The sequence below is a fragment of the Sturnus vulgaris genome, chromosome 18, assembly GCF_052056855.1.
Source record: "Sturnus vulgaris isolate bStuVul1 chromosome 18, bStuVul1.hap1, whole genome shotgun sequence".
Classification (NCBI taxonomy): Eukaryota; Metazoa; Chordata; class Aves; order Passeriformes; family Sturnidae; genus Sturnus; species Sturnus vulgaris.
In genome coordinates, this window is record NC_142260.1 from 2,239,199 (window position 1) to 2,527,556 (window position 288,358).

A 288,358-nucleotide genomic window follows, 5' to 3' on the forward strand; every position below is an offset into this window, starting at 1 on the left:
GCTGTTCATGTCACTGCCATTCCTGGCAGTGGAGTTTAGTGGTTACTGTACTAATGGCCACCTGTGAGATTGTAGCTGTATTTTGATTAAAAAACACCCAATACTTGATAAATTAGCTGCAGCTTCACTTCCTCACCGTCTGTACTTTTGTACTGGCGGTGGCCAGTAATTGATTTGTAGGTGAGAGAACAGCACAACAAGGACACGTGGGAAGAAACTGGGTTCTTTGTTTAGCCAACCTGCCTCCAGGTGCCAGAGCTTTAGGGACTTCCCGAGTGAAAACTGTGTCCCTGGTGGCTGTGCTTAGGAGCAGCTTTATGCTGCTTTCTGCTCTGTGACTTTGTTTAACCTTTTGTCACTCACATGCAGTTTCGTTTTCCACAGCCCCTCCTGGCAGAGATTTCCACAGCGCTGTTGACTGTGTCTGTGGAAAACAGTATCCTTTTTTATCCCTTTTTTGTTTGTTTAAACTTGTTTCTTTCTATTATCACTCGGCGTCCCTTAGTTCTCCTATTTTGAGGCTTTCTCTGTTCAACTTTCCTGTGCTGCTTAGGAATTTACAGACCTCTCTTTTATCTCACTCTCTCTTATCTTTTTTTCCGAACTGGAAAATATTAGGCTACGTATTCTCTCCTGTGTGAGTTGTTCCTTATTTCTGATCAGTATGGGCAATAAGGAAACGGATATGAAAAAGCAGCTTATCACTACGGGAGAATAGCGAGGCAACTGAGCCTGGGCGCTGGCATTCCCCTTCCAAAATAGTGTTGTGAGTCCCGGGGACAAAGTATCTCCTTCTCATACAGTTACACCATTAAATCACAAAGTATCAGTTTGTTTCCCTGTGTGTCGGACACTTTTCCCCTGGGACAGAATGGGTGTTGAAGGATGATCTTGGTTTCAAAGTTTTGGGGGTTTAAGCAGAGAAATTCAGTTAAAGAATTGCAAAGCTCAGCGTGGCAAATTGGGTAATAGTGGAATTAAGATGAAGCTACATGATGGATTTGCTCCCATGTGTATATATGATATCCTGTTAGGTCTTAATTAGCTCCACAAGCTGTAACTTCTCTGTGGATCTCTGTTAGTCGCTGCACCAGGCAGTCAGTGCTGCCCTGGCTCTGGGGAGGGAAGGATGCTCCTGCCTGTGGGACCCTCCCCTCATCTGGTGCAGAGCTGAAATATGTATTGCATGTTGAAAGTCTGGGTTCCTTGAATAAGCAGGAGGTGGCACAGATTGCTGTCCCTGCCTCCCCACACAGCTCCGGGGTTGTACAGGTCAGGTTCCTTCAGCGAAGATTCCATGCATGGCCACTACTTCTGTGGTTTGGTTTGTGGGGACGAGGAGCGTGTCTACCTTGCTGATGTGATTATGCAGTTCAGGAACGTGATAACAGCTCTCTGTCATTCCGTGTTGGCAAAAGGATGCACGTGTCTACAGGTATGTAAGGTTAGACATGGGGCTGCTTTATATCTTCACAAACAGGGGAGAGGAAGCGAAGAAGGAATTCCATAAAAGTAGGTCTAACAGCAAAGCTTCTGCTTCGTTGTATCATGACCATCTGCTGAGCGTTGGGAGCGCAGAAACATCCTGGGCAGTAAGACATTACCCAAAGGGGCAGGACACCCCTGGAAGGTCACAGCTGCCTGTCCCCAGCCGAGGAGGCGGAGATGCAAAGGGTGAATTCACCACACCCTGAAACCAGAGTGCTCTGATCTAGTACAGAAGGGGATGAATATGGGACTGGGACATCCGGCGGTGGGTGACACTTGGAGGAGAAGGTGGACTCGATCTGAACGGCTTCAATGAGTGAGAAACCCATTCACGAGCATGGTCACAAGAAATCCTGATGAAGAGTGGAGAGGGGCTTTCGTCACTACGACTTTTTCCCATTTTTCCCCCTTGGTAGAAAGCGATATTAGCGACACTTTGGCTTTAAACCTCTCTGAGCCTCGGCTCTGCATCTGTACGCAGGGTCACCAACACCTCCCTCCCCATCCCGTGGGCATCCAGCGCCTCATTAATGTTGATGAGGCACTCAGACGGGCGCCCCAGCAAAGCCCACGAGGACATGGCTAATGACCTCCGCGGCGGGCTGTCTGCCGGGGGGGACACAGGGGACACCCGGGGGCCGCCACCACCCCCGCGACACAAACACAGCGGTGCCGCTGGGCGGGCACCTCATGCATATGCAAGAGATCATTAGCATGGCGATGAGCCTCTGTTCGCACGGCCCCGCCCCCGCGCATACCCCACCCTAATTAGCATGCAAATTAGGATGATCCACGCCCCCTCATTAACATATCACCGCCCCTCGGCGGCCATTAGTGCCGCGGCGCCCTGGCTGCGGGGGCGGGCGGTGTTGCGCGCTCCGCTTCGCTCCGCTCGGCGTTGCTGCACTGCACGGTGGGGCGGGCACTGCTCCTTCCTCCTCCTTCTCCTCCTCCTCCTCCTGGTGCTCCTGCTGCCGGCGGCGCTCGGCGCGGCGGGGCCTGCGGCTGCTTAGCCCCGGCGGCACAAGGAGGAGCGGGAGGAGAGCGCCGGCGAGAGAGAGAGAGAGAGAGGCAGGCGTGGGACCCCGCGGCGGCGCTGCCGCGATCGCCCCGCTCGGCTCCCCCATGGCCGCGGGCTGCAGGGACGGCCCGGGGCAGGAGAAATACCGGCTGGTGGTGGTGGGCGGCGGCGGCGTGGGCAAGTCGGCTCTCACCATACAGTTCATCCAGGTGAGGGGCCGCGGCGCCCGGGGGGAAGCGCTCCGCCCGCCGGGGCCTGGGCGCTGCCCGGCGCTGGCGGGGGGGCCGGGGCTGGAGCCGGCGCGGCGGGCGGCAGATCCCGGCGCCGCCGGGGGATGCTGCCGGCGGGGCAGCGGGAAGCCCGGGGCGGGGAGGCGGCGGCGTGACCTTGAGGGGCGCGGGGCGGCGGCGGTCGGGCTGGTGCGAGCCCCCGGGAAGGTTCTGGAGGGTGGGAAGCGGCGGCCGCCGCCGCCGTCCCTGGCCAGCCGGGCGCCGCCGCCGGGGTGGGGTTCGCTGGCCGGGCGCGCTGAGCTCCGGGGCCGCCGCCGCGCTTGGGACCGGCGGCTTCGGTGTCGCGGGCGGGGTCCGGCCCCGCGCTCCGCCCGGGAAGCGGCAGGCGCGGCCGGGGAGCCGTGACACTCGGCGTCCGGCTCCGAAATAGCTGCCCCGGGCTGAGCATCTTGTGCTGGCCCGGCAAGGGGCCAGGAAGCTCCCGCGGCTTCCCCCGGAGCAGGGATGTGTGCGAGCTGGGACCAGCCAGCGCCCACCGCCCCGCCGAGCGCCTGCTGTTGATCCCCCAACTTGTAGACAATTGAACTTTTTAGTCCGTTCATTTTTGGTAAAAAACAAGCCGGAATAGGCGATACAAAGGTGCTTGTCAGTGTTAGGAGGAAAATGCCTTTTTACTGTCTCACCATGAATTCAGCCGTACCTCCTTTACTTATTTTCATCCCCTGCCCTGTTGCTGTTAGCATTTCTACCTCTGTTTATGGTGGTAGGAGGAGACAAGTACTTACGTTCTGCTTGCTGCCGTTGCTGACGGCAGAGCAGCAAATGTGGAGAGCATGGCTTCTTGTTTGTTTTCTTTTATTCCACTGAGGAGAGGCGGTAATGCTCTACCTACCCCTAAGATGGGCTGCTTTGACCGCAGGGCAGGCTTGTCTTTTAATGCTTAGGGCAATGGTGTTCTCAACTCCTGTTTGGTTAGAACAGGTGATCTGATAGCAAATTGACTATTTCTTTATTTCAGTGGGTTTTTTCACTCACATGCATCCGTGTGCTCATTAGCTCAACTACTCTGTTAAGAATTTAAGCTCTGCAGCATGGACTAAGTATCTACATAGAAAGCAGCACTTTGAATTTTTGGATAAGTACTGGATACCTGAATGCTTATAAAATCCAGTATTGTACAGAGCATTAAAAGAGGGGACGCTCTGGGAGAATTAGTTCTTTGGAATTAGTTTAATCTGAATGGTGTTTTTTGAGATGGATTGTACAGGTGTCTTTTGTCAGATGTGTGGATGGCTGGTCAGTTTTTGGTAAAATACCGCCTGGTTGGTCTGTTTGAAGGTGATGGGGCTGGAATAACTGCAGTCCCCTCAGTCAGGATTGAATTCCTCACTGCTTGCGTATGGAGATAATGAAACCCTGAGTTTTCTGCCGCTGGTTTAGGGTGCCATTCACTCGGCTGCTCGCCTGTGTCTTGCTGTGGCAGCAATGTGTGCAGCTGGATGTGGCATCAGTTCTGAGAGGCTGCTGTCTTGGGAAATGTTGCTGAAGGGTTTTCTGGATTCCATGGCAGCACTGAGGGCTTTGGGATAAATTTACCTTCAACAGCAACAAAAATCGTATAATTTCTTCTAAAGATGTAAAGAGGGAAAAAAAGGGAAGTTCACACTTGGTGCCTTTTTTTTAAGACCAGTAAGGTTCTACTGAGTACTGGATAGCTTCAATATTTGAGTACTTGTAGAAATTAATTATTTAACCTAGAAGTTTGAGCTTATATTAAATATGAATTTAAATTTTGGGTCAAGTGCTGTGACTGACACTTGTCTTTCAGCAAATATCTGCAAAAGAGGAGCCTGTGTCTGTTTTGTCACATATAAGGGTCTTTTCAAATTAACAGCAGAAAAATAAATAGTTCACTTTGAAACAGTGTTGAGGGAACAGCAGCATGGTGTTAAGCTGACACGCTGAGGGTGAATTCTTCAAAACAACTTATTGTCAGTTTACATTATCTCCATCTTTTTGCCCTCTCGGCAACTTTATCCTGAGATAAAGCCTTGCCACTGAAAAGTGAAGTTTAGCAGAAAATTTAGCCTTAAAAAAACCCCAAACAACCCAAAACAAAACCAAAGAAAAAAAATAGCTGGGAAATGAAGACCTGGGCAGTACCTCAGGTACCTTAGAGAAGAGTTTTGTGTTCTTTCCATGCTTGCTGTGTGGTTTTGGACAATAAGATGAGGCTTGGTGTACTATTTATATCCCACAGCGTCTTCCTGAGCTCTTGAAGCTGTGATGTTATCAAGTGTGTGCTTTGCCATGCAGGCACCTGGGTAGTTTCTGTACAGCAAGTGTATTGCCAGATACGTTGTTTGTCTTTTAAGGCTGTGCAGAAACTGCTCCAAGTTGTTTTAAAATTGATTACAAGCAAGTCACGTGCTTCATTTTTGGAATTTCTTAGGATTAAGTGACAAACGTGTAGTGGCCTTCACTAAAACATGGATCAGTACTAGCTTTTGCTACATGACAGATCCTGATGTCACCGGAGGATTTAAATTCTTTTTTGCTTCTTTATTGCTTGTGTTTAAAATAAGGCTGTCACCAACTGAGTTTTGAAGCTTTAAAAGGAAAGCTTTTCTTCCTTACTAATACTAGCAAATATTTCTACACTTGGTTTTGCTTTCCTTCTTAATTTTCAGTAAATCAGTACTCAAGTACAGCTGTTGCTTTTACTTCAGTGCTAATTGTTTCCCAGTAAATAAGACTTGTGGTGATAGGATATCATGAGGAAGCATGTGCTGCAATTTACGTTGTATCTTTGAAAGACAACAGGCGATTCATACTTGAAAATGGGGAAACTCTTCCTTGATTTCAGATAAAACAAAGGGAAACGTGAGAAAGTGAGGATGCAAGAAGAACCAGTTCATCTTCTTTCTTTTGCCAGCTTTCTGAGGTTTCTGCACAGCTCATCCTTGCCTGCCTTGTTGAGGTGACGGTGGGAAAGCAGAGAGCATTCATTCCTGCAGGAGTAGCAGTGGCTGGGGTTATGGCAGTGCTGCTGTGCTCGCTGTCCTGTGTGTGCAATCTCAGCTCCTGGTGATTGCTGTGCCTCAGCCTGGCCTGGAACAACAGCGTGCTTGTAGGGAGGCTGGGGGAGCAAACCCGTGGGATACAGTGGGAGCTCTTGGATGTCCCGAGTTCAGCCTCACTAATTGTGCAGTGCAGGAGTAAGTGAGGTGGGACTGGTCACTTGTGTGTAAGTGCCTGTGATCTTGGGTTTGCCTCTCACACGTTCATCTGACACCTCGGAGTAACTTTAGAGTACTAATGAGCAGATCAAAGCTTTCAGTGGTTACATGAGTAGTGTGTTCCTCAAAATTGTTCCTCTATGGAGGTAAACACAGCTCGATATTGCTGTTGGTGGGCCAAGATTTCATCCTGGAAATATCAGATCATTTCCTTTAAATCAGGATATGATAGATGAACTTAGTGCTGTCGAGCCTGTGCACTGGTAAGACAGGAAGTGAAGATGTTTTAATTGTGGAGGAGAGTTAATGGGATGTTGCAGCTATAAACTCTAGGAAAGCAGCAGTGAATGATAGTTCAGCATTACACCACAGCATTTTGTAAAACTCTTAAGTGGTAGAACCAAGCATTCCTTCTGTTATTGGAAACATACACAAATAATCCATCATGCTCACATCCCAAGAGGCAGAAAACTTTTAAAATGCATTGCAGCCAGTTAACTGGCCTCTTAGCAGGCTGAGGTATTTGGGAGTATGAGCTGTGCAGAGCACACAGCTGTTGCCACAATAGCTTTTCTCCAGCTGTCATGCAGAGGTCTGTCACAAAATACCCCACATTCCCTTGTAACTCAGCCCTTTGTAATATTCAGGTTTCCTTGCTCAAAAGGAATACAGCCTAGCAACTACCTAATCACCCTCTGATTTTTTTTTCTTTTTTTAATCTGCAGTTGCCATTTACTTCATGTTTGTTTTTTTTTTTTTTTCAAAACTGAGCAATATATAGCTAGTTTTAGCAGTATACAGCAAGAAAACCACTAGTATTTTATTCTTTCAAGTCTGCTGTGCAAATACTGTCTATTTTTGATCAGATTTGATGAATTTATTTGGCCTGGTGTTTTTTCCTCTTTGTGAAACTATGGCTTTTGTTTTGTGACAATGACACGTATAGTTTTGCATGCTGAGTAGGCTTTGGTGACTTGTATGGATGTATCATTTAATAAACGTCACTAGATGCTTGAGATGGTATTGAATGGATGTAATTCAGTGTGGCTGAGTTGAGCTTAGTTTGTCAGTCAGCTTAATGTTACCTGTGGAAATGCATGAACATTAAAACACTTAACACGGTACAAAATCTGTGAAGGGCTTCAGTGTTTGGGGCTTTTTTTGTTTGTTTACCGATTTCATGCTGTATTTACAAGCTCAAATCTTACTGCCAAGTTTGTAAAAGAAAATACTTTTCCTACTGCTCTTAAAGTGTCTGTAACAAATTCTGGTTGGAGCTGAGCTTACTGTTCCACTCACTAGTGAGTAAAATGAGTTGGATGTAGGTTTTTGACTCTCGAATGTTAATATCAGACACTTTGTCTGAAAGCAGATATATGACCTGCAGATGGATGGGTGAGCAGTTGTTCAGGCTTTTTTCCCCCTTTTTCCTTTTCCAAGCTGCTATTTTGACAAGACTGTTCTCATTAACCAGCAATAAACCCAAAGGTAGGTTATCTCAAAGTGTCTTTTATCTCTGAAATAGCTGTTGGGCAACAAAATGGCTTGTTCTGAATTTTATGCTCTATATATGAATTCCAAGCTCCAAAATAGAGTAGTAAAGTAGATTGAAAAGCAACAACTGAGCGTGCAGCTGGTGTTGGAGCCGGCGTGCTGGGTGTTTGACAGACCCTGATGTCTTGGTGCCCCTCTTCCCTGTGCTGGACTGGGGATGTGCAAATCCCTGCACAGTTTCTGGGTATTCTGACTAACCCTCGCTGACCGTCAAAAAATGCTCTTGGAGTAAGCACACAAGCAAGTTAAAGGAATAAAATGCCACGGATTCCAGGCTGCAGATTCACGCAGGGCTACGCCGGGACTGGTATGCTCACACTGAGATAAAGCCTGGGGCCTCCTTACGGTAACTCAAGGTGACAAAATACAGTTCAGGAGCAACTGATTGTCGACATCTGGTGGGGTTAAAGGTGGGAAATAAAAATCCTAATCAAAACAAAGGACTTGCGATGCAGTCACCTGGAATAATAAGGGCTGCTTGTCGCCCCTCTTGTGAAACTTGAACCTCTCGGGCTCCTTGCTTCCTGCAGCACTGCTACCAAGCGAAGTCTGGGCTCGTTCTGGTTACAGATCTACAGCCTGGGAATGCAGTAGGTGACTTCAGGCTAGCAGGAATCCTCAGGCTGCGTGTGAGTGTTCCAGCATAGCCAGCAGTGGCATAATGAATCCTGTTAGCCAGCAGTCACGCCTTGTTCTAGTGCACACACAGGGTAGAGCTGAGCTGAGTTCAAAAGCTGCCATCAATTTGGAGCAGTGCTGAAGTTTTGAGATACTCCCCAGTTTAGTTTTGAGCAATTTGCAATTTTTTTTTTTTTTTATTCCCCAAAGTGGAATTCCTTTGGGATAACCGAAAGCACCTTTTCCGTGTGTTAGCTCCTAGCAGCAGTTGCTTCTATAGCGAGTAAATATTGACGTACCTTTCGGTTATCAGGTCGTCTTCCACTGCCACTTGCACAAGGAGTGCTGGCACAGTTTCCCACATGACTGCCTGCCGTGCCCTTTGCACTGCTGGGGATGAATCGGCAGCCGCTGGCCTCCAGCCCTGCGCCTCCTTCCCGGACTGCAGGGAGAGGCTCCTGCCTCTGGTTTTGGCTGGAGCTCTGAATTCCAGTGCTCGGCAGTGCTGGTGGAGGGTGGCTCTTATAAGTAGGGCCCTTTATATTCCAAGAGTTTGGAAGGGCGTGAATGGCTCGTACCTTGTGCAACCTGTTCGCACTTACCGAAAGCATTCCCAGCACTGCAAATGTTGTGACTGAACTCCTTGAAGTATCCAAAGATAAACAGCAGCTTCGTGGAGTGGAATGTAGCAGGGTTCTGGCTGGCTGGTAGGGAGCTAGGTTTGCTGCAGACCTTCCTAAATTAGTCAGGCTGCAGGTCTAGACTGGTGTGACACAAGCAGTGAACTTCTCCCTTTGTTCCTACAATTCAGGTGGCTTTAACTGCACCGGTTTGGTAGTCTTGTCTTCAGTTATGGACATAAGGCACTGTTAAAGGAAAATGGAACCAGAGAAATGCACCAGTTCTTGTTCTAGTTCAAGAAGTATGTAAAACCAACATTAAAACAGAAATCATGCCTGTAATTGGTACTTTTTATTTTCTTTTAAACTTGTTGCTCTGCATAGGGCACGTCCAAAGAGTTCTGGATGTAACTTTGAACAACCAAGACAAACTCTTACTGTGAGGAGTAGGAAGGAACCAGATTGAAAAGTTTAATTGCAAATAATGAACTTAGGCAAAATTGGCCTGCAAGTGGTTTGCCATGCAAACTTGCTGGAGTTCTGTTTTGAAGTTCTGAGAGATAGCAGTGGTAGCTTACTACAAATTTCTAGTGAGAGCCCAAGTGAATTATTTCTGTCTAGGCAGTGAGGCTCTTTCTGTTCACCTGGAACTGTATCCTTCTTTACAAAGACATACTCTGACTGAACAACTTTTTTTCTTGTCTCTTAATCTTCTCTTCTTTGCTCTTTTGGATGCTGTCTTATTGCTCAAGTGTGGTTGCAGCTTGGGTTTGGGATAGCCTGTAGGGCACTTAATGGGAACCGGTAACACAAAAGAAAAGATTTCTTTCCTTTATAACTTAGTTACTTAAAGTAGTTAGCAGACAAGGGATGTTTGCTTTGCCTTTTCTTACTTTTTTTCACCATGCATATACTTAAGCTGGTCACATCCCAGAGTGTGAAGTTCATGGTATGCAGTGCTGGTTCTGTATGGAACTTTGGTGAGATTGAAATTACCTTTTTGTAGATGGCTTGATTTTACTAGGTTGTTTTTAAGAGGGTTGGTTGGGCTGCTGTGCCTGTACTGTTCTTGGTTAAGCTAAAGCAGGTCATGTACTCACGTTTGAAGTGCTTCATCTCGAGACTAATCAAGCATTGTGTGCAAGGGCTGTTGTTGCAGCGAGGTCAGGGATTCTAATCTGCTGCTGGAATGGGAAAGGCTGGAGAACTTGGAATTATGTAGAGCCTCAAACCTGACTGAATGAGGGCTGCTGAGGAGGACTGTGTGTTTGTTTAGATGCGTGGGGAAATGCCATGAGCTCTGCTTGCAGACAGAGATCCTGTTGGATGATGGAGCTCACGGGGAATCTTTGTAACAAACAGATGTGCTCCCTCTAAATCTCACCAAGGACTAAAGAGGAGAAGGTGCCTCTGGGAGAGGCTTGTGTGGAGCTCCTCAGACCTGCAGCTGGCAAGTGAGGGCTGCCTGTGTGAGCACAAGGGCTGTGCTGGTGCAGATGGGGGGCCTTGAAGGCGAGGACACGTTGATTGTTTGCTTTTTAGAAGGGACTGACAGTGGGGATGCACAAGGCTGGGGAAATATTTTTGTTCTTCAAGCCTGAAGAAGCAGGGCTTTGCTGTAACTGAAGGTTTCATTTGATGAGCTAGTACTACAAGTAAGGAAAAATGTTCAGAAGGTTCCCTTGCTGCCACAGCAGTTTGCCATTAGAGCTATTTACTCCCTCCAGTGCACCGAAACTCCACAAGCCATTGGAGTTAAAAATAACCAGGGAATGTTTTTAGCTGGGATCAGTTACCCTGTCTGGTTCACTGTGCAGCTCTGCAAACAACTTCATCTGGCAGTGGAGCTCATTTAGCCAGGCCTGCACCAGCTTCTCAGTTGTGAGCAGAAAGTGAAGTGCAGTTTTTGGTGAATCCAGATAGGAATGAGTTCAGGCAATAGGAATGTATGCAGAAGGGCACTATTAAAGATAGCATAAAGTGCTGGCTGCTGGGACCAGCGTGCTTTAATAATTAACTAGATGTTAGCACTGACACATAAAAATGGTGCAGCTGAAGAAAAAAATTAGTGTAACACTCACAAGCAAAGTACTCCACGAAGATCTGTATTCAGGGGACCTATGAGAAGTTATTTCTCAGCAGATTAGCTGTGGGTAGACACATTAATAACTATCAAATGTGTCACTTTCCTCAAGTCTCCTAAGCCAGAAAATAAACTTGAGCTTCCACACAACTTTACCAGCAAATTATTTTTCCAGTCCTGTTCTGAGTAGTCTGTAACTGTAGTGATATAATATGTTGAGTCACCAGTTATATTTGCTAGGAAAAGAAATTTTGAAATCACTCTCATTATCATTTTGAGTTTTCCTGACAAAACTAACAACCCAGCTCATATTGCAGAGCATCTTCAGTATTCCTCATTTAAGGAGACATAAATCTATAAACCTGCAAGCAAATCTGAGTGTTTTGCTTTATATGTGGTAAGTAGACCATGAAATGGTAGGATGCCAGTGATAAATCTGTGTGAAAAATCTGGCATCTTTGGGTAGAAAAATGATCTACTAAATTTCTTCTGTTATTAGACTGGTTCTATGCAGGGAAAATTAGTGGGATTACAGTAATATGCACTGCTTGAGGTAGTGAGTTACTTAACTGTGTATTCATAATATTTCTGTGTTTCTCCCTCCTTTTAAGAAGGTGCTTTGTGATCGTTTAGAAAGGTACCTGTCTATAACATACTTGTATATGTGCTGCCAGCTCTATTAAAAAAAGCATACAGTGTTTTCCTCTACTAGCTCACACTAATGAGCCTTCATTAGCAAAACCCAATAAAGTAATGGTGATGTATTTCAATGGATTCTGGCTTTGCATGACCCAGTATTACTGAGAATGCAATAATGAGTGTATTTTAACTTTGCCTTGCAATTTCAGTTGCTGCTTACGATTTTTTTCCTAGCAGCTTGTCTTTGAAGTCCTCCAGAAGCACAGCATCTTTGCTTTCTATTCTCCTGCCTCCTCTCAGACCCTAAACTGTGTTACCTGGACCTTGACCACATCCTGAGAGATTTGCCCATATGTGCTGTATCACTTTGCTTTTCCTTAAACTGATGTTCTCCCTCCTTGTGAAGCAGGGAATTCCTGATGGGAATTCTCAAAATATCATGGATGGAGGTGATTTCCTCCTGTGCTCAGCAGCACTCCTGTAGTGTTGCAGCAAATTCAGAAGCTTTTTTTTTCTGATGGCTATATGTCATGCTAAACATTTTCCAGACCCTCTAATTTGAAAGTGAACCTGTGATGCCAAGATCCTTCTTAGTGCATCAGCAAGGTTAACCACCTGTGCCTTGTCTTACCATCTGAGAGTATTTAAAGGAGCACTTTTAAACTGTGGAGATTAATCTGATTTCTGTAGGGACCTGAAGAAGGATATTTGTGGTGTTTTTTTTTTTTTTTTTTTTTTTTTTTTGTTTGTTTGTTTTTTGTTTGTTTGTTTTTTTTTTTTTTTTTTTTGTTTCTAGAAATAAATTGTTCTGTCTGTGGCATCCAGTGGACCAACCACTTTGAATGTCCTGCCTTGCTTTTTTTTTTTGCTGGCTCTTAGCAGGTTGTCACCCAGCCACAGTGCTGTTGTCTACTTAGCTTTGGTTTGGAGCTTTTTGCTTCCAGCTCTTTTGAGTCAGTTTAACTACTTCTCTAGCTGTTGGGACAATATTATTTTATGTTGCACAACTGAAGGAGTGCTAAACCTTCAAGCTCTTGTCTGGTTTGATTGCTGCAATAACTGCATGTTGAAGCTGCATGCCATACCTGGAATATGGGAGGTTTAGTTGTCTGAGGCACTCCAATCATCAAGAAATTATCAGAAGGGAATCAGGCTGCTCGCTGTAACTTCTCGAGCATGATTTTAGCATTAAGTTTTATATAAAAACCAGGCCTTCTGCCATAATGTAATTCAAGATGCTTCTGCTCCTAGCAATTAGGTGGTTTGTAACTTGCTCTGTCATACTGCCTCAGCCTCGGGGTGATGCTGAGGAAAGGCTCACAGAGGTCCAGGTAGGATTGGAAGAATTCTCTGTGTCTCATGAGCAGAGCCATGGTGAGACCCTGGTGCAGGCAGGATGGGTGGCACAGGCGGCTGCTCCTGCAGCAGCCTGACCACAGAAGATGTGTGTGTACATCTGGCTGCAGCTTTGTGCAATAGGGGGGAACTTAACCCTTTCCAGGCTGCAGGCTGAGACTTGGGGGTGGTTGTTCCTCTTGCAGAGGGCACAAGGGGAGTTGTGAAATGCCCCCTGTGTGTAATCCCGATGAGCAAGTCCTGCTGTCAGAAAAGAGGGTGTTTAGCTCAAGTCTCTCAGAGGTCAGACTGTGCCAGAGCAGCTAATGCAGCCAGAGGTTTGATTTCTTCCAGGTTCAGCTTAGAATGTCAAGGCAGCTCTTAAGTTTTTGTGGTCTGCTGGCTGATCCAGCTGCACATCTCTGAGACCACTGAGGCTGCCTGGCCGTGGGTTTGCTCTTTGATCTGTCCTGAAAGCATTGCTTAGTGCAAGGAGATGTTTTGAACAGAGTGCTTTACTTTTATCAAGGATGTTTAAAACCTGAAGCATTTCTGAATTCCTGTATCTGTGACCTAAATCTACTAGCTATAGAAAATGTTTTGTCTCACATAGAGTTTCTGCTTTGTTTCTATCTTGCTGGAGCAGTACACCCAAATATATTGCTGCAGACATCTCAACTTCTTTGAATTAAAAAAAAAAAAACACTTGAAAGCTCAGCTTTTGAAGTCGCTAAAGACATGTTTTCCTTGAGCTGTCTAGAAGTTTTTGTGCCCATTAGAATGGGTATAATGTCTATCAGGTAACTGAAGGATTTGACAAACTATTTTTAGTCGTATAATACATCCTACAAAAGCTGATAAAATTCGCTAGCATTTGTAAATTTGGAATTGCCCAGTGTCCCTGTTGGTGGGGTTGTATGGGAAAAGAGACTCGGATCTGAAGTAGTCAACTGCCTTGTCCCATTATCTGAGTAGGTTACATTCCACACATTTTTAATAGTGGCTTCCCCTCCTCCTTAGCTGCTTTGACTTGTTTTGTGGGAGGGCTTGAATATTTCACTGACACGCTAGAGGTCTTCTCCCAAAAAAGGAAACTGGTAATAAAATTGTTCACTTAGAGCAGATTTTGAAAATAATCTGCTCTGTGCTGATCTGGGTGTCTGTTGGTTGAAATTGTGACCTGGGGTTTTAAAATCCAATTGAATTGGGGATTTTGCTCAAGGTTTGAGGTTGGGTTTTTTTGTGGGGTTTTTTGGCAGTTTAAGAGTTAAAATTGCACCTTGAAAATCTACCTTCTGGGCATTTCTTCAATTTACAAATACTCTGAAGAAAATAAACAAAAGCCCTGCATCTCTTGAGCTGATCTCCTAAAAAAGATACTGGATGCCTGCCTGCATGAGGGAAGGTGGTGATCTGGAAGAATTTGTTCAGGGTGATTTCAGAAGATGAATAATTTAAACTGCAGCCACTTGCTTCAGACTAGATAATTGAGGCTGGGTTTTCTAACAGCTGAACAGCTTATGTTAAAACTTAAAAAATTCCCTGCAGCACATGTACTTTAGCTAGCTGTTTTGTATGTGAGTTAATCCCATGCCAGTTGAGTAGCGTGAGAAATTTAAAAGTATCTCAGCTTTTCTCCTGTGCTGGGAGTTATGAGATGCTACTGTGGCTGCCTAGCACTATTCACCTAGTTATTTATCATCTTTTTGTAACTCCTTCCTTGAATGGCTTGTCTCTCCTCAGTCCAGGAAATGCACGACAGATGTAGGGAAAGGGACTCATGATATTTGATTCTCCTGGACAAAACCCTGCGTTCTGTTCTTGCTGACTCAACGTCTCCAAGCTGGAGCACTGACTTTTGTCACCTTCCAGCCTGTGCTTGGAAGTGTGAGCTGCTGCAAAGGAGTGGCTGCCATCGCAGTGGGCTGTCACTGTGATTCCCGGGAAGAGAGCCCCAGATTTGTTTTTTATGTCTTCAGGATCTGATGGTCATTTCCTAAACCTGAAGCACGTAGGGATGACAGTGCCAAAACTTACTTGAAGAGCACTTTGTTATAACTCTGCTTTCCTGGTCAAAAAAAAAAATTATATATATATATATAAATTTATATATATGCATTAGTGGGCTTTGATTCTGCACCACACGTTTGTAACACATTCGATCCCTCCAGGCAGCTTTGAGTTTTGGTCACTGTGAAAGGTTGAGTTTAACACATGCACAGGAAATGAGTCTTCTAAGAGTTATGACTTAAATTAAAATACTTTCTAATGCTGGAAGAAAGCTCAAAAGAGAAACTACTTGCCTTTAATTGGTAGCATCCACCCTGTCTTTGTAAATAACATCAGCTTTGCAGGCTGTTCAAGGCTGGCAGAGCTGTGTGCTGCTAATGCTGTGATCAGAGGGACGTTCACACTCTGCTCTATCCAAGTTAAGCAACAAGAAGACAAAGTCTGCTGGAGGCTTTCTGCTTCTCACACTCAGGGACTGTCCACAGGCCTCACCTAGGACTGCTGCAAGTCTGAATAGTCCATTATTCTAAGTGTGATGAAGTTGAAAAACCTGTTTCTAATCTGTAAAAATTGAGAGAAACTAATGTGCTTTCCTGTGGTTTTGGTGCAGAAGGCTGTCTGCCTGTGCATTCCACTCTCTGTTTTCTCTTCACTGAATGCCTTAACCACAAGATCTCTACTTGGTAGAATATGGGAGCGGAAATAGCAGTAGGGTTTTTTTCTAAAAAAAAAAAAGCCAAGAAAAAAACCCCTCTGATCAAACCCTGTGCATTCTGAAGCTGCTTTGTGAAAGTAAACAAATTAAAGGTCTTTGCATACTGCTCACACATTTTAAGATGGCATTTGCTGTACTGCTGCCTCTTTATATCTTTAATTTAAACATTTGCAAGAGTTCTTTGTTCAAGAAAGCAATCAAATAATGATGCTCTCTACTTATTTGAGACAATACTTCATTATGTATGCCTGTCAGACCGGGGAGAATGTTGCACATTGCAATTTGAATTTAGATGTTGCTCTGTGGATCAATTTCCTAATGAAAACAAGTGGCTTTAGGTGATGGAGTATGTTCTTGCCTTCAAGGCAGGATGTTTTAAAGCTGTCTTCCCTACTCGATGTATGGCAAAGGCACTTTTTCTCATGCTGTTAAGCTGTTAGTAGCAGGTTAGTAGAGGTTAGAGTTAGGAGTTAGTAACATTATAGAAGGATTGTGACATGTAGTGAGCCTGGTTGGTTTGCTCTGAGTTCCTTCTGTGCATATTCTGCAGTGGGCTTGGGTAATTTACTTGTTAACTACTCATTTCCTGTCAGTGTCAACTTGCTTGCAGAGAGAACAACTTGATTTTTGTTTGTTTCTCATGTTTTTGTTTGTGGACTTTATAATTGCTGCATTTCATGCTGCAGAAGCTCTTGGGCTGCCTTCTCTCTTCTTGCTCTTTGCATGGGGTAGCGAGGCCACCCTGTGCTGGCCCTTCTGCACTCTGGAATCAGCCTCTGCAGGATTATGGCCTCCAGAAATGAAGTGAGCAATGGAGGGATTGCTTTGGAGACGACTAAAAAAGCAAGTAAGAGCAGCAAAGAGTTACATTTCAGAAGTACTGGCTCCCCTCCTGGAAAGTCTTGTAGGACTTGTCAAGTTGAAAGACTGTAAACTAAACATAGTGTGGCTGATTATGGCATGTAAGTATCACTTGGCATGTTAAGATGATAAACAAAAAAGATCTTCATTGTAAGTTGGTTCTAAACTGTGGAGAAATCGAATGCTTTCTGTTCTGTTTGTGGAATTCATGTAAGGATCATCTTCTCTGAGCTTGTTATATGCTTAAAGAATATTAGTCTAATATGGTTTTCAAAGGCAAAATATTTTAGTAATAAACAAATTAGAGTTACTTTTGTGGCAGTGGCTGTTCATAGTGTCCTGAAGAAGGTAGCTTACTTCACTGAAGATTTGTTACAAGTCTGTAATCATAAAATCAGAGGGAGAGGTGGCAGTTGCTAGTGGAACCAGCTTGTCTGAAGTGGGAAAATACAACTAACATGATCAAATTATTTTTCATCAGCTCTTGTCCTTCTTCCCTTTGATCATCCTTGTATGTGGTTTTTTACCAATTTTTATTTTTACCAATGCTTTTCATGACCTGTATTCATCTGATGTGCACCTCTGTTTTCCAGATAATATTGCTTTTCTTCTCAACTGATGTCTATAAAACAATAATGTGTAGAGAAGTCAGCCTGTATCTTCTAATGCAAATGAAGTAAAAAACATGTGGTCTGGCTGCCCTGTGCAGGCTGGCTTGTAAGTTTAGAAAACAAGTTTATTTGAGAATTTATGTAAATTCTTTGTAAGAATGAGTGCACACGAGGCAGAAGGGAAAGCACCTTGCTGGAAACCCCCGAGTAGATCTTGACTCTATGCTGTTACTGAACTGAAGTATCTGAATTTGAGCCCTTAGTTTTTAAGTTCACAACTTCAACCATCTAAAAATCACAAAGCCTGTCAGTCTTCATGAGGAGGTAATGATAAACTGGTCATTGTGAGTATGTTGTAGGACAAAAACAAATTCTTTGCATTTTTAATGGTGTGCCTTCCTTAATTTCCCTGAACTTGAAAGCCTGCTAAAATACTAGACTGATCTTATTCAGAACGGGAGTAGCAGAAGAGGGAGAGGAGAATTTATTCTATTCAAGTGAAATTCATTTGAAGAGTTGTTTCTGAAGGTTTGTGTGGACCTACCCGGGTAACTCCAAAGATTTAGCTCTTAGGAAATGGCAACAGAGACCTGGGCTCAGATCTGTTTAAATAAGCACATAAAGTTAGAGTTTTGCAAAAGGATGAGAAAAATAGTTCGTTTACCTAGACTGAGCTGAGATGTATTGTGTGTAGTCTGATGGTGCTTCTGTCCCCTTCTGGTTGCAATGGAGCATTTCCCTAAAGCCAAGCGTGTGACAGAGCAGGATCCCAAAGGTTTTTGCTTTCTGTTGATGGTTGGTCTGCCAAGCCTGGGGATTCCAGCAAAGGCCATGCTATAGAGACAGCATCTCGTCAGGATTTGCAGCATAGATGGTGTCCTGCAGGTTTTTAATGTGAAGGTCAGGTGAAGAGCAAGGGAACAGTGCAGAAAGTTTCTAGATCTAGTGGAGGTTTGCATGCTCTTGTTGGTCTCACGTTCTGTGGATGCATTTATTGGTTTTCACAGAGTTTGCTGCTGTACTGTGGGAAGGGCGTTTTGGTGTTAAAGCCCTGTTTGCTGGGTTACTCTGCTTGCCCAGTTACTTAAGGAAAGCTGTGTTTACAAGCTTTAGATGACAGAACCAAGAGTGGAGAATGACTGCCTGAGGATCTGCTGTCACAGCAGGTGTGGCTGGGTCGGTGTATGGGGCACTTGTGCTTCAAACAAGGAATTACAATACCCATTGTTTCATGAGAAAAGCTCTCCACTGGAGAACTCGGGCTCAGCCTGGGCATCCAGCTCTGGAAGGAAATTAAGCACCGTTTCCCTTCAGCAGTTCATGTGCTTCTGTATGGGAAGTGTTTGCTCTTAATTTGATCTTTAAACTCTTCTTCCCCTTGGAGGAACTTCACTCACAAATGGCTAGGGAGCTATTTTGGAACTTGCTATAATGTACTGCTAAATAGGATGTTAGAGAAGAAAATACTAAATAGATTTTCAGTGATCCTAAGGTCTATGTGACTCTAGAGAATGCTTGTAGCTCAAACTGTGAATTCTTGAAATAAGGATGGATTGACTGTAGATGTGATGTTTGATACAAATCATGTTTTTTGTTACTTAGAATCAGCTCCACCTTGGAAAGTGATGGTGTGAAACTGCTCCAATCTTTGATTTGCCTTCTTTACTGCTACCATAAATGGCCATAGTGTAAAACCATTTGTTGACTGTGTGTGGTGTTTGATTGTGTAGCACCTCAGCTGAATGCTTCGTGCAGTTTCTTGATGTGGTTCGTCACAGATGTGGCTTTTTGAAATGTGAAAGTAGGTGTTTGCACAGAAAACTGGTTTGTGGCATAAGTAGATCTTAACATTAGAACAGGTCTCCCAACATGCATCTTGAGAGTGCTGTGTCTCTGGGTTTTAGTGGAATGAGAATGGTCCCTTATAGCAGATGTTTGGCTTTTTTGCTTTAGTTATAAGAGCATGTGGTTTGAGGTTAATTATATTCCCTGGACTAGAACAATTCTTGCTTTAAGAGATACATGTTCTAAAAGTCTAATCGTGGCAAAAGCCAGGATTAACACCCAAGAGGGTAGGTCCTCCATCTCAAAAAGTCACGTGAAATATTAATCTAAGAATCACAGAATCAGGCTGGAAAAGACCTCTGAGACCATCAGGTGCAACCCTTGACTGATCACCACCAGGTTACCTTGACCATGGCACAAAGTGCCTCATCCAGGCTTTGCTTGAACATTCTTAACGTTAACATCAATGCCATAGATACTAATTAATGTTAGTTATCTCTATCTTTTTCTATTCCATGCAGCGTCTGTGATAATTCAGAGTGAAAAATAAACTCCCTCTGGGATTTCTACATGTTTCCCTGTCCTGTGAGTGGGGTGATGCTGACTAAGAGTGGTACTACACCTGCAGGTGCACAGGCGAAGGGGAAGAAACACTGTGGTTGGTTTTAGTACAGCCAAATGTTTTGCTGGTAAATAAGGGGGGGTTTTTTTAGATGGAAATCGTTGCTTGCTTAAATATCTAGACTAACTACTGAGGGCAAAAGCATTTTTAATAAAATTTGAGGACATAAATATGTTCCCATTTGACACTGTTTTGACTTCAAAAATCTGAAGTTGCTGAGGCTGAAAATTCTGGCACTGCTTAAGAGCATTATAATTGTGCTTACTGGGATTTTAGGATCTCTTCCTTTTCCCTGTAGATCTGCTAACAAGCTCATTTAGCAAGGCAGTGCTTATAACCAGTTCTGTGCTATGAAATTGTACTCATGTCAGGATCAGCAATGGTAAAACCATTCAGTAGTTTCTTGTTCCTGGAATTTGACTGTGTGCACATTTGCCTATATGTGAATATTGGTCACATTGTGCTTTTAAAGTCTTGACTAATTGGGAGGATAATGCTACTCAAGAACTTGCCTCTGTCAAGCTCCCTAGTGAATATTCCAGTTGTGAATGAATTGGCTTTGTGATTGCCATTGCTGCTGGGGTGGGCTTGTGTGTGGCACTTGCTTGGTACAAAGTGATGGCCATCCATGTATCTTCTGCCCAGAAAGCATCTCCTCCTTGCTGCTTCTGTGATTCTGATGTTGGTGGGACTCCATGCACACTGTAAAATAACTCAGGAAAAATAAGTCCTGCCCTGCTTGATACTCTTCAGGTGAGTACAGGTGAGTATGGATTCTGAAGGAGGTGACAGTGTTAGGGTTGCACATTAGCAGAGTGACACACGAAGCTTATGGGCTTATTTAAAAGTGATCTCACTGAGTAACCTTGTGCCACTGAGGTGCAGGGTCTGGAGATCCTGCAGGACAGAATGTTTGGGTTGACTTTGACTTTTTTTGGCAAAAAAAACCCCAAAAACGATGGAGTGGAGCCGTAAATTCTGTCTTCCCAACCACGAGCCTAGTGGTTTGGATTTCCTTGTTGTTTTTGTTTATATTTAGGATAAAACTTTCTCTTTTACCTCTAAGAACTTCAGCTGTCTGCCTGTAATGTAGAAGTTCCAGTAGACATGGCTTAGCTTCTGAAAAGCCAGAAATGAAGTGCTACATAGCCTGTTGTAAACAATCCTCGTGTGCTGTACTGTGCCTTAGCCACTTGATGAGAAATCCAGGCTGAGTTATGCTGTTGTCAGATGGGAAGGAGTAATAACCTTTGATCTTGAAATCTGCTGCTGCTGGTAGGGAGAGAGACTATGAAGACATTCTTCAAGGACATTAAGATTAAACTTCTCTGCAAGCACTGATTAGGCTGGAAAGGAAAGCATTGTAATCCCCTGGTATCTGTGATGGAAAATACTCTGTATTGCTTTTTTTCTAAAGTGATTTGTCCAGCTGAAACTTTGTTTCAGCTACACCAGTCCACACTGCAGGCTCTTGTACCCCGTGTATTTGATTTCTAAGCTTTCGTTCTTCCAGAAACCTGGAATTTTGAGGATAGTGATATTAATTTGAACAATTATTTCTGCAGGAGTAATGCCCACATCTGTGAGCCTGGTGTGTTTAATATGCTTGTGTTTAACGTGCTTGTTCTTTCTGACAGGCATCACACCTCACCGTGATGTCAGGCCAGCCTGTGTCACTGCAATGTCTCTGCTGGGTATCTCTGCCCACATGGGGCAGGATTTCTCCATCTTGCTCCAAAGGTGGAGTGATTTTCCACATTGCTTAGCTAAGTTCAGCTTACAGTGGCCGAGTCTGGGTTCTTTTCCTTGCCATCTGTCAGGATGGGATCTGTTGAACACCGTGCCCAAGCAGTGGGACAGAACCAAGGTTTGTGTGCCAGGAAGGTCTGAACACCCTGTCCCGAGTGTGAAAAGCCTCACACAGCCTGCCCTGCCTTGCCAGAGATCCCCTTTCCTTCCTTTTCACTCCCACAATTGGGTGGGTTAATCTGACACCGTACCTTAGAGCCACGATAAAAAAAAAAATACTCTTAAGCTTGTTGTTGTTTGGCTCTAAATCCCAAGCTGAGGTTATGAGTGCTTCTCCTTGATGTGTGTGGGTTAAAAATCAGATGCTGAAACGTGAATCTCTTGAAAAAGTTCACTTGGCAGAGGGGACATGAAGGTGATGGAGTTTTTTGCTGATTTGGGAGTGAGTGGTGTGAAGTGCTTTGTTCTGCTTCCTGGTCCCTGTGTGCTGGCCAGGCTCAGAGCAGCCAAATCTGTGAGTACAAATCACATGGAAAAAAACCACCTGTACTGACCAGGGCCAGTTCTCCTTCTTTCTGAGGTTTTGCTGCTTAGTCACAAACTTCTGAGAAATGGTTTCAGGTGGAGGAAAGCACGTTTTCATCTCAGAATACAGTGTGATTGATGACTGATATGGATGTGTAAAAAAAAAAAAAAACAAAAAAACAAAAAAAACCCCAAACCTGGGTACTCCCCACTGTTGAGCCTGCAGCATGGGACCAATGGGCCTTGGGTTAATCAGCCTGATTTGGTGTGGCTTTCAAACTTTAGATTGATGTGTTAAAAGTGTGTGTTTAGTACATTATTGCTGTTGGAGTTTTTACCATGAATTTCTTGATGATGACTTGCCACCTGCAAGCTGTTCAGACACCCTTTTTTCTAAAGGAAAGTTACCTAGTGTATTTCTGTTTTAATTAATTTTGCAGCATTATAATATATGCACCATGCAGCTTCTGATGCTGTCACTACTGAATGATTAACACACTTTGAAGGAGTCCATTATTTCATGGGTAGGCAACCAATTATTTCATTATCATTTAAAAACTGTCATGCTGCAGGATAACTGCTCTGTGTTTTACTGAGTTGGATGAGGATCTGAGGGGAAGGCTAGTAATTATTAGCCTTGCTAATGAAAATAGATGGCTAAATAACACTTACACAGCTGTAATTTCAGCATTCCTGACAGTTCTGGTTATGACACTTTCCAAACTTAAAGATAATAGTAATTGTCTGTAGTCTGCAAAATTAGTCTAGACAGTCTAATCTAAGGCCAAAAGGTTGGAGTTGAATAAATATGTAATTTGGGCAAATAAAGCTATTAGAGCTGTGCTTATCTTCTTGGAGCAATAGTTCTTATTAGATAGAAGTGCTATTTTATAGCTTTTTCCTAAATAATTAGCTTTTAATGATCAGTCAACAAATCTTTGAAAAATAAAGCACTCCAGACTTTGCTAATGAAACTGAATGTTATTATGTTGGATATTGTTCAAGCTGGTCTTCAACAATCCCAGGGAATTTACTGGTAACAGAAAAAACCCTACAGGACAGGAACCAGTGCTTTACTATCAATGTCTGCAATGATCTGGCAGCACAAATAAAATGTGTCACTGAGTCTGAAAGAGTCATTTCAACGTTTTTGTTTCCCAGCAGAACAAGTGGTATGATCAGAACTTCTGGAATCTTTCATTTTTTGGGTTCAGTCTCCGTTTGGCATTTTCATATTTGAGCAAATGGTGTATTAATAAAGTAGTTGCATACATTAAAGTTGGGTCAAAAGGCGTCTCTTGGTGATGTTTTGTGAATTTTAATAAAGTGGATGGACACATCAATGTGGTTTGCATGGCTAATATTTATTTGCATGAGGGATTTTTTATAATTTTTATGTAGCAATTTGAACTTTCTGATCTCTTGATCATCCTAAGGCAGCAGGGAACTATAGTGGAATGTCAGGACTGGGGATGATAAAACCTCTCTCCTTCACTAGGAAGTTGCTATAGTTTAATTGTAGAATGAAATAGTAGCCTAGAAATATTTAATCCTAGCTTGACTCGTTCTAGTAGTCTCTGGGTTTAGTGGGCTAGTCAACCTGATTGTATCTCCATTTTAAACAAATGTTTTAAGAGGAAGAATGTGGAGAATTTACCTTCCTCATGCTTTCTACCTGACTCTGATGAACCTGTCAGAATAGGAAAGGTGTGAACTTCAGAAGTTTTGATCTTGGCTTGCTGTGGAGTCCCAGGGATCAAACATTTTCAAGTACTTAAAATGTGAAATATGGGTTAGAGTTGCTGGAGTGCAGCTTTGTTTTACTGGCTTGCTGGGCTAGAAAAACTTCTTACTTTAATTAATTTAATTAATGTAATTGTCTGGCTCCAAATGTCCATAACTTAAGCTAGACAATGAGAAAAGTCCAAGTTCATCAGAGTTATGAAGTGGCTTCTTTGTTAATAGACTGGAAATGCTCTCAGCATGGGTCTCCTTGGAGCCACTGAGCTCAAGTCTCTTGCTGACTGTGGTACAGTTATGTCTAAGTTACACAAGTCAAGAGAGATTTTAATTGACTCTAAGTCTTCTCCAGTTACTGTACTTATTTTATAAACCAAAATCTCTTAATTACACTGTATATCTTGAGGTGTTCTACTTATTTCTAATATTGTGTTTGAGAAAAAGTATTCTAGGACTTTTTCCTCAGCAGGGGATTTTTTGGAGCAACCTTGCTTTTTCTCTTTCCCCTGTAGTCCCCATTATCTGGTAACACACAGTCCTAAGATCAGATATGTACTTGTAAAAAAATAAAAAAAGATCACTGCGTTCTTGAAAAAACACTTTGAGTTCATCGTGAGCTGCTAGTTTGAAAACTATCTAAACATGATAAAACTTTATGGATGAAAAGATAGTGTGCCATGAATGTTTTAAACATTTCTTGAATTAGGAGTGGTTAAGATGAGGAAGATCGAGTACCTGGTGTGTTCATAGTTCCTGCACATATTTACTGTGAAGCAAAAACCAAATTAAATCGAGATTCAAGTAAGCTTGCAGTATAGAATATGCTTTGCAGTCAGACATGTTTCAACTTGAGAAATTGCAGAGCCACCTTCAAAGAATTCTGTAGGTGCTTACTGGCACTAAAGGGCATTAAGTGAAGGCTTTACAAAGAAGTCCCAGGCAGTGAAAGTGCACCTTCTGTGATCTTGAGCAATGAAAACTGCACCACTAGGAAGTGCTCAGTTGGCCAAAGTTCAGTGCACGTGTTGCCTCGAGCAGGTCTCAGTGAGTGAGTGAGTGAGTGAGTATGCTTGGTGTGGTTTGATTTTGAGATATTTGAGAATTATAAATTGGAAGGAAACGTTCACAGACTGGTGAGCTCTTAATACCAAGTTGCTGTCTTGTGGGGAGAGCTGTAAGATGGGAACTGAAAGGAGACCTAAGCACAGTGCAGATTGTTTGAGTTTAAAAGGTGAAAGCTTTTAAAAAGTATCAAGCTGCTGTTTTTTTGAAGGAAGTTAATGCTTTAAAAGATGTTCACGTGCATTGCAAAACATATATGAGAAGGAAACCCACTCTCATCAGTATCTACATTATGTTCATGTAGCCAGCATCCATAATTTGAATCACAGAATCCTTTGGATTGGAAAATGCATTTAGGGTCATCAAGTTGAGACTTTACTGGCATCTGATGGTGCGTTTAAGCTTGGCAGTATGTTAGCAAAAGGGCACATAACTTTTCAGAAAAAGTTTTAATGATTATTCTTGAAATTTCTATGATTTGAACATGCACTGAAAGGCTGTCTTAGTCAAAGTGGCAAAGGCACTTTCTTTTCCCCAAGCAAATCTACTGTATCTGGGTTTATTTCTTTTTTTTCCCCCCACTGGATCTTGTAATTATATGTTTAGCAGTTGCACCCTCCAGATTTCTGCCTGTAAACCCAACCTATTTTGCCAATCATGCCTTAGGTGCCAGGTTTGAGGGAGGGAAAAAGGGTGTGGCTGGAGAAGATAAACTGCTTTATTTTAAGTAGCAGTTAGGGGAAGGGCAGAAATTAGCAGGCAGCTTTTTAAGCATGTTGAAATGTGTGAGAGCTGATGGATGTTCCCTGTCAGTGCACAAAAGTCACTTTGATTTCAGTCTTTCATATTCCTGAGTCTTGGTCCACTACATGACTGCAGAATCAGTTGATGCTCCAGAACCAACCTGGCTTTTAAATCTGTCACCCAAGTCAGTCCTGCTTAACTGGGGATGAAATCTGAAATTTTCTAGCATACAGCTGTCTGGAGAAATATCATTGGAAATGTGTGTTTATGGATACAAAATCTAATGCTCATTTAGGAAATGCAAAAATTAAAGGTGCATAGAGAGATTTATGTGTTAACATTCAAATTGAAGATACTTTACCTTCCACACCCTTTCCTCCTTGCCCCCCCATCCTAGCTCACCTTTCCCCACACCTGTGAGGGATGCAAAACTAGTTTTGTTATTAGAAATTCTAGTTAATGAGCAGAACAAAGCCCATGAAGAAGAGAGCTATATCATATTTAGCTATGTGCATTAAATATGCCCATGCACTGAACACAGTTTTCTTAGGAGTTTTCATTTTCTGCTGTGCTCACCCTGTGGTCAGTGGCCATGCAGGGAGAGGGACAGCAGGGTACATGGCTGTGTAACAGCACTCACACTCTGTGCTTCCAGGCTAAGCAGAGCTTTTGACAATCCTTGCATTGCTTAAAAAATTTAAGGAGAGGACTTACCTCTACTTAATTAAGTCATTGTTTATTTCTATGTGCTACTGTCTGTTCTGTCTTTGAGTTGTTGGCAGGGGAGTAATCTCATGGATGTGCTCTAAGGCTGCCATGGCTTATACAACAACTTTGCATTTTCCTTTATGATTGTCTTCTTCAGTAGAACCATTAATGTTTGACTAAGCATGTACTTAATTCTAAAGTTTGGTATTATATATATGTGTGTTGCTGTTTGATTCAGGAACAAATAAAAATTTTCAACTTGTGTAGGGATTTCCAAAGGGCTTGGCTTGTACATGTCTCGTGTCATCTTTCTTTCACTGTAACTTCCTTCAGCTTAATCCTCATCTCTCCTCGTGCCTCAGTTTTCCCTGTTCATGCAATGAAGTGTTTCACATCACTGGGTAATGGCAGTAATTGAAGTTACAAATGACATCTGTCTCCCTGGACAGCCATAACAAGGCTGACAGTACACATTAGGGCAGTGGCAAGTAGTGCAAATTGAGGGAAGCATCATTGATTATTTGCAAGCACTGACTATCTTTTAATTTCTATTTCTTGGAAGAAAGGAATGGGTGCTCTTACTGTTTGTATAATTAAAAAAACCTCTTAAAGATTTGTAGGAATTATGGGATGATTGGGTGATGCCACACTTAGCTTTCTGTAGCATGAGGCAGTGTTCTAATCATTGTTTCCTTAGTCTGGTTTTTATCAGGATAATTTTAGACCTTTGGTCTCCTATTCTCCCAACGTTCAACACCAAAATACTTGCCCTCATTCTGTAAAACGACAATGTTTGTTTATGCCAGCAGAGCATGCTGAATGCAGTCCTGAACATTTGTGTTTGAAATGGTGCTGGGTTGCTGTGGGTACCTCCTGCAGTCCTTTTCTGCTCCTGGTTTGGGCACTGCACAAAACCTTTGCAGAGGTGGCACTTCCTGTCATCAACCCCAACAGGATCCACCTCCTGCTTTTCCAGCACCAACCAATTAAACCTGGCTGGAAATACTGGGTCCTGGTGAAGCACCTGCTCCTGGGGGGGTGTGTGTTTGCTATTGGAACAAGCTTGTCAGAGGCTCTCTGATTAGTGCTGTGCTTTTAGTTTGTTTGGGTTTTTCTGTGACCCAAATGCCTGGGGCACTGCAAAATACTAAATTTGTGTGTTTTGCTCTGTCTGTTCCTTTATTCTGGAATGCAGTCTGGGTTTATGTTTGCTTCTAGAAGTCAGGGGTTTTTTTTACTGCATGTTTTCCTTGTTTTCTAGCCAGCCAACTCATGTACTCTAAAGAAATGACTTCTCCTTTGTGCTGTGAAAGGAGGTTCTTTTAGTCCCTTGATTTGCTGAGGCTCTGAGCTGCTGCTTTGCCTGATGACCCCTTGTGCTGGGCAGGTTAGCTCTGGACCAGGGCAGCACAATGCTTGGGCAAGGTGACAGGTGACTGTCACCCATCCTCTAGGAACCTGCCTGTGGTGACACAGAACCTGTCTGCTTGCTCCTCCAGAGACAGGAACAGAGATTAGAACTCCTAGGAGCAGCCTCTCATCTCCTTTGCAACCTGGAGGAGGGCACAACATGTCACTGGGGTCATTTTAGTACTTTGGGCTGCTCTGCCACTCTTAGGTAGAAGAGTTGAAGGCAGAGGCTCTAAGATTTCATGGGTGGGTAAATAATGGAGGTTGCTAACTGAGTTGTGCAGTTAGTCATTCACATCTTAATTCATGGCCTGAGAAGGCTTTTATGGTGTAACATAACATTTCTTTCTAACAGAAAGCTGTCCACTTGTGGCCCTACTGACCATGGCACCAGAGCTCTGGTCTTCATCTGTGGCACTGACTTTGTCTATGGCTTGGAACAAATGCTAGAAATACTCATTTAAATGAAGAGAACTTAGGTTTCTGTCTTTTCCTGGGTTAAATATTTCTGATGTGATCAGTGTGGTGTGTGATAGGGCTGTAGCTGATATTGCTGTTTGTTGTATGCCCATGGTGGAGACCTGGCAGTGCAGGGGATGAATTGCTTGAGTGGGTCAAGGGCAGGCATGCTCTTGGTGAAGTGCAGGGGAAATGAGGTAAAACCTAGAGGAGAGATGATTGTGTGAAAGGCAGGCACAGGAGAGACTGCCAGAAGAAATACTCTGTCAAGGAGCACAGCACAGGAGTGTCTTGGGATCTTATATTTCAGGTATTTGGGAATGAACTCAAGTCTAAAGTTGAAGCTTTGGTGTTGGTGGATGCTACACATGTTTGTTTTAAGTCCTAGCATAAAAATTATAGCTAGGGAGGATTTTTGGGCTGTTTGCAATGCTCAAATTGCAGATGCTTATTTAAATCCAGAGCTGGTCTGTAACTGTAGCTGGAGGGTGGAAACCCTTCTATTTCCTTGCCTTTACTGGGTTTGAACCAAAAACTTAAAACATGTGGAAAAAATTTAAATAAGCAACCAGTGGCTCTTTGAAACATGATGTGTATGTTTAGTAAATACAGATGGAGATTATAGAGACAGCAAGGATGAATATATATTTTGGCATGTTCCTCTCCTTTAACTTACAGTGGTGTGCTCTCAGTGTGCTAGGCTGCCTTTCATTGCATGGCCTTGGAGCTTGGTGTAAAGAGAAAAAGAAGAATGTTGTGCACCCTGCCTCTGGACTGCAGCTTAGAGCAGCTTCCTGTCAACAACATCCTACTCCTCTCCCACCCTAAAACATAAAAGTGCAGAAGAAAGTTATCTCCTGGCTTTGCAGTTTGTGGGCTGCTGATTACTTTTGTGAAGGGTAAATGTGAAAAGCTGCATAAGAGCTGTCAATTGGCACTGGGGTTTTCCATCAAAGATGTCTTTACTTAGTAATTTTTATTAATTTATGGGGTGGGACTCAAGTGTAAGCTAATGGAGGAATTTCTCTGTCTATTAAAGGCAATATATAAATGGAGGAAGATGATAAACTTAAGAGCAGATTGTCAAATCGTGTCCTTACCAAAAGACTTGAGTGATTGAAGCAATGGTTTAGGGATTGCTATTGCCTGAGACAAAGACTGCTGGAGCAGAATTCTGTGTAGTGTCATTGTTTCCATGCACTGTAAGTAGAAACTCCTGTGAAGGTCAGGAGATTGTTTGAAATGCATTTGATGATAACCAGTATGTATATAGAAAGGGATTTTAGTGATGGGTTACCCAGCTATAAGTGATGTAGGTAGTGTGGAATTGGGAATTTTTGTGTTCTTTTGGTTTTTTTCCCCTTTGGCAGCAGGCTTTCCCATCTCTGGACTCGATTGTTACAGCAGTCTTAGAAAGAGAAAACCTAGAAAACCTGTTGCATAATATTCTGGGTAAATTGAATGGTTGATGAGACTGCTGGGCTCAACTTCTCATTTCCCTTGTAGGAGATGGGTGGAAAGAGCTTTGATTTTGCTGGTGATTAAGGGAGTGGTGTAAGAGGAGAGCGTGCTCAAGTTACTATCTCCTTAGAAGAAATTTAACTGCTTCTAATTATTTCCTGCAGGCAGTGGCCAACTGCAGTGGAGCCAGCTGAATGAGTCGTGGCTCTTTGGGTTTGTCAGAGAAACTCAGCCACTCCTAGAAGAGCAGATCTGAGATCCTGGGCTGTATCAGGCCACCCCAGAGATCCAGGCTGTGAGTTCCATGCCAGGCTGCTGCTGTAGCTTAGCAGGGTGGCTGCTCAGAGGTGTCAGGGCTTGCACAGGCAGCTTTCCTAAAGCAGGCATGGGGATTCCAGCACTCTGGGATGTGCTTGCTCCTCTCATTTGTCTAGGCTTGGCATCATCATTTGGAAAGCTGTAGGTTGTCAGTGGTTTGTGTCTGCTGGAATTGTGCTCCTGTTAGGCTTTTAAGCAGTTCTGCCACAAACTCCTTGACCTCTACCAAGTTATTTATGCTGGTGTAGAGTCTTGGGCTGGCTGGGTGTGCAGGCACCTTGCCCACATGGCATTCAGGAGCCAAGGGATGGCTTCATGCAATGTTTCAGGATATGTTCTGCCATGCCTTAATTCTTTAAACGCTGCCTGAACAGCAGCAGGAAGGTCCATTTCTGCTCAAATTGATAAATACTGTGTCTGCTACATCTCATTTTTGTAAATCAACCCAGACTGCATAAGGCCTGCAAGCTGTGGTTGTGTTTCCTGCAGCACACAGTCCCAGTGCAATTTGGGAATACTCCTTCAAAACCAGCAGCTGTTTCAGGCACATGAGCCATGTCCAGTGCCTGGAGCTAAACCACAGCACTAATTGCCTTGCAAAGCTCTCCTGTACTGCCTGTGACAGCAGATTTGGCACTGCAGCTCCATGGGAGGGAAGAAAATACATGTAAGGACAGTTGTTACACAGGGGAGCTGTGGCATCTGCTCATTCTGAATTTGACCTGTGGCTGATGCTGGATCAGGACAACTTAATCTCGTTTCCCTTTCCGAGGGAGGAACCGTGCTCCTGTCTCTGTACCTAGCCTTGCACTTTTGCTTTGTGTATAGTTGGGGTTTTTTTAATTAAAAAGAAACAAACTAAAAAGGGTGGAGGGAATCACAGAAATGCCCTATAGATTACAGAACATGCTGTAGTTGTTGGCCCGTGGACAGATAATGAGGAAAATAAGAGGAATCTGTCTGACATCATTATGGCTTTCTTTTTCTGAACTCTCTTAGTGAAAAATATTGCCCTTGCTGGATATAAAGTTGCTGCTTTTGGTGTTCTACTAGCACTGATTCATGAGAGTAAAATAAATCTATTCCAAATTCTCCCTTTTAAATAAAAGCTGCTATCCTTTACCATTTTGTAGATATAAAGGTTCAGGCAGTAACTTTGAATTCTGCAGGATGGAGGAATGAAAGCTGAAGCTGGAGAGGGACAGGGAATAATTTCAGAGTGCAGGCTTTATCTTCCATGGTTTAGTCATCGAATGCTTTTTATAAATATCACTTTGTTTCCTTAGTGAAACATAGAACTGAAATTCCCTTCCTTGTGATCATCCCTTTAAAGTCAGATTTTGTAAATGATTTTATTTATACATCAGTATGTTCACATAAGTTTCTCATCCACCTTTCAAGGTTTGTTAAAGGCCACAGATGAATTGAGACCTTATTTACAGTTTGTGTAAATTCATTCCTCAGAGTCTCTTCTTAAGCTGCAGGATAGATTTGAGTCATGGATACAGGAAAAAAAGATGTTTTGAAGGCTGAATTTTTTCCTATTTAAATCTTGAAGGGAAGTAAGGTAAAGGGATGACTTTTAGTTGAAAAAGCTTCTTGTTCTGAGAGTGTTCTGCTGACTAGGAAGGCACTTGGGCTGTGTGTTGCATTTAGGATGCCATGCCTGTTGGTTTACTGGAATTTTTTTAGTGGTAGGGGTTTTGTTTGGGGTTTTGTTTGTTTTGATTGATGTGGGTGGGGCTGAAGGGAGGCTGCTCATCCTGGGTGCCCTCCCTGCAGAACAGCTGAGGCTGCTGTGTAGGTGTGTCCTGAGAGGACACTGATGGCTGCTTAAAATGCAGAGGAGCTGCTCAGGGTCTCTGCTCTGGGGGGGGGCAGCAATTTTTTAGTGTGGTGCCAGATCTGAATGAACACATCAACAGCAACCTGTACAAACTGCTCCTGCAGCCAGCTGTGTGATGGCTGTGGTACATGAGCCAGGTTATATATAGCAGGCACAGCTGGTGGGGTGTGCTGCAGCCACTGATGTGTTTCTGCCAGGGATGCAGCTGCAGCTCAGCCCATCAGCTCTGCTGGGCAACCCCTGGCCATGCTGCCAAAGCAGGAGCCTTGGGCATGTCCAAGTGCTGGGCTCAGCTGGCTGCAGTCAGGACAGCGTCCTGCAGGCTGCCCTCCTCACCTGGGCTGCACAAGGGCAAATACAGCCACAGAAATTATCTGCAAAGAGCAGAGTTAACTGTTCTGCACTCACAGTGCTGTGTGTGGAGAAGGTTAGTGGGCTAGTGCTGTGATTTCAGTTCTTCCTTTTTTTTTTTTTTTCCCTATTTTGTTTTCCCAACCACGACATCTGTTAACTTGATTTTGGTAAATTCAGAGGAGCAGAGTGTTGTTATCTTTAAGTTTGTGTGATGAGAAAGGTGCTTCAACAAAGCCCCCTCTCCTTTTTTTTTTTTTCTTTTTTCTTCCTAGGAGCCCATATGTAGTTTCAAAGCATTCCTAATTCCTTACTGATTTACAGAGCTGAATAATGTACACAGGTGGTACTCCTGCAGTTCTGCACAAATTGTGCACTGAGTGCCTGCTGGGAGCATAGATGGGAAGGAATTTAATCAGAGATGAGATTTGTTATGCCAATGTGATTGCTTTAGTTTTAGGTGAAGTTAATTTTATTATAACTGCATGCAAGCTAAAACTTTATCCTTGGAATCCTAAACTTGTCTTCTGATGGTGCTGTTAACCCAGTATTCAATACCAAATCACCCATTCTCTAGAGAAATGCTCTGCAGTCTGGGTGATAAACAACAGCCTGGCAGTGTCTGGTGGAGCTTTGTGCTTAAGCCATGGGTGGCACAGGCATTTCATGGCTTATTCTCCTTTCAGGGGTTGTCTTTCTGGAGAATGTGAGTGCTTAAAGTCATTAAAACCAGGACAGAAATCCTGGGAATGAGGATGTTCTAACGAACTTCATTCATCTAACAAACTAAGTGCCACTCGTGCTGTGTGGAGCTGTTGCTAGAAATTGTTCTAAAACTGCTGGGGAATTCTAAAACAGCTGAGAAAGGCCTGGTACTTCCTAGAAATTGCTGGCTCTGGGAATGGGAAAGGAAGTCTTGTCAACTTGAGAATTTTAAAGAACTTCTAAACCCTACCAGAAGTCCAGAGAAATGATAAGAGACCTTAGAAACTGCTAGAAACTTTCAGTTTCTAGGGATTTCTGAGAAATCCGAGGAGTTAGCAGTAATGTCTGGAGAATGTTAGGCTGTGGGTGTCCAGTTATCTCAGTGACTCTGCTAGTAATCTCTACAATTCATGAGCATTTACAAGGAATAGGAAAAGCATTACTGCTTATCTTTGGATGAAATGTCAAATGGTTGTGCATGGATAAACACACTCACCTTCCTTATGCAGTCAGGTGTCCAATTTTAGCGTTTCCCTCAGAGAGTGTCCTGTGTGTGCTTGTCTAAGACACAAACTTGTTTTCTTCTCTGCAGTCCTACTTTGTGACTGATTATGACCCGACCATTGAGGACTCCTACACCAAGCAATGTGTGATAGACGACAGAGCTGCACGCTTGGACAGTAAGTGACCCAGCCACAAAATGAGGATTAGGGGTTTGTGTTGTTCCCAGGAGTTACCTGGGTGACACTGTGCCATGAGAAACACACCTCTGTGCTGCCTCTCCCAACTGCCATGTAAATGCTTGGCTTTAAAAATTTCTGTTCTTGCATGTTGGTGATTTCTTTAAGAATAAACCGACAATCCTCATCCCCACGTATCTCTGAGCATTTTCCATCTGTTTCAGATGGTCCAGAATTAGCAGAAGTCCTCGAGTGTTTTGTTGTTCAGTTTGTTTAGTAGGACTTGAATCGTTCAGTTAGTGCAAGAACTTGTTGGAAATATTAGAAGAATATCCAGTATCTCACAGTATCTTATCAGGAATATTTTTTGTTTTTATTCAGTCTATCAGAACATGAAATGTAGTAATCCATATTTTTTGCTTATGTTCAGTTCTGGATACAGCAGGACAAGAAGAATTTGGAGCCATGCGTGAGCAGTACATGAGGACAGGGGAGGGTTTTCTGCTCGTTTTCTCAGTCACAGATAGAGGAAGGTAAGCCTGAGATCAACTTAGTAAAACAAATAAGTTTTAATTATTCTTAAATTGCACCTTACCCTTAACTGAACTAATCTCGAACAAAAATAAGTATGTGTTCACTCTTAGGTTCATGGTGTGATGCTCTTTCAGCACTGAAGACCAGTTTTGAAACAATCACTTTGTGAAAGTGTCTGTTTCAATAAATGACTTGAAAGCATCCAGCTCTATTCAAGAACTTTATTACAGTCCAGAATACCATTTTCCTGGGAGTGTCTGGTATTCAGTCAGTTCTTAGGAATATCCCTCTGCCATGTGCAGCATCAAGTAGCTGGCTCTGAGTTTCTGAGTGAGTTCAGGGTACGTGCCTGCACTCTTTAGCTGGCAGAGGTCCCTCTGCTTGCTCCTATGCATTGATTGAATGGCTGCAGAATGGAGATGAAACATCTTCTTAGGAACTCATGGAGAGTATGCTTAGTGGCATGCATCCCTTCACCTTTGCACGAGGTGTCTGGCTATCTAATTCTTTTAAATGTGATTTTTTTTTTTTTTTTTTTTACTGATGATCATCTTGCTTTTAAATTTTAGCTGGCAAATTAGCTGCAAAGGGTATGTGATTATCTGCAATTGTGCTGAAGGTCCTTAGGTAGTGATGTAGCTTTAAGTGTTTACTTGTAAGCAGTGATTTATTTATCCATCCTCCAAAAATCCTTGCTTAGGCCAGAATTAGCTTGTTTACTATACTATCCTGGAAGAAGTTTTCTGCTCTGCTCACCTTTCCTTAAACACTGCTGGAATATTCCTTGTGCTTGAACAGCATCAGTACCTGGTGTAACTCAGTTGGTAACTGGAAAGCTTTCTGATTGTTTAGCCCTGCCATTTTTCTGTCCTTGATGACACAAAACTTCCCACCTTTGATAGCTTCCCCCAAAGTTCTTAGAAGTAGCTCTGGGGTTGCCAGCTGAAATATTGATCACCAGAGTCTCTATGCTCTCTGTAGGTTGAATATGTAGTCTGAATGTGGTCTCCATGTAGTTTGAATATTCTAGCTGGAGTAGAACTCCTGAGTTAATATTTGTAGAATGGACTGTGGTTGCTTGATTCTCTGCAGCAGATTGACCCCGGGTCCCTATGGACTGAGACACAGTGAGTGTTTTGCTCTCCCTGCAGCCCCAGCTCAGCCCAGTGCAGAGGACACTGCTCACTTGGGGATTTTTTTAGTGTCAGTGTCGAATGGTTCTCTGACTGGTCATGCTGTGGCTCTGGAGTGCCTGCAGCTGCCTGTGCTTGTGTGTCATGGCAGGGCAAGTCCCAATAGGTGACTCATGATTTCTGAACTTTTTCAGAACCTGAGAATCTGTGAATTAGTGCACTGATGCTCTGCTTGTGTTCTTTCCCAGCTTTGAAGAAATCTATAAATTTCAGCGGCAGATTCTTAGAGTGAAAGATCGTGATGAGTTTCCAATGATTCTCGTTGGTAACAAAGCAGATCTGGACCACCAAAGACAGGTAACTCACATGCTCTTGGTTACTGCTCACTTCCTTCCAGAAAATTCAGTTTTCCTCCCAGAGTGGGAACAAACAAATGAAAAAAGTCATATCATACAAATGAATTCCAGTGCAAGAAACTCCGCTCGGTTTTTGTACTTGAGGAACTGTAAGAGCAGGGTGGCATTCCATACACAGCACATCTTGTGTCTGACTCAGGGGGGTTATGTTGAGACCAAGAGTATTCACAGAGCTGAGAGCTTTCTGTCATGACTTGATTACTCAGGCATGAACGTGTCTAATTGCTCAGTTGTGTTACTCACCACTGCCCTGTGCCAGCAGAGTGCATTCCAGCACTGACTCCAACCATCCTTAGTCCTCAGTGCTCTTGCTTTTACCTTCCACTGCTGTTATGTACAAGTTAGTGCTTATCCACTGTTTTCTCTTTGACCACTCATCTTCTGCATAACTCACTTAAAGCTTTAAAAGTTGGAAGTACAGCAACAAAATTTCTTTTATATTTATGCACCTTAAAGTTTAGAAACCAACAGTTTTCAACCTTGCCTCTAGTAGCAGGACAACTTTTAAATATTTAGTTTTAGTTTCGAATGACTTAAAGGATTTTCAAATGTGTTTTCCTTAGTTGCTGTTGATTTTTAATGAATCAAACTAATTTGAGCTGAAATGAAAATAATCTTGCTATAGCAGCAGGAAAGGAACAGATGTCAAACTTGTATTTTTTTTCAGCAGCTAATTTGAGAAGCTTAATATTCTCTCTTGAGACAGCAAGATGACATCTAAATCTTGGTGGCAAACACATGATTTTCTGAGAATAAAGTAAATATTACTAAAATTGCTGTAATTGTTTTAAGAGTTTCACAAGAAAAAACGTTGCTTAAAGAGCTCAGTGAATTAGTTTGTGCAATTGAATTACAGTTACAGTACAAAAAAAATTCCTGTTGAATATGGTCCCTTGACTGTCACAGCCTCTTCATCCCAGAAGCTGTGTAGAAAGATCATGACAAAATTAAAAGCTATGCTGAAATATGCTGCCTTGAAAGAAGTTTTCAGAGAAATAGCTCACAAATTCCTCTGAAGTGACTTTAAATACTCACACATTCACAGAACAGCCTGTCCCTGAGACAGAAGCAAAACTCTTTCATTCTTCAGTTACCATCATGCCCCCATCAAAATTCCTGGATTTAACCTTGCAGGTCCTGGAACATGAATACTTTATCTCCTGCACAAATGTTGGCATGGAAATTATGGAGGTGAAACTGAACTATTCTGCTCATTGTAACTGCTGAAGGACAAACACCCAGATGCTTTAGGAGGGAAATAAAATCATTGCTGTGAGCCCCAGCTCTCAGGATACCTGCAAGTGTAATTGGTAATCCTGTACATCCATTTCTAGAAACAGCTTTGAACTTTGTTCCCTCTCCTCCACCCTCCCAATGTTATTACACTGCCTCTGTTTCTCCCTTAAAGGCAGAGAGGTGTCACCTGCTCTGCTGCTTCCTCTGTCCTGTTCCAGCCCATGTCCCTGCTGAAAAAGCACCTTGGAACACGTTCAAGCTCAGAGCAGCTTTTTCCTAAATTGCCTAACTTTGCAGTTTTGCTGTTTAAATCAATATATGTCTCAAAAATTTCCTTTTGCTTTTTATGGCTATATTAATTGCCTCAATTGATTAGGTGCTGATGGGCATAACTTTTTGGTGCTCTCACTCACCATTTATGTACCAGTTGGTGGACTGGTCACTCCCATCATAAGCTGGGGCTTAGGCAGATGGAGCTGAGAAAACTCTTCTGGGTTTGCTTAAACAGCTACTGCATGTTCTTAACTCTTCCCTGCCCCTTCCCCATCACATGGTGTGTTGCACTTGGCCTTCAGTCAGTGTGAAGGAATGGTTTAGGGATGCTGAGCTGACATCATTGGTCCCCAAAAGGGAGAAGCTCCCCTCCCTCTTGACTTCACATTCCCACTCTTTCCCAGATTTCACTTGAAGCACTTTTGGAGTTAAATCATGTCTCTGCATGGGGAGGAGCAGGAATGGCTTCCTGGGACCTGTGTGAGCTAAATCAGCTTGCAGAAGGATTTGAGTGCCAGTGCTGGAAGCAGGGGCAGGGGTGGGACTGTGGCTTGGAGCAGAGCAGGGAGGAGTTGGGGTGGGGGGAGGCAAGGGAGACCTCGCCTTTTGGCAGCAGCAAGCAGTGAGATTTTATCAGCTGGGTGTTAAACAGGGGCTTGTTTCTGCTCCACCATGTGAGCTCTCAGTACAGCCATCAGCCACTGAGGGGGACCAGCTGCTTCATCTGGCTGAAAACCTGTCACCTAGTCCTGCCACCAGCTAAACCAGCTAGTCCAGAAGTGAGGAAAAACTTCAGCTGACAGGCAGGGTCACCCTGCTCTGGCTGCAGGTTTCTTGTGCAGGCAGCTGTGATGGGAGGTGTGGGGTGAAAGGAAAGAGTGTTCCCTCACCTTGGCTGGGAATGCTGCTGAGGGGCAGGTGTGGGATAGCCCCAGGCAGAAGCATGACAAGGACAACTCCTCTGCATTTTTACACTTTGCCTGCTGATGTGTGGCACCACCAAAAACCTGCTGGGCCACGCTGGTGTCACACGTGTCTTTATCTGGTTCTTTCTCTCTTAACTTGTTTAATCCCAGCTGTATGTTTTTCAGCTTCAGAATTAACATTTCTAGAAAAGGAAGATGGGTATCAGTTTTTAGAACAAAACTGCTTGTACTGGGCATCTGCCCACTTTTCCAAAAAGCAGGAGGCAGATCAGTGAAACACATGCAATCTCTGAAAGTCTTAGTTTAAGTCAAAGAAAGTAATTTAGTGTGTGTTTGTATCAGCGAATGATACCAAGCAAACCTTCCCAGAACCTGAAAGAGTTAAACACATGGAAGAGCTCTGGATGTCTCAAGGGTCTGGCCACACCTTTATCCAAGTAAATGTGTGTTGAGGTTGAGCAGAGTACAGAGTTCTGTGGTTGTGACACCATAAATCTGGAGGCTAATGATGCATAACTAATCATCCTCGTGTGGTGGCAACTGTTTCTCAGGAAATACATGAACTGGGTTGTGCAGCAGAAGTGCACAAACAATGGTGTGATCCTGATGAATTGTTGGGGCTCACCAAAGGTGTGGTGTAAATCAGTGGGGCTCTTGTACACCAGAGACCAACTCACAAGTGGTTTTGGGAGGGATGTGAAAGGGTAAATTTGAAATAGCAATTTGTCACGGTAATAGCTGTATAGATAAATAAATTAAGCAGCTTTCTTGTGATTTTTGTCTCTCAATATCCGTAGGTGACGTTGACAAAGAAAAATGAGTCTTTAGAGGACAAGCAAGCATTAATCTTTAGAATGTATGATAAGAAATGAAGCTGCCAGAGTTTCCAAATTCCCCAGTCACGAATTGCTGACTCTGAACCCAGAATTGAAGCACCATGTCTCACTGCTCTTTCCTAAAGTAAATGCTGTGTAGCAGTCTTTCTGTTAAATGGGTTAATTCCTTAAAACTCAACACTGGATGTTTCTACTGTAAGATAATTCAGTAAAGCACCAGATGTTTTAATAATAACCACGAGGATGGAGGAGTAGACTTGTCAGTGCAGGACATGTATGACTTTCTGTAGATAACTGCTGGTTTAAACTGGGTCAAGTCTGATCATTCCCCAGATGGCAGGGTTTCAAGGAAAATCCAAGTTGTAACAGGAAAATGCTTGGGTTTCATTAAATGCTAGTTCTTGCTTTTGCATCATGACTGAACTAACACCATGACCTAGTGCTGAGATCATCTCTGCTGCCAGTTACCTTTAAAGCAAGGTTTTAAAGAGGAGTCCATGTGAATTAACTCTTTAACTATCACTTTCTTGTATGAAAGTGTGACAATAAACTTCTTGCAGTGGTAGATGCTGGGACTCTGTCCAGGGACACCTCTGTGCCCACAGACAGATTTTGCCTTCTGCTCCTCCTGTGGTTTGTGTGATTTTGGGCTTTATAGAGAATGATCAGTTGGGCAGCTGATGCAGTGTCTGAATGCAATGAGCCAGTGTGAATGTAGCAGTGCTTACAACCACAGTTTGCACGTGCCAAAGTGGCCTTTGACAGGGGAGTGTGGACAAACTGGAATTAAGGGGTAGTGAGCTACCCCTGCAGGAAAATTGGGATGACAGATGCACTCTTCAGGAGTGATGGAACTCTTGGCAGGAATGGGCAATGTTTTTGTGCTGGGAGCACTGTAGGGTGACCACAGAGTGTTAGAAATGGATTCCTCTCAAACCTGAAGAAACATTTAATTGTTACCTGTATGATGTGTCCCTTAGTCTTGTGTAAGTGTCCAGGCAAAACACAGGTGCAGTGTCAGGTTAGGCAGCCTTGTAGAGTTGCTTTAGCTGGAGGAAAGCAGGGAAACTTCAGAAATTAATGTATTTCTGACAGAATAGTGAAGAGAGAAGGACATGTGTTCACAGGATACTCAAATGGAAACAGTTTCAGAAGAAGAATGTTAACTTAGGGTGGGGAATAAGCTTTTCCATGTTTGACTGGCTCACATCTTCTGTAATGAGTATTCATTTGAGAAACTTTTACTGACTGTCTGTACAGCAGGAATGAGTGATTTCCAGAAACAAACAGTAAAATATCCTATAACAAAAAGGATGAGCATTATGAGTGGTTCTCATTTGTATTCAGCCTTAAGATCACTGAAACTGCAGAACCAGCACACACAGATGTACACACAGTCACTGCCATCAGATCTGTGGTTCTCTTTAGTTCTGTCAAAATAACATCCAGGCTTCTTTGAAGAAAAAGGATTTAGTTTTTGTTTTGGTGGTGATGTTAAATAAGCTGTCCCATCACGCTTCCTGGAAAACCTGTCATGTTACAGGGTTGTTGTACTCAAGAAGGGACAACAAAAAGATGAAAATTCATGGTTTTATTTACAAGTATTTCTATGTTTGTACTTCCATTTCCCTCAGCTTTGAAGATGGAACTGGTATGTTCTGGCCTCTAATTTACATCTTGGGCACTGCACATATTTCCATCGTGTTTCCAAACCAAATATTTTTTTTAAACTGACTTTGAGGTCACTAAAATTGACCATAAGTCACTTGACAATACACTTGTAAGACTGACAAAAAAGATGATTTTGGAATTTTACAGTTACAGATATTCTAGTAAATACACCAAGAACTTTAGTGTATTTATAATGTTTTAGATGCAGGATATTGTGGAAGTGTAGCTTAACTTTATTACAGTGTTAGTTTGAGTTGTACCTGTGATGTGCTTTAGGTACAATAGTGAAGAAATTCTTTAAGCATATGTTTAAAGCTTGAGTTCAGTTTCTCCTCAAAATCATCCATTCCTTGCCAATTTATTTTTGTTGAATTTCAGCCTCTCACTTTCTGGGGCTGCAGTAAACTATGCATGGATGAAGAAAAGTAAAAGGAGTTAATTTTGCTAGAACTGTTATATTTATTTATTAGTCTGAGGTGGAAATGTGCAGAAGGTTCTGAAAGGGCTGGTGCAAATTTTAGGAGATTCTGCAGTCGTTGATGTGCCAGAAAACAGCTACAAATATTTGTGCAGCCTTCATAAACTTGGCAATTGGGAGATTTCAACATCTGAGGTGAGAGTGGAGGGTTGAAGTGGAATTGTTCTAGCTAGGGGAGCAGGAGTCTTCATTATTATTCAGTTTTCAAACAGCAGTAGAGGATTGAAGGCATCACCTGCAGTTAAAAAGGAGTTGATCTTGGGTTTGAGTTGGTTCTGAGGGTTTCTTTTTTGGCTTCAGCTGGTGATGGTGACACTGAAATGAGTGCAGAGTTGCTGTGAGTGCTGGAGATCAGCAGAGACATCCTGAATTACTGCAGGGAATGGCACAGGGTGCAGGGAATGTTTTGTAGGGCTCCACAGGGGTTTAGTGGGGGCAGCCCTGATTTCAGGAGGTGTATGGATATAGTGGGGATATAGGGGTGCTAAGGACAGGGCAATCAAACATGTGGAGATGCCATGCATGGAGGCTCTTAAACCTATTTACAAGCTGAAAAGTACTTCTAGACCATGCACTGTGGTGAATGCTGCCACTACTTTTCTATTCCCATCTATTTCCATTTCTGTGTAGCTTCTTAATTTAATGAATATTCTGAGTTCCTTTTCAAAACTAATTTAAAAATAAACCCTCCTTATTTTTGTTCTTGTATCAGTCCTCTACGTGCTGGTGTAATGTTTTTTCTGTGAAAGCAATGTAATCTTTGACATTTCTTCCATTAGGCATTGTCTTGGCAAGATGTGCTGCATTTCCTTTTATCACTGAAAGCTGCCCTTTCCTCCCCAGCCCTGTGGGTGACCTTCCCCTTGGAGCCTTGCACTACTCAGGGTGGCCTCTGTTCTCTGACCTCACTGCTTTCCACCTCATCCAAAAATCCACAGTGGGCTCCTTTGGTTTTGCCTTGTGCATGGTTTATTCCTCCTTCCTGGAATGCCCCTCTGGCTTTCTGTCTCCTGCCTCAGAACTTTACATTTTGTACCAACTTTTCACGATGCTCCTTGTTTCCTGTTCATCTCCTTTTCCACTGTTGTCTCAAGTAACCATTATGTAGCCAGGATTTCTTTAATATTTCTGGATTACCTGAAGGCCTCATGGATTTTTAGAACTCTGATAATCTAAGCTATGTTTAAAAGTGGCTGTGTTAATATTTTGCTATGTCATTAATAAATCTTTTTTTAAATGACTTTTATAAAGACTTAGAAGCTAAACAGCAGTTGTTGCTTTAATAGTAGTCTAATTATTTTTTGTTTCTCTAGATTTAAAGCTGGTGCAAAGATGAATTTAGTAATAATATTCAGAATTCTGTTAGTAGTCCAGCAGATGCTGACTGAAGCACTTGCTTTGAGGAGGAGCAAGGCACTAATATCTGCCTGTGAAGGAAAACTTGGTCTTATGCAGGACTGGAGGCACTGGAGTGAGGGGAATTCTTTGGAAAGTCATTCTTTGTCTATTTTGTCTTTTCCTTTTAAAAAAAAAAAAAAAAATCTGTTTCCCAGCTGAATAACATGGACAAGGTAAAAACTGTGCTGTGCCCAAAGAACCATTGTTGTTTGAGGGATCCTGAACATGGACATGCAGGTGTGCTGGCAGAGCCCTTGGCATTCATGGCTGCTCTCTCTTACAGGTGACACAAGAGGAAGGCCAGCAGCTGGCAAGGCAACTTAAAGTAGTATACATGGAAGCCTCAGCAAAAATCAGATTGAATGTAGACCAAGCTTTTCATGAACTTGTCAGAGTTATAAGGTATGGTCATTGAGGTCATTCATGCCCATGTATTAATGGATAGATGTGGCAAAGATGTTGAACTGCAGTGGGAAATTGCTGGGAGGGTTCTGCCTGCTAAGCTTTAACCAGTGATGTCTGTTGTAGAACACTCAGGTGCATTAGGAAAAATGCTTACATAAATTTAATATGTATCTGAAAGAATTTTGTTACCTTAATCTTTCAGATTTTATTGATCACCCAATCAATAAATGTGATAAACTGCATCTGAGACTGGCCTTCTGTAAAAAATTTGGTTTCTTAAAAAAAAAAAGAAACCCCCCCCAAAAGGTGAAGTCAAAAACTGTCACTTATTTTATCAGTGATAAAATCACTTATCACTTATTTTATTTAATTTGAATGTAAACAGGAAGTGCATTCCCTACGAAAATATAAAAAGAAAGTGTAGAATGCAGCAGCTGTGTTTATTTTACCTGAAAATTATTCTATTAATTTAATTTGAAATTCCTATTTCCAGGAAATTTCAGGAACAAGAGTGCCCTCCTTCACCAGAGCCAACACGGAAAGAAAAAGACAAGAAAGGCTGCCATTGTGTGATTTTCTGAGAATCCCAAGAACCAAGCTATCAACTGCCAGATCATTTTTTAATTTTTTTTATTTTTTTTTTCTTTCCATCATTTTACATCACTTCTGGTATTGGTCTAGCCTTATTATGTGCATGTCCTAAAAGTGGTCACCAGAATAGCCTTAGTCCAAGAAGCTGGCAGAATAGTTCTGGAAGAAGACTCGGTCATCCTGGGGCAGACTTCAAACCAAAACACTAAGGCTGCTTCTCTAATACCACAGCTCCCTCCTTCTGTCCCTTCAGAGCTTGCACCTTGTGGAGTTTTATTCGCAAAGGAGATGAAACAAAACCGTGTAGGACGAGGTGTTGAAGTCATGAATAAGTTGTCTCTTGTGAATTAATTTATTTTTACTTCTGACATTTCATTAGCTATTACAGAGACCTATATTGGAGTATAGAGAATACTTTTTAAAAAAGGGGTGGATTGGCTTTTGTTTTGTTTTTTTTTTTTTTTTTGTTTGTTTCTGCCCACAGTTAAATTAGACTTGAGTATTCAGCTAGCCTTAAGAAACCTACACTGAATTTCATTGTCAGCAAAAATTTTCATCTCTCATTTATGCTGCAGTTTTATTTCGGTGGCCAAAACATTCTACTGTATTTATTTTTTGAATCCAGAACAGCTACAGGATGATTACTACTACTATTAGGATATGGCCAAATACCTGAGCTCATTCTGGATTGAGGCATTTCAGCTTATTAAGAAATTTCACATTATGTTTGAAAACAAATTGTGTCTTCCTTTGTATTTCTGGGTAAGGGATTAAGGAAAACTAAAATTGTAGCTGTTTTTGTTTTATGTGATATAAAAACGAATTTGATCTTTCCATTGTCAGAGATGATTAAATGTTTTTGCTATATACTTTTATACATTATTTTCTTATCAAACTAGTTAACAAGTATTTTTATATGTTTGTAAGCAAATATGCTTTCACAGCATAACTTGTGTATATGTAAAGATGAGTATTTAATTCTCACAGTTCACTTTTAACTGACAAAATGTGGGATTTGCCAATCTGTGGTAAATTTCTCCTTACTCTCCTGGTTATACCCAAGAATGGCCAATTATGTGCCTGCCCAGCACACCTATAGAGTAAAATCTAGTGTTGTGTTTTAATGAATTTCAGTATCCCTTGCTAAAGACTGACCATTATGTGAATTATTAAACTGTAAGACTTTTAACTGATTGTTTAGTTAAACTGTGGATGGTTGTTTAATTTTGAGTTCTGTGGATTGTGTTTAAACAATTCAAGAGTATGGTCCCTGATATTGAAATACTGAGTGGTATTGCACAGTTGTCACCTTAACTGAATGTGTCCAACAGTTCTTTGAAACTTGATTATTAAGCAAACCCTTGTATAACTTCAGGTGCTAGAATTAAAGATGATCTAACCATTTTTGGGGGGTAAGCACACTGCCTCTTTCTGAATCTCTTCCAAAACCTGCATTTTTTTTTGAGGGGGTAGGGGGGAGAAGGACGTGATGGAACCTGGCTAGGGAATAGCAACACGTGTCTGCAACAGCATTTTCCTCAAGCTTGGAAGTAAAGAAACTTTATTTTCAAGAAACATTTCAACTTAAGTCATGACAGATGACAAAAGCTGATGTTTGCTTTGGCTGGGAATGTGCAGTGAGTGTTCCAATCAGCAATCCTTGTGTTTCCAGGCTATGCTCACTGTCAGGTGCTCTGCCATAAATCTGGAAGTGTCTCCTGAGAAAACAGGGCTGAAACAAGTTCCAGGTACCTTTCCAGCAGCAAGGCATTAAACCTTGGCATTGCAGAGGAATTGGAGTTTTTTCAGTGTAATTTAGATTAGCTTGTGTAATGCAGTTTTGAGAGGAGGGTTGGTTGCTTCCCCTCCCAGTGGATTTATTGGTTGATGAAAGGCTGCTTAGGAGGAGTGTGTGCAGGACTCAAACAAGAAGCTACAGTGGGAACACATTTGGGGGATGCATTGCATTTTTCAAGTCAAATGTAAGAAATTACAGCCTGCAGCAAACACCACGTGTTTTCTGAGCTATGTCAAGCTCTCTGGAGCTCAATCACTGAAAATGTGGCATTAGAATGAGTTAAGACAACAGATTACAGCATGTGTGCTGAGACTGAACTTGTGAGGTGAACATATCTTTAGCTTTTATAACGTTTTTTCTTTTTTTTAACCTTTCACTCATGGTAGAATGGCTTTAAATAGTAGAGTGTCACACAGGTAAGTATTTTTAACTTGCAGCTCCTCATAACTGATAGAGAAGGTGGTAGAGATGGATAACTTTGAGGAGGTTGGTGCTAAGGAACCTACACCTGCTAAGCCATGTTATAAACACGGTGAACCTTACAAACAAAATAAACAACCCTGGGACCAGCAGCAGCCGCTGTGCAAAGTTTATTAAGTAAATAAACATGGGCATGTGCTTTTTAAGGCTTCTGTTGGAGAGAATGTGCAGAGAAATCTGTGATGTTATCTTTTCAAGACTGTGGGCACTTTGAGATTTTAAATGGAGGCATTTGGATTTTACTCTTCAGACATGAAGTAGGTATTTAGAAAAGCAATAGGGATTTTTGGCCTGTCATGGTGATCTAGGTGGTTGTGAGTTCAAAACAGCTGGAGGTATTTCAATGATTTGCTTTTCTAATTGCTGTAGCTGAAAGTAATGTTGAAAAATGATGCTTCTGGCCCTGGTGTGGTGCTTGAAAAATATAATAGGGACATTGTCAGTCTTTTAAAAAATAGTAGCCCTGATCCACATGCCTTGGATTGGTTGTGAATTTACAACATTGCCACCTTGCTGTAGGAGAGAGTTTAGCTGACAGTCCAAAAGAGATTCTTACAACTTTTCCTGGCTGAAGAAATGCTTTAAGATTTGTCACTTAGGTTTGTAGTTACTTCAGTTCAAGGCCACATCCATAAATCTATTGAATGTGCAGTTCAGGAATCCGGAGTGCTTAAAATGTAACTAGAAATTATCTCAGGGTAGGGTGTGGATGTGTGTTCCAAAGCACAAAATAACCTCTCTTTCTGCCATCTCACACTGCTGAGCCTGCTGCTCCACTGCATGAGGAGTGGGCTTGATGTGCTCATAGGCAAAAACTTTTTTATGCATGGGAGCATGAGATGAGCTCTTGTGAAAGGCTCAATAATGCAAAATAGATTTAGAAGGTGTTAACTCCCACCAATGCCAAGGAAAACTCTGACTTAAATGCATGGCCTTGTGGTTAGTCATCATTGATAAAGTTCAAGTCTGGATTCAAACAAAAACATTGGCTAACATCCTTCTGACATCATTTCTGTGACAAGATTTCACCCGTGGTGTAGTGCAGTTGCTGACTGGCCTTGCCATATCTTGTTACAAGACTTTGATGAACTTACTGCAAGCAGGAGACTTTTGAAGTCACTTACCACAAGCCCAGCACTGCCAAAAATTATCTGTACTTGTTCTTTAGGAGCTCATTGCTAGGAAAGAGTCATGCTGAACAGAGCACATTTGCACTTGATTGAGGCATAGATTTTGAAGCTCATGTACCAAAACCATGATAAAAGAAACACTCAAACAGAATTTAGGAAAACAACCCAGCTGGAAATAGGGATGAGAATGTTTCCTTTGTTTCTGTGCTGACCCACAGCATGGCAGCAGTCTACCAAAACATGAAGGTTTAAATTAAATGGGCTCTTGCTCAGAGCATGCTGGATGCTAAATGCACTGCTCATCACTTTGTAGGTGTGGCTTTTTCTGCCTTCTTATCTTCGTCTGTTGTAAAGTCAAGTTAAAATTGCAGGCCTGAAGCGAATTCTGGGTTTTGCATGGTGGTAAGTAGAGATCTCAGTCCCAAGGTTGTTTACACATGGTGGAAGGCCAGAAAACTTCAGAGAAATCTTGATACTTCAATATTCTTGTAGAGCTCTGACCATGGGAATGCTTGCATGCAGCAGGTAAGGTAGAGAAATGAGGATGGGTGGTAGAGTAGCCTTTAGGTGGGAAGATAAAGAGCTTTAAATGAGAAACCACAGGTGTGGAAAAGGCAAGGGATTAAACCACAAGGAAAACTTAATATTCAGGAGCAACATTGTGAGTATGTGCTGGGCTTGCTTTCTGTTTTAGACTTTTCTGTTTCTTGCTTGCTATTCTGGACTTTTAAGGCTTTAGTAATTAGGGTTCTGAGAGACTTACTTATTTGTAGTGACACTAGCACTTCTTAATTCACTACATTTTAAAAAAAATGCTTCTGACATGAAAGTATTGTAGAGGGAGAAATTAGCAAGCAACATGCAAACACTAAAAATGCAAAGTAGAGACGGCGATTAAACCTCATTAATTCCCCATCTCTTAATCCAAGATGTGGGTTAGGGCGTGCTAAACCCAGTTTTCACATCAGGGGAGTGGAACTGAGGAGCAGTAGAGCACAATTGCTTCTCGGACTGGCCCGGGATGTGCAGAGCTCCACGAGATGGCACCAGGGACAGCCACCAGCATGTGCTGCTCTCCCCAGCATCCCAGCCCTGTGCACAGGGGAAGTGCCTGCTCCTACAGGCAGGGTAGGAATGAGCACCAAGAACCATGGCAGAGCTGGTGAGCTGCAGTCAAACTGGGCTGTGTGTCAGGGCTCGTTCAGAGTAATTATTTTTTTCCCATGGGTGGTCGGTAGCTGGGGAAAAAAAACCTGGTTTATAAATAGCGGTTCTGAAGAAATTGATATGAAAAGCAGGAAGGGTGCTTGCAAGTCTAAAACATTAGATGCGTGTTAATTAAAACGTTGTACAAATTCTTAATTTCTTCAGAGTTTGCCAACTTTTATAGTTGCCAGTCGTGTCAGGAATATCAGAGACAAAGCAAACATGAGTGATACTTGTTTATCATTAATAACAATAATAACAATAAACAATCTGCAGACAGAAAGTTATGCATCAACACTTCGTGTTCAGCTAAATAATACATCCATGATGAATACTGACACCAAATTTTGGAGGGTTTGTAGGATATCTGGGAAGGCATCTGTCACTGCCAGGTTCTGAGGTTTGGGCTCTTCCCTTGCTGCATTTGTGATGAATTCTTTCCAGCAATGTCACTTGGAATGAATGTCCTTGAAGGGCTCTGGAGTGGGAATGGGAGATACACACCTATTTCCCACTTGTAGAGCAATCCCTTAGAATTCCCATTAGACTTTTTCATACTGGATGTGACATATTCCTCAGACTGTTCCCAACCATTCCCCTGTGTGTGTTTGTCTCTCAAGAGTTGGGTGCTGGACCAGGAAAGTGGGGAGCTGTTGCTGGGGGATTTAGTGACAGCAGAAACCCAGAGCCTCTGTTGCCTCTTGACCAACCTGAATTCCAAGGTGCACATGAGGAGGTAGAAGGAGAAGAGGCAGGAGCAGTGGGTAAGGAGCAAGGCAGGGTTACTTTGGAGGGCTTGACCCACAGGACAATTCACAGACCATCTAAGAGGGGGAGAGAACCTGCTGATGCCCTCACAAGGCTGCTGGGACATCTTTCATGACTGTCCTGGATGGAAAGCAGGGAAATTCCTGGTGGCTGGAGGAAAGCAAGTGTTGTCCCCCTCTTCAAGCAAGGCCTGGGAACCAATGTAGGGAACTGCAGGGAGTCATCCTTGCTCCTGTGTGTGGGAAGTCCTGCAGTGAGTCCTCCAGGAATGTATTTCTGGGCACATAGAAGTGGTTAGGAAAGATCTGTATAAATGTATGAATTGACTGGAGTCAGTCACACCTGAACACCAGGAGTGCCTGCTGTGATAAAGTGACTGAATTTGTGGATGAGGAGACATCAGTGTGTTCTTACCTCACCTCAGCCCTTCCTACCCTATTTTGATACCAAGGTTCAGGGTGTTGTGGGCTGGGTAAAGCACTGACTGATGGGCTGGGCTTAGAGGGAGTGGCTGTCCTCAGTGTGTAGCAGGCTGACCTCCAGGCAGAGTCTGGTGAAGAGAAATGCTGCAGGGATCTCACCTGGCATCTTGGACATTTTGCCAGTGACCTGAAGGGGACAACCTGGTGAACTCTTAACGTGTTTGCCGTGACAGCAAGTTGGGGAGAACTAGCTGGTGAACTTGGGTATGGGGCTGCTGGAGGAACAGGAGCCCATGGAATTTTACAAGGACAAAGGCAAAGACCTTTTTAAAATCAGAAGTTTTCTTTAAAGCAGCTTAGAACTCCAGCAGAGCTCTGTGGCTTACCTGGGGGTCAGGTTTGCACTCGTGAAGGTTACACTGGTCCATGGTGGCTGCCCAGAGCATACAAGGCTTGCATTGCTGGCTCCAGTTCATCAAAGATCCAGAAAGAAGAGACAGGAGCAGTGGCTTGTGCAGCTGATGTGGTTTAGGGTATTAATCAGATACCTCTGTTATATTTTTGAATGTATTAAATGCTGCTTCCCATTGCAGAGAAGTAGCTTGTGGAGTGGGATGTCAAGGAGATAAATGGTGAAGCCTTGCAGCTCAGGCTCAGATGTTTTAATTGAACCATGAAAGAGGTGTTGTACCTTGTGTGCAGGAGCACGAGGGGCTTTGGTCTTTAATTATGGGCTGCTGCCTGTGAATGAGGAATAAATGCATTACAAGGCTTTTGCAGTTTGGTTTCCAATTGATCACCTGCCAGAAGATTCTGCTACTTTAATATCTATACATGGATCCTCTGGAATAATGCCCTGCACAAGAGCAGGGTGCTGTGGTTTTATGCTCTAGTGAAGGATTTTGTAATTGAAAACTCTTCTCAGCCTGAGCAGGATCAAGTGACCTTTTTTCCATATCTGGCAATTACATTATTTATTTCAGAACAACGTTAAAAACCTGGAAAGCGTAATTGCTGTGTTCCAGGGTGAAATCTGTCACTGTTTATCACAAACCTGAGATGTGAAAGGGTTGACAGCTGCAGGGAGATTTGTTGGTGCTTTTTTGCCTGCTCTACTGAAAATGACAGGGTGTTTTGCCCTTTGAAATGTGGTCACCAGTTCATTTTTGGCTTGTGTCACTACACTGAGGTGACAAAGTTCCCACTTTCCAGTAGAGGGGACAGCCTGATGCATGTGGGCATGTCTCTGGATTTCAAATTCACTTTTTGATATTCTCATGTTCTGTTTACCTAAAGTAATCCTAATTTCTCATGACATTTAAACAATTAGAAGGTTTTTTTTTAAGCTTTAAAAATTAATTTTTAAACGAGTAAATGGATTGAATTTTTTATTTGTTTTGCTATTTCTGCCCCCCTTCTCCAGATTCTGATTTAAAAAGCCTGAGGAGTCTTTTTTAATGCTCCTGGTACTGAATTCCTCCTCTAGCAAAATGCTTTATGGAAGAAATTCTTTACTGTGAGGGTGTTGAGGCACTGGAATGGGTTGCCCAGGGAAGTTGTGGATGTCTGCTCTTCCCTGGAAGTGTTCAAAGCCAGGCTGGCCTTGAGCAGCCTGGTCTGGTGGGAGGTGTCCCTGCCTATGGCAGGGCTTGGAATGAGATGCTCGCCGATTTCCCTTCCAACCCAAACCATTCTATGGTTTAAAAATCTCTGTATGAGAAGCCAGTCAGTGCCAATCCTCGTTCAGGACAGGGCTGCCTGCCTGGCTGCTTCTCCACTCACTGTGGTAGCTGCAGAAATCTGGGAATGTAAAAGTAAAAAATGTAAAAAAATCTGGGAATGTCAGTATGGTGTGTGAGGACACAACCTCAGGAGGCATCAACAGTTTCCTTCTTAATGTCAGCAGGAATCATGGAGAAACAGGAATGGGAACAACACATGCAGGGCAGGGATTTAAAACACCTTTACTAATACCTGGTTCTGTACTGGGGATGATGCCATTGCTCCTGCAGCATAAATTGGAAAAAAACCAACGAATGTGGTTTTGTTGAACCTGAATGTCAGTTGGTAAAGCTCAGGACTTCTTTCACAGACAGGAGGATGCCAGTTCAGAGGGATGAATGCAATATAAAAATCCCCAGCAGGTGGGGACTGGAATTTCCCAAAGAGTGGCACTGCCAGCTGGCTGCCGAGGGGCTTCAGGGCTGACACAAACTGCTGCAGCCTGAGAAAAACACTGGGAGGCTGCTGGTCCCAGAGGAGGGGAACGTGGTGGATGGGAGCATCATTGTCCAGAGCTGCTTTGTGCCTTCTTTAACACAAACTTTTTTTGGAAATGTCAAATTGTCAGAGCAATTTTTATATTTCAGCTCTTTATTTTTATTGATTAACAAAGCAATACCTCAGAGAAGGTCACTATACTCATCCATTGGCATAGTCTCATGTTTTATGTCCCACCATTTCTGCACATGTGGGAAATCAGGATATATTTCAGAGAGAAGTAGGGGATGAAAAAAGCTAATGAATTACTAAGAGATTGCCTCAGCAGTTCCCACTGTACAGATGGATGAAACCACCACACTGTCCTTTCAGCAATATGGTCCATGAGGGAGACTGAGCCTGCTAAAAAATACAGATCAGCACCCACGCTGCTGTGGACTTCCTCTGCTTTAGTAATTATAGTATTTTCTATAGAGCAAGTACAGCATACACATCATATATATATATATAGTAAATATAGTATTTTCTAGCTCTTAAAAAGAAGTTGAGCTCTCATGAGCACAGTGCCAGTTTCTTACACTTGTGAAGACTGGGACTTCATGGATGGTGTGGTCAGGTTTCTAAACACTTCCAGGCAGATTTCCAGAGGCTTGGGTCATTCTGTGGCTGTGTAGGAATGGAGGCATTGCCATGTGGAGGCTGCAGGGCCACTGTGGGTGTCTGCCAGGGTTTCTTGGTTGCTGCTAGGAATGCTGTGCTGCTTCAGGTTCCTTTCTGCACGATGTAAATTGTCATGCTGGCTTCTTTGCAAAATGCCTGGAGCCTGACGAGTGAAGTTGTTTATTGTATCAGGAGCAGCATAAAATCCTAATGGCTCTTGGAGGGAATTTTTAGAAGCTGCATTATCCTTTGAAAGGAAGATGAAATACATAATTATGCCAGGTACTCTTAAGGATGTAAATACTTTCTTTTCAGGCAAAATCGTTAAGCCCAACTTTGACGAGCTTTACCTTAGCAGGGTAATGTGAGGGGAGGTGGAAAAGCAGACAGGCACATTCCTCCTTCCCAAGTTCCCCTGCAGAACGCTTTATGTCATCCAAGGCTTAGGGAGTCCCCAGCAGGGATGCTGGGTGTCCTGGAGTCACCACTGCTTGTCCCATTGCTTCGTGTTTCTCCTCATTTTAATGAGCTGCTCCACAAGCCTTTTGTGCTGTTGTCATTTTTTTTAAATTTTAAAATTACGTCGTGTTTTTTTTCACAGGCATGTCATGCTTGTAAGGCAGCAGAGCTCCTGTGGGGATGCAGGCTCTGCAGTGCTGTTCCTGTGTCCACGGGCCCAAATCTGCTCCTAAGCAAGGCCCAGATGTTTGTTCTGCAGGGGGATGCTCTGTCCAGATGTGAAAGGGCTCGTAACTGGTTTTCCTGAAGCTTTTCCTTAGAATCTGTCTGGCTGTTGAATGAGAGCCAGCATGCTTTGTTTGAGCCAGCCTGGCTCCCTCTGGAGCTGCCATGCAGGCTGGGCTGCAATATCCTCCTGCTGGTGTCTCCCACATGTCACCCTGGCGCTGTCCCCAGCCAGGTGTGAGCGGGTGTCTCCCCTCATGGGACAGTGGCATTCCGAAAAATCCCCTTGCAATGGTGCTTAGGAGCCCAGACCAGGATCTCCCCCGTCCTTGCTCTCCCCCTCCTCCTCCTCCTCCTCACTGCAGAACTCGGTTTGAACCTGGGCAGCCCCTCGGGAGGACAAGGAGGAACTTTTTTGTCGAAGCAGCAGGGCAGGGACATTATTCTGAGCCGGGAGCATCCTCACCTCCAGGCAGCAGCGCCGAGGGCTTGGAGAAATCCCTGCTTGCGTAAACGCTAATTAGCGCTGCTGAAAGATTCTTAATCTCATTTGAGCGACTCTTTGGGGCGGTGGGGGCAGCGTCCTGCTGGTACGATACATGTACATAATCACAGAGGGGGCATGCCCAAAAAGCACGCTTAAAACTCAGAGTGTTTCTAGAATATCTAATCCGGGGTTCGGGTTGCGTTCTTGACTTCCCTCTGTTAAACCAGCGAGGCTCCATCCAGTGACTCAGCAGGTGCTTTGCCATTTGTCTGCAGGGAAATGCAGCAACAGCCTGCTCGCTCCAGCCCTGCTGCCTGTTTAATTTCTGTGGTATTTCAACAGCTCAAGCCAATATTGCAGCTCACGTTTATTTGGGTGATAAAGTCATTTGCTGTATTCTGAGCACCTGAAGCAAGGAACATTTTTCTTTTCAGTGCTCAGTTCCAGTCTTTCTCCCAGCTGGCACTTGGATGGGAGTCTGTGGGGCAGCTTCTCAATGCTTTTAAGAACTGAAATGTTGTTACTGCTCCAGCATTCATATGCTCCAACCCAGAAATCCAGCCCCTTGCTCCCCCCGGATTAAACATGCTTGCTTTGAGATGTCCCTGCATCTGCAGTGGTCAGAGGGAATCTCTGGAAGCAGGGAGCAGACGTGACTCATTTGGGATGTGTGTGCTCAAACACATGGTGACACATGCCCTGAAGCACTGGGAGCAGAATGGATGGCAAGAAAACCATTTCGCTCTGACTGAATTCCAGCATGGATCTCATTTGTGTCCCTGCCCCTGGCATGAGCTCATGAGTGCCCCAGCTTCACCACCAAAACTTTTTTGAAAATTTCAGCTTAGAAATAATATTGTCAGCAATGCAGGTCAGGGGGTAGAGCTGGGACACTTGCAGAGGAGAGTCACTGCCCAGCAGCAGGGCCTGGAGGTGCTCACAATTGATCAAAGGCAAAAGCTTCACTGTCAGTCATTAGCATTTGCTTTGAATTAGTGAAACAAGAATTGACAACTCTTGAGCAGAAAGGTTGGGAGACTTTGCATGTAGGGAGCAGGGAGACGCCTGTGTCCCAGGAGGCTGATTCTGCTGCCCAGAGGATTTTTCTGAGGACTCTCAAGCTGTTGTTTAACCTGCAGCAGAGCAGTGGAGACCACTCTCGGTTCTGCTCTGGAGCATCTCTTCTGCGTGAAGGGGTCCCCTGAGGCAGGAACTGGTGAGTTTTCCAAGCACTACTCTGCCAAAATTTGTGGGGAGGGGGTTTGGTTTTGATGTGTTACCCATGTAGAGAGGCTGTGCTTGTCCTGAGGTTCAGCAGAGTCAGCCCCAAATCTTTGCATCCCACCTGCCTCAAGACAGCTCTGGGTGTATGGCTGTGTTTGCACTGTCAGGTTGAACCACCTGGCTGACATTGTCCTGCTCAGTGCTTTGGTCCAGGATGAGTGAGAAGGAGCCTGAGGTGCCAGTGGGCTACACTTTGAATGAGGCATGTGAGGAGGAGAGCAGCCACCCTGTGTTCCTTGCTTTTATTGATGTATCTTAAAGGGTTTGTTTCTGACAGAGGCATCTCTGGGCTGCAGGGGATCATCAGGATAATTTTCAGCTGCTCCCATGTGGAAAATATTGGCCTGAGTAATCCCACAGACGAGTAAATGGTTTCAGTTTGCCCATTTCCAAATGTCTCAGTGTGAGCAGAGCAGGTAGGTGGAGGAGATGGGCTGTGAGTAACTCTGCTTTCCAGATGGTCTGATCCATCCAGGTCACTCAGCGTGGAATATAAATGAGATAAATGGGAATGCACTGTCTGTACATCCCATCAACAACAGAGTATTTGCAGTTACAAGGAGCAGGGCATTTTAATTGCCATTCCAAGGAACCCTGTTTGAAAGAAGTACGGCCAAAATACCACTCATATTCAGGAAGGGTTTGATTTGGGTTAAAACTGGTACATGGAAAAAGCTCTTGGGGTTGTTTTACCTGTTCTGATGCAAAGGGATTGAGGGTTTGGTCTATTCACCCTTCCAAAATAAATTGACTGGAAATTTAAGGAGTGGTGGCAGACATTCATTTACTTGAACTAGAGGAACTGAATGGTACAAGAACAACTGGCTAACTGATGTCCATGAATACTTTGAGCTAGGAATGGGAAGTCTCTGTCAGCAGGGTGGAACTCCAGGATTTTCAGCTGCTTTCTGGAATTCTAGGAGCTCTTCACTAGCAGCCTCTGGAGCTTCAGCCTGAAACCCTCATCAGGCACAGTGGTTTGTGAGATGAGTGACTGTGCCTGATGGACCCAAGTCCCTTCCAGTCCTTATTTATGGATCCTTGGGATTTTTATACATTTCTCATGAGGTATCTTAAAGATAAGATCAGGGCTGGGCACGTGGCTGGCCAAGCAGTGAAAGAAGGAGCCAGAAGGCCAAAGATTTGGGACAGTGTGGGGGAAGGTTTGAGAGCAGTGCCCCCATCTCTGTGTGTCTGTAGATATCCTGCATTGCCCTGGGGGCTGGCTGTGCTCACTTGGCACTGCTCTAGCATCTCCCTTGGCCGGGGCATGGCCAGGTCCGTGGGCAGCCCTGTGTGCAGTGGGGTCATGATCCTGCTGTCTCTGTGCCTGGCACAGCCAAGCCTCACAATCCCAGTGTGACACTGGGCAGGTGTGGGCACCTGGGAGCACCACAGGCCCTGAGCTGCCTTCAGCTGATGGAGGTGAGCAACAGAGCCCCAGAGGGCACAGGTCCTGCCACGGGACACTGCTGTCCCCAGCAGGGACATGTGTGCAAGAGCCACGGGGGGAGGTTTAGCCTTCACTCCTGCAGCCAGCTCAGGGCTGGAGGGCTGTCCCTGGGGTGAGCAGGGACCCCCATCCCTGCCCTGGGGTTAGCTGGGATTCCCATCCCTAACCTGGGATGAGCTGGGATCTTCATCCCTGCCCTGGGGTGAGCTGGGATACCCATCCCTAACCTGGGATGAGCTAGGATCTTCATCCCTGCCCTGGGGTGAGCTGGGACGCCCATCCCTGGCCTGGGGTAAACCGGGACTCCCATCCCTAACCTAGGATGAGCTGGGATCCTCATCCCTTCCCTGGGGTAAACTGGGACCCATCCCTGCCCTGGGATGAGCTAGGATCTTCATCCCTGCCCTGGGGTAAACTGGGACCCCCATCCTTGAATTGGGGTTAACTGGGACCCCCATCCCTGACCTGGGGTAAACTGGGACCCCCATTCCTGCCCAGGGGTGAGCTGGGACCATGCACTGTGCAGAACCAGCGGCTGACACTGGCAGCACGCAGCCTTTTCCCCGCACTCCGGGTGCCCCTGCCCACCCTCCCGCCGGGCACGGGAGCGGAGCGGGCGCCGATCCCGAGCCCCGGGATGGATCCGTGAGCACCGGGAGGATCCGGCCGGCGAGCCCCGGGCCCGGCGGTGGGTGGGAGGAGGCTGATGTCAGCTCCACGGGCCCGTAGCTGTGGCAACCGGGATAAATAAATAAATAAGGCTGGCGTGGCGGAGCAGGAGGCGCTCCGGCCGCTGCTGTCCCCGGCACAGCCCCGCTGGGTGGATAGACATCCTTTAAGCGGCTTAGCACCGCGCTCCAGCTCATTACCTGCGCGGCTCCTGGCTGCCTCTCAGCATCCAGCCCCCTCGGCGGGGACCCGGGAGCCTCCCCCTCTCTTCATCCCTCCTCCTCCTCCTCCTCCTGCTGCTGCTGCTGCTCCCTGCGCGGCGCTGGCCGCGGTTGGCTCCGAGCAGCCGGAGCTCCATGGAAGCCGCAGCCGGGCGGTAATCCCGGGGCCAGGCCGGGGCTGGCTGTCCCTGTCGCTGTCCCCAGGTGTGTGACTGCCCTGCCCTGCCCGCAGAGCCATGCCGGGAGCGCTGTAGCCGAGCCGGAGATGGATGGTGTCAGCAGCAACAGGAACATGTCTTACAGTAGATGGAGTTACAACAGGTACCGCCTGTCTTGGTTTGGGTTGGTTGTTTTCTTGTTTGGGTTTGTTGTTTTCTTGTTTTTCCGTTCTTTTTTTTTTTTTTTTTTTTCTTCCTTCCTGATACTGTAAAAGCATCACGCTCGGTTTATATAAACCGAGATGGGGAGCCCTCTTCAGGGAAGCAAAACCCTTTGGTGATGCTGCTGTTCCAGTCTTGGGACAGCCTGTGTCCCCAGGAACTCCAGCAGTGGCGTTTGGTGATGTTCAGCAGGTGCTGGTCTGGAAAGCAGGGTGGGAATTTCACCCTGGGGTAGCCAAACCAGGCCAGCTCCCAGCCCTGAATGCAAATGTTTCCAAATGCTCTGTCCTCTGAGCAGGGCTCAGGATGCACTGATCACCCCAGCAGACTTCTGAAAGGTGTTCTGTACGAGCTGCTGCTCTAAGCTTTCCACAAAGATAAGCTAAAGCTTGGGGAATGCAGGTGGCAGGGAGCCAGGATGTGGCTAAAAAGTGATGTTTTGCAAAAGGCACTATGTGCAGCCCGGGTACCACAGAGCCGAGAGGGCTGAATTTGGTGAAATGTTGAAATGTTCCCACTGTGTTTCATACCAGCATGCGTGCTTTTCCTCTTCCCGGAAACAGAAATTTATTGTGGCATTGTTCTGTTTTTATGTGATTCATGGCTGTGACTGACAGGTTCTTCAAGCCTGGATTAAAAAAAAAAAAGGGTACAAACTTTATACTCTTTGCGTTTTCTTTTTTTTTTTTTCTTTGTTTTGTTTTGTCTGTGTAAATGTTCCACCTGAAATGCTAAGCATTAGCAGTGTTAAGCATCTCGCTGAATCACTACCACAAGCCACCACGATATTCTGGAGAAATAACCCTTGGAAATGGTTTTCAGTGCTTAACCAGGTATTCAGCATTGCCCACACTCCCTGGCTGCGTGGGTATGTATGTTTTATATGTGCATCAAGAGAGTTTCACTCATTTTTTGTGCATTCCCACTGCCTCAGCAGTAAAAATACAGATACAGTGGTGCCAATGGAACAATATCTTCTTTTTTTTTTTAAATGTATGTGTGTATGTAAAACTGAGTTATACAACAGGCTGTGATTTTATGCTGCATTGTCCCATGCAGAGGATCTTTTCCATCTGATGCTACATCCTCAAAGAGCAGCAGTGACACCCTGAAGAGCTTAGCCTGTCCCATGCAGCCCAAGTTTACAGCAGTTTCAATATTCTTACCCTACAGGAAACAATCCAAACATTTCAGACAAAATCCTCTTGGAGGTTTTTTTCTCAGTGCTATCACATTGTGATCTATTACTTGCAATCTATTTCTCCAGTTTTCAGTCTTCCTGACCCTGACAGTCACTGATGAGTGTTCATCAGCCTTTACCTGGGAACATTCTGCACTTGTGTGTCCACCCTGCTTGGCTTCCTACATCATCTGGGAGGATAAATACAACATTTCAGTGCCCAAGATGGTTTTCTGGTGTCTGGTTTTCAGATTTGGGGATTTTTCCTGATAAATCCAACTGTCTACTATATACATCTACATCTACATATACATATACATATTTCAGTGCTGTGATGATGAGTCTTTTTTGTGAATCACAGCTTTTACTCACAATCTTCTTCTGAAAACCAGTGCACAGTTGTCCTCTCAGGCTGAGCTTGCCCTTCCACACCCATCTTGAGTCCAGGTTCCTGGCAGGAGAAGGAGCTAACTCTTCTTTATCCCAAACCCTGGTGGCTGATGTTTGCTTTTGGATCTTGTCCCAGCTTGTTCTTGCTCACCAGTGGCTACAGGAGTCCCACCTGCTCTCAAAGAGGCAGCTCTGTGAACAACCAAGCACTGTGTGAAGGCCAATGTCTTTTTCTTGTGAAAAAGAGCACCCAGGTACCCCTCTTGTGTTGGCATCCATGAATCAGCATTGCAGGAATAGTGGGACAGGGCCAATGGAGCAGGTGCTGCCTCCCTTAAATAAAATTTCATCCATCATTTAAAAAGAAACCAGGCATCATCTATGAAATTAAACTACTTAAACTAAGGGTTTGGCCTTTGGACTCCATAAGATGCATGCATGGATTTTTCCCCATGGAAATGAGGGGAGTTGCTGTGTCCCTTCCAAATGGCCACACACGTGTGTGCAGCTTGCAGGTATTTTTCTGATGGGGTTTATTTGACATTTGTTGTGTATCTCAGCATTTGGCCCTGTGATTGTGGTATTCCCTTAGGCTTGCTGCCCAGGATATCCACGGGTTGCTCCTGCAGATAATTTGTGCAGCCAGGAGTGAGTCCAATGTCTTGACTGCAAAACTGGAGAGGGAGTTTCCCCCATTCCCTCCCCCAGCCTACACCAGTGTGTGTGTGAAAACGAAGCAGGAACAATTGGAAAAGGCTCTTAATGATCACATTTGGCATTTCCACACCTGACTCCAAAAAGCTGGCCTTTTCTTGTGCACATCTTTGCCTCCTCCCATTTTAGTGCTGTTGTAATTCCCTGGTCACTTTGCACATTGCCAGCTGAAAGCACAAGACAGGCAGCAAATTAAGCAAAAATTTGGGATATTTTTATGATCCTAGAAACACTCAAGAACTCTGGGTTCTGATGGCTAACTTCTAGAGCAAAAAAGAAAGTTTCTCTTTCACCTTCTGTCCTTGGTGACGAGCTGTTTGTTGGACAGTTTATATTCAGTTCCTGTTTGATTTCTTTTCCTCTTGAGCATCACATTACCTGTTCATCATTCCCTGGGTGTGCAGAAATGTTCATCTTCCAGGGCAGAGTGAAACTTGTTCTCTTCCAGGCTTTCAGTGTTCAGTGCTGGGGCAGGTTTTGGCAGCTGGACTGGTGCACTCTTGCTGCCTCTCCCCAGCTTTCTTTGGGAACTGTGCAGGACCTTGCTCTTGGAGATGCTTGGAAGCTCCTTGTGTTGGTGCTGTCTGCAAATTGAGGTGGCAAATGGAGGTTTTACCCAGTGCTTCTCATCATTCCCTGGTGGAAAGGAAAGCTCAGGGAGAGAAGTCATTAATATGATAGGAAGGTGGAAATGAGGAGCAGTCTCTGGCTGCTATGACTGTAGAGCCATTCTCATGAGCTAGAACTCCTGAGTCCTTCCTAGCACTCACAGCAGCTGGTACCACATTGTCAAATGCTTAAACCTCAGCAACACCACCCAAATTTCACCACTGAAGGTCAAAATGGTGCTCGTGAAGGCTCAGGGGAGCTCTGATACCATTCACGTATTTGAATTCAATTGAAGGCATAATTTAGGACAGTGTGCAGGATTCAGTCAATCCAGGGGCAGAGAAGACCAGTTTGAAACCAAATATATGGGGAGGAACTTCAAAACGGGAATCTGCAGTCCACGTTTGGAAAAACTGTGCAGGGAATCAGTGGTTCTCCACGATTTTGCAAGTTTTTTTAATGTATCAGTGGACTGTGCTTAGCTCTCATGGCTAATCCAGAAGGAGTTCCTCAGGAGCAGCAGAAAGTTTTGCAGAAGGAAAGAGTAATCTTTGCATCATAATTATACATAAACAAAGATCTTTACAAAAAAACACCAACAAGCCACAGCAAACTACCAGATGTGAAGTCATCCCTCCTTTCTCACATCTATTCCTGACACCAATACATCCATTGTTTTTCCCCTTTTTCTCTCTTTGTTTTGTCTCCAGACTTACTTTCTTTTTCTTCCCTGGAGGACTTCAGTGCAGCATCCCGACCTCAGTAATTACCACACTATGAATGATTGAGGTTTTATCCACCAGCATTTGGAATGTACATTTTGGGAAACCTGCTCTCAGGCTGTTTCAACTGTTGGAGACAGCTTGAAATTTTTTTCTATTGATCTTTATCTTTGTTCTATTCTGGATATCAGTGTTGTTTTTTGCTTCTTTCTGAAGCTGCTATTTCTGGTTTTGCCTTTTTTTAGCCTGTGTTGAAAAGCTGTGACAGTGCATCTGGGTCATGATGTTGGAGGGTTTTGATCTTAGATCTTTGTTTTCGAAGGTTTTTAGACTCTTCTGCCTTGATTTTTTTGGGACATGCTTTCATCAATGAGTAAATAGGGGCTGTCCTCCAAACTTCATCCAAAAAAAGTTGTCTTAGAGAAACTTAGCTTTCTTTTTCCTTCTCTTCTTTGAAGTAGCATCTGTGAAATCCTGAAGCATGAACAGGTTTGCTGCAGTGGGTGCACTTAAATTCCACCAAAGAGCAGCTCCTCTCTTTTTGTTTGCAGCCAAGCCACCCTTCTCCCCTCTGCCTTCTTGTGTCTTCAGGTGCTCCCTCCTGGATGAGGTGCCTTGAGAGCTTTAATCACTGGACAAAGGATCTGGGAGGACAAGAAGAGGAAGTTGTTCTGTGGGACAAAAGGAGAGGTAGAATCAGCCAGCCCTCAAGTGAAGCCAGAATAAAACGTTCCTGTCACAGATGCAGAAATCCTTAGAAGTTAATCAGTGTTGTGCATTTAGTTTGCTGGAATTAGGTTCTTTGTTTTTCTTTCATAATAAACCATCTCAATTTCAATGACACAGGAGAAGCCAGAGTTTGGGAGTGATGTTTCTTTCCTTAAGCCAAGGCACTAGGAATGACCTGAGGTGAGTTCATTGCATCCTCCCGTGCTCAGGGTGAATGTTTTGCATTGGTTGGCAGCACATCCTTGGAGTGTGTGAATTCTCCAGAGACTTTTGCCAGCCTTGTAGAGAGGTGTGGGAGAGGAAACCCAGCTCCTGCTTCCCCTGAAGAAGACATTTTAAAGCTTCTTAAACAAAAGTAGCCTGAGAATATAATTTAAACCTACTGCCAAGTACAGCATTGTCATGTACAGCATGACAATCCTAACAAATGTAAGAATTTCTTCACTGAAGAGTTGCAAGCATTGGAACAGGCTGCCCAGGGAACTGGCTGAGTCTCCATCCCTGGAGATATTTAAAAGCCATGTTGATGTGACACTTGGGGACATGGTTTAGTGGTGGACTTGGCAGTGCTGGTTTAATGGTTGGATTTGATCTCCATGGTCATTTCCAACATAAATGATTCTGTGGTTGGTGCTTGGAGCAGTGAAAATCACAGCCAGCTGCTCAGCAGTGAGAGTGCAGGGTAAGTTTTTAAAGGAAAATCAGTGTTACAGCTGGTCTTCAGTTTATCCATAGTAATATTATATATCCAGGTAATATTGGTTAGGAATTTTCAGTAAGGAGATAATCACTTGAGTCTTAACTTGCAGCAAAAATCAACACAAAATATACACATCTTTTCCCAGTACGGTTATAGACCCCTGTAAAAGTTCCAAGGTCTCTGCAAAGCTTTGTGCTTAAATTCTGTCTGCAGGTTGTCTCTTGAACCATAAAGACAACTCAAGCATTTCTTCAGGATAGAAGGAGGAATAGGAAACCAACAAAACTGTGGAGAGTGAGGTACCACAAGAAATTCTGCTCTGGGTCTCTTATTAGCACTTTTCTCTTTCCTTGATCTGTGGTGTTATCTCATGCTCCATGTGAATGCCTTTTGTTACCATGTCTAAAAGAGACATTAAGTGTCTCGTGTCTGGTGCTGGAGCATGGAATTGTCACTCTCTGCTGTGCCTGAATCCATGCAGAATGCAGGGAAGATAGAACACTGCAGCTCTGAGCTATTAGATACTCTTCATGCTCTCACTACAGCTCTCAGCATTAGATTTTATCTTCAAGAAAAATCAACTACATGGCTCATGATCTGCATTATCACGAAAAGAAAAAACCTTTTCTCTCTCCAATACACAATCTGTGTAAATGCCACTACTAATGGAAGTCTGAGGAATAATGTTCATGGCTGAACACCAGCAGAGATGGTTTTCCCCTTCAGAAATGGATCAGGACAGAAGAGCCACCCCAGCTGTTGACACAGTGGGATGTCCAGTCGAGATGGCCAGGCTGAGTTCAGCCAGCAGCCACCTGCATTTGTAGAAGAGGGATGTTGGCCAGTGCTTGGATGTATCTGAAATGCTTGAATGCTGAGGTCAAGAACAGGGGAGGAGTCCAAGAGCTTGTATGAAAACAAAAGATGCTCCCAGAGGAGTACAGGTCTTTGAAGAGCAAATTGTCAACAAATCAGCTCAAAATCCATTTCTCCATTTCAAAAGTAATTCTTAAGTTGTAATTTGTCTCTAGAAGTATACTGCATAGATGATCAGACAGGTAAGACACCTTGCTTGAAAGAACAATACTTTTCTTATTTTTATGAGCTGGCTGTGTTGTGTGTTTGATTCCTTTTATCTTCCTGTTGCTGAGATGTGTTATGGTCCTGTTACTGTGACAAACTGCCACACTGTGTCAGACATCCAATTATTGACTTACCTGGTGGGTAAATGTGCCAGCTCAAATTCCCCCACCAATCTGTGTGTCCTTAGGGAGACAAGATCATACCTAGATGTAATTCCAGACTCAGTGCTCTTCTGCTTTGCAAACAGCCCGGTTTGTTTTGAGGTTTCACTGTTTCCTTCACCCCCAGCACCCTCCTCCTCCACGCTGTGCATTTCTGCTGCCTGCGGACACCAAGGGCTGTGTGGAGGGTGGAACAGCTCCTCATGGCCCCTCCAGGCACTGATGTCATCCATATTCATGTTAAAGTGTTGATCTGTCCGTGAGGAATTGTGTGAAAGCTCACCTAGATTCACTCTTGTCTTTGCGGAGTGTGCTGGCAATCCTTTAAATCACATTTCTCACTTTTCCAACTTGAAAATCCTGCTCAAACCTCTTCTGCTGGGACTCCTGGAGTATCAAAGCCAATTCCTTACTGCGGCTTTTCCAGATATGCTCTCACAGGTTGTTTTGCAGAGCTGTGACCTAAAATCCTGCAGAAAGCCAGGGAATTTGTGGTGAAGGATGCTCCCCCAGAGCTTTCTGAGGAAGGCTGTGTAAGGAAGAGACCTGGAGGGACTCAGCAGGGGCTATCAATCACACAGTCAGTCCAGGAGAGGCTGGCTCCACACAGACTGTTTTGCCTGTCTGCAGGTTGCTCTGGCTTCCAAGAATATAATTCCTTTTTTGCTTCATTCACCACCTGAATTTTGTTCTTTTTTAACACAGTACTATTGAGGCACAGCTGCATGAGCTTTCCCAAACTGAAGTTTCTGCTTAAAGTTAGTTTATCACTCCATAATATTTCTTTTCATCTGAAGTGGAATAAATGATAGAACTCTGCTTTTTATCATAATTTGGCTAGTTTTAGGAAGAATAATGAAACTTGGGCTTTGTAACAGAGTCTAGTAGAATGGAGCTATCATCTGGATTGTGAAACAGTGCACTCAGAACAGAAAAGATTTTTTTTTTTAGGTAGGAAGGTGCAGATGAATCAGATGCAGGAAATGAAGAGAAGGGAAGATTCCCAGTAGGGAAACTGGGAGCTGTTCATTATTAAACACTGTAAACCATATGAGCTGATTGTTATGTACATGTGAGGCAGTGCTGTGACCAGGAATGACATATGTGGTCAGTAGATTTGGTTGGGTTTATTTAGGTAGGTCTAAGGAAATCTCAGAGGAGATAAATTGCACAGTGCAGATTTCTGGGGTGGGAAAAAAGCAGCTTTCTAAATAATGAATAGTTTATAGCCTTGTCTTACTAGCAACAAGTGAGAAACAGGTAAATGCTGAGAGGGAGCTGGGAGTCAGTGGGATTGGAGCAGGACTCCAGAGCATTGTGTGAACAGAAGAATTGAAGGTCTTGGCAGTAGCTTTCTTTCCACGGCATTCTGTGCTTCAGCAGGTCTAAAATCCAGACACTGATGGGCAAGTGTCCCCTTCTCTTGGAAGCTCTGGTTGCCTGCTGTGGTTTTCTCCCCACCTGTGCTCTTTGGTGTGCACAGATACCCTGCCACATCTTCCCAGTAACTGCATTACCCACATCACCCCCACCACCTCAAATCTCACTCCTCCCTTCACCTTCTGCACGTGCCATACACACTTTTGTTTCTCTCTGGCACGCTTCATTTTCCTTCTTGCCTTCCTAGAAATCCCTTGCATGTATTTGATTAGGGAGGGTTTTGAAATTCAGCGTGGGCCACTCAGGCAAGAAGCAGAGGAGCCAGCCTGGGCTATGAACCCCGCCTGAGGCCAAAGCACACTTAAGTCCCTCCTTACAACCCTTCTGTTCTTCTGCTAATCACAGTAAGAGGATTAACTCCAGGAGTATGGCATGTTGGATACTACAGCCAAAGATGTTCATATCGGGCTCTGGGCTATTTTCATTCATCCTTTTGCAAATGTAAAATGATTCCTGCAGCAATGGGTGCACTGAGATCCAAGGCAGTTTACTTGTGCTCTGAATGCAGGTGTATGGAGAGCAAGGAATGGAGTTTTGAATTTAAAAATATGAACTAATTTAAAATCAGTGCTGAGAATTAATGTTCCAGACTTGTTGAAAAAAACAGAGATTTTGTTTCCACTCTCCACTTGTATTTGTAGTTGTATTACACAGATGTTGTTTGCTCTCTCTAATGAAAAATAATGAGCAACCACACAATATTATGCTGCTTTGTTTTTGATATCTGAATTATACCTTAGGTGAAGGTGCCCTCCTCCCATCAGCTCTGTGTGCAGGTGGGCTGCTCTTTGCAAGAGAGCTGGTGCTAAGCCACAGCTATTTATGTTTATAATTTTTGGAGCTCATGGAGTTGAGCTTCAGTCTGACTACAGGGACTATTAAATATATCATCTCAAATATGGCACCATTAAGTGCAAATAGGCTGCTTTTTGCCTCTGAGATTAGGAGGGAAGGTGGTGATATTTTCCTGATATTTACACTCTCCCCTGGGCATCAGCTCTTGGCTGCCAATAAAGCAAAAGCCTTGCTGCCTGCAGCCCCACTCTTGTGCTCCTGGGGAAGTGAAGCCAGGATTTGTCCACCAGGAATCCTCCTGGATGGGCTGGGCCTGCAGGCATCTCAGATGTGCCTGGGAGGGAAGCTGAAGCTCAAACGTGGTGCTCAAACTCTGTTTTGTTCACTGTAATGTCTTTATGATACATTATATGCATTTGATTAATTTACTGGGAAATCTGTGTGGACTAACAGGTTGTTTCAAAATGTAATTCCAGTAAAATATCTGCAAAAGCAGAAGCATTTGTTTTGTTTATCCCTTGCAGTGGGGTTTTGGCTGAGCTGTAGATTTGTTAACATAAAGCAATGAGATGCTGAGTTAATTGCTCTAAGGGTGAGAGACAAGGATCTGTTCCCATCCTGCTCCACAAAAATGCACTTGTTTAGGTGCAAGCTTTCTTTGTTCAGTAACAAGTGTGAGTGTTCTCTGGCCATCCCGTGTGGAGCATTCCCCCCCAAAGGGGGAAGCTGAGCTGTGGGAGCAGCCCTGGATTGTAGGGGCAGGGTGAGGCTGAGTGCAGTTCCTGCTGTGTAAATTCTCTTGTAAAGGAAGTTATGCATTTATCTTTGACTCAAATTGGTCTTTTGGGCATTGGCAATTATATTCCTGCTAAAAATCTCTCTTTGCTTTCACCTTGCCCCTATTGAACTGTGGGATCATCTCCATGCTATGAAGTATTGTCCCTAAATCCCTTTCCTGTGGTTCTTATGAATCATGCCAAGAACAACATTGCAAAGAATGTTAATTTACATCTTTACCTTCCTGGCTGGTTATTTGGTCCAGACTTTGTCACAAAGAGAAGCTGCTGGTATTTTTATGCATATATTCTTCTGATGTACTGTGCAGCATAAAATGCTTGTGCCTCCAGTAGCAGTGTGATGCTCCAGCAGTGGTGTGAGGCTCAGAGTTTATTTGGAATTCTGGCTTCTTTACCAACAACAGCTTTTTTTCTACAGTTGTAATGTCCAAGTTTACCTTTTTGATGCCATCTGAGTCACAGTGCAGCTGTACAAAAGTTCTGAATTCTGTGTACAGTAAATGAAGTGTGAACATTTCAATGTCAATGCTGGAAATATAAAGAGTCTTTTTTTTTTTTTTAATTAAGTTTCTCTTCACCACTCTTGTGTAGGTAGTTGGCAAGTCAGGGTAGATGACTTGGATAAGAATAGGTATGGAGAGAGGGAGTAATAAAACAGATTATTTAGCAGAGAACAATACTAGAGCCCTTTAATGAGCCTCTTCTGAAATATCTCAGATTGAGTCTTTTAATATGGTGCAGAAATTATGCAAAAAGTTTTCTAAAGATACTTGAATTGTGTCCACAAGTACTGCCAACTTTTTTCATGCATAAGTTACCAGAGGTCTATAAGGTATAACTGAGGCACTGTCAAGTTTTTCTCTGCATAAAGTACAGCAGATTTAGAAGTTATAACTTTTTTTTTTTGAGGAGAGAGAACTGAAAACCCCATCCCTGTGCAATGAACTATTAAAATACATGCTCAGATCCTGCTGTCTGTGATATGGGGAGACTCTTCTTAACTGCTTGTTAGTCTGACTTAAAATTCACCTTTTCCTGAATTCTGTGCATGAGGATTTGCTAAATGAAAGAAAAAGGGCACAGGTACCAGGGGAAGGTCTCACTGTAGAGGTACTGATTGTTTAAATTTGAGATCAGCTTGGTTTGGGCTGACATTTAACTACAACCTCGTGCTCTCTGCCCTGGCCCCTGATGGGCTTATGAGTATTCTGGTCTATGGATGTAAAAAGAAAAATAATCTAGAATAGAGGACACAGAACATGGCTGAGGAAACAAGAAGTGTTTTCCAGCATGTCTTAGGGAATTGGAATCCTGATATCAATTAGCCACCCTCCATCTTCTGCTCACCCATGTGTGGGAGGGATGTTCCTGTCAGGAAAATTAATCCACAAACACCAGAGGTTTATGTCCAAAAAGGAGACAGAGGGGTCCTTGTGACTTTATTCGAATAAAGGGAGAGGCCATGGGACATTCCCCTGGGATGTCTCAGATTTTTGGAGGGCACAGCTTCCTTTTCATCCCAATTTCCCAGCCTACTCGAAAGTTCAGCTGTGCCAGGCTCATGGAGCTTTCCTGCCTCAAATCCTGCACTTGCATTCCTTTTTTCCCCTCTACCTGCCTAAATATATCATATTCACCTGCCTTGCTCAGTGTTGCAAGACATGATTCCTGCCCATTTTTAATTACATCAATTCCAAAGCGCTAATTAATGGAATAAACACACCTTTCTGCTCTTTGCTGGCTTAAGACACTCATCAGAAATAATATTTTCATCTCAAAGTGAGGTCTCTTACCTGGAGTTTGCATCCTGAAACCCTCAGATTTTAGGTCCAGGACCCCCAAATGCTCAAATTTGAGCTCTGGAATCTTGAATTTAGGGTCCTGCCGCCCCAAATTTTGAAGTCTTGACCTCAAATTTTGGGGTGCTGAGGTCCCGCCCATTTCCCCCAAATTTCTGCCCCACAAATTTGGTATCCACATCTCCCCATATCCTCAAATTTAGTGTCTTGAATGCCCAATTTAGGGTCCAGAACCCCAAAATTGGGTGGTTTTGTAGGGTCCTGGACATCCTAAACCCCTCAAATTCTGGTGTCCTGACCCCAGATTTTGGCATTCTGATCCCTTCAATTTTCTGCCACCCTCAGAGCTCATCAATTTGAGATCCCAGCCCCCGCCTACCCCAAGTTTTGGGGTCTAAATCCCAAATTTGGGATCTTGAACCCTGAATTTCAGATCCTGACTCCCCAAATTTGGGGGTCCTGACGATACTGTTGGTGGATTAGAGGGCAGGCAGCTCCTGGGAATTGTCACAACCATCTCTGCACTCTGAGGCAGAGCTGCCTGGAAACTTAGGAAAGAAAATACAGAAATTTTCTACAGAAAATGGGCTGTCCTGCACCCTCAGCTGAGGGTGAGGAATCCAGTCTTGGGCAGTTTTCCTACACATTTCCCCTCATTTTGGGCTTGTTTTATGAGCAAGCCCCCGAGTGGCTTTTGGGTTCCCAAAAATGAGTCCAGAGTGCTCAGTCACTCAGCGCTGAGCTCCTGTGGCAAAAAATAACTTTATGTAGATTGCAGGAGGTACTGAGAGGAAGCTGAATCCCCTGAGGCTCTTGTAGGAGGGGGAATGAAAAGGTTTTTTTGCCCGACTATGTCATTCTCACGCAGTCATGCCATGGTGGTGCACTGCTCCTGCTTTCCAGAGGCTCCACATGCATTGTTTGTCTCCAAAAACAGGAGAGCTGGAAGTCACAGTGATAAATGACAGAGCAGGCTTTCCTCCCTCCCTGCAGGTCAAGCCTTTCCAAAGAAGAATAAGGAGGTTGTTAACATGGGGCTGGGATTTCTCTTCCTGACACCTGCCAGAAACTTTTTTTTTTTTTTCTCTTCACTCAGTGCATTTTTTTTTTCCCGATAATAGAAACTGTCACCTGTAATTGAGACTATCACATTGAAAAGTGAGAATGGTGCAGAAGTGTACGTAATTTAACTTATTCTGAGCCTGCTCATCCCCCTTGCTAAAACAGACAACATTTTTTGTAACCCTATCCAGCCCTTTCCAGCCAGCTCTAGGTTTTCCTATAAAAACAAGGCAAATCTCCACCATTTAAACTGCAAGGCAGAGGGAGGAATGGTGGACACTGGGTTGACTTTTTCTTTGAGCTATGCTGTTATCCTTAGTGGTCATGGAGTTTTGCCTTTTTTTTTTTTTTTTTTTTTTTTTAAACACAGGGCAGCAACATTGCAGATGGATGATGCTCCAGCTTAATGTGGCATAGTGGCCCCAGCACAAACCTCGAATTTGTTAAACGTGTTTTTAAAAATGTTTTTACATAACTTGGGGTTTGTGCCCACTGAATTGCAGGTGGGATTTGGATAAGCAGTTTAATACACCTGTCACTGTGTGTAACTGCATCAGATTTGGCTGAGTGGTGTTGGTAAAATGCCATTCCTTTCCTACACCATGCATTAAAGAGCTGGACAGATAAAATAGCTAAACCAACAATTTTCCATGGGTTTATTAGCACTCTGGCATCTATGACCCAACAGAGGGGTTTTATTAGCCCTCCACAGGGTGCAGATTTAATAGAATACCATTTTCTTTGTTGACATTTCAGTGTATTTCAAATTTCCAAGAAATTGTCCTGGAACTCCAGTTCAGCACTGGCTGCATTAGTTTGTTACTAAGTCATTGTGAAGAGGTGGAGGATAACTAACATTCATCTTGTAAACTTTTTTGATTTTGTAAATGCAAAAGGCAGAAAACTTGGAGCAGACAGAAGGAGCATGGCATTGTATTCAAGGCTCGGTGGCATTAACAAAAGTGCTACTTTTATTATCACAAAATCACTGAGATGCTTCTGAGATATTTTTTCAGCTCCTAGTCTCTCCTGTGTGGACTGTGAAATGGCTTCTGTTATTAGCAGGTTTTTTTAATCATAAATATGTCTCTCAAGTCACCTAGAGCTGTTTGCCAGATGTACACAATAATGACTTTTGGGTGTTTAACAGCAAACTGAGGAGATGCTCATTGTTCTACTGTCACTAATTAGGTAATTGCTTCATCTGGGAGATGTGTTGCTTATTTTTCAGATGCTTGATTTTTCAGGTGAGTGGAATTTAAACCCAAGTCACTTGAGTTCACTTTTTAAAACCATGGTTGAGTTTACAAATTTGCAGTATTAGTCCTGTTTTTTTTTATGACAAATTTCCCTTCCTGTTATGATTGACCTGTGATTTAGGCAGAGCACCAGTCTGCTAAACAAATCCAGGTATGTTTTTCAAATTCTAACTGTGGCATATTGTGAGTGAGCTTAGTTGATTGATCTTTGTAATTCTTAATATAAAAAGCATGTTTAGGATTAAAAAAACCTCCAAAACCTAAGTTAGCATTTTAAAGGTACAGGAAATTGGCAACACTTTGGCTGAAGGTGGAAAAAATCCCAATCTTTTTAGAGAAGCACTGAAATCCCTCGGTCTCCAGAAAATGCTGCATCCCTGTGTCATTCCTGATCCTCTGATAAAGAAAAGGTAGGTCTGATACCTGCACACAGAGATTGGAAAGGAGAAATGTGAAAATAAGCACAAGTCCTCATGGGAATTGCAAACATGACAGCTGCTCTGGTCTGTGGCACACAGGACAGGAGATGTGGCTGATGCTGTGCAGCCTGAGGTTGGCTGGTGAGATATCCTGCTGTGTTTAGCTGCCTCTTGTACCCCAATGGACAACAAAATAAACGGGAAAATTATTCATTAAGGACCCCCCAAACTCCTTTAAGGGAATGGCTGAGCCCTGCTGGTCAACTTGTACTGGACTTTGGGGCAATTAAAAGTGGCTTAAGCTGGCCCCTTACACCCAAATAACAATGAGTGATAAGAAAAATGGTGGCAAGTGAAGCTAAACCAGAATGTGGCAGCATTTCCTGGTTCCACAGGAAAATGTTTCACAAAGCAACCTCTTGCTCACATTACAGACACAGAGACTTTAATATCAGATGCTTCAGTGAGTTTGTGCAGTCCCTCCACAAACAAGAAAATTTCAATCCAAAATCTCCATTGGAGCAGGATAGATCTATATGAAAGAATAAAATAATTTTTCTTTAGGGTACTATTAAGCAGGGTCATGCTGGAATTTACCAAAATTTGTCAGAGTTTGTGAGAGAGCAAAATAAACCAAAAGCCTTCACCCTAGCTCCAACCCAAATCATCCACATCCTTAAAACAGTTAAAATACACTTTAAAATGCAGAGAGATGGTCAAGCAGAATAAATGGGTATTTTATTTAATTATGATTGCACTGCTTGAAATACATTGGGGAAGTTAATAATTAATATCTCATAAGACTGGCTAAATTTGGAGGGGAAAAAAGTTCAAATATTTTCAAGGGCCTATAAATTAGTTTAAATAAAGGATGAATACATACTACAGTGATTTTCCTTCCCTCTGCCCACTCATCCTTCAATACATTTTTGGGCGTGTATTTCCTTAAAGTGCAAAATATTCTAAAAGAAAACACAGCGGAAGAAACATTTAAAATTGGAAAGAAACACAAGTGCCTGGCTCCATCAGGAAATGGAGAGCAAATTCTACATGAGCAACACAGTGACCTTCCTCCCACGTTACATCAGTGATACCCCCAAAGATGGTGACAGTGTAAACAGAGGATGCTGTGTACAAACCGTGGAAGGGCATAAAACATAAAACATAATCATGTTTTATGGATTCCTATCATGCTGAGACAGCTTTATCTCTTTTGCCAAATTATTAAGGATCTTTTTCTTTCTCTCTGTGGAGTAACTGTACTCAGCTTTTTTTTGGGATGCAAAGTTACTTTGGCTTTCCACATACCCTAGTGGAAGATTTTACCCTTTTAACTTGCAATTTTTTGGGTGTGGCTTTGTGTCTGCTGTCTGGCTGTGCTGTTCAGCACGTCCCAGGTATGGCCAGAGATTGTTGCCCTGACAATTCAGTGCTGCTGAATCAGACTTGTTGTCTAGGCAACAGCCTTCAGCTGGAAAAGCATGAGTTAAAAAGCAGAATCTTAACACTGGGAGCTCTCCAAGGGTGGCCTCACCAACACTTAGGGCTCTCCTAAACCTTCATCTTCACAGGTGTGTTCTGTAAAGGTGCAGTCCCAGGGCAGGAAGGGGAATATGGCACCAACAAGGGCTGGCAGATGATTTTCTGCTGCCTCCTCCACAGCACAGGGAGGATGGAGGATGGATCTGATTCCTGGGCAGGGACTCCACATCCCCTCGGGAGGATGCAGAAGGTGGAGTGGGAACACTGGGTGCCCTCTTGTGCCCTGCAGATTCTGGCATTTCACTAAATGGTCTAAAATATCAAACTCCTTCCCATCTGTTAACATTTCTGTGCTGGGCAGAGCAGCCTTTTATAAGGTCCAGCAGAGACAAGGGAGATGGTTTGCCAGCAGCTGGGCCTGGCCCATGGCTGTGCTGTCCTATTCTTGAGAATTATTTAATTAAAAAAGAGGGAGAGTTATAGAAGAAAGCTGATGGTGATAGAAGAGGGAATAGTTTAAAACTAAAAGAGGAGAGACACAGATTAGATATCAGGAAGAAATTCTTTGCTCTGAGGGTGCTGGAGCTCTGGCACAGGTTGCCCAGAGAAGTTGAAGCTGCCCCATGCATGGAAGTGTTCAAGGACAGGTTGAATGGAGCTTTGACCAAACTTGTCTGCCCATGCCAGGGGCTTGGAATCAGATGATTTTAAGATCCTTTCCAACCCAAGCTTTTCTAGGGCTGCCAGCAGAGTTCTCAAAGAGAAGACAGAGAAAATGCAGCTTCTGGCTTTTCAGTGCAGATGCAGGCAGTGCCTTACCTCTGTACAGTGCTGGCACCTCCCAGCCCCAGTCTTGGGGCCACCCTGCTCTAAGGGAAGATGACACAGGACACAAAGAGATTTCCTTGCTGCTCTTTGATGCACACATATTGAAAAAAGGTTACAAATGGCCTAGCTGCCTCTAACACAGCAGTGGCAAAGTTGCTCGTTCAGAATCACATGGAATTAGCTCTGACATGAGAGTTTCATTGCAAGTGCTTTCGGGTGCACAGCTGGGCAGCTGCAAAACAGCATGAACAGGAGCACTGAACCTGGAAAATTCACAGTGAATGTGTGTGTGTGTTTGTACTGACCTTGGGCAATTCTGGTTTTACACTGGGTACCAGTGTGCTGAACTGATGAAGTGATCATTTCAGGAATTTGTGTAAGTGATACAAAAACATGACTTCCCTCTCCCGGGTCTGTGGCTGCTCTCAGGTGTCTTTTTCTAGACTTGTGCTCTACCTGTGAGGGTGCAGCATGGGAATTGCAGAGGGTCTGTGTGAGGGAATTCATGGGATAATGTATAAAACAGAGGTGCTGGGGCAGAGAATGCAGGTGAAGCCAGCAGGATAAAGAGTGAAATGCAGGAAGATGAGCAAGCAAGAGCCAAAAAAACCACATCCAGCATCCTCTCGTGGAGGTTTAAACACAGATTCCTCCCCGGGACTGCTCCATCTCCAGGGCCTCAACTCTTTACTTCTGCCACTTGTATGCATCAGTGGAAATAAAGAAAATATCATTTTTTAAAGAACCTGCACTGCTTACTGAGTGAAAATTCTAAGCTTCCATGATGCTTTGTCTCAGTAAATATGAAGTAATCTCTCCAAATTTATGCCAGATGTCTGTCTTCTGCGTTTGTGTTGCAAATCTGTGTGGCCAGACAGACACTGTAGCATGGACCTGAAAAGAGAATCATAAAAATTGAGAAAAAAAATATAATCTTTGGGAATAGAATAATAAAATCATAGAACAGTTTGGGTTGGAAGGGACCTTTAAAGTCTAGCTCATCTTGCTCGAGCCTTCTGCAATGAGCAGAAACATCTTGAACTAGATCAGGTTGCCCAGAGCCCTGTCCAACCTGGCCTTGAATGCTTCCAGGGATGGGGGCAAATAAAATGTGACCACAACTAAACCCTGTAACAAATGTTTCAGTGCAGACAGGTGAGGTATATTCCACACAAACCTGTGGAAATTGTTACCTGAGACCTCTGAGGCAGAACAGGTTTTGCTGCTGTGCTTCTGCCAGAGCCATCAACAATCTTGGCAGTTCTAGTTTCCTGCTGAAATTGAAATGTTTTGTGGGAATTGATTAACTACTGCTAATAATCTTGACAGAATGCTGTCAAAACATGTTGTTTTGATTTCTATGGAATACAGGAAGCAAGTCAAAATTAATCACTGCTGCTTGAAACGGCACGTTTTGGCATTTTAGACTTAGAGTTCTCATTTCTTCATTAGAATGAGTTCTTAGCAAGAAAAAATATATAGGCACATAAAAGAAAAGGTATATAAAAGAAAATTTAAAATGGAGACTATTGATGTGTGTAAAAGCTTTATATGAATGTACTATTAGCTCCAGACTTAAAGCCTTAAAATATATTGGATGTTTTATTGATGCTGAGGTTCAACACAGTATGTTTATCACATTTAGAGGGGGGAAATCATCATCCTTTTTTGGTCATATCTACTGAAATTTTGGAGGACATTCCTAGGAATGTACTAAAACTGAGATGATGAGAAAGATTTTGATTCTGCTTTTCAGATACACCAAATTCATTCTTCTCTAGGAAAAGATGCTGCAACAGACCTTCCCAAATGTATTGCTGATTTCTTGATCAGGAAAATGCAGTCTGTTGTGGCACAGGACCCCATCCCAGCTGTAGTTCCCTGATGTACTACAAGAGGATTCATGGGATCTGAAAGGAAAACAATTCCTACAGTGCAATGTTTATTTTGCAGTGAAATAGGTGCAATTAATATCAGAAGAGATGAGGGACAATGGTAAAATCTAATTGTGGCTGGGAATGCTTGAGTGAAATGCAGGGAACAGCTCAGGACCTGCACCCACAGGCACTCTGGGTCTGGCAGCACCAGCTGCAAGTTTTAAAAGATTGGTTCCTTTGTTGAGCTCAGAATGTTCAGGCACCTCTTGCTATTTTAGAAATTTCTTCCCCTGTTGCACTCCCATGATAAATATTCCCCTGTGCTCAGTGCCAGGTTTCAGCAAAGAGCTGGAAGTGTAACACAGGGGTCTGTCAGAATCTCCTGTGTTCAACAATAAAAGATATTTCAACAAATGCTGGGTTTTTCAAAACAGAAAGTCAAAAAGGAAATGGTTTGGCTCATTCCACTGAGCTAAAGCCCATGGAAGAATGTTTATTCCTCTGGGCATGAAGGAAGCATTTTGTGCTGATTTGCTTTAGACTTCTGAACAAAAATGACAGAACCACCTGGGTATAACTTTTTCTTAAAAAAAAAAAAATCTCCATGAGAAATAAGAATAATTTATGGCAGCATTTAATTGTAACTATAAACAAGATTTATTCAGCAGCCTTTACAGCCCTTTGCCACGTTTTTGTATCTGTAAATATCTCAAGCTGTTTCTGTGAACTGTGAAGCTCACACAGCATTTCCAGACTTCTCATGAAGGGCAGTGGAAGAAGCCAAACACAAAGATATTTAAAATATCCCTGTGGTCCATGAAGGAAATCTGCAAGCATGGCAGGGCAGGTATGTTATCAACACTCTGCCTGATGCTTAGCATGCAAACAAATGAATCCAAACTCACTTTCTGCTGGCATTAAATGGGTGAGGGAGCTATTTTGGGCCACTTTAACAAATACTCTGGCATTCTGCGTGCTGCACTAAGGTTTAGGATGATGTTTGTTGGTGCAATCATAGCAGCCATTATTATTTACATTCTGGAATTGATTTTCCCAGTTTCACTTCATTGCTTGACAGCTTTATTTGCTTTCTTCTTCTCCGTGTTGTTTTCTAGAGACTTAATGAGAATTGTGATTTCCTGGGTTAGTGTCAGTGTGAATTATTGTAAAAGAAACTTAAATGAAGAAGCATAACTTGTTGGATATTGTAGTTTATCAACTAAGTCAAGTTGCAAGGTGGTATGCAGAAAATTTGCTGTCCATAAAGTGGGAGGAAGAATTATTCTAAAATCCAGTCTACTGTTTAGGAGAACTCTAATTTGTGTTTTCTGCACGTATTTAATGCAAGACTTTTAGAAACTAAATTAACATGGAATGTAATCTGTACTCCCTTCAAAATAAGATGTTAGCACCTCTATTAATAGGGGAGAAAACGAGATGCCATATTCAAACATATCAAATATTTAATATCCATATTTTGAATCTCCTTATGCCTTCAAACTCTCCTGCAGTGTTCCAGCTGCAGAAAATCTCACTTATTGTTCTAATTGAATAAACAGCTAAACTTGTCATTATAGGCAGACTGTGCTGCCAGAGAGGTTTCAGCTGGAGCATTTGCCACTTTTCCTGGTAAAGTTTGGTTTCATGCCAGCCAAGAGGTGGCTGGGGCAAGCAATCAGACAGCTTGGTGCCCAGCAGTTTATGGCAGACCTGTGTGTAAAAGCCCATTGAATCCCACAGTCCTGGTGTGGAGGCAGGAGGAGGGGAAGGAAGGAAGGAAGGGATGCAGTGGGGTCAAAAATTGTCACTCCTCTCAGCTGCAGTGAGCCCAGATCCTGGCATCTGGAAGGAGGTGTAAGGGGCTGCTTGTTTTATTTGGGATTCCAGGCAATTATTCTGAATATTTTAAAAACCTTGTTTTTGTCTAAGGCTGTTAAAAGCCGCATTTGGTGCAAAGCTCAGCTCAAGTAATTGAAAGGTGATTTTCCCCCTCATTGCTTTTCCTTGGTATTTTCAGAAAGCACAATATTTGTGTATAAATACTTGCTCTCAAAAGATTTGTGGGGTTTGCCAAGGTCTGTTTTCCTTTCTTATTTGGGGGGAAAAAAGAGAGAGCCCCACATATGATGAGCTTTTCCTCTCCTCGCAGTTTAGTGTGTCCTTAAGTCTCAAACTGTTTTATGGCACAAGAACTAGGAGTCAGAGCAAACCAAGCTAGTGGGAGACATGATCAAAACAAGGAAAAGGAAGTGGGTTTTCACACAGCAGGCAGCAGACAGGGAGCTGTTTGCCAGAGAAAGCTGTGGATGTGAAAGTTTGTCATATGGATCCAGGAAATGCCCTGAATGGAAAATACTTGAGGGTTGAAAAGTATTACTTTTTATTTTTATTTTTTAATTTCAAGACTTTTGTTTGTTTGTTTGTTTGTTTTAATTTCAAGACATAGATTTGCCCTATTAATTTTTTTTTCCTCTGTGTCCACGTTTGCTTGTGCTGCAGACAGGAGCCTGGCAGCCCCTGGCTCTGAGCCTGCACTGAGCTCTGCTGCTCTCCCTGCATTTCCCTCTCTGCACCCTTGGTGTTTCCAAGGCTTTTATGGAAACAGAATAACACCCCAGGGGTAGCTGCATGCCAGCATGTGCTGATGTAATCCCTCCGAGATGAAAGGAGCTCTTCGAGTAAACACCAAGTCATGTTCTAACCTAGCACTTGTGATGGGACAGTGACATGATTTACAGGCCAATAAATGTGAATAGCTCCCGGCTAGCAGTTCTCTCACAGAGCTCCACACTTCAAGCAAACAAGCATTGCTCTCTGGAGCTCATAAATTCCCACTGAAATAATAATTGAAAGTGATAAGGCTCTTACCTGGAAATCTCAGTGTGGACAACAGAAGCTGCTCATTTTCCAGACATTAAAGAAAGAGCCATTCAACCTGTCAAAGTAGAAACACAAACAGCATGGAGAGAGGGATGGATAATAACAGAGTGATGGCTAATCTATCTCCTCCATCCTTGTGGGCTTTTCCACGCATCTGTGTGCTCCTTCACTTCCACCTGATTATTCCAGTGTCAGCAAGGAATGGTCATGAGTTGGAGACAGCACTGGTCCCAGAGACAACTTTTCTCTGTCTGCCCCCTGGGTCTGCAGTCTGGTTCAGAGCAGAAGGATGCTCACTTTGTTGTTCAGGGCGATTCCAGTGGAATTTGATAGCCCTCTGTTTGGAGAGAAAGGAATTACAGCCCTGCCCAGAGTCCAGCAGGATGAAGCCTGCAAGGCTCTGCTCCCATTCATGGTTATTTCCCACTCATCCAAACATTTGTCATCGAAGTACTTTTGTCTTAAGTCTCTGTGATTAATTGTGTGTGCCATATACAGACAAAATGAGTTTATGATTACATGGAGCCTGGCTTTGCTTTCCTTTCTCTTCCATATAAATAGGGATGAGTGCAAGCAGGCCAGAAATAGTTATTCCCTCATCTTGAGCTCACATTGTGCCTGAACAGTACCCAGGCACCTCTTTGACCATGATCTGCTTTTGGTTTGAGATATTAGTGATATTTAATCAACAGACAAAGTATGAGCAAACTTTATGCACAAATTTCTTTACCAAAAAAATTAGGGAATACATCACAGCCTGACTGGATAGGCAGGAGGGTTTCTTGTTTATCTCAGGTGTTCTCTTAAAGGACTGATTGTGGAGGAGGACCAAGTTCTGCTCTCTTCACAGGGGTAGGTGGGATTTATGCCACGATGTTCTTGCTTCTCTGGAGTAGAAGGATGCATCTTGAGGAGATTTTGGGATATCCAATATTAATCACTAGTTAAGGCACTGAGTATTTTAATAAAAAACAGAATAGATAAATACAGGGCACAGAAGGAGTATGAGAGGTGGAAGAGAAGCAGCTCAGAAATGTAAGAATATTTGGCAACTCTTCTGGAGGCTGATGCATGGGGAACATCTCACTGAATCCATCACAGTGGAGGTCCAGCAACAGGGAGAAGGATGGCAACTGAGCCCTGAAAATGCAAAATTCTCTGTGTTTAAAAGCCAAGAGGAAATTAGTACAGTATTTCCCCTTCTGTTCCACTCTGATTGGAGTTTTTCAAAATGCTTCTCTTGCTTAGTGGGCAGGAAAACACCAGGAAATGTCTAATAATAATAACAAATCTTCTATACCAAGCTGTTCCTAGCCTAGATATAAATGCATTAATTTTATCTCTGCTTCTGTTATTTAATGTGGTACCTTTGGTAGGGCCAAGCAATCTCAGCTGTGGGGTTGGGTTCTGTTGCCCTCCATACTTTAAGAACAGCCAGGGCCAAGGTTTCTCTAACAGATCCGTGCTCTGCAGGGAGAGGAACAAAAAATAAGAATTGCAAATTCATATCAGCATAGTCTGCATATTTACATGTCCTTCTGCCTCTGTGAGAGCACCAGAAAAACATCTGCATTTATGTCTTTTGTCAGGGCCATGGCACAGCCCTAGGATCAGAGGCCAGCAAATTAATGAACTCCTGAATCCCAGCCCATGGGGCTTTCCCTTCCTGTCTCTGCTACAGGAGGGCAGAAAGCTGGACCCAATAATATAAATCTGTTTTTTGGGGCCCACTGCAGCTGTTACAGGACAGGTCACTTTCCTCAGGTGGACAGAGATGTGATGTGTTGTGTTGCTGCAGAATCTCTGCCAGCATTTAGCTCACGTGCCTCTCTCAGGAATAATAAAAAAATTAAAAGCTGTGATGCCAGAAGGGTTGTGGGTCAAAAATCTGATTTTCTTCAGCATGTGAAGGCATTTTCCTCTTGCTGCTAAAGGCAAAAGGCTAATTTTTGGAATTAGCCACCCAGTCTTGAAAAGTTGCCTGCTTTTGCTTTTATATTTCAACACTAATTTTTCTTTGCTAAGTGTTCATTTGCTGTTTTCAAACACTATCTATACCTCAAATGCACCAAAGATTTGAGTCAATTACTGGAAAAATACCATGACATCGATCAAATTCGTGATATATTAGTGCTGCAATTGGGTGCATTCAGGTATAGCTGGAAAGAAATTGAATACCTCCTATGTTATTAGTTTAAGAGCCTGCTCTCTTGGCATTAAAAACAAATCTAATTCCCAAACTGTCTTTATCACCCTTTAATGCTGTTATTGATTTAGTTCCTAGAGACTGGGTTATTTTTATCTTGAGAGTGGTGAAGGGGATTTGTTTTTTAAAATTTCACTACTTTTGAAATTAATATATTGGACAGATCTCATTATGTCAGCAGAGAGTTATTTTGAAGAATACACAAAAAATTTGGCTTTTTAAATGGAAGGATGTAGGTATGTATGTATGTTCTCATAAGTGATTGTGCCATCCAATGAATCTCCATGTAAAATTTATGCTCAGCTCTCAGCAACCTGAGAGCAAAGCTCTGAGTCTCATGTGTCTAAAATCCTGCCTAGGCCTGGCTGAGAGAGCTCTGAGCAGATGGGGGAGACTGGGGAGGCTCTTCTCTGATGGGGAGCCACTGAAGAATGTGAGTTCTGCCAAAAAGATGCAATAAAATGCAATGTTTCCATAATGGCAGAGGTGCAGCCAGTGTCCCAGAAGAGCTGTTGGCATGGACACAGCTGGGAGCTGGATCCTGACCAGCCATCCCTGCTCTGTGCCTCTCCAGCTCAGCTCAAATAACTGCCCACACAGGCAGGAGCATTCAGATGCTTGAGTTCTCAGCTCTGCAAGCTTAAACAAACACCTAAACGTGCTCAGGGGCAGAGCAATACTCTGCTGTGCTCTCTTAGGGACAAAGTGATGCTTGTGCTTACAGGTGGATTGGAAATTTAACTCATTTCCTCCACACAGAAATCTGTGTGTGCTATTTCATTTGTATTAAGAGTTGTAGACAACCATGGAAATGAACTTTTTTAATTTGCTAGTCAACTTCAGTAAACCTAAGCTGGCAAAACACCTGCTCTAGCTTGATAGCAATGAGAATTGTACAAATTCAACAGTAAAGTTATCCCAGTGCTTTTCCCTTGGTTACAAACACATGCATTTGGGCATTTGCTAGTAGAGAGAAGCAGGAGGAGCTGAAGCATAGCTGTTCATGTTCAGGGCAGCAAATCTGGGACAAAAAACTTCTGAAATACAGCTGGTGTCACCAGGCACTTGATGAAAAGAGACTGCAGTGTTGTAGGGAGCAAAGATGTGAGACCAGCTCAACAGAGCAAGGAAATGGGTTTGTGACCTGGTAGACCTTAAAATGTGTGATAAATTTAAGGGTATTCCTAAAGCAGGGTCAAACGACATGAAATGACCAAATGTTACTGATATTGATGAAGCAAACAAGAATTAGGTCTCTGGTGTGTTTCATCCCTGATTCCAATGTTTTCTTGACAAAAGGCAATATATAGCAGCTGAGTACCTGCCTCTTCATGGCCTTCTGCAGTAACACAGATGTTTATTGTAGGGTTGCTCTGCAGCCAAATGCTCTTAGGGCTGACCATGCTTTTTCATGCTCCTTAAATTAATCCCAGATGAACTGGTCAAGGCCAATACTATTTCTTGGAAGCAGCTGAGTGGGTGAGGCTTTCTTAACTGGAGAGGAAGAAGAAAACACACATCTGCTCTGCAAGTAAACGTTTATTTCAGCTTGGGATATTAATCTTTTGTTTGAGTTGTGGCCTGAGTGTAGTCACTTTGTGTCACTGATCAGATGGGCACGGGTACTTAACAAGTATAACTTTTATAGCTGAGAAATGTGTATGGAAAAATAGGGAAAGGAGACTTTTATAACAAAATGTATCTGGGGAGCTCCTTTACCCTGTATCTCTGAGGGTGCTGTGATGTCAAGGAATGTTTTTCATGCTCAGGTTGGTGTGTAAGCTGCAGTGCAAGTTTTAAATTGACCTACCTGCCCTAAATTTATCCATCAAAAATGAGAGGGGGATGAACAATTTTATAGTACAGCTCATATTTTCAGAATGGATGTGATGTTGGGCTATATTCTCCTTCAGAAATTGTGTGAATCTCTTGGGGAACACAAACTTAAGAAATATTGTCTTATACCATACTATTGATTGGAAAAATACTTAAGTAGCAACAGTTATTAATGAAAACATGATATTTCTAGATAAGGTATTGTTGTACTTAGATGTTCCAGATTTTCATTAATTTATTGCTTATGTCTTTTAGAAAATGATTTATCTAAAGAAGGTCTCTCCCTTTTCTCTTGTCTTAATTTCTCTTTGCTCAGTGAAGCTGTTTTTATTTCACTGTGAAATACACTTGTTCAGATCTGTATTTTTATCAAAGACTGCTGTTAGTAAATAAGCACAGGCAGCCTCCAAACAATTTCTATTTCTTGTTATCTGACAGGTATTACTTAACTGAGGTAGAAAAGCACTGCAAAAAGGGAAGTGCTTCTGGTATAAAAGAGTGTTTGCAGCTTATTGCAGAGATTTGGTAATTTCTGCTCTGTGTATTTCAGTGCTTTCTCTCTGTTGCCCTGTGTGAAGCACAGAAAATTCCTCTAGCTGTTAAGCGTTGCAGTGCTGATGTCTATGAACCAGCAGTGGGTTTTTGTGCTGTGCACTCATGTGGCAAAAGGCCTGTAGTGAGGTCTGCAAGAGCTGAACTCGTGATTAATGGCTCCTGCAACTCGAGCAGGGCTGTGCATGATATTCCAACAGCCTGGCAAATGCTGCCTGTGGATCCTGTGCTGGAAACCAGAACAGCAAACTGCATTTTTTCATCCAGTGTTGGGAGCACTGAAAAGCAGCCCTTAGCAGCAGGGTGGAAGGCTGGAAATGCATGCTGTGGTGTGCTGCTTGGCATCCCTGAGGGAAGAGAGAAGTTTCAGGAAAAGCTGGCGTGTCTTGATTTTTTTGAAAAATGTACTTTCTTAACTTTTCGACTCCAGTTATGAATATATACAAGGTTTCAGGGTGTTTTTATTGCTGCTCATCTGACAAACAGCTGTCTTTGAAGGCATTCTTATGTTCCAGCCTGTGGTCATTATCAAAAGGCTCTTTGCAGAGCATGATGGTGACTCAGAAATTTCTGTTTCCTTCAGAAGGTTTCAACCTTCTGTTACCTGCCCAGCAGTGAGGATGAGGAAAAATTCATCCTCCTGTAGCTGGTGGTGCAGAAAGAGAGATTGGAGGTGGCTGCTGCCTTGTGCAGGGTGCTGCTTGGAGGGAGAGGAGAGGTGCAGGACAAGGTGTCACCAGCTGCTGGGGACATGGGAATGGGCATTTTAAACCTCTGAGTTTTCCTGGCAATAGAATTACAGTGGATTAGACAGAAAGGCAAGGCAGGAGTGGGAGTGAAGGCAACAGGGAGAGGATGATAAATTGCTGAAGACAGGCAAGAAAAACAGACGTTGAAACAAACAGGGAGAGATAAAATGAAAACTATTTATTTACAAGTATTCCCTGGTATCTTCCTGGTTATGTGGAGGGCTTTTTGTTTGTTTGTTTTGCTCTGGTTTTCTCCAGCTGAGCTGAGGTGTTTCATGCTCCCACACATCCCTGGGCACAGGCCCTGTCCTGCCCCTTGCCCAGTGCAGCACCTCTTGTTTAACCCCTGGCTGCCAAACTGCAACTGGGAATTATTCTCACATTCAAAAAAGAGAAAAGGTATGGGGGAGTTTGCCACTTTAAAACATTAAAATGATACTTAAAATCCTCATGTCAAAGAAATTCATTGCAGGAGAGGGTCAAATCAATCTTCATCTCTGTATATCTTCTGCAGTTTGGCTATAATTTTTTTTAATAGTCATTCTAAAGTGAAGACCTTCAGGTATCCATTCTTTGTTTGTATTCTTAGAACCAGACCCCTATAAATATGATACTTTTGCTGATGTTTGCTGATCTCTTCTCTTACAAATTCAAATTCTCTAATTCTTTCTTAGCTATCAGAGTCAATTTTTAGCAGGAGAAATAATATTGTCTCTGTCAATATTACTAGGTCAAGAAAGAAGTTATTCCTTTTATCTTGTCTCTTTGATTTGAGATATAAATGTAAAATGGGTTGTCAGGTTTTTTTCCAAATTATAAAATCTTTGGCTCTGATGAATCAAAAATACACTGTTGTAATGTTGTATCTGTCTCAAAGGATTTGAAATTCTACATTGAGGTCAGATTTCAGCACTTAGTGAAACTATTTTATTTTCTGTAACCACTTCTGGTGTTTTTCTTTGAATAGAGCTGCAGCTTCAATGTAATTTGCCTTCTAGTCCTTTTGTGCCAATAGGGTAACTTAAAGTTGAGTTTTTTCCTCTCAAGTTGAGGAATAGCTGGGTTGTGAATGTGATCACAGAGCTGTGTGGGACACTCCAGGTTGCTTTTGTACACAGCATCCTTGAGCCTGACTCGGTGCTCTTCTCTTTGTGGTCTAGTTGCCTTGCACCTGATGTAGCTAAATTTAAATTCTGCCTCGTTTCTCGAGGTCTTCACAAGGATCTAAACCATTGCAGAGGGTAAAAAAACCCCTACAAATAACACCTTAATAACACCAAATAACACAGTAATTTTCTGTGTGAACCGACGAAGGAGAATGCTCTCCCAAACACATGAAGAAGTCACTTTATCCAAACTACAGGTGAACACACACAAAGGAAGCTAAAGTATATATATGGGAGGGAAACAAACTTCATTCCTGGTGGAAACAACATGGTTTTGTAGGAAAATGGGATTTAGTGTGGCCATGCACTTTTTGCTACCTCTGAAGGACATGGGGAGCTTTAATGTTGGGAAGACTGAAAGGTGTAATACATAAAATGTTAATGATAGAAGAGGAGCAGGTGGTTTTTTTCTCTCTCAGTAATTCATAATTAATGTTTACAAGGCTGGAGAATGTAGTGGGCTTTGTTTGTATTTTTTTTTCCCCTCTCTTTTTAACTTGGAGAATTTCAGAGCACAGTAAACAATGGGTTTTCCATTCCAGTGAACAAGCTGTTCTGGGCTGAGCTGCAGCTCTTAGCCCATTAGGTTGAATCCTGCTGGAGTGATGGATGCTGCAACCACCATTCAGTTGGCAGTCTGGTGTGTCTCCATGCTTAATTAGTCAGGGAAATCAGCTTGAAAGGCAGCAGTTGCCTTGACAGAGGCACTGAGAGAGGCTGGTTGTCGTGTGTTGGGGTTTTCATGCAGTAAATGTTTGGCTCCCAGGGGGTGACAGTTGGCTGGAGCCTGGGGCACAGGAGGTAGAAGGGAGTGTGAGCACTTAGCCACGAGGTGTGGGAAATCCTCGGAGTAAGGAGCAAACGGGATTTGCTCCTGTTGGCACAAGCCTACCAAGCTCAGGGCAGGATTTCAAGAGAATTTTGGAGAGGGCCATGTTGCACTCTGGCCTTGTGTTCTGAGCAGCAGAGTGCCCACCCTGCCCCAGCACACAAAGCTGGGAGATAACACTGTAATTGCATTAGGTGATGATTTTTAATATTCTCAGTACCCTCTTGGGCCAGACACCAGCTGGTTCTGATAGTTTGGCTTCATAGGGAACGGGTCCAAATTGTGACTCATTTAGACATGGCCATACCCTGTGCCCACCTACTTCTTGGCTGCTTCTCAGCAATGACTGGTCTGTGCCAGCCTCTGCCAGCTGAATTTGGCTCTGATGACAAGAAACTGTGCTGACAGTGTGCCCTCCTTGCAGCGTTCTGGGCTGCATAAAGGAAGGAATGTCCCCAAGCAGACGAGGGGAGGTGCTTATCTGTTGCCCTGGTGTTTCAGCCTTCTGATGTTGACAGATCCTTTTTACACTTTCTCACACTCTTTCTTCTAAACAAGGATTGTTTTGGAGGAATAGAGCATTGATGGGCTTGTGATGGAGCAGTGAAGTCAAGAGGTCTCATCATCACTGTCCAATCCATGCTCGTTGTTGGAATTCTATAAATAGAGATGTAATGTTAATAAAGAGATCTTTTCCTGCTCGACTTCCTTGGAGTCAGGTGTGAGTCTCTCTCTTTCTCTCTCTCTCTCTCTCTCTCTCTCTCTCTGTGTCATTCTGTGACATTTATCTCCATCTGTGTGGCCCTGGCCAGGCAGGACCCAGGGTGCAGGATCCAGCTCTGGGGAGGGGATTCCTGTCTGGCAGTGACTGCAGGCTCTGCTTTTTGTGCCTTGCAGTGTCAGTGCTGCTCACACTGGGCTGGAGGAGCATGAGGTTGCTTTGCAGTGTACATAAAGGGCTCTGTTTTCTGGCTAGCTCTTGTTTTTTGATCTTCATTCCTTATCTGTCTCCAATTCAGGTCTCCCATAAAGACTTTGAGCAAGACCCACAGGGCTCAAGCTCTGCTGGTGTAAATTGTTGCACCTGCATTTTATTAAAAAAAAACCAAACAACAAATCTCACTTTAAAAAAAACCACCTTCCCCATTCGAGTCCCTGTGTGGGGTCCTTGCTGCTAGATACGAGGTGGCAGGAGGCACATCTGCAGCATAAGCAAGGCAACAGATTTAACAATCACACTAATTAAAGCAACTCTTCCAGTGATGTCTTTCTAAATTGCACTCTCGGGTAATTAACTGTTTATTGTTATTACACTTTTTCCAAAGCATCTCCTCAAACTTCCTCCTGCCTATGTTTCTCAAGAATAATATTCTAGTGAATCTGCAGAAACGGTTTTCATCCATGTTCTAAGAGAAAATGTGTTATTAATCAGGTTTGGGATTTTGGGGGGATTCCTGTTTATTACCATCCTTTGGACTGCTCTCCAGCAGTATCTTCATACTCCAGAGCATGGCTATTTGTAAACCACCTTGCCTGTGAGCTGCTGTGAGTGGCTCTGAACAGACAAGTGGGTTATGCCTGAACTAACAAAGCTTCTGTCTTTTGGGTTCTTTGCCTTGATCCTTGATTTTTATCAGGTCTTAGTCCCAGGTGTCCCATTCCATCAGGGTTTTGCTGCTCTGCAAGCACCCTTCAGCTGCTTGCTTGCTTCCAGCAGTTCACAGCCATGCTATTAAGAGCAACGTGCTGAAACCTTGAGCAAAAGCCTCTTTGGCTAAGGCAAGCTCCTAAATTCTTCAGGACCTCAAGGCAATTTTACTGATTGGTGCTAGAAACACTGAATTGAAAGCAGAGAGCCTGCCACCTTCTGCCAGAAAACATCTCAACAGCACCACAGGTGAAAAGAACTGAGAGGCTGGGTAGTCCAGCACAGTTTTGAAAAAAGGGAATTGTTTTGTGGCAATGCTGACTGGGGCTAAGGAAAGCTGTGAAACTGTCACAGGAAACAAAAGATGGCCAATGGATTTCCCTGAGGAAATGCCTTGTAAGGGCTCTGCTGGAAGTCATAGCTAGAAAGCCACGATCTTTGGTGGCAGCTTGAGCAAATTTTGTTTGCTTTTCAGGCAAAAGGTGTCCTTGTCACAGTCAGAAAAGTTGACAGGAGCGGTTCACAGGGAATCAACAAGATAACTGCAAACAGGGCAACAGCAGAAAATACCCGGAGTAGCAGGGGAGGCAATTCCTTCAGACAATATCTGATAGGGTGACCCTCGTGCAGGGAGCAGGAACAGCCTGCACACAGGCACCAGGCTTGCAAACAGCCTTTGGCAACTCCAAAATCATACATTTTCAACACTTTTGTTCTGCTTAAGCAGCTCCTGGAAAAAAACCAGCCTGTGTCTCCTGTCTCCTGTGCACAGAATTAACTGCTTAAATGTTCATTGATCACAATAGGAGGTGCCTGGAAGCGAGGCTTTGAACTGAAACAAATACTTTATCTCTTTTATATAAATTTGACCTGTAGTCCTATGGTTTGTACATGGATGTTGTACACCACAGCCTGTCAATGCTGTCATCCTTTGTCAGGGCAAGCCTTTTAAGCACAAATAAAAACTCACTGCAAAGAACTCAACTTCCTTATAGAACTCTTCAGCTTTAGCTTGACTGTGGCTTGGAGGGATTCACAGTCTAATAATATTTTTTTTTCCCTGGTACCCAATAATTTTTTTCAACGTTCTCTGCTATAGAAGTGCTGAACTACCAGAAAACCTGTTTTTCTATCGAACCAGGAGGGAAACAAAAGCTTTTTTTAATACAATGTATTGTGTTACATTTTAGAGCATTCATGAATTTTTGCTATTTAATGAAAATTCAGAAATGAGACTGTATTAATTTGACAGGTGTATTTCTCTGTGTGCTGTCCTCCTAAGGCATGTAAAAGACAGACTTTTCCAGCATGTTGGAGTAAAATAATCACTTCCTCGTTGAAAATTCACTTTTATTTCCAATTATTGAGACCTTTCTGGTGTTTGTTTTCAGCTCATAATCTGAAGTCCAGAAGCCAATCTATTTTTTTTTATTTTTTTTTTTTACAATTCCATTCCTAGGCCTTTGTTTACCAAAGATGAAAGACTGGATAATGGGAGTTAAGAGCCTTTACCAGAGGGGGGTGTACAGAAATTTCTAGGAGGCAGAAAGACTCTAATGTGCTCAAAGCCAAATTCCACTTTGCTGTAAGAATGAAGGAAGACACTTCAGTCGTCCCCTGCTCTAAAAGGGAACAAATATCGCCATCTTGAGGTTACTGTTCTGTATGGAAAGGAGAGAAATGCCCAGCTACAGCTGATTAAAAATAAAATACCTTAAATTCTGCTTAAAAGGCTCTGATGGAACACAAAAATAAAGTTGCTGCAATAGAGAAAAACTGATTTCTCTGTTGCTGTTCCCTCTTTTTATAAAGAGAAAAAACATTGGTGAATAGAATTTGTCATGCTGTCAGAATCCTATTGAAATAGTAAGTGTTCTTTTGTTAAAAAAAAAGAAAAAGGAAAAAAGTCCAAGTGATTTTAGACATATTTTTTAATTTTAAGACAGCCTAACTACCACTCGTGCCTTCATCTGAAAATGCTGCATTCATTTTTATAGGTAAAGCACCACAATAGGTTCAGGCTCTTAGCAGTTGCTATAGTGTAATTTTGTGTGTTTTGACTGTACATGATAATTCTCTTTTGAGAGTTGTAACTGTGTGTAAATCTACACAAGATTTGCCAAGAGCCAAACACAGCAAAAAAATTTAATATTCTACTTTTTATCAGACTGACACTGATCTATTACACACACACATAGGGGTGGTTTGCTGAAGGTCAGAGGGATGTAGTCTGAAATATATTCCCAATTCTTTAAGTTATTGATTTAAATGATCCAAGATCTAGGCTAGCAAATGGAAAACAAATGTTACACTCTAGCACTTAAATCGCTTGTAATTTCAGCACAATGTTTGTGGGGCTGAAGTCCAACAGGATTTCACAATGCTTCAAAGGCAAGCTTGCAGTGCTTGCTTCCAGGTGAAGCTAAAAGATCACCTGGGAGAGATTTTACAACTCTTCCCTACATTCTTCACCTGGTTGCTGGCTTTCTGATTAACTCTGAACCTGTCACTGAGTGCCTGTGTTCAACCTTAAAATCATCATAAAAAAGGTGATTTGCTGCCTGAAATGCATAAATGAGAGGAGACAGACACTATGTGCTGAATGCAGAAACTGGGCAATTTTACAGTGGAACAGCTTCTGTCCTTCCCTGTGCTCTGCATTCCTCACAACTGATAACTACTGTGATTTAATCTTTTTTTTTTCCATATGGGGAATGGATTTCTTCAATATCCTATTTAGTGCCATCATTTCTGCTTGGAAAAAAAAAAAAAAAAAGAGGGGATGGAGGAGGGAAGATAGTACTCCAAATAGAAGCCTTAGAAGTCCTGATTTCTGAAGGTTTAGGGCTGTTTCAGGTCACAGTAGAGGTCTGACTAGTCCACTAATTTTATCTGACAGCCTCTAGGAGAAGATGCAAAGAGAACAGTGTGAGAAGCAGCCAAGAATATTTCACCACCCAGTTTTTCCACTCGGGCTATCAAGTCTGCTAATGAAAGAGCAATGCAGACATATTAATGTATTTATATTCACATGCACAAGACTCTGGTAAAAGAAATAGCTCAGCCATGCCAAGAATTAATGTCATGGCATGTAATTTAAAGAAAAATATTATTGCTTAATAGCAGGTGACTGTGAGTATCATCTTACAAACAGTGCTGGCTGTGGCACCAACTGGTTCTGGGGTGCACTGGGAGCTCCCTGTGTGCTCTGGATTAACCCAGCAGGCAGCTAAATGAAACAGCCACTCACAGTGGGTGGCTGGGGGAGAGAGTTTTGGCAAAACAGGTAGACCTTATGAGTTGAGAGAGCGTTTAATAGGACAGAAGAGGAAGGAAAATAATAATAATAATAAATGAATGCACAAAGAAGTGATGCACAATGCAATGGTACATTGCCTACTGACAGGCTGACACCCCCTGCTCAACTCCCCTCAGATTTATTGTTCAGCCATATGCTCTGGAGTATCCCTTTGGCCAGCTGTGCCAGCTGTGCCCCTTCCCATCTCCTTGTGCCCCCAGCTTCCTTGCTGGCAGAAGCTGAAAAGTCCTTGGCTTGGTGTAAGCTCTGCTTAGCAAAGACTGAAACATCAGTGTGTTCTCAACATTATTCTCACCTTATACCCAAAAGGCAGCCTGTACCAGCTACTGGCAAGAAGATCAGCCCACACAAAATCAGGACAGCATGGTCCATATTGGAACTCTCTTTATCTCCAAGTGTGTGAAGGGAAAACCTGGAAGAGTTCAAAAGCTGTGTGCATGTGGCACTCGGGGACATGGTTCAGTGGTGAGCATGATGATGTTGGGTTAATGGCTGGACTCAGTTTTTTGGGAGGTTATCTTTTCCATCCACAGTGATTCCTTGGTTTTTTATTTTTTTTTTGTGAGTGCCTGGAAAGAGAATGGAGCAGCTTCTGAGTGCAGGCTCTGCCTTTAGAGCTTGCCCTCCCAGATGTGACCGAGTCTCTGTGGCTGTTTGTGTCAGGAGATGCACAGCTAAGATCAGAGCCATGCCTGTGAAGATGTGACTCAGTTCTCCCCTTTAGTCCCTCCTTTTTTTGTTCTAGAAATCAGAGTGAAGTAGAACTAGCTCAAGATAACGAAATAACACAAATGTATTGTAAGCTCTAAGAAACTAAACTCAAACATAGAAGCATTGGTTTTTATGTTCTTGCTTTCTGTCCTGTCAGGGCAAACTGTGAGCCCTCTACTGTTCTTGGATGTTGCCCTCTAGATGGCAAATGTTATTATTTAGTGCTAAACTGCTGGGTCTGAGAATTTGTATATCAACAGTAAGGATGTTTTTAAAAATCCCTGTGTTTAAAAATCAATTTTGATGCTTTATTTTGTTCCTAGATTATTGAACATTTTAGAGGTCCTGGTTTTCAAGCTTTCATCCATAAGCCTCGTGGCAGAATACTTTATAGGACAGTGGATCTTCTTAACCAGAACCCCTTATTTCAGGAAAAAGGCTAAGCATCCTGAGAATCTGGATAAATATGTTGCTGTCCAAGCTTGTAATTTTTATTTGGAATTTTTATTTTTTATCTTTTCCCTTTAAAGGAAATGACACATACTGCTCAGAACAACTCTGCTCTCCTTAGAGCTGACTCTGCTCTTAGATGTTTCCACATTATTGGTTCCCCTGTTTGAAGACTGCAGCAGCTGTGCTGAGGGTCAGAGGGTTTGGTCCAGCCCTCCCTGCAGCCTGGCTCATGTCCTGGCTCAGAGAGGGGCAGTGATGATGCCCTAATGGTGCCCTGAGCAAAGCTGCATTGCTCCTTGTTCTGAGACTCCTGCTCCTGCTCCCTGGCAAACCAGGCGGTGCTGAGCTCTGCCTCTGTGCTGAGATTTCCAGCCCAGAGGTGTTTTCCTCCTGAGCAAAGGTAGCTGGAATTTACAGCGTGTTTGGAAAAGCATCCTGGCCCCCTGAGAGCATCACTGAGCACAGAGGCAGGAGGGGAGGGAGGGAGCTGAGTGTGCAGCGCTATTGGAGCTCATTCCAAGCCACTCGCTTTGCATTTTCTCTTTTTCTTGCCAAATTATAGATCAAAGTACAGGCCTGAATATGCATGTTAGGAGAAAGCACTCAGATAACTTCTCCTTAATTATGTTACAGCCCGTTACTGCATTAAGACATAATTGTCAATTTCATTAGAGTTAATTGTTGCAATTTTAATGTCACTATCAAAGCGAAGTATCCTGGCTGTAAGAAGCAGCACATCATCTTCTTTTGTGCGATGGCCCACGTGTTACTACACGCCTAGGATCAAGACTTGGCCATATTTCTGACAGACAGATTTGATTTTAACAACAAACCATCAGAGGATGCTCCGAGTGTCTCCAGGCAGGAGGTGAGAACTGCTCCACTGCCAACCTGTCTGATTGGGATGGAGCTGAGATACCTGCAGTTCTTTCTGTGCTGCTCTTCCATTATTTATTTTCTTTAAAGGGCAGCTGCTTAGCTGTGCTAATGTGTTATTAAGCAGTTAGAGGCAAGCTTTCCATGGATACTCGGTTTTCTGTTCCCACAAGATGCATTGGGGCCGCTTTGTTTTTTGTTTTGTGAGCAGGAGATGCACCTCCCTGAAGTGGTTTCCACCAAAAGCTGCCTCTGGTTCCTTGTGTACAATATCCAATAATATGATGCTTTGGAACAGTGTGGGGTTTTGAGTGATTAAAACCATGCCATGGTAGAAATGAAAGCACATGTTATTTAGGCAGGTCAGCTTATTATATTATATAACCTTATAAGTATTTGTAGCATTGTTGACCCTCTACAAAAGACAGAATAATTAGATGATATCTTCATTAAAGTACAGTGTACTACTACTTCAGCTCCTGAACAGTAGGGAAAAGATGTTAAATATGATTTAGGAGGCACTTAAAATTGTATAGCAAAGCTGCTCCTAGGGATAGCTGTGATAAAGTGGTCACTCAAAGCTAAAATTAACTCTTTTATCTCAATAAAGGCCAGGATTTGCTCTTCTAATGGCTTTTAGTGCCCATTTCCTTCTCAAGTAGGCAGAGAGGCTGTACAGTGGGATGGGAAAATCCATCCAATTGAAAGAATGAGCCAGATGTTTCTGGGAAAGATGTAGGGAGGCTTGTGACTTATCTTCCTTTATTTTTTTCCTCTTTTCCTCATTACCCACTTTGAGCATGTACCACTGAGGGGTTCCCCCTTCGGTGAGGTCCTGGGAAGGATGTCTGTGTGAGAGGCAAGGGCATGTGGCACATCTGCATCCACAGAGGAGCATCCCCTGGGCTTTGGCAGGCACAGAGCCAGCAAGTTTTCCTGCAGTGCTCTTTGCATCTCTATCAATTTCAGATTTATTCAGGCAAGGGTTTTCGTTGAAATAACTCGTCTAAAGACAATGGCTAAACATAGGGAAAAACATAGAATATTGCCAAGAAAATGCAACTCCTGTGAGGTGGGATACCACTGGCTACCTGAGTTCTTTGCTGCATTGCTTGCTTCAAATTACACCAAGTGCCAAACCAAGGTTGGGGTTTTTTTTTATGTTGTTCCTTTCTCACGAGGCTGAATTCACACAGCACAGTTTGGCAGAGGCAGGAGGTGGCCATTCAGAGGGAGCCTTGGCTTGTAGCCAGCCAAACTCCCGATGTCTGCAGCCCCAGCTGACCATGAAGCACAGCAAGGCAGTGTCCTGAGCCCTGGCAGGTTGTCTCCAAAGCTCAGTGCCAGTCACACGGAGGCAAAATTACCTCCTCTTGGGAAGTGGGGAAGCCTGTAGGTGCCTTCCAGCTTAGGAATCGGCAGTGCAGTAATTAATCACCTCTGTAATTGGCAGCAATCCCCCCAGCCAGCCCTGCCCCGAGCAGCCTCTGCAGCACCTATTTACATCCCGCAATTCCTTCCCATCAGGGTGTCACTCAGCCCCGAGACTGCTCTGCCAGCAGCTGCACCGTGCCTGGGGATGCCAGCACAAGGAGCAAAGTGACATTTTTGAGAGAGATGTCATTTCTTTTTCAACACTGCAAAACATCCACCCATCTGTCACAAACACGTCTTCCCTCCCGGCACTCCGGCATCTCTGCATCAGTCACACACGGAGTACAGCTCAGCACACGGAATTGATCAAGTTAATTTTATTGCTCATATGCCGGTTTGCATAACTTGGGAGATCCAGAACCACCTTCCTTTCACCCCTTACCATCAGGCTGGGGTTTTTATTTTAAGCTTATCCTAGCGAAAAGAGCTGGAGAAAACACAAGTGGGGAAATTATGCTGAAGTTTTTCTGAAGGACCAAGCTGGCTTGCAAACTGAATGTCCGTGTCCTGAAGGAAATCTGCCAGATCACAGAGCTGGAGGTAGAACTCTTAAAGCCATGTACAGCTAACTGCTCTCCACATCTTCCCACAGCTCCTTTTTTTCCAAAATTCAGCCTGGTGTGTTGGATCTGATGCTGACCCCTCACAGGAGAAGGAGCCCTGTGACTTGCTTGGTGAGCTGTCACACCAATAGCAAACCAAGCAATCTTCATCCTGTTCACTCTGGAAATCTTGTTGACCCTAGTTAAACACTAGTTACCAGAGAAATTCCATTGTTACTGTACTTATTCATAACTTCACTTAAAAAGGTAAAAATAATACATGGTGCACACAATCACAATTACAGATTTGCCCAGATGTTGCTACCAATGTTTTCCCTCCAACCCTTATGGCACCTTTAGCAATATCTCGTTCTTTGAGACAAATTTTATTTCCTTTGTTGGACATTTATATGTGTGCCTTGGCTACCTGTGTATGACTGCTGAGATAGAAACCAGCCATAAAAATTCTGGAGAAAATTCATTCTCCTTGTGTCTCAGTCACCTAAAATGCTGATTTCTAGAAGTTGGGTTGCATTTGTCATCCTGGGAGTGCTGCTATTTTGTCAACAAGCCTGAAGTGAAAACAGGGATTAGTGAAGCTCACACATGGCTTATCAGATAATTCAGTATATTTGTGTTGGGTTCAGAGAACTATGAAGGATGAGGCCAAATCAGGGACTTTTATGCTTTAAACTTTTTCAAACTTGAGCTTCTTTGGAGCACTCATCCTGAACGGAGAACTCTTCTATGTCCTTGTCTGTTGTGGGCAACGTGTGCTGATTTTGCAGGTCCATGGGGCAGGAAGTTACTTCTCCCCTCCATCAGCTTTTTCACTCCATCTCTTATGGAGAAACCCAATTCCTGCTCTTACAGCCCCTGAGACTGAAGTGTCAAACTTGATGGCAAACAGAGAGGTGGTTCTGGCACTCTCAAGTAATGAAAACTTCTGCTTCTTGATGTTGCAAGAGGATAACAAAGGGATTCAGCCCTATTTCTCTGAGAAGAAAAGGGCATTTCCCATGCCCCAGAGACAGGAAGGCAGATTTTTCTTGCTCATTGTAGAGTCTGCTGCCTGAAAAAAATAATTGTTTGTATCTCTGGAAAATCTTCTCCAGCCAGAGCAGCAAAGGGTGTGGAAACTGGCCAGAGAGTTCAGGCCAGATTGCATTGAGGTTTATTACTGGGATAATGGTCCAGCTGGACTAAAGAGATGGCCAGGCTGTCTTCTTAGAGAAACAAACCCCAAAGGACCACTCCAAAACCCCTCGATCATTTTATCTCCACTATTTTAATTGGCATGTCTGAATTATGGCCAGAATGTGAAAATAGCATACTCAGAATTTGCTGCTTTTGTGGTAATAGGTCTGTTGCCAAACTGCCAGTCAAATCCTATTTGCTACAAAGAAAAGTGTGGAGACAGCTTTTCTGCAACTGAGACTCCATTATCCATCACCTGAATATGCTACCCAAACAATGCAGCATCCTTCAAATGTCCTGAATCCTTTTATAGGTAGATTTTACTTTTGACTAAATCATTATAAAAAAATTCCAGTCCTGCTAGCAAAACATAATTCTTTTTAACTTAGATAATAGGATACAGCACTCTCACCATCTGAGAATATCTTTAAAGATATAGAAAATGCTTTATGCCAGGTTATTTAGTGCACCTTTTAATGAACTGTCTGAGGGAGAAACAGAAATATTGATTATGGTTATGTAAGGGAGTACAGGAGGAAAGCTGATGATTTGGGAGGGGGTGGTTATTTGTCAGGGGTCTGGAGTGGAAATATGTAGAAATTTCTGAATTAGGTCTCTCATCTCTGTCCTGCAGAGTGTCCAAGTGGACTGAGCCATTTTGGTGTTCTGAGACATGATAAAGAAGGAAATGGCCTCCTGCTCATGGCCCAGACACAATTAATGCATGGCTAAGATAAATTCTCGTTGCAAATAAACCTGATGCTTGATCCCATGTGATTAAATTCTTCTGAAGGATCATCACTCAGACTTCCTTCAATTTCCCTTTGCAGTTGGTCTGGAAGTGAAATGCTGCTTTTGAAATAGCTGTGTGATTAGTTCCCTCACGTTCATTTAAAAACACTTAAAGAATGTTTTTTAATTTCTATTTCAGAGGATGGATGGACTTAATTTGAGAACTTTAATTTACTCCTGCCTAAGCAGCTTGCTGGCTAATTCAAATGTTAAATGTGCAACTTAATTCAATAATGACTTCTCTCAGATGAGTGCTGAAGGCATGTTATGTTTTAGAACTCTTAATCTGCTTTTCTAATTTAACAATGAACAATCTATGTTTAAGGGTTAAAACAACTTAATGTGGACTTCAAATAGGGATATTTGAAGAGACAGGAAGATTGTCACAGAGGTTATGAACAGAAGAGAAGTGGGATTCCACCAGGCTAGGAAAAAGGAAGCTATATTTTAGGAATAAAAAACTTTAAGTATTTGTTCAGAAAGCAGCACTTAGGAAGGAGGACAGAATCTCCTCACAGACAGTCTGGAACTGGAAGGACTGTGCTAGGGAAGCAAGTTCAAAGATCAAGTGTGGTTGTTAAAGAAGTATTAGTAAAGAAGATGATTTTGCTAGTGTCATTCAAATTTGGTGACTAAAGCTAATGAGAATTCTAAAATTACTCGGCAAAAAGAGGGAGAATGAGAAAGTTTCTAGTGCCCTGTTTCTGTTCTGTTACCCATTTTACATAAACTGGAAAACAGTAGAAGTTTATTATTCTCTTGCATATTTTATTTATGAAGTCAGAAAATGTGGATAAAAGTCTTGGCTGAATTCAAAAGATCTATTTTCATTCAGTTTCTGTGCATCTGTTCAAACTTGGCTCTATCTTTTCAAGTGTACTAAAAATTGTTTTCCATAAATATTTTTCATTGTATCTGGTGGCAGCTGTTAGCATTTTGTCACACACAACCTTAACAAAAGAATCCCAAAGCAATCCTAAATAAGACAAATTATTGCATGTGTGAGTAGGAAACAGCTGTTAACACTAATCTAGGTGTAGATGCTGCAGTGATGGAGAGGTGATTAAAATCTAAATGTGTTGTTTGGCTTGTGTCAAAAAAAATCAAAAATAGTCAAAAATCGTGAGTCTGGCAGGAGCAGGGCAGGGATTGTCCCCTGTACTGGGCACTGGGGATGCCACACCTCGAGTGCTGTGTCCAGATCTGGGCCCCTCAGTTTAGGAAGGACATTGAGGGGCTGGAGCAAGTCCAGAGAAAGGCAACAAAGGTGGTGAAATGTCTGGAGCACAGGTTCTGTGGGGAGCAGCTGAGGGAGCTGGGGGTGTTTAGCCTGGAGAAAGGGAGGCTCAGGGGTGACTTTTATCACTCTCAACAATTCCCTGAAACGATCCTGTACCCAAGGGGGGATTGGTTTATTCTTCCAGGCAACCAGGGGCAGCACAAGCATGAATGGGCTCAAGATGCACCAGGGGAGGTTCTGGTTGGACACCAGCAGGAATTTCTTCATGGGAAGAGTTGTTAGGCACTGGAATGGGCTGCTCAGGAGGTGCTGGAATCACCATCCCTGGAGGTGTTTAAGAAACTGCTGGAAGTGGCACTTGGTGCTGTGGTTCTGTGGACAGCTGGTGATTGCTCAGAGGTTGGACTTAACCTTGGAGGTGTTTTCCTACCCAAATGTTTCTGTGATTCTGTATTTAAACACTGTGACTTGGCTTTAAACACTGTGGTCAGTCTGAGTAGGGCCACGTTAAGAATTCCTTTAGTTTATTCTAAAAATTAAGAAAACCTGGGGAAGTTTGGTTGGGCTGACTTAGATGTGCAATGCAGTTAAAGCAGTCAGTGAAATGGCTGAATTATTGTGTGCCAGACCACAAACTCTGTAGACTGCCAGCACTGAAATATTGGGATGGAAAATCCTTTTCTGCAACATTCTGATACAGTCCACCTGAGAAAACCAAGCTGTGTAGTTTCCAGAATTTTCTCCATCTAAGAATATAACATAAAATGGTGCTGAATGGCAGATCAGAAAAAAAACCAAACCCGTCTTTTTTTACTTCATTTATAGAACTTGAAGCATCATCTCAAAATGTAGACTGTAGATGTTTGGAAAGTAGGACAAAAATAGGAATTTAGATTGGAAGTTATTCTTATTAATTCAACTTTTTTTTTCCTACAGATTACAGAAAAGGAAATGTGAAATAGATACTAATTTGCTATTCTTAGCCTTTATTTTTGAGTTTCATTCTTGCATGTAATTGTTTGAACAGACGAACTGTAATCCTCCTCCTGAAAATTGTAACTGTGCAGAGAATTAGAACACTTAGTTTTATCTCAAAGAATATCCAAAATTACAGATCAGTATCAGCTGAATTATAACCAAAGGTTGTAGACACTTATTTTCAGTGCTGTAAGTTGAGAAAATTAGCATGCTGAAAAAAAAAATGTAATTACTTTATCTATGGAGAAATGTTGAAAAGAAAGTATGTGAGGAAAATCCCAGAAGGTTTCTGCTGGGACACAAATCAGAGCTAGTTATCATTAGAAACCAGTAATAGCCAGTAGCACCGAGTAGGAATGAAAGTAAAATTCACTTACAAAAGCCTGTATCTGTTTTTGAGATGCCTGATGTTGTTTTCTTTCCTTTAGAATGCTATTTCCAAAATCTTCTAAGCTTTTGGAAGTAAAAGCCACACTTGGCTGATAGCCAGGTTTTTCAAAATACTGCATGTTTCTGAAAAGTGTCAATATTATGTGGCCAGTGGCACTTTGCCATAAGATTGTCTAGATGAGAGTCTTGCTACTTTAAACTGAAAAAGCATGAGAACAGCTTGGCAAAGTGATTCCTGATTTATGTATGCATGTCAGCCCTTCACAAGTACTAAAATATATCATTTGCTGATTTGCATGATGATGCCCGAGCTGGAGGATATCAATTTCACTGCCACTGGTTTATTGGCTGCTGGGTTATCAAGCTCCTCGATATGTTTTATAAAAGTGAAACTATTTCATCAGTCTGCTCCTTTTTTTTTTTTTTTTTATTCACCATATGGAAACGAATATGATTGTTCTCTTCAACACAGTATCACTGTGTGCACAAACATTGCCTGCAGCACCACACACCTGGATTTTTCAGGTGTCCTTGGCTGATCTTTGTGTCTAAATCTGTGCTCTCAGCCATCAGCCCTGCTGTTCAGGCATGGCTGGGGAGGTCACTAATGTGTGGATGCTTTGTCAGGGGTTACTCAGAAGTACAGGGTGAGGTTTCCTTGCCTTGCTGCTCCCTGCAGAAACTCTGAATATTCCACAGGGAGGTGCTTGGCAGCAGTTGTGCAGCACAGAGGTTGCATCATGCTCTTGTGTTTGCTGCTTTCCAGAAGCAGCTCCAGATTTAAGTACTCTGCTGATTCCATTCAAGCCCTACAAAGGCTTTCATCTCTTTGGCATTCAGCCTGGCTTTTCTCTGCTGTGCCACCTGATGGTGCTTCATCAGGAGAAGGGCTGAGCTGCAAGGATGTGAAGGAGGTGCACTTGAACTGTGCCACAGAGTTCATTGGGCTAAAACCAAGACAAAGATTTAAAAAAAAAAATCACCTGGGAGCTGGGGTGTTGCAAGAGCTGCTATACCTTTATATCTGGTGGTTGCCAAAATAGTTTGAATTTCAAACTCCAGGCTTCAGCTGAGTAAATCACGTGTTTAGAGGCTTTAAAAGTGTATGATAGAACAAACTCTACTGGGTGTTCCTTATTTAGAGCTAATTAGGCTACTTTGACCTGCAAAGAAATTGGACTAAGTGTTGCTGGGAACGGAGAAAGTATTTTTATTTCAGCTTTTGTCCTGGAGGGACAGTTTTTTTCATGGCACCCTTCTATAATGTTGATCTTGTTGATTATATTATTTTTATCATGCATGTATTATTTTGATTTACTAATTAGATTACTGTAGCTCTAGAAGGTAATAAGACCACTTGATTATTCACTTTTTATAGCCACAGTGGAGTTTGAGAGGAAGAAAAAAAACCCTCAAGCAATCTGTAAAATCTTCTGTGTAATCCACCTTTTCTCCTGCTCCTATTCCTCTTTGCAGTGCTGGCAGTGATAAATGGGGAGCAGAGAAATTAATGAAACCGGGTATTTTTGAAAGCTTATTACTCTCTACACCACCAGTCTGGATTGCTTAGTGTGGCAAAAATAAAAAATTCTGGGCTTAAACCAGACAGGCTTTAAAAGTGGAATCTTTGTACAGGTCAATGAAAAACGTTAGAGTTTATGCAAAGGAGAAATACTTGCTGACACTCCTATAAAATGTAAAAAACCAACCCACTGCCAACAATGTTGAAGACTGTACATACATTTGTAGTGATTCATTCTCAGGACTAGTTGACCCATCTTTAAAATATGGAATGAAAAACTTTTTGGCTAAGTAGAGGATGTGAAAATATTTGGGTTTATGTTTTGGTTGCATTTTTTTGGCTTTTGTTTTGTTTGGGGTTTTTTTCCCATTTGTCCTTGCTTGGTTTTGTTTTCCAAAAGACGGTGAGAAATTCTCCACTTTGCTTCACTGTCTTTTCTAAGAAGCTAAGAGCATGAATTTGCCACAAATATATTTTTTTTAGCTGTCTTTCACTATTTTTGAAGGCAAATTAAATCATCATGATAATTATTAAAATTTTTTTTCTTAGTCAGATTTTTGGAAACAGAGATCAGAAACAGATTCCAGCATTTTTCAACTTAAACGTTTTTTATTTTTTCATGAGGTCTTCCCTTCCAATACCTTTTCCAGTTTGTTACATGCTTTTGGAAATGGGAGGGCTAAGATTGTGCATGGTATTTGAAATATGGCTGCAACACATGTTGGGTTATTGAGATAATGGTGTTCATACTTTGTATTTATTTTCTTTTATATTCAAACCATCTATTGACTCCCTCTTTCACAAAGTTTCTTTGAGACTTCATTAACTTTTAATCATACAAGACTCCTTGTTGGTGTAAGCAATGGATTATTTTTCCAAATTGAATCCCCACAAGGGCTCCCATTCCTGGCCTGAGTGGGCTGTTCTGATACCCAAGAGACTGCTACATCTTGTGTTCACCTGAGACTTTTATTCTGTGTCAAATGGATTTAAAAGCATGGCTATGAACTTTATTCCTGAAAATGTTAGTTAATCCATAAAAATTGCCTTACTTGAGTTACATAAAGTGACTGTTTTCAAGCAAAAACAATTAAGTATTTTTGTAACTCTAGTGCAAGCAGCAGAATGAGTTTTTCACAGTGAAGTAGGAATGAACTTGGCTTGGTGAAGGAAACAATGATGTTTCCATTGCTCTCAGGGATGTATTCCCTGTGAGCTTCTGAGTAATTTCAAAATACTGAATAGATTTCTGAACGTTGTGGTTGTGTTCAAATGTACCTTTTGGACAGAGAAAACACCAGCAGGTTGACTAAATGCCCAGATTTGCTGTCTCCCCGTGGTGAGGGCAGTGACAAACCCCAAGTGAAGTGGTCACAGTGCTCCCTCCCTCTCTGCAAATTCAGTTCCCAAAAGCCCAACAGCTCAGCATCGTCACACTGAGCCGAGCTGCAGGTGGTGGGGTGATATTTATTTAGGGCAGCTCTTGGCACCCCATCAATTTGTATGTTCTCCTACTTAAGGATTTGCTCTTCAGCACAAAGCAGCTCATTAGAACACTAAGGGAAGATTTTGTGTTCTTTCTTGAAACATGTTGAACATTTTGAATAAAAGAGTAATTATAGTTGTTAGAGTCAGCAGAACAATGCGAAGTCATTTTACTCAGAATGATATGCAAGCACTTGTCAGCTTGCCATTCAGAGGAACCTTTTAAAATGCCACAGTAGTTACTTTCTAATTGCATAAATATTAAGTCACTGGAACACAATTAAAACAATCATATTCAGGGAAAGATTCTTGCATTTGGATTTTGACCACAAAATCCATAGCAGAAAAATCTATGTCTTTCTAGAAAAGCACTAAAATAACATTCCATTTAAGACAGATTTCTTTCTTAAATGGCTGTTAAAAAAAAAAAAATCCCATGCCAATCACTCCCTACAGTCCTGCTATAATATTGCACTGTCCACAGCATTAACAGTAACCTATTTTAAAAAGTAACACAGAAAGCTCTTATGCCAATACACCCATTGTAGGAATGTCCACAAGGTGTAGGAAAAGCAGTGTTTTGTTCCAGTGGTTTGGATCCCTGCACCACACTGGGCCAGCACTGGGAAGCACCAGGATACTGAGCCATGTTAAATGCATTGTGCTATTAGATTTTAAAATGCTTAAATACCAAAATCACATAGCTGGCACTGCTGCTGGCCCTCATTTTAACAAGTCAGGTATTTCTGTGTGATGCCATCCCCCTGATTGTTGCTGAGGGCACACAGTACAGGAGGACAGATTTTTCATCCCCGTTATGTCTGTGTAAATCCAGCCAAAGTTTATTGAATTCAGTGGACTTCCTGGTGAGATTTTTCCCTTGTACAGCAGGACAGAATTTGGGTTATGCTCTCATTTCCTGCAGGCTTCTGTGCTGCTCCATGCTGGCTGTAAAAAAGGCACTGCACAGCTCAGAGAGCAGAAGTGCTCCTTGACATTTGAGCTCCAGCTCACGGGGGGTTTTGCTGCCTTCCTGCTCCCCAGCTTCTGCAGGCTGACTGCATTCATCAGGATGCTGCATTGTAAAAATAGACTGGTTACTAAGACATTAATAAGTCACTTCATTTAGAAACAATACGTGGACGTTTTCGGTGGGGGTTTTGGGTGAGTGGATAAAATTGCACGAGAAAACCCCAGGGCTGTTTTGGTAGAGTATCAGCTTGGCTTTCAGCCAGACCCTTGTGAGATTGGGGATGTAAGAAAATCTTCTGTGTTCCTCCTTCTGTGAAATATCCTTGAGGTCATGGGCTCTTCGAGGATGTTTGCCAAAGCCTGCTACCTTTGGGTGAACCCTTGCCAAACCCACCCTGTTCTCAGCTACAAGACATCATGAGTGGTCTTTTCCCCAGTGAAAAAGGGAAAATGTTCACTTTCAGACATCCAGAAACCTTTCAGCAGACTCTCAAGGCATTGCTGTCCTCAAAGGTTAAACCAGCTCCCTACCCAGAGGGAATGTACCCTGAAAATGGGGTGGTTATTTTGTTTAGTACAAGGTTGTTTTTATCCTAAATGAAGTTTCTGTCTGTATTTGAGTCCAGATGTGAGAGTGCTTTTTGAGGGACAGAGTGATCTGTGGGTAGCTCAGACAGGTTTGCAGGTGTTAAATGTTATTTCTTACATCACATACACACCAATAAATGCAGACTGCAGGAATGAGGAGGTTCTTTGTGAAATCATGTAGAAAAACTGAAGACTGTCTTCACACGAGAGAGCCTACAGCAAATTACCTGACACTCAGGCTGTTAATTAAGAGTCTGAAGCAAGGCACTATGTTTAAAATACTAGTCATGATATTACTAACCTATTTTTTCACATAAAAAGCTCGAGGATCTTTCCTATTCACTGAATAGATGAATGAAAAATCATGCAGTTTGAGGTTTATGCTCATGCTTTTTCTCTGTTAATTAGAAAGCCACATCATACTTCACGATAATTTTCATAAAATCCCCTCAAATTCAGCTTTAATGTTTTAAAGTTAAACCAGGGCTTTGTTTAAGTTTGTGCTTTTTTGGTCTCTGCAGGAATGTTAGGACTGATGGGAAGGGATGTGAGAGCTCAATGACCAAAAGAAATAGAAAAACTGGCTGTGGAAGCAAGAAAATTATTCATTAAAGAACAAAGCAGGGTCATCTTATCAGGAAGGTCAGAATAGTGCCCTTCTAGGGATTTCTTTGACAATGACACGAAGACAAGTCCTTGTAAGGAATATTACACCTAAGTGTAGAAGGTTTGTGCAACACAGCAAATTCTTACATCAAAAGTGAAAATGGTGCTTTCATCTTGGGTGAATATTTCTTTGATTAATCGAATTTTTTCTTTGCTTCACTGGGACAGTACCTTTCCACATGGTAAAATTTGACTGGATTACATGAAACAGGTAAGGCAGGGCATTGGGAGTATTCAGCTGTACAAAAGCAAGAAAGATCTATACATTTAAACTGCATCTTATACTGTAAGAGTTCTATGGGGAAACAGTGCAGCAAGTGTTTCTGGTTCTGAAAAGTATGTGAGACTCCACCATTTTATTTATTTTTTAAGTGGAGAATGAAATGGGCAATCTCACAGGTATAGTCTGTGATTGTATTTAGGGACAAGAAATGTATCCTCCCACCAACTGTTCACTCAGTGGTAGATTTATGCATTTAATGCATTGCTTTATCTGTCTCAGGGGAAAGAATATAATAAACCTCAAGAATATAATAAACCTCAAGTCTTTAAAAAGAACATGCCTTTGTATTTAGCCCACAGACAATCCCCTGAGGTCTAACTTCATCAGAGGCTTTCAGTAGCTGGAACATTAATCAGGGCAGGAATGAACCCAGAGCTGAACATAAGCAAATGGGGAGAGTCTGAAAGATTCAGGGTGTAGTTGGGAAAACAAGACCAATGCTGATGTCTGTGGCACTGTTATCTTCCCTCAGTCTGTCTCTCTCTTTTTCATGTTTTTTTGTTCTTATGGCTTCACTTTGGGTCAGGGAATTCTTTGAAAAATAATTTAAAGCCTGACCAAGTTTATAAATGCTTTATTTGAATTATTCCTTTAAACAAAATAGTGTGCTTTAAATTATTAAGGTTCATGGTGATTCTCTCTTCTCTAGCCTGTGGAAAATTGCTACCTACACTTTCACCTGTCTGAAAGTGGTGTCAGCTCTTTTGGGATCATGACAAGTAAAATCAAAAAGCCCCAAATAAAGATGAAATAGTCTGGTATTGAACATGACATTCCACATTGTATCTTTGCCACCAAGCTCTTTTTCCACTTGGTCTGCAGTGGTACAACTGCAATTTGGACAGAACACAGCTGGTGAGTTGATTCCCAGTCCTAGCTGTGGATCCAAGGCACAGCATCACTGTGGACCCCTGAGTCACTGAACTGCAGCAGCTGCTGCTAAAGGAGGCACAAATTCTTCCCCCTGAGCTTCTATGGACATTCCTTTCTGTAATGCATTCAGCATTATTGCTCCTCCTGCATATTCACAGCTTCCCTTAAATCCGGGTTCCATAAAGCACTGGGCACCTCATCAAATGCAGAAGGAACCAGCCTGGCCCCGAATGTACAAAATGGACACACAGGGAGTAAAAACTTGCTCAAAGTCAGTGTGAGCCTGTGGCTGAGCCAAGTGGAGAATTCAGGTGTCCTCATGCACAGTACAGTGCTTTTCCACTAGAGTGCAACATCACTGTTATGCAGATAATGCAGTAAGAAAATGAGAGGAAAAAGAGATGTGATATGCCATCTGGACTGTGAAATTTTTTTTCAGCATTAAATCTTTTTCTTAATCTTTTTTAGCATTAAATGAATAGCAAGGTACTACAACAAAGCAATGAGGCAGTTAGCCATGCTTTAGGTGTTTGTGTTGCTGCTGGTGTTTTTAAAATACACCAGAGAAAAGGCCATGCAGTCTTTTCTTGAAGCTTATGTTAATGTTATTTTATTTTAATTTCAAGTGCATGTTTTGATCTGTTACAATTCAGTGTCCATTTATTGATTTTATCCTTCATACCTTCTCAAAGACTGATGAGAATACCTTTTACCACAGTGTTACAGTGGGATCACAGCACCACGGTATTCCTGGGTGATATTCTGGAATCTGAATAAGAACATAATCTTCCTTTCACTTTTTAAAAGAGAACAAAATTCAACAAGAGAGACTTTATAGCACTGGTGACATTTAGCCAACACTTTCTAGGCTTGTGTCCCCATAAACTTGGCATGTCTCAATTTGAGCAGAAATTGCTCTTCATTAAGGGGATTGGTTGAGGTTAAGCAAGGCAGACCAAGGTATTTGAATATGTCACTGTGGCAGCTGAGTCATCTGAGGATGTCTCTGTCTTTGGCCATGTGTTTGTCACAAAGAGACGTGTGAGGCCACGTTGTACGCGTCCCTTATAGTTCTGAGTTTCAAACACTCGTGTCCTGGAATGGTCTGTGACTCACCTGTATCTGCAATGCTTGCCCTTGTGACCAGAGGATTTTATTATTTTAATGTCCTTCTAACAGAGCTGCCAGCAATTCTTCTTCGGAGTTTCTCATTTGTCCAAAATGCAATTTCCTTGCTGAAATCAGCAACTGTGCCTGTTCTGCTCTTACACTGACGGATTGCATTTAAGCTGCCCCTTTGTTTCTTGAAGACTTTAATGGATATGCCACTTGGCTTTGTTTATTTTCCTTTGAGCTTGTGCTTTGAGATTTGCCTTCTAGAAACGTCACAACAGTTAAGATCCGAAAGCTGTATTTTGTTTTCTGTGGCTTCTAGGATATTAATTTCCCTTCAACTAAAATGTTGGTGTATTTGCACTGTTCTCTCTGCCTTACACTCTTCTGCATCTTTCCACACTGAGGATTGCTGAATGCACATAAAGTTTAAATGTAAAGCTTGTGCTTTATTCACACTGTAAGTTTTCGACAGAGAGGCGTTTTAAAAACACAGTCATTACATTTCATAATGGCAGGGCAGGCTAGAATATTCCTTCAGGACAAGAGCATGGGGTAGCCAGAACTGTTAGTTTAGAAAATGGGCCATGAGAGTCAACTTTGACCCAAGTTTACAAAAGGCAGAGTGCAAATGTGTTAGTAGATGTGGATGTTAGCCTGAGAACCTGGAACTTTTGGAAGCATTCTCTTCTGAGAACAATTTAGACTAATTTTAGAACATGTAGCTCTTTAGGAGAAACAAAGTTCTTCAGTAGTATATTGATTGGCTGATTGGGTCACAGTCTGAGGGTCTGGTTTAAAGGGGACTCCGAAATTTCTTATCTTAGTGCAGACAAGAATTCAGATCCAATTATCCTTGGTTGTTCAGTAGCTGAGCAGGTGACAGGCACAGTCATTATCACCTTTTAAGTTTTCACACCATGTACAGTGAGTACCAGAAGTGCCCACTGCCTTTCATGCCTCCTTTATCTCCTGCAGGCTTCTCCTGCAGCTTGGAAGTGCCTCAGGCTTCCCAGAACCTGGGCTGTGTTATCCTGAGAAACCAAAGAGAGTAGAACAGCACTTGAATAGCCGTGACTTCCAAGTTTAAAACAGGAATGCTGAACTCCAAGTTTGGCAACCCTTGGGAATCTGGAGGTGAACTCTGAACTGCACTGCCTTGGGGGAGGCTGGCACCGCCTTTTGGGTTTAACTAAAACCCGTCAGTCCAACGCCTGCTAGTGCCCCTGCTCACTGATAATTAATAACCAGGCTTTAATCTGAGTGAAGATGAGCCAGAACAATTTTCTTATATCCTTTCTGCCCTTTCCTTAGTATCTGTGCTACATTTCTCTTTCGTTTACTCTACCGGCTCTATTCAGAGGTGAAGCAGGTGGGTGGCAATTGGGGCATCCCAGACGTGCATTTCGTTTGTAAATATTCCCAAATGACCAGGGTTTTGTCCATTGCTTCATAGTTCTGCTGCAGGAATGCCTCCACTCAGTTTTCCCTTCAGGAAGGGGAGAGTCAAACTGCTTGGTGAACAGCTGAAGGATTCTTTCTTTGTCAGTGGAGCTGTACCCATTGAGAGCACCAGAGCAGGTTCATATTTTGAACACGTTACCTATTTCTTTGAGCTGTGGGTAACCTCCTGAGGGGTGACACACTTACAAAAGTAGCTCTCCATCTTTTTTGCCACAAGCACAGTCTTGCTGAAAATAGAATCCTCAGGAAAAGCAAAAGACAGTGACTGCAACTGCTCGGAGCTGCCTCATGCCATCCACAGAAAATATAAAACCCACAACGTATGCTCAGCTGCTGGTACCAGCTGTCACATTCATTATAGTAATTGCTGCCATTAGTGTGCTATTAATATTTCTCTTACAAAACCGTACAAGAAATCAAATGAAAATGCAAAGTCTGCTCTGTCTGCAACCATTCGTGTTCTTTGTGGGTTAAGTTGCACCAGCCACAACTCCTAGCAGTGCTGCTGTCCTCCAAGGAAACAGTTCTTAGCAGGAACTTCCTTTCCCTGAGCTGCTTGTGCAATTTTCATTTTGTGCTGGAGGAGAAAGGCAGCAGGTCCATTTGGAAGGGCACAGGGATAGCTGCTGCAGGACCTGCTTGCCTGTTGCAGCAAGTCTGTCACCTTGGAACAAGCAGCAGGAAAATTTCTGGGCTTGTTCTGCCTTTGGTGTACAACATGGAGACCCTGGAGCTGGCAGCAAATGCAGCCTCTTACCAAAAGGGCCATGGCTAGCTCTGAATAGGTGGCTCAGCCTCCAGACTGGAGGCAGCATGCCAAACCAGCCCCAGATGTGGATCTGAGGTAATGTCATTCTGATCATTGTGAAGTGCTTATATCAACTCTTCATCAACATATTCCTAGAATAGCTTTATACTGGACCAGAATTTGGCCCTGTTTTGGTGGGGTTTTATCTTCCCCTGTCTCAGATTTTTCTCCATTTCTTTGGGGAAATTCTCATCTATGAAAGTGCCGTTGAGTCAGCATCTTTCAGCTCATGTGTGCCAGCACTCGACGACAAGCACCTGAAAAAATGTGTTCATTTCCATTTTCTTTTCTGATATGAAATATTACAATGGAGAGCATTGCTGGACCTAAATGACACATTCATCTAAACGATGAATGTGGCTGAGAAAAGACTAGTTATTTTTTCTAGCACACCTCAAAAGAAAATGCAGAGTACTGGAGAGAGGAGATACTGGTGGTTCGTGGTCTGTGCCACTTTATGCTGCTATGGAAAAAATGATTGATCAGAAGTACATTGGAGGTAAATATTGATTACTCAGTGATCAGGTAAAGACTCAGGACCATATCAGTACTGCTGTCTGCTGTGAAATGCATGTGCTAATGCTGCATGCATTTGGCTATAGCATGGCTAGTTCATGGTGCATTTTCCTGCACTTGTGCTCTCTTAAGCCTGTTCATTTACAGGGAAAATACTTCCAGCACTCCACGCTCTACAGAAAATGTGAAAAGCAGAATTGTAAAGATAAAATCCAAGAGGCAGATCAAAATGGCCTCAGTTTATTGGGGAACAATATATTTTTCAAAGGCAGTGCTGCAGCACTGGAGAAGCATGGCACAGCTTATGGATGCACGGGCTGCTCGGTGTGCTCTTTTCACAGCCCTGCAGCTCTCCTTCGAAGCACTAAGTGTGATTTTATTTCTTTTAACTTCCAAATATGATTGGTACCTGCTTAAACAGTGGTTCGTCCTGCATGGATAGGGGTCCATCCTTTGTTTGGCAGTGCTATGGGCACGGCTGCTGTCTCACCAAAGTGTGTGAAAATGCCATTCTCAGGCTCTTTCCACACCCTTCTCCTCACTGCCTGGAGGGCAAAGGAAAGGAAAGCTGGTTCTGGGAGTTACCTTCTTCATTATTCTGGATTTCCCCTCCATCCTCACCCAGAGCAGGCTTGTTCACCCTCCGGGCTCAGTGAGAGGGAGCTTGTTTGCCCATCAGATAACCCAACTCTCACAGGAATTTCATGCACCCTCAGAAGTGAAGGAAGGCTGTACTCAAAATGAACTCTAATTTAGGACTAGACCTGAGTACATAATTTGTCCCAGCCAAAAAGCAATCACCTCAAGGAGAAGCAAGAGATAAAATTTGATGGATTTGAAATGAAAGCAGTTTATTCCAGAAGTGTCATACACAGTCCTGATCGAAGCAACAAGGGTTGAGGGAGACCCTGGTTAAGTTTTAGCAGCTCATCATTAATACTGCGTCTGTCATGTTTTATGATGACTTAGGGAGCATTACATAAATAATGGACCAAGCTCTCAGCTGATGTAAATCTTCATTGCTCACTCCAACTCGGTGAAGTTCTGCTAGTCCCTATGGAAATCTGGAGTTTTATTTGCAGTTTTATTGTTATACACAGTATTTTCCCTGCTTGAAGAGGCTTTGCAGTATGTATTTCAACTGATATAGACAATGCTGATAAATTAATCTGAATGCAGAATCTTCTGTGCACATTAATAACATTAATTCAGTCTCACCGAAGGAGAAGCACCTGACCTTGCATTGCTAATGCAATTAAAAATACTGACGAGATCTTGGTACAGTATTAGCTGTTAGCACTGCAGTTCTTCCATCAAAAATGTAACATGATATTTATGCTGCTACAGAAAATTCAGTTCTGCTAATACCCAAGTTGCATCCCTTCCATGTAAGAATGCCCATCAACTTGTCTTTATGATTTCTAATTCCTACTAATATCTATGTGCAGTGTCTTATGATCCAAGAAGTTGAACTGATCTGCTCATTTGCAAAATGACATTTGATGTGACCTCTGTTTCACTTCTGCCATTGTACTTTCATCTCACTTCTCCCTACAGTTGGTCGATCTGAGCCAGGAATGCAGAGCTTGATTTTCAGAGCACTCTGCTCCTGAGATGTGAGGGGACAGAGACATTGTCAGTCACCCCTAGCTGGGAGTAAAAGGGGGAAAAGCTCAGTAATGTTCACAACTTTGGCCTACAGGAGAGACCTGAACATGTAATGGTGTGCCCTGCCAGCCTCTCTCTTCAAATAGATCACACGGGTCTTAAATCCAAAGCCTGCGTGCCAGCAATCTTAGACAAAGGAATTGAAAAGCTTTAGGCTTGAAATCTGATTTAAATTTAAACCATAATTGATTTTTTTCCCCTCATTTTGATTTTTATGAACAGATGGACTATAGCAAGGAGTTGCCCTTGAGGAGTCTTTAAAAATGTATTTCTGTGAACTGTTTCCCTGAAGATTGATACAGCTGCTGTTTCTTCAGCTATCTCTGAATCATCCTCAATTACTATATGTCTTTATAAAATAATCATAGGTTTTATCCAGGAACTGAGCTTGGCTCTGTACTTTTCATAAAACACTTATGCAGAGTTGGTTAGCAAAAGAGATGATTTAACCCAAGTTTTCAACTGTTTAGCATTGAATTTTATTCTCTTATTCAATGTTTTGCTATTATGTAGAAGCTATATTTTCTTGAAACTGAAATGAAGAAGTTTTAGGCTCTTCTATCCATCTCTTTACATTTACTAATTTGCCTGTCAGAGTAAATCACACAGGGAATGAACTTAGGAGAGTTATGAGTTCAAATGAGGCTATTCAGATTCAAACCAATAAATAAATTATGATCTTGCTCTGCAGCGTCTCTGCTTGTGCAAATGTCGGTCCACTCTTCCCCCTTCCCTCTGCATGTATAATGGGGAAATGCTTTGCAGGAAAAGATCAGTTCTAAATGCAAGCTGAGAATGAACTGAATGAAAGTACCTGGCCTTAGCTCAGGATGACAGGGTTCTGGGATTTGGGAGATAGTCACATGAAAATGTGGAAATGGTGCAAACTCAGTTCACAATTTCATCACTCCTTGCCCCTCTGCACCTCCAGATACATCTTTGACAATGCCTTGGGCAGTGATAGAGGGGAGGGCAGCAGGTGAAACCCTGACACAGTCAAATGTCTGGGCAGGACAGCTCCTCACACCTTAAGGCTGGCAGCTCTCTCCCTTCAGGCACCCTAGGACATTTGGGCTAGAAAATATTTTGCTAAGAAAATGTTTTGTTCTCTCTGCACCTTCCATTTTTTGCTACCCTTAAGGAAATCTTTTACTCGTGGCAGAGACTGGGCTAAAGCACCAATCTTTCTTCTGGAGAAATGTGAGGAATTTGGGAGCCATATACCTTCCATGAGCCTTTATAGAATGGCACAGTGGGAATTGTTCTTATTTCAAGGTGAGTTAGTGAAGTCATAGATTATCACAAGTGTTGTCAGTAAAAGAGATTTTCACCTTTATAGAAGTTGTATTTCCATCTTTGTCTTCTGTATCATCTTGATGCACATAACCTGTAATTTACAGGCACTCTTAAGGAGGATTGCATGTGCTAATCTTTTGCCTGGAGGAATTTTCAGTGTGTGTGTCTCACTGAAATGAAGAATGCAAGGAGTCTAATCCCTAGTTTGCTTTCAGTCCGTTGTGCCCAGCAGCTGCTGCTGGAATTTTGAAGGGTTTCTTAATGGAAGTTGCCAATTCCATCTGGATGTGTTCAGAGTAACCTCTGCATTCTGGTGTTTCCAGTATCTTCAGTACCTCAAGAGTGAGTGCTCAATAGGCACATCAGGGATTTGGGCCTTCCTAAAAACCTCACAGATTTTACTTAAATTCCAGTGGGCTGTCCTGCATCACATTTTGCCTGTGTTTATGCTGCAAACACTGCACAAGGAAAGGGAGATCTATGGGTGAGGTGACTTGTTCAAAATCACATCATCAGGTCCTGGACTCATTCAGCTGAAATTCAATCTCCTGTGGTCCTGCAATTCAATTGCAGTTTGCTGCCTCTTGTGATGCTTTGCTTTGATGCCTGGAGTTCTCCTACTCTTCAGGGACTGCAAATGTTCATAACACTACCTTTGTTCATTAATATTTTCTTTTAAATAAAGGGAAGATAGATTGTTTCAGAGATGCAGCTGATCACAAGATATGAAATGTAACTCAAGCACCTTTGGAAAGATATGTGTGATGTTGAAAACCTAGCATTTTTTAAGATAAATATATTGAATCAATTCTGCTCTTGAGATTGCAATTGAGACAGAGGCACATCTCCCTCTGTACCTGCTTAGAATTCACTTCATGTCAGTGAGGAATGAAACTAAGTTATATTCAGGGACTTAAACCATTGATGGGTAGGTGTTAAAAGAGCCCAGACTTTCCATTTTAAGTTTGGTCAGAATGTGCCTGTGTCATGTAAGCAGGCAGGAGTACTCATACCACTAAATATTTTTTACAGCTGCTGTTCTGCTGGAGTAAAATACACTGATCTCAGGGTAGGGGATATATGCACAGAGACACCCTCTGTTTTACTGTCACCCTAAAATCTTGCTAGGGGACAGCAAAGTTTTGTTAAGCAGGATGCCAATATGACAACCTAAACATTTTCCAGTACTCTTTTTCATTTAAATGAAAATCACGTTTGCTGGTCCTTCCAAATATTTGAATTAATGAACGATTTTCTCTAAACGTCCAGAGTTAATTGCAAATAATTAAAAATTGTATAAGGGAAAGATGGCACTTACTGAGATGAGGAGAACATGGTGTAATACATCTTGAGGCTTGGGTTTCCTCCTCTCAGAACCCCTACCCTGATCATGTCAGGCTGACCACAGGATATATTTGCATAAATAATTCCACCAATTCCAGTGGAAATTCCGGAAATGCCTATTTATTGGCAATTATTTCCTTACAAAACATAATTTTCATCTGAGTCTGCCCTACACTATCTTATTTCAATGTAATAATGCATTTAGGTCAGTTGAAATGCCTGCACACAATGTGAATAGCAAAAGGAAAGCCAGGAAACTCTTCAAGCATTTTTTGACAGCTGGGGCAAACAGCAGGGAAACACGTGGCACTCTGTGAGGCTGGGCACTTTGAGCAGAAGTTAGCACCAAAATATGGTTTTTTTTTTTACAAACTGATTTGTTTTTAGAAGACAATCTGAAGTCAAATCTGCTGTTCAGAAAAATATGCAGTATGTTTCCTTTCGAGGGTTGCTCATTTACTGTATGACTGGCATGTGCTATGCAACAAAATTCATTGCCATGAAGCAGTAAGAAATTGGAAAACAAGAAAAGAAAGTATCAATACCCACCAGCTGCTTCTGTCTACTGCAGGAGCCACAACCCTTTGCATAAATAATCTGTGACACTTTTCTAATTTACTGACTTGCTCCAAGATCCTGTTAGAGTAAGTTGTATTTTTGGAGACTTTTCATTGTCGTAGGGTTGTTGTGGGTTTTTTCCCCCCAATTTGCTGATATATTGACCTTTTGTGTGTAGTTTCTGATTCTATTTAGTCCATTAACTCCAACTCTGTCTTTTAGACCCGAGTCTCCTGCTCTCTGTATTTATTTTTATACTATTTCCCCCTCTGTCTGGTTCTCTTCTTTTCCACAACAATTTGCCTATTACGCCATCATGAACTTTTTCAATGTTTTCTGGATTTGCTGTATTTTTTTTCTGCTTCTCCTTGATTTAACTTCCTCCACTGAGTCTTGCTTTTGCTTTTACATTTCTGCATACAGGAAGGGTCTTCTTGTTGAGCTGGGTCTGGTAGAGAGTTAAATAGGAAGACAAGCCAAAAGGCTCAGAAGGGAATTTCTCTAGGTCTGTGTGTCTCAATAAATCCCTCTCATACTCGAGTACAATGCAGCACTGGCTGCAAACAGGCTGCTGTGTAAATGGAATGAAATGTGTAAAGGAAGACAGAGTGGACAAGGATCAATAAATAGCAAATGTCAGAATGAGGAAACTGCTCAGCATTTCCTGAGGAAGAGGCAGCACTTTGGGCACAGTGGGTTCTCAAGGACAATGTTAAATTTGGACTCCACGAGAGGGAGCAGAGTCACACAGAGGTATAGCAGAATGTGTGTATAAATACACATATATATATATATATGTATATATCAGGTATAGCCTGTGCCATGCACTATGTACAACTGCTTCATTATGGCTGCTAGAGGTACAACATGTACATACATTATATGTATAGAGAACACAGCTAAATATACTACTGTTTTCTGGGAAAGGGGCCATCAGTGGTTTTTGAACAGTTTCCTTGTAAATGCAGAAAATCTGGTGGCTTTCATAATCCCTTCTTCCCCCCAGCTCTTTCATATTCCTTCTTGTTCTTCTTCCAGTCAAAGCATGCTGACCTTCAGAGGTTCACTGTGCTGGGCAGGGCAGCTGGGACAGTGCAGACACAGAAATCCCTTCCTAAAGTCCTGAACCTCTGTCTTTGCTGAAGAATATCAATTCTTTAGAGCCAAGAAAATGGGACAGAGCTGTGAAAGGAAGGAAATGTCAACAGAGACACTCTTCCATCAATCCTACAGGAATGGGAGGGATGGGTGGTACCAGCAGGGAGGCAGCCACAGATTCTGACCTGCCGAGCTCTCATGCCCTTTACCTTTCTCCTCTCCCCAGCTCTCTCACTAAATCCAGCCTTGTGACTAAGCTTACATAATTATTATTTTTTTTTTTAAGTGAATGCATCATATCTTTTCCCAATTCAGATCATCTCCCTGGTTTCTTATTCTCCGTGGCATGTACTGTATCTGCACGTTCACTGAAGGAGAGTTGCATTGTTCTCACAGCCTCCTTTTGATTTAGTCATAAATAATACATTTTGTGTGAAGCTGGAATCGTCCCTGCTTTCAGGCAGGGATCGTTTGTAACTTGCTGCTCCTGCAGGGGGGTTGAAGGGCACGTTACTGATGTTGTGACCCAGACTGGAGTAAAAGTGTTTGGCACATGGACACAGCTGGAAGGACAGAAGGGAAAAACGCAGTGTCCATGCAAGGAAAGTGTAACAGGATTTGCCTCCGAAGAAGAACAGGGAATTGTCACTGATCAGGAGGTGCTGAGAAATCCCAAAGAATCAAAGTAGCAATTCCTGAGCTGGATATTAAATAGAACATCCCTAAATATCTACCCACGATAATTTTGGATAAAGTGGATGTTGTCTGAAAAGGGTCTGAGAGGCAAAAAAGAGAGATTGGTTTATGCAAACCAAAATGAAGAAAAAGATGCCAAAGCCATCTTCTCGTATAATAATCTGCACAGGCTCAGATAATTTTGTATCCATATAATTTTTTTACAGTTTTTACAGAAAGATGTAAACTATTTGATTGACCTCTGTCTTAAATTATTATCCCAAAATTACATAAGAAATGGTGTTTTACGTTATCTTCTGCCATGGAGGAGAAGTCTTTTTGAAGAACTTGAATTTTTTAAAGTAGAAGTCTTATTTTAATGCATCTCCAGCCAAAATAAAAAAAATCCTGCCCTTGCATTCTCCAGTGGGAACTGGGGGCTCCCCAGCAAAGAGCTGTTAAACTTTGACAGCCATATCACCTGGTAAATACTGAAATGAAGCATTTTATAAGAACGTGCTGAAACACAGAAAGAAAAGGGCTCTTTAGGCTGGACCACATTATTGAACTCAGGGTCTCACATTTAGCTCACGTTGAGCAATTTGGCCATGGCTTCAGACATCTATCGAGGTGAAGTGCAAAACTGTGTGCTGAAATCAATAACATTAACAGCGTTTGCAAACAGAAATTCTCAGCCAGCAGTTTGAGTTAATTTAGTGTATCTGTGCCTTTGAAATTATTACCAGTTGCATTCGATTGTAATTTAGGGAAACACTGAGGAAGCAAAGTGCTCTCATCTTGTCCTTGTTCTGGCAGATATGGAGGACTCAGAAAGAGCCTGGCACACGCTGCCCAAAACCTGATTTGTGTGTGCTAGGGATGGGGGTTTTGGGGAAAATCAACTGATCGTGTCCCAGCTCATCCACAGCCTTTCTGCACAGCTGCAGCCAAACCAAATCATCCAGCTCTTGCCTCCGTTTGTCACCTCTAACGTGAGTGTGACATTTTATGGCGTTACAGAAACGATTTGTGTTACAAATAGTGTCACAGACTGGCCAGAAGTGCAGGTGATTGCAGTAAGCCAACTTAATAAGTTGCATAAATTCTGAAGGGAAACCAGGTGTTTCCTTTAGCCCATTCTGGTGGAAAGAGTGCAGAAGGACAATAATTTAAATACTTATTCCTGCTCCTTTTGAAAGTTTTGGCAGCTAGATGATTTTAAAGAAAGCAAATGAGAATAATAACTTGATAGTATTTTATCTTAATATATAATCTGAAGACTTTGAAGACTGTGGAATAACGCTATAAAAACACTCAGCTATTCTAAAGCTGGTTTCCAATTTTCCAGCTGCTTTGATTCCAAACAAAACCATTCAAATCTTTTTTTTCTTTGTACAGTGAACTCAACCTCATTTTAATTTGATTGCAGCTCTGTGCTAAAGTGTAACGGAACATTAATTCTCTCAAAATCTGAGGCTCTTTTTTCTTGCTTTTGGTTTTGTTTTTTTTTTAAAGAAACTGACTTTTTTGAGTAATCATGTTTCATGGAAGAAATCTAGAGGGTATAAAATGAGGAGGTCATTATCGTGATGTTCCATCCAAACACCTATGGCAAAGCACTTCTGGTTCTACTTACAAGTTCTGCTGGGAGCATTTCAATTTTCTGGCTCATTGTCAGGTGAAGTTAACAGCTTTTAAGGGCAGATAAGTCACATTTGAGTTTGAACTATCTGTGAAGTGGAAATATCCCTGAGATTAGGCAGGATTTTGTTTGGCTTTTTGTTTCACTCCCCCCAGCTAAGTATGAACATTTAAAACGAAACCCTCAGCTGGGGTAGACAGCTTAATTTTTTTTTTTTTTACAATAACTGGAAGCAATTCCTATGTATACTTTTACAGAATAGTTATGAAGGTATATGTTGGGGTATTGCAGCACTAAATACAGTTGCTTCCTCACCATGCTGCAAAGGGAAGACTATTTAACATGAAGAAACAGTCTGAGATTTATCCTTTCAGCAGGAGGAGACATGCTGTCATTTGCTAACAGCCTGCAAGAATTTCAGCATGGCTCTCCCAGTCTGAGTTGGAGGAGTCTGCTTTTGTCCTGGAAGGACATCTTAGGGTCCTCTACACTTGGGACAAAGGGACATGCAATATGTTCCCCTCTTGCTGAGTGTAAAATGATCTCCAGAAACGAGATTCTTCCATTGCCATCTATCCTGTGGTCCATGAAAACAAAACGAAACAGAAAAGGAGCCAGAACTGAAAATGATCTTTGACTTTTAGAAGGCAAAACACTCACCCCAAATGACATAATTCTCATGGAGTAAACCTGCATGTGGTCTCCTATAAATTTAGACCTGTTTTATAGGGAAGAGATGTACTTTGGGCAGGGGTATTTTTTGATAATATATTTTTTTTGGATTGTAACTGCCTTGATTGATATGTAAATAATAGAAATGGTTCAGAAAAGTCCAAAGAGCTTAAGTGCCAGAGATGAGAGCAAAATTACAGTGCAAAATCTGGTATAATAACAAATAAAGGGAAAAGAAACCTTTTAAAGCAAATCTTAAGTGAAATAGTATGCTGAAATGGCATAGGATTTTCCAATTTTGTATTTAAGCACTGCCATAGGAAAGTTTATCCTTCATGAACGATCACTTTAGGCATCAGAATGTAAGAATTTCATGTTAGAAGGCAGTCAAACAGGGAGTATGGAACAGAATCTGCTTCCACTGGCCCCACTGGATTTAGGTAATTGTTCAATGGGACAATTCCAAAGAGGACAGGAGCTTCAATTATGATGATATTAGATTCTCACTCAAGTTTCAGTGACTTTATGTACACCAGTGACATCATTTCTTTTCCTCTCAGTAACAGGATTTTTTACTTACATTGGAAAATAAGAACACTGGATGTACCCAGTGCAAGATTTTGAGAGAGGTGCTGAGTGTGTTACAGGATGTGGTATCACGCTGAATTAAAACTTCTTTAGAAAGTGTGGAAAACAGGCCACCATTGTTGAAAGCAGGCCACCCACACAAGGACAATGACATATGAAGTTTGATTTCTTGTGCTGGCAAAGGGAGCTTAACAGCTTTCCCTCCTCAAAAGTTAGCATTTTCTCCTACTTTCCTATCCTTTAGGAATGTGTAGATGTAGGTGTGAGCTTGATATTAACTGTTAAAAAACTGGTATTAGACAGGATCTCCTGGAGCTAGGCAAGTTCAAACTGAAGTGACTAAAGTGAAAAATTACCCTAGGTGGCAAGGGAACTCTATTCTGTTATTGCAGAATAGATTTTATTTCAGGGTGTTACTGTTAAGTATTTATATTTCACAGCCTCACAATAAAGAAGCAGGAATGTAGGTTCTGGAATGAGAATAGATGAAATGCAATAAGGAAAGGTGAGCTTCTGTGGAGAGATGGAGAGGATCAACCATGTAAAGGCTGCAAATATTCTTTTATGCATCAATCTGTTCCCTCCCTGGAGTTTTATTTCCAAATTGTTCAACTTTACCATAAAATGTTCTTGTTATGTTTGAAATTGGGATATCAAAAATAATGGGGTTTTTTGTTAGTGTTTTTTTTTTTCTTGCTAGGGAAACAAGATCAAACCTGGGCTTCTTTCTGTTTAAGGCACAATGACAGTGAACTTGACATAAGCCTCATCCAAAAACCACAACAACAGGCAGAATTACTTCTGTTGTATCTTTGGTATTACTGAAGTGCTTAAGGCCAAAATTACCACTCAGGGCTATGATTTTTTTTCCCCACTTTTTGAGAGGATTTTATTGTTTTTTTTCAATTTGGGAAAGTGTTAACACCCTTATTATCATCCTGAGAGTTTATTCTGAAATTGATTCAGTGCATTTCAGAACTCACTGTATGGGAAGAAATATACTGACCCTGATAAATATCAGCTCATTATACAAAACCTTCAGCTTTTGCATCTGGTCCTGGTCAGTTCCACAGTTTGATTTTCAAGCAAACAAAATATCCTAGATATGCTCACAACTGATCTGAGCTTTATAAAGAAAAATCCACGAACATTTTTAGTAACTCCAGGTTTGTAAGGAGTACAGATAAATTTTATTTGGGGTGGTTTAACTTCAAATATGATCTCTTGATTCTAAATACATTGGAATGGAAAAATCCAAACACAACCACTTCTGTAGCCATGCCAGCACAAACACATCCTTCATTATTCCTTGTCAGTTGGAGCTTAAAATGAGAAAATCTCAAGCCAATAAATTAAAGCTCAGCATCTTTACACATTTATGCCAAATCTGTTCTGTTTGTGCTACTATAAGATTTAAAAGGCTAGGTAGAAATGTTTCTGCACTGTGCTTGAGCTGACCCAGAGGCAACAAACTGGCAGCTCGTGCCCTTTGAGGAGACCTCAAAAGTAAAGATGGTTTTCGTCTCTTAGATGCCTTTTGAAAGGGTTGGGAACTGTGAGTTAGGATTTGTGTTACACCCCAGCATAAACCGAGGGTGGGTTATTGAGTTCATTACCATACTTTCCTAAAATCAACCTTTGTCCAGGTCAGCTAAAAAGGCAAACGAGGCAGGAATTGAATTCAATACAAAACCTGAGCCTGCTGGAGCAGCTGTGAGGTGTGGGAAACCTGAGGCACTCAACATGCAGAGCTTTCTGTCTGTAGCTCTGAGCAGTGCCGTGCTCAGCAGTGCAGATGGAACAGTGGGCCTGGAAAGAAACACCAAGGACTGTAGATAGATAAAAGATACTCCATCTTGATCTTTCTCAAATCAGTATATACATTTACTACTTTTTTTCTTTATGGGCTAAGCGATAAAAAAAAAATCCCATCATGAGAAAATTTGACTCTAAGGTAATGAATCTGTACATTTAGGAAAGAGCTTACATAAGTTTCTTATTTACTGCTTTCTTAGGTTCTCCAGGCTGCCTTTCATCAGTGCTTCTTTGATGTCTTGCTCTCTACCCAGATTGCCAGAAGGCTTTCTGTTGCAAATGCAGGTGTTTTCAACTGTTAGATACAGTTGTGTTGTATTATTCATCACCTCAATATAAAAATGTATTAGCGGGACACTTATTTTACACAGAGGACAAAACAGGGATAATTGGAAAGATGGCAGACTGTATATAGACGAAGATGTTGCTTGGTGAGACACGTTTGGCAGTGGAGGAGACAGGTTTGCATCTGTGTCGCTGCTGTTTCATGTATCAGTCCTTGAACCTTTAAAGCACTGTTTTTGTAACAGACTGCCATGCCCATCAGGCTGGCATCTGAAACGAATTAAACATGGCTTTTGAGAAGTACAGCTCTATTCACAGAGAGCACCTGGAAATCGTCGTGGTGTGTCAGGGTTATTTGTTATATATCGGTGCTTTTTCCTGTTTTTTTGTTGTTTTAGTGCTTGGTAAAAACCTGTGTGTGTGAAGCCAGGTCTTCCCTGAGCTGCTGAGAATTACTAGAGATGCCGGTGAATGGATCAGCACGTCAAGGGCAATCTCCAGGCTTGTTACACAGCAAAATGAACACCTCAGTCCTCCTCCTGACAAAGATTTCTCTGCAACACTTGCCCTGTCATTCAGAGATAGCTCTGTGTGCCACACAGACAAAGCAGAGGGACACGCATAGAAGGCTGGGGAGTTGTGACCCTGCTCAGAGATGTGCAGTAACCCTGCTTTAACGATGCCAGCTGCTGAGGACTGGTATTCACCTTTCCACTCCGCTCAGCTGCTTCAGAAATGGAGGCAGAGCACATTGCTGGTGAGAAAGAACCAAAGCTGGACAGTGAAACCAAATAAAACATATTTACCAGAGATGGTAAAGGGATGAAGGAGAATCAGGGCAGAGGAGGATTAGGAGAAGGGTTGGGGGCACAAGTAAGCCATTCAAAAGCAGATCAAATGCCCGAAAATTGTTTTCCCCTGCTTCCCATAAAATATTCCTTATCTTTCTTCTCCTCTATCAGCTTTCCCTAGGTGGACATATTATGGTCTGTGCATACCCATCTTTCAGGGCACCCTGGCAGTCTCTCATTTTGAACACCTGGCAACCCTGTATGCTTTGTCTCTGTGAATCCAAACATGATCTTGGGCTGTTAAATGGCACTACAGCACTTCCATATTTTCCATCCCTCCAAAGTTCAGAGGCATCTTTTTGATGTCTGTGCATTTGCTCATCTTTACACCAATCTCAACCTTTACACCAATGGCTTTATGGAAACAGATATTCTAATCATCAGTCTTGAGAACTTTTGTCTCTGAAGACAGGAAGTTCTTCTTTTGTCTTTCATCTCTTTCAGAGAAGCCTCAGCGCTGAAAAAGCGCACAGCTTAGTACCAGGAGATGGGAATCTCTCCTCAGCCGCCTCCTCATGCTAATAACACTGCCAGGTGGTGGTGAAACCCTTTGTTTCACAGCTCCAGGTTGTGCCTGACTGCAATGGAGGGAGGTCTGTCGATTCCAGTGCCTGACACTGCTCAAGAAAGCAGCACAATGTTTTATTTCTATGGATATGAGAATTCTTCCTGAAAAGCAGATCTGGTTTGGACTTCTGGAACACGTTTAAATTCTGGTTTCTGGATTTAAAATAGCCTCTGGCAGTTCATGACAGTGAGGAAACATGATGTTTGTGTTGCCTGCTAAGTATGCCATCCATCTTCTTGGCCCCGACCGTGATCTTTGGTAGTGAATGCAACCATAGAGTTATATTGAGTGAAAAAGTATCTCCTTCAATCTGTTTCTAATTTGCTAATATGTATATATATTAGGAGACTATATATAATGGTATCCTTGCTTTCTATGCCATAAACCCAAAATGAGGATTCTTTTTCTGTTGTACTCTACCATTTCTAGGCATGTACCTCTAAATTCCCCATCTCTATTTTCTTAGGTGAAGATTTTTTTTTAACTCTCTGCTTAGATATGCATCTTTCCAGAGCCTAAATCATTCATCTTACCTTTTAATTCTGCAGTCCTTGTGATGGGATAACCTGTACCATAACCTTCTTCCAGATGAGTTCACACATTAGGCAGAAGACAGTGTTGCAATTTGGGTATGGCTCAGCAGGTCAGAGCTTGACATCTTTGTCACTAAGGTGCCCCTCACTATCTAAAGCCTTTCCACATGAGTGCCACATTTAACCCTTTGGTTGTTTATTTCCCAGTGTCTGTTTTGGGAGAAAAGGTGACTTTAGTTAACTCTAGTTTTGTTTTAAATACCCCCCCATATGCAGTACAAATGTTATATACAACAAAGCTTGTGAGATACTAGGGGCCAGACTGGCATTATTCAAAGCACATAGAGACAGTATTTTTCATTAATCCTTATTTTTCACTAATTTTTTTGCTCAGGTCATGTTTCTTCCATGAAGTCAGCAACTGTTTCTATAATCTTATAATCTGACACGGGATTTACATGGTTTAAAAAGGGCTTTACTTCTGCTGTGGCTGTAGAGCTGGAGCAGAGCTGGTCTTGTTGTGCTGAAAGGATGGTGACCTGTACTAGGTGTGCAGCAAAAGGCGGATTCCTCAGGGCACCGTGACTGTGCTCTGCTCCCAGCCAGCCTCAGCTTTCCACCATGGTTTTCCCAGGAGAGCTGCCGGCTCTCACGGCCGTGCCAGGGCCACCAGATCCCAAAAGCTCTCATCAGTGCGCTGTGGGCAAACCGAAACCATGGATTCTCCCTTAAGAGCCGCGGTAAGCTCTTCCTAACAGCCCCCAGGCCGTGGTTCCCCGACCATTTTGGGTTGAGCTGCTGGCAATTCATACATTTCGGCGGTGGGCTGGGCGGAGAGGAGCCTGCGTGCAGGCTGCGCTCTCCTCGCACCTCTCCACGCCCCGGTCAGCGAGGGCTGCCCGGGCAGCGCCCGACTCACGGCTGGGTCCGTGCCGATGCCAGGGCGGGCTGTGCCGTGCTGTACCGTGCCGTGCCCGCTCCTTGCGGCCGCGCCGCCCGCATCTGCCCAGCGGCGGCGCGGCTGACGGGGCAGGGGCGGGCCCGGCGCGGAGGGCGGCTCGGTCCGGCCCGGCTCGGTTCGGTTCGGTTCCGGCAGCGGGACCCGCCTCGCCGGGCGATGCCTGAGCGCGGCGGAGGCGGCGGCGACGGCGGCGGCAGCGGGGGGGCGGGCGGGTAAGCGGCAGCGGGGACGCGGCGCTGCTGCCCTGCCTTTCCCTGCCCGCCGCTGGCCCTTCCCCCGCCCCTCCCCGCTCCGGTGCGCGACTCCGCCGCCGCTCCGGGCAGGGAGGAAGGGCTGGGAGCCGCCTCCCGCTGCCCCCGGCCGCCCCCTCCCCATGCAGCCCGGCCCGCCGCTGGGAGCCCTCCCCGGGGGGATGTTTCTGCGGCCGCTGCCGGGATAACCGGCGCGCCGCCCGCCCCCGCCCCGGACGGAGGATGCTGCCCGCGCCGTGGCGGGCTCCGACTCGGGCAGCAGCGGCCGCGTCCGCCTCCTCGGCTCCGGGCAGCGTCGCCGGGGAGAGATGAGTTCGCGGCACCAGGCGGACTGGATCCCTTACAGGTAAGGGCAGACCCCGCGGGAGGTGGCGGGCGGGGCGGAGGCACCGGGGCTGCCCCTGGGCAGGAGCCGCTGCCCCTCGGGGGTCCCCGCCGCAGCCCGCGGCTCGGTCTGGGGGCCGGCTTGGCCGGACCCTCCCCGGAGCTCGGCGGGGCGGCGGCGGGTCCCGCCGGGGGGAGCGGGTCGCGGGCCGGTCCGTGCGGGCGCTCCGCGGAGGGGCGCCCGGTCCCGCCTCCCCAACTTGGGGCCGGTGGCGCTCCGCGAAGTTCGGGGGCTGCTCTCGGGGCGAGCTGTCAGCCCCGCGGGGAGCGGGCAGAGCGCGGAGCTGTCCTGCCCTGCGGCCCCGGCGGGCGGAGCGCTGCGCCGTCGGTGGCGGCTGCCGCGGCTCGGGCGCCGGGCCCGCGCTGGCCCCGCCGGCGGCGGCTCCGGGAGCGGGGCCGGGGCGGGCGATGCGCGGGGCTGGCGGGGCCGCCATGGCGGGGGAGCGGGATCGCCATGGCAGCGCCCGGCCCGCGGCTGCCATTGGCTCCGCCGTTGCCATAAGCTACGGGAGCCGCGGCGCGGCGGCGGCCCGGGAGCCCCGTGCGTCAGCGGAGCCGGCCCCGGTGCGCCTTAGACCCCCGGTGCCCTGATCCCCGAGTGTGCCGAACCCCCCGGTGCGCCCAGACTCCCGGTGCCCCGAGCCCTCGGTGCCGTGATCCCCAAGTGCGCCCAGACCCCCGGTGTGTCCAGACCCCCGGTGCGCCGAGCTCCCGGTGCCCTGATCCCCAGGTGCGCCGAGCCCCCGGTGCGCTGAGTCCCGAGTGTGCCGAGCCCCCCAGTGCTCCCAGACCCCCGATGCCCTGATCCCCGAGTGTGCCGAGTCCCCGGTGCGCCCAGACCCCCGGTGCCCCGAGCCCCCTGCCCTAACCCGGGCGCCCGGGTGTGGAGCGGCGGGAGCATCTGCGCCTGGAATAGTTCGTGTCAGACCTGCCGGACTGAGGGGAAACCGAGCCAAATATTTCGCTCCGGGCGGGCTGTTCTAGTAATAGATCCCTTTCCGAATCTGCTATTCAGAGTACGTTAACATTATGGGTTTGTTTGGTTTGTTTGTTTGTTTGTTTTTTTAATTTTAGTTTTCGTTGAAGTGTCTTTTTCAAGCTGAGCTTTTACAGAAGGAAATCACGAGGGGTTTAACAAGGTGCTCTGAAAACGACAGAAGTCATGTTCGTTTCGTTTGTTTGGTTGTTAGCGAAACAAGGTAGATACAGTAACATAGGACAAGAGGACGCAGCCTTACTGTGCCCCAGGGGAGGTTTAGGCTGGACATTAGGAAAAAGTTCTTCACAAAGAGGATGATTGGGTATTGGAATGAGCTGCCCGGGCGGGAGGTGAAGTCACCATTCCTGGAGGTGTTCAAGGAACGACTGGATGTGGCACTCAGTGCCATGGTCTGGTTGACAAGTCACAAGTTGGACTCGATAATTTCAGAGGTCTTTTCCAACCTAACTGAGCATGTGATTCTGTGATAAACCTTTTATTTTTGTTGTTGGCAGAGAATAATGGAATTAAATATATGTAGAGAGTTCATTTTTAAAACAAAGACAGCTGCTTAAGCAGGTCAGTTGTAGTTTGCCACGTTCTCAATGACAGTGTTTGTAGCAGACGTGTGCCACAATGAATGCAACGTGAACACGAATACATCTCTCCTCAGTACAGAGAAAAAAAAAACAGGTTAACTGCACAAGTGGAAATCTGCTATTTTGCCATGTGCACATCATAGTTCAAATCAGTAGAAGAATTTTAAAGAAAGAAACATGATTGCAACGAATCTGAGAATATTGCTACTCTCTCAGCAATAGCATTTTCAGCCCATGCATTTTGAAGAGATGTAAGGAATTGGCAATAAGGCTTCAAAAATGACTAGTGGATGCATTCTGATGCAATTTGAAGCCTTGTAATGAGGACAGAAATACCAGAGGAACAGCTGTTCATGGCTCATCCCAGCAGCAGTGGAACAGTTTCTCTGTTCTCTCACTGGCTCTGCAGAGGCCAATGCCAAAACTTTGCTCAGGGGTTTTATAGCAGTGGCCTCAAAGAAAGATATAAAACATCTCTGCTTCTGCTCAGTGCAGCATGGAGAAACAAGGGGAGGCAAAAGCAGCAAATCTTCAGAGAAACACAGCTTTAATGATACTACTATCTTTTCTAATGTAATGTTATTCTTGAATGTTAATGGTGTGTTTATGGTCAGAAACTGCTGAGGACTGCTCGATACTAAAAGGAACCAAACCACAGTTCTGCTCTAAAGTGTCTTCATTCAGGCTTCTGACAGCCTTCTCTCAAGAAGCTGACTTATTTTTCAGTCTTCAGAGGTAATTCTTGAGTTAGAGATGTATCACTGCAAATCTTCCTGGACTTGTGTGTGTAAAGCAACTTCCAGGATGCCCTATACATCCTGGCCCAGGAAGCAGTGGTGTGTGTGAATGCATATGTGACTGAGTTTACACGTGAAAGCACTGTGAATAAATCAGGTCAAAGTACATTTCCAGGGAGTGAAATACACGAGGAGGAGGAGGAGAGAGAGACCTGATGTGCACCCCTTGGAACAGTTCATCCTCTCTCTGAGACCAAAATGCCCCATGCTTATCTGGCCTCTTGCTTCACATTCTTGTTTGCTGTGGTGGGTTCAGTGGGTGCTGACTCTCAGTGCTCACAGGAAGGTTCAGCACCTTTTTTATTGTCTGGGTGGCATGTGACAGCCAAGAGTGTCACTGCTGCCCGTGTGGGGGACAGGGCATAGGGGGGACAAGGCATGCTGAAGTCTGGAAAGGTGTATCCTTCTAGCAGTGGAATGGATGTGCAGCTATGTCTGAATATAATAGCAGAGAAAGATTGTATTTCTGCTAGTAAAATGCCATCTTCTTCCATTCGAGTGAAATGAGCCAGAGGGAGTTAGTTCCACCTGTGTCATGTATAATTCATTAGGCAATCCACCTGCCTGTCCACAACTCACAAACTTATACTTCCCCTTTTAAGATGCTGAGAGTGAGTTAAGAAAAAATAGTAGGCAATTTTTTTAGTGTCAGTGCTCCTTCATGCCGAGGTCAAGAAAAGATTTTTATTTGTGAGTTTGTGATTTTAGTGTTTTGCCCTCATCTCTTTTAATCCCCTCTTAAATATTCTGCTTTTGAAACACTGATAGTCATAGGATGAGATTTCAGTTCGCTAATGTTATGAAAAATTGTTGGAAAGCTGTTTTTAAAAAGTAAATATATTGCATTTATTTTCATGAAACATGTTTCATAAATAGACATTTAAGCATATGATTAAGCACTTACATGAAGCTGCACATCAGGTACAATGAGCTAGGAATTGTACCCATTTTCAACAATGACTCTGCTCTTCATTATAAAGATTCAAAATAGCTTAGATGCAATTAAAAAAAAAAAATCAGCTGCAGTGCACGTAGCTGCCCCCAGCCCCAAAAGTGGTTTGTAATGGAAGTTAGGAGTAAGATGTAGCTTCTTGAGGAATTGTGTTCTCAAGCACTGTAGTGTTTTCCTTTGGTATCCTTCAGCAGTTTCCAGTAGAAAATACAGTGCAGAAGTGTCTGGGAATCTTTAGAAATTCACAGGAGTTCAGTTTTTTTATTCAAAAGTATATTTTTATTTCATATCTTTCTCTTGAACTCATATTTAATTTATAGCTTTCCTTAAATATAACATACTAATTTTTATTTTATGCAGTGTGTCTTGAATAAGTGAAGACATTCCTCATACTATAAAACTGCAGTCAAATAAAACTGCTGCTAGGTACGATCAAAGTATCAGTAAACTCACTTTCAGTAAGGCCTTAGTCTCTATTATTATTATTATTATTATTTGTTCTTATGTTTTCAGCTGCCTTTTAAACAATAAATCTTGGTCCTGTAACTTTAAAAGCAGCATTTACACGACCAGCTAACCTGTTCCATGAGAAATATCTAAACACCACCAGCTGAAAGCCAAATCCACACAGGAATTAATTTAAGTCCCCAGAGTCATCTGTAAAGTGTCTGTGTTTGTGTGGATAAAGCTGCCATGGCCAGAGGGCACCCCATGAACTGTGCCCTGGGGGGACCTGGCACTGAAGAGAGCCGATCACACAGCCTGAGTTTGCAGTGGCATAATATGTCTTGATATGTACATGATGGTGGGAATAATACACATTATTTTTGTTTGTGACAGGTTTTATTATGCTCAATTTTTCTAGCTTTCATGAATTTGCTCTGAAGTTTTAAGGCTGTGCTTAGGTATTGCAGCTACAAACAGTCACAAGTTATTTACTTGCAAAGGGAAGGATTACAGTTGGAAGAAAATTGTGGAGCACAGCTGGGTTGTAAATTCATGAATCATTGCAATTAGGGCAGATAAGAAGATTTCTGAAAATGTGATGTGTAAAGAAGTCCTGGAACAAGAACGGCCTTGAAGACCAAGGGTATCCCACACTTATTTCTGTGCATTGTTGAGGTGGTGGGATGTTCTGTACCCTTAAGTTTTGGCACTGTGAAGGCGGCAGGGCAGGTGAGTGCTCACCTTGCTGCAAGGTGCAGCTTGTGAGCATCGCACTGCAGGCAGGCTGGCTCCCAGCCTCCTGCCGTGGGCAATCATTTCCAGCAGCTGCTTTTCCTAAGGAAAAGGGCTCAAAGACTGGCTGTCCTCTTCCCTGAAACAGGCTGTCTTGTCTCAGGCTATTCAGTGTATAAAATTAGCCTGCTCGTGTGCTTTTAAAACATTAAAGTTAGAGCTCTCCCTTAATGGAACTCCTGCATAGAGTGTCCGTGCTGTGGTGCACAGCGACTCCAGCAGAGATCAAAGGTGCTTTGCCCAGCATCAGGGACATGTCAGAGGCTTTTTTTACCCCGAATCTGGTAGCCTAAATCAACCAGGAAGAAAAGAGAGGTGAGGAAAATAGAAGTATCCCGAGTATTCCGAGTATGGAAGCTGCGAGGTGTTGGCTTAAATGGAAATGGGACAAGGCTCAAGGGAGATGAGCTGCAAAGCTGAGCCTGAAACCTCGTTGTCCTGTGCTTTGCAGTGTGCCAGAGATGGATTTAATAAGGGGCTGAAGGGGCTTTGCCACCCCTAAGGACAGTAAGTGATGCAGCAGCTGTCCCAGAGCACGGCCACCTTTGAGGTATCAGCCACCAGGATGACACAAAACCGATGGTTTTTTTTTTTTTTTTCCCAGGTTGATGGGTTTCTGGTAGCAACAATCATTTGTAGTTTCCTGGCAGTGGCAATCATTTACCAGCCATCTGTGCCAGATTTGGATCACAGCTGGGAAGTGGATATGACATGTGATGTTTCTCCTCTTGCACTTCCCCGAGTTGGACAGTTTTGATTCTTATGCCTGAGGGTTTTTGGACATTCCCCGGGGTGGCATCCATTTAAACATGCCAGCAGCAGTTTTTCTGGAAGGTGGTACTTTTTCTTTAGTAACTAAAAATTGCCATTCCAGAGAGATAGATTCTTTTCACACTTCCTCCTCATTTTTCTTCCTCTCACACTAATGACTTATTTTCTAATTCATGCTTTTCTGTTCTTTCAGCCACGAACAGATTTCTTATTGCCATTTTCCCCTACATCTTGCTCTTCTTTTTCTCTTCTCTTCTCTGTCCTACTTCGAGATTATTCACAAAAATAGAATTCTGTCTTGCCAGTTGCAGAAGATACCCTTCTCTGGAAACATTTGCTATGTAATTTGTATTTTATTGTTTTGTATTTTACTGTTTGTAGCTTTCAAAGAAATCCATCCCAGCTTCTCATCGTGTTACTTAAGTAGTTAGTACATTTGCAGTTTTTAAAAGCTGAAATTATTTCTTTTGCAGATTGAGAATTAATTTCAGTATTTGCAGCTGTGCATTCAAAGATTAATGCCTTAAGCATGAATATTAAAATAGGTGTTTATTTTGTATCTCACTTACTGCTGAACATTTTGTTCCTGTAGTTTGTGAAGGCAGTAACTGGAACTAGGAGTTGCCCTTTTTGGTGACAGGTCTGTGTCATGCACAGGGGGTGGCAGGGATGGAAAAACTGTTTTCCCACAGTTTTACAATCTCTTTTATCTCGATGTAATGGCAGGGCAATGATGATCCCAGCAAATTCTGAGGACTCTCAGCTGAGAATGTAACGCTTCTCTGGGCCCTGCTGTCATTTACATAATGCTAATAATATGCAGGTATACAGCAAGGCAGTCTTCAGGCTGGAAAATTTTCAATTTAGAAGGCAGGTACAAGAGAGGGGCACAAAAAGCTCAGGGTGGTTGCTGGCATGGGGGTTTTTTGTTGCTTTCATTTTTGTTACAGGCTATGTTATGATCATTAGCTTCTTTGGACTATCTGTTCTTAAGTAAATGGGAAGTCAGGGGATATCGACTTAGATAAGGAAATGTGCTCTCAGGGAAGGGTTTTTAGAGTGTACAAAGGTACAAAGTGGGAGAAGATGGAAAGACTGGAATAATAAAAGATGAAACTTTTTTTTCCTGACATAGTTATTTTTTTTGCCAGGTTGTTTCATCTAACACTTGATGGCAGTGTAATTTATGTAGTTTATGTCTATGTTGCATAGCTTCATGACACTTTAAAAGCTCAGTTTGCTCCATAATTAAATTACTTTGTAGATGGTTTTGTATTCTATTCTTTTATGTTAATAAGAAACTAAAAGATATCTTTCCTTTCCCTTTCAGTGATTACAGCAGAAGCAGGTTTCATACTCTTGTATTGCTAATAAGTTGAGGGATTACATACTTATCTATTTTTTATCCTTAAAGAGAAATGGTGAGCCAGTTGAAAACACTTCATCCTTCAGGGAAATGCAGAGTAACTGCTTCTGCCAGGACCAGAACTTTGCAGGTTTGGATGCTGATTTTGTGCATTCAGCCCAGCATCCTTCCCCTGGAATCAGGGATGCTGTGGAGACTAAGGTGCAGTTGTGTGGCTGCTTGCAGGGAGCTGTCACAAAGAGGTGGCACCAGAGCCTTTCTGCTGACTTAAAAGGGGGTTGGATTGGTGCCATCCCCTTCTCTGAGCTCATGTTTAGCTGAGCAGATAATGGCAAGTGGTCTATAATGCATGAATATGCCCGTGTGCTTGTGAGTGACACACTTGTCTTGCTCTCTGACAACACAAGTGCCCGAGTCATTCTTTCAGGAGGTTGAGTTCTAGCTTGGATTCTCACATGTTTATGAAAATGAAGTCTTGAATTGCAAATTTCAGTGGAAACCTCGTGATCCCTGTTGTGATGCATGTTAACACAAGCCCGTGAATATCATAATTCATGATTATTGTAGCTCATTTGACACAGGTAATGAAACCACAGCATGAAGTTTTTAATGGTAATTTTAATTCCAATCACACTTCTAACTACCGGCAGATGAGATATTACAAGATGAAGAAATTCCTTGATTAGCTTCAAATGATGACTAAGTTAGAAATTGTATTTGCAAGTGAAATACAAGTACATTGGTATTTGATCTACGGTTAGGGAAGGGATCTGAACAGTTCTGTCTTTCAAATTGGTATCAGTTTGAAAGCAAAATGAATTAAGTTAAAGGCTAGGTATTTGCATTAGTTGTTCCTGTGCCACAGCAAGAAACATAAGGAAAATAGGTCTGGTTTTATTTCAGAGCAGGTTGTTGCTAGCCCATATTACTACAGCAGCATTTTCACTTGGCTGCAGTAACAGCAACAAAATCAAATTACATTGCATCATGTAGCAATTCTCACTTCTGAAAATTTGAGGAAATTATTGAATGTACTGTGGAAATTAAAGAGCAGATAACTTGTCCAGACAATGACTTAGACTAACTGCTCAGATCAGGTTGAGGGGAAACCGAAAAACTAAGACACATACTGTACCCTGGAACTCATCCCACTATTTTTGGCAGATATAAATCCCAATACTCAAGCCAGGAGTGTGAATTTCCATCAAACAGTGTTTTGCAAACCTAGGGATTGCTTGAAGTCTTCTGTGCTGAAACTTTAGCTCAGTTGTTCTGGTGAATAATGCCTCTTTTGGGACACTGCCTCTGTAGAGCAATGTTAAATAACTTTAAAGGTGTCTCTACACACCATTGAGTCAGACCTTGATAATTGATTCTTCCAGGTTACTGAATCTTAAATCACTCCACTGGCTGTTGCTGCAGATTTGAAAAGTGAAATGTAAGTTTTAGAGAAACTTCTCGTGCTTGCCCTAGAATAACATTAACATTGTTTTATTTATTGGCTGTCCTTAAGGCAGAGCTCAAGTGCCTCTGCATGTGGAGTGTTGTTACATCTCTGCAATCACAGAATCAGAAAAGATCTCCAAGGTCATCAAGTCCAACCATTTACCCCACATTGCCAAGTCCACCACTAACTCATGTCCCTAAGTGCCACATCCACACAGCTTTTAAATGCCTCCAGGGATGGTGACACCACCACTTCCCTGGGCAGCCTGTTCCAATGCTTGACAACTGTTTCACTGAAGAAATTTTTCCTTCTAAACCTTATTATTCACGGTAAACCTTCTAAACCAGCATAACATGAGGCTGTTTTCTCTCATCCTATTGCTAATTACTTGGGAGAAGGTACCAACCCTCACCTGGCTACAAGCTCTCTTCAGGCAGCTGTTGAGAGTGATGAGGTCTCTCCTGAGCCTCCTTTTCTCCAGGTTAAACACCCCCAGCTGCTCCTCACAGGACTTGTGCTCCAGACCCTTCCCCAGCTCCCATTTCCCCTCTCTGGACTCTCTCCAGCCTCTCAGTATCTTTCTTGCAGTGAGGGACCCAGATCTGGACACAGCACTCGAGGTGTGGCCTCACCAGTGCCCAGTACAGGGGACAATCCCTGCCCTGCTCCTGCCAGACTCACTATTGCTGGTCCAGCCCAGGATGGCTTTGGCCACCTTGGCCACTTGGCTCACGTTCAGCCCGTGTTGTCCAGCCCAGGTCCTTTTCCACTGGGAAAAGCAGCCTGCAGCACTGCCTGGGGTTGTTGTGAGCCAGGACAGGACAGGACTCAGCCTTGTTGGTCCTGGCCCATCAGTCCAGCCTGTCCAGATCCCTCTGCAGAGCCTTCTGCTCTCCAGCAGATCATCCCTCCCACCCAGCCTGGTGTCACCCCCAAAGTGGCTGGGGGAGCCCTCGATGCCCTTTTCCAGGTCACTGGGAATGGGCCATGTCAGGAATGCACAGGGGATTCACTCCTTGGGTAAGGGTGCAGTTCAGTCTGGGAGGAGCTGGGCACTGCCACGTTTAAATTATTTCCTCTGCACGTGTTGGATTGTTTGCAGCTAGCAGGGAATCTGCCACAGCACAGCTCACAATGGACATACAACTTTTAATGCAGAATTCATTGTCTGCTCTGAAACGAGAATATTAATTTTTGATTATTAAAAGAGCACTAGCCACCTATGAGCCACCTACTTTAGCCTCTGGCTTTTCAGAATACTAGGATAATTCTTGGATCTGCCAGATATATTAATTAAGAAGTACTGTATTAATATCCAGAGAAACTAGGCCATCGTGTCAGAATAAAGAGATCATGACATTGCTAGAAGTTTGAGGCATCCTGGAAGATGCCTTTTAAATGCTGGCTATTCCAAATAATGATATACTGAAGTATTCTGGCAGTATTGATGCAGTTTGGAAAATTCTTAATTACCTCCTTGGGGCTTGAATATCATTCTCAGATTTTGAAGATCAAGAAAAACAAGCACAGGAGAAATTGAAATGAAATTAAAATCCTTCCTAACTTCCTTCCTTCCTTTTTCTTCCTGTTATTGTTCCTGGGCACCCTCTGTTTTTTATTAACTTAATGCTCTGTGCCTTAGGATTTGCAAGATATAGGTTGTTCTGAGTATTATTAGAAGGAAAGAAGTTCTGCTATCCTGTGCACCTCGAGTCAAAGTGATTTCCAAATTATTCCGTTGGAAAAAATGTGAAGGTGAAGGTACCTTTGCATAAGATGGAAAGTGGGATAAGCAAGTTCAGGTGTTCGAGTCTCTGCCCTTTTGTTGCATTGTTTAGAAAGGTGTTTCAGTACCTCAGATGAGTGCCTGGATTTTCAGGTTATTTGTGGGTGTGTGCTGGGCCTGTTCCCCAAAATGCTGAACTGTGGAGGTCATTAAGTTTATAAACTTTGGATTTGATAAATTGTCATTCTCTTACAAAGACTTCTGGTAAAAGAATCCAGTGCACTCTAGACTTGGAAGAAAATATTTTAGAGCTTAGGAAATGAATTTTCCTTAGAATAAACTGTAGTTTCTGAAAGCTGTCCTTTCATTGACATGGTATCAAATAATATAAACTATAACCAAGATTGAAGGAGCTAGTGAGGCAGCTGGGAGCTCACTTGGGAATGACTATCCCGTTTATTGCTTGCTGTATTCTGTTAAAATAGAAAGGTTTGGAAACAGAAGGTTTAAAACCATGCAGAATAGCTGTATTTTATCTTTAGGCTGGTATAGGCCTTTCAGAGGATGGAATGCTGTGAACCTGTCTATGGCTGGGTTTTCAGGAGTGCTCAGATTCTGTTGAAAATAGTTAATGTGGTGGAATGAAAAGGACTATTGTGCTGCCTAGTCAAAATGACAAACAGCATATACCACAGTGTAGTTTTTATGCATTCTTTGGCAGGAACAACTCATTTTCTTCTGAAAAAGCTTATTCTGAAGAAAAATGTAAGATACATTAGAGGCACAGAGGTTTTCACTGCATTGGGTGATGGACTGTAAATATGCCCGGTTGACATTGTGGAGCATCCTCAAAGCAAGTCTCTGTGTGTTGGGGTGAAAATTCAGCCCAAAGGGTTTTAGTTTACAGCCAGCTCTGCAATATTGCATTTGCTGTGGTCTTGGATTAACAATGCCAAACACGAGTGAATATTGCAATAAAGAATGAACAGAAAGCTGTTCTGTATAGCTTTGCTTTTCATTTTGCACTTGATGACATCTGTTGCTAATTTTTCATGACATGGCTATGATACTGTTTCTATTTTTTGTTTTTGTGCCATTAGCATAGGTCTATAACTAACAGTGATTGAGTCATTATTAATAATTCCCTGAGTTACTTATTTTGGGAAGTGAAGGCATTTGTTTTCTTTTGACATCATTAAATGCCTGCCTCCGTTTCCTAATGATACTCCATACTTAAGGAAGCTTGTTTTCCTTGTTTCTGTGGTTCTTTCCTTTTTTTGTGTGTGTCCTCTGTCCCTGGCTGATGTTGGTTTTGGGAGAACAGTGGATGTGCTGCTGGGAGAGTGCCTGGACATAGTGTGGCTTGTGCTAAATTTGTCAGTCAGTGGCAGTATTTCCTTATCATCTTCCAGCTCTTCTTAAATTAAATCTTTTAATAATCATAAAGCAGCTAAATATTTGAGCAGGATTCCAGGTCTCTGCTGCCATCCAAGAACTGTCAGCAGCTGTTCTTATAAAGTCGATTCCAGGTTCGGGCAGAGGTTCTTTGTCCTTCAGCCGGCGGGATCAGGGGGCAGCTGATGTGTTCCCTGGAGAGCAGCCGGGTTTGCCAGCACACAGAGCTTCAGAAGGGTGGGTGAGCAGCCCCTGGTCACTGCTGGGGTCACTGCTGAGGGCTGGCAGCCCAGACAGGCACCCTGTGCACTGCCCAGTTTGGCACTAGTGAAGAGAGCAGCACTGCTAGTGTGCAGCACCAGCCCACAGCTGTGAGCACATCTGGAGGGTCACATATAAATTTCTAGCTTGTGACAGCCAGCTTTCTTTCTGTAATTCTGCTGAGCTCCTCACCCTGTTCCAGTTTTTTGGCAGGTCCCGAGTGAGCAAGAAAATGGAGCCCTCTGACTGACAGAATGAAGCTGAGTGATGTTCAGTAGATGCTGTTTCAGGCTGAAATGGCTCACCTTGTGTCCTGCAATAAACACAAACTCACAGGTTGTGCACTGAAGTATTAGAGCTATGAAAAATGTGCAAATAACAGTGATCACATGCTACATCAATTAGACCTTCTGTGCAGTGGGCAATTAGTGTTTCATAAAGAAACCAGAAGATACACAGTCATATGTATTTATCAGAGAGGAGAAGAAAACATCTGCTGGTGTATGAGTCTTGATTAGACCCAAAGGGGAATCTTTGCTTCACTCCCTTTTAATGGTCCAATAGCTAAAATCATTCTTCCTGCCTTACTTAAATGCATTTGGAAATAGCTTCCCACAGTGCCTGAAGTGGTTTAATTACATCTGATATGGTTAGAAGAGATCTCCAGCTTTGTGTGATGGAGCTGCCTCTGTCTGAGAGGACGTGTGCTGGCTGATTACACCTGCACTCTCCTCTGCCTGGCCTGCTCCTGGTGATTTACAGTGGGGCTGTGGCTCAGGGGGACAGTCCCTGGGTGTGCTGGATGCACCCTGGCATGGTGCTGGACTGTGCTGCCAGGCTTGTGTCTCACTGCCCTGCTTGCTGTGGAACTCAGGAGAGGTTGCAAAGACAGAAATGTGTTTCCCCTGTGTTACTGATAGGGACCCTGCACATACACAAATGTGGCTTTTTCCAGGATGAAAACTCAGTAGCAAGATTGAGGAAGGAGTTATATTTGCTTTATCTTCCACCCTTCTTTCCTCACAATAATATTGTCTTTTTTTATTTCATATTGCTCTTTGTCAAATCCAAAGGGGGACAGTGAGAACTATGCATAGAAAAATGAGACCAGTAAATTTTCTTCACAGTGTGTTGATGTTGGAAGGAATCTTCTGCATATGTCTGTGAGAGGATCCATATGAAGACGAGGACCCCTGCCTTTTAGATAGCAGAATTCCTATAGCTGTCCTTCATAATGTTCCCTATGTGGATTCTCATTACTTTAGTAATATCAGGGAGCTGAGCCCCAAAACTTTCTCCTACAGAGACACTGCTTAGGGCCTTTGCCTCTATCCAGCCACCATCTTCATTCTGGAATCTGTTGGATTTAGAAATATTAACCCTCTCTAATTTTAGTTGAAATTAATCAACTGAAGAAATTATTATAGGCATTATGAATGCATAAATCTTTCTTCGTTACAAAACCAGGCAGAACTCTCTCATTATGTGAATTGTCAGTGAAGGAATTTGAAGTTTGAACATTCTGGTCTAATTTTATATTATAGAAGCCCCACAGAAATGAAAATTCTTCCTGAGATTTCCAGAGGTTCCCTGCCTTCTACAAAACGTGACATTAACATACGTGTTTCATGGGAGGTAGATAACTTAAATCCTTCTCTGACAAATACACAAATATTTTGAATTTAATTTTAGTTGTACGGTATGATCTGCATCCTGTTCTAGGAAATCAGCAACCGAGCTGAGAATCACATATTTCTGCTCATATTTTATCTTTTTTAACTGAAAATCTTTCATAGGAGGGAAGTAAGAAGAGGCTTGCAGGTGTGTCCAGAGACAAGGCTGTGCATGGCACATCAGTGCCCAGCGGAAATTCCTTTTGCTGTAATTATTGCTAACAGCCATTCTACCAAGTGAAGTGGAATAATTAAAATGGCAACTTCAGCCAGGTATTAAAAAGATATGAAAAGGGTGGTGAAAGTCCTTTCCTGTAATGGTTTGCTACAGATGTCACAGCACCTGAACAGCTCTTTGTTCAATAAAAATTTTATTTGTTAAATAAAAATTACATCTTTTTCTGCCAGCCTTTGCTTTGCAAGTTGAACACAAGGCAGCCTCCTGGCAAGCAGGTTTGTATGTTTTTGCTGTGCCTTTCATATCCACAAAAGGTGTTGGTAAACTTTTCTCTGCAGTTTGTCAACACAACCTTTCTGTAGCAGTTAATCTGATCTACTTCAGCTGTGATCTGTTTAGTTACATTTTTAAATGGCACACTGGAGCAAATTAGATTAGGCTTGTTTTCTTTGTTGAAAAATGGGAAGCACAAAATCCAAGACCTGTAATATCTTGAATTACCTCAGGACCTGTTTCTGTCACGCTTTAACAAATCTGCTACAAGGGCATGGCTGCATCAGTGGTAGCTCTAAAGCTGGGCTGGTTTAGAAATCAGAAACTGAAGTGCTTTTAATCAGATTTGGTTTTTATTTTATGATCAAAACATTTGGGGTGGGAAACAATTTGTACTTTTTTTCTGAATACATGAAGAGTGATGTTTGCTAAATTCTACATTCTGGTTATTCTTTCTATCTTGAAGATTTTTATGAAGTTGTAACAACATAGTTAGCAGTACTTGTCACTATATAATTGCATACTGGAGATTCATGTAAGTTCCACACCTTGAATCCACAAGTTGAAATTCAAAGTGATACTGTTCATCTTCCTTTAAAAAGCAAAGAGGGGAATGAAAGAAAACCACCCCCAAAAGTTCCCAAACCCAGTGATACCCAATTATATGAGTTATGTTTTAAAGAGGAGAAATTGTCTCTTTTATGCAGTGTGTAGAGTCAGTAGGTTTTTCCTGTATTATTTCTTATCCCTGTCTTTGTGTGGGTTGATAAACATGCCTGAATCTTAGAGAAAAAACGAGAAAAAGATGAGGAAAACAGTTTTTTGTTTTAATTGGTAAGTGAACTGCAGTAGCTGTATCTAGCATGAAGCAGCCATTGGAATTGCAGATTTGGCTCTCCATTTTGTTTCTAGGAACTGACAAATGTACAATTTGCAATCCTATGTAATTATGATCTGATTCTAGAGTACTGCAATTTCTACCAGTATCTAGAAATGTATAATTTGAGCATAAATTTTCAGTCGAGGATGTGCGGGGATTAGTGGCACAACCTTAATGAGAATTACACTGCTTAATTCCTTGGATATTATGCTGGTATTGTGTCCTTTATCTATTTTGGGAGGTCATATTATACTGAAAATCTGTAGCAGTACATGAACAGCAAATACTTGTGGTTTTGCTGAGAGCTGTCCATCAGTTTATAGAACATGGTTCCACATTTACTTAGCCACTGACACATGGTGAAGGAAAAAAATGAATGCTTAACTCAAGTAAAAACAGTTTAAAAAGCAGTAGATTGGATAAATGCTGAAATCTTTTTGATCTATTTCTTTTGGATATTTTGTTACAGTCACAAATGACAGCTGCTTGCCCGTTTAAGAAAAACAAATACTAAGACTTGACACAGCTTTGTAATCTAATAATCTTATGCATCCTCTGTTTCAAAGACAAGGTTAGTCTTTTTGCATGTAATGTATTTGTGCAAATCTTAGGAGTTTTCAAAATAACAATAAAAAGTATCTTAGTGTCTTTTTTATTTTTTTATTTTTTTAAATTTTTAAATTTTTTTATTCCTCCTTGGTTACTGTTTGATGGCACCGGTGCATATTTGACAAGTGGTTTAGAAAACAAAGAATTTTTTTTTTACCAGTCTTTTATTCTGCTGTTCATCACTCTGTTTGCTTTAAGCTTTTATTGTGCAAATACTTAGCCACTTGAGCAGGTCTAGATGGCAATATTTATGTCCAGCATGAATAAGTTATGTTAGTTCAGGATCAGAACCCTAAAAATGAGGTGCTGTGCATATATCAGACCCAGTTTTCAGTCTGATTGAACTGCAGTGAAAATGATGTTCCAGAGTCTGAAAGGTCTTGCCTGGGGGACTGACTTTGCTCTCAAACAGCACCACTCAGACAATTCATGTGACAGTGTTTTAAAGCCCAGAACAATAATTTGAAAAAAGTAATTGAAGGCAGAAATATGAATTAGTTGGGTCATGATCATTAGCTCTGAATTTTTCAGTAATTTGGTAACTGTGTCAGCTCTAAGCTGCTTGCTACAGAGGAGATTTTCAGCTGGAAATCCAAAGATTTTTGGGGACCTGGATTCCACATTCTCTGAAGCTGTGAGTGTGCATGCTACCTTGACTCCTCTGCCACAGCCTTCCTCAGAATTCACATTTCTTGCTGGCAGCACAGATTTTTGCACGTTGTATACAACTCATAGAACTGAATTGTGTGTCCTGAAAGGAATTGCTGCATCAATTAACTGCCCAACACTGAAATAATCCAGCACTTGAGTCGTGCCAGTTAATGATGATCATTTTCCAGACTGTATTAAAAAAAATAGTAGTTTTCCTCTCTTAGTATTTTTAACATATATATATATGCATACACATACATCTATGCCTATATACTTAAATATGAGGGAATAATGTCTCATCTGGTTTCTGCTGAGACATCAAGCTGGATAGAGCAGGTAATTTATCACTTTTCTGAAGTTATCACACTTCTTAATAATGAAATGCATTAAAAACATTTTTCCATTTATACAACACCATAGCAAGGCATTTCACTTAGCTTTTTGTAGCACCACACAATGTACTATGAAGTGTTGAGAGAATAATCTGGAGTAATTATTAGACTAAGTGATAATTTCATTGGAGGTTAAGGAGAGCCAGATGAAGATGATTGTCAGATGTAACAAAAATGGTCACAGAGTAATCAAGAAATAGTATAGTTGGGATTCTGATGATTCATAATGAATGTTGAACTAAAAACATTGCAATAACAAATACCCAACCTGTTTTAAATTTGATTAATTTATTTGAAATACTTAAAGCTGATATGCTAAACTAAATGTATGAATTCAAATTGATGAGCATGGTTAATGTTTATGAAGAGCAAAGATGATCGAATTTGATGCAGTGTACACATCTTAGAATACTACAAAAAGAAATACTGAGATTCTTACTTGATGTGACACTTCCAAGTACTTGTAGTGAGTGCAATTTGCTATTAAAAGGGCTATATTTCCATCAATTTGAAACAGAAAAAGCATGCCAGCATATTTGGGGTTAAATAAAGCATAGCCAGAATATATAAATATGGGTTGAATGGGACAAGTTAGTTTTTTCCCAAAACGTGTCCAAAAGTACTATTTGTTCCTTTTTCTATTACAAACTATAACATTTGATTCTGGATAGTTATCCCATGTTATGTTTTTCCCCTCCTGTTTATTTTCTCTCTACAGTTATTTTTGCTAGAGAAAGTAAACTCCCTTGGCTGGGAGTTATGCACAGATGTGGAGAAAAACATTTAATGTAACAAAAGGAAAGAAAAGCTGAAATGCTTTCCAATAATGTTGGAAGGGGCCTTTAAAAAACAGAGCTAGAAAATTGCCTTTCACTGTACACAAACAAGGTGGGTTCACAGCTGCAGCAAACTCTGACTGTGTTTAAAGTTTTTTTCTGCTGCTTCTTAGGTCTTGGGAGTAGATTCCATTTACCACACTTGGTTGCACACAGAAGCAAAGAGATTATCTTAGTTTTGAAATGGAGAACAATGCTCTTCAGGTTGTTTACTCACAGGATCATCTTCACACAGGGAGTTGATAAATTGGAAGATTAAATATGTAACTTGTTTTGAAATTATCTTTGAATGCTGTAGACATCACCAGGATTGAATATCTATGTCTCACTAAAAAAAAAAAAAAAAAAAAAAAAAAGGAAAATCCCAGCCTTACTATTCTATGGTTTTCTAAGATTTATTAAAATCTGAGTCTTTTTCTGTGCAGGCACTGTGTATGCACACTGTGAAAACAATCCTCTGTCTTCAGGAGTTTATAATTAAAAACCCCAGCCTGGAGGGATTTATACATATGCATCTTTTTATGCAATGTGAAATGAGTGGCAATGCTCTCATGAGATTGAATTCACGATTTTGGAGATTCAGGGCCCAGGTATGAAGATCAGGCTGCATGGAATACCTCATCTGCATAGAGGGCTGTTAGAAATAATGACTTAATTTTTATTGTGGGGAACAAAATAAAGGCCAAATGGTGTTTGCTGCTTTTGTTAGCCATCAGCATCTTGCCAGTCTTGAAATCCAGATCACATACTTAGGCACCAGCATCTGACAAACTCATTTTCCTCTGAAAATGCTGTCCAGGATTGTCAGTATTTGCTACTAGTATAGAAGGTAATACAGAGAAAGAACTCAAAGCAAAATGAAAAATCTACTTTGCTCAGTTCCAGCTAAAGAGTACTAGGTTGGATTATAAAGATAGTATGTGTGGGGGGGAAAAGTGACAAAATATTTTGTTTCACGGTTAGTATTTATCATGAAATGACATGTCTTCCCTTAGAAACTGTATTCCATAGAAACTATAAAACCACCTGTAAAAAGGAAAAGGGAGCTTGGCTGTTTCAATTCACTATCTATCAGAGTTACCATTCTTACTGTATTTTTGTTCAGTTTCGATTGTCAGAGCAGCAAAAGCAAACTAGGTAGTCTCTTTCACCTTCACATTTTCAATAAATTGATAGCTCGATTTTACTATGGCTTTAAAAATCCAGTAAATACAACTCCATCTTTTCCAGCCCTGTCCTAAACACATACACAGGCCGTGGGATCTGTTAATACTTTGCTGCATTAGCCAATTACCTCAAATAGAATCCATTTCAGCAGCATCATGTTTGATCGACATAATTCATGGCTGTGTTTGCACACCTACTGCAGGGAGAAACCTCACTGAACACCTGCAGCACTGACCCTGTTGTTGGCACCAGTGTTTTGTTTGTTAAACACTTCGTGATTATGCTATTATTTTAAAGGCCAGCATTGTTTCTAGGTTAATTACTGTACCTGTGAGGCTTCGTTTTTGCTTCACAGAGGCGTTTCCAAGAGGAGTTAAGACTTGTTTGTTACTCTGATTTTACAGGTGTCTTGGAAGGTTGTGCTGTTTGATGTAAAATAGGGCCCAGTAGCTGCCAGCTGGACAAACTCCTGTTTCATGGAGCAGGTACAGGACAGGGAGGGAAAGGAGCCAGCAGCCATCCTGTGCAGGTTTTTCTCTCCATCACAGTGGCTCACAGTGTTTTCCACATCTAAAAAGCAGAGGTTGGTTCTAGGTGACACCTTTTACCTGGTCAGCAGTAATGGAATGGCAGAATCGTTGTGGTCCAGGCAGAGAACTCTTGTTGTGCAGTGTGTGTATGTGTAAGAGCAGTCTCCTTACCCAGACAATACTTTCCCCGAGTTTCTGCTAGCTTAATTTACTGTTTGTTGTGGTCGGATGCTTTGTACGTTAAGGGCTTTGGTTTGTTTGTATATATTTGTATATATTTCACTGCTTTAACAACTGAGCTTGGCTGGGTTCTGGTACTGAGAAAGGAACCTGGCTGCTAGGGCTGGATCTTTCCAGTGGCTGGCAGCAATGTGTTTTCGATAAAGGCACTTCCTGAAAGTCATGTCATTTGTCATCTGGATCCATCTGCATTGCAGGTAGTGTATCTCCAGGTCACAGCGTTTTCTTTTTCCTTCCCAATTTGTTCCTATTCAGGTACTTCTCATCAAACTACTTTAAATACACTTTTAGCATAGATCACCCAAAGGCTATTGTGTTTTACTGCTCCATCATTCATGTTTATTAAATTCACCTCTCTCTTTTGGGACACAGATTCCTTCTCTGACATTATGTTCAGAGTTTCTGTGTGTTGAGGGAGGGTGAGAAATAACCCAGCTCTTCCAGTAGGTGATATTTTCATTACCTGCATTTTACTGCCATATGCTATCTTGTTCAGCTCTGTGTAATTGCAGAGAATGAATCTGTACAAATATTAGTTCATCTGATCTTTCCAGGGCAGTAGTGGCAGCTCTGTAGTTCAGTTATTTAAAGCATGTAATGTGCTGTGGGGAATAGTTTTGGTTTTCATCTCACTAGATCTTTTCCTGGCTTCTTATCATCCTCACTGAAAGCTGTCAGCCTAGACATTTCAGATCCTAAACTGTATTTCTTTTTCTCTGTGACTGCAGTTTTGTTCTGATTTAACTCAAAGCTGGATCTCGTTACTTCAAAGCGTATCTGAAGTATCTGCAGAGCTCCTGTTGTTCCCTTCAGCACTGAGAGTCTCTTGGGTTATTTGCTCAAGGATGGTCAGTGTTTGTTTTTATATATCCTGTAATACATGCATCTAACAATATATTTTACCTGACTCTGATGGGTTTTTCAAAAACGTAGTTTAAGGAGATTTGATTTCTACAATTGCTGTTGGTTTCATTGTTGTCCTTGATATCTCTGGCCAGATTTAATTCTGTCAGCTTTCCCAGCCTGATCTCTGGCAGTTGGGTGGCCATGCTGAGGATTTGGCTGGAGTTAATCTTAACAATTATCTTCATGGAATTAAGAAAAAAAAAAATTATGAATGTGTTCATTTGTTGTTACATTTTCTCTCAGTTAATCTGCAGAACTGTTACCTGACATAATGAGTATCATCGATCTTAATGTACAAAGGACATTTAGATAAACCTTACTGGAGGAAATAGCACCAACAACCTTTCAGAAAGGTCTCATTAATTTGCTGATTTTTAAACTAGCTTGCCATCCAGGATTTGAGAAGAAAATAAAGCATTTGGTTCTGTAATTATTTGTGCAACTACAAATGCAGTCTGCTATCAACCATCTGCACTGCAGGCATTGCTTTCAGTGCCATTTGGATCATCAGCTCAGTGTATGATCCTCTGCATCTTCTGTTTTGTGGCTGCCTTGGTGCTAACACTTCCCATACAAATATCTGTTTCATGTTTCTGCCTTTTCTCCCTGTCCTTTTGCTTTATTATTTTCAGTCTTCTGAAGGGTCTTCTGCACAGGCAGAAGAGGTGATGCTGTATTCCTGGACTGCCATGCTTTTATTTATTATGTGAGGTTCACAGTGAAATACTTGATTCCTCTGAAGCTTTGCGTAAAGAAATGCAATTTCCATTTCTGCAGGAGTTCCTGGTGTCTGTACTTTCCTGGTCAGCTCAGTGGTGACTGAGAGGTGACCTGTAGGGACAGGTTTTTGCCCTCTCTGCCCTCTGAACATGGCATGGGAGAAATCCAAGAGCTGCTCTTTGCAGTAGAAGGGCAAAATAATATTCAGTGTCCTTGGGTTGCTCCTCAATATCCAGACCTCTGCTGGCTTAGGTAGCCCTGGAAAGCAGTCACTCATTTTACTGTAAAGAGAGTAGCTGCAGGTTTTACTCTAAATCAGGTGACTGAGCAGCTGCTTTAGGGTCAGAAAGCCTCGATGATTCCTTGCAGTCTTTCAGAGTGCTTTGTCTCATATTTAAAAGTCTTTGATTAGCCTGTGTGCCCGATACAGTGATGTTCTCCCAAGTGGTGTGCTCAGCATATGGCATTTGTAGGGCAGCACACCTTGTTTGTTTTATGTGGGGATTTGCAGGTGTTGGCATTTCTGTCGACTTCACTGCTTAGGAATTGGTTGAATTTCACTTGTTTGAAGATCCTAAATGTGTGCCATCCCCCTCGAGCATGGCTTCAGCCTGCAGGTCCCTAACCCTGTTAATGGGCTTTTACAGTAGCATTTCATCAGTGCTGCAGGAAAGCTCGTTCTTAAGGACTTTACAGTAACATTATCCAGAGCAGTTGGGCTTTCTGGAGCTACAGAGACTTTATAGAGATTACAGAGAAGTGTAATTGGGTGAATATGACAGATGGTATCCAGTCAGCCAAGTGCTATCTCTTCACAGGAATTTTATTTCCTGTGTTTTTGGAGACTTTAATGTTCAAATGGCACATTGCACCCATTCTTGTTCTTTTGAGTCTGTTGTGCTCTTAAGGATCCCATAACCTGTTTGTCTTGACACAGCTTTCTTCACAGCAGGAGTGCATGGAAAAGATCTGAGTGATCTTGAAGATTAGTCTGGTATGGTGTTTTTTTTTTTTTTTTTTTTCTTTCTATCTGGTTTGATCATCCATTGTTTTTGAACTGCAGCTCACAATATGACAGAAGAAACTCGAAATAAAAATAGCACCTCTAATTTTCCATTTGCTTCTGGTTCTGTGTTCTAAATGGGAGGAACAATTTCTTATCCAATTTATAATGTGAACTGTTTATTTCAGGAATTTTCTCTGCCTGTGTATATTCATTTTGCTTGTGCAAAGGTCACTGTTTTCACATAGAGTTTTTGGGTGCTGCTCTTAGTAATATATTATAAAGTAACAAAAAGAGAAAATGCAAGGGTGACACTTCTTAAACAGTGTGTTAAAGTTTAATGGTAGTGTGAGTCTGCTTGTTTGACCAGCTGTACTTTTTGGTGCAGTTAGTGCTGGGCTGCAGAGATGTGCTAGGTGAGATTTTGGACCTTTGTCCTGGTAAAAAAAGTTATTTTCATGGAAAATGTTCCTTTATGAAGCAGCGTCAGGAAGGAACAAAAGCATTGCCTTGTTCGTCAGGCAGAAACAATAGAGCTGCTTTATTGTGGCAGACTTTTTCTTTTAAAAAATCCCTTAAATAAAATCAGTGACTGCATGCATCTTGGGCATTCTAATTAGAAACATTTCTTCTTAATTGTTTTTTCTTGCAGTGGTTTCTTGAGCAGTTTGCATTTTCAAAGAGCAGAGGCGAAGTATTTGCTGTGAAAAGTGTTATTTGAATTAAGTCTTTTCAGATTTTACTTTAACTGAAATCACCCCTTGTGGAATTACAGTACAATGTAGCAAGATGTTGATTTACAGGATCTTCTGCCTTCATCTCAGCAGTAAAGTGTGGAGCTTTCTGTGATCGTGAAGTTTCATCCTTAAAATGTGATTGGTCTTGGGTTTCTTTCCGAAGGTTTTTTTAAGGAATAGAGATTATAAAAAGCTTTGAATAATAAAATTCTCTCATATGTTTTCATCTTTGTTATGACTTGCAGCACTTTAATAAGCCTGGCTTACTGTAAATTTAATTTAATGTTGAAACTGTTTCTGCAAAATAGATTTTGTGTCTTAAAAGGGTGGTATGAAAAGTAATACCTTCACTAAAATGTGATTTTACTTTTAATGTTTTTCCCTTTATAAAACAGGACTTGAGATGTTTGGATCAAATGCCATTGAAATTGAATTTTGAAATAATTGAAATTTGAAAATAATATCTAAAGATAATACTTAAGTCTCTGTGGGCCTTGGTCCAGGTAACTGATATGAATCTTTACAATAAGCTTGATTTCTTAAACCCAGCACTAGTAAATTCTAATAGGCTGATTGCTCAAGTTCTGTATAGAAGGATTGTTTTTCCCTGAATCTGCAAGGAAATATATACAAGCTCTGATTTGTCAGCTGAATGTGGACTGGACTATTACTGCAGAGCTGAAGGGCTGTTTCCAGTATTATGTATAGGGTAAAATTGCTTTTTGTTTTAAGTGGGTCAGTGCCATAGCCAAGATGCCAGGCAGATGCATGATCCTTGATTAAATAGGAATAAAAATGAATCTTAGAGGATCTTCAGGATACTTCAGCGTGCTGAGCAGATTGCTAATATGTATGCATGCTCTTCAATAATTCAATTTTCATGAATTATAAAGTTATATTTCTCTATTAAATCTGACTGAGTTTCATGCTGCTCCTGGGATTTCCTAGCATCATATCAAACATGTGGGCAGAATTGTTCTAGCAGCCTCTCTCTCTGAGATTATTTCCTGCTCCCTTTCAGTCACAGTTTTTCTGCTGTTTTGGGCCTTTAGTTTCTGACCATCCCAGTAATTTGGACCAGAGCACAATAAAAAAACTGGGCAGGACAGGCTGAGTCCTCACCATATGCACAACCCTTCCAGAGGGATGAGCAATTGATTCCTGCTCTTTTGAAAAACCAGGAAGGGCAAAGGCTGTGTTTTGTGCACGCTTTTTGTGTTTTCCAAAGAAATAAAAGGCAGAAATCCAGCTCTTGGGTTTTCAGACCCTGGAGCATCTGACAGAATGCAGGGACTGCCAGATGCTGTGGTGAGATGATCTGCTAAATCCTTCTGCAAGGACTCATTGAAGAGTGAGAAAAAGGGTCAGTGGCACTTACACACTGCATCTCAGAGTCCTCTGCAGATGTTTTTCAAGGCAGCAAGAGCAAGGGCCTGGTGGAATTGCTATGGAAACAGAGCTTATATTATTTATTTATTTACTTACTTATTCATGCACGCATGTATCTAAACCCTGCCTTCCCTTAATGGCATATCTTGGAAGTCACCCAGTTTGAGACTTTGTTCATTGGAAATGGGGGAATGTGAAAAGCTGGCTGCTGGTCAGCAGCTCCAAGGTCCAGCAGTTCTGCAGAAAACACTGACAAAGTGCAATCTGAAACTGGAGTGCTCTGTTGTTATAGCAGAAGAATATGTAGGCTAAATTGAACCTTTTTTTTTTGTATTTGGAGTTGCAGAAGTGCTATTAAACATCAAGAAAGGACAGAACTGCAGCTTTCCAGTGATACTGGTACTGAGTGACATTTAAAGAAGAGTTGGTGGTAATAAGGCCTTTTTGAACATTATCCTGTGAAGGATTTAGAGGAGTGGTGTGGCTGGCAAGGCATTCTCATACCAGGGCAGCAGCCTGGAGGGAGAGTTAAAACAACTGCACTCTACTGAATCTCGGTGTTGGTGAAGAATGCTGGAATTCAATTTTATTTGTTGAGTGTTAAATGCAAAGCTTGTCATTAATGCATGCCTAAAAAGGGTTGTGGAAAACTACTCAGAACTTTGTCCAGTATGAAGTGGGATCACGAAGGAGCTGGAAGCTGCAGGTGACATTGTCATTTGGTTTTCAAGGCATGCTGCTCTCAGTCTCAGCTTTGTTGCATATATTCAGAAGCTTTAAAAAAAAAGTGTTGCAGTAAGAAGGGCAACGTGGAGAGGTGTTTTAGCATTGCAACATCTATAGTTTTTGGATAGGGGTGGTTTTTTTTTTTTTTTTTGACAGTCCTCTGGTGTATCTGATAGTTGTTTTGCACTCCTGGAATGCTGAATGCAAATCACACCGTTCTCTGACTGGGGTTTGCTGTTTGGGGTTTATTTAAACTGCCATGTTTATCATGCTACATTTGGGCATTAAGAGACACAAAGGAGCTGTTCCTGAACCTGAATTTGATTTGTTGTGGCTTCCCATGCAGGCACAGGACATTTTCCTGCCCCCTTGTTCCGTGCAGTGTGTCATGGCAGGACATGGATGCTGCAATGGTGTCTGCATTGCTGCCTCTGCAGTTCTTGGGGTCTCTATTAGCATCATGACATGGTTTTGGCTTTTTTTCAAGCATTGTCTGAAATGAGGAGGATTTGTTCAGGCCATTGAGCCTGAAACTTTACACTTAGGCATCTTTTAGTCAATTGTTTGGCTGAAAATCTCGATTGGGGTAGCTGTACTTTCTGGCAGTGCAGCTAACACTGCTGCACTTGGAGTGAAACACTTCTGCAAACCTGACATTGTATAACATGGAGGAATTTGTGTCTCCCTTTTATAACTGCTGTAATTTATAAAATGAAGAACGCTTGCTGTAAAGCAGAACATTTTTATGAGTGTGAGGGTTTCTTTCTTTAATCTTTTTTGTGGACTGTGGGTAATGCATTACTTCTACAAGAGCTGGTAATTTCATACCTGAGGTATTTGAACAGCACAGTTGCAATCTGTGGAACATCAGCCTTTTGCAGCATATAACCAAAGACAAATTGTAAAAGGCTGATGCTACCACAAATGCTTAATTATAGGTCTTTGATAATGCTGGCATTGGAAAGGTGGCATTCTGCATACCTTTATTAGCTGTTCTGTCTAACTCTACTACAATGTTACTGTCTCCTAAAGACTGAATACACAAGATCCATATTTTTTTATGCAATTTCCTTTGCAATACTGTTGGTTTGTATGTAGGTCAGAATCCAGGTTTGTTTGTCCTGGATCTTTTATTGACTCTTTTTGATTGCTAGGAGTGATAGAAGAGAAGGGGCTAACATTTTATAAAAGTGTATTGTAGGAGAAAATTAATTTTCCTTATAAGAGGCCATTGTTTTTGTTCTATAGCACAATTTTCCTTTTAGATGACATATTATTGTTTAAAAGATTCAATTATCTATGTTCAATGTTTAACTATAGTGTTCTTACAATAGAGACCTTTGTTCTCCAGAAAAATAAAGCCTAGTCAGTAGTTTGATAAAGTACTTTGCAAAAATAGCTTTTTGATTTCAATGCCAGTCTTTAATTAATGAAAATGATTGAATGCACTGGAGCTAATCTCCCAACAAGCAAAAATTAGTAGAGAGACATATGGGCAGTGATAAATGCTGTTTGCCTTGCCTACCTCTAAATGTTGAAGTGTGTGGCAGTAAGTGTGACTTCTCAGGTATTCAGGAATAAATTATGGTTTTCAGTGTGCAAAAGATTTAATTTTGCTACCATAATTTTCAATACTGCTGAGTTGCCAAGCAGTTCACTTACACTCCTCCCTTTTTCTAGGCTTTACATGCAAATTTTCAGTTTCAGTGCTGTATACATTGGTGTTTTGCATTAGAAGAGAGTGGCAAAGAAACCAAGCTGCAGATAGTGGATTTTGCATTTCTTTTTGAGCTGCCTGATTATACATTTTTATTGAAGTTTGTGTGAGCCAGAGTTTTTTAATTTTTTGTGGACTGCAGTTAAATCCTCTGAAACCAATTTTTTTCAGCTAGGGCAGGCAAACTTCCATGGAACATAGTGGGAGTTTTGTATGCATAGCTCCTGTGAGAGTTCCCTCCACTGGGTGCTGCTAGGTGTTGTTTTGAGTGATAAATGTGTTCCAATTTTGTACTCTTTGTCTTTGCAGTGTTCTGGATGATGAAGGGAGCAGCCTGCGTCAGCAGAAGCTTGACAGACAGGTAAGATTTTGGAGGAAGGACCTTCTTTCTCCCTAAAGTCTGAATCCTGGAGTAATGAAAACACTGATAATTGATAGAAAATTCCATCCTCTGACTGGGGGATGCAGAAGAGAGATCTGTGGAGGTGGAAGTTAACTCACAAGTCTGACTTCCATGAAAATTTGTCTTCTGGCTGTGGTTTGAGTGATTCCAGCTGCCTTGGCCTTGTTTTAAGCTGATGTACAATGTATTTGTTACCCCACTATGGAACAGCCACACCAGAGGTTAACCACAACGTTTTTATTCAGTGGATTTAGCTCTTGTGGCTGTAACCTTGGGGCACTGTGTGCTATGTTGCCTGTTTTCTGACTGCATTCCTTCAGGACTTGTGCAAGGGAGTCCCATCCCCACGCATGAAATCTGAGGGAATTGTGTCATCAAGTTTTAATGGGAGTTGAGGTTTCTGCTTTTACTTTGATTTCTGTGGTCCCCTTCTCAAAAAAGTTGTCATTTCTACAGTTAAACCTTGTGAATTTAATTTTATCCTTTTCTATTGCCACTATTTCACCAGCTTGCATGTCTACCAGGGTCTCATTTTCAAATTCAAGTGCTATTTATGCCACAATCCTGTATTAACTCTGATTATGTTGGAGTCACGTTGAGGTGTTAACACAACTTAGGGAGCTGAAAGAGTTCACTGTCCATTTTTATGCCTCAGTTTTATTCCATCTCCTTTCTGGAAGCTAAAATAATACTGTACTCAAGCAAGGAAATGGTAAGGTAATAGATAAGTAAAATTAACAGTTCAGTTCTCTGAGGTTGTGGAAGAGAACTCAAATAACGTCCCTATGGTGCTACTAGATGCCAAAAGTTTTGGTTTTCAGCAGGTCTAGCTGAGAAATTTAAGTGTTTAATTAAAGTTCATCCATTATAGCTGTTAAATTAGGCTTGTGTCCACTATTATCACTCGATTCTAGTTTGCAATTACCTGCTTTTAATTTACAGAAACTGAAATTGGCATCTCTGCCTCATGCCCTTGCTTACCCTCCCATTTCTTCACAGCCAGTATTCTCACACTGTTGTTTTCCCAGGGGTTATTTCCAAGCAAGCTCTGACAGCTGGTGGGCCGCTCAGAAAGATGTATTTTAATTATTGGCCGTTTTCTGCAGAAGATGTTTCAGCAGTGGGTTGGTTTGTGGTTTTTTTGGAAACATTTCCAGTAACCCAACATCCCAATCTCCCGCTTGCCGGCTGCCGCCGCTGTAAATCTGGGGATGCTGCAAAGCTGACCCTTGTTTTCCATCGCAGGTTGCTGCTGTTTGGAGCCCAGTTAGAGATGCTTTTCTCTGTGTTTTCTGCAGAGAGCACTGCTGGAACAGAAGCAGAAGAAGAAACGCCAGGAGCCACTGATGGTTCAGTCCAACGTGGACGGCCGGGCGAGGACGCGCAGGACGAAGCATTCGGAGGAGCAAGCCCCGCTGGTTGAATCTTATCTCAACAGCAACAGCAGCACCATCTACCATGGTACAGAATGTCAGGTTGTTCTCTTTAAAAGGGCCAAACAGCTGCTAGTTGCTGTAAAGTTGTTCATTGTAAACGTCAGTCACGAAAGGCAAAGAGTCACGAGCGTTAAAGTCCGTGTTAAAAGTTTTTGGCGAAGAGTCCTCAGTGAGTAAAGTCCCAATTAGAAGCAGAAGCTGCTCCTGTCGAGGCCCTGGGAGGGCCCATGTTGCTGCTGCAGCCCCTCTCTTCTTCTTGGGTGTTGATGGTGTTGAGAAGAAAAGTGAGAGAACAAGAGCGAGTCTCTCCCCAGTGCACAGATTCTTATGCACAAATTACCCAATAAGCTAAAAACACCAACCTGAACCATTTCTTCTTAAGCTGTTAGAATTCTAGTTTCTTAGCCTGCCAGGTTATGTATAAACTGCCCATGTGGTCTGTCTTGTTCTATCTAAAAAATGTAAGCAATATTCTTACTATAGTTTTATTATGTCTAAAACTATGTTCTTGGAGCCTATATGGAAATTTGTGTTCAACAATAGTACCTAGGACTATGTTTTTCAACCTTCACTAGAACTTGCTCTTCTACACTGGTATCTAAGACCTTTACTCTTTAAAGCACTTAAAACATATTCTTACTTATTTAAACTTACTTACTTGCTTATTCTAAAACTTAAACTTGCACCTCTACTTTATGTACAAGTGGCTTAATATGCTTCAATCCATCCAAAGGTTTTCATTCAATCCCTGCACTCTAATCTCTCTCTGAAGGATTCAGAGAGGCTTCTGATTTACAGACTCCAACAACCTTTGGCTGTCATGGTTCAGAATGTCACCTCTGGCAGGAATATTTGCTGAGAGTCCTAGTGCAGTGCTAATTTTGTGCTCGTCAGAATAAAGACTATTATCAACACCTTAATGAAGGGATGGGACCACTGTCAGGCTAAAACCAATTTATTACTCAGATATAAATCAGCCTCAAAGGCTGTGAGATTTTAGAGGAGCAAGAAGTTGGCCGTAGCTCAATGTAGTCAGAAGTTTTTGTTACAAGGCAATATATAACATTCTAACCCAATGGAAAGTTGCCAGAAAGTTTATTTTGTTTTTCTAACCTATCACCTTTACTTAATTCTGATATACTTTTATCCTATGGGCTACTGCTACAGGTACACACATATGCTTCTATGATAACATCTAAACTCTATGCAGTTAAATTACTACACTGTCAAACCTTTCACCATCTGTCCCAATGCAGTTTCTTACTTACTTAAGGCATATTATCCTTATAACTATAGAAATATAAGTTTATATTTTTTCTGCTTAATGTCTGTGTGCTTTTATTTTTACATCAGTCCAAGCTTCTTCTAAGGCTGCAAATCAAACCCTTCAGTATCTGTGGAAGTTTCTATTTTACCATTTCCTACAAAAGGCTCTTGTTTTGTGTATGTTAGGAAATCATTGCTATCCTTCACTTGTGTTTGGGGATATAAAACCATCAGAACTTGCAATTGTAGGCCAGCAGGAGGGAGCAAGGTACCTCGCTGTCATTTCAGTGCTGACCTGGGAAAGAGACAGCTTTTCCCTTCTGCCATGACTATTTAAGTGTCTTCACCCTTGGTTCCTGCCAAGTAAAGCTGATGGGTTCTACTCTGAGCATTCCTCTGCATGTAATTTTGCTTAAGTCTGACAGTTCTTAATGATAAATTTGAAACCTATTAACTAAGTTCAGCTGGGACTGAATGTAGTGATTTCAAAGATACTGTGTCTCTGCAAAGTCCATCAAAACAGGTAGAGAAAAACATTTCAAACTTGTGTGATGTCTCCACTTTTTTATTAAAGATTACAGGATCCAGTAGAGACTCAGTCACTTCAGGTGTCACACCCACAGGGGAAAAAATTATCATTATTATTACCTTAATTATCAGAAATAAATCCTAAGGAAACCAGGCATTATTTAGTTCTGTCTTTATATGGCCCATGCTTATTGGCCCTCTAAGGATGGTGTGGCATACTTTTCCTCAGGATTTCCTAAGGGGTAGCCTGGGTAATCCTTGTCCAAAATGTCACTCTTGTTGATATCATTCCAGGTTGATAACACCTCCAAGACATTTAGAGAGCAGTAATTTTCCAGTTTTCTTGTTTTGCAGATCATTGAGTTGAATAGAATTCATAAGGGATTCATAAGCTTCAATAACCAAAGGTTTGCTTCCCTGATTATTGATGAGTTTGTGGGACAGGAGCTGAAATCTGCTGATATTGATTGGGAAAGCAGTTGGCAGCTGTCTGCTTGGGAATGGTGTTAGGTGGCAGGGCACTCAGGTTTTGGGGTTTGCACATTAAATCTTCAGATGCCTTTGTGAATCTAACTCTGTTAAAAAAAAAAAAAAAAAAAGACCAACCAGTTTTCTATTCTTATACAAACAAAAACTGAACCCAGCATTCAGCTCAAATTTCTGTCAATTTTATTGCATGTGCTCTTCTTTTTGTCTCCCTGCTGTTTTATTTTCACTTGGTGGTCTTATTTTTCCACAAGAACGAGGTGGGTATTTAGTGGACTAATAAATTCTGCTCTGAGAAGTGCAGATTTCAGAGTCTTTCCTCCTGATTAACAATAGATGGAAATTTTTAGCTGATTGCAGCTACAGAATTTACTGTTAGAATCTGGAAATTACATTGTTTGAATGTTGAGGTTTTGGTAATAATGGGCCTTTTAAATCTTGTTTCTGCAAGCAAGTAGGATACCATAAGTGGTTTCAGATGGAGAATTATTTTTTAAACTTAGTATTATTTTTTTTCATTAGTAATATTTCTCTTTACTGTCTGTTTCTCAGGGTCTGGGATGTAATTTTTAAAGATTAAACTAAATTTCCTTCCAGTCTAAACCAAAAAAAAATTGATTCAGCACAAACATTTAGTTTATTTTTTAATCGGACAAAATAGAAATTCTCTTTTTCCTCTTATTCTCAAGAGTTTATCAAAATTCAGAGCTGTTTTAAGATATAATATCTTATAGTAGAGAGATGCTGCTGTTTATTAAACCCTCTATACTGTCAGTTGATTAAGGTTTTAATTTTCACAAATCAGAGAAAAAGACATTATCATCCCATAATTGGTAACAAATTTCATATATGCACTAACTGAGCTAAATTTTACACCAGTTTGCACCAGAGTGGACTTTCTCCACTAATAAGTGTGATTAACTGTGCTCTTAAGGTAAAACTGACCCTTCTTCCATTCACTGGAATACTTAGGATTTATTCTCCCTAAATCAGTTTGTTCTAAATTTGTCTCTCAAACCCTTTTAATGTTTCACAAGGTTTCAGAGAAGCAAAGAAATAGAATGTTTCTCATATTCAACACGACATTTGTTAATCCCTTGGGGCAGCTCTCCTTGTAATAAACCATGCAGTTTGCAAGAGCCAGCTTAGAAGAATTTAATTACCTAACAGGATGTTTTATTGCCTTGTAAAATCCTTTGTTAGGCACGTTGCTTTTGAAAATATTATAAGAATCTAGAAGTGGCCTTTTTTTGGTGTGGCCTTCTCTGGGAATGTGCATAATGTCTTCAGTTCCCCAGTTTGCATGGGGATTGATGACCATTTTTAATTGTAGCATTGAGCTTCAGGGCTTATGGGTTTTTTTTTTTTTTTCCCCCTTCAATGAAAACATTTGTATGTGGCAGTGTGGGATGCATGAGACAGCTGGGCTGTTTCTAAAGAACTATTCTGCTCCTTTCCGTTCATTTGTTGCTGTTATGGGCACGCTGGTTCCAAGTTAAGAATGACTCTTTGATGGGAGTTGATGCTCTGCTGAATGAGCTACACTGCTTGGATGAGCATGTTTGTGAAATCAATTCCTGTGCTGGCAAATGCTACAGAAAGAACACTTCTTTCCACCTATCATCCTGCTCCACTCTCCCTTTTTAGCTTGTATTAATTCTGTGTGGCACAAAAGTACTTGTTGATTTCAATAAATAATTGGATGCCTGTGTGGAGATATGTCTATGGTACTTTGAGCAAAGTAGGTCAGAGATAACATCTCAGCAATTCTCAGATGCTGGGCTTTCTGTGCTGGGAAATTCTCCTTCATACACTGCCATTGCTTATTCTGATGCCATTATCTGTGCTGGGAAATTCTCCTTCATACACTGCCATTGCTTATTCTGATGCCATTATCTGTGCTGCAGTGGTTCCCTCATGGGCAGCTCTACTGTGCAGTAAAAACTCATTTAATTCCAGGATAGTTATCAGAGCTTGGAGTAGAAAGTCAGTCATTCTTGTTCTGGAATAGAGCATTGGCCTGGTGAGCTACCTGTGGGTAGATAGAGTAGAACACCACGTTTTGCTACTTGAGTTAATTGTGTATTGCCAGAAACGCCATATTTTTTTTCTTAGATGACTTCAAGGCAGAGAAATGACACATTGGAAGGACAAAATGGTATTTATGTTCCCTGCTAATTCCTCTGAGAGCCATGAGACTTTCAAGGAGATGGATGCCCTTCCAGTCAGGAAGTGGCTCTGCACAATCCACCATGCACAAGTCTCCACACAGAACATTTCTTCTCATTTGTGCCCATATTTCACCTACAGACAAAAGTCTTCAGATACTGTAGCTTGTAAATGACTTGCATGCAGTGTATCTTTAAAAAGCCCTTTTGTTGTTGACATAAGGCCTAATTAATTTATAGCAACAGAAGTTTTCTGCAGGTGCTGAGATGAATTGGGCTGAAAAGGCCAAGTTGAGATGAGAACTCCTTGGCTCTTTGGTCTCTAAGGGGTTGGTTTGAGCTGGAGTCCCAGCCAGGGCTAGCACAGTCATCTGCAGGTCAGGTACATTTAGGCTCTGCATTTACCTGCCTGCCATTCCAAGGAATAGGAGCTTTCCACTGACTTCCATGATGCTGTTCCATGGCTCTAGTTGGTCTTATTTCCAGTAAAGCCTCTCTCTCTCTCAGTACCAAACACAGCTCAGTTGCTGTTTCATCATTATAAACAGCCACCTAAGAACCAATAGCAACCTTTTGTATTGCTATTAAATTTAAGTTCTCTATAAAAGACAACAAAGGCATTCATTCACCAGAAGAAATCTAATCCTCCTTTGTAGGAGAGATCACTTACATTGTCTTCTCTTCATGTGTTCTGGTTTATTTTCAATTCTGTGTCCTTCATAAGGACATATTGCCACCTGTTTCTTTAAAGTTTCTTTAAAATTTTTCTTGCCGTTCTCTAATATGTCACAGTTACACCTGTTTGCTTGTTTTCGTGTATTTCTACTCAACTTATTTTGTGAAGTTTGTTGAAAACCTGGACAAACGTTTTAGCCTGATTTGACCTTGCAAAATTCTGCTACAAATACAGTTCTTTTCAGTCTGGTTTGCAAATACTGAGCATTCCTGGAGCCAAATAGCATGCAGAGATACACCAATTACTGCAACAATTTAATTACATTGTTTAATTACATTTAATGCAAATGCTGAAAGCTCATTTTTACAGAGATTTTACTTCTGTAAAAATGGTGAATTTCCATTGGGGAGTGATTTTTCTTTTCATAGCACTGAGGAAGGCAGAGATTTGAATGAGTGCCAGATATGCTTTCATTAATATTGCCATATTTTGTTGCAGCTGTGGCTTTTTTTTTATAAGACTTGAAATTAAAAATGTTTTCAATTAGATACTCCCAGAGTAATTTTCATTGCAACTTCCAATTTAGCGATTTAGATTAACCATGTGTAAAAAGGCAGAATGACTTTTTTACTTTCCTCCTGTGACATTTGGCAGCCCATCTAGATGTAATGGTTGTGTGGTGTGTTAGACAGACCTCTGATGACAATTCATAGCTTTGGATTGTTAAATTTGACGTGTCATTCTGCTATTTACCATGAACGATGAGAGGGAGTTTTCTGATGAGTATCCGAAGCTGTCAGCTTTAAAAGGTGACATCAGTTAACTATTCATTTAAAAAAATCATATATTTGCCTGTTCATCAGAGTAGTGTCTCTCCATCCCTGCTTTCCACTGACCTTGGAATGAGTAGGTATTAGTTTATTTTTTGAAGATAGCAATGAATGTTCTTTGCAAAGGGCTGTTAATACTGAGAGATCAGGCAGCTCTCCAAACATCATGTGGGCAAAATACTTGACTTCCAATAAGCATATATTCTGAAATCTTTATTTCAGCTGCAGTCTCTTCACCTTAATCTTTAAAGCATCTTTTTGATTTGTCAGCAGTCCTTACTGCACTGGTGCACTTCCAAAGCAAACAAACAAACCCAGCAGCAAGGAGCAGAGGGCAGTGGGCAGCAAGTGTTTCACAGGTCTTTTTGTGCTTCTTGGTACTGAACGATTTGAGAGGAAAGTTCAGAGGAAATGGCTTGAGAAACTTCTTTCTCTTTGCTTGAATGTCCCACTTAAAGTGTATTTACTTTCATCTGTAGCTGTTTTCTGTCCTGGGCAGTGTCTCAGGAGCCAGGAGGTGAAGGTGAGCACAGGAGGTGCCCTGGCAGGCACAGTCCCATCCCAAAGGATGGAAACAGGATTCCCTGCAGTCCCAGACGTGGCAAGGGAAGATCCAGAGCCCTGCAGGGCACCAGCCCGGGTGGGGAGGAGATGCTGCAGTGCCTGTATCACCTCCAGTGCCAGGATAGTGCCAGGATGCTCCCAGGTGACCCGCGGGGAAGCAGCACCTGCAGCACAGCCCTGGCAGGAAGCCCAGGGACAGGCTGTGGGTGGAACCCCCCAGAGAGGCTCATCAGGACAATTAGAGCCTCGTCATCCACTATCACAAAGTAATTATGTAATTTATCGCTGTCTTTAATCTTCCTGGCAGGTTTTTCACAGATCATTTTAGCTTTCCTTATTAGTTGTGCGCTCTCCCAAAGTCAAGTTCATTGCTATCAAGTCTCCATTTCACATGATTCCTTTGCCTTCCCCCTCCCCAGGATTAGGCAGCAGGTACGTGGGGGGTTAAGAAGAATCTTTTATTTAATTCCTTCCCCTGTTCTCTCTGAGGAGCTCTTAGACCAATGAGCTTTTAATAATGTCCTTAAGCAGCACCAAGTTCCCAGGTACATTGGTTCCTTTTTTTGGAGCACTAAAAAACCCATCCCATTTTACTCCTGAGTATTTTCAGGTTTGCAGCATCAGCCTGGTCACCACATCACTGTTAGAGGCATAAACTGCCAGGAGCCTTAGGGAGTTTATTGGCAACAAGGTTTTGGGAATCTGGAATCTGACTGTAAGTTACTAGCTGGAGGAGCCATGTCTTGGATTATCAGCATTTTGAAGCAGGAATCAAATCCTTGCATGTGATTAAACTGTAACTAACACACCAAAGTCCTTGTCCTAATTCAGGTCCTTGTATTTAACTATTTGTGTGGTCTATGTAAAACTAATAAAAATATTTCATTGCACTGTAAAACATCATGGGTTTGCCCATCTTCAGAATATTTCTGATACGCTCCAATGGCTTTTAAATGATTGTAGAAATACTAGACCAGTTCAGAATCTAAGTTGATTAAATAAACTAATAATAAACAACAGCCCACATAAGCAATGAGATTGACTAAGGCTAGAACTTCTCAAAGAAAAACAACAAGCCATTCTTAGAGTGAAACACAAGGGCATCTCAGGCAGGAAAAAGACAACCAATTCACATTGATTTGTTGAGGTACACCCTGACTGAACTGGAGTTGATCTTTCTTTGCTTTGTACTCGTTCTGGGTTTCACTTTTATTGTTGGGAGGATGTTGGTAAATGCAATGAATGTTTGCCTTACAGAGTATTTGCCTTACATATCTCATTGTCTGGTTCAGCCTCTTTCTACATAAAGTGTTTTCCAGACAAACTGCACAATATTAGAATTGTTTATTCTTTTTGTGATTTTTCATTTACTTAATTCTTCATATAATGTACTGATCAAAAGCACCTTTTTTTAGCACATGGCATTTTTATGTGGTAGAGATGGGTGAGTTATGATTCATAGATTTGTTTTTTTTTTTCTTCCTCTAAGATCATAAGAGTGTGCAAGCACTCATACCAAGAAACATGGTCATACAAATGGCAAAAAGAAATCTGCATTTTCGTTCATGCTCCTTTGAAACTTATTTCCTGTGTGAACTTCTCATCGTGAAGGCCAGCTGGAAAGACATGCTTCACATTTTCATTCACTCATATAAATATATGTGGGTCATTTACAGAATTGAAAAACAACTTGAGTTGTCTGCATCATGGTTTACTCACATACCTACAAACTGCATCCTTTTATTTGACTCTGCATTGTAGCTTTATCCCTGCAGCCTGGAGTGTTGTCCTTCACAGAACTGGTTCATGGAGAGGTTTCTTTTTTCCCCTTTTCTGACTTAGGTGGCACAAGGCAAAGCTGGGCCACTGCCCTTGTCTGCCTTGACAAAGCCCTTCCACACTCACCTGTATTATGGTAACAGACTGTTCTTTTCTTTTCATCTCAGATCCTGAACTAAAAAATGTTGTAATCTCTGCTCCTTTCTGTCTCCCAAAAAATACTTTTTTTTTTAATACCCTTTTGAGTTTAGTAGTCAGTACTTGATTTAATGAACATGGATGAATAATACTGAAATTGAAGTCATGCAGTTGTTTTATTTGTAAGCTTGGCATTTATCTCAAAATTATTTTTTACAATTTTTTAAGTTCAAACTAGAATGAAATACCAGGTCTGAGCATCCAGTGGATTTTTCTCTTTGGAATGCTGACTCATTAAAACACTTGCTCCTCCAGTTTTTTCTTGTCAGAATGCAAATTCTAGTACAAACATATAATTCTTATGGAAAAGGAAAATCTCTGGTTTTTTTAAGCGAAGATTTTAATAATCTGGAGTGGGGCATATGAGTATCAGCATAGAATTTCAAATCTAGTCTCCTACTGTTAAGATAATGTCTTAGTAGGTGCAGTAGGGATTTTTAAAGCTGCCTAAATGGGTAGTTGTACTGAAATTAATGCATTTTTGAGTGACAGTCTTTGAAATGTCATCCCCATATAGCTGCATTTAAGGTTCTTAATTTATTTATCCTCTGCTGCTGCCTATCATTGTTTTTAACTTTTTGATGTCCAGCAAAGGACACAATCATATTGTTGTATCAGTGAATGTTATTCAGGGAGCCACTTTATCTCATTTTCCTTACTCAGGCTTTCTTGCAGGGAACTGTGAATTGTTTTATGGGGCTGTCTAGAGCCTGTGGAGAATGCAGGCTAGAGTTCACCTCAAGGTTTCCATCCTGCTGAGAAGGGCAGTTCTTGTCAGTCTGTTAGATAATCACCCGAAGATGCAGTAGAGGGCAGAGGGGAAGACATTTGATCCCCTGACAACGAGGCTGGGGATAAACACGGTGTTCCATCTCAAAAGCAGCCTGGAAGGAGTGCTGGCTCAAGGACTTCAAAGCTGCTCATGCTGATGACCACTGCAGAGGAGTCACAGAAATGGTTCTCCTTCTCCAAGGGCAGGAGAAAGCACTGGAAACAGAAAACAGGATTTTTTTTTTTACTTTGCTCCACATCCAAGCCTGCTGGACCAGCTGAGCAGGGGAGGCTCACAGACCTGTCCCTTTGGGTTTGCAGGCTGCAAGGATCCAAATCCTGGCTGGCCTCTTGACAGGAGCTTGACTAAATGCAAGGATATGCCCTGAGCTGAAATTGTACAGAAAACTTTCTCTGGTATCTGCAGAGACAACACTAGAGAAAACATGAGTGAGTGGGTGAGCCTTAGCCAAGGTCTGCTATTTACCAAATAGCTAAAAGCTAAGAATGAGCTGGTTTTGTGGTGGACATGGAATGCTGGGATTAAATTTGGATTTATTATAGAGGTAGTATACTTTAAATGTAATGGCAATGCTCAGAAATGTATCCCTTAGAAACAGGACATTCTGTGCCAATTCCTTTCATGAACCAAGGCACAGTATCATTATTTCTATGACTTAAATCTTATTTTGCAGCCTCCATCACTTGTGTCTGAAAGGCCCATTTACCACAGACAGCAGCCAAGCTGTATGCTCAGAATGGCTTCTGGGCTGAAATCATGTTCTCTGCCTCGTAGAGTAAAGCCATGGAAATATTCCCTTTTCTGTCTTTTGGAGCTCCCTCACTGAACTTATAACCAATACCTCTTGCTCAAAGTTTTGAGGCAAAAGTAACTCAAAAAACTTCAGGGCTTTACTTGTAAGATCAAAGAATGTCTGGCAAGATAGAGAAGGTAAGTCTTTAACTTTGCAATTAATAATGTCAGAAAGTTTCATCCTTTGCTGATTGATCATTGCTGTGGATCAAGTAAATGGTGCTTCTGAGCTAATGAATACAGCCAGATTTAAAATGATTTAGGGAACTGCCTGGCCATTTAATAGAGGCCATTTGTAAAGTCCTGAATTTAATTATAACGTGGATTATCATCTTCAAAACAGTTAAAAGAGCACAGCCTAGTTTTTAAAGAGAGACTGAGGTACAAATACAGTGTTTGACAAGGACAGGCATGAAAAACTGGGCGGTGTCAAGCTGTTTCTTTGGACTTCAAGTCTCTCCTAATAATTTAATGTATATTCTCTGCAGAACTGGAGCCCTTCCTCCACGCAGTGAGGAAAAGGAGCATGTGTTCCTTGAGTGCCTGAGGTGCCTGCTGTGTTGTGAATGCAATGCTACTCCTAACAGATTGCTGTGCTGGGGAGGGTAGCAGTGGGTTTGGGAGCTGCAGTCTACACAGACATGACTAAATCTGTTTCATCTTTCTCCTCTGAGAATCTCCCTGGCGTTTCTATTTCCATTCATGTGCTTGAAGGATTTGCTGAAGAGGAAAGTTGCTTCACAGGCCAGAAGCTTAGGGAGAATTTTCCCCTTCAGAGACAGAATAGTGTCAGTCCACACGTCATTGAGAATCATTTAGTCTTTCAGGCGTTTAAGAAGTTTGTCTGGATATTTTTAAAGTAATTTTAGGGCAATCAATTCTTTCCAATAATGGTCCTTAGTGGACATTTTTATCCTTTTAAAGAATTTGGGTTTCTTCTCCCATGTGCCAGGGAGAGAAACACATGAAGCCAGTGGGGTGTAGCACTTACCAGTGACCAGCAGCCAACCCCAAAATCTCTTGGTGCCCACCTGCAGTTTGTGAGGGGAAGTTTGATAATTTCTTTATGCATTTCACGAAGGCAAATGTGGTATTTATCTAACTTCAAGGTTTGGTCTAGCCAGAGGAAAGAGCTACAGTGTGCATTGCTTTCAGAGACTCAAATATCGACCTCAAATTGTGTTGTGCTTTTAGGAAAATGATAAAGCCTCTTTTTACTTTGAAAACAAGGAACACTGCATGAGTTATGCTGACATTCACAATTTTTGCCATGCATAATTTGTAGAGAGCCCTTCCAAGGAATTAATTAATTTGTGTATGCTACAAAGTAGGAAGAGTTTTTAAGTTCAGCTTGGGTGTAGTTTCACCATAAAATGCATGGCCAGTCTACTTGTCATGCTGTGTTACACAGTTGTGCAAGATGTGCTTGGAAAGAAACCTTCAGATGATTCCTTGTTTAGAGAATTAGGATGTAACTTTAAGCATGGATGCTGCAAAGTCAAAATAAAATTTTTCTGCCTTCCTGCTGCCACTGTTGATGATCATTCTGGCAGAGCTTTACTATGAGGAAAAATGCTTCCTACAATAGCTCAGTTACACAGCAATATTCTGATGTCACTTTTGGACTGAAATTTGGGAGTTGATATATTCTTGGGAGGAAGAAGAACATGAGGAAATATATCTCAGCTAACCTAACACTTTCAGATTTTTACTGTAACTTTGCAAATTCCGGTTTACTTGACTCTCCTCACTGCATGAATTGTCTGAAATACCAAACTCTGCTATGTTTGCTTTCTCTTTTATGCCTTTGCAAAGTTCTCAATTCATTCTCTCGTCTCTCTGTTTCTCTCTTCTCTCTCTGTTTCTTTTCTTTTTTTTTGGTGGGGTGCCCTGAATCTCTGAAGCAGTGCAGGAGGCTGAACAGGAAGATGTAAAGGTGGTAGTGGACGCCCAAGCTCCGAAACCAACTAAAAAAACCAAGGCAGCAGCTGCGAGCTGTCAGAGCAGCAGCACCAGAAAGGAGAAAAAAGGGAAACACAAAGGTTAGCTGCATGCAGCTGCATGTCAGATGTTAAATTCATTATTTTGCTGTCAGTTCTCTCGCTCTTGTTTTTTATATCATTTATTTGAAAACCTGAAAATTGACTAAAACTAATTTCCTGAAGTTTTTCTGAGGTTGGAAAATGTATGTGACTTGGTCGTGTCTGGGCGTGTGCAGCTTTGGGGTTGAAAAATTTGTAAATGGAGACTTTTCCAGAGGAGAGTGCTTGTTCAAATTGCAGAGGAGGAAGAAAGTTCTGAAGGAAAGATGATGATGTTTTCCTGCAGTGGTGAGAAAAAGAGAACAATTTTACAAGAGTGTGCTTCTTCAGATTATCTAAAACTAATCTTGTTTGGAGAAGCAGCCTTAAATTGCAGCTGCTTCTGTCCAGACTCTGAGTGAGGTTTAAACTATACAAAATTAGAGGTTAATGGGACATTTTGAAAATCAAGTCAACAGAACTGAAATCAAATCCTCAAATGGGTTTTTCAAGTTTTTACTTCAGTGTTACCTGGCTGACAAATGGGAGGTGTTAGTATAAAAATTTTTCTGCAGTGATTTTGTGTACCATTAGGTAGATGAAAAAAATGCACTATTGGCAATGACAAAAGGGTTGGTAGAAATTACATTGCCACTCTTAGATTTACAGTTTGAGCTAGGTGGAAGAAGTGATGAGCTACTTTACTAGAATTTAAATTTAATATATATGTGTGTACACTCACAGAAAAAGAGAGGCTGTTGTACCACATACAGTTACTTTTTTATTTGGTGCTGAATGACTTATGAAATGAAATAACTTTCCAGTAAGTTGCAGTTCTTGAATAAGGCCAGTGTAGCACTGTGCTGCCTGGACTGTGTTCCTGCCTTGTGCATGCCCAACAGTTTCTCCACTCTTGCTTCAGTGGGAAAGTATTCTGTATCCTTGATAAGTCTCTTTAAAGATAGCAATGACTAATAAGGTTAATTATTGAGGTCAAAGTATTGGGGCTTATCTGTAGGGATTTTGCAGGACCTGAGCCTACCTTAGTACAATCCTTTGCAGCTTAATTCTTGAGATCTGAGTCTACAGCATCTCTCTGTTTGCAGTTCTGGCTGCAAGAAAAGCTCCAGGTTATACAGACTTTAGAGCCTGGCCCTGAGCTAAAGACTATTCATATATTTGAGAAAAGATGATGTGTGTGTGTGTCAAAGGTAAAATTAACTCAGAGTAAAAATTATTGGCAAAATGAATGAGCAGAAAGCAAACGTTTCCCAGTTCAATGTAAAAAGTAATGACGTTCCAGCCTAGTAATGCAAATGCCAAATTTTATTTTGAAGTACGTCTTGCTGAAGAGTAAAAATTCTTTTGCTAGTTTAAAGGAAAAGCTGGAAGGGAGCATTATGTGAGCTAATACTTAAATCATGGTTAAGGCAGAGCCTTGAGGCTCTGTTTTAGCTCATGTAAATAATGCCACTTTTGACATGCCTTTGTCTGTACTGTGTTCAGAACTGGAGATATTGTGCTGCACAGTTTTTTTATTATCCCACAGCAGGTAACACCTAGTATTTTTCTCACATGCCAGTTATAATTTTACTCATCTTCTGAAAAATCCTCCAAGCAGGCAAATGTTGGCCTGTGTTAATAAAAGCAGATTGTGGCAGTAAAAGTGAAGTCACTTTGTGTAGCCTGGGAACTCTGGCATGCTGACACTGCTCCAGGTGTTGGGAACTAACATTTTTAGCTCTAGAAACCTCAGCCTCTGCTGCAATTCTTATTGCTCATCCTGGGAGCTCTTCTCTGGCCTTCAGCATTTACCCATCAGTTCCAAATTTTCAGAGAGTGGAGATGTTATTCGTCAATTGTACATCAATTACAGCAGAGAAAACACTGAGTATCTCCTCAATTGAAGTCCATGTTGATGATTAGAAGCAAATAAAAGGCAATCAAAGTACATTCAGAGCATCCACAGCACCTCATCCAGCTCATCTACTTGTTCTGTACACTGGGATTGTCTGTTCACTCATGATACTTTCACCCGTGCAACAATACCTGGTTAACTTTGATGGTGTTGTAAACTTGGGAGGATTATGACTGGATTTCCAGTCCTCCATCCTTATCGAAGCTGCAGAATATTTTTTATTGGATGTAAAAGTAAAACCAAGTGTGTGTTTAAAATTCCAGAGGGATTTTGTTGATAAATCCACTACAGGTATAGTAACTAATTTGAACTTGGGAATGAAGAAAATGCAAGTGGTAACAGAACCCTGTAGTGGAATTTGTATTAATTTTCAGTTACTTTTAAAACTAAATGTAAGTCTTAAGGAAAGAACTTTTTATAACAGTTTTGAATGGATTTGCTAATGGCTTCAGATCTATGAAAATGGATGAAGGGGAAGTGGTTTTATGCCATGTTTTAGCACAAGAGATTTTGTTGGAGGGAGTTAATTGGTAATTAGAGCAAATCTGGGGAAATTTTAGGTTCTGCTTTTAGCTTTGCAATTGCTTCAGGTTTGTCTCCACTCTGAGTGTAACCTTTGTATGTCTTGTAAATGAGCAGGATGAATGCTGAGGGCTGAGTGCACTTAACATGCTAAAATAGCATTTTAAAGGGTTTTGTTAGTATTTAGTTATAGTGGACCTTCCCTTTCTAAGCATAGCCCAGCTCTTTGTGTTTTAAGAAAAAAAGAACACTTAGACCAGCTCCCATGAATAAGAAGCTAATTCAGAGCAAAAAATTGTTGAATTATACATGAGTAGCTGTTGAAGCTGTAGTGTAATGACTGCACTCTGGTTTTAGATGTGTAATTCTTTTTTAAGTGGCTTGAAGAGTGATGAAGCTGTGATCAGAACAATGTGCTGAGAGAAATATCAGGTTTAATGAGGTTACACTGGCATAGGAAAAGGAATGTAGCTAACTGCTCATGTCAGTGCACTTTGTAATTCTGTGATGGGTAGCATGGCATTCAGCAATTTTTTTCTAAATCTGTGATTATTACTGGTATTTCTTAATGGCAGTATGCAGTGTGCACTGTGCCTATTTTTAAAAAGAACCATAATTTTTGTGGGACAGAGCCTGGAACTGCAGTAAATCGATGACATTTTGTAGTAGCTTAGCTCATTAAACTGGTATTTCTGAGAGCTTCAGTCTCAAAGTTTATTGCTTGGCAAAATATTAAAAAAAAAAACCCAAACCAGATGTAACATAGTAAACTAGTAAAATAGTTCTTTCAAATGGAGAGAGTGGATCAAATTCTGGTTTGATTTGTGGCAGGCTGGGGTGATTCAGGATAGCAGTGAACCAGTGTAGAGCATCACTAAGTGGTTCCAATAAAAAATCGTGCAAATTAGTGGAAATACAGCAGGAACCTATGAAAAGTCTGCACCCTACAAAATATCACAAAGCCAGAGCATCTTTAGCTATCAAATGTCTTGATGATTCTTTAAAAAAGGAGATTCATGAAAGTATTACAGGTACACTGTGGTGCCATTACTTCGGGTGGGGTTTTCCCCCTAAGATAGGGGAAAGGTTTACAAAGAAGTTAATAAATACACAGGATAAAATGCATTTTTTGGCTGTGTGCAGTGAATGGGGCAAATCAGGAAGATAAAATGGAACGTTTAAAAAAAAAAACCAGAAAAGCACGAGAAGCCGGGAGTTAATACAAAGTGAAATTTGATATGAAAATTCAGGAATCATTCTGTGAAAAGTTATTGGTGGTTGGTTGGGTTTGGTTTTTCTTCCCAAAACTCCTGCACTTACACTATGTAAGTACATTCTAGGAAAGCCCTACTCTCAACAACATAAATGAAGATTTCTATTTCAGTGGAAATTTCAGTGAAATGAGGAACCTGGATGTGTTTAAAATATCAAAATAAACCATAATTTCGCCGAAATTTTCCCCTCCTGCTGTACTTGAAATGTAAGTGGTCTAATTGGGTATTCCCTGCTGATTTTCTGGGAGCCAGGAAGCTGCTGTGACACACAGAGCTGTTCCTGCCAGGGTGGCTATTCCATGTTTTGGTTTGCTTGGCTTCTTCCGTGTTTCTCCTCTCTCTTTCACGCCTGTCTGAGTGTTTTGATTTGTGCATCCTGTCCCATTTTCCTATGTACCAAGCAGCTACATGAACGCTGGCTGGCTCAGAAAGCAGCAGCAGTTGTTGGGTAAGAAGCATCATTTCTCACTGTAGCACTTCCTTTCTGATTTGGGGAGGGAAGTTCGTGTAAAGCAGATTTATCTCAGCTTCCCTGGGCACTAAATAAAAAGGGTAGGGGGAACAGCAAGTGAATTTGCACCAAGAAAAGTCCTCTTATTTCTAGATCTGACAAACCTTTCAGGCTGTGCTTTGGCAACACATGGACTTGATTGTGAAGAACTAATTTTGACCTCCTAAGGATAAAGATTGATGATAAGATAAAGATTTCCTGTTTACTGTTGTAGATGTCATCAAAGTGAATATAGAGCTTAGTGCTCAAGTACTTGCTTTTAGTGTCTTGATCTGGTGCTAGCAATAGTCCAGTGGAGGTTTGGACTAAATCACCTCTAGATGTCCTTTAAAAAATAAAATTCTATTTGCTCCCTTTGCCTCTAAAAAAATCCCTTTGTGATTTTTGCAGTTGCTTGAACCCCTATCAGTGGATGCACAGCCCCTATGAGAGCAGGAATATGATGAGAAATGGCTTAGAAAATGTTGATGGCAGGGTTTGCTTTAAGCCAGGATCTCTAAAGGTTGGGAAGTGCCTTGGGTGTTATCCACTGGATGTGCCTCCTTTGTCAGAGCAGTACCTGAGCTCAGGAAATGCTCAGTGCTCTCCTGCCTCACCTTGGGCAGCTCTCATCTGCAAAAGCCTTCACCACATTCTTACTGTGGTGAGCAGTGTGCCCAGCTTCAGGCATCAAACTTGTGCCTTAAAATGACTGCAAGAACTTCCCTGTCCTGCAGCTCCTCATTTGTAAAGCAGGGGCAGAATTGCTTATTTTCTATGCTATGTTCCTTTCCTGATACATAATCGTGTTTGCCATTCAGTAGTTTAGATTAGCAGCTTTTAACAGATTGGTGTTGCCTATTTATAAATATTGTCTAGGTTTTTAGGTGTTAAGAGAATACAGGCATTGATGAATAGTGGTTTGCAGGACATAAATGCCAGAAATTCTCATTTACTGATGCTTTTCTTTTTTCCCCAGTATTGCTTTGTTTTTATTTCTGGTACCTCTGGTTTTCATCTGAGACATGGTCATGTCAAAGTGTACCAAAAGGCCTTTTCTGTAGGGACTGAGGGTTGTTCCAATCTTCTTCTTTCCTCTCTGCCCTCCCTCACATTTTCCTCTCAAAAATTCTCCCTTTTTCTTAGCAGGTATTCAAGGCTGTCTTTGTCAGACTTTTTCTCTACCTGATTTTTGGGAAGCACTGTAAAAAATGCTGAACCTAGCAATAAAAACTTTTTTTGGCACAACTCTCTCAGCTTCTTTGCCACTTTTTGACCATGTCCTTAAGCACAGAGACTATAGATGAGTGGTTTGTTTTATTACATGGAGAACCAATCTTCTGGGAAGTGGATGAAAAGGAGTCAGTGAGGCAAAGAGGAGGAGAGATCCACCTTGAGTATCATGATTGCACAAGCTTGGAAGTGTTTTCAGGTGTGTTCAGGTGTTTGGTAGGTGGTGGCAAAGCTGCCTTTTGAACCATGGCTTACAAAAATGCACTTATACCTCGTGATAGAGGAAATTGTGTATGTATGCCTGCATTTAATCCCATTTTACACATGCACGTGTAGCTACAAAGATTATGCACACACACACAAGTATTAAATAGTTAATGTAGTTAATGCTGTATTTGCCATGAACCACCTGCAGTGTTCTGATGCAGCAGAGATCCTTTTTTTTTCCTTTTTTAATCCTCTCTGCCTTGCTCCATATTTCATTCCCTTAAATGTGCTCACCAGTGGAACCACTCCTAGCACTTAATAACACACTCTACCAGTGATGCACTCTTCAGAATACTGAAATTGATTTTTCTTCTCTAAAACTGTGACCTGCCAGTGCAGCCTTTGTCCTGACTCCTAATAATACACGATGTTCCTGACAGCATGGGATGTGAGTGCAGATGTTCTGCAGGCATCTGAAAAAAGCAGCCTCAGTGCAATCTCCAGTGCTGTCGAAGGCATTTCATTTGCTGCAGATCAATGTCTGCTTTGAAGAGGAATAATTAAGGTGTTTTGTTCCTTCTCAAAAGCGTTCTCAAAATTAGGTTTGTATCATCCAGTGCTTAATAAGGGGCTAGATATGATATGCATGAGGCATTTTGTTAAACTCATGGGTGCTTAACACTTTTGAAATTCAGAGTGTTAAGGTAAGAACCTATCTTTAGGCAGCCACTTCAATAATAATGGTTAATATTGTAAAGCTGTTAAAAATACCACAGAGGATCTGAGCAGCTACCTGTCTGTTCTAGAGCACCTTTGCAGTGGTGCTTCTCATAGATAAATTAGAAAAATGCAGTTTTTTTCACTGCTGTATTATACCTGGAGATGATACTGTTCATTCTATATCACACAGAGCTGCTTCTGAAATTGTCATTCTAGCAAGGTCACAGAGACATTTCCATGGAGTTTATCTAGTCCTTCAAGGTTGGATGGACAGATTATTTATTTGCTCTTAGTCGTTGTTGTTGTTGTTGTTGTTAGCTTTGCTGCAAGTAAATCAGAATTTGCAGGCTTGGTGCAGAAATTGCCAGGGTCTGTGTAATGCAGATGAATCAATAATCCCTTCTGGTCTTGCACCCTGTGACTTTAACACCTCTGTGCTGTCACACTGCATCTCGTTGGGTGCTGTTCCTGGGGATATGAACCACTCTTTTTTCCACTTATGCTTCATATTGCAGTGGCAGTGACAGCAGATATTGCAAAGTACAGTTAAGTGTGCTAAATGCATAATCCAGCTGTCTTTTAATGCGAGTTGACAGCTGCTGGCAAAGCAGCATGAAATGGCATTTCTTGGAGACTTCTGCTACAGATCACAGTCCAAAAAATCCCAATCCTTGCAGCTCCTTCTCACAGGGTTTATTCAGCTCTATTTGGTGTGAGAAGCACCATATTCCTTTGCTGAATTAGCTCTTTGTAGTGCTTGCTAACTCTCCACAATGTTGCTTGCTTATTAACAAAAAATTCACAACAGCAGCAGTATACAGCTTATGTATTTATTGAAAATATTGGCATTTTTATAGATGCAGAAGTGCATTTTTATATAGCTGATTTAGTAACATATTCCAGCTCTGTGTCTTAACTAAGAGCTGAAGTACATTTGCAGTCTGAAGTTTTACCTCTCTGCCCTGAAGAAACAAAAAAATGAAGTTGGCTTGTGGTAAGAGCACCCCCCACCCTTTATTTTCTTTTTCTCTCTTCTGAGGTGATTTACAGCCATAAGGAGGTAAATAGTTTCTTTCAGGAGCCAGAGGGTCACAGAGGCTGGGAGGTGCCTCTGGGCACTGTCTGGTCCCTCATCCCTGCTCACAGCAGGTTGGGATGTGCCTGGGTGGGATTTAAGCATCTCAGGAGGATGGAGGTTCCAGGGAATATGTAATATCTCTGATATATTAACTGTATGGTGATTTTCCTAACTCAGAAGGTGTATTTAGGCTTGTTAATGTGCTGCTCCTCTGTTGGATACACTACCAGATCTACTTGTGAATTTTCCAGGTTTTTGAAGCTTTAAAGTATTTCATGTATTTCAAAGTATTTAAAGTATTTCAGCAGTGGTGTTTATATGGGGATATGGCATAACCTGGGACTCAGGTTCATCTGTTTCTGGATCACCTGTGTGCCCTTATGAAAGTTTTATCTTTTTTCTTGGTCAGTTCTCTCCAGTGTGTTTCTTTTCTGCTTGGTTTTCAGTGTTTCTGGTGCAGGGGGCAGGTGTGCTTTGGGCTGAGGAGGGCACCAGTGAAATCCTGATCCTGTGCTGGAGATTCTTTAGTGCAGTATGTGGAAAGTAAAATGTTTGCCTTGGAGGCTACCTTAGTCTTGTTTAATTCTAGAAATATTATTGAATGTGAATATCCAGTCTGTGATTCTTAGAAAAACTGCTGCTTTTGTGAGTGAGCAATTTTCTTTCCTGTAACTTCTTGACATAAAGACAACTGAAGCTTTTGCTGCTGTCTGACAGGGATTGATGGCCCAGCTGCTTTTCAAGATGATGTTCAGAAGATAGGAAGTCAAGTGCAGATTCTCACTGTTGGACAGTCTAGCCATGATGAAGATGATGGTGAGAAAGTGGCTACTGGTCAACAGCAGCAAAGCAAGCAAGATCTTAAAACAGCAATGCAGAAGAAAGGTAAGTAGCTAAAGCTTCCTTCATGTTCTCACTGCTTGCCTGATGGACATTGACTCAATTTCCTATTGTCACTCTCAGCCCTAGCCTAAGCACAGTTTGTCAGTTCTGTGTGTCTTCTCCTCAGAGCCTGTTAGGCTCTCTTCTGTTACCTAAAAAAATCCCAAACGTCAAACCTAAAAAAAAAATATAAAACAATGAAGTTCTCCCTTGTCCCAAGGAGCAAGAGCTCTGCAGGCTCTCGGGGATGTGACTTCCCCATCTGCAGGGCAGTGCCATTATTAAGGGACCAGGCAGATGCCAATGCTTGCATCCATCTGTTCACGTTTTTCTAACTCTGGGAATCACTTACTTGATGGTCAAAAACCAGCATGAAACAGCAACCTTCAAACTGGAATATTCATTTTAGTGGTGCAGTCAGTCACACATTGTTCACGTTTCCATAGTGTCTGTTCAGGGTTGCAGAGGTGAAGGGTACACCACATTCTGCAGCATTTCCCACACAGAGTCCTCAAATGTTCTGGAATTTATTTTTCTTTGTCCAGAGGCATGCATGCTTTGGGAGATAGATTGTGTATGTACACATTCATGCATCTGTCTCTTCCTTCCTGCACTGTTGTTATCTCCTCACAGACACTAACTGTAGGAAGGAAAAAAGAAATATCCTCAAACCCTCACAAAGCGTTTTCTGAAGACATTTGCTTTGGAGTTGTTCTTCTTCAGTGTACAGCTTTTGAAGCAAAGATTGCCCAAGCCAAGAGTGCTCTGATGCTTTAAGAATAAACCCTTTGTGTATAAAGAGCAAAATCTAAGTGCAAACTTGACTCGTGTAGAATGGACTATTCATAACCTAAATGCTGCCTCTTGTCCACAGAGCAGTTCTCACTAAGATTTTCATTTTTTCTGGGACGTTACCCTGCAGATGTGAGCAGCTCCAACTGAAATGGGCAGATTTTCTCCAAGTTCCCGATTTCCTGGGCATTGGAGTTGCAGGGGTGTTGGGCATGACTAACAAGTTCTGATCTGTGTGGTGATTGTGTTGCCTTAGACCATGGCTCAGAATATTTAATCATCAGGCACACTACTAAACTAAAGCTGATTGACTTAAAAAAGTACCCACAGACTTTGCAAATTAGGTCACAGCACTCAGATTTTTACTCCGGGGGACACTTCTGGTTTTGATGGTTTTTTGCCAGGTTATCATATATCTTTATTCTCTCCAAATTCGTGTTTAGTTTTAATAGAAGCAGAGAGTGGAAATTTTTTGTTTTGTGTTGCTGCTGTATATTCTCAAATATATGATATGACTTTTTTACCAAGTCTGAGTATATTCCTGCTCAGAACAGACACTGCTAAGAATGAACCACTAATGTGTTTCAAGTTGAGGCGAGGGAGATACATTTATTTAAATGGGAATACTGAGATTTATTCATTTTTATTAACAGCAGAGCTATGCTGGGTGAGACACAAAGACAGATATTAAGACAATGCCAGCAGCATCTCTGTAAATTATTTTTACTATGTGTATATGCTTTGCTGCTTGATACCAGCAGAGGATGCTTGTTTCGAGAAAGTTTTGAGTATTCCAGCATTCAAGTGATACTTTATGCAGGGATAAAGCTCTTCATGTGGATTCCCATTGCCACTTCACTGCTTGTGGCATGTCCTTACTGGCATGTCACCTGGAAAGTGTTTGGAGTTGCTGTCTCCCACCAGCCCTTCTCTTGCATGGAATGGGAGCAGAAGTACACAAAGATAAGGCACTGCAGAAGGGACCTGGTGGCCCTTTTCTGTGACAAGCTGAACAGGAGCCAGCAGTGCCCTGGCAGCCAGGAGGGACATCCCTGTCCTGGGGACATCAGGCAAGGGAGGGATTGTCCTGCTCTGCTCTGCACTGGGACAGCTTCCCCTTGAATACTGGGAGCAGGTTTGGGTGCCACAGAATAGAAAAGTCACTGAACTGTTCGAGAGTGTCCAAAGGAGGATGGTGAAGGGTCTGAAGGGGAAGCTGTTTGAGGAGTGGCTGAGGGCACAGCCTGGAGAAGAGGACACTGAGGAGAGACCTCACTGTGGTCTCAGCACCCTCATGAAGGGAAGAGGAGGTGCAGGTACTGATCTCTGCTCTGTGTGAGCAGTGACAGGACACAAGGGAACGCCTGGAGTTGTGTCAGGGGAGGTTTAGTTGGATAATGGGAAAAGGTTCTTCACCCAGAGGGTGTTGGGGCACTGGAACAGCTCCCCAGGGCAGTGCTCCCAGCATCCAGCCCAACAGATTTCAAAAAACCATTTTGACAATTCTCTGGGGCACATGGTGTGACCCTTGGGGTGTCCTGTGCAGGGCCAGGAATTGGACTCCATGATCCTGAAGGGTCCCTTCCAACTCAGCTTATTCTGTGATTCTGTGAAATGCTAATTGGTCTCGTGGAAAAAGCTGAATCCCGTTGGATTTGCATAGCCCTAATTCGTGCCTGTTCTGCTCTTTGCCACTAACCTGGTGGAGAGAAACATATCTCTGCTTCCCCCATGAGTCAAGTTCTGTGACAAGACATGAGGTTATAGGCTACTTAGTGTGAAAAGAATGTACCACTTGCAAGAAAATGCCAAATGCTTGATTTGATTTCTCCATCTGTTGGAAATTGCCATCCTAGAATAATTTTCCTCCTGTAGGAAATATTCATCCTTTTTGATTTCCAAAGTGTTAATCTGTAGAGTTTCTCCCTGGCAAATGAGTCACTAGGACAGAGTCAGACTTCCATAAGTTCTAACACTGAATAACTCACATGCAGTCCTCACACTTACCAGTTTCCAATGTCTCTTTAAAGGGCAAGGAATGAGCAATTGGGCCTTAGTTCTTTGCCACCTGAAATTTTGAGATTTAGAGAAGGGATCAGTTTCATTTCTGGATTCTAGGACGGGAGCTCACTGAAGCATTTTTCCCTGCGGGTCGTGAGCTTTTTTCAAAAGCTGGCACAGAATTTTCACCACTTTGTATTGGTATTGGTGTAATATTTTTGCATTTGCATTGGTGGTGAAATAGTGAGCCCAGGTGTGGAAATAAAGCACTTCTGTCAGTGGCTATGAATTATGGCTGTATTGTGCAGCTGGCAGCTGAGGAGATGGACTGTCTCTGTTACCCATGCATAGAGCCCAGAACACGATTGTCCTTATTAAAAAATAATGCTTGTGATTAATGAATGTGTGATTAATAATGAATGAATTCTACAGGCTTTGAAAATATCTTTTGACCTGTGAGCTCGGACCTCCCTTGCATAACCAGGTGCTATTGAAAGGTTTTGCTGTCGTGCTCTGTGGTGTTTGTCAGCACTGGGGGAGCTGAAGGAGTGCATAAAATGAGAGCTTTTATGGGGCAGCTGACTGCAATGCAAGCATTGCTTGTGCTCCTGCTTTACTTTTACACCCTCACTCCTACTACTCTAGTGGTGTTTCACTATCCAGTGTGCATCTGGATATTCTAAAGGGATATGCACTGAGGTCATTGGAAGCAGCAATAAAAGCAAAAAGTATTTTAATGCCTTGTTTTGCTGTCTTTTTCTTCATCTGTTCCCAAAATTTGAACTGAAGAAAGCCATTACTGAGTCTGTATCTGCTGTTTATATTTCTGTACATCAATTTGGTTTAGTCTCTGCTTATTACAGACCAAGTTTGTATTCCAGAAGACTAAACTACAATAAAATCTTTATGCATATCCCTAGAGCTCCCAGAAAAACACTTTAGAGAGCCTGGTTTCATCTTTTGATGATGAGGACACAGTAGGCACAGGGACTGAAGAAGAATTTAGGCCATCTGAATATGAACCTGAATACTTCTATCAATGTTACTGACTCGATATTGTCTAGAATCTGTGTGTATCACTTATGCCAATCAGGTTGGAGGGTTTTTATTTTGTTAGAATTCAAAAGTATTTTGAACTCCAAACCCCACCACGCAGTGCACATCATGCACAGAAGCATTGGTGGCACAACTGCTCAGTGTGCATGGTGTTTGCTGAAGCTTCAGCTCTGATCCAGGGCTTTTCCACTTTATTCAAGGTGCTGAAAGTGAACATCACAGCAGGTATAAGCAGGTAGAAGGTGAATTTGCTTGTGCAGTGCAGAAATTGTGAATTCAAGCAGCAGCATTGTGGCCCCATCCCATAAGCCTTTAGCCCTGTGTGGAGTCCTCTTGCCAGGTTACACTTGTTCACCCAATTAAGGGTTTGCAGAATCAAACCCTTGGATTTTTTCCTTTCCCAGATCCCCATGCAAATACATCCTGGTCCTCTTCCACCTCCCAATCCAGTCTTGTCGCCCTGGATCATGTTCCTGGTGAGTACAGAAGGAAAAAGTTAATTATGCCCATGCTGCTTGGCTCTGGAAATCTGCATTTCATTTATCCTTCTACACTGGACTTACTCATAATGGGAATTCTGGACCAAGTGATTTTTTTTTTTTTTAAGATATAATATAGCCTGTAATATATGGAATTTAGAGAGCTTGAACTTGGATATGGGGTGGCTTCATCTGCATGATACTCTTTGAAAAACAAGGCCTGGCAAATGTCCCACCATTGATGCTTTTTGCTGCTCAGACCTATTTGATGTTCAAAGTTATGTTTCCCTTTGAAATGTCTGAGGTTTTGAATTCCTGTAAAGTCAAATTTTCAAGTGCTGTAGAGCAGTTCTGTTGGCCTGGGCTGATACTATTCTTTACATGAAATAAAGATGCAGAAGAACTTTTCTTTGATGTGAATGTTTCTTCTTGGTCTGAGATGTGCTCTTCAGCAGATCACACAGCTCAAAGTGTGCTGGGAAAGGGTTTGAATTTTAATTGTGAGAGTTTCCAAGTGGCTGTGCTGGGTCATCCTCTGAGCTCCAATTTCAGCTTTATGATTTTTTGTGTTGTGTTTAAAGTACTTGATTGGATGAAGATGATCTGAATTTAGTTCCTAACCTGATATTTGCTCCAGTGTCACTGGGTAACTTGATCCTCAGTGTGGAATGGAAACCATGATGTTTCCTTTCTGTTTTATTTGAGTGTTTAGCTTCTCAGGAGAGCTGACCCATGTGTTCATGCACTGCCTCACACAGGAGCCACTCTCACACATCTCCTCACCCACCTGCGAGCCTAAGGGTGCAGCAGCCTGATAAGTGGTGTTTTACAGCAAGTATGGGCAGCTTTCATCTATCACTTCTTCATATGAGTGCACTGTTTTCTCCTCAGGCATTTCAAGTAGCATGAACTTTGATGAGGAAGAAGATGAGGAGGATGAAGACAGCTCCAGCTCTTCACAGTTAAACAGCAACACCCGGCCTGGTTCTGCCACGAGCAAGAAATCCAATAAGGTAAGGGGAGAGTGCTGAAGAAGGGGAGTGCAGGCTGCTGTGAAATGCATGATTTCAGGGTGCACTCAGGACAGGCCTGGCTTCCCTGTTCTGTTTTTAATATGCACTAGAGGATCTCCAAGGTGATTTACTGTGATAGCTCTCAGGCTTTGCAAGAGCAAGCAGTGAAAATAACGACTCGGAGAAAAGAATGGCAAATATTGTCTGAACTTGAATGGAGAGAAAGGGAAACAGTAAATATTTACCTTTCTACCTCTTGCAGGTGCTCAGAAGGATCTTTTGTTTCCATTGAATTTTTCTGGGCATTTTCCCACCCTGTTCTCTCTGCTACCATCCGAACATAAAATAAGACTGGTTCAAATATTCTTAATCACAAGCTCTTGCTAAAGAAGTTGATGGTGCCCTGCTCTTTTACATACTGCACTGACTTCTCATCTTTGCTACATCTCTCTGGAGCTTCAATTCTTGCTCCTTATCCCATTTCTTCCTTTCATTAAAGCCCCCCTGTCCTTGAGCATGGCCTTTCTGACAGAGGGAGTGTGATGAGATGGGAAGGTGTGAGCCAGGGTTTTCTGTCTGTGCTCTGCTCCACCAGGTGGGTCTGTGCACAGAGCATCAGCAAGACAACACAGCCCTTGGTTTGAATTTTTAAAAGTGCAGCTTCTCTCAAATGCCATTCCTTTGTGCTTATAACCTTGTTGGAAATGGAAGTTAAAAACCCCTGATTTTTTTTTTTTTATTGTTTTAGGAAGCGGCCTCAGCCCCCAGTCCTTCCACAAATGAGCCTCTCATAGATGTGGATGACCTGGAGGAGTTTGCTGTCAGACCTGCCCCACAGGGGGTCACTGTCAAGTGCAGGATCACAAGAGACAAGAAGGGAATGGACCGAGGGATGTACCCTACTTATTACCTCCACTTGGAAAGGGAGCATGGTAAAAAGGTCATCACATAACTTGAATGACATACCAGTTGCATCTGAATATTTAAAAAAAAAAAAAAATTTGAAGGAGTCTTACAAATAAAATGTAATCTTGTATTTCAAATACATTTTTGCTTTCATTAGATCAACCCTACAGTCTTCCCCAAACCAAACAATAATATCAATCTCTTCCAATGCCTTTCTTCATATGTCTAATTTTTGGCCTTAAATAGTCCATGCATGGCACCTTTATGTGACTGTCAGCAGTTGGGGCTCTCTGCATTCTGTGGCCTGCAAAGCATCTACTTTCAATTCAGCTGGAAGAGCCAGAGAGAGTTAGAATGAAACATTTAACAAAATAGACCAGATTAAATTATTTAAACCATAAATAATGGAATGGGTGGTTGAGAAGTCATTTTCCCTTACCAGATTTTTTTTTCCCTGGTTTTGCTAAATCCCAGGAGATCTTCTGTTACTTTGGTAGTGATGCCTGAAGACAGAAAAGTTGCTTATGATTTCCTTATATCAAAGCAGGAAGTGGTGTGTGTGCTAACCCCTTTAGCATTCTAGAATCTGGTTTTTTTTGCATTGCTTAGGTGTTTCTGTTGGCTGGAAGGAAACGAAAGAAGAGTAAAACCTCTAATTACCTCATCTCTATAGACCCAACTGACCTGTCTCGGGGTGGAGAGAGTTTTATTGGAAAACTGAGGTAAACAGTGAGAAGTCTAGGAATTTTCTTTATATGATGTAAAGTTTATTCGATATTGAGAAGCCTGTAATCCACTGTGTCTTCTTAGAGGTTTGGCTACATCATGTGATCATGGTCTTAAAGATCCCCAGTATCCAAGGCATGTTTTCAAAAATGTCTCAAGTACTTAACAGGATCACATTTTATTAAAAGTCAGCAGGACTGAAACTCTGAAGTACTCAAAGGCCAGATTCTCAAGGGTGTACCAGCACAACTTATCTTAATGGGATTTTCAGAAGTGCGTGAGTACATTGTGTCTAGCCTCTATTGATATAAATACTTTGGAATGCACCGTTGAACAGTCTGAAAATCCCTTTGGTTTTGCTTGTTCCTTAAGATCCAAATTAGTTATTTGCAGGTAGTGGAATTATTTCAGAACCACGTGTTCCTTTTCTGGCTGTCCCCACGTCCTACAGCCAGTCTGCTGTTGATCCCTCTGTGGAGATTCTGGGTGTGTGCTCACATCACCTGTGCCTGCATTACATTTCACACTCCTTTCCTTTGCAATAGCAAAGATTTGATCTCACTTATGGCTTTATAAAAGTCACTCCCTATATTCCAACAGAGTTTAGTAGTCAGGTAAGAAAGCAGATGGTTTTGTAGTAAGTGTATTTTAAAAACCAAGCAGACACACAGAATAACCCCACCCGAGTGTTTCCTTACAACTTTCTTGAACTTCCTAGTTTGCAAGATGTTATCAGAAATCTCCAGCATGGTGATAAGGGACTTTTAGTATACACTTCTATACTGTACCTTTACATTTTTGTGATTTTGGCCTTTAGTCCAGGATTTGCCATGTAGCTGGGATTAGAAATAACAACTCTCTGTTCTCAATATTTGCCTTTCCTCTGGGGTCGCCAGTGCAGTAAAGGAGAGATGTCTTGGGCAGCATTGCTGACAAATGGTGATCGGATTTTCCTTTTTTTTTTTTTTTTTTTTTGGTAGATCAAATCTTATGGGAACTAAGTTTACAGTTTATGACAATGGAGTGAATCCAATGAAAACAACATCCAGCCTGGAGGCGAGCACCCTGCGTCAGGAGCTAGCTGCTATTTGTTATGTAAGTACTGCTCACAGGCACGGCGTGCAGGAAGGGCAGCTCAGTTTCTGAAACAGCACACTGAATTTCCTTCTCACTTAGGATTATGTAAAACCAGCATTCAGACTTGGATGGAGCCAGGCAGCTGATCTCCCCTAGAGAAACCGGGAGGCTCAGTGTGAAGTAGAGGTGAAAAAAGTCGTGCACTGATCAGGGCTGCCCAGTTCTCACCTTTGGTGAGAAGAAGGTGTTGGGGCTCCTACCTAACCCTCTGAAAGGGTGGGATCCCAGCCTGCAGGCATCACCTGAAGGAGCCTCCTGGACTGGGAAGAGTTGTGCACATGGCATTTCTGCTCTAAGGTGTGATTGTTTGTGATGGCATTTTGGTGGAGGCTTCTGATCCAAACCATTGGTAGCTGACAGCTGGGTCTGCAGCAGCTGAGATTGGGATAAAAACTCTAAAACTCCTTTTTACCAGGAAGAAGCCCCAAGTAAAATCCAAATTTTGATTGAATGAGATAAACTGGGCTCTTACAGGAGAGCAAGTAGCATTTGTCAGGAGCAATGCAGGCAATGAAGATTTGAAACACAGTTGCTGTTGTTTCACCATTGCTGGATGAATAACCTTTTTGGTGAGAGTGCTCTTTCTGTCCAGAAATATTTGGGCTCAAGGAGCCCTTCCAGTGAGAACTGGTACGTACACTGCTACAGAAAGTTGTCTGGTTTCACAAATCAACAACTTCAAGTAAAAATATCCAAGAATGACTTTTCTGAAGAGTTGCTGCCCAGCTCTAATCGAGGATGCCTGGAAATCTGTCGGGGTGAGATCCCCCACACACCCTGTGAATGCACAGACTGTGTTCCCAGAAGGGTCAGCTTTGGGCTGTGGGGAGCAAAGCATCTGGGAAGATTTCCATGAGCAAGGAAGCTGAGAGCCATCCTTGCCATGCAAAGTGCTGGGAGTTTGAGGGAGGGCAGCATCAGCTGCCAGCACATCCTCCTCCTGCTGCTTAGGATGCAGTTTTAATGAAAATAAAGTGTGTGTGTTCACATGTGCTGTTACTCAGGCACATGGTTCATGGTTGGGGACAGACAAGTGAGCAGATACATATCCCTCCCTTCCTGCTGGAGTGGAAATTCTGAGGATTTCCAAAAATTCGGCATGTAGGATTTAAAAAGAGACTCCAGGATTTGACTGAAGTCTCAGTAGAAGCCTAGCAGAATATTAGTGTTTAATAAAGGTATTTTTTACTGGCTTATATTGGATGGCATTCCCTGGAGCCAGGCAACTGATCTGGTACAAACTGGAAATGCAAAAAGAAAACCAAAGCTAATTTAAAAAAAGTTATATATTGAGAAATTTAGCCATTGCTTAAGTCAACAACAAATACTTGAACGATGAACAATACCAAATAAAAAGCTCTTGTGGTCAGCAGAGGTAATTAGAAGTGTGGGTGTTGGAAAGAACCAGACCATGGCCACTGTTTGGAGAATGGGGCTGAGATAAGCTGCTTTTATAAGTCTGTAAATCAGCAGTTTGAAACTGGTACATTTGTATAAGAAAATTACTTGTTCCATTGATATTTTGGTACTAATGGAGAAAGGCAGCAGGCTTGCAGGTGTGCCGTGGCCAGAGGACAAAAGGAAATTGGAATTGTATTTCATTTCAAACTAGCCAGGTTTGCTGGAGTGAGATTATTGTTCCTGGCTGCAGCAGAACTAGAGCAGAGAGTGCCAGGAAGAGCAGAGCTAAAACACCCTTGTCCTAAGGCAGTCTTTTAATTCCTGCCCTGAGATTTCCCCTGCAGCAAAAGCTATAAAAACAATACTTTGAAAGCACCACCCTGCCTCTCACTGTCCCTCGGCTCATCTGAGCAAATACCCGTGTAGGGATCAAGCTGTACCCAACGTGGTGAGCATGACCTGCTTAATCATCTCAGCAGGTCTGATTTACATTGGCAGAAAACTGGGGATGCATGTGTGGGCTAAATGTGTGGTGGGAGCTCTCTTTGTGGAGCTCACCTTTAGGATGTGTTTCAAGCAGCAGGAACGGAGCTGGGCAAGCTCAGAGTTTCCTCGGGTGCTGCTGTTGGCCACTTGTACTCGCCCAGCAGATTAATAAACCTGCAGCAGCACCTAATGGCTGATGGCAGAATCGTTGGCAGAATTGATCCAGGAGCAGTGAGCTGCAGCTGTGCCACTGGTACCAGGATTTTCCGTGCTGGATTCCAGACTGTCTCACAGTTTGTGTGAGACTCCAGCTCAGCTGATGCTCAGGTTTCAGTGCTGTAACAAGACTTCGTGTTCCTCCTCAGACCTCAGGCTCCTGCACTGTGCCCCCACAGTGTTGTGGGTTCTGTGATCTGGAATTCCTTGGAGTGGTAGTTTCTACACAAAAGATTAAGGACAAGGCACAAGCTGTGTGAAACAAGCCCAGGAGAGGAAGTGGCTGCAAGGAAACTGGGAAAACAAAATCATGAATCTCCTGGGAGCTGCTGGGATATTCACCTTGCTGCTTTTATCATGGCAGCTCTTGCCACAAAAGCAACGTGCTTACACAATTATTTGAAAGTGTGTAAGATTCTAAAGGCAGCCCCAGGGAGAGGCTCTGTGTTCTTGCAGCCCAGTTTATTGTGAGGCTGACTGGCAGGGAGTGCAGCAATCCTGGGCTGAGTCCTGTCCAAAAAATCATTGGTGTCCTGATTGAGTCAACAGGGCTCTGCCAGTGAACAACATTTTTGTTCCTGTGTAAACCAAGACTGTCAGTGCCATTGAAGAGGTATGAAATCAGAATTTGGTTTATATTCCCCTAATAATACCCTTTGTAGTCTTAAATTTCCACACACAAAAGAGTGGAGGAGGGAGATAAAAGAGAAGCAGGGAATGAGGCAGGAGGTGAGGTAATTTTAATAATTTTCCTCACATATTCCATGTTTATGTAATTTCAGTTTGGTACTGTGAGTTTAGCAAAAGGCTAGCATTTGCCAGCACAGCATGTGATAATTGGTGATGGTGGTAATGTGCAACTAGTAACCATTCTCTTATCATGAGCCAGAAGTACCAATTTCAGTGTTTCTGAGTAAACCCAAAGAATGTATTCCTGTTTTTTCCCCCTCTGCTTTTTGGGAGGGAAGTGATTCAGCACTATTATTTAATTTTGCCTTCAACAATGTCTTCAACCAGTCAGCATTTAAATTAATTATGCATAGCATAACTGCAGCTTGAGGAGTAAAGCATGTAAGGCATAGCAGAGAAGCCCAAAATTGTCAGTACTTAGTGGAAAATAAGCATAAGCATGAATCTTTTCTTAGAACTTGTCCTCTGCTGTGCTGAGTCTCTCCTACTTATAAAATCTGCTGGCAGTCATATCAGTTTTCGTCTTGCCATGATGCAGAACCAACTGAACTGATAACATGTTTTACTCTGCCAAAGGAGGGGACATAAATGATTCAGAAAAGAGGCAGAATCTTCCCATTAATGTGCAGAGTTAGGAAGATATATAAATATGCCTGGATTGCTTCAGGAGCATGCAGTAAAATAATCCAGTAGAATTTCTCTTGCATGCATGCAAATCTTTAATGAGTTGTGGAAAACCTCCAGATGGTTTGCTGGAACAGGCAGAGTTATTTCAAAGGTCTGATGATGGCAAAGCTGCAGGTATTTTAGGTGGTTGTTTTCAGATGTTTCCAGTGGGTTGAGATGCGTGGATTTTTTGTTTGAAAGAGTAAAGGTGTTTCAATAAGTTTTGTGTTCCATAAAATCAGAACATTTTAATTAAAAATATAAAAACAGAGACAGCTGAATAAATCACTTTTAAATGTCCCAGTGGTAAAGCCACACCAGCTGGAGCCTAAGGGTTCCTGGCATCCTATGTGGGAACAATGGGAATGTTCTTCCTGACATTCCTTAGTGCATCTCCAAAGCCCTTCATTTCAGTTTGGCAGATGGGGAAAAAATACACGTGACTGAAAAAAAAGACTATCACAAAACATGAGGAGATGGAGTTCAAGGTGTCACTGTTTCATTTACTGGCTTAATGCTAAAATCAGGTTTTACTGGAAAATATTGCTCTTTACTTTTTCTGGTTCAAAAGCAGAAATTACTTACTGAAATATTTGGCCCCGGTTGCTTCTGTGGTAGAAAAAAAGGTGTCAGATGAAAATAAGGCTTAGGTTTAGATTTTAATGGTTGTGTTTTGAGAGGACAGTGCAATTCTGGAGTGCTCTTGTGAAAAAGTGGTCAGGAGTGCATCAGATCATGTTTAGTGGAAAAACTTGTATTTTCCATGGATTTATTTTGCTGCCTGTATGATTTCTTTATTTTCCCAGTCTTCACAGCTAGAAAATTTGCCTTCATGCTAATGTGTTTGTTTTTTTACCATGGTCATCTCTAAGCAAACTTTGAAATCCACAGCACTGCTACCAGATGCTCTGACTAGCATTTTGTTTGCTTTTCTGCTGACTCTGGAATAAATAGAGCTGGTCCCATATATTTAATTTTGTCTCACATCAAAATGTGTCACTGCATTTTATGACTTTTAAATTGCAACTACTTTATTTTGGGATCTAGCAGTAGCCAAGCAATCTGGTTAATTCATATCCTTTTTTAACAAAGGGATTTTTTTTAAAAAAAATTATATTAAGGTTGCTGGCAGCCAGTGTTAGGAGTGTTTTTGGAAACCTCTCTATTTCCATTTTTCCTGTTGTCAGAGCTTCTAAGACAAAGCTAGAATGTTTGGCAGTGCCAGTGAAGGTGGGAGTTTCAAGATGTTTTTTTGAGTTGACTAACAGATAAGTTCCCTGGGCTGCCACCATGTCTCTCTGCTGAAGAAATCAACTTTAAAAATAAAGAACGTGATGAAATCTTTTCTAAACATTTTTAGGAAACAAACGTCCTGGGGTTTAAAGGACCTCGTAAAATGAGTGTGATCATACCAGGAATGAATATGGATCATGAAAGAGTTTCCATCAGACCACGAAATGTAAGTCATAGCAGCAGCCAGCACTAAAAGTTACTTGAATTCTTTTTCAGGTGGAGTTGGGATTTTTTATTTGCATTTCTAAAGTTCTAGAAGTTAATAAAATAGCATTCAAACAATTACAGAACAATGGAATGTGTGACTACTACTGTGACTCACAGAAGCACTACAAATAAAGTATTTTGATAACAAAAGCTGCAACTAACATTTATTAAAATGTGGAAAGGACTCAAATGCACATTTGCATTTAGATCCTCAGAGTTCTCAGTTTCATTCATTGCAGCTGTTTTGAGGGTTAAGGTAAGAGTTTAGTCTTTGGGCCAGGGTGAATGATTTTTTTCTTGCCAGTTAATGTATTTTTTTGTCACATGAGTGTGTTAAACTGAAGCGTGTGTCTGTGCTGTGTGCAGGAACACGAGACGCTTCTTGCAAGGTGGCAGAACAAAAATACAGAGAGTGTCATTGAGCTGCACAACAAAACACCAGTCTGGAACGATGACACCCAGTCCTACGTTCTGAATTTCCATGGTCGAGTCACACAGGCCTCGGTGAAGAACTTCCAAATTATCCATGATAACGATCGTAAGTAGAGCTCAGCGAGTGAGGTGTGGGAGCATGCACAGCCTGGAGGGGATTCTGCCCTCACAGTTGTCACCTGAGCAGGTTTAGTTGAGACCTGCATCATCCAGCATTCTGTACAGAAACCATCTTCTGTCTGTTCTTGCAAAAAGTGCTTTTTATATGCGTCTTTTTTTTTTTTTTTTTTTTTTTTTTGACACTAACGAGTCTTGCAACCCTTTATCACTCAAGCTGTCCTCGCTTCTCGCCCTGCTATCAGCACGCCCACTGGCATGAATAAGTGCTGTGAAGTTTGATGAGTGAGCATGTTGGGTTGGTATTTCATTGCTCTGAGACAGAGGGTAGTAGTGCTGGCTGCACACTTCCTGAAACAACAGCAGTGATGCTTTTTGCCTTTTCTGGCCTTTCTTGCAGCTGACTACATCGTGATGCAGTTTGGCCGTGTGGCTGAGGACGTGTTCACCATGGACTACAACTACCCCATGTGTGCACTACAAGCCTTTTCCATTGCCCTTTCCAGTTTTGACAGCAAGCTGGCTTGTGAGTAAAGGGGCGTGGGTGAGCATCCTCTCGAAGGAAGCAGTTTGCCATATGATTCCCAATTCCTGCTGGTGTCGCTTATGGTCCATGCTAAAAAGGTCAGGGAAAAATGCAGTTGTGGAGGACCACTCTGTTGCTGAAGAGAAAGTAAAAGGAATCTTCTAAAAATGCAGGACATTCAGGAAATTATATTTCCCTCTTTTTTTTTTTTTTTTTTCCCCTGTGTCATATTTTTCTGGAAGTGACATCGAGTTTTTTTGTAAATAGGAGTTGTCTCTCATGTCCCTGGTTGTGTTATGGGTGTGTGCCATGATGTACTGACCCGTGGCTCCAGTAGCACCATGACAGTGGTGTCTTTTTTTTTTAAAATCCAGAAAGGGCGTGAGCACTCCAAAAGTTTCTTTTTACATTTAAGAATCATTCCGAGGCTGCAATCGTACCTCAAGGTTGCATTCCTGCATCAACTAATCAAAGCTTCACATCATCCAGCAAAAGAGAAAGATGAGGAAAAAAGATGCACTTTTTTTTTTCTTTTTTTTTTTTTTTTTGATTGTGCAAGGATCTCGTGTAGTATAAAGCCGAGTCTGAAGGTTGAAAACCTCTACTGGACTGAACTTGATGCATTGCTATTGTACATGTAGTAGGGCATGATGAATTTTAATTGCAGTAGGAGGAAATGGAGAAGTGGAAAGCACAAAATAATGTTGCACAAGTCACTTGAATTCTAAGCTGTCATTATGTTTTAACATCTACATGCTTTTTAATTTGTTTCAAATGGAAGTGTATTTGCAGTACAGAAAAGGAAAAGGAAAACATCTAGATGCCAAGAAAGCATAACTTATGTTGAATTTGGCATTTTGTGGGCTGGGAATTTATATCCTTGTATTGCTGTGGTAATTCAAACACATATTTTGTATGAAGTGATATAAACAATTGGATAAAGGCACTCTGCAGAGAATCTTCTTATTTTGAACAGGCTGTGTAAAGCTGAGGAAGGTAAATGGAAATATTTTATTAAATTTGTCTGGCCTTTTGAGCTTTTACAATTTGTTGATCGCATTTTTTGAACTTTGAGCAACAACCACTTTTCATATTTATTTCCCATTGTAAGAATGCTTGAAATCGATTGAAACTGTGTATGTTGTTCTCTGATGTAAACGTGCCAGCTACTGAGCTAAATCCTTCTAGGCAAATCTAGTGTATGCTGCATACAAATGAGACACTGGCAGGACACAGAATACCTTAAAATAGTGCAGATTTTGCATTTCCTTTTTTCTGATCTATCCGGAATATACAAACAAACAGCATTTCGAAACAAAACACAAGCAAAGAACAAGCCATTGTTATCTTCTCTCCTGAACGTTTCAAAAGCCAGGAGCTGCAACTCGAAAGCACATTGTAAAACATCTTTAAAAATAATGGTCTTGCTGCCATTGTTCTGAGCAATGTTGTCCAGAGTGGCACACAGAGGAATAGAATTTATATGTTCACCAGGAGGATGTGGAAATGTGAGTGAAGCAGTATCTGTGTTTTATACTGTGTGTATTCAGGCCCCCCTTTTTATTCCTTATAAACTCTTGCACTGCACAACCAGAGATTATGTAAAAATGAGATCAAATCTGATTGTCTCATAGTTGAAAGGCCCTTTTTGGGTGTAGGGGACAGGCCATAAAGCTCTCCTTAAGGTTGTGCCATTTGGACTGTATAATTTCAATTAACAAAAGAAATATGCTCTCTTCACCTTTGCCTTCAGCTTTCCTTCCCAGTACACAGACAAAGGAATTGCAGATAAGAGACGAAAATAAATAATTACCAGCATTTTTTCTAATCTTTTAAACAGTCTATGGGAAGAAAGTCTGCAGGCTTTAAACAATGTTTTGTTGATAGACTCAGCATGCCAAATATTTCTTCAATTAACAGGAAGCTCTGTCTTTTTTTTTATTCCCCCTCATCTTTTTGCAAGGAGCCTTTCCATGCAATGGTATAAAAAAAATGGAAAGACACCTTTTGTTTGGGAGAAAGGAGCATCAGTTCCCTCCGTGAATGATTGAAGTGCTGAGTCGTGAGCTGCAGGGGATACTTTGGCTTTGCACACGGGTGCTTTGTTTTTCTCTGTAGCTGGTGGTTTCCCACAATTTCACATCCCCATCTGTCATCTCACTTTGGATTTAACAGAGAAAAGCCCCCAGAACTTGGCTTATGTCATGTCAGCTCCAGTGACCACCAGAATTTTTTTGTTTGGACTACTGCAAAACCAGTCAGGAATTCCCAGTGCTGGTATTGAGGAGTGATGTGGATTTCAAGAGCTCTGCAGCGTGGGAATGGCTGAATCTGCATGGCTTGGATTCTGTGCCTTGCCAGTCACACACACACTCTCACTTTAGAGCTGAGAAGTGGCACCTGACACAGTTTTCTGTCCATGCACAGCACTGTGTCAAAGGAGCCCAGTGTCTCCTGGTGCAGACACACAATCTGCTGGCTTTAGTGGTCAGTTGGTTTAGGAAGGGTTATTTTTAACCCGGATCATAACAATGGTCTGACTCACATCGTGACCCCCCCCAGGGGATTGGCATGAAAGGAAACTCATGTGCAGTGAACTCCTGCACCAGGGTGAGAATGAGGGGCTGGGGAAAGGCTGCAACTTCAGCTTCTTGGGACAGTTTTGCTGCCAGCACATTGTGTAACTTCACTCTCACTGCATGTTCTTCCCAGCCAGGTATTTTTTTTATTTTTTTTTTTTTTAACCTGTAACCGTGCCAGGAGGAAAGTGGTGACTCAAATTCCCATCATCTTAACAGGATCGTACAGGGCCACCAGCCAACGAGCTGCTGAGGGGAAAAACTCCCCACAAAAAATTGAGGTCACTAGAGGGGGATGTTAACCTGAGCCTAAGAATGAGGAACTCTCATTAAATCTGGTTCAGTTAGAATACGATTTGTTCCTAATGCCTTTTGCCAAAATCCTGATTTCTCAGAATTGTTGAGCAAGGTGCTGGGTTTGATTCACTTGGCCTTCACCATCTGCTCTGGAAGCAGTTTCAAAGATTAATTTCGAATCGATATGATTTCCGATGGATCGATTTTCCTGGATATTTTCTGGTGAAGGTCACATGGAAGGTGACACCACAAGCTTTCCATCCCATCTCTAAACTTTGTCCTCCTAACTTGGAAAAGCCAAACCAGCTTCTATCTTAACACAGAGTCATACCTGAAATTACATTTTGCTCACGACGTTACGTTTTCTTCCCCATCAGTAATAAAATCTTGGTGCTAGTAAGTGTTTTCAGAGGCACATGCACATTGAAGTAACCGAGGAGTGGTTAGCACTCCTTTTAGTCACTTCTGCTGGGCCTGCATTCAATGTGCAGCAGGGCATAACCTTGTTTACTCAGTGGGACAAAGAATAAAATAGCCCCGAGCTGTGTATTTCCTTCACACAGTCTTAGTGAATGCTTGGATACAGTAGATTTAATGTTATTTAAAATCCCAATATTGACGATTCTTTGCATCTGCTGTTGATTTTGACAGAGTTGTAAACAAATTCCTTGCCTGAATTGCTTATGGGCAAATGCTGCATGCTTTAATGAGAGTTCTTAATCTAACTTGTCACTCTGTTTACATCAAACAGTTTCTTCCTGGCCCTTTATCTAATTTTCTTCATCTGTGATGTTCTGTTCCTTCTCATTCTCTTTACAATTCCTTTATCTGCTCTTCAAGGATGTGCAGCTCAAAAGTGTTTGACAATATTGCTCAGTGATCTTTCCACAGATGAATAATGCCTTTGGTGCACATTCAGTGATGCTCCTACAATAGAAGCCTTATCAGAGGGGTGAATTTGGCCCTTTGGCTCTTCAGTAGAGCAAATTAACACATTAAAAGGTAGCAGATAAAAAAGCTTGCCTAAAATATAATCAGAATTTTTCTCAGTAAACATTTCAGTTTTCAAACCATTGGTTGCAAATCAGTGAGCAGAGCTGTCCACAAGCCTGGAGGCAGGCTGTTAGATTCCCTTTGTAGTGCTGCCTTATTTTTCCCTTTTTTTTTTTAAATAAAAAAAGGTTGGAAGTGATTTTGTGAGCTGAATTGTGTTGGTGGCCTAAAACAGTTTATTTTTTAGAAGCTAGGCATCACTCTGTTCCTTTTGTAGGATAATATATATGGCACATAAAACAGTAATGTCAGAGGCTCTTGTTATACATTCTGCTGTTAAGAAATCAGTGAGAATGGTTTTGTAATAATTACTGGGCAAATCTCTTGCTATTCAAGTTGCCTTACAATAGTGCTGGAATTCCCAGCTGGCTGTCCTCATGAGGTCCTAGCACTGAAGGAGCTGGAGTGAGAAGGGCTCTGTAATAAAATCTGGTGGCTGCACAATTGAAAAATATCATTGTGGAGTCAAATGACACCACAGAGTTTTATCAGTCATGGGGAGCCAGTGCCATCAATTCAAACTTTCTGAGGTTTTGCTCCCTTGTGGTGAACAAAGGAGGGGCTTTAAAGAAGCAGAGACACCAGTGAGCTCTCTAACAATATTGGGCATTAGACTTCTTTTTCTGCTATTAAAATCTTACCCCTGCCTGGGTGATACCTATTAAAAAAAAATCAGAAAATCAATCCAGTCCTTACTATGGAAAATCATTCTCAGTTCTGGTACCATAGCTTTTTACAAATTTTATTATTAATTGATTTGTAATTTCACATAAGGATAAAACAAGGATAGGTAAAGAAGAGTTTTTGTCGTGAAGGGATGATGAGTCTTGACCAATATCAGATTATTGTGTCTTTGTTTGTTGTAGCAGGACAAGACAAGGGGTTGCCTGGTGTTCTGGGCAGAGAAAGTTTCTCCTAATGTATTGCAGGTGTCAGAGGGAAGATTTTGGGGTTGATCTGGTGGCATTCTAACTATTTGCCCAGTTCTATCCTATTGCTCTCCTAAAATGTCACTTGTGGGATTTTTTCCTGCTTTTACAGAAGCCTGTGCTCACCAATCAGATATCTTTGCTTGGCAATTAAGGACAGCACAGCAATCACCTTTGTTAGAATTTTGGGCTGATGACTCAGATTTCTCAAAAGGCCTCGTTTTGATGACTAGAATAAGGTAGTTTTATACATATAAATCTTGCAGTAGAGTTAATCTAACTGTAGATGCAGGCTTCTCTTGTATGTGCTACTTAATGAAATCAGGTTCCTGTTGTTCCTCATGTACAAAAAACACCTTCCAGGGTTCTGCTCTGTAAGTGTTTGAAATTAATTATGTAGATATTCTTCAGTTCTTTTTGTTGCTCGCCAAGGAACTAAGAAAAGAATTTGCACAACTATCTCAATGCTTTGGTGTTTTGCTATGAACTATAGCTCAGTAGCTGATACTCACAAATGCCTGTATATTGGATGAAAATGCATTAAAACTTATTTTGTATGTTGTATTTTATTTAACTGCCTATACATTTTCAATTCCCCTTTTTCAGTAAGGGTTTGTTTATCTACACCTTCACTGAGAAGACTTGAATTAAGTGGCTTTCCTGAAACTCTTTAATGGAACCAGTACTCTGCTTTTCTGAATGGCTCTAGGAAGAGGACACTGTTCAGAAAAATTATGCATAGATTTTTGAGGAAAAAACCTTCCCTATTCACATCATAATTGGATTATACAATAACACTGGAAGCTTATCATGGTTTTATTTAGGTCTGCAATGGCAGTTTGAAAATCACTCTGACAAAAGCTTGTTAAGCACATGAACTGTAACAAAGTCTTACTTGAGAGTCAGAACCTCAAGTACCTTGAAATACTCGTGATCTATTCTGTGCTTGGGAACAGGCAAAAAAAGTCCAGAAGAGTCAAAATCTGTGTTAAAATCATCACAATCTTCTAGGCTGATTCAGCACAGGCCTGGGGATGGGGTCACCAGGGCTTTAATCCCAACAGTGTCTGACTTTGTGCAAATCTTGGACCCTCTTTGTGCCTCATTTCCAGCGAGTTGGATGGAGCTCCTGGTTTTTGGGCTGGCTGCATCTCTGTTCTGCTGGGAGGATTTCCAGGAGTGCTTTGAGGCTGGTGGATGTCAGGTGGTGTTGCTGTGCTCAGAACCCAGTTTAATGCTCCCTGAAGCAACCAAAAAAATGAAGTTTTCTGCTGCCCATGTAGAAGCCACGTAACTAACCAATCTCTGAGGATCAAATCTTGATACTGTTGAATTCTGTGGAAATCTTGTCAATGATTTAAGGGAGGCTTCAGGTTTTTTGCCTTGTGTTATTTTTGGTTACTAAAAGTGCAGAAAAAACACTAAGGACAAATCATCTCATACACTATTCTTTCTGACAGTGTGTGTTGTTGGTTGTGTTTTACTTCCCAGCATCTGTTGTTTTAAAACTATTATTCCTCAACACATTGCAGAGGTTCAGCAAATGCAATCACCTATTTATGGCTTTTATGTAGCAAACTGAGACACTTGGCAATTGTGCTGCAAATTGCCTTTTTGTATTTTTGTTTGTTTTTTTCTTTTTTTTTTTCCTTTCCCTTGGATGTGACTCAGTTGTTCAGAACTGTTGTTACCACCCACTTTGACTCTGTCATGCACATCTGATTTAAAAACAATGAGCCTCGTGATTTCTGACTACCTTTACACTCAGCTGGGATGTTTACAGTGTTTCTCACATTTCACCCTGCATCTGTGGCTTCTTACTGAGGCTGTCCCAGTTGGCACAATGCCATTGGAAGTAATTTATGAAGTGTAAGAGTAATTCTCAAAGTAACAGGATGTAATTTTTAAACGTTTTTATAAATTTTAACATTAAAATCTAGCTAAGTTTAACGCAGTTTGGATGAAATTGCAAGGAGATTATTTGCTCAAAATTTTCTTTCTTTAAGCTTGGTTTGAAGTTTAAACTTGCATTTTGGAGAGATTTAGGAAGCTTCTGATGCTGCAGCTCCATGCAGATTGCCAGCCTGTGGCTGCAGCCATCTGTCAGTGTGATGAGGAGACACTAAGGGATGAGAATTCCAAAGTCCTGGCAAGAGTGCACCTCCTAATTCTCATAGGCACTCTTGAACATCACATAGGGAATCGTGTATCTTTCCTATGTTGTAACAGCAGGAATATTTTCACTCTCTTTGAATTTTATATTTTTATTTTTAAGGCCTACTATCTAAGTAAGTGTAATCTTAACATTTAGTCTTGATGTGCTGGAAAATTTCATCACGAGCTCACTTATTTTGCCAGTGCAGAAAATCTCATCAGTGCACAAAACCAGAGTTTGTTGGGTGGGCTTTGGACCCTGCCCATGGAATCAGTAAAAGATCTCCAAGATCATCAAGTCCAGCCTTTGATGTTCAGTGTTCAAACAAATTTATGAGTCCTGGCACCTCATGGCAGGAATTCTTCATTCCAGTCTGGGCCAGCAGAAGATAACCCAGTTATTACCATCCTGTTCTCTTCCCTAGGGAGAACCTCCTGGCCTTCTAGAAATAAAACTTAGTTGATCCTGATGTGTCTTTAAACATTACAGCATTTTTTAGCTGTTTTAAAAACCTTTTCAAAGATGTGGTTTAAGCTCAAATAAAATAGTCTTTCAAGTAGTTAGAAGTGTACCAAGTTGGCTTAGTTGAGAGGGCAGCTGCTTTTTCCAGCAATTTCCTCAGTTGTCATATGAGCAGAGCTTGATAGTCCTGCTGGAAAAACATAACATAGCCATTATATTTTATATTTATCTCTATCTCAGCATATTATATAATAATATGCTTTCCTTGGGTTTTGCCTAATGATGCTGCTGGTTTGTGAAATGCACCACATTTCTTTTTGAAGGGCAGTATTTCCAGTGCTGAACACAAACAGAGCTGTGTTCTCGAGTAAAGGCTCTGCCTCATTTCCTGCTGCCTTACCTGTGATTTGGTGTTTGTTACTAAAAATTTAAACTTTTCATCCAAGAAAAAAAACCAGAATTTCTAGGTAAAATCACTGACACTTAGAAGGCTTTTTCTGCCAACCAGGAATGTTATTATTCCTTATTTTTCCAGCTGTTGCCATGGGTGAGCACTAGGAGACAGAGGGTCTCCATTTTGAATTTCATCCTGAAGGCTGAACTGTTTAACTTTAGAATACTGGAAAACCAAACCATGGAACTACAGAGTTCTCATCAAGCAATCAACTTGCACTGAAATTAAGTTTCATGCAAATTAATTTATGAAAATGACCCCAAAAAAAACATTGGAACACTGAGCAAATGTCAGGAACTGAAAAGTTGCTCAGCAAAATATTTAAATCAAGCCCACTGAGTTTTCCTAAGGTTAAAAAAAAACAACAAACAAACGATGAGGCTCTATTTCATCCCTAATTGTACTTAGCTGGGGATTCAGTGTTTTATAATGTAGGCTGAAAAGAAATTCTGTGTACTGTTAATTCTAACTTCTGTTTTAAAGTAGGGCTGCAGCAGTGATGTGTGCTCTTACAAAATTTCTAACAGTGCCATCTCAAAAAGCTGATTGTGGACTACAGCTCTAACTGAGGAATTTTCAAGAGTTACTGAGTCCAGTGATACTATGACAATGTTTTTGTTGGTTTTCTTTTCTTTCCAAAAAAACCCCAAACCCCTGTTTTCAAAAGCACTATTTATTCTGTCTTTTGGTCTACACTGCACAAGTCCACCAGGTTGAAATTCCTTTTTGGTATCACTTCAAATACTTTCTTGCAGGTGGTAGATACTTTTCAGCTTCTTGGTAATCTGTGTTACTGGAATTCCTTGTTTTGCTTTAAGTTCCCTGATTTTTTTCCCCACCCCATCTATAACCTTCTCTTCTTTCAAACATGTGCAGGTTTTTCCATATGGGGACACTCCAGAACACTGAGTCAGTGAAAGCTCTATAAAGTTAATATCTGTGAATTAAAGTGTGTTAAATCCCTGTGTATATGTTCTCATTTTGAAGTAGAGTGGCCTTCAATTCTGGTTGCATAATCTTCCACCTGGGTATTCATCAAGTTGGGCAGTTCAAGGTCGTTGGGGAATTTTAAAATGCTGGACAGGTTTCTGACCAAGCCCTGGTGAACATGTAAAGGGATTCACCCCTCTGCACTCCCAGGGTGCACTCTCACTTAGGACTTAACTGTACCACATTTTTTGGCTTCTTGAACTGTACCTCAAAGCTCAACACCTGCACAGTAGAGGCCACATTTCCCAAGTCCTGTTTTCCTACTGCAGTAGTTTGCAGCACTCTGATTTATTGCCACCTGCATGGTGAATTTAAGCTTCCTGACAACAGTGTGCTTTCTACTTGGGATTTTGTGGCTGCCAGGATGCTTTCCTAGTGTAGCAGAGCTCGACTCTAGGAGTGTGATGTAAATGATGCCTGTAGGAGCTAGGTTTATTTTACAGTGCCCATCAGAGGGTATGCTTGTTTCTCAGAAAATAATCTTCCTTTCTCTTTTTCTTCTTCATTCCTATCTGCCTGGATCTGGAGGATGAGAGCCCCTCTTAGCATTCATGCGAGCCATGTCAGAGAGGCACACACAGCGGGTTTATCCTGGAGCAGTGCAGCTCTCACACGCTCACCCTGCTCTGTCACAGTGCATGTTTGTCCCTTGTGCTGTCCCCTACCTTGTGTGTCTGTCACCAGTCAGAGGACACGGCTGCAGAGACCAGACAGAAAATGCTGAACCGAAGCCGTTAAATTACAGCTGAAGAAAGAGCTCCTCCTGAAGGCAAAAGCTGGGACCTGTGGCTCTTTTAAGTTTACTCGAACTTTTCTTGTGTTCGCACTGCACTCCAGAAGAGAACACCTTTGTTTTACTTGTGCTGCTTTGAGCCCTGAGCCCAGCAAAAGGCAGCACAGAATCCAAGGAGTGCAGTTGCAGAGGAGCAAACCAAAGTGCAAACGAGCTCCGTTTGCAGATGTGGAGAAGTGCAGCAGGCAGGCCGGGCACTGGGATGTGCTGGGAATGGCAGGAGGGTGATTTCCTGGGCACTCTGCTTGGCACTGCTTAGAGGGAGTCCTGGATTTCAGTGACACGATGGTCACTGCTTGTGTTGTATTGTGTTGGTAAGAACTCTGCCCATACCGTTTGTTTCTCATCTAAACTGCTCGATTTCTGTACAGATTGCTTCATTATGTCATTTTCACCCAATTAATTCCATGTCAAGCCTAATCCCACCCATTTATTTCCATGTAACCAGTGTTTCTTTCTAACTTCTGTTGTGTCTCCATAATGCCACACTTGTGTGTCCCTGCCAGAGTCCTCATGTCTTCTTGTCTTTGTTTAAATGTGGGCTTAACTGGATCACAAAAATTGGGCATTACTGGCATGAACACTTCAGAAAATTGGATTTGGAAGGGAAGCCAAAGTTTGCTCTTGCACACATCCCATGAAGACTTGTTGACACTCAAAGTGGGGATCTGGAATATCTTTGGATGAAAAATGTTCACCTTCTCCATTGAATGTGCTGCCAAATTCAGTGCTGTCATTACTGCATCTCCACAGAGCATTTAGGAGAACGAAACCTTGCCTGTGATTTATGGGATGAAATAGGGCGGGACTGAACCTGCACAAGAACTAGCAAATCACACAGGGAGTTTCCCTAAGAAACAAGGTCTGCAAGAAACAAACCTCTTACAGTGGCTTACTGAAAAACATGTCTGAAAAAGACAAATATTGGACCTTTAATTATTTCTATTATCCTTAAAGTGTAAGCATCTTTTCTGGCGATTGAAACGAAGTTTATTTCAGATTAAAATCCTGTGCTCAGTGACGGGAAAATCTCTGAGAAGTTCTCTGAGAGGTGTATGCAAAGTATAAAGAGGACATACATACATGTCCAGCAGAATTGTCAGTATCAAGGGTGGGATGGGTTTAGTTTATGACTTCCCAACATTTTCCAGGTTTAGATGTGCAAACATTTGTGCACACACACATAGAAATATGGATACAGTCTTAAGAAAACTCCTTCAATGATATCTTCTTTCCCCTCTGTTCACAGTGGCAGCATAAACTATGATGTTGATTTGCTTTGGGGTTAATCATTGTAAAATATCTCTAAAAGAGTCAGTTAATTGAAACCCCTTTTAAAATTTTGAGCAAGTGATTTTTTTTCTGTTGAAAAGATTACAAAAAAGTTGTTCTCTCTCATGCTTTCCATGTAAGTATCTATTACAGAGAACCAGCTGCTTTTCCTCTGAGCTGACTTTTCAGTGGGATTGATCCATGCAGTGAGCCAATCTCTACCCCATGATCACAAGACTTTTGGAACAATTTCTTATACTCGAGAGCAAGGAAACAAAAGAAAAAATGTCTGTGGAGGATGTTTTGTAATTTGTTGCACCTCTAGAAGTAGCTCAGAAAGTACATACTCTAGAGGAGGTTCATTTCTGAGAGTTCCTAGTAGCCACCGAGCTGATTTTGTACTTTCCAACACTGTCTTCATCCAACTAATGACAGTCTGAAAGATCCAGTGTTTGGGAGCAGCTGTAGAAATACCCATTTTAGAATATGTTTGGAAAATATCTGCCTGTAAAGAAAAATAGCCTTTGTTTCTGACTTGTTTACTTCAACTTCAAGAAGTAGAAAATGTGCTACATGAATGTTTCTGTCCCTAGAAAATGAAAAAGCAGATTAGCTTTTAAATTTTATTTCTATTTTTTTTTAATTCCCACAGTAAACATTTTCTGATTAATCTCTTTGCCTTTCTTAAATAAACCAATGTTATACACTAGAATTTGAATATGTTATGGTTCATATTTTCTTTACATTATGTGGGGTTTTAAAGAATGGAATATATTAAATTTGACAAAAACTGACCTAGTCCTGAGAACTAACATTTAACCAGACATGCTTTTTCACCATAGCTGTAACATGTAAGCCTTGTTTGCACACAAGACTGTCTTGGCCTGTTTTGAATAGTCAGGAATCTCCCTTTTTGTTCAGATTTTAGAAGAGTTTTAGATAAACCTGCAAGAATATGCTTTTGCAAATTAAATTTTTTTAAAGAAACTCTTTGGTATTCTGGAGTAAATGTATTTATTTACCAGTATGTGCAATGACTGATTTTTGTATTCTCACATAATTTACCTGGTGTGTGTCATAGAGGCTCCAGTGTTTGTGAATACAGATCACTGTGCAGAAATACTAAACTTAATTTGTTTGAAACAACAATGTCTTTCCCTACCCAAGGTTGGACACACCTCAATAAATTAATTCACTAGATATGGAGTTATTTAACATAAGGAGTTTCCAGTGCCATTTAAGCTGTAATTTTACAGTTTTCTCTGTCAGGAACAATAAATTTTGGGTAATCTTGCACTTGGGCAGGTGTGTGATTCCAACAGAGAGGAGGAGTATTCTCTCAGCACTATCTAAGCCATCCCAGGAAGATCACTGAGAAAAAGGAGAAAAGTGTCTATTTGCTCTTTAGGAATCTGTCCCCCCTTAAAAAACTGATGAAGCTCCAAAGCTGAGAAGAATCTCTTGACCAGACCAACCTTTCCAGCTGTGTTTGGGATGCCCAGTCTGTCTGATCTGCTGTTGCATTCATTTGCTTTGAAATACATGGTCAGTATAAAACCATTGATATACAGATGATTTTTTTAACTCTTACCTGGTTTTACTTCCCCAGTGTTTGTGATACATGAGCTTGGAAACACATAATTTTTTTTATTTAGAATGTGTAAGTAAATATTATTTAAATAGATGATTGCACTAGATTGTACTGTGTTCTCAAAGGTAAGCATAGTTTTCTTAGCTGAAAATTAAAAAACAAGATATGGACGCTAATTGCTAATGCAAAGAGTTAGCTCATAAACTTCTAACATATTTAGCAGTTTCCAAAATACTATTTGATAACTAATGCTCTTGAGAGTATTTTTGGGGCCAGCAGTGATCTTACTTTTTGCTTTTTTCCTGATCTCATGGAATGCCCAAAAGAATTCTCAAATATCCAGGGAGAACTAAGCACATTTGTGGGTTTAAAAAATCTAGTTTTATCAAAATATTTTGTTTTAACAACACATGTGCTGTTTCTTTTAGCTTTAACAAAAAAAATACAGCCATTTCATTTGCCAGGTGGAAAATACCACAAGTAAAGGAGCTTTTAAAGAGCCTGACTGCTTCCAGTGGGCATCCACATGAGCTTCTGACTTTTTCTCAAATTCCCAGCTTTGCTGGTGTTCTGACCTATGATTTTGATTTACTTAAAGTTCTCTGAGAATCTTGATTTTGATCAGCTAAGCTCTCCTTCAAATTATGAGTGTTCTTTAGTAGAAGTGAGCAGTTAATAAGCCAGAGACACACATTTGCTGGTCCTTTTATAAAATGCTCCTTTAAATAGACATTTCTGTTTCAGAGAGAGGAAAGCTGAGGCAAAGAGTGAAAATAAAATATTGTTCAGACAGGAGGAATCTCAGTTTGAAGGCTGCTGGTGAGCTGCTACAGGAGGCAAGGCTGGCTACCTTCAGAGAGCACTTACAGGTCCCTGGGGAGGGGCTGCCAAGGCCACTGACAGCTCAGGGATGAGCTCTTGAGCTCTCTGACACCTTGCTGCAAAGGAATAGAAAGCCTTTAGCTCTGTTACAGGTATTAGAAGTAGCCCTAACAACTCCTAAGGTCTAAGGGATTCGAGCCCTTGCAAGGCACATGTAAAAGGAGAGTTCAGCTCCTTTTTTTCCCGTGTAAAAGAGGGGTTAAAATCCTTCTTAGTGCTTGAAACAACGGGAAATAGACCTGGCATTGAAAAGGGGACTCCCTTGGTTTTGCAACCCCGGGAAAAAAATGTCTGGTACAGCCTAATTATTCCAGGAGCAAACAATTAACGCTGTGCCAAGAGGATTGGGCAACTCCCGTCTGGGGAACGATGGCCATCACGAGGAGCTCCTGATGAACACAAATCCACTTTTCTGTGCTGATGTCTACCTGGTGGATTCCCAGAGTACATGGATTATTGGTATGTTTGGGACAATTGCACCTGGCAGTTGTGGTGGTGAAGGCAGTTTTGGGGGGCCAGACTCACAGTTCAGGGATACAGATACTCTGGGGGCTGGGCTGGGCTGGGTAGTGACTCTGGGTCCTTCCCAGGGGTTGCCCCAGCTGTGGTGGGTGGCATTGCCATGGGCACACCCCATCCTAGTGCTGAGGGCCAGATGTGAGCAGTTCAGACCAGCATCCCACCTTGACTGGCACCCAGCATCTGGCTTGGAGCTGGTGCAGACCAGGGGAATCCAATTTATTTCATGAAAGCAGAGTGTCCCAGAGGCCCATGGTGGGTGCAGATGCAGTGGGATGCCTGCCCTGTGCTCCTGGGTTTCTGCCTCAGTGTCACAGTTCCAGTGACACCCAGGGAGCATTTGCCAGTCTGTGACAATCCAGGGAAAGGGTGTCAGCCTCACACTGGGCTGTGCTGTATCCACAGCAGGGCTCCAGCACATCTCTTACCATTTCCTTGGAAATATGTAAGGGCTTGGCTGAATGCTGGGGTGAGGCTGACACTAGACCAGGCTTGTCAAAGCCACAGCCAACCTGACTTTGAATGTTGACATGGATGGGGCATCCACACTTTCACTGGGCCACTGCTCCACCACCACCCCACCCTCGTGACTGGAGGCAGGTCCCTCACCCTGCCCTTGAGTGCCATGGGCCCCAGCTCCTCACCATGTCCAAGGTCTGGCCTGGGCCTATCCCCCACACATCAGCACTTTCCCAGGGCTGTGAGACCAAGAGGGGACAGAGGAATCCATAGGCAGTCACCAAATCGCAAAAAAGAGACGAAGAAAGAATTTTTGCTGTTGTTTTTTTTTTGGTTTATTGGTTTGGTTTTTTTTAAATTTATTCCCCAACATTGAAAAGAACTTCCTATGAAGCAGCTAGAAGGGATCTCCGTGTGAAGGCCAGCATTTCTTCCTGGCTGAACTGCCATCTGCTGCTTCTCCAAAGAAACAGCTGTCTACATTCTTGGCTTGGTCTCCTAATATCCTTTATGCAAGGCTGACTTCATTCATCCATCAGGGATTGTTGTTGTCCTCAGACTGAAGCAACCCCACCTCCAGACCCCAGGAACCTCAGTGGCCCTCTTAGGGATAACTCCTGTCACCTGAGCACAGTAGCATGGTGAAAGGCAAGTCCACTCATGTTCTTTCCCTGTGGCTCAGAGCAGAGGAGCTCCAGGAAGGGTGGGGTAGGGGATGAGAAGTAAGGGCTCATACAATGCATGGCAATCAACAAATGTAGTAGGACAGGCCCCATGGACTGGGACTGGGACTCCATAATATTGCCTAGCACATTTGCAAAAAACAAATTCTTAGGACTCCATGCCTTATGATAACTTTACTGTTTAAAAAAAAACTAGTCTCAAATTGTTGATTTTATGGCCTAAAAAACCCCAGGACGTAAGGTGACGTCAGCAAAGCAGGATGTGGGCATGGAACTAGAAAGTTTCTAAAAAAACACCTCCTAGTTAAGGGGTCATGGGAGCACAGGTGCTGTTGCCAAAGTACCAAATAAGGAGGGTGACAGCATTTTCATCCTTGTCTTGTTGCTTATTTTTCAGTCAGGCAGGTGCGGATTTTGATCCGCCAGAATTCCTGGAGACACGTGCTGGATGTCCCTCGCACGTTGGCAATGGCTCTCATGCTGCAAGGGCTGATGCTCCTCCTCCTCCTCCTCCTTCCTCTCCTCCTCCTCCTCCTGCACCGTTGATTGCCATTTTTCAGGCCCTGGGCGAGTGGCCCCCTCCTTGGCCGCTGCTGGACGTGTCTCTGTGCTGTCCCATGCAAAGGCAGGTGGGCACTCAGCTCACTGCTCCAGTGGCTCCCTGGCAGGCTCATGTCCCTGGGCTGCACACTGTTCCCTGGTGGGCACAGAGCCAGCCTCTGCATGGCCATGACCAGGGAACTGAGGGTGGTGGCACTCATGGCAGAGGGGTGATTCTGCTCCTCCTCTTCCGCAGCCTCCTCCTGGCACATGCCTTCCTCTCCGGCCATCACTGGAAGGGGCCCTGCTGCTGTCCCTTACAAAGGTGGGCTGCCATCCACCTCACTGCTCGGCCTCTGCTTCCTTCCACACCTTCCTCAAGGGCCTCAGAGCAGGGTGGGCAGGGGGGCCCTGCTGCTATGGTGCCAGAGCACTCAGGGCACTGGTGACATCACAAATGGTCGCTGTCACAGGGCCATGAGGGTGGCCCAACACACGGGTTATGGCAAGCCTGAAAAGTGCCCAGATATGGGAGAAGCAGGAGGGTCATGGGGGATGAGGGACCCTTTCCTGCCATGCTGCTTTTACAAGAAAAGCTGTCCCTTGGGGACAGGGACCACCTGCCACCTCCCCTCAGGTGTCCTTGGCTCTGGCAACCTCCTCATGCCACACCTGGGGTTGCCTCAACAAGTAGCAACAACATTCCAAGAGCATAAAACCCCCACGGGTTTCCAGGAAGAAGGAAAAGCCTAGCAGCTACCTTCAGTCTGAGGGTCTCCCTCATGCTGTACTTTCCTTTACAGACAAACCTTAACACTGCTTTTTTGGTTTTAATCTCTAGGGATATTTTTAGTGCTCTCACACATTGTGGTCCACTTCCTGCAATTATCAGGGCTAAGGCAAAGTTAAAGCACAACTCACAGAGCTTCAGTCTTGCTCACACAAGTTACACAACATGAATTAGGCTACCATTCCAGCAACACAGAATAACTGGGACAGGGGCTGTGGGGTAGCACAGGAACTTTGTGGATTGTAGTGACAGCAGCTTCTCAAGCATAGAGAGCAATGACAGAGTTGAGAGAGTCATGTATGTGACTATGATTTGCTCTGCTGACCACTTAACATTGAGCTAAGAGAAAGAAGGCATATTTTGTCCTTCAGCATCCCAGTAAACTCATGTGTATATAAGGATTTTATTAACTCTCCTAACTCGTAGCACACAGATGTTTTGGAAAAAGTCAGAAGAGACATTTGGTTAACTCTGGGATGACAAAGGGCAAAACCAAAGATGGCTCCTTCAGAATTGAAAAGGAATGAGCCACAAATATCTGCTCCAAAATACAAGGCTTCAAAACCCAAGGACAAAGCACTGCTGACAGCATCATGGTAACCGTGATGCGTGCACAAAAGAGGGCACTGGCTTCCAGTTCAGACAGATGTGCCTGGAACCACAAGAATGCAATAGGTACAAGGAGATGAACACAGAGAAGTCCTCACTGGGAACAAAACCCACATGGAGGACAGTTTATGACCTCTACCTTTACCATTCAGATAGCATCCACTGTTGTCCCTATCAGTCAAGTACTTTGGTGTTGCGCTTTCTCAGTGTGCCTGTCTCCTCTGAAGCACTGACTCTTTGCTTTTCCAGAGCTGCATTTTCATTTTCTGACTCCACAGACAGGTCCTCTTGGCTTGTCTCTTCTACTTCACTGCAGCTCTCAGAGTGGAATCCAGCATTCTCTGCTATGACAGCAGGATCATCATCACAGCAGCAGCAGCACTCCCCAGTGCTCTGGCTGGGAGGAAGGTCTTGCTTCTCCTCCTTAGAGAGAGTTACATCATCCTTTTTCTGCATTAAATCCTGACCACCCATTCCCAAGGTGAGATCATTTAGCAGGGTTTCATCATAAGGATACTCCTCATCTTCCATGCCCTCCATTCTTTCTGCCAGCTCTTCTGGAGAGGGCTGGCTCAGGTCAGGGTAATCCACAAGGATTGTGTCCTGTTTGCGCTTGAAGCAATCAGAATTATCGTAGACAGGATAGGTCTCTTCTGGATAACCTTAGGAATAAAGGGATATGCAGCTTGGAGTATTATCAGCATTTCAAAGTAATCCTGACTTCAGTGATGGATGCAAAGTTGGCCAGGACAGTTGTTTTTTCCACTGCCAGTGCATGGGTCAGCTCTTTAATGCCAGGTACACATCACAGTATTAAATCCATGGCAAGAATGTGCAAAGCATGTCTTCTTGGGAGATGATGAAAAAAAAAAATTAACTTACCAGGATATCAACCCTGGCTTTCAGGAGTGAAAGCTGAGCTTTACTGGAAGCTATGGGGGCTAACAGGTAAAAATGGTGTGTCTTAGATCTTTAAATGGATCCTTCTTTTTTTTCTGCCTACAGATTGACTGATGCATGGTTTGAACACTTGCTATAAACAGCATTACTGAGAGAGCTGAAAAAACAGATACATCAATGACTTTGTGCATTTCATTTTAGAAATAACATCATAAACTTGACTTTATGAACAGAGCTCAAGGCTACTGTTTATATTTTATGTTTTGGATCATTTTTGAAAGCTTTTTAAAAAGCAAAAAATTAGGTCTGCATTTAAAATTATGTTACAGAGCAGGTCAACTAAGATATCTTGAAAACACATTTATGTAGCAGGTAAACACCAAGGAATGGAAAGGACATTTAAAAAAATAGTTTTTAAAAGACTTCCTGGAGTTGACTTTTACTACATTGGAGCTAACAAAGAGTCACTAATCAAAAGTAAAAACTGTAAGTTATCTAAAACATACTGATTCTGATTTCCAAGGGTTTTATGATTGTCATGAAATCCAGCCCACTACAGAAAAGGGAAGGATATAAACCCAGAGCAGCCAAGCCCCAGCAGCAGATGGAGCATATGTGAATATTCATATGCCACTTTGGGCAGCAGACAGTGCAGTGTTTGCACTAAAAGAAATGTTGGATACCTCAAAATCTATTTTTTTCTGTTATGGCTGGGGGAAAAAAAGCGCCAAGTGACCTTTTGCAAAGTTTTGAACACTGGCTTCTGGAAAAAGAAGGATAAAGTGAACCAAAACTTTGAAAGGATCTGGAACTGTGAGTAATCTTTGTCCAATTTTTCTTGTAAGGTAATGGTAACAAAGACTCTTGCTTACCTTCCCAGTCTGACATGTAAGGAGCTTCCTCAGCTTCCTTCTCAGGAGAGATGTCATCTACGAATTTTCCTTCTTTCATAACTCTAGTGATTTCTCTGAGTTGTTGAAGTAACATTTTTTCCTGGTCTGTTGTAACATTCTGAGTCCTGCTAGAAAATATTAGACACAAGAATTCAGTCCACTGTGACTGCAAGCTATGAAAGGAGTTTGAACCCAACTGTTTGGTCCATGCCAGCAGCACAGTCTGGAGAACCTAACTGAGGCGTGTGATCCCTCCTCAACATCTGCATGTGCTCTGCACTTCAACTGGGTATAGTTTATCCCTTTATCCAAAAATCCTACAATTTAAACAGGTAAAGGAGGGCAGGTAAAGCCAATGTGGGAGCAAGATGAAAGTGGCACACAAAAAAGAGTTACAGGACAAACGACACTACCAAAATTTCTTGCCTTTAAAAGTGTGTTAGGTAAGAATTAGGGTGCAGTGCCTTGTATGAAGTATTGTAAGGAAATTAAATTATGAATCTGTGCTTCATGTGCAGCTTGTGAAGCTGCTCAAAATTTCTCACAGTCATTAGTCTCAAGACTCTAAAATAACTCATTATGACCATTAAATTTGTAAGCTGGACAGATCATCCTGTCATTACAGACAGTCAGCAATGCAGCCTGGTGGGGAGGTGAGGGGGAGGGAAAACAGGAAGGAATATTTAAGAATGGAAAGAATTGTATTTACATTTAACTGTAACTTGCCCTTTAGAATTAGAGGGAGAGGACTGAGATTTTAATCAGATTGAAAGCAAACTTTTGACTGGTTCTACACTGCTGGATCTAGTAATTATTACTGATTAGGTAATACAACTACTGCTGTAACAAAAATGCTTCCAACTGATAAGATCAAGCAGTCATTGCATGTTATTTTCTCTGCAATGAAAAAAGGCTTCTAAAACTCTTATGGACAAAAAGGTAGGACTGCTCTGCAGTCTGCTATCTCAGTAGGCCAGAATGAGAAAGACTCTGGCTGCCACCAGGGGTGAAAACAGTTCTGACCAATGGTGCTTGTATCATCTTGAGTTTAAAATGATGATATCTTAAGGTTTTAGTCATTCTTGAGCAGTAATGCCAGTTCAAGCCACTCCTCTGGCACTCTTTTTAATCTGTGTTTCAGTCAGGAGCTGTTGCCCCCAGTTACCTGAAAGGATGGCCCTTGGCATGCACAGAATGCTGAACTGAGGTGGCATGTGAGGTCAGACAGATGATCTCTGGTGATCTCTGGTCTGGAGAGCAAACAGACAGATAATCTCCAAGAGTAGATTCACTGAGTAAGCTGCTCAGTGAATTGTAGGGAAGAGATGGGAAGAGAGGAGCTGGAAGCAGAATTTGGCTTTAGGTGGTTAGTATCTATGTAAACCTCATTTTGGTTATCAGAATTCTAATAAGCTTGCAATGTCCTTCTTCAGGTTTTCTTCTTACCAGCTGCTGGGACTGGAGCAGCACTCCAAGAGGTACTTAGTGCCACTCTGCCTAAATGGGAATGACATGATGGCTACTCCAGTAAGGACAGCAAAGTCACACTGGTTTAAAGTAAGATGAGCATCCTACTGCTGATTGGTGTGATGGTGGTGGAAGTGCTGATCCTGGGCTGGGTTTGGTGCACAGTGTCTGTAACTGAACTTAGCTCAGGATTAGCACCTACCTAGATTAAACTGCTTCACTGAGATCACAAGGCAAGACATCACTTTTCTGCCTTTCCACCAAGGAGCACCTTGCCCCACAGTTTGAAAAGTGGATATCCCAACACGATATATAGGTTGCACTGACTTCCCCCAAGCTGTGGTGGCAATCTGTTCCACAAACAACTGAAGGTGTGAGGCAGCATCTTCCCAAAAGCCTGGCTTATGTAGATGTGGAATCTGAGATGTGAATTAAGAGGCCCACAAAACGGGAATGGTTTCATCAGCCTTTGACTAAAGCTGTGACAGAACTGCTGAACTAATCCTCCTTTTACAGACAGAACTGTACCCAATTTGAATATATATCACTTGGCTGAAGACAGAGAGGCCTATCTCTTTAGCACATGGGGCAGATAAGCTAGCTCAGATAACAGGATCAATCAATGCAGCTGCACCACTGTGGCATTTCATACAGGAAAATTCCTGATATGTGGGATACCCTCATTAGAAAACATTCCTGTCCTATTGCAACCCAAGGGCTCTGTATTTCAGAGTATTCCTCCTCCAAATACCTTGGTTAAAAGGCAAATTTCTCTGCAGAGAGGAGAAACTAAAGCCCATGTGTTATTTTGACTTCATTTAAGGCCCCTGGGAAGACTTACTGTAGGTTGCTGGCAGTGTGTAAGACATCTGGCTGCCTGCACATGAGAGATTTACCAGGATATAATGCACTTAGGAATACTAAGAGGATAACAGATGCAGAAGGTTTACAGTGCAAGGAAAGGTCATTGTTTTTGCTCTCTGTATTTGTAGCTCCAACACAAGTATTATTTTTCATACTGGCAATATTTACACTTTGTAGAGTCCCAAAGAGCTCACTAACAGGTAAAGTAAAGGTTTCTTATTCTTACTCTGAGATTAGAACATTTCCTAAAGAGCCATCATGACTGCAGGGAAAATAATCTAAATAATCTAAAATAGCATCTCAGACATGTTAACTGGTATTTCTTTAGCTTTGTGATCTTAAAGTAATCACTATCAAAATGCAGCTACATCCCAAAAAATGGCACCCCACAGAGCCTCTGACTCTTCCATATCACCTTTGCTCCGTTTATGATAAAAAAGAACATTTTTCCACTTGGCAGGCTGGTAAGAAGGACTTAAAAACAGGTAGGTGATCTGCATTATTTCTACCTCTTACCTAACTACCAGAAATAGAAATTTTTGGTTATATTGTTGAGGATCTGGCCAGGCAGTTCTTTCTTCCTCTTGCTGTCTTTACCTTGCTTCTCATTCTTCCTACAACATGCTAGGCCTTATTAAAAGTACCTGTACTTTTGGATAGTTTTGCATTTATGGAAGCTTGTTTCTCTACTTAACAGTATAGCAATTCCAACAGGTATGCTAGTTTGGAAGGAGTTGGTCTCCTCAATTGGTTTGGAGGTTGATCTTCAAACTTCATTTAAAAAAAAAGGCAAATCTAAATTTATGGCTGCAGCTTTCTACAACACAGGCTGGCTGTTGCTTTGCCATACCTGGTATAAAGGGCCATGGTCTCACCTGGGGTCTTTCAGAACGAGTTAAAACTTTGATACCAGTTATTTCTGTCTCTGACTTTTCTGTGCAAGGGTTTCTGTTTAACTGCAGATCAATAAATAAAGCTCAGGTAATTTTTACTCTCTTACTCTTTCCTTTTTATTTAAATATATCAATATCCAGACTGAATAAGCCTAGCTCAGTACTCTAACTGTACTTTCTAACCATAGGTTTTATTTTAATAGATTTATCCAGTATTAGTGAAATTAATGAGTAGATTAAGAAAGCTTCTAAGTGTTTGAAAACAGCTCCAATTTGCTCCATCAAGAGGTGCCTTTCCCCTCCTCTTCAAAGAGGCAACATAGAAAATTCTTTATTAGATTCAGATTCTCACTTCCCCTGAGACCTTTAGACCCATCTATATAAATAGTCTGGTTGAACAAAGAAGGGAAGTTCTACTAAATAGAGGCTTGGGGCCAATAACAGAGAGTAGAACAAATACTGGATCAGACCCTAAACCGATTTTCTCAGTTAAAAAAAAAAAAAAAAAATTCCATCCTGAGAACCAGCACAATATCTGGGCAGCCCATAAACCTATTTCTGTCAGCTTAGAGCTACGTGTAGAGCATTGTGTCAGCTCTCCAGAACAGAGCTGAGGAGCAGGCAAAGCAGGATCCTTTTGTTCCACTGGCAAAACCAGGGCAGTTGAGGGGTTCTCCCACTGGGACCTGGCTGAATGTGGGCAAATTGGGCACCTTGTCTGCCCAAGACAGCACAAGGCATGGCAAAACTGCACTCCAAGAGAAGTGGTTTGAGGCATAAATGAACAAAATGTGCATGTACAGCACAGGGTTCCTACAGGATGGCTTAAAACAGGCCTTGGCTGATCCAGACAAAGTTAATATGATTTACAACCAGAACTGCTCTCATTTTTTTGCAAACCTCCCCTTCATATTTATGGTATTTCAGTTTTCACACATTGCAGTTATGCAGTGTCCTGTTGATCTGTTCTTTTTACTCCTTTTGAAAAACACAGACTTGTTTCCAGTGTTCCTTTGTAACGTGGACTGGTGATATCAGATTTGTAGGAAACATTAATTAACATAATAAAATTTTAAATGCTGATTTTACACCCTTTGTCTTTTAGATTTAAAGCATATGCATGAATTTAGGGTGGAACTAAGCTATGTAAACGGATTATTATACAATTCTGCCTTAAAGAAAGATTTTATGGATATTCTAACAGGAATTTACATAGATTATAACAGCATTTCAATTTAGGAAAATAATCCATAGAACTGGAAAAAAAAATTCAGGATATTATTTTGGTCACATCAAACAGGCCATTTTATGTACTTTAAATGTAGATACTTTATCTTCTGTTTACCTATACCTGTCATTTTCTTCCAAAGAACACACTACCAAGGGGAAAGGTAGGGCTAATTGCTTTTCTGGTTAAGGAAAATGAAGTTGGAAAAATTTATTTTATATATAGATACTGAAAAGAGAAAAAACTGCAGAACAAGAATTGGGATATATAAAATCAAACTTCTATAATTTAAGTAGCAATAAAAATGTTATTTTGATATAGATAATGCAGGAAAGTTTAATTTCTAATCAGAGTAGAACCTCTCCTTAAAATACTCTAATTTGAAACACACCTGTCATACATAGGTCCTACTCTGTTGATTAATTTTTCCATGGCTTCTTCTGTCTCTCTCAGTCTTTCTTGGAGCTGAGCAAGCTCATAGTCAGCTGTAAAAAACCAAAACAAAACAAAAATATAAAAAAAATTTTAAAATCCCAAGATCTGTCAGCAGGAGCCTTGAAAATGTATCCCTGATCCATTATCACAGTTAGCAAATGCTGCACCAAACCAAACTGGCTGTGATGAAACTGAAACTTTCAGCTTAGAGAGTTCTACTTACTTTTCCTGGTCTAAGAAGGTATAGAATATTACCAATATTACACCCATTTCAGCAGCACAAAGGCACAATGGAACTTCTACATAGTAGGAATGGAGAAATCCATCAACAAACTTCCTGCTTTTAGAAAGATCTCCATTCTGCACAGATTGCCATTACTTCATGCAACACTGATGTAATTATTTTGCATGTCTGAGACTTGAAAAAAAGAGGAAGGGGAATTGGCAAAGAGAAAGGAAATTATTTCCTCTAAGTCATTATGTAAGTGGTGACTCAGTCTGCAGGTTCTAATCCAGTGACCTGACCCCTGCTCTGCTACAGCTTGACATGAATGCTTTAGGAATATAAATGAAGAGCTCCAGAAAAAGGCAGAATCATTTTCACTGACAGTTCTTTGGGATATAATGATGGCAAACTTACTGCAAAGTTACTTTCTCTCACCAAGCATCAGGGGAAAAAAAAAATACGATTACCATTGCTAATATATTGCCCAAAATTGCCAGGCACAATGCAGTACAAGTGCACTGGAGACACAACCTACAGCACTGAGTACATTAGGTATTCCTAATATGTGCATTAATGCCAAGCAAATTACAGCTATGTTGAGAGAATTACCTTCCTGCTACCACTTTCTCTAAAGCCCTAAGTACTTTGCTTTCCTATTACAGTTTAGCCAGCTAAACAAAACACATTTAAATGCTGTAATGGTAACTACTCTTCCAATCCTCAATAGTAAGCTTATTACTGTAGCTAATAAGTGCCTACAAATACTTGAATCTATCTCACCAATGTTTAGGTAAAATCAAATTAACATTTCAAAATACTATTTGCTGTCTTTATTGCATGTATGAAAACTCTGCATTGCAAAAAAGGGACAAATTAGGGAAGTGCCTGATGATAGCTAAGAATTCACCAATCCAAAAAAATTAAACTAGCTTTCATGGTATCTGTGTCCTTACTAGACTATTAGGGATTATAGAATAATTATAGCTGGACATCCTATTATCCATTTTTAATCATTAGTGACATAGCTTTTCAGTAAATCCATGCAGTTAATTCAGCAAACCTCATGAAAAGCCATTTCTTCCAGAGGGGCTTGGGATCAGGCTGCTCTCACAGCCTCATGGGCTGAATGAGATTAGAAAGTGACAGTGCAGTAATTCTTTTTAACTCTTGCTCATTCCTACACAGAAAATTCTGGCTTGATTTTTGTTTTTGTTTTTTTTTTGGGTGGGAGGGAACATCAGCTTTACATTGCCCCCAGAACTCGACAAACCCTGTTGGACCATTAGAGAGTCAACAGCTCAGTATGTAACAGATCCAGCTCAGAGCCATACTCACTGATCTTCCTCTTGGTGTTCCCGGGTGTAGCAGTGGGGCATTTCCGTTCTGCAGGAGTCGTTCTTCCTTTGGAAGCCAGCTGATGAGGACAAGAACATGGCCCTTCCATGAGTTACAACAATACTAATAGGTAAGCTCCCAGAGGCAATGGAAAAAAATAGAGAAAACTGAAATATGCCAAAAGGCAGCCATGGTAAAGCACATCCAGCAGCAAATCCATGAAAGATGCTTGGAAGATTTTGCCAGCTGAAAACTCCTATCAGATTCTTGGAACAAATAACCTGTGGCACATACAGTACATATAATTTGTAGCCACATACAACAGGGAAAAGAATACTATATATATATATTTAAAATTAATCTAACATAATTCTAGACATGCACATTTTCTAGGGAAAAAAATCCTTAAAAAAAATTTAAGAGGTCAGAGACCAATGCAGGATCAGAGAAACCCTTCCCTGCATTCTTAGCTACAGTCTCTGCAACAGCAAAACCCACAGGATACTCCAATCCTTTGACCACCAGGCAAAGGTCCAGCATAAGCATTTTTTTGAACACAGCTGAAATGGAACAAGGTAATGAAATGAGAGTATACATTTTCTTTCCTAAGTTTTTTGAGTTATTTCCTTGACTTTTCAATTTACGTCGGTCTTACCTTAAATAATATGTACAGAATATATAAGAAGATGCCGAATCCATAGATAGGGATAATCTGTCCCACAAGACCTCTTCCACTTCCACCAGTGCTTCCACCACCACCTCCCCCTGCCTTGGCTTTGGCAACTGCTTCAGTAAGGTGAGACCTGGGAAAATGAGGGACAGCTCTGCCGTCGGGAGTGGCGTGGGAATGCATCCTCGGTGGGAAGCGACCCAGCTTCCCTGCAAAAAAACACACAAAGATCATTTCCCTTCTGTTGCTTTCCACCCTTTTACACGTAGCATAAGTGCCCTATTTTCTCTGCTTGTGAATTCACCACCACTGCTAAATAAGTAACTTGTTGGACTAAGTCTGTAAATTCAGTCCTCAGTCTCTTGTGATGTGCAGTGCTAGGAGTTAGGTTTTACTTGAAGCCATTTACTCCTAGCAATTTTACTCCTACACAGTTAGGAGTAGAATCACACAATTAAAATCTCTTGATTTTAAGCAGAGAAAGAGCTGGCAGGGCAATTAACAAAACATGGATTTTAATAGGTATATTCTTGTCCAAATACCCAACAGACCAGCAGGATGAAATGCCAGATTCCTCCTTGTTTCTCCCCTCAAAATCCCCCCATCAACATAGCAATTTTCCACTGTGAGCCTGATCTTTCAATATTGCCCAAAGGCATTCAATGTATAAATGTATTAATGTCAAACCATTATCCACCTTACACCCTGACACACGACTGCAGTGTATGCCCAGCATAGATTTTTGGTTATTGCTGTAAGAAATATTATTTTACCTGATTTTACCAAGCGAGTAATGAAAGATTAAGAAAAGTGGTGTTACCTCAAGCTGTTCTACTTAAAAAGGTCTAAGGTAAAGCAGTGTGAGAAACGAGATCGAATATAGCCTGGGACATATTATCTTTGGCATTTTAGAGGGAAAAGAATTTAGAGGTTTCTAACCTTTCTAGGCAGAGCTAATTTAACACAAGAAAGGAGAGCAAGCATAAATGGATGTTCAGATGGCAGAGTAAGACTGCAGAGAGCCTGAAATGGTGCTGCAAATGATTTCACACAACTGAAGGGCGCAAGAACCTCAGTAAATTTAGGCTCATGCATTATTCTATTTTCTTGCTGCCATCTATTCAACAATTTTGCTGTGAAATTCACTGTTTTACTCCTCTGTGTAGCTGACATCCTGCTTTCCATCTCCATATCCAGCTTGGATGTGCACCTGCACTCCCACTGACTGGTGTTGGGCTGAGTTCCTCAGCTACTCTGCCATGGAATCTGGTGGTGGCAGGCACTGGATGGAAGCACCAGAGATGGGGATTGCCAGGCTGGGCAATCAGATCCCTGATCCCAGCTGGAAAATTCCCCTTCCTTGGCACACAGGACCTGGAGGTTGCTGCCTGGTGTTGGGACAGGCTGCCTGTGCTTGCAGAAAGAAAATGAAAAGCAGGTTTGGAGAGGCATTGCAAATAGCTGACTTTACTTCTGCGAGTATGCAGCTGCAAATACTTTTATGAGACACAAGAGAAAAATTTAATTAACATTTGGTCTTGCTAGGAAACACCATCATAGGCAGCTAAATTCCTGAGCACAGAAAATTGCAGTAAACACTTCCTAGTAAGTGATATCAATAATTCATGAAGTTCCACTATTAAAAACACATTTTTCTTGTAGATGATAGCACACATTCCACACGATCTTTAGTGTAACTGCCAGGGTATGCTACCACTGACCAAACCCATCCACAGATTAGCTTAATTTCGAGGAAGCTGTTATCATGCACTTAAATTTTAGTGAATTATTCAAAGTCTGTGATGGAAAGCATAGCATCTTATTTACAAGAAAGCCCCCCTGCTCCAGCAGCAATGCCCTGTAGCAGTAGGTCACTGTGGAAACGAGTGTGATGTCGTGCAGAGAGCAGCATCACTAAGGTGAAGATGAAGCAGCAGGGTAGGTAAACATTTATAAACCATATTATATTTATGCAAATATTGTTTATTTTTTTTAAAAAAAGGAGATATTAAGATAGCAGAAAATAATTGGCAAAGGTGAAACTGTATTTAAAGTGAATAATTTTAAAGCGAATAATTTTCTAAATTATTCACAAGGCCTCGTTTGTGCTTTAAAAGATTGAATTCACTTAAATATAATCAGGTCAAGAGGACAGACACTAGACATTATCAAGATAATTTTAAAGGGGAATTTCATGGCTGCTATTTCTAAATCTACCCTGTTGATTTTTCACTTTTATAATTATTTCCTTAATAAACAAATACTATCTTCCATAGGATTTTATTGTGAAGGCCCCATGTAAATTACACAGGAAATTGAGGGCGCAGGCAACTTGAAGGCAATGTATGCACAAAGCTCTTAAATGTATATACTTAAGAGTATATAAATGGAAAATGTAACAATTTGAATGCCACTGTGGCTTGAATCAGATTCCACACTACCAGGGATGAAACAACCCACTTTCAAATGGAGACAATAACACTCTCCATCCAGAAAATCACCTGATGAGCACAGAAGGGCATGTGCTGGGTCATTCCCTCCTGGGTTTGCTGCCCTACCCAGTCCCAGTGGGGATGGTGTGTACTTCAACAGGACATTTCCCTGCTGTGGGAATGCTGTGGGAAGAGCACTAAGTCCTGTTAGCTTTGAAAGGTGCCCAAGTGCTGCTCTGCTTTTGAAAAAAAATATTTCTCAACTCCCTTGGGGCAGCCCGAGGGCTGACTTCATGCACACACACACACACACACACACACACATATACACGATTTCTGTGTGTGGTAACTCCCACCAACCACACCCTACCCAGCTTTGCAATCTTTTTACCTAGGTTTCATCCTATACATTTAATAATTCTATCAGTTTTAATGCTTCAAATCAGCTTTGCAAACCAGCTACAGGGCAAGCAGAGCATTTTTTTTTTAACCCGGTCCCTTCAATAGCTTGAAGCCCAAAATTGAAATTATGCCCCAGTGAATACTTGTGTTGTTTAAAAGGCTGCAGTTTCTGAATGGAGATGAAGTCCTTAATGGCATTTTCACATGAGAATGAACCGTGTGGTTTTTAATCTTGTAACAATATTAACACTCAACTGAAAAGAAGCAAATATTAAAAGCTGTATTTACAACACAATGAATACAACCACTAACCAGATGATGATATGATACTCAGACCATTCAAGCATCTTTTTTCCAGGAAAGCTGTTATGTGTTTTACTTAATGGCTTTTAGGAATTGCTACTGAGCCCAACTCAACTATTTATAAAGTTATTTAGACTTGTGTTACTGTACTATTCAGCAACTCTTAGTCTAGGTAATATGTCTCTCTGCCACATAATTTTCTTCAGGACACCAGCAGGAAACTGACGTGTGCATTGCACAAATTTAAGTTGAGCAGGGGGATTACCTGAACTGTCATGTAATTTTTTTGTAAAGCTGATGCCACTTGATTGTTTGTAAGAAAGAAGAGTTGTAAGGTTTATCTGAAAATACCAACTTAGAGAGTAACTTTAAAAATGCATGGCATATATTTATGAATACTAGACTTAAAATGTACTTTTAAAACTGCTAGTAGGTCCCCTTTTTGCTCCTCTTTAACAAAAGTTCAACATTTTAATGCCTGTCTATGAAGTCAACTAGGAATTTGATACAAACACAGTAAGTTCTTGAAGTAAGCTTTGTCATGTATGTGAAATTATTACTGTGAAAAAGAATAACATTCCTGTCTGGAAGATAATTATTAACTTCTATAGTTCAATGCTCACCACTTTCCTAAAAGTGACCTCTGAAAATGACTTTATTAGAGAAAGTTCCATTCCCATGCCTAAAGCCCGTTTTGATAAAAAGCCTTCTGGTAACATTGAGTTCTAACAAATGATACTAAACTTTAAGCATGTTTTATTCAGAGACATTTTGCCCCCAAGACTACCATAAGCACTTTATTAACTTCAAGAATGACATGATTACCTCAAGCCCCTGAAACTCCTGCCAGGTAACTGCAGTTATTAGTGCACTGAAGAGGACAACTAATGACAGAGATATGAATTGAGCTGTTCAATCAAGGTTTATTCTTCCAATAAAAAAATAACTCCAGGTGAAATACAATTTGGTCTACAGAGCAGGTGTAATGAAATCCTTGCCATCAAGTTGAAAACATGGCCTATAAACTCTCATTTAAAACTGACCAGCTGAGGTGAGTTATTACATCCTCAAAGACAGGTGCAACAGGGGAGCAATGCTGAGTGCCTGCATCAGGCACACACAGACCTGTCCTGTGATCTCTGCAGGAATGACGGGAAGCATTTACAATATTGAGGATGTAAAGAGTATTTATGTTACCTATTTTAAGCATTTAACTGTAGCTGTGATTAAGCCACCCTATCACAGCACTGCTCAGAGCCAGCTGTGCTAGAATAGGTACAAACATCATTCATTTGACAGATGGCACTGAAAATAATTGGGAGGCACTGAAAATAATTGGAGGACAAGTTTGTTGTTGGGTTTTTGAAAGCTAGTTTTTCTGTCAGATCAACCTGCAGCCACAGGAAGGAGCACCACAACACTGACTGACAACTGCTTGAGAGTCCATTGCTCTGGGAAAATGGTCTGTGTCAAATTCCATCAGCTGCTACCACTGGGGGATCAGTCGGGAGCTGTGCAGGGGCAGAGGTGAACAAGGAGCCAGGTACCACTTTCCAGAGCATCTGCTGCCATCCCTGCTTCAGGCAGGTGACTCCACAGAACTCACCTGTGCTGGCTGCTGGGCCTTTATGGGGTTTTAGTGTGAGGAGATCCTGCAATGGAACTATCCACCTGCAGATCTACAGTGCTGACCAAAGTATTTTCAAGTTCTTAAAGACCAAAAATACACATGGTAACCATGAAAGTGCTGCTGGGGCATGGAAATCCTGTATTTGGCTTCAATGTAACACTGTTTCAGCCTGAAGGTCCTTAGAAAACCCTGAAATGAAATACTAAAGGAAACCCATGTCACTGAAGAGTGCAGATATGGAAGAACCAGGCTGCTGGAAGGATGCACAAGACACAGCCACTGAACATGAGTTCCTGTGGGACAGCATCCTGAAGAACTTCTAAGTTCTCTGTGCTTTCACCAGCCTCACCTCTGGCTCACCCTGGGCAAAACTCCCTCTCTGCCAAGACTAGGGATTATGAAACCAGCTATTCTTGTGAAGCCTTGGGGGAAAATAACGTCTGCACTAAAAGGCAATGGGCATAAAAACGATGGGAGATGCATGTATGAACCAATTTCTTGAGAACTTAAAGAGAGGCCATGCAGAGTGGGAGGGCAGGCACAAAGGACACAGCGTGGGGGGCTGCATGGACAGAGCCTGAGCCTAAAATAAGGCACCACGGGGCCACAGCATCATGAGGATCTGGTGCATGAAAACAAAAGTTTAAAACGCTGGCGTAGGAAACTGAACAATGAAGACGACTCAAATGAAGTTTTATTTCATATGCAACAACAGAAGCATTCCATACACAAAATAACAAAATAATGAAGGCATGTATTGCTATGAAAAAAACAAAACAAACGAAAAAAGTGGAATGAATATGTCACTTTCCGGGAAGCTTTAATGCCCCGCACATAAATCAAATATTTTGAAGGCTTTAAACTAATTTTAAAAGCGAACAAAGTAGAGCACAGCGGTAACCACGAATGACTTCTCCATCACTCCACACGTCGCTAAGGGACGAGCAGGGGCACAGACGCACGAAGGAGAACTAAGCTACGTTTCCACACCGAGCTCCCCGCGGGCAGCCCCGGCCTCTCACGGAGCCCCCAGGGCCGGGGCGCTCCCTCCCCGAGCGGCACCGCGGGCCGGGGACGGGACACGGCGGCTCGGAGCGGCCTCTTACCCTCGGGCGGCGCGGCGCCGGGCTCCTGCCTGCCGCCGGGCTCCTGCCTGCCGCCGGCCCGGGGCACCAGCGTGCGCGGCAGCAGCAGGGACACGCAGAGCACCAGGCAGGACACGGCGGCCACCCGGCAGCACGTCCAGGCCGCCATGGCGGCGAGCGGCGCAGGCGCGCGCAGGCGCAGAGCGGGAACCTGAGGGGAATGGGGGGGGGGGGCGAGCCTTGGAGAGCGCCTCGGGAATGGGGTGGGAGAGCGGGAATGGGGTGGGAGAGCGGGAATGGGGTGGGATAGCGGGAATGGGGTGGGATAGCGGGAATGGGGTGGGATGGGCTGCGGGAGAACGGCTTGGGAACGGGGTGGGATAGCGGGAACGGGCTGGGATGGGCTGAGGGAGAACGGCTTGGGAATGTGGTGGGATAGCGGGAACGGGGTGGGCTGAGGGAGAACGGCTTGGGGATGGGATGGGATGGGATGGGATGGGATGGGATGGGATGGGATGGGATGGGATGGGATGGGATGGGATGAGATGGGATGGGATGGGATGCGGGAGAACGCCTTGGGAATGTGGTGGGATAGCAGGAATGAGATGAGATGGGATTGATGCCTTGAGGAGCTGGAGCAGAGACTCCACACAGAGTTAAGGAGAATAAAATGGGTATTTAATGCGAGGCCTACAAAAGCCACACCATGGCAATATCAGTGCCACAGGGGTGGCCCCTGCCCGGATGGCTCCGAGATGGAAGAAAAGGAGGAGTTGGTCACAAAATCTCACATTTTTATAGGTTCTGGTTAATTTGCATGAACCCACCCTCCACCTTTCCACGGAGTTTGTGCTCAGGGCCTGAAGTTTGGAGAAACTGTCCTGGAGTTCTTAACTACAATAGGACTGGTTTGTCTTCATCACCCCAGCACATCAGAAAAGCACATCCAAGAACAGGAAAACTTAAAACTAAAGGGGGTGGGATGGGATGGGATAATGGGATGGGATGGGATTGAAAAATTATTTCAGAATATGTGACTGTGAAGGCAGTGGGCTTGGATGAGAGAACTCAATTGTCAGGGGGATCCTTCAAGGGATTTGGGAATTCCGTGTGGTTTGGTTGGGTTTAGGGTGAATTTGGGAGGAAACTTTTGAATGGGGATTTTTAGGAAATAGATTTAAGCGGTTTTTTTCTTTAACTGGTTTAGGGAAAATATTTTTTTGGAGAGAAGTGGAAAAAAACTCTTTACTTAGCACGGAAAATATTTTTTAGCACAAAAATGAACAAAATTGAACAGCAGAATTTTTTGCTGCTTTGAAGAGATTACAAATTTAGAAGAGTTTTTTTGTGGGTTGGTTTATTTAGTTTGTTTTTAGTTTTTTTTGGTGCTGGTAAATGCTGGGGTCCAGGCCAGGCCTGGATATAGGTGTGAGCTTTTGGTGTTTTTTTCTGGTTTTTAGTTTAGAGTAGGTTTGAACAATTTTAAGAAAAAGGGAACAACCCTACAGTTTAGGGAGGTTTTTTTTTGCTTTAGTTAGCTAGAAAAACTAATTAAAAGCCAAGGAGAGGTTTTTTTTTTTGTTCACTGCAGACAACACAGTCTGTGTGAGGGATGCAAGGGAGCAAGTACAATAATAATTTGATAATAAACTTTGTACTTTTTTTTTTTTTACTCTTGGAACTAGTATTAAAGCTGCAGAACTTAATATTTAACACTATCAGAACAGACATTTGAGGATATACAATTTTGATAAAGTTATTTTAAGGCATTTTGCTTCTTATTTTTATAGTCTTAGCTTACTACTATATTTAATATATTTTAATTTTATAAGCACATACATGATACATATATATATGGTATGCAGTTATATATAGATAACAACAGTGATATTTAATAGTAATATTTACATATGGTTTTTATTTAATTAGATTTTTTTGAGGAACACGTGTTTTATTTTTCTGCATTATTTACTATGTATAACTTGGTTTTTGAGTAAAGATAATTTTATTAATGGGTTTGTTTGTATTTGAGGCAGAATTGATTTAAACTGTGTTTTTTTAATAACCTTTTGACATGTATTACTGGAATTTTGTTTTTCTTTACTGGATGCAAAGACTTAGACTAGGCAGGGCTTGTTTGGTTGGTGGAATATTCAGTGTTAATTAATGAGGTGGTTTTGGTTAGATGTTTTTAATTTTTGAAAGATTTTTTAATTTAATGTTTTTAAGGTGGTTTTTAATAGTTTATTGTACTTTTTTATTTTGTTTGTAACTGGTGTATGGTAGGGGATGTGGTATACTTATTTAATATTGTGGTTTTTATTTCAGGTGTTTAGAAGGTTATTTTTTAAATGAGTTCTGTTGTTTGACTTAATTTTTTTAGGGGTACCATGCCTCCAAAGGACTTATTTTTTTAGGTTTAGGATGGTGTTTTGGGTAGTGGTGTGAGGTACAGGGTAGGTTTTTAATTAATTAGTGGTGCTTTTTACTATGGTTAATATGTAACATTTGTTTTGGTGTGTTTGGGGTAGTGTGATGTAGTTAATTTGCTAGGCCTCCCCATATTAGAAGGATTTTTTAATTTGTTTGGTTTGTTTGATGGTAGCATATGTTTTATAGTTATGGATAACTTGAGAAATACTGTTTATGGTTAGATTAATTTTTTTGTTTTGTATTTATTTGTAGGTTGTATTTTTGCCCTGATGACCTGAGGCATCATGGGCATATTGAGTTAGAAAGAACTTTTTTTTTTTTAATGTTGTTAATTTAAGTTTATTTTTGACATTTTTATTAGTGTAGCTTGATTTATTTGTTTGTTGTTTTGGCGTTACTAGTTTTATTTTTGGAATATGTGCATTTACATGATGGATTTTTTCAGGTAGATTTTTAACCGAGTGGCAAAATTTTTTTTACTTACTCCCCTTTGAATTGTTTGGGATTGTTTCCCTGTTCATTTTTGATGGTGCAGGGAGGTGAAGATCCATATTTAACCCGTTGTGTGGCCAGGATATTGTGTCTGGTGTCATCTCTTTGACAGGAACCCAGGCAGCACAGCCTGTGCCTTTGGACTCTGCTGCTGAGAACATTGCAGAGACTGCAGCCAGGCCAGCTGGACACAAATGCACCCATCACACTGGGCTCAGGGTCCCTCCAGCCCTGCAGAGCTGCAATTCTCAGCTGGAACAAAAGGATGGGAGCCCTGGGCTGGCAGGAGCCATGGAGGGATGAATGGACTCACATGAACTGTCCTTGTCTCCTTTGCTCTCTGCATTTACTTGCCACAGCTGGTGCTGGAACCAGGTGTGGAGAAGTCAGGAGGGGGTGTTCCAAATGTTCCAAGTTGTTAAAAAGGGTTGAGTTATTAATAAACGAGGTTTGTGAAGATAACTTGAGGAATAAGAAGAGGAGGGATTGAGAGGAAAGCTCATGCCTTAACACCCACACCTTCACCCTTCAGTTGTTTGTAAACACCTCTGCAGTGGGGTTTAATGTCTCCACTGATCTGGGACAGAGGTTTGCTGCACAGACCAGGCACAGGCTGGGACACAGACAAAAAATTGCACAAACTTCTGAACTTTGGGGTGACACTGCAGGCTCATGGGGGGATATGTGGTGGGAGGTTTGGGAAGGCTGTGCCTTGCTGCGAGCTCAGCAATGGGGAAAGGAAGAGGGCAACACACGGCTGAGAATTTGGGTAAAAGGAGGCTGCTCCTTCCAAAAGGGAGAGGAAGAAAACCCTGTGGCTGTGCCCCAAGGGACTCTCTCCCTTTAGATGAATAAACTTGAAGGACTGCTCTGGCTGCTTTTTGGACATAAACCTCTGGGGTTTGTGGATTTTCCAGGACTCAAATGATCTCAGGCAATACCACCATAAACTCAAATGACTTCAAGTAACCCCAGAAAGCCCTGAAATGACCTCAAGTAACCCCAGAAAGCCCTGAAATGACCTCAAGTAACCCCAGCAGGGTCCAAAATGACCTCGAGTAACCCCAATTGACCTCAAGTAACCCCACGGGGGACTCGAATGACCTCAAGTAACCCCATAAGAGACTGAAATGACCTCAAGTAACCCCAGCAGGGTCCAAACTTGACCTCAAGTAACCTCAAGTAACCACAAAAGCACTGAAATGACCTCAAGTAACCCCCATGACCTCAAGTAACCCCAAAAGGCACTGAAATGACCTCAAGTAACCCCACGAGGGACTCAAATGACCTCAAGTAACCCCAAAAGGCACTGAAATGACCTCAAGTAACCCCACGAGGGACTCAAATGACCTCAAGTAACCCCAAAAGGCACTGAAATGACCTCGAGTAACCCCAGCTGATGTCATGAAATCCCCACCACTTCACTTACTAATAGTTCTTGGTGGGGTTACCTGAAGATAATTTGGCTTACTTGAGGTCATTTCAGTGCCCTTTGGGATTACTTGAGGTCATTTGAGTGCTTTTGTGGGGTTACTTGAGGTTACTTGAGGTCAAGTTTGGACCCTGGTGGGGTTACTCGAGGTCATTTCAGTCTCTTTTGAGGTAACTTGAGGTCATTTGAGTCCCTCATGGGGTTATTTGAGGTCATTGGGGTTACTTGAGGTCATTTCAGTGCTTTTGTGGTTGCTTAAGGTTACTTGAGGTCAATTTTGGACCTTGGTGGGGTTACTCGAGGTCATTTCAGTGCCTTTTGGGGTTACTTGAGGTCATTTGAGTCCCTCGTGGGGTTACTTGAGGTCATTTGAGTGCTTTTTGGGGTTACTTGAGGTCATTGGGGTTACTTGAGGTCATTTCAGTGCTTTTGTGGGGTTACTTGAGGTTACCTGAGGTCAAGTTTGGACCCTGCTGGGGTTACTCGAGGTCATTTCAGTCTCTTTTGAGGTTACTTGAGGTCATTCGAGTCCCTTTTGGGGCTACTTCAGGTCATTTCAGTGCCTTTTGGGGTTACTTGAGGTCATTGGGGTTACTTGAGGTCATTGGGGTTACTTGAGGTCATTTCAGTGCTTTTGTGGGGTTACTTGAGGTTACCTGAGGTCAAGTTTGGACCCTGCTGGGGTTACTTGAGGTCATTTCAGTCTCTTATGGGGTTACTTGAGGTCATTCGAGTCCCCCGTGGGGTTACTTGAGGTCAATTGGGGTTACTCGAGGTCATTTTGGACCCTGGTGGGGTTACTCGAGTTCATTTCAGGGCTTTCTGGGGTTACTTGAGGTCATTTGAGTTTGTGGTGGTATTACCTGAGGTCATTTGAGTCCTGGAAAACAGGTTTTGTCCTGTTTATGTCCTGAGGTTTATGTCCAAAAAGCAGCCAGAGCAGTCCTTCAAGTTTATTCATAGAAAGGGAGAGAGTCCCTTGGGGCACAGCCACAGGGTTTTCTTCCTCTCCCTTTTGGAAGGAGCAGCCTCCTTTTACCCAAATTCTCAGCCGTGTGTTGCCCTCTTCCTTTCCCCATTGCTGAGCTCCCAGCAAGGCACAGCCTTCCCAAACCTCCCAGCACATATCCCCCCTTGAGCCTGCAGTGTCACCCCAAAGTTCAGAAGTTTGTGCATTTCTTTGTCTGTGTCAGGAGCAGAGCTGTTTGGGCCCTGCAATAAAAGTCGGTAGAGACATTAAGCCCCATTTCAAAGACGTCAAGGCCACACCTTCCCCCATCAAATTGTTTGTAAAGACATCAGCTTTGCTCTCAGTGCTCAGGGCAGGGCGGTTCTAACATCGTGGTCTTCAAGATCCCTTCCCACCCAGGCCGTTCTGTAATTCTTCCTTACCTCCCATAACCATTCCCCAGGCTCTGGTCGTTTATTTCTTGTAGCACTTTGAACTTTCTCGGGAAAAAAAATAAAAATCTCCCCTGTGCCCTGTTTTTCAGCGCAGTGCAGGGTCTCAGCTGGTCTGTGCTGGAGGCAGTGATGGCAGGGATGGGACAGGTGGGCACAGGGTGCCCAAGGCTTGGAGCATCCATGGCAGGGTGGTTCCCATTCTCCCTGGTCTGAGAAGGAGCCAGGACCTTTCCTGTGGCAGGACTGCTGCAGTTAGGGCAGCCAGGCTGCAAGGGCAAGGCTTGGAGAAAAGCACTGCTTGAGGCCATGGCTAACCCCAATTCTCCATGTGGATTTGTTTCCTTCCTTTGAGAATATGGGACAGATGTAGAAAAGTCCAGACCATATTTAAGCTTGAATTAATTTACTGCATCTATCTAGAACATTAAAAATTAAAAATGTGCATATATTGTCAGAAGAGGGTGTGAAATATGCCTCTTGTCAGTGCATTTGCTTAGGGTGCTGCAAAGTCATCCTGAAACCAGCTCCCTGCTGCACCAGCAATAAAAGATGGAAGAGGGAAGTTCAGTGTTTGTACTTGTTCATTTTCACCGACTTAAGCAAAAAACTGCCAGTCATGTCAAATTAAATTATATGGTTTTGTATTTCCATTATATTTATATTACACTGTATTACTGTAGTTGAATTAGACTATTTTCCATGGGGTCTGGGCTGTGACTACTGAATTTAACTCACTTTACGCAAGAGCTCCCCTTAATTAGACTTGAGCTGAGAGCAGAATTGCTTTGACTAACACTGCAGACCACTATGGCAGCAGAATACCACAGGCTCTTAAATCACTTCAAAAGAGATACCCACTGTCTGAACGGCTGGAACTGGATGGACAATTCCAGAAATGCTTCTTAGTGAGCACCCTGACCCTGGGCAGACAGCAGTCCTTGCTCAGGCCCTGCCAACCCTCACAAACCAGCCTGGCTGGACTGTGTCCTTCCACAGCTCCTTCACCATCACTCCTTCACCCATCACTCCTTCACCAGCTTCCAGGCTTCTCACTGTGAGGATTTCTGGGAGTCCCTGCACTGTTCCTGGAAATGAGGACCGTGGGAGTTGTTTTGGTGTCTGTGCCTCTTTCCTAAACTTGCCAGCAACCCTTGATGCCTCCAGAGGCCAAGTTAACAAGCAAAGAGCATTGCCTTGGTCAGAAATGTGTCATCAGTTCACTAACAACAAACAATTCCCTCATTCCATCTTGAAAAATATATTGTTCTCTGCGAGTTTATAATATTCAGAAACAACACTTATGTAGCAGAATATCCTCCAGCCAGTGTAATAGATATTCACCAGGCATCAATAGAAATGTCAAAAAAATTACTTATTTTGAACTTCTGGACAGGAATATTAGAAAGGAATTTAATTTTATTCCTATTTATTTAATTCTCCTGTTTTCCCACTTACCTGTGTCTCTGCTATCACATGCTTACTGACTCTCCCAGTTTCTCCTTATTATGGGACAAAGCTTTAGAGGCAATTTAGCCAGTATGAATCAGAGGTGAGTTTTCCCCTTGTTTTTATGCTTTATCCTTAAGGATATTCTTGGGCTGTTTTATTTTGCAAGAAAGCTCAAACCCCAGCAAATGACAGTGGGAGTTGTGAAAATTGTAAATATTCATGCTATGCATGCTGGCAATATCAGCATTGAAGCAACCATCCCTTTGCACAAGTATTACTAACTCATTTTAAATTTTACCTTTTATAAAGGAAGGGTCAACTTCAGAGGGCAGACCATTTTCCACGTGTGTAGGTAAGGATCTACACGAGCCATAGTTTATAGCCTGAGGAATACCAAACTTCAGATTCTGTAAAGCAATATTCATCTGTTCTGAAAAACAGGAAAGGCACAAATGCTTGAGAATGATTGCTGATAATTCAGTGAAGAGAAAATTAATGTGAAAGTATTTGAATGAATCATTTAAAGCCTGTCTTTTTTATCTTTTTTTTTTTTTTTGGTCTGCTCGTTCTTGACTGGCCACATATAAATTGCTACAAAAATGAACAATCTCTGATATAAATGTAAATCAGGAAGAAATTCCTTAACTTAATCAAACTAACAAATGACACAAGATCTTCCTCGTTTGTCTGAGTTTTGTCAAAAGCTCTGCTATCACAGCTCCTCACCTAAATTAGGGAGGTGCTTCTGTGCATGCAGTGAGCATTCTCACTGCAGAGTATCTCAGTAGTAAAGAGCCAAACGCTGCACTAGTAGGGGAATGCTAACAGCAGTTAGAAGCCTGAGAGCTTGTTTTCTGAGGAAGGATGTAATTCCTTGGCAATTCCCAGAGCTGTTGAGCAGCTGCAGAGTTCCCCGGGAAGGTCTCAGGGGTCTGCAGCAGGAGCTGCCAGAAAAATGGGTCACATCCTCCAGGCCTTCTGGGGCCAGCAGGTCTGAGCAAAATTATTTGGCTTCTCTTCAAGTCTTCCCCTGGCTGAGAGCTGGAGGATTTGCCCCAAAATGAGCAGAGTTGAGTGGAGGATGTTTCCCAACTCCACAGTGAGTTGTTCAGGCAGCACCTGGCAGCAGGTGGGATTTTGCTTGCACAGAGTGATCAGGAGCACAGTAAAGGACATGGTTTAACCCAGGTGATGCCTTCCCTTTCCTGGCACCTTTCTTGGTGTTTTTGATCAGCAGAAAAGAAAGCTCTGATGAATTCTGTGGCCATTCTGTCAGAAAAAATAAATAAACAAACAAACAAATAAATAAATAAAGGGAGTAGTCTTCTGCACCAATTAATTAAACAAACTGATATGAATTCTGCTCTTAAATCGCACTTTGCATATCCATAATCTCTGCACTACATTTTATGTATACTTTACCCTTGGGTAAAAATTTGTGAGCATATAAATGCTTTCTCATATAATCTTGCTAAAGCACGCTCTTCCCTATAAATATTCATACCACTGCCAAAACATTTGCAAGCTTTCCCCAAAGGTGAAATATGTGTAATGTACTTTGCCTTCTGGGTATAAATATTATCCAATACATTTTGGTTAATATGAATACACTAATTATTCTTGTAACCCTTTTTAAAAGGGTCATCCTCATGATGTGAATTTTTTAAAAATGTAATTACAGTAATTGGATACTTAATCTAATTAAAATTGGCTTTATCTTTAATGGGAATTTTTCTAAAGAGGCAGGATGACAATTGACTTCCTGATAATCACTGTTTTCTTTCAGCTAGAAGATGCATTTAGTACAGTAGGAACCAGAGAACGTGGCCTCTTTACCACATGCCAGCCACCTTTAGGGCCAGTTAAACTACAATTTTATCCATTACCAGGCAAAACTTCCACTTTCCTTAGAAATGAAAGTTCTTCAGGCTGAATAGATTTCATTGTGGCTCAGGCAGAGATAATTTAGGGAGTGTTTATGGTGCTGATCATGATACAAGGAGTGCACAGGGGAAGGTGCCAGCTTCCCAAAAACTGCCTCTGCTCAGGTGTGCAGGCACAGTCATGTTCACTGAGCTCCCCTGTCTTTGGCAGGTGCACCTGGATGGACCCCAGGATGCTTGGGGTGGAAATTCTCACTGACATCAGCAGAACTCCAGACAATTTGCATGATCTCCTGGGTTTATAATTCAGATCAACATTTCTGATGGGCTCTCTTAAAGGCACTTTCCATGCAGAGTGACAAGCAGGACTGTCACTGTTCAAAAGGGGGAAATTATTTTGAGTCCACACTACATCTTTTGCTGTGGGAAGCCAAGGAGAACAAGCAGGGAGAAAGAGTGGAGAAGTGGATTCATGTTGCTGCCTTCAGATACCTGTGGCATAAACAGGAACTGGAAGTGAAACTTGAGTAAAAAACCGCTTGGTTTTGATTGAAAATATTCAAACATCCAGAAAATAAGGCATGGAAAAATGTAAAATTTGAATAAGGAAACGAACCCAGCACCTAGAAGCATGGGAGGCATGCTTGGAGGCGGGGGAAATCTTTCAGCACAGCCAGAACCACTGCTTAGTAGGTTGGTAGGATGGTCAATGCTAATTATCACAGGGTGGCTCAGGAAAGGCCAAGAAAGCAGACAAAAATCTACAATTCCATCTCCTTTCAGATGAAAGCTGCCATAGAAAGCTCTTTACTGCTAAAATGCTGTGGTCAGAAAGCAGCTGTTCCTGGGTAACTGAGTACTGGGGGCATTAAATAAAGGATCCTGCAAAATTCCTTGATGGGTGTCCTGGGGTACAATGCAAAAATGTGTATTCTATCACCATCTGTTAAAATGTGGGAGGGGTGGTGATCCTTATCTCTGTGGGAGATATCCTCTGCTGATGTGCCATCTGATAAGATGGGGGGATGATCATCGTTATCTATTCACAACCCATCCCTCCTCCAGAAGATATATTCTGTTAATGGGCCATTAAGTCCTATTGTGTGACTGATAAGATTACATCACCCCATTGGGAGATGCCCCAACCAGGGGCAGGAGCCAAGCCTTTCCTACCTAGATAAAAAACTGGGGTTTGGGACCCGAGGGCAGACCTTTCTACTGGATCCCAGAGGAAAGTCGGACCTTTTTCCACATCATTGCTGGATCTTCGGAGGAAAACTGCACCTTCTACAGGAGCACTGCTTCAACAGAACCACATCTGTCATCCAGGAGGACTGCAGCCACCATTTATACGGACTGCTACCAACACCCTGACTGACAGGGTGTCAGGTTGTATTTCTGACTGTGTTGGTGGTTGTTTCTTTTATATTATTGCATGTATTTTATTTTTTTTTTCTCTTTTCTCCTATTAAATTGTATTACTGACTTGGAGTCTCGCACTGGTTTTACTTTCAAACCAACACATTAATTGGCGCCCAACGTGGGGCACGAAGGGTACTGAGGAAAGTCAGTATTACAATTTTGTTTTCACCATGATTCTCAACATGCTTACATGGGTTTTATATCTTGCTCTCTATATTTTTCCACACATGGGGAACTATCTGCCAGCTGTAATGCTCCTGTGTAGACCAGGATATGGTATAAAAATTGCTTTACTGGCCTATTATGTCTACTGCATGATAACCTCTGAGGCAATGAACATAATCCGGAATATATACTCGACTTTGTTTGCTTGTCCTAGTCTAGGTTGCTACATCCGGGGTTTTAACAATCACACCCAGCCCTTGGGGGGAGGGGTAAAGGATGATTTTTTCCAATCTTTCCGGCCTGATACAGTAGTTTTTGGAAATGTTGAGTTCCCACTGGATGCTAAGGACAGCATAATATTGTTGTTAGTTCTGCTTTGTCTCCTCTGCACAGCCTTTACAGCCTACAACATGCTTAGAAACAGAACACTACATGGCGTATTGATGCGTATTCTTGAGGAAGAGGAAAAAAGAAACAAATCAACTTCGTCCACGACTGCACAGAATGTCACAAAGAGGAGAAGAACCAAACAAAAAGCAACAGTGCCCGTGTCTATGCAGACTGCCACAAAGGAGGAAAAAGCCAAAAGCAAAGCAACAGTGTCCGTGTCTACGCAGACTGCCACAGAGGAGGAAAAAGCCAAAAGCAAAGCAACAGTGTCCGTGTCTATGCAGTCTGCCACAGAGGAGAAAAAAGACAGAAGCACCATCAGCATCTCCACACAAACCATCACTGAGCCAGAACAGCCTAGACCAGTAGCAGTTGCGCCCGTTCAAAAGAAGAAATCAAAGAGCAAATCAGTTCGCATAGTGACTGACGAGGACGTGGCAGGACCTTCGCACCCAGCAGAAGTGACAGAGCCAGAAATCATCACTCGCTCTCTATCCCTGCGTGAGCTGCGTGACCTGCGGAGGGAATTCACCCGCCAGACAAATGAGTCCATCTTGACCTGGCTGCTCCGCATCTGGGACGCTGCAGCCAATGACACCATTCTGGATGGATGTGAGGCCAGGCAACTGGGATCTCTGTCCCGGGATGTGGTCATTGACCAGGGGATTGGGAGAACCCAAGAAACTCTCAGCCTCTGGCGGCGACTGCTGACAAGTGTGAAGGACAGATACCTTTGTAAAGAAGATCTTCAGGTGCACCAAGGAAAATGGAGCACAATAGAACAAGGTATCCGATGCCTGAGGGAATTGGCCGTGCTGGAGATCATTTTCTCAGAAGATGAGAGATTTCCTAAGAGCCCAGACTGTGTCCGGTGCACGTCACAGATGTGGTTGAGATTTGCACGACTTGGACCAGAGATGTATTCCCGTTACCTGGCAACGCTGCAGTGGAGGGAAGGTGAGGACATGGTAGGCGTCTTGGCCAATAAACTAAGGATTTATGAGGACACTGTCACAGCCCCATTTCGTACCCATGTCTCATCCGTGGAAACAAGGCTGGTGGAGCAAGTCCGAAGCCTGATTGAAGAGGGCCATCAGAAACTAAAAAAAGAACTTAAGGAAAACAACTACCAGATCTCTCCTGAACCAACAAGAGTTTCTGCCATTAGGAGCCGGCGTTCCTCAGGCAGGGAGAGAGGACACACTCCACGAGGTAACCTCTGGTTTTTCCTTCAGGAGCATGGAGAAGACATGAGGAAGTGGGATGGAAAACCCACCTCCTCCTTAGCAGCCCGGGTACGTGAGCTGAAAAGAGGGACACCTACCCCAAGAAGTTCATCTAGAGTCAATGCTGCTCCAGTCTCTCGTGTACAGAACTCCAGACAGTATCAGAATGATGATATGACTGATCCTCTTGAAGGAACCTCAAGAACCTATTTACAGGGAGAGAGCAACGTGTACCAGGATCAGGAATAGAGGAGCCCTGCCTCTAGCCAGGTAGAGGAGAGGGATAATCGGATCTATTGGACTGTGTGGATCCGATGGCCTGGCACATCCGACCCACAAAAACATAAGGCTTTGGTTGACACCGGCGCCCAGTGTACTCTGATGCCATCAAAGTATGTAGGAGAAGAATCCATCTCTATTTCTGGGGTAACAGGAGGATCCCAGCAGCTGACTGTAGTGGAGGCCGAAGTGAGTTTAACTGGGAACAGGTGGCAGAAACACCCCATCGTGACTGGCCCAGAGGCCCCATGCATCCTTGGCATAGACTATCTTAGAAATGGATACTTCAAAGACCCAAAAGGATATCGCTGGGCTTTCGGGATAGCTGCTGTAGAGACAGACGGCATTAGAAAACTGAGCACCTTGCCTGGTCTTGCAGATGACCCCTCTGCTGTGGGACTACTGAGAGTTGAAGGGCAACAGGTACCAATCGCCAGAACAACAGTACACCGCCGGCAATACCGTACTGACAAAGACTCAGTGATTCCCATCCATGAAATGATCCGTAAACTGGAGAGCCAAGGGGTGGTCAGCAAAACCCACTCACCCTTCAACAGCCCCATCTGGCCTGTGCGTAAATCTGAAGGAGAATGGAGACTGACCGTAGACTATCGTGCATTGAATGAGGTGACTCCACCGCTGAGCGCTGCTGTGCCAGACATGCTGGAACTGCAGTACGAGCTGGAGTCCAAGGCAGCAAAGTGGTATGCCACTATTGATATCGCCAATGCATTTTTCTCCATTCCTCTGGCAGCAGAATGCAGGCCTCAGTTTGCTTTCACCTGGAGGGGCGTGCAGTACACCTGGAATCGTCTGCCCCAGGGGTGGAAGCACAGTCCCACCATCTGTCATGGACTGATCCAGGCTGCACTGGAGAAGGGTGAGGCCCCCGAACATCTACAGTATATCGATGACATCATTGTATGGGGCAGCACAGCAGGGGAAGTCTTCGAGAAAGGAGAGAAGATTATCCAGATTCTGCTGAAAGCTGGTTTTGCCATTAAGCGAAGTAAAGTTAAGGGACCAGCTCAGGAAATTCAGTTTCTAGGAGTCAAGTGGCAAGATGGACGTCGTCAGATCCCAACAGAGGTAATTAATAAGATCACTGCTATGTCTCCACCTACCAACAAGAAGGAAACACAAGCCTTCCTAGGTGCCATAGGCTTTTGGAGGATGCACATTCCTGAGTACAGTCAGATCGTGAGCCCTCTTTACCTGGTTACCCGCAAGAAGAACGATTTCCACTGGGGCCCTGAGCAGCAGCAAGCCTTCGCCCAGATCAAGCAGGAGATTGCTCATGCAGTAGCCCTTGGCCCAGTCAGGACGGGACCAGATGTGAAGAACGTGCTCTACTCTGCAGCCGGGAACCATGGTTTGTCTTGGAGCCTGTGGCAGAAGGTGCCTGGTGAGACTCGGGGTCGACCACTGGGATTCTGGAGCAGAAGCTACAAAGGATCTGAAGCCAACTACACTCCCACAGAGAAGGAGATCTTGGCCGCCTATGAAGGAGTTCAAGCTGCCTCAGAGGTGATTGGCACAGAAACACAACTCCTCCTGGCACCCCGACTACCAGTGCTGGGCTGGATGTTCAAGGGAAAGGTGCCTTCCACACATCACGCCACTGACACCACATGGAGCAAGTGGATTGCCCTCATCACTCAGCGCGCCCGTATTGGGAATCCAAATCGCCCTGGGATTCTGGAAATAATTACAAACTGGCCTGAAGGTGAGACTTTTGGATTGTCTTCTGAAGAAGAAGAGGAGCAAGTGGCACGTGCTGAGGAAGCCCCACCATATAATGAGCTACCAGAGACTGAAAGACGATATGCCCTCTTCACTGATGGTTCCTGCCGAATTGTAGGCACTAACCGGAAATGGAAAGCTGCAGTATGGAGCCCCACACGACAAGTTGCACAAGCTACCGAGGGACAAGGTGGATCGAGTCAGGTCGCAGAGCTAAAAGCCATCCAGTTGGCTTTGGATATTGCTGAACGAGAGAAGTGGCCAAGGCTCTATCTCTACACTGACTCATGGATGGTAGCTAATGCTCTGTGGGGTTGGCTGGATCGCTGGAAAAAGGCCAACTGGCAACGCAGAGGGAAACCCATATGGGCAGCTGAGATTTGGCAGGACATTGCTGCCCGAATAGAGAAACTGACCATAAAGGTTCGACACGTGGATGCACATGTACCCAAAAGCCGGGCTAATGAAGAACATCACAACAACGAGCAGGTGGACCGAGCTGCCAAAGTGAAAGTATCACAGGTGGATCTAGACTGGCAGCACAAGGGAGAATCATTCCTAGCTCGTTGGGCCCATGATGCCTCTGGTCATCAGGGGAGAGATGCGACGTACCGATGGGCCCGTGACCGAGGGGTGGACCTTACCATGGACAGTATCTCACAGGTCATCCACGACTGCGAGACCTGTGCCGCAATCAAACAGGCCAAGCGGGTGAAGCCTCTGTGGTATGGTGGACGATGGTCAAAGTACAGGTATGGGGAAGCCTGGCAAATTGACTACATCACCCTTCCCCAAACCCGCCAGGGCAAACGCTACGTACTGACCATGGTGGAAGCAACCACAGGATGGTTAGAGACCTACCCTGTGCCTCATGCCACTGCCCGGAACACCATCTTGGGCCTAGAAAAACAAGTCCTTTGGAGGCATGGTACCCCTGAGAGAATTGAATCAGACAACGGAACCCATTTCAAGAACGGCCTTATCAACACGTGGGCCAAAGAACATGGCATTGAATGGATATATCATATTCCTTACCATGCGCCAGCTGCCGGGAAAGTTGAACGGTGTAATGGACTCCTTAAGACTACTTTGAAAGCACTTGGTGGTGGAACCTTCAGAAATTGGGAAATGAACTTGGCCAAAGCCACCTGGATGGTTAACACCCGAGGGTCCATCAATCGAGCCGGTCCTGCCCACTCTGAACCCCTACACACAGTGGATGGGGACAAGGTCCCAGTGGTACACATGAAAGGTATTTTAGGAAAGACTGTTTGGATTAATCCCACCACAGGCAAAGGCAAACCAATCCGTGGGATTGTTTTTGCTCAAGGACCTGGTTGCACTTGGTGGGTAATGCAGAAAGATGGGGAAACCCGTTGTGTACCGCAAAGAGACCTAATTTTTAGTGAGAACTGTATGTAAGGTTTCATTTTGTATTATATATCTGTAAGAGGGTATTGGTTTGGGTGTGATGTAGATGGTAATAGAATAAGGGGTGGATTATGTCCTGGGGTACAATGCAAAAATGTGTATTCTATCACCATCTGTTAAAATGTGGGAGGGGTGGTGATCCTTATCTCTGTGGGAGATATCCTCTGCTGATGTGCCATCTGATAAGATGGGGGGATGATCATCGTTATCTATTCACAACCCATCCCTCCTCCAGAAGATATATTCTGTTAATGGGCCATTAAGTCCTATTGTGTGACTGATAAGATTACATCACCCCATTGGGAGATGCCCCAACCAGGGGCAGGAGCCAAGCCTTTCCTACCTAGATAAAAAACTGGGGTTTGGGACCCGAGGGCAGACCTTTCTACTGGATCCCAGAGGAAAGTCGGACCTTTTTCCACATCATTGCTGGATCTTCGTAGGAAAACTGCACCTTCTACAGGAGCACTGCTTCAACAGAACCACATCTGTCATCCAGGAGGACTGCAGCCACCATTTATACGGACTGCTACCAACACCCTGACTGACAGGGTGTCAGGTTGTATTTCTGACTGTGTTGGTGGTTGTTTCTTTTATATTATTGCATGTATTTTATTTTTTTTTTCTCTTTTCTCCTATTAAATTGTATTACTGACTTGGAGTCTCGCACTGGTTTTACTTTCAAACCAACACAATGGGCAACCCATTTTGTATTTAATGCTTTGTAAAGAAACTCCAAACTGCTGGAGCACTTGGTCATTCCCACCATCTCCTGTAGCCCACAATGCTCCACACACCACATCCATTCTCATTTCTCAGCAAAATCCTCTGATAACACAGAGCCATGCAGCCATTTCTACCCCAAAACCAGGCATCTCAGTAACACCCAAAGCCTCAAATTTAAAAGCTTGGTGGCTTTTGTACTTAACCTCTCTCTTGCTCTTGAAAAGTTTCTTTCAAGGTGAAAAATTTGGAAGCACAATTTCAGTTTTTCCAGGAGATGGCAGTGCCACTACAGAAAAGAGCTGAGTGGTTGAGCTGCTAAGGTGACTGCTCTGTAATTTGCCAGTTTAAAACTCATATGTAACAAGTTTTGATTTTTTTTTTTAAATAGATGATCAGATAATTATACTTCAATGACTGTCAAAAGCAATAATGATAGCACTCATTACAAGTTTAAAGTGTGTCTGAATTCCCAAAGGCTCACAACAAGTATTAATTCATCTGAATGGAAACAGGAGACATAATTGGGCAGTAACTCATTTCTATCACATATAGTATATGCTATAATTAATTCTCACCTCACGTTTTCCCTCTGGATGTTGAACTTCCCTCCTAACACCATCTCCTCTGACTGGGGCAGGTGCAGGTGTGGCAGGAGTTGCAGCAGCAGGCAAGCAGGGAGCAAACTCTGGGTTCAGTCTGAGGAAATGCCACAGCACATCTGGCAGCACCTGGCAAATCTGAAGTATAAAGCAGGTGAATAAATGTATTGAAAATTAATAAGGAACAGAGCACTGCACCAGATGCAGTGGTATGCTAAGTACATTGCTAAATAGATTGCAATATGCTAACTAGACTGTCTAAAATATATTCTTGCTTTCATGAACTCTGTGAGCTGATGCCTTTAATTTTCGGGTTGAGCTTGATTTCTGATTATTTTTGTCACATCATATTTCAAGGATTTTGTATTATGATTACATGTGATTTACTAAAAATAACAGATCAATGAAAAGATGCAGAACTTACTGTGCTTCTCTTTCCATTCACTTATTATATTTTCATAAGTCTTTCATTACAAAAAAAAAAAGGCCTCTATTCACACTAGAAAGGCTACCTACCAGTTCAGTGAGAAGAAGGCAAGCAAAGAGTTATTCTACACCCTGCTAACATATTCATATAAAACTCATCCAATTTTGTTAAGACCTTTTGTGGAGAATCAAAAGTTAGCTAAGATTGTATTGTAATTCCTCTTCCTGACCTGAAAGTCACACAGCTGGATTCAAGTAGGCCAGAAATATGTGCTTTATAGAAGCCCCTTGTGGTTGGGGCTGGTTTTGAAGCTCTGAAAGTTTATGCTGCTGACCCTGCCCCCCTGTACCAACGACCGAGTCTCCAGTAGGACCTCATGGCACAAGACAATTTGTCACAACTGTCAAATAGCTGGCAGAAGGAAAGATCTACCTTGTTTCATCCATGCCAGCCCCTACGTTTCCCTTGTAACAGGGCAAGAGTTGCACACTGCTCATTAGACCCGAGAGATTCCTGTTCTGTGGGACACATCAAAATCTAAATACCCTGGAGGAGAATAATTTGCTGCTTGATCCAACGGCACCTTTTGAAGTCGGTGTAAAAATGTTCATTAGCGTCAATGAGATTCAGATTAGATCCTTGTTTCATAGTCAGCAGTAATAGAACATAATTGGCTGCTCAACATCACATTTTGCAAATCATAGGAATTTGTGGAAAGCCATGTCAACAGCAGGCTCATTTGTTAGAGCAGCAGCAGCACCTCCAAACCTTTTTACAGCCTGACAGGCACAACTGTCCTAACATCTGCACCCCTCCTAGGTGGTGCTGAGCTCGGTCCCAAACTGTGGGTGCTGGTAGGAAGGAGTGATAATTTGCCATAATGGACATAACTAAGACACAAGAAGGAAATTAAGGCACGGCACAGTAACATTTTATAGGTGTTAATTTTAGCTCTCGTTGTTAATGATGATGGTGAAGTAACTGGTAATGGTACTCTGCTTTACATACAGGATAAAAACATCAGGAAATTAATGTACATTGCAGCTAATCTCTCCATTGTTTATCTCTTTTAATTTACTGCTTAGTCTTTACAAAAAAAAAAACAAACACCCTACATAAATAAGGTATTTAAATAATAATTTTTCAAATATAACATTCCACTTATTAAACTGTGCATCAGATCAGTAGGACAGGGTGACACTTAGAGCTAATCAACAGGAGCTCAGGTCCTATGGCTGATAACTCTCATGTGAGGGGAAAGGAAATTATCACTTACCCTGATTTGTGACTAAGCAGTGCTTCCACCAGCCTCATGAAGATCATGGCATGACTCTGCACTGGTGGCTAGGAGGATGGCTGGGCATGAAAACTGCACTTGGGTAGAGCCACCTGGATTTATATCCACTCAGGACTTAATTCAGCACTTGAATGAAATGTCATTTGGTACAAGCAATGCCAGCACAGGTGTCCCAGACTGTTATTCAGAGGTGTTGCTCTGTACATGTGAACAGTGAGCACCAAACAGGCCAGGTCATTGTGGAGTGTGGGACACCAAAGCCAGCACAAAGAGCACAGCAGGTTCCTGTCACGTATGAGAAACAGCCAGATGTCAGGGACAGAACATCTCCCATGCACACACCTGATAGCCTGCAAATGTCTGGAAAACTCCAACCAGACCCTGGAACAACACAGCCCCCAAAAAAACTGATAGAGCTGGAAGCAAACTAGATGAATAAGACTGAGAGTGTGCTCATAGTCACCCGTTGTCACCAAGGTAATTTTCACAAGTAAAGCCCTACACCTCTGAGTAGGCACATGCACCTCCCACACAGCTGAAGTGCAGCTTGCTCTGGGATGTGATTCAATGCCATCCTTCTCACTGCAGGAATACGTGTGCAGCTCCATGCAGCACATCCATCCCTCTGCAGCCCCAGGTAGGGTTAGTCACCAAAGGACAGCAGATCAAAGAGCAGAACATTAGCCAGGGTGTCAGGGGACTTGTTATTTCTGGGACAGTAACTCTCCAAGTGTCTTTACTGAAGTCATTCAACCTCTCTTGTCTTTCATTTCTGCTTGGTTGGAATCTTCCAATTGCTACCAGGGCTTCAGCTGTAGAGTCCCCATTTTATATGTTTAAAGCTCAGTTGAAGCCTCTGGGCACACCACTATTGCTGCTACTGACAAATGGCTCCCACAAGTGAGGAAAAGAAGAATGCCACGAGTAATGGCTTGTTTTAGAAAGTGCCATTCTCAGAAACTGAAGAGACACCCTCAAAGAGAGGCACCGGGATGAAGGAAGATTCAAGGGCTTGGCAAAGAGGGTAGAAGTGATAGCTTGGGATTTTTCAGTGATTGGCTGAGAAAACATTCAAGTTTAAATAATCTCTGGATGTGCAGCTGTAGGGACAGTTAATCCAGAGTTCCCATTAAAAATCTCTCAAGAGATCTTGCAAGATTAAATAATATTAGCCCAAAGGCCCAGATTCTGTCTGCAACTCAGGCATCATCCCCTGAAATGAAAAAACCCCTGAAGAGCACAAGATCAGCCCAGCCACACGGGCTGGCACTCACCCCATGTGTGTCTCCCTGCCTGGCCCCTCACCAGCCCCTCTTGCCTCTCCTCCCTGCTCCCTCCAGCTCTCCCTCTCACAGCCCACTCTGGAGCTCGTGGCTCTGCTCACACACACATTACACACTGGAAAACGCCTGGAGAAAAGGCAGTTGTGGTTGATCCCACGAGGAGCAAGGCTGGATGTGCCTGCTACAATCTGCTATTGAAAATCTGGATGGCCAGGCAGCTGTCCTTGGGGTAGGGATGGCTGTGAGGACTGTTTGGCTGCTACTCTTGGCTCACACAGCAGTGACAAATGATGACAGCCTGAAAAAAAATATAAAGGAAAAAAAAGGAAAGAAAGTGAAAAAATCCCAGGGTTATTAGTGGGTATGAGCTGAGGGTACAGGTTTGCCTTACTTTCCCCCATGACATCCTTAGGCTGTGCAGCAGATCATCACATTGTGCCACAGCTACAGCAACAAGGCTCTTCTCCTGATGGCAGACACATCTCTGGTGGCACTGCTGCTGATCTGGGGGCCACAGCTCTGCAGCGTGCCCAGCTCATCTAACACACTGGCCAAAATTTTTATGCCAGTCGTTACTGCTTGCATTTGGCAAACCCTGGCATTGCCAAGTGCCTGCACCTGCAAATAATTCCCTGGGAGTTGCTGGTGCAGCTTGGAGCTCAGCAGCCTCTCTGCTGGTCCATTAACTCTGGGAGATGTTTATTATGAAGCAAGAACTTAGTCAACCAAATCTCACAACAAATAGAAAACATAAGAAAAATATTAGGTCAGCACTTGGTAAAAGAGAAAAGAATGTGCTGTTAACCAGGGTAGGTCTCAGTGCTGTTTAATTCACGTAAGAAGCAGTTGCAGGAGGAGACCTGAGTGCACAGCTACAAGGCACTGCTTTAAGCAGACTTTTCCTCTCTGCTCTGTGAGAATACTTCTGTGGGAGTTGCTCACCTGTGCTTCAGTGGTTGGAAATGCAAAGCTAGATCTCTTAAACCTTACCAAAACCCCGTGGGATTCGTGAGTCCTGAGTGTCTGAGGACATTCAGGCGCCTCGGTGTGTCTGGCTGGCAGGTTGGGGTGTGGGATGCAGTGCCAGATCCATCCTGCTGCACTGCTGCACAGTCCAAGATGTGGTGCAGCCTCTGCAGGAGTGCATCCATACACATCCATCTTCAGTAAGGGACAGTTTATAGATCCAAGCAGAGGATAATGGGAGGACGGCAATTTAAATCAAAGTAGTTAATTGCACGTAAGGATTCCTACCATCCTCTTGGTTTCCTAATTGCTAATATACTTAACACTGATTTTATCAATAGTCCATGAGATATAAAATTACTTCATATCAGCTCATTAGTTAATTAATTATAGGAAGGACACACGCATCAAAGCCAACCATAGACTGAGGACCCAAAATTCTCCTTGAGCACAAGGAGCAGCTCTAGTGCAGTGGTGCCAATTCCCAATCTCTGTGTGTTTTCCCAGATACTTATTCACAGCAATGCAATTTTGCAAAGGACAGGTAAGGAGGAGATGTGGCCACCATGCCAGGATCAGCCTGTCATTTCAGCTTTTTGAGACTTTATCTTCAGGGAAAAAGGAGTTCCTGGGTAAACCGCAGGTCAGAGTTGCAGCCAGCAGATCAATGGCTTAGAGAAAGCACAGAATTAAAATTTTTATATATATATACACATACCATTACAATTTTTCATTTTTTGAACCTCCTCCAAATAGCTGAATGAGTGTGCTAAGAAATGGGATATAAAGTTAATTTTTCTATGAGAGTATCTAACTACAACAACAGAGAAAAATATTAGTTATAATAAGACAAGCACTCAAAACTTATTCAGTGACTGCCTTCTCTATTGCTGGCTTTGGTGAGAGTAAAATATTGTATATTTTTCCTACATTACACAAGAACTGGGTGAACTTAATGTTTCTGATTGCCCAACCCAACAAACAAAGTCGTTTCAAGCCACCACATTTTACTTCTAAAATAAGTCTAGAAAGGGACAGGCAGCCATGAAACTGATGTGCAACAACCCTCTAAGTGATGGTCTGTCCATAACCTGGAGGTCAGCCCATTCTTTTATGAGTAAGGACAGACAGGATTGTTCAGTAATTTGTGGGGTTTTGCCTTTTTCTTTCCTGGTCAAAGTGGAGCAGGAAATGGAGAAAGGCTCCTGCTCCAGTGAAGAGTTTTTATCACAAAGCAATCTTTTCTTTTATCGTCCAGTAAGTCAAAATTTGATTAATTTTCTATTAATTGACAGAGCAAAAGGATCACACTTTTCCCCCAACACTGGCAAATGAATGGTTTCAGTGTCCTCATCCAGGGCCTCTCCCTTTTATGGGGCTGGAGACTCCTCTGCCTCTCTGAGTCTTCCTCCCTTCAGCTTCTGCATGTGATATATTTGTATGTAACCAAAATGTGAGCAGCCAACTAAAGTGAACAATATGAATTTTAGATTTGCAGCCTTTCAATTTAGTATTTACAGAGAAACTCAAACTCCTGTGTTTGCTTCATGCTGATTATCCTTCTGGGGATTAAAAAAAAAAAAGGCTTCCATTTTCCTCTTACCCTAATTTCCCCACTGCTTCTATGCAAACAGTCTATAAACCTCCTTACAGGATTTTTTTCCTTCTGTTGAAGACCAAAGTGAGGACTTTTCTGCAGCCACAGATTCTTTATGAGTGCCTGGTTTGTCCCATTTCTCACCCCAGCCTACAGTTACCCCTCTGGTTCCATGTGCTGATTTATTGCTAAAGACTGTATTTTCCATGAGGGGACAAGAAAGGAGGGAGTACCAAACAAACTCCAGTGGCTGCATTCAAAGTGTAATGCTTCTTATCACAAATAATTTAAAAAATGCAAGAACCCCAATTTGCAGCTAGGAGGCCCACTTGAGGGATCAGTTAAAATTTACTCCTTTATACGCATGCCAACTTTGACTTCAAAAAGACTTTATTCCCAAGGATAAACAACCCAATATTTGTGTAATATAATTAAGTGAAGGCATCTTTAAATGTCATACCAGCTTGTGCCATGCTTTAAATTGTTATGCATCAACAGAATTTAACGAGATGGCCAAGGATCCTGCTTCCTGCGTGAATGAGATAAGCCACAAATACTGTATAGCTCTTTAATAGATTGCCAAAATAAAGCATTTTGTATGCAAATTATTCATGGAGTGGCAAAGCTAATATAGTGCCAAAATTACGCCCACTGGTCCCCTGCAATTAGTAGTTAAGTTGAAGTATCTTCAAACTGCAGAATTTCTTTCAGTGTCTCCCAATACTTGAAACATCTTTTCATTTATGAAAATAGGAAATAACAGCTTTTATTTTCTCTTTAAGATTTAGGGGATGTGTGCTATAGCAGAGAAGTGGCAAGAGGGATCTAATCAGAATAATTGCACATAGGCTACCCAGGAAATAAATATGAAAGTCCAATGACTTGGAAGAAAGTTGAAGGAGAAAGGAAAAAATTTGATTTCCCCCTCCCCAGCCCATACCCCTGAAATAAAGTCTGTGAGCACTGTGAAGTGGGTCTCAAAAAGCTAAGTGGAAAAACCACAGCAAGACTGAAGAGAAATTACAAGCATTTGCCAACAGCTGGGAAGGGATTTTGGTGTGCCCCCAGGTACAGCACCTTCCCATCTCCTCCTGTTCAAAAAAACCACCTGAATTCTCCTGGCAGCACCAAGGGAAAACATCCTTGGGGTACACCAGGCATAAGAGCTGCCACCAGGAAAGGCCAACACCCCTAAACCATTTAAGCTATAGCTGCACTGGCAAGAAATCACCTGAAATGTTCTTTTCCAGCAGATTCAGGGATAAGCCATCCATAACCAGGAGTTTCTAGTTTCAGGTTAAGTACACAAATAACCAACAGCCACATCACCTGGGAAATACTTGCAAAACTCTCAATTCTCTGTGAGGTAATAATGTTCTGCCTTGAATATTGGTTACAGGAATCCTTTGTCAGATACAGAAAGAAAGAAAGAAACAGGATTTCCCAGTCTCCACATTTCCAGTGAAAAATCTCTTTCCCTCATTTTCTGCTCTCTAAGACAAACGTGGGGCTGCTGAGGGAGCTGTGGCAGGGGAGGAAAGCAGCATTGCTCCTTGATGGACACGTTTTTTGGAGAAACTTAAACTGCAAAGTGTCCAGGCTCCATTTACCCTCCTTGGTCACTTGCAGCAGCGTGTGGAGATGCTGCTCAGTGAAGAAGTGGAGGGGCAGGTAGGTCCTGTAGGTCAAGTCCCCATTCTGTAGAGGCAACTCCAGCTGTATTTTCCATTTACAACCTAATCATCAGAGTAGTGTGGTACATGCCAGGGGCCTGGGATGGTGATTTAAGGAGCCTGTGTCAAACTGCTTGGACCTAGATGGCCTCTCCAGGCTAACCTGCAGGATTTACTGCCAGCTAAACAACAAATGTAATTTCACCCACAAAATGTTCTGTGAAGTGTTGGGGAATACCATAAACAACAGTATTCAGTCCAGTGAACTCCAAAAGCTGTAATCTACAGCATGCTCTTAACCTGGGGGGCAGTGGGGAGACCCAAAGCCACCAGACCCACTTCCATATTTTGATACTGAGAGGGAAAGGACAGCAGGCTTTACAGCAGAAAACTGCAGTTCTTCAGAAAAATAAATAAAAGCAGCCACCACTCATAACATAGATCTTGCACGTTGTCATTCTTTAGAGCGAGGCAGGTTTAAATGTGTGCTTTTTTACAGCGATGTGAGTTTTAATGCGTGCCCTGCTGAGGGGAGCGTTCCCACAGCATCTCTGCTGGGTGAGATTTGGCAGAAGGCACGGGGACCACACTGCCCCAGCACTTCCGTGCCTGCCTGGCCAGCAGCAGCCCCTGTGCCATGGGCAGCACTTGCCAGATGCTATTGGTCAGGGTCCCACACTGACAACTTGTCATCCACTCCGCCAGCAAAAAAAAAAATTAAAAAAAAAAAATATATTGAAAAAAACCCCCAACCAATGAAAATCAATCTTCTGATGCTCCGCTGCCTTAAATACCACTAGAGCAAACAAACAGCCCTAAACAATACAGCAGAAGCCATATATCAATTACCCTAAATGCTGAAGCATTTTTCCTTCACAGGCTGCATCATCCGCCGGTGGTACCCGCGCTGCGCCGCGCTGATAATGCCGCCGCATTGTTCCCCCGTGTCTGGCAGCCCGATAAGGGCTGCCTGTGCTCAGATGATAATGAACGTGGGCAGGCTTAACATTGTGATTGGAAAATTTCTTGGGTCTCAGAAAAAGGTTCTATTAAGCCCACTGACCCCAATTGAATATTAATTAGCTAATTAACAGATTTATTGTTCCACGCGATTTCTGGAGAGGCGATTTTTTTTTTTTTTCGAGTGCCATTATTTTTTTAAATTATTTTTTGCATTGTGTATAATTGAATCTTTGCAGCTGCCAGCATCTTCTGCATGATTTGGCAAAAAAAAGAAAGAAAAAGCACTTATAGCTTTCCCTTTTTTTTTTTTTTTGAGACCCAAATGTTTCCAATCGCTTTAGCGAGTGTTTGGGAGTGGGGGAGGGAGGGAGGGGAAAGACACAGCTGATTTATGCTATGTTCTACAGATTTATTTATTCTTAAAAGCTTAACTTAAAAATGTCCACACTTTTTTTTTTTTTTTCTATTATGATTCACTGGTGTGTCTTTTAGCCTGAGGTTACTACACAGTGCACTGTTATTCCCAGGGAAGACACTGAGGTCTATGCCCTGCCTCCCATTCACATCCTTTCAGGCATTAAGCATCTTTCCTCTCCTCTTACCTGTTCACTCCTGCTCTTTTCTGCCATGCAGATACTTTCTGCCCAGCTGGGGAGGGCAGGGGACTTGGGCCAGCCTGGCTCTGCCCTTCCTACAGGACCCCTTCCATGTTCCACATCTTTTGCAAAGTGTTTTCCTAAATACTGAATTACTGGTGAAGAGAGGAGAGGTGATGTTTCACCATGTGGATGATCTCTGATGGTTTCAAAGAAGTTTATTTGGCACAGGCTGCTCCAAGAGCTTCACATGGAAGTGAGCAGGGGCCCTCAGTGATCTGTCACATAATGCTGTTTGTCAGGGTAGGGGGGTTGTTGCAAATTTCTTACAAATAATTTACTGCATCATATCTTTTTCCAAAGGAGAAAGATTTCTTTTAAATAAACCCATGTTATTTTTGCACTAGCATAAGCACTTTTTAAAGTTTCAGTAATAAAAATCCAGATATTCTTGCAATGTTACAAGCTGTAGTGGAAAATGCCAACAGAGAACAGCATTATGCTTTTAAAAGTAGAAAAGACAGGAATAATCTTGCATTAGAGAATAGAGAACTCACAATTTATATGGTGCAGGAGGGCATGTAGATCTCTTGTGTCCATACCTGGACTTAGGGCTACTTCTGATGTCCCAACACAGGATTTGCATTATCTGCTGTAGCAAATGTGGTTCAAAACCTAGACCTGGATCTTCACACAGTGTCCTCTTTTTTAGGGCATGTGTCTTCCTTCTGTGACCATCGTGTAAGACCACCAAGACAAGATATGTTATGGTTTAAAAACTGCAAAAAGTGACTCCCTGACATCCTGAAGGGACATGTGAACACTTAGAGAAATAAAACTTCATTTGCCTCATGTCCCACAGACAGGAGACAATAGAAGGGAGACAAACTTATACCTGCCACAGGTACAGGGGAGTGCAGGGATAGTGAAAGCTCACAGATAGTTCCTCCTCGGTTTCTTTCTCAGACTGATGATTTTTCTGTTATTTTCTTCCTTTTAAATAAAACTGCCAGTGTTCAATGAAATAATTGATTTGTAGCTTTTAAGCAGTTCATGTTTCTACAGCTCACAGTCATGTTTGGGAACTTGTGAAACAGGTCCTTGATAACTCAAGACACTTTTTGGATCCCCAGAAATGCTGCTCTGCCAGATTAAACGAGTTAAAATGCACCCAGGGTCTTGACTGCTGCAGGTGACACCAGTGCAGATCGTGGCCTATGCTTGCACAGCAGCATAAAACCCAGCTTGTTGTTTCTGAGGGGGGATTGATGCTTTCACTCCATGTCCAGAGCTAAGTTGTATGACCCAGAAGACAAGAAGCCAGCAGAGGCAGCCCTGGGTCCTGCCTACATTTGGATCCAGCCAACAGTTTGACCAGTCATGGGGAGAAGTGCAGGTGTTGGGATGCTCTTGTTCATTGCTGAGATAACTGAGCTGAAATATCAAATCACAGAATCATGGAATTGTTGGGGTTGGAAGGGACCCCTGGAGATCATCCAGTCCAGTCCCCTGTGCCCAGGCAGGGTGACAGGAGCAGTGGCACAGGAACACATCAGCTGGGTTTGAATGTCTGCACAGAGGGAGACTCCAGGATCTCCCTGGGCAGCTCTCCCAGTGCTCTGACACCCTCAGTGTGAACTTCTGCATGTTGAGGAGAATTTCCTGTGTTTCGGTTTGTGGCCATTGCTCCTCATCCTGTCCCTGGGCACCACTGAAAAGGTTCTCTTGGCACCTGCCTTTGGGATGTTTTATGCCTTTAGGAGATGCCTCTCAGCCTTGTCTCCTCCAGACTGAGCAGCCCCACAGTCTCCTCACTCAAAAGATGCTCCAGACCCCTCAACATCTCCAGGAGCTCCTTGTCTCTCTTGCAGAGGAGCCCACACCAGCACAGGCACTCCAGTGGGCTCAGTGGGGCTGCCTGGAAGGGCAGGAGCAGCTCCCTCAGCCTGCTGGCCACACTTTCCCTACATCCCACTGGCCCTCTTGGCCACAAGGACACACTGCTGGCCCAGGGGCAGCTCATCATCCACCGAGACTCCCAGCAGGTCACCCCCAGCCTGTGCTGCTGCCTGGGGTGATTCCTGCCCAGGTCAGCACCCTGCACTCGCCCTTCCTGAACCTCACCAGGCTTCCCCCTGGCCTCGGTGAATCAAGACATTTTCAAACTTCTTTTTATTCAGATTTCTCTGCCTTTTTTACAGCTATGCCCAACCCTGAAGTGTGCTAGTCGGGGAGGTGGTGTTTAAACCACATGATCATTTACTTGAAAATGTTAAATGAAATACAACTGGGGCTCCAAATAAAAACACCACAAAATGGGATTTCTATTTAAGCAGAAAAACACAAGGAATAGGGAAAGAGAAACATAAAGCTTGCTCCAGGTTTATGGAGATGTGTGAACGGTGTCAGCAAAGAGCCTGGACAAGACTCATCTAAAGGTTGGTTGATACTATTTCATATTGACTTTGACCTTCTACTCTAATGTAATTACTAGGAACAATTTAAATAACTTTCCTCTTTTTTTGTTCCCAGAGGAAAAAAAAAAAAACATTTTCCATTGCTTAAAACTGGAAAACAAAATGTTTGATTGAGGTCATCTTGACATCCATTAGTGTGATAAATGAAGTGGAATTCAAGGCTGCTCCATTATCAAGGTTCATTTTCGTTGTTCAGATCTGGTTTCCCCCTCCCCTCTCTCTTCTCTTCTCTTTTTTTTTTTTTTTTTTTTTTAAAAACAACACGGCCTGAGACTCAAGGCTGATTACAATAATTACATTTTCTCCCCATAATAGTACAAATGATTCAAGGAGTTATTCAGAATGTTTCAATGTCAGCACTTAGATAAATGCTCCTTCTTTCCTAGGGATTGCATTTTTTATGCAGAATGTTAGTTAGCAGCAGCAGTAACGGTGTAGTTGTCACAAAACTGTGAATTTACTGTGCCCAGTAACTACATTCACAATTGTTTGGTACTCGGCCTGGCAACGAGGCTGAATGGGATACCAGATAATTTATAACTGCTCCCCAATACAAGAAGAACAATTATATTGTGTGCAGTATAAAATGGCCATTATTTAGCTCAATTTTTAAAAATTATTTGAACAAAATGCCTATCCTTTGCAGGGCTATTTTCTTCTAGGATCTAATTAGATACCCGAGGAATACAGGATATATAAATTTTAGCCAGCAAATATATTTATGGAATTTTAATTCGCTTCTTGTATACCTCTGCCATAAACCTTGTAAGCCTTCTTTGGGAGGTTTTTAATCTTAAAGTTAAAAAAAAAAATAAAAAAAGCAAAAAAACCCAAGAGTTGTACAAAAGGCAGCTGCTGTTTTTCTGATGAGCAGCAAGACTCTGGCTGTACATTTCCCCTCTCACACCATAAAATTATTGCAGTTTTATGGGAACAAATGCAGACTTTACAGATTGCAGCTCCTGGTAGGGAGGATCTGGGCAGAGCTTTGGAGGGGCCTCAGGCAGGTTGGGATCCGTGGGATTTCCCAGCACTTGAGCTGCAATTTCCATCCCCAGCCTTCAGCCCTGCCCTGAGCCTCCCCTTGGCTTTAGGAATGAGCAGGTCAGACTGCTGTGGAAGGAAACTCTCAGGAAAAATTCTCCACACAGCTTCCCAGAAAGGGGAAACAACCCCCAAACCAGTTCACAAACTCCTGACTGCAAAGGTCAAAACTCTCTTTTTCACATGGAAAAGATAAGGGGTAATGACTGCGAGTTACTCCTGGGGAATATTCCAGTTAGACACAAGGGGAAATTTTTTCACAACGAGCACAATCAGCCTTTGGAATAATCTCCACAGAGAAATGGGAGATTCTGCAACCTCAGACACTTCTAAGATTCAGCTGGGCCATTTTTTCCAGGTCATGCTTTTGCCAAGAAAGGCTGGACCAGGTGATCCTTGAGGTCCCTTTTTGTGTGATCCTATGAGTTTGTGACCTTCCTCTGAAGGTGACAGAGGCAGGGAGGCTCCACAGCACCCAAAACTCTGGTACCTGCTGGGGTTTTCCTTTGCAAAACATGGAAATTTTGGTCTAGATGGCAAAATTTATTTCCATTCACAAGCGTGGCACTTTCCCTTACTTTGCCTCAAAGTATTTCAGAGATGAACAAAACACATTGGAAGAAAGTGAGATTTGACCTGACCAGTCTCTGTATAATTTGTACTTAAACAGGAACTCAGGTAGAGAAGGGGCAGGCAGATGTCAGAAAGCTCAGGTTTGTTAATAACTGGGCCCAGTTTAAGACATCATTGAAACTTAAATTTTGCCAATTTTGAAAGGAAATTATCCATGCTATTACCAAGATGGGCATTCAATCAAAGTCTAAAATTAGGCTTTCTCCTGAATGAAACCTTAAAATATCTGACATATATTAATCTAATCCAGCTGTCTGAGAGTCGATGTCACCCATCACTGTAGAGCCAGGTCACAAAACATTGCATTAACCCCTGCCTTGGGAAGGAGATCTTTCATGGAATTGCATCTGCATCCATCTAACTAAAGCCAATCCAGTCACGTTGTCTTGCAATGGAAAACAAAATAATGCAGGGAGCCCAGGAAGGCAGCAGGCAGGGGAAGGGCTGCAGTGATGTCCTGCCAGTATTTCAGCTCCCACCTGCCCTGCCCTTCCCTGAGACCAAGGATGCAGGAGAGAGCTGGGATGAGAGGCTGTGCTGAGTGCAATTAATTTATATCTCCATTTAAATAAAACCCTCTCACAGACGTAGCTTGGGAGGAGGCAGCGCCACTTGGCAAACAAAATTGTATTAAGTGCACTCCACTAGAAATGTTTATACTTTGTCCCTGAGAAATGTTTATGCTGGAGTACAGTATTTAACTTATCAATTTGAAAGTGAATGACGAGGAGAGGAGTACAGAGGTTTTTTTTTTTTCTTTCAGAAGCATTTGTTAAGTGCCTTTCATTCGTGGCAGCTCCAGAGCCAGGGTGGATTGTCTTTGCCTGGAGGAGTCTGCAGTGACCAGAGCAATGCTGAGTGTGCTTGTGGGGACACTCCAGCAAATGCACACCCAAAAATGAATGGAGATCCGGGAAAAATGTCTTCCTTTCTGATTAAATTCCTTTCTTCTCACCCTCTCCTGGTGCTGACTTGCCCCAGGAGCCCAAAATTACGATAGAGTAACTAACAGAGCAGGGAGAAACGAGAAGACTTTACCCATGAGCACAAATTTCTCCTTCCCATTGAGCAAACCAGTGCCTGCACGTTTTGATCAGGGGCCAGCAGCCAGCTGATTCCATCCCCAGCAATACTCTGCATTTCTCTAGGGATCCTGCCTGCTAACACCTGCCTGCATGAGGAGTGTGCACGCTGGCAGGTGCTGGAGTTCACTCCTGTTTGCTGCTAACTTCGATTCCTTGCTGGAGAGCTTTCCTGAGAGGAATGTTTTGTCAGAGTTCTAAAGGCATTCTGGAAAGGCAATGCAGTGGTGCAGAAGATAAAGTTCTCTGCAGAAAAAAAAAATTCCCAGTTAAATGTTGTGTTCTGCAGAAAGACAATGCAGAAGGTTTTTGTGTTGGGCATCTTCGGGAGTCTCAAAACCAGGATTATCTTGTCCTCCCCTGGCAGCTGCTTCTCCCATCACACCCTAAAAAACACCACAGATGACTGTGCTGCCAATCCCAGCTGCTTTTGCTTGGTGCAATGTGGGAAAGATCAACTAGAGTGGGGGGAAATAAATTTAAAAAGAAAAGAGCAGGAAGGGAAGGAAGATTGCTCACTCTAACCATCATCCATAACATCGTATTTGATCTTTACATGAGGCTCCCAGGGAGGCAAAGAGGCAGTGTAGGTCTGAATCCAGGAATAACAATGTGCACTTAATAGTTCTCACTGCATGATGGAGTATGACACTGACATTTTACCAATGTATCTTCAGAGGTTAATGAGGGAAAACCTGCCTGGGGCTGAGAGCCCAGGACCTGCCAAATGGGAACTGGTGATTTCTGTCAGGAGGAGAGACCCAAAAGAGGGAAATAAGAGGCACAGAACAAACAACCTACACGATATTTCAGTGCCTAACCACAAAGAGCAAAGGAAGGGGAACTTGGTGCCGGGGGGGAGGCAATGAGGGGAGTTCAGCAGCTCATGGAAAAGGAGTAGGAAGGGAAGAAGAAAAGCCACACGTCCTCATGGTGGTCTCGGCATTGAACACAGCCTCAAACAGGCTCTTCATTGTGTCCCTAATGTATCTGTCCCTGATATTTTTTCCCTCCTCCAAAGCTTTGCTTTAAAATATTCATGACCTGAATCAGCTCACAAGCAGCAGCACTGTGATTAAAATAATAATAATAATAATAATAATAATAATAATAATAATAATAATAAATAATATTTTTAAAAACATTCATGCAGAGTGTGAGAAGTAAGCACGACCTCTGAGAAACCCAGAAAAATCTACAACTGTTGAGGGGCAGGAACATTAAATGAGGTTTAAAAGCTTACCACCTTCTCCAGCCCACATGTCAAGACCAGAGGTGGTGGAAGATTGAAGAAGAATAATTTGCAGGGGAGGGGTGTAATTTATCAAATTCTGGGAAACTCATCACTTTGCTTTGGATGGGAGCTGGCAGCAAAAATAGCTGGTAGTGATGAACAGGTTTTAAAATGCACCTGCTCCAAAAGTGCTTTGTATTATGCAGAAACAGAAAACAATTATAATTAAAAAATTATTTTGCCTTCCTCATGGTTCATTTGTTCTCCTCTCACCAAATGAATGAGACAAACAAAAAAGAAAACTCTCTGAGAAAAGCAACATGTGTCCCTGCTGAGGGGGACAGAGCTGCTGCCTTTGGGACATCTTGGTCCAAAGGTGGCACTTTTTTCCCCCCCCAGCTTATTTTAGGAAAGTTACACTTCATAGCTAAGAACAGCATTCTTCATCAACAGGTAGAAGCACACCTGAACCTTGAACCACAGGAAAAGCTGTCTCCTGCTAATGGCACGTGTTGTCAGGGATGAGAAACCCTGGTCAAAGATCATGTTCCTAATCCCGCAATTATTTCTGACTCTGGCTACGGCCGTGGCATCAAATCTCATTTCGGGGCATTGGAGGGGTTCCACTGGCAACCCTCAGGGCTTTCCAGAGCAGTGAATCCCCCATGCACCTCAATATTCATCCTGCTCCTCACCATGGCTGCTTGCAGCACGATCTGACCCAGCCTGGGCCAGGGGCTTTTTCTAGCACAAGTCCAAGACACCAAGTGCCCAAAGCAGGTGGCATGTGCCACCAAACTGTTCCCAGCCACGTGGCAACCCTGTGGCTGATACACACCCTACACACAAAGCCAGCATCCTACACACAGACCCCAAAAACAGGCTTCTCTCCGAGGGACCAGCACATCCCCAAAATGCTGGGATGGGATGCATGGCCTGGCAGCAGGCACAGCTCTGCATCCACAGCATTCCTGGGAAGCATCAGTGCCACTGCTCCCCCAGGGCAGCACAGAGAGCATGGAGCCCTGCCCCAAGCACAGCCAGCTGCTCCTTTATAAACCCTGCCTGCTCTGGAGCTGCCACACCACACGGTCCCCCCTGTTACCAGAGCTGAGATTTATAGGGCAGGAGGCGGGGGAGCACCAGCACACGGGCTTGAGCAACTGGATACCCTCAGATTTATACTCCATTTGGGATGATAATGAGGTGGTTAATACAGAAATACAAGACAGCAATAAACCACTGACTTTTATGGATCTCAGTGTGGATCTGAATCATCGTTTGGTGAGCAGGAGATGGGTGATATACAGCAGCCTGTCCTGCCTCGCTCCTCGCAGCTCCCTGGGAGAGCAGCAGCACAAGGGAGCCTGTGAGCACCAGGGCTGGTAAATCCTGCCTGCCTGTGCAGGAACACTGTCCGTGGCATGGGGTTTGCTCATGGAATATGGCTCAGCTCATCTCAATTAGAAGCATGTTCTTGTTGCATCGAGATCCCTTTTCCTCTGCTCGAGTTGTGCTCATTTTTAAACCCTTGCATTCCATTGGAAATGCAGGCTGGCAGCTGAAGGCAGACTGTGCTGCTTGCTTTAATAAAGGAACTAAAAATTACTTGGTTTTTGACGGGCAAGGAGCATTAACTACCAATCAATTATCTACTTTTAGGTCACATAAAGTCATCTCAACTTGCATCAATCCTTTTGTAACTTCAAAAAAACAAATCACAAAACCCTGGAACAGGTGTTCTAAATGCCTCAAAGTTCACAAGAGTTAAAAAAATGAAATAAATAGCAGCTTGACAGATTAATGGCTTAAAAGGTCCCTTTACCTTACAATATGACACCTCCTGCCCCCAAAGCACAGACACTGGAGGCTGGACAAATGTTGTGGGCAGATGCACAGCCCTGGGTGCTCAGTGGTGCAAGGCTCCTCTTGCAACTGTGCCCTTGGCTGCTCCTGCTGACCCTGCTTTTTGGTTGGGTACTTTTCTGTCTTGGACCAGGAAATAAAAAAAAAACTTCTAGAAATATCTTCCCAAGTAAAATAGGGAACTTTAGGGTACCTGGCTTGAACAGCCTGACTGCTGAGAGCAGACACTGTCAGCAGTTTGGCCATAAAAATCACAAGCAGCTTCCAAAAGTATTTCTCTTTGTGCATGCATGTACTTTTCTGTGAGAGAGGCTTAGAAGCTGAAGTGATATTTCATTAAGGTAGCTGCAGCTAATCCTTCCCATCCCCATTCTTCTTGAAGACAGCACAGGCAGGCAGGGCTGGGCAAAAGGGTTTCTGCCACCTTCACACCCCAAACCCAGCAGGAATGGAATATAGGAGGATTTTATTTATATATGATGGAAGAAAAAATAAATAAATAGATAAAATGTTAGAGGAAATGGTCCAGAAATGTTGAAATATAAATGAAGGACTGAAATAATCTACCCTTACTTTATGTAGTGGCATAGATATAAAAAAACCCCTGGGTTTTATTATTATTATTTTTTTTATTGAGAATCCTTTTTCTTCCCAAGAAAATAGTTTATGTAGAATGTCCCAAGAAGCTTCAATTTTTGTTTATATATCCATATATATGAGTGGTGGTAATTTGAAGTCCTCCAAACAATCACTTGTAAATTACAGCCTTTCTGAGCAGCAATATATATCCACAAATCAGTCCCAGGACACTGAAGCTCTATATGAGAGGGTCTATTTATGTTACTCCAGGCAGAGAAAAAAAATTTGCTCGGTTTTATATAAAAAGAAAATTTCTTATTAACATGCACAGTTAATTGGATAATAAAAAAAGAAGAGCTGGGCTGACTGGAAAGTTGATCTAGGGAACTCCTGAGCAGTGTGATTTACCAGGGCAGGTGCAGGTTTACCTGCTGCACAGCCCCAGGTGTGGCTCCTGGCCCCACACTCCCCCTGGGGATGCTCCTGGGGCACTGGACGTGTCTGCAACAGAGCAGCACAGGAGTGGCTCTGCAGGAAATTCCTGCAAAACTCAGGGCAGAGCCAGCAATGGGAGAGGAGGAGGGCTTGGAGCAGAGTGCTCTGGGACCAGGCCCCTAAATCCCAAATTCCACCTCTCACACCTGCAGCAGGTAGGCAGCCCTGGAGCCTCCTGCTCTGTCAGACCATCTCCAGCCACGGGAAAGGGACACTGCTTTCAGCCTTTGCTCATGGGGATAAAACCTGAGCCTGTTTTATTTTCGTGGGGTAGCCAGCCATAAGTTGAATTTCCAGGACCTTGAGGCTCACCAATTGTAACAGCAGAGCCCGGATAATACACACACACTTTTTAAAATATGCTTTTCCTCAAAGCAAGACTTTAGGAGAAACTGCTCACAAAGCCAGCAAATGACATCAACCAAGGGTTCCATTCATCAAGTGGCTTCTTAAGTGGCAGGAGTACTTTATAGAGGCCAAAGCATCTATTTGCTGCACCTGTTCCTTCCATAAATTATACTCTTGGCTTTCCTCAGCAGAGCACCACTGGAAATGTGAAAAAAACCTAACAATTGTGTTGGGTCAAACATAAGAAAATAAAAATTATTAGAAAAACGCATCCAGGGCACTTTCTCAAACACTCAGGTGAGTTTAAACATGAGCAGCCGTGCTTAGAGAGCTTTTGTCTTCACCTCCATCAGAGCACAAGCTTTGCCTACAGAGCCTTTTGTGTTGGGTGAATATTAATCCTGTCCACACCAGTCTTTGCTTTTGCCACATTTCCAGGGAATTAGGACATTTCTAGGACTGTGCAGAGAGAGAGAGCTGGGACACACGGACACGGGGGGGGGGGATGTGACAGGACACACGGACACGGGGGAACATCAAATGTAGCATGAGAACATGAAATACCATCAGGGTTGAAAGGCTTCGATAATTCAAAGGTTTTTGATCTCGGAATAATTCCCTTGCTCAGTGCCACTTGGAGCAGGCTTTGATTAAAGGATATCTTGTTAATTGATGTTTAAAAGAAGGAAGGATTTTGTTTTTTAGGATTTTTTTTTGGCCTTTTTAAGATGGGTTTAGTGCTTGTGCCATCCTCGAGCTGCCAGGGCAGTGTGGCACTGCTGGGCACCACGGCAGCCTGGCAAGAGCTGAGCCCCTGGCCATTAATTGCCGGATGGCTCCATGTCCTCCAGCTCCTCCCCCCCTTCCAGCTCCAGACATTGATGAATTTTAAGCTAAAAGACCAGCCGAATTTATTATCTTCCATTAGTCTAATACAATACAATTTATTTTTAAACAGCTTCGCTCATGCAAAAGCATCCCAAAATGATTCACAGCAGATGACAGGATCTGCATACAAATCCAGTTTATACCCTCCTGCATGAGTTGTCCCACTGGCTGGACCACAACCAGGAGGATTTAATTATCCACGAAATGGCATCATTGTGCTTTGTCCCGCAGAATGTGCAATCGAAACAAGGTAAATACGGGAAACAACACATATAGGCAGAGCCAGGGGAGAGACAAAAGTGGATTAAAATATGAAAGAAAGGTTGAGCAAATCACTCTGCAAAAAAAAGATGCTCAAGAAGTTGGGAGGAGAGGGAGAAGCAGAAAGAGCAAGCAAGGGCATTATGTGGAAACCAGTGGCACAGAAAGTGGAAGCTACTGTAGGAAAGCAGGGAGCTGACCCAGGGCTCAGAGGACGAGAGAAATACAGTAGCTTGACAGGCAACAAATTTATTTGCACAGTTCAGGATCTAGCCCAGTGCCATTCCTACAAACGACCAACCAGCACTTTCCAAAAAACATTTACAAAAGTTTTTTTTTGACCAAGCCTTTCCCTGGAGTTATGGTCAGGACAGATTTACTTAAATGACAGAGGGGGGAAAAACTCTCACCACAGCAGCCTGACTCAGTCTCTCCCTCCCAAAACCCAGCAGGAGGGGGGTGGGAGCTCTGTCACCAAACAGGGGCATCATTCCCTCCCCCAGCAAAGACCTGAACCCCAGCCAAGGGCTGGACTTCAGCAGTGATTTGACATTGCTTTCCTTACACATTATTATTGCAGCTCTCAGCAAGAGGTCAGAAGAGCACAGCAGCAGCACCTGGCATGTGCCACAAGGCTCATCCCCTGCCCAGGATGTGCAGACACATCCTGCTCCTTCTCCAGCTCAAAAAAAAGCTCAGGAAAAGCCCAGCGTCCTACCTGTTCCAAACAGATATTCCCAGCATCTCACCCCAAAGCAGCTCCCCCACCACCCTCAGGTGTGTCCTGATGCTCTTGCTGCAAACCACCTGCAGCTGTCCCAGCACAACCCCTGGCACAGTTAAAGAAACAGAGCAAGGACACAGTGCAGCAGTGTGTCAGAAATCTGCAGGATGTGCCTTGGCCATTCCTGGCTCAGCTTGGAGCCTCAGGGTCTGCAGGAAGCACAGGAGGAGCAGCATCACTGCCGGTGTGTGATGCAGCCAGAGGAGCCAGCAATCAGTGTTTGTGCACAGTGTGTGACTACAGGAACAACGCGGCTCCTGGGGAGCCTGCACTGCCCCAAAAGTGACACAGCCACAGCCAAAACAGTGCCCTGCCCATGGCAGTGCCCTTCCCTGAGCTGCACATCCGTGCCACCAGCCCCACATCACCACACTGGGACCATCCTCAGCCCTGGCAGCAGCTCTGGGGACATCACCTGGCACACGCTCACACATTCTGTGTTTGCTCTGGAAAACTCTCCAGGGATGATTTCAAGTCAGACACCCCAAAAATCAAAACAGAGAAATCCCACGTGATTAATTGCATCCCGCATGGTTAACAGCATAAAAGCTGTCTCAAATGCCTTGATCATATTTTTTTTTCTCCCCATAAAGAAAAAGATACTTATGCCATGTGAGAAATAAATTTTTCCTTCTGATTTTCTCCTTGTCTGTTGAACATTTATAAAGTGGAAAAGCCAGCGGCAAAGCATGTCAGAATTGTCTTTTAAGGGGTTAACATTTGTAAGATGAATGCTGCGGGAACTCTCTCTTTTTTTTTTTTTTTAATTAAAAAATATATTTCTGGAGCAAAAACACAAGCAATAAAGAGTGTTTGCCTGTTGGGAGACTTGTTTTGTAATGTGGTATGAATAACCAGCTGACAATCAGTTTTTTTGTTTTCTGTTCGTATGGCCAATGGCTACGAGCCAGCCAACTTTATTGTCCTTGAAATGTCATGATTTTGAGTATGCACAGAATTCTTAACTGCCCAATTTACTGCATAACATCCCTTTTTATTATATGGCAACAATGTGATCCTGGGCTCAAAGACTTACTAGTTAAGAAGATTATGTGTTTTCCTTTTTCTGTTTTGTTAAAGTGCCAAGTCTTGCATTTTTGGCATCTTCTAAAGAATAAAATGTCTTCTGAAATATTCTTTCCAAGCACAGAAGTTACCTCAGAGGAGCTCGGCATGGCAGGGCTTTTCAGTACTTTCTCGCTCTCTCAGAAGTTCAGACGCATTTCTTTTCCTCAAAAGCTTCCAATTTTTGTCTCTTTGTGTGTATTGACAGCAAAAAAAAAAAAAAAAAAATTGTCCTTCATAAGTTTGTGTTTCTTTACTTTACTGATAATTCATTTCTCTCTCTTTTTATTTTTTTTTTCTCCTTCCCGAGCGTTGAATGTTGGTGCTGGTGAGCAGGAACCAGGCAGGATGAGGGGGGACAGCCTGCCTGCATCCTTGGCCACATCCCTGCATCCACAGCATCCTTGTCCTGCAACTTTTCGGCCACCCCATCGCCCGTGCTGGGCGTGCACATCCCAAACTGGCAGAGTTTTAGCCAAATTCAGCTCTGGCACAAATTGTGAAACCCTTCCCTTTGTGGGAGATGGATTTGCTGGGAGTGTGCCAGCGCTGGCTCCCCCAGGTCTGGCACCCAGCGAGCAGGAATGTGTTACAGCTGGAGAGCGCAGGGGTCCATCACTGCTGCCCCGGGTTCCAGGGAGAAAGCAAGAAACAAAAAATATGACTTTGCATCCCTCTCCTGCAGCTGCCCGTGCTTCCCCGGGAATGGAGCCTTTTAGATATGTTTTCATCAGCTGACATTTAAGTATGAATAAACAACTGTTATGCATGCACTAAATATTCATGTTTTACAACATTGCCATTGCACTGAGGAATAATTGATGAGGCTGCTGCTCCCCGGTGGGGTGAGGGGACCCGGCTCAGGGCAGCCAGGAGCAGCCCCTGGGCTGTCACTGTGGCCATCACCGAGCCACAATGTCCGTGTTTGTGTCTTGCCAAAGGATGGCATTTCCCAGAGCTTCCTCTGAGGGGGAAAGGCGAGGCATCCTGCTCTGGAGGATGTTGTGTCCTGAACCTTTGCGTTCCAGCTGAGATTTTGGGGCACCTTCCCTCCTCCTCCTCTTCTTCCTCCTCCTCCTCCTCCTCTGGCAGAGGTCATTGCCTCAGCCCCCAGGGCTGCTGTGACTGCACTGTGTGTGCTGCCAGGGCAAGACGCTTCACTGCATCTCTGGGCTCTGTTCAGCATGACTTTTAAGAAATAATCATTAAAAACCCCCTAAATTATGACAAAGATATGCTCTTCTCAGAAAACCAAACTGCGAGCAGAAGTCCCTCCCTTTGAACCCAAGTGCTGCACATTAAAGGGGGTACTCAGCTGAAATAACACTCATTGAAAAGCCATTCTTGAAGACTGGGGCCCTTTCTAGAGCTGCTGCTGGAGGATGGGGACAGGGACACCTTGGGCACTGTTTTGAGCTCCCACTGCCCTTGAGCCACCAACTGGAGGCCACAGCTTGAGGAGTCACCACTGTGACAGGACCCAAAGCCAGGGGGGAGGAGTGATCCAGCAGCTTCCAGGCTGGATGCCACCAGGGTTTGTGCTTGGAGGGTGGCAACCCATTCCTGAGCAGCACTGGTGGCCTCTGTTACCACTAACAGGCTTATGTGTAACTCCACTGGGAGAGACATGGATGGCAAAGTGCACAGGGAAGATTTCTGTGGGGGAAAAACCCCGTGTGAGCTGCAGAGGGGGAGGCAGAGCAGAGGAAATCAATGCTTCTCCACTGCTGGGAGGCACATGGGCCTGAAGGGTAAACCCCAGAGTGAAACAGCTTTGGAACAACAATGTTTTCATTAAATAAAATCACAATTTTCTACAGTTTCTGCAGGGATGTCAAGACCTTTAAGAAAATGCCTGATTCTATTCAATAATAATAAAGCTATTCTCAAGGTAATTTTCTAAGTAAAATCACCCATAAAAGCTCAGCTGCATTAGCAACGTTTCTTTCCAGCAATGTTATTATCAAGGACTAAAACAGGCAGCTGGCCCCTCTGCTCCCCTTCAGGCAGACAGCAGGCAGCACCTTCTTCCTCTCCTCAAATAATTTAAGTTAGTAGTGAAATATTCCTTCCAGGAAGCTCCTGCAGCCTCAGGTTCAGTGGAGCCTGGATATGTATTTATATTTACACTTCCACTGTTTGCATCACTTATGAGGGGCTTCTGTGGCAAAACTGATCTCTGTTTTGGGCCCTTGCCCTCCAATTGCTCACAAAAATCACCCAGTATTTGATACTCTCATCTGCAGCTGATCCCCTCCTTCATTCCACCTTTCTGTTTCCTGCTGTTTCTCTGAGTTAGGTCCTTCCAGCCCTGCTTTGTCTTAGACCTTCACTAAAAACCTTCAGCACCACAAAACTGCCCTGCCAGATGTCTCAGCCTGGCCAGAGTTGCTCTTGGCATCCTTCATCCTTTAATTTTGCTATTAAAGCCAGAAAAAGACACCTGGATGGGGTCATTCCCTTCCTTCAAGCAGTGGAAGGCAGCAGCTGCAGGAGGAGGTGGGAGGCCAGGGACAGCAATGGGACCCAGAGTGAGCTAATGAACAATTAAGTCAGAAGCTTTCACTGGAAATCCATTTCCACCTCCAACAACTGCACATTCCCTGAGCTGGGACAGCCCCAGGTATGGGATCATTGATGTCACCCATGGCCACCCACAGCTCCATCCCAGTGGCCATCAAGCACATCAGCTGGCACAGCTCCATGGGCTGCTGGATCATTTGGGGAAGTGGCTTTTGAGGGATTGCTCGGGGCACTTTGCTCCCCCAGGCCAGCGGTTGGGAAGCCAGGGGCAGGGCTCTGACCGTGCTGGGGCACAGACACACTGGCTGAGTGTGCCAGGGGCTGCTGTGGCTGGGGATGGTGAGGGAGCACTCCCTGAAAGCCTGAGGAAGCTGCTGGTGTTGCAGACGCCTGCCCCTGTGCCCACATGTCTGCTGATTTCCATACTAAAGACATTTACTGTACGTGTTTGCCGCCAGGGAAAGCTGCTGCCTACGACTCAGCTCTATTACTGGAAGAGCAGCAGCAGCATTTGTGCTACTCTCAATATTGCATTTCCAGGACCTGCTCTGTGGCTTTCGAAATCCTCCTCCCAAGCCCCCACATCCCCCCATGGCAATTAGGGAGGATGCCTGGGGGGGGTGGTGGCCCCCTCCCCTGTGTGGCTGCGAGCTGCACGAGCCATCCCTTCTTGGCCTTGGGAAGCGTGGTTCACAAGCCAGTGACAGAGGGATGAAATGCAAATATAGCATTTCTTGTGAAGTAAATTAAGCTAACAACGAGGTAACAAACCGCTGTTAATATTAGATTAACTTGTTTGGCAAGATATGAAATGGGGTGAGCTGGATTGCCGGTGGCGGAGTGCTCAATAGCGCTAATGCTGCTCAGGGAAGTATAACATCCCTCTGACAGACAGGGGCATGCTCCAAAAATAAAATAAATTAAGTCTGCAGGAAGAGCCAGAATCTGTGCAGCAATTACACCAGCATTAAAGATGAATGGAGACGAAGCCTAAGATTTTGATTGCCTTTAAACACTGGCTTGTTTTTTAATCTCAAAATCAGACTGCGCTGTGATCAGCCATTAGCCTCAACCACAAAAAGAGAAAGAGACAGAAGATCCTAGATTTTAACATCTGTAGTATGAACTTTAAATTCCTCTTTGATCTAAGATAAGGAGGCAAATGGCAGATAATGCAGAAGTTAAAGCCAGCTGAGTGCAGTTGGCAGCTGGGGCTGACACTGGGAACGATGGAGGCTTGGGCAGAGGGGTCACCAGCAGCCCTGTCCTCAGCACGGGGACTGAGGCACAGGCTTAAATGTCATACTGTATGCCAGTGGTCACTAAACTGATTAAGCAGTGGTTATCTTTAGCAGTAAAAAGGCTATCTGCTAATACTAAATTATTAGTGGCTAAAATGCCATTTACTCTGCTCTGATTCCTTGAATGAATATTTATGCCAAGTGATGACTATAACACCATCAAAAGGTTTCCATGCTCTGCTCCAGAGAGTGGAAGTGATTATTCAACAGCAGGTCTGTACTCCAGCCCTTGTTTCTATTAAGCAAATTTGCAGCATTCAGACAAGAATTCATGATTGCATTGTCCTCCTGGGAATTTTATTTTTAAAGGTATCCCACCTCCAATGCTCTTCGGGGCATGGGCTGTGGCAGGTAGGCCTTGTCTGCTGTGCAGACACAGAAAAGAGGGATACAGATGCTGCACAATTTCTCCCTTGTATTTTTTTTTCTCTTTTAAATATAACACAATTGGATATTTGCCTCACCCCATTCAGCACTGAGAAATTGTGTCCTGCCCTAGGCTTTCCACCCAGTCTCCAGCTGGGGCATTTACATGAGCCAGCATCATGGAATTCCTCCTGAGATCTACAGCAATGGTGATAAATCAAGAAGGCTGCCCATCAGAAATGAAGCCCCTGCACCCCAGCAGGGGAGCAGTGCCTGCATTTCACAGCAAGGGCCAGTGCAGGGGGGCAATGGGAAGCCACAGCTCCTGAGCCATGGCCCACGGTGTAACTTAAGGTACCTTTCTCTGAAGGACTTTTGAACTGGCACCAAAACCCTCCTTAAGAATCTGAACTGAAGCTGAACAGCCCCTCCAGCTTGTTTGGTGAGTAGTTTTGGTTTGGTTTTACTGCTCCCCTCCTCACCACAGCACAGCAGCCTTGCCCTGCCATTGTGTGCTGAATTGCAGCAAATCCCAGGGGCAGGCAGGCAGGTAGCCATCAATCCAGGGCACAGGCAGGGACAGTGGCTGTCTGGCAGCCCCATTTCAAAGGAATTTGGGCAACAAGCTGCTCCTTCCTTAGCCCCAGGGTGGCTGCCTCCAATAGCCTCTACAAAAAGAGCATCAACTCTACAGTTTCTCAAAAGACAACCTCCCCCACCCCAAGAAGCACTAAAACAGAACAGCAGTTTAAACACCACATATCCATAGGCAGCTAGAAGTGGCTCTTTAATTGCTATCCATGTTTATGGGAACAAAAAAGGATGAGGCCACACATTTTATACTGGGTTTCCCAACCCAAAACATCTGTTTGTGAAGAAAAATCACTCAATCAATCCACAATGAAGTAGCTCTAGATGACAGGCAATATTTTGAAGCATGCTAAGTGTCTGGTGGTGTTTTGCTTCTGCTTAGCCATTGTTCAGCACAGGTGTACATTAGAAGCATTTCATGCAACAGGCAGAGCAGCACCAAGCTGCACTGCATCTGGCATTTGCAATTCAGAGAACACACACGAGTGACCCAGGACCAGCAACCAATTAAGTCACATCAGAAAAAAAGTACTCGGTGTCTATTTATTAAAGGAAAGGGGGGTAAATCTAAGAAAAAGCAAGAAGACAAAATAAATAGAATTGCAGCCATCCTTTACAGCTACTGGTGCACTATATTAAAGTGACACTCACTGTACAAAGAAATGTGTTTGATACAGTCCAGTGGGTTGCACATGAATTGCATAACCTTGAAAATCATTGCACAAAGCATCGCAGCAGGAACACAGTTCAGAATTTTTTTCTCCGGGAGATGCTTCAAATGTGATGGCTTTTATTGCGTGGGAGGTCAAAGCACCTGGCACAGGGGAAGCAAAAAGGGCTGGGAGCAGGGATCTGCTGCATCAGCACCCAGCCACGTCCCAGCCCTGACATCAGCTCTCGCAGCAGCTCTGAGCTGGACAAGTGATGCCCCACGGGAAAACCCCACAGCCCAGCAAAGCCTTGAAATTAATATTCTGATCGATGCCCAGGCACCTGTTGGCAGGGCTGTTCCTCGCAGCCCAGACTGGAGCCACGGCATCGGGCAGGCACCAGGAATTCCACGGCCAGGCTCTGAGCCCACAAGGAGCCTCCCAGCCAGCAGCTCAGCGTGGCACAGCATCACCTGCCCCCAGCTCAGTCCCTCCCGTTTCACAGGGAAGCAGGTGGTTGGATGGAAGTCTCCACAACCCTGCAGCATCATTTCCCCGGGTTGTTATGGGAGAACCTGCCTGTGCTGTGATCCATGCAGTTTCCAGGGATCTATGTACATGTTTCCAACAGTCTGCTCAGCTAAAGCACAGGAAATGCAGGCTTTTGCCACACAGGGAAGAAACCACAGCAACGATGACCAGGAAACATTCATAATTTTTAATTCACACCAGTAATAAAATTGCATTACATTTTTCATAAAATAAATGTTCCAGTTTATATACAGAAAACAGACTGTACAGAGCCCTCCCCCAGACCCCAAAAACTCACAAACATACAGGCAATGCAGTGCTCAGCTAAGCAGGCACAACTGTACATCTAAAATTGTAACTGCTTTGTGTTGGGTGGGGGGGAAAAAAGTACTACAATGTATATAGTCCTCTCTGGACCAAGAATTAAAAAAATATTGCAGGCAAGCTGACAGACGCCCTCGCTGCTCGTGCGGCCAAGCGCCCATCCCACAGTGCTGCAGCGAAGCAGGGGCTGCTATTGAACCTGAGACTCGAAGCTCCCGTTCAGCTGCCCTTCCTCATAGTCCATCTGACACAAGATCATGTTGTTCTTCAGGAAAAATTTGTCTCCCACGCAGAATCTGGAAGATAAAGAAGAAGGATGAGTGGGTGTGAGTACGGACAGGTATCAGAACTGGGGGGGGAATTTGAGGCAGTTTGGCTCCAAAGGTGACTCCGGTGAGCAGGGTTTGATTTCCAGCTCTGCCAGTGCTTCTCCCCTTTGCCATGCCAGGGTTTTGCTGTCCCTTTCCCCAGCACAGCCCCAGGGAGCAGGTCCCACTCTCTGCAGGTCCCGTGGCAGCTGCAGGAGGAGGTTGGGAGCAGTTAAGGGATTTGTCTCTGCAGACAAGACATGTTGGCTCTCCAGCCAGCAAATCAAGCGGGCAATATTACACGGAGCCTATTTGAAGTTTTTGCTGGTATCCACATTTCCACAGTTCCCTCGGGTGAAGCAGTATTTACACTAATTTCCAGGCAAGGACTGGCTATTAAGTCCTTCCTCACCCCCTTGTGTACAGTGCTGAACAATAAATAGAAATTTCTCGGTGGCTGGACTCCTAACCTTTATCTTCATTGAGCGAAGGGCACTGCTCTCTATATACCATGTAAATTGTTCTGTTTGTCTTGAAGTTGACAGAGAAGCTTGTGATATTTAACAATTTTATTTGACCATTAAGGTCAAAAAAGTTCCACATATAAGATCGGAGAGGTGTGAATTGACAGCCAATAGCTTTTTCCACCCTGCCTGCTTGCTCAGGAATCAGAAGCTAATCTTTACTTCTTAAGATAACAGATAATGTTCTCTGCACCCAATTTGGGGGCTGCTTTTTGTCCATCACACTGGCAGGGCAATGACAGACCAGAGCACAGGCTGCCCCAAGAGCTGAGTCTGGGATCAGCCTCAGGTCCCTAAAGCAGAGAGACACCCTGGGCTGGGCACTGTGCACTGAGAGGAAGGGGGAGGTACCAGCCTCTGGCCAGGCCAAATATCTACAGGGCTTTGAAGGAAGATCACTGGAGGTGACTCCATCCTCAGGAGACTGAGCAGACCTCAAATGCCCATTTCCCCTGCTCCCAGGCAGAGCTTTGGCACTGACCACCCCTTGTCTAAAGTGCTTTCATCATCTGTAAATCAGGCAGCTTCAGGCAGAGCATCTCCATAAAACTGACTATTTTCTGGTGAAAGAACAGGACTGATAATTTTAGAGCTCCTTTATAGGCCCAACACAGGCACAAGTTTTCTCCAAACGCATGCCTGCAAATAAACTGATTAATTTGCCAAGTTGGTACAGAGAGAACTGGGCATTGGTTCACAATTTATAGGATTTCACTGAAGACCTTCTGTCTTCTTCCCTCTGTGGCACATGCTCTAGTAGTTTTGATATTCAACCTTTTCCATATATTAAAAAGATAAAAAAATTACCAATTCAATTACCAGCTTTTATGGTAAAAACTGTACTGCACACACTCTCCTTAACACCACCTTCCCCAGGAGCAGGTTTGCTCACAATAAATAACAGACACAGCTGCTTGCTTTTCACTACTTATCCCCACCTTGAGTGCCAAATAAATCTCCAGGAAGAGAAATGCAAAAATTACTCTTGCCACCAGCATCATCAACAGCTAAACCTGGTTATGGGTGTAGAGGAGCCAAAGGAGGAGCTGGAGAATTTGGGAGCTGGAAGCTATAGGGGTGTGTAGGAGTGCATGGGAACTGAAATGCTCTACAGGGTTACCCTCATGTGATGTGAAGTTTTGGGAGAAGGCTTTGACTCACTGGAAAGGCAACTGTTTCTACCTGCCAGTAAACTGGGATCTCTTCAGCTGATGCTGAACAACTGGAGAGAGAGGATTTATCAGGGTGACCTCAGGCCCAGTTTCACACTGCCAGCCCCTATGCTCACAGCAGGGATGTTCCAGGCAGCAGCAGTCAGAAATAGGTGCTGAACCTACTCTGCCATTTCTTAAGAGTGATTTTCTTCTGAGCAAAGCCACACTTCAGATAATGGCAAGAGAAGCAGCTGGATTTTCTGCAACCCTTGTTACACTGACCTATCAGCCAGTGACCAGCTTTTATTCAGCATTACAATGACCCTGATAACTTCAGAACACTTTAAAACATGGTAGGCTGAGTGGTAATGCAGTGGTGATGCATAAGTGATGTTCTAGGGAATGAAAATAATTAAAACATTGCACACTTGGTAAAAATATTAGAGGTTTGCTGTGATAGATTTAGCACTTTATACAAAGTCCAGCTATAGAAGGGCAAGCAAGCTGGAAGAGAACTAAGAAAAGACCTTCATCATCAAATCTTTTCAGAACTGAAGAACAAGACGGGGTTTCAGCTGAGGTTTCCAATTCAGAACCAGAACTGGCATCCACGTCTGCAATTCTGATTTTAGGGTTACTTAATCTCACTGTTCTCAGTTCAGCATCCAGTGCTGTGTGTTCCAGGATCACTTCTGTTCTGTCCTCTCAAGCCCAAATCTCTACAGAACGAGTCATAAAAATTGGCAGCTCTCTGACCTCAGCGAAAAGTAAGAATCTACGTGTAGCCCATCTTTCAGAACAACTCAGCCCCTCAACAAACTGAGCAAATCCAGAACAGCTCTGGCAGGATGGGGGGATGACCTGCACTCTCCTGCCAGGCACTGACAGCCCTGGACGTTGTCTGAAGGACAGAGTGAGACCACACTGGCAACAGAAGAGGGACGGGAGGCAGAGAGGTGCTTTGGAGCCTTTGAAATAAAGAGTGAAATTTAAAAGGAACTACTGAGAATGAAAACCAGGCAGCACTAGGATTTTTTGGGAGAGAAGAGGGGTGAAGTAGGGGTTTGGTGAGAGATACCCAGCCTGCAGACTCTAAGGCCAACCAGAACTCCTGACTGTGCCTGAAGGGACATTTATAATGCCCCAGCCCCATGTTCCGTGTGGAGTTTGGGAGCAGCCCAAACTCCCAGGAATCATCGGGAGGCTGAAAAGAGCCGATCCGGAGGGCTGGGGAGACAAACCCCAGAAACGCCTGGTGGTTGCAGCAGCGTGGAAGGAGCATCTCGGAGGATGAGGTGGGGTCAGCCCGGTGTTCCAGAGTCACAAAGCCCAGCTGGGCAGCCCGCAGGTCCCGCGGAGAGCAGCCCGAGGCCAGGTGCCACTAGATGTCACTGCCGCCCCGGCACTGCCACCGCGCCCGGGCAGGCGACAGCATCCACGGCGATCGAACCCCCAATAAACACCGCCCCTGCCTCCGGACACGCTGAGCAAAGCAAAGCCACCTCCTCTGCCTCCTCCGGCACCAAATCCATGCCGGGGCTGAGCCGCGGGCGGACGGTGCAGGAGCACAGCCGGACAGCATCTCTCAAGTGCAGGGGGAAGCTGGGATTCACACACGTGCATGGCTGATTCATGAGAGATCCCACTGTGGATCTTTTCTGCACTGAGCAAGGAATGTTTAAGCCGGGGTTTTAGCTTGACTTTTAGAGAATTGGGCTCTCCATCTTCCCACAAGTTTTGTCATCTCTCTCACACTTTCCCATGGGATGAGGCACTGCATCCTAGTTTCATCTTTGGGAAACACAACCACAGATCCAGAACAGGAACACCTGCACAGCCCTTGGCCCCTGGGCAGTCACTACAGCCTAAGCAAGCAGTTCCAAACTTATCTTAGACAAGAATGGACAGATGAATTGCATCAAAAGGTGACACGGTATCACATCTGGTTTTGTGGGCCTCCATTCTGCCTACAATGATCAACAAACATGGTGCTGGGAAGATTTTTCACAGCCCTCCCAAACTCAACTGGATACAGGTAGTTCAGGTGAAAATACCGTGCATGGCCCTTTATCATACTCCCTGATATATATGCCCTTTATTATACTCCATTTTCCACCCAGCAGAAATACATAATCCCCACTCAAAGTTATACCACCAAGATCCCCTATTAACTACACAACAACTAAAGGGGTTTGTCCCTCGTGTTGGAAAGGGCTTAGCCAGAGTATTTTTCTCCTTCCTGTCCTTTCTCGTTATCATTCTTCTTTTCCATCCCCAGTTTTGAGTGTGTCAGAAATGTGATTTAAGTGAGATAATGTCAGTTTGCCAGAGGAGCTCCATTCTCCATCATCTGCCTTCTGCAAAGAGGGTAGCTCCTGAAAGGACGCTGGAGCAGTTTGTTTTATTCAGCAGCAGCTGTACAGGCTGTGTCTGTGTCCTCCCCCTTGCCCCTCCAACTCCCACCAGCTCCAAGGGGATTTGCACTGAAAGGGCTACAGGTACTTACATGCATCCCCAGGTCAGCCTGGCAGCCCAGCCCCAGCCCTGCCCGCAGGCTGTGAGCCCCAGCCGGGCAGGGCACATCCAACATTTCCCCTGCTTCGTGGGCAAAGGTATAAATTAGTTTGTGTGTACAAAAACTGTGTCCTCACCGCTGGTTGCAGAGCTGACAGGCAAAGCAGTCCAAATGGTAAACATTATCTCTGGCCCTCATCACCATCTCAAAGGCAGGGATCAGTTTACTGCAGGCAGCACAATTCCCGGTGGTACCAAAGAGCCTGCCAAAGAAGCACAATCATTAGAAGCCATTTTAATTAAATGGTGGAAGGACTAATTAAGTGTAATTAGCAGTATCAAATACTGTATTGCACCAATAAATAGAAGTTGCAGTCTCCATTTCACTGACCAACCAGCGTGCAGGAACTTGGGATAAAACTGCCTGGTGAGCAGGCTCCGATCGTCGAGATGAAACTTCATTTGGTTTGTCAGCCTAGGGCTAATTTGCTGTCTAATGGAGAAAAGCATTAAACACTTAGAGCACTATTTTGGGGCTCACAAAATTTCAGTCAAAAACTATCTGCCTCTCTGCAGCAGTGGGGTAGGTGCTGGGAGCTGCTCGTCCTGCTCCACATGGGCTTGGCCTGGCGGAGGGACAGGCTGGCAGCAGGACACAGAATCCTGCAAACTTTGCCAATCCTGGCAGGCAGCTCTGTGACAGAGCTCGGCAAGAGCCTCACTCACCTGGTGCTTAGAAAGAAAAAGCACTTCTCCTCTTGCAGTGAGTGCACAGCGTTTCTCCAGGCATCTCAGAGAGCAAGCCCTGCTCCCTGGCTGTGCCCCCCTCCCCGTGCCTCCCCAGCCCTCCCGGGAGCCAGCTAAGCCCTTGCACGGCGGCCTGAACAGCATGCTCAGCCGTTCCACTTCAGCTCCCTGCCCCTCCAGGACAGCCCTTCAGCGCTGCAAGCTTTGCCATTTTCATCTTGGCTTTCACTATCTGTCTCCCCAGATGTCTGCCGGGGGACTCCAGCAAGGTTGTGGCATCCTTCCCCTGCTCGCCTTGCCCGCGGTGTCCCTGCAGACCCCACCGCGGCCACGCTGAGCCACGGGGCGACAGAACCAAGGTTCACCCCAGCCCCTAGTCACACGTGGTTAGTCACTTAGCCTGGGAGATGATAGAAATGGCATTTTGGGGGTGATGAACCTCAAGACACACGATCCCTGCTGGCCATTAGCTGCGCGCACGCAACGCGCCGCTGCCCGCCGACGGATCTGGGCTCAGGGTTTGTTTTGAGCCATCGGTTCTGGCCGATTCCACAACACGCAGATGAGAAGCATCAGGAAAATCCATAACCAATTTCTAAACCTGCAATTTGCCAGGCTAATCAATACTAATTATTACTGGCCAGTAATTGTGAATTAAAACACCCAGCGGTGTTATAGAAACCTCCACACAACTCTCCCACCCTCCTACAGAGATTGTTCCTGAAGTCAGCTCGCTCTCCAGCAGTAAGAAAGCCCACCTTTATTTTTCTTTATAAGTGGTATCAGTGGTCTTTCATTAGGCCTGGCTGCAAAATCCCAGGCCTTCCTATGAAGAAACAGCACTATGTTTTCCCTGAGAGCTAAACCGCACAAACCAGAACAGAAACACTCATGCAGGACAGAAAATCCGCAGAGAGAGTACCAAAATTTCTTCCCTCGTGATTCCACCATCTGAAGGCTGAAAGGCAGAGTGAAATCCTAGCTATACAATTTGCACCAGCAAAAGGCAGTCCCTTTCTCCCTGCAAGCTGACCCCTCTTGCTCCTGCCCCCACAGGCAGGGGAGGCAGCTGGGCACGGGGCTCGACTGCCTAACGCCAGCAGACGGGACTGGAAAAATGCAGCACTGAAAAGCGTCCAGGTCTCCACCCTGGAACGCCCTGGCTCTCATTCAGCACCCACTCACAAATCAAGCCATTGCTCCAGACATCCCTCCCTTCCTCAGCCTAGCTGCCCCTTTCCACTTGGGCACAGCGAAGCCTGACAGCTTTTGCCAGGATTTTCCCATTTCCCATAAAACCAAGCATCCGTTTTTAGAGTACCCAAGTCACAGCCAACTCAAAAAAATGAGTCAAATGCATTAGGCAGGGAAACTGGGAGGTTAATCCTAGATTTGCTCTGTGCCCAGCACTGCTACATGCACAAGTATAAAATATCCATTATTCATTAGCATCACAGTTGTGTGGAGCTCAATCTAGATTAAACAAAATAAAGGGGCCCCAGACAGCACCATTTGCATTGTTAAGCAGGTGCTTTTCTTCAGCCTTCAAATAGGAGACTTTTCTAAATGGAAATGATGGGGAAATTTGGACAGATGTTCACTTAACTATTTAAACAGTTAGCTTAAGAAACATGAAAAATGTATTTGGCATCGTATTCACCTGTCTCCTTTCAGGGGTTTTGGGGGTAAACCAATTGTTAAACGGCTTTGACTGTTTGCATAAGATCTGAAGCTTATGTTCTGTCCAGCTGAAATCATGTTGCCTTCTAATGTCTACATAATGTGGCTTCCAGCGAGTCAACGTGCTAATCTTTGTCTCTTCTATCAAGTTTCACAGTCCTCCATACCCTCCCTTTCCCAACAGATGAACATTTCACACTTATTCTAGCACCTCCTGATTTTAATCTGCTTTTTGGGGAGTGATTTAGAGCCCCATATATTCACCACCCTTCTAAAAATACACCGTAACTTGTAGCTCAGTGAATGTGACTTTTTTGTAATCTGTTGGAAGAAAACACAAAATGAACAGAGTCTTTTGCCTGTTTTTTCGTTTGCTTGTAGAAAACCTGCCACCTCTGATAGCTCCTGATCCAGAAGCTACTTGAGCTGAAACTTTCCTGAAGTGGGGAGCTCAGCGTTATTGGAAGGAGGGAGAGAAGATAAGGAGCAGGAGGAAAAATCTTCTGCCCCAAGCCCCATCTGTGGTGAAATTTAAAATAACCCCACATGAACAAACTGATCTGCATTCTGTCCCCCAGACACCTTCCTAACAGATGCAACACTCTCTCAACACATTCACACACACGAAGTTGAAGAGCACTAGAAAAATCTATCAGAAAATGTTTAGCCTCTACTTACCAGCTCAGGGCCAGTGGCATAAAAGAAGCTGGAAATACAGAAAGTTTTCAGTTTGGGGTTGTTTTGCTTCTTCTAAAAAACCCTATTTATTCACTTCCCTTTGAAGTTAAAAGGCAACAATTTTAAAGTACAGATTTATTCCCTCTTACGTAACAGGAAGACCCAGCCAGCTTGTAAATAAGCATAGACTATGCAGATTTAAAATTTAGCATAATTAAACTTTTACCCTGTGGTAGTAATTATGTTTAAAGGCTCTTAGCCTGAACTTAACCATGTCTATTGTTGTCAGCCAGTCTAAAAGCAGGAGTTTGTCCAAGGACAATTTTCTGTAGTTTATGGGCACACTAAAAACCCTGCTATGCCCTGTTCTCATTGGCCATTGATGTCAGTGTGTATAGTAAAAATTAAAGCTAATTGGCATACAGGAGCAGCCCTGAATGCAAATGGATTAATGGGAAAAGAAGGGAGTGCTCCTGGAAGCAGGAGGCAACTGTCAAAGGATGGGGTTTATGTGGTCTTGTCTGGGCTAAAGAGCAGCCTTGTGCATGGTGATCCACACCTCAACAACTCTGAGTGCACCTCAGATTAATTCAAACCATAGCAATGCCACAGCACCCTGCAGGTTTTATTTTTGGGAGGCAGGGGGAAGAATGGTAAAGGGTTCTTACTGTAGGGAAAACTGTAAGAAACTTTTCATATGAAAAGGTTAAGTTTAGCACCTTTTAACAGATTTTTTTTGTTCAACCAAGATGTTCAGGGGGGGCTGAACTGGGAACCTGTTTGCCTATTTCTGTCTCCACGAGGAGCAACAATCTGGTTCAGTCATTGCCTACGAGGAGAGAGTCCCCATTTCTTCTCACCCCCTCCAGCCTGGTGTCTGACTAGACAGCAGCAATCAAAAAAGGAGAAAAGTTTTCCCTCTACAGAAAGTGCAAAAATTTTGGAGCTGTTGACTTCATAGGTAACAAAAAAAGAGGAAGCAGGACAGGCACATAAAAATAATGAATGGTACAAAAAGGAAAGGTTGGCAGTGTCAATTGGATTTTTTTAAACACAAGAACAAAACAAGTTCAAAACTCAAACAGCTGAGTGAAGACTGATAATTCCCCCCCAAAAAAGGTTCTGTCAACACTGAAAGATAAGAATTATGAACTGAAGGAGGACAAAACACTAATCTACAGATAAATATCTACATTTGTATCTATTTGTAGGTATTATGTACAACTGCATATTTTTCTACATATTTATATATCCAGATTATCTGGATCCACAAGTTTTAGAAGAGCTATGGAACTCCATGCTCATATCATCCCCAGCCAGAAGGTGAAATAGGTTTGCCCATACACCTTCCCTATCTACCTGGTGCTCTTTATTTCTTAGTTTCATCAGGGCCTGCTGTAGAACAAGACTTGCTTTATGTACCTGAAATCTATCCTCATGAAAAGAAATGGTTTTGTCCCTACCTTTTGAAATAAACCAACAACTGGTTTTTCAGTGAGGGTGGCTCTTAAATACTGCAATTTGAATTTTTCCTATCTGTGGATATTAGAAATAGGCTGAGCTACAAATGTGATTTGATTGGAGTATTGAATATACCAACGAACGCAGGGAAAGCCTGAACATCACTTCAAAAGATAAAAAGAATAAGCTTAAAAGCAACTTCAGACAACTTTGCTGTAATTAGCCTTTGTGTAATATTAGAGAAAGCCTCAGTGATAGGAAATTCAGCACAGTAAATACATATTAGCTGGGGCACCCTCCTAGCCAGGACACTGCTGTCAGTGCTGCAGTGAGAAGTCATGTCAGCTGAAGGAAAGGAAATGAATTTTGATAATAATGAAGCTGGTCAAGCTGTCCTCTCATGAAGCCTTCAAGTTCAACCCCAAAGAATTTACATCTTGCATGCCAAAGGGTTTGGCACTCAAGGACAGCAGAGCAGGGGGAGTTGAACCAGCACAAAACAGCCCCTGGCCAAGTGACCACACTGGTTCAGAGATTACTGGGCCTGAACTTCGAGGTTGCTCAAGGGAGTCTGTTTTCATTTGAAGGACACATCTGACTGTTCACTTATTTTCACTCCCTTGGGCTCGCCCTCCATATTTTCAGTGGGTATTTAAGAGGGGTTGGGGCAGGTAGGAGAAGGCCAAGCCCTCCTCCCCTGCCCCAGCCTTTCCCATGGTATAACTGGAGCTGCTGACCTTAAAGCCATCCTTGCTCTGGCACTGCTGAACACAAGTGTATCAGCATCCTCTTAGGAGAGTTTAAATACAGCAGTCAGAAAACTACAAAGCTGGAAGTGCTAGAGGGATGCTAGTGTACCACAGCCAGGCAGAATTACTCCCCATTAGCTTTCCTCCTCAGTGAGAAGTTGTGGAGATGAAAAAGGAGAAAAAAAAAAAAAGGCAGAAAGCAAACAAACAAACCAAGTACAGGCACAGGCTGTGAGAAAGTCCTGGACCAGCTACTGCAGGGGAAAAAAAAAATCTGTACTTTAACATCACAAAGCACAGCAATGTTGCCAAGACACATTGTATTTTGAGCCTAATTAATCCTCCTTAATCTGTACAGACACCAAGTGTAGAAGTGAGGGTGTCCTATGCAGCATGCAAGATGCTCCCTATTGCGAGGCAAAAGCAGCACTTCAGCTTAGTGACATTTTTAGGCTCGGAGCAGACACCATTTGTTCAGTCACACTGCATTTATACCTCTCCTTCCCACACTAAACATGGCCCTTGAAAATCCAGCAGGGAATGCTCCCTGCATACATGCACATCGTGCTTCTCCAGAGGGAAAAAATATCCCAAATTCTCTCCTTCCTGCTTCAAAGGTGCTGCAGGTTCTGCGGGTTAAAGCCACATTCTGAGCATTAGTGGTGTCTTGGGGAGATGAAAACTGAAATTCTGCCTGTTGGGGACACACATCCCAGTTCCCAAAGGCTTGCTCTCACACAGCCAGCCATGGTTTAGTTGTCACTGACTTGGGGAAGGAGGGAATTTGTCCACATCCTCCTGTGCCACCAGAGCAGGGCACCCATGTTTGTGCTCTTAACCCACAAGAAAATTAAACCCTGCATATTTGCCAGATACAGAACACTTCACCTAAAGGGCTCCCAAAAGTGATTCACTGATGGAATGAATGCCTGGGGGTGTTTGGAGCAGAGCAAAAGCCCCAGGATGGCATCTGAGTCATCTGAAACAGGAATTGCCGAGGATGGAGCTCAAGCCTCTGTGATACAGACAGTGCTGAGGGGTGACAGGGGATGGCAGCCCTGCCAGGAGCTCCCCGCCCTTCAGGTGAGATGCACAGGCCTGCTCTGCTCCCTGCATCGACACCAGCTGCAGAGTGATGCCATGCTGAGTTTGCAGCCCTGATCCAAACATGTGGGAAAGAGGGAGGAAAGAACTGCCATGAAACCCACCGAGAACAGCATCAGGGTTTCCCAGAAAGCCCTTCCCTTTAACTGGTTCACCATCATTTTTAAATGCAGGTTTTGAGCTTTCTTTGGAATCTAATTAAAGCCCCAATCAGTTTACAGGATGAAAAACTTTCCCAACACCAGCATATCAAACACGCAGAAGCAACAGTTCTGCTCCTCTCAAAGCAAGCCCGACTCTCCTTTGCTCGTGTGCGGGCACCACGCTGAGTAAAAAGGAAAAATCACGTTCTTCATCAGCACTTCACAGCGAAATTTAAGTTGTCAGCTCCTCATGGGAAATCCTCATGCAACACCCAGGCCGTCCCTGTGAAGCGGAGCTTGGTGAAATGTTTAATTATGCCTCGGAACAAACACACAGCGCTGCGTGGGGGCTGCGAGGAGCCATCTGAGCCTGCACGCTAAGCTGCTCTGTCCCAGAAGCAGCTCCTTCAATAGCATTTGCTTATCAAAAATAATTAGAGGTAGGAATGCTGGAACTGCGATTATGAAACAAATGGCAAATCTATTTGCTGAGATGAAATGTATTGAAAGATACATCGAGACACAGCTGGAGACTGAGGTGATACCACAAGGATAACAACTCGAGATCCAATTTCATCTTTCATGATTAAAAAATGAGCAAGAAAGTGTTTTATGAAAAGTGAAGGTTAACAAATGCTCCTTCACAAGCAATGACGACAGTTTATCTTTTGAAACAAATGATCAGGCTCCGGTCTGCTCTCAGCTCCTGGAGCACGTTGGAAAAGATTTTTTGCTGCAAAGCCACTGAGGGTCAGCACACAGGGCTGGCAGCCCACCGTGCTCCCAGTGCCTGGGGCAAAGCCAGCTCCAAAGGAATGCTGCCACAGCAGGGAAGGAGCTGGATCTGCTCCTGCTGTCCTGACCCAAGTGCATCCCTAGCCCCAGTGACACCTGTCCCCAGGAGGGGTGGCACAGGAGGGTCCCAGAGCTGCAAATTGGCAACAGAATACTCCAGGAGCCCTCGGACTGAATTCCTCTGACTGTTCTCCAGGTAAAGCGTTCCCTTTATGGTGCAACTACAGTGTGAAGTATGAAAAGTTATTTTTAGGAATGAGTTCTGCTAAAATGTGACTAGTAGACCAAACACTGCGAGCTGTTTAACAAGGAAGAAAAAAATGTGGATAGAGACTCTAAAACTATTAATGTGAAGGAATTATTTAATGATGGGAATGGCTAATTCTCCAAGAAGAAAAATTCAAATTACCAGGAGGGAACAGACAGTAGAGAAAATCGTGATGGCAACTTTAGCTCCTTCTATTAATAGAACTAATAGTTAAAATTGAGAGAGAAAGAAATATTATGCGTAGAAGCCAACACAAGATGTTTTCAAGCAAAAAAAATTGCTTTATACTTCTACAAATATGGGACTGAGTAGCAAAGACCTTATTGCTATCCTGGGAGCCTGAAAGGGGAATAGACCCCAGGAGTTCAGCAGAACCCCCCTAGAAACCCCAGTATAAACTAAATTTACTTATTTGTAAGAATACAAACCACAATAGCTGTAAAGCTGCCTAAACAGATGAAGGCTAATTAACAATGCTGTTACAGAATTAATGTTATTCCTTCCTAGCAGAATCTTCATCACATTTCCCAGGATATGACAATTCTACTGTTCTTCCCAACAAAAAACAGTCAAAGCTCTAATACCCTAAATTAAGAAAAAGGGAAAAATATTTAATGTGAAGGCCACATAATTCTTCACAGTTTAACCATGTGGCACAAATAGCACAGAACTCCCCCTCAGCAGGCCAGGAACTATCCCAACCTGAAAAACGGAGACAGAGGCATTACAAGACACCTTTCAGGCACAGAAGTTTGTTCCAGAAACCACATTTAACTGGTGCTGTCACAGAAGCTGCATGGCCATGGTCAAACACAAGTCTCAGCTGTTGCCTTCCATGGTTCTTGTCATGAATTTCCCTCTCTTCACAAAGCTGGGACAATTCCTGGCTTATTTTCCATCTCCAGCACAGGCTTCTGGTGTGCCCCAGAAAATTCACATCATCCAGGGGCAGGTGGGAAAATCACAGATTAGGCTTTTCCACCTTGAAACAGAATTCTTGGGATAAACCAAGGAAAGAAAGAAAGAAAGTGCTCTACAATTCTAGTGATAAAAAAGTCCTTCTAAACCTAACAGCATCAATACTGCTGTCCTTTGGCACTTTAACATGCCTGGTTTGATGCCACACATTATTTTTGTTATGAAACTAGAATAAACCAAAATCAATATGGTGCTTATTAAATGGACAAAACATGGGGTAGCTCATAGGCCTCAAAAAGCAAATGCAGATTGGAAACACTGTCCAGCTCAGTATTTCTAGCAGAGCTCTGCAACATATAGAATAAAGCTGAATATCAATCTTCAGGGTCAAATTAAAAAAAAAATAAAAATCACAAACACAACACTTTTTCAAGACCAGAAATGACAAAGTCAAGTGATAAATAATGAAGTGGAAGATGACAGATGGAGAAACCTGGATCACTTGGCAAGGTGGGTGCAAACAAGATAAAGGAAAGACAATGTATAAACAAGATAAAATATAAACAAATGCTTCAGAAAATAATGCAGCTGTTCTTCCTGGAAAGAAAACTTTTCCTGGAAATAGATCTCCTAAGAGATTTTGGGGGTCCTTGTGATAGTGTCTAGCATGACCCAATTGTGATACTGTGATGAAAGGCTTCCTCAGAAAGGGAAAATCAAGAACTGAAATATTCTTCACTGACACATCAGAATTATGTCTACAACACAGAAAGAGTATAGCTGAGCTGAAGAAGAACCAAAATGCTAATTTTGGGGTGGAAATCTCTGAGTTGAACTTGAACTTTCTGGAGCTCATTTTTTTTAGCTTAGCACAGACAGGGTTAAGGATGGTTCCAGAGCAAGTGACTTGTGACATTAGTAAATGCTCAGATTTAAGGAAAGTACAAAAATTATTTAATTATAGCGAAGATAGTTAACTCTTTCCTCTTCAAACCCTTTCCATTTCTCCAAAGGAAAAATGTTCACCCTTACCCAAGCTCCTCCTTCCTCACTTACATTTTGGGGACACGCCCCACCTAACCAGATGTGGAGCTGCAAGTGCTGCCTGCGTGGCAGAATTTCAGCTGGGATATTTCATGTGTGCCCTGAAGACTTTCAGCTCTAAAACCCTGCTGTGGGCAGGATGCTCCTGTGCACTCACAGACTCAGTCCTTCTGTCTGGCTCAGTGCTTAATCTCTCATCTTTAGAAGGAGAAACTTGTTTGTTCAAGTTTACTTGGAAAATATTTACTGAAGATTTTCAGAAATATGTTTTACATTGAAACACACGAAGCATCTGAGCACTGACACTAATCTGGGCAGCCCCTGAACACTGCAAGGTTAGAAGGCATTTTACCTCCCTGTCTTACAACAGTGTGTTGGGTTTGTTTTGCTTCAGATGTTTTGCTGGTTGAGCTTGCCTGGGAAATGCTATCAGTGCTTGAGGAAAAATAAAAGAAAAGATACACATTAGCTGAAGATCAAGTACATTCTTCCAAAGGAAAAACAAAGCAAAACTCAGAGTGTTTTGCAGTGTGACCCTCATAATAATGTTTGCATTAGGCCTGCTGTCTTATTAATATTCATTTATGTTTGCATAAAGTATTTTGCACAAAACCCCCGTACACACCAGGCAAAAAATCCCACGTGTTGTTATGTATTGCAGACACACACTGACAGAATGGTTCTAACTCTGAGCTAGTGATGGTCTCTGCTGATTTCCTCAGACAGAAACATTTTTTGAAGTTGATCTGTAATTTTTGAGTTTTGCTCTGTTTAGTTACGGAAGAGACAAGAGCCCTTTGGGAGGAAATTTACTCAAGACTAGAAATCTGTCTAAAAGCTGTGACTGAAAAATGAAAGGTAAAGGTTTGGTCAGGTCTCAGTCAACAGGCAGCAGCACAGCATATGCAAGGAGAATGAAGAGTTTTTCCTAATTTACTCAGCAAGCAGAGTGTCTTGTTAGCCCATAATAATAATAATAATAAAAAGTCATGACCTCTGCGCTGTATCCTCACGTAAAACCAGGATTTCACCTCCCAGACTACAAAATATGCTAAGTGCAAACAAGACAGCCCTGCTTAGACCATGGAAGAAACGCCAGTCTCTTCTGGGCAGGGCTGGCCATGCACAAGCACATGTTTTCACATTTTTAGGAAGCCAGACAGCGGCAGCACGCTGAGAGGCTTCGGGAAGAGCCCGCAGTACGTCCCTCTATTTACCTCAGGTAATCTCTGCGGCAGAGAATGAGATTTGCTTTTGTGTAAAGAGTTGATCCAACCTCTCCAAGACGACAGTCACAGCAGGCACACTTTAGACAGTCTTCATGCCAATACTTATCCAGAGCCTTCAGCAGGTAGCGGTCCTTGATCTTGCGGTTGCAGCCGGCGCAGCCCTTCTGCTTCCCTTTGGGTTGTACGGACAGCATGGGCACACCTGCAAGGCAAACACAGCACTTCCTTCAGGGCACATCCCAACAGCAGCTCGGGGAGGCTGTGGGCAGAGCTGGGAGCAAAGCCTGCTGCCACTGCAAGGAGCTCGCTTTGCACAGAAAGGAATCCTGACTTCACTTGCTGCCCTTTCTTCACAACGCACCAGAATCTTTCTAACCAACACCTTGCAGCAGAATAAACTGGCTGAAATGTCAACATTTATTTTTTCCCCTCATTACCCGTACCCCTGTGTTGTTAATTACCTGCCACAGGCAATTAAAAAGAGCTGGAGGGCCATCACTGTATGCACTCTCCCAGTCCAGTGTCTTGGCTGAATCGAGCTTTATTGGGAAGGGAGAGGAGCAAGTATAAAAAGATGTGGTATGCCACTGTTTTTCCTCTCTTGTGAATCCTGTGGGTGACAGAGGCCTGACTGAAAGCCAGAGCAGGCCAGGGGCTGCTCCAAAAGAAATTTGATTCAAAAGTCCTTGAGGACTGCTGAGAATAACCCCACCAGTGCCCTTCTGCCACTAATGAAGCCACATTCCTCAAACAGAAGTTTTCCTCCTTCTCTTATATCACTGGAGAAGGTAGCAAAAAGCCAGGAGTTTTATCCTTCCTGGAAACCCCTGCTGGGATGAGATAGCTGGGTATGAGGTGGTGACAGCACACTCAGCTCAGGAGGCTGGGGGGGACTTGCTGTGGTCACCTTCCCCTCAGTGCTGTATCCATCTTTTTCCTTTTCTCCAAGCAGCCAGTGCCTGCCATGGTGAGCACTGTGATGCCCATCACCCTGCTCAGTTTAAGAGCCAGGCAGGAAAGGACATTATGGAATCCATAGGCAAGGTGGAAAAATAAACAAGGATTGTACTATGGGTGAGGGACAGGACAGGAAATGATGAAAGAAGATATTAACTCACTGAGATGCCAGAATTCCATTTGTTCTAGAGCCTTGATTCAATTTGTTATGATTTTTATTTTTACTGGTGTCAGTCACTAAAAATGACAACGGTGGGCCTGTAACAAACACACTGTGAGCTTAACCAATGCAGAGATGATGAGAAGGGACACTGGCACAGCAGCAGGTGTCACTGCTTATATACTCTTACACAAACTTAGTCTAGCCTTTCTGTAGGAAACACTGGATGTCCCAGAAAGCAGCAGCTTGATAATAGAATTATTAACAGTCCCTTAAGCAGAGAGGACCGAGCCAGTGCCACTGCAGTAAGTGACATTTGCTGCTTTCCTTAAAAGCCAGGGTGACCTGAGAGTGGCTAATGGTCAGCACATGTAAACCCACCACTCCCACAGTAATAATTGCTTTGTCAGAGCCTCGAGCAGACGACAATAGCACTTAAGACACCTCCACACAAACAGCGGGGTATTGATCCATCTGTAATCAAAATGGTCTCAGCAGCACAGAGACAGACCAAGTAGCATTCAAAAACCCTAAAGGCTTAAAGAACCCTCCTCCCCTCTGCTGCAGCACACTCCAAACCAGCTTGCCAACTACTCTACAAGCAAACTCCTGACACCAGTGACAAATCTACAATAATTTAGTGAAAGCCTGAATCTGTATTACACTGCCACATATGCAACCTGTAACATTCCCAAGAGAAATTCTATATACAAAGAGAAACACACACGTTTGGAAAGAGGGACAAGACAGGGAAGCATCAAAACGGGATTTTGCTTCAGGTGCCAGAGGTCAGACTGCAGAAATCTCATGCCTGGGGAGAGTTTCTTACAAGAACGAGGGAAGTGGCCCTGTGGTTGTAGACACACCTTTGTTTATTTGTTTGTTGTTTTTTTTTTTTTTAAATCCAAAATACATTTCAATAGCAAAAAGAAGCTTCAGTTTTCGAGTAATTTCCATGCTCTTCCCGACTCCACTCCAGGAGAACTGCACATTGTGAGAAGAGTCTGCCTTGCTGAGAGGCAGAGAAGGACGAGCATGTGAATCTGCATTGGCAAGCTGTGCAAGATCAGTACCAGTGATGAAAGAAAATAGTTCACACCTATGAAAACTAGGACCTCGATGTGAGAATTATGTTTTTAGATAGGAGCCCCAGACACCAGCAAGTCATTATTCACCCCCCAAACAGGCTCTCTAAATGTGTAGCCTTAGAGGCAGAGGAGGATTTCTCACAAGGAAGGGGGGTCATCCTACAATTCTTTTGCAAGGTTTGTGTAGGTAACACGAGGATCTGCATCTGGAAAGACACGGCTTCCATATACCCAGCACACCTTCAACCCAAGAGAGCTGCTGCATGGGTGGGGTTTGAGATCAGCTCTGTGGTTCAGAAATACACGATCCTCAGCCAGATGTGGACTTCCCAAGGCCACACTTTTGAAAGCAGTGCCCTTTCAGAGGTACAGCTGCCCTCACCCAGAGACAGGGTACCAATGCAGCAGCAGCATCAGCAGGGATGAAACCCCATCTGGACCATTAGGAGAGGCTGGTTTGATCATTTAGGGCAGGTTAGGAGGGTCTCCTGTGGCCAGCAGGCATGGATGGCTGAGGGCTGACTGCAGGGGCAGTTCTTGCTCCATCTGTGGACCTGGCAGCCCTTGCTCTCTGCAGCCATGTGAGCTCCTCACTTTGCAGGAGCACCACTGTCTCATGAGAGGCTTCTGCAAGTGAGGGGAATGTAACACTTTGATTTGCTCCTAATAACTAGCAAAGGAAAAGATACAGATATATTTTTAAGCAGTACCTTAAGCAAGGAAAAAAGCTATGTATTTGGTCAGTGTTCAGCAGGGGGCTTTCTAATGAAAAAAGGTACCATTTCAGAGATCATATGATGTTCAAAGCTGCTATTCCCACTCAGATAATAACGAGCAAGGTCAGCCTCTGCTGGTCAGGTTCAGTGTTTTGAAATTACATTTTGGGCTGTGAGGTTTCCCTCTGACATCCCAACCAACCGGTCTGCACAGAGCACACAAGCCACTACAGAAAGTTGCAGCTGCAATTAGCTGGTGAGTTGACACAGCAGGCAAGGCGTGAAACAAAATTTCAAAAACTGCCAAACTTGATCAGCAAGGGCTCCTCGAACGCTTGCCATGTCATTTCCAAGCAACAAGAGAGAACCATCTCAGAAGCTTAACCCTTTTCACGGTCTGAGGCTTGCACAGAGAGGACACAGCCAACACCAAGCCCTGCTTTCCTCCTCCTGCCTCCCCCTTCCAGCAGACGTGAAGCAGCCTGGGCTCTGCAGGCAGAAACCACCTGCAGAACTGCTCTCTTTGGTAATTTCCCCACTGCAAGACTGGGATGCTGCTTCATTTCTCTATGTCCGTTTTCCCCCAGTACTTGCCTAAAAATGCCAAGATACCCAGTTCGATTTGATAAAGGGCATGTGGTGTCTAACTGGGGCTGTCAAGAAACAAAGGGGTCACCTTTGACAAATTCCACATGTGCTCTGTGGACAAGGATAAGAAAATAAGAAGTTGTGTTGCAAAACAAGAAAAATTAACAGCTGGATGCTCACATATTCAAATATGTGATCAAAAGGGAACACTGATTATTGCCAAATTCTGAAAGTACCATCAAGTTGCTCTCTCCTTTCCTCTCCTGTTGCTAGACATCCAGTGCTCTCTTTTCTTAGAAACAGTAGATGAATCCTTTCTATTTCTGGCTACCTACACTCCCTTCTTTGCCCTTTACAACTTAATAGACTTGCTGCTGGTAAATACAAAACTAAACCCACTCTGAGTGCTCAGAGCTCCAATACACATTAAAAAATTATAGACACCACCTCTGGACATACTGAAATTTATGTCTGTGTCTAAAGAGGCTGTTATTGTAGTGAGTAATCCAAACTTTACCACTATTCACAGCCGGACAAACAAGCTTTAATCAGCCTGTATCTGCTCAGTTGGAGTCTTTCTGTAAAACGATTCTGCTGGCTTTATAACACAAGTGTCCACTAAGTACACCTCTAAATTTTTCTAAGCCATTTTACTGATATTTCTATTCACATGGCAATCAGCTGCGGTTCCTCTAAGGGCACTTCTCATAAAGCCTCCTTTCCAAGAGAGCCTGGGAACTTTTCATAAATGGCAGACCTTTTAAATAACAGTTATCTGCACTGGTCCTACGGCACACGGCTCCACAGTGCTCTGGTCTGCAACAGAGCTAGAGGTCCCCTCTGAAAGCAGGCAAGTTCACCACCTAATTTCTCTAATGCAACTCTAAAGGTTAATTGGTCTGAAAGAGTAATGGGGGACTGCTAGCTAATGATATATGCCTCAAGGCTTTGCAGCTTGCCTGTATTTTATACAGTCGAGTCCAGAGCATAAAACACAGGTGATACCACCAGGACTTTTCAGACCCCCCTCCACTGCAGCTTTGCCCCCTCAAGCCCTCAAGAGTGGGGAGGAGGCAGCGGGGGCTGCAGGCAGCTCTGTTCCACCTGCATTTCACACCTTATTACAGGGGGGCTCGGGGAAAGTGCTGCACTCCTCATTACCACTGCGGAGAACTAAAAAACAACCCTAATGAGCAGAGCCAGAGCGTACAGTACGGGCTGGGAGGAGGGATGTCCTCCCACTCTCCCCAAGGAATCCGGCCAAAATCTTCAATTTGCCACTTATGACAGCTAATTAGTTATTCTATTCAAAATCTTTGCTTTAAATAAAAGAACTAATTATACACAAAGGTCAGTCCCCCACCTCCTGTGAAGCACACATAATTGGCTTATTTCCCCAACATTGTGTGTATGTTTTACACAATGCTTTCAAGCAGATGGCTTTAACTCTTTCCCTCGGCAAGTTTTTTTGGTGTTGGCTTTTTTTTGTTGTTGTTGGGGCTTTTGTTTGTTTGTTTATGTTTGTTTTGGCGGGGTTTTCTGGTTGCTGTTATTTTGTTTGCTTTCTTTTAAAACCCCAAAACTTTTCCTCTGAGTAGCTACTTTAAGAGTAAAAGCTTGCTCAATAACAAAGCCAATAACTATGCACACACACACACACACACACAATACTTTCCAAAAGGTTTGTGACAATCACTCCCTGTTGTAGGTACAGCACCTTGCACAACACAGCACTGGAATTATGGTTTTATTCTCCAGCACAAAATCTTCCTTGAGCAGTGCCTTTAGACACTGCTACCACGTTTCTGAACCTTTTTCTGCCAAACACCACAGTTATTGCAGGTTTACATTACACTTATTATTTTAAAAATTATTATTATTTTTAAGTTTTTTTTTTTTCTTTTTAATTTATGTAAGTGGTTATTATAAGGATGCAACATTCCAGTGCTAAAAGCAATTCTGATTTAAAGACCAGGGGTTTGGCAGTCAGGCAATTGAACCTAGGTTTCAGAGTTCCACTTGAGGGAAAAAATGTTTATTTCTACCATCAACACCCTTTAAATGAACTGACCTCCTTTTGCCTGCTAACAAAACCCCCAGCATTTGGCTGCAAAAGATGAAAAAGTAACTGAAGAGTAGGAGTAATCTTATTAACTCCTGTCTCATCACAATAAATAGGCTGCAGTCTTATGTCTTTTATCAGAGGATCTGATATCATTTAAAAGCATTAGAGCCCTGCATCACCCATTTAAGTAAATGCAGACAGTCATTGCCAAAAAGATGCAGTGAATTTCATTCCCTTAAAAAGAAACTCACTTTGTGTTCCCAGTATTGTATTACTCACCTTCTATGAATATTGCACCCTGTGAAACAAGTCAGACCTTGCACTCCCACTGAATGGAGAGTGTGCTGTCTCGGGCATCTTCACCAAGAATTTCATGGCAAGAATTATGGCCAGCAAGGTGAAACTCATCATGTCATCTGTACATCCAATTAAAACGTTACATTTGGAACACCAAGTACTTGCAACTAAATGCTTATGAGTAAGCCTTAGACCATTCATCAAAATTATTCAATGGGAAACCACCTTTTTTTTTTTTTTTTTTCCAGTTTCATGCTGTAAAATGCAGCTGGTGATTTTTACAGTGGCTTTAGCAATTCATTTGGGGTATACTTTCTTCTGAATCATTGCTGAACAAATTTCCCAAGCATGGCAAAAAAGCAGTTGGAGAGGGCAGTTAATAGGAGAAACATTTTGCTAACCACTTCTATTTTAACTATTCTATAGTCCTCTGCCCAACAACACAGCAGCTTTTTTTTGTCCATATGATTCATGACAAGCTGTAGAGAAATATATTTGAGTCTAGCATCTCCTGGCAGCTTCAGCTGCCTAAAAGTGACCCAAAGCTTCACGAGTGGCTTAAACCCCCCTTCAATCTCACATGTAGGGACCCTATTTTCAAGCCATTTGCTCAGATAGACCAACATATCCAAAATGATTATTGGCATCATTTGAATCTGCACCAACATAGGTCCTGTTTTGGGACATGAGGTTTAGGGTTAGAATCCTGTCTTTCATTTTCCCCACAAGTTTTGAGCCTTCCAGCACCTGCTTTTAGCCTCTCTCAATTACAGAGTTTCTCCTACCAGAGGCCAACCTGTAGCTATAAAGAAACACATGGCAGCAGGACTAAACACAAACCATAATAATTGTTGCTGCAAGACAGTTTCTATAAATCATTTCAGGAAGCAATGTTTTCCCTGTGCTCATAAATGTGTTTGTTTGAGCTTTAATTTTTTTGCAATTGGCACGTGTCCAAAAGTTTATTCTTAGCACATCCAGTGTTTCTGTAAAATCCATTTTTACTGTTTGAAGCCCTGGAAACAGTACAAAGACATGCAGATTTCTCCTACTTTCAACCTAATCTGGGAACATTCTGATCAAGTTTTCTCCATTAGTCACAATTTAGCATACTGCAGTCTGGCAAAGGTCCTGATTTCAAGTGGCCAGCTCCCTCCTTCAGTGTCTGTAGGAGAAAAAAGTCTGGCAATGGAGTGACTACCCTCAAACCACCTTTCCAGCAGCATAAGAATGAGGAAAAAAACTATTATTAGGGACGACTGGCCTGAAATTCATCCCATATTCCTCAATGTTCCACCAATTTGCAGGTGACCATTGAAAAGACACTAACCTCAAAAGCTATTTAGTGGGTTTGGGTGTCAGAGCACAGTAGTGGAAGAAGAGTCTCTGAGTCAAATGGTCACAAAGGTAAGAACTCACCCCTCACTTTTCAGCTCTTTTAAGAATAATCTGTGTACCAAAATGAAATACAAGGCGGGGTTTGTTTCCCTCCCCTTTTCCAACAGGCAAGAAAATCAAATGGAAAAACCTTCTATCAAGTAAAATATCCCAAAGAGTGTTCAAGAAGTAAAAACTCCTCAGTTATTTCGAGGCTCACGTGTGATGATGCTACACAGTTCTCACCTCGCAGTTAAAATGGCAAGTTTTACATACCAAGGTTTGAGACATGAACACAGATGTGCAGTGCAGCAGTGCTCAGGTTCAGCAGTGAAACATTAACAGGTCTGGCATGCTAGATACGTGAATATTTTAAGGAGAACAGAACTATATCATTGCACAATCATCATCATCATCTTTTCTTCTGCCTCTTTGCAGACATACACAATGTCAACCTAAGCTTTCGGCAACCTTAATAGAATTTCAGTGCCCACTGCCAAATGGCCATTTGATGTTCTGCTCTGTGTACACTGCTGAAGCAATCTGTCACAGCCCTTAATGCAGGCAATGATGACTATCCAATCTAAAGCTTTCACAAGCTTATAGAAATTTCTCAAGACTTTTGGAGCCTATAATAATTTGTGCAATGCCACAAAAGAATTTGGAATCTTGGTGCGTTCTGTATTTAATGAAATATGAATATACTCCTTTAAATGTTTCTACAAGAAATCCTACTCAGGCCAAAGCATATTTTATACCATCAATCACCAGAAAGTTGTGCTGGCAACTCTGAAACAGAAAATGCTATAGTGATTGGAAGTTATTGTAGTATGACTATAACAGCCCCTCCTGCCCCTGTCCAAACTTACTGCCAAGCCAAGCACTGATGTCCATGCCTTGCACAAGATTAGTGTAATAAATATACTAGGACTAAAATTTATTTGCACAGAAGAGGCAAGGAGAGATTTGCCTATGGAGAATGTGGAGGGAACCTATCTACCTAATGCAATCTGTGTAAGAGATACAATTGCTGTTGACTGACCTTCCAGAAGTTGTGAAATACACTTCCCCAGTGATTTAGAAAGATGTAGTTACCTGCCAAACCTATCCTCTTCTCCCCTACCTAGCAAAACCAGAGCAACTCATCTGCTATTAAAAGTTGAAAGGAGAAGGGCAAGCTATTTCCTTGTCTTCTTGTTGAAAGGAAAAAACACAACAGACAGTCCTTTGCAGGACCATTTGCATGCTGAGCTGTCAGACCATGCACTTTCCATTAAAGAGATAGCATCCCTTTTCATAAGTCCATTTGGGATCCATTTTAGCGTTATCTAAAAATCAAATCTACATGGTAATCCTTTTAATGTACTCTTGACTTTTAAAAACAGCTTTATGTTCCTTCAGGAAATGTTTTAAGCCATTACTCAGTAATTACTACTCACCCATGAAAACACTGATCTTTTACAATATATAATCGGTTTGCTGACTTAAAAAATAAAGGAGACTGGAATTTTGTCTCATGAAAGTAGCAAAGGAAAAACCAAGGTTAAGAGAGCATCCCATCTCTTTCCCCCCTCCCTCAATTATATTCAAGTGGAGTGTTTTTTCTGTTGTATGAGAGAGTTTGAGGTGGTCACAGTTCCAAGTGCCTGTGTTGGAGACTCCCAGTATCAGTTGTGCATTGTCAACCAATAAATAAATACTGATTTAGGAAGGGGAGTTCGTATCATTGTAGATATAAATAATACCCTAAGCTTTTGCAGGCCCTGAAGTTTTGAGGGATGCTACACAACCTTCTGAAAGGCTGTGGAATTTGCAGAGCTGCTTTGATAAGCTTCAGCTGCACAAGAACAAGTCTCAGAAGAGGTGTCAAAAATGGTTCACACCTACTGTACTGCAGCTTTACTGGATTTATCCACAGCTGCACTCAACATAAGAATGCTCAGTCAGACTCCAGGGGCTTGAAATTACCTTGGAAGTCCTACTACCATCTCCTGGAGGATTTGCCTTGCTCCTTTCCAAACTCCTCGCCACACCCAGAGGTGGGTGGGAGGCAGAGGAGAGTTTGAGGGAAATGGAGACCCAGAACTGCCTTGTCCTTTGCAGCAGAAGCCAGGAGGAGGAGCAGAATGCATTTTGCTCGGGTACAGCTGCTGCCTGACAAGGACCAGACAAAAGCCCATGACTTGTATGGTGCAGACACTCGACTACAGGAGGTCCC

General features: G+C 42.8%; 4 protein-coding genes and 1 long non-coding RNA gene across 14 annotated transcripts in view; 2 read left to right on the top strand and 3 right to left on the bottom strand.

Moving 5' to 3' along the window:
* Positions 1–2,317: 2,317 nt before the first annotated feature.
* RRAS2 (RAS related 2) lies at positions 2,318–44,490 on the top strand. Of its 2 annotated transcripts, none has more exons than XM_014876315.2 (6): positions 2,318–2,718; positions 33,102–33,189; positions 33,620–33,722; positions 35,105–35,213; positions 42,374–42,492; positions 42,989–44,490. In XM_014876315.2, the coding sequence occupies exons 1-6, from the start codon at positions 2,614–2,616 to the stop codon at positions 43,074–43,076; spliced, it is 612 nt and encodes a 203-aa protein (XP_014731801.1). In that variant the 5' UTR covers positions 2,318–2,613; the 3' UTR covers positions 43,077–44,490. The 2 variants fall into 2 exon arrangements, with proteins under 2 accessions (XP_014731801.1, XP_088031803.1); XM_088175677.1 differs by lacking the exon at positions 2,318–2,718 and adding an exon at positions 16,135–16,514.
* A 12,253-nt stretch (positions 44,491–56,743) lies between these two features.
* On the top strand, positions 56,744–192,265 carry TUB (TUB bipartite transcription factor). Of its 6 annotated transcripts, none has more exons than XM_088175678.1 (13): positions 56,744–56,889; positions 150,740–150,791; positions 152,132–152,294; positions 164,254–164,391; positions 172,530–172,697; positions 176,948–177,019; positions 177,914–178,035; positions 178,784–178,975; positions 179,551–179,663; positions 180,648–180,762; positions 185,624–185,722; positions 186,130–186,301; positions 186,713–192,265. In XM_088175678.1, exons 1-13 carry the CDS (start codon positions 56,834–56,836, stop codon positions 186,844–186,846), a joined length of 1,596 nt encoding a protein of 531 aa, XP_088031804.1. In that variant the 5' UTR covers positions 56,744–56,833; the 3' UTR covers positions 186,847–192,265. The 6 variants fall into 6 exon arrangements, with proteins under 6 accessions (XP_088031804.1, XP_088031805.1, XP_088031808.1 ...); XM_088175679.1 differs by having other exon boundaries at positions 164,257–164,391; XM_088175681.1 differs by lacking the exon at positions 56,744–56,889 and adding an exon at positions 123,999–124,233 and having other exon boundaries at positions 164,257–164,391.
* Positions 192,266–201,583: 9,318 nt separating this feature from the next.
* RIC3 (RIC3 acetylcholine receptor chaperone) lies at positions 201,584–218,840 on the bottom strand. 2 transcript variants are annotated; one of them, XM_014876359.2, is made up of 6 exons: positions 218,680–218,840; positions 212,792–213,015; positions 212,137–212,215; positions 210,532–210,625; positions 205,668–205,813; positions 201,584–204,557 (listed from the first exon to the last, which is right to left on the bottom strand). In XM_014876359.2, exons 1-6 carry the CDS (start codon positions 218,825–218,827, stop codon positions 204,070–204,072), a joined length of 1,179 nt encoding a protein of 392 aa, XP_014731845.2. In that variant the 5' UTR covers positions 218,828–218,840; the 3' UTR covers positions 201,584–204,069. The 2 variants fall into 2 exon arrangements, with proteins under 2 accessions (XP_014731845.2, XP_014731844.2); XM_014876358.2 differs by having other exon boundaries at positions 205,668–205,816.
* Positions 218,841–235,555: 16,715 nt separating this feature from the next.
* LOC148221686 (uncharacterized) lies at positions 235,556–239,496 on the bottom strand. The gene is made up of 3 exons (XR_015807570.1): positions 238,856–239,496; positions 237,436–237,741; positions 235,556–235,870 (listed from the first exon to the last, which is right to left on the bottom strand). It is a non-coding gene; the product is annotated as an uncharacterized LOC148221686 (long non-coding RNA).
* A 23,920-nt stretch (positions 239,497–263,416) lies between these two features.
* Positions 263,417–288,358, bottom strand: part of LMO1 (LIM domain only 1) — a 59,676-nt gene continuing 34,734 nt past the window's right edge. For all 3 annotated transcript variants that reach the window (XM_088175627.1, XM_088175625.1, XM_088175626.1), the window contains 3 exons: positions 278,881–279,094; positions 268,214–268,339; positions 263,417–263,872 (listed from right to left, as the gene is read on the bottom strand). In XM_088175627.1, coding sequence (XP_088031753.1) covers positions 263,767–263,872; positions 268,214–268,339; positions 278,881–279,094 — 446 coding nt within the window. In that variant the 3' untranslated portion in view covers positions 263,417–263,766. The remainder of the gene's footprint in view (positions 263,873–268,213; positions 268,340–278,880; positions 279,095–288,358) is intronic.

What these genes read in the sequence shown, in the direction of transcription:
- RRAS2 (XM_014876315.2), top strand. Translation starts at nt 2,614, where the DNA reads ATGGCCGCGGGCTGCAGGGACGGCCCGGGGCAGGAGAAATACCGGCTG. An exon ending in TCACCATACAGTTCATCCAG is followed by an intron (nt 2,719 to 33,101) that starts GTGAGGGGCCGC and finishes TCTTCTCTGCAG; the next exon opens with TCCTACTTTGTGACTGATTA. An exon ending in TCAGTCACAGATAGAGGAAG is followed by an intron (nt 33,723 to 35,104) that starts GTAAGCCTGAGA and finishes GTTCTTTCCCAG; the next exon opens with CTTTGAAGAAATCTATAAAT.
- TUB (XM_088175678.1), top strand. Translation starts at nt 56,834, where the DNA reads ATGGATGGTGTCAGCAGCAACAGGAACATGTCTTACAGTAGATGGAGT. An exon ending in TTTCCATCAGACCACGAAAT is followed by an intron (nt 185,723 to 186,129) that starts GTAAGTCATAGC and finishes TGCTGTGTGCAG; the next exon opens with GAACACGAGACGCTTCTTGC. An exon ending in AATTATCCATGATAACGATC is followed by an intron (nt 186,302 to 186,712) that starts GTAAGTAGAGCT and finishes CCTTTCTTGCAG; the next exon opens with CTGACTACATCGTGATGCAG.
- RIC3 (XM_014876358.2), bottom strand. Translation starts at nt 218,827, where the DNA reads ATGGCGGCCTGGACGTGCTGCCGGGTGGCCGCCGTGTCCTGCCTGGTG. An exon ending in CGGCGCCGCGCCGCCCGAGG is followed by an intron (nt 213,016 to 218,679) that starts GTAAGAGGCCGC and finishes GTTTTTTTGCAG; the next exon opens with GGAAGCTGGGTCGCTTCCCA. An exon ending in GAACACCAAGAGGAAGATCA is followed by an intron (nt 210,626 to 212,136) that starts GTGAGTATGGCT and finishes GGTTTTTTACAG; the next exon opens with CTGACTATGAGCTTGCTCAG.